Source organism: Strix uralensis, chromosome 1 (assembly GCF_047716275.1).
Source record: "Strix uralensis isolate ZFMK-TIS-50842 chromosome 1, bStrUra1, whole genome shotgun sequence".
Classification (NCBI taxonomy): domain Eukaryota; kingdom Metazoa; phylum Chordata; class Aves; order Strigiformes; family Strigidae; genus Strix; species Strix uralensis.
The window spans coordinates 52,138,086-52,346,334 of NC_133972.1; the positions used below are offsets into that span (position 1 = coordinate 52,138,086).

Consider the following 208,249-nt stretch of genomic DNA (forward strand, 5'->3'; position numbering starts at 1 on the left):
AGAGAGGATTTCTGCAATCCATTTAAAAGTATCATTTATTATGTTATGAGTAGTAGCCTGAAACCCATACCAGAATTCAGTGGACCATTCTACCACATTCTGTACAGGAAATTCTTGCACCTCTTGATACAGTTTATAATTTAATTGCTGATGAGCAATATAGAGAGGGAGAGATAGTCTGTGAAACACAGAGGTGTAGCTTTATGTGTTCCTGCATATGGGTGTATATATGGGATAGGTCAGAGTTTAATCACGAATAAATTGAGAATGTAAGATTGTCTTCCAGCCTATCTATATGAATTTATAAAATTTTTTAAAAGTATCAAATAACTAAAGGTTGCAGCATTTTCTTTCTTTTGCTTTTCTTACATTGTAAGCCAAAACAGGTAACAACATCACTTTATTTTCCTGTAACTTTGGGCCTTTGTATTTCTTGCAAGTGAAAGCCCAGATTTCAACTTTTAAATTGTATCTTAGACAAATTTCAGGAATTCATGTACCTTACTTTCGTTTTTATCCTGACATTTGAGATCCTGAAAGAAAATTGGTAATTTGTCTGTAAAACATGTTGGGTGCTTTTAGTGTGTTTTAGGTATTCAGAAATTTTACAATTATCTCTTCTTTTAAATAGAACTGCATCCGTTGTCATTCCAAGTGCTGAGAAGTGGCATTGTAAGGCAATTCTTTTTGTACTCGTAAACAAGCTTCCATATGACAGTACTTTGAAAGTATTTTTTAAATTGTGCTACATCTGTGTCTGATGTTAAAAGCATTACAAAACAGCCAAAACCCAAGCCCTCCTAACCGCCTCAAAATGCAGAGTAGGTATACACCATATATATTCAAAACTGCCTATCTTTAATTTAAATAGCAAACATAAAACATAAATGCCCCCGTAAGCTTTCTACACAAGCTTTACTGCTTGATAGACTTTCTCTGCCAGACTTCTTTGTTCTTGCTTACAGTTTCTACGTCCGGCAGAGACAGTTTTTCCCTTCAGCACTCTGACCGGAGCTAGTTGGACATCACCATGTCTGCAGGGTGACACGGCAAAATTCCTGTGCCGCTTGCTGCACAGTCCCGAGCACTCGGTGCCCTGCACTTTTGTATCTTCTTTAATCAACTTTTGCCACCCTGCCCTAGGACTGGCACAGGCAGGGCTGCAGAGGTACAGTGGCACTGCAGAAAGAACTACAGCAGCCACAACTCACCTGTCTGTGGTGCAAAAACATTGGGTTTAATTTAGTGTTGGAGAAGCAGCACAGATGGGGGTGAACTGCTGCAGCAGTCTGTAAGCAGGGTCTGCAAAATGCCTTTGGAGAGCAGGCTGGTCACATCGCTGCTGCGTGGTGGTGAAGTAGCAGAAATCACGACCTGGCACCTGGATTGAGTGGTGGGGGCGGGTTGTGCAAGGTATGTGATATTGTGAATGGACTTGTACTGAATTTGTGTAAGGGTGGCAGAAGCTGTTAAGGCCCAGCAGCTGAGTATTGGTAAATTAAGCCAGCAGCAGGCTGAGAGCGACTAGGTCAGCAGGGCAATACTGGTTTAAAACTTAAATAAGTGCATAGGGTTCATTAAAAAAGAAACCTTAATTACATTTTATTTTTTCATCTAATGTCTGTTTAGAAGTATTATATTGTGTGTAAGTAAATTATGGTTTCTTTTTAGGAGACAGTAAGGCCTCATACGTGTATAAAATAGAAGTTAAAACACATCACTGAAGTTACGTATATGTGGGAACCACCTTGTGTAGATATTACCAAGCTACATTAAATTTTTCCTTGACAGTTTAGCTGTGCCCAAAAAACTTAATGTATTGCAGTTTGGGGGGCTTAAAGTCAAAGTCAGCAGAATTTTTAGGTCATAATTTTGCATCAAATTGTTTTTTTATACAGACTGGTGAGGTTCAGCATGGTAAGAGGAAATTCATCCATCATTGGAAACCGTGTGAAAATGAGTTTTACTTATTGTTTGTATTTAAATTGATTCTCTTTATTTCTGTGCTTATTGATTAATTTAAAGCATAGGAATAAAAATTACTAGGTTATATTACAATGGCTAAATCTTGACAATAGTTGTGTAGGAAACAGACCATGTAAATGCAAAATCAGAATGGTGTGTTTTCCTAAAGTGGTACCATATGTTAGTTGATTAACAAGTTGTAGGGATATTAGAAGATCTTGGCTGCTGGTAAGAAGGAGCATCTGTTGTCTAAGTCTTTTATCTAATATGTGTAAAGACTTTGCCAAGTCAAGTTTAAGTGGTTTTTTTGGGGTTTTTTTTGTATATCAGCTATAAATTCCTTGGGTATTTTTCTTTCCATAGGCAACACTAATGTGTTCTTGGGATTTAAATCTAACCCCATCCCTGTGAAGAAAATGCAGTAATGTTAAGAAGTAATGCAGCATGTCTCATGTGAGGGTATTTTATATGAGCAGTTCAAAATTCTTCCAGCATCGCAGCTTGTATTTGGTGTAAGGCTTTATGGTTTGTTTTGTGTTTATCTTCAACCAGGCATCAACCCCAGTAACTAAAGAGCAATCATAACAGTTGAATTTTATTTCAGAATTTAGCAGATCCTGTTGATGGCATTGCAATGAGTGCGAAGTGCCAGGTGTGCATGCCTGCATGCATCATCAGTGTAACTACCAAAAAAGTGTCATGAGCTTTTACAGAGTAAAATGTACCATCTTCCACTTAAGACCTATTTTGAGATCTTAAGTAGAGTTTATGTGGTTAATCAGTCTTATTATACTGGATTGCAGCAGATTCTCTTGTGGTCTGGCCAGTTTTGGGGCTGTGGTGAGAGCCAACAGTCTGAGGCTTCACGCTGAAAACAAACGAGGCCTTAGAGAAAGACTGGAGATTTTAAGTTGTTTCATGCCTGCCTTACAGAGAACTTCTACTCCTCTGTGTTCAGGAAGATCACAGTTTTGGAGTTTCCCAAACACAGTAGCTAAGAATAACTAATGTTTCCTATCCAGGCCTGATAAAATTTTTGGACTTTTTTCTCAGACGGGGATCTTACCTTATCAGTCTGCCTTGATGGGACTTGAGGCTTGGGTTTGTGCACAGCACTTTGCTCAGAGTTACCTGGGAGGAGAAGGCTGAAGCAGGAGCTGGCTGGCCATTAGATGCTGTAGACCAGCAAGGACCGACTGTATAAGCTCTCTAGAGCTGCGCTGGCTCCCTGTCTGGTGAGTCCTGCAGTGTCTCTGATTTATGCAGTGCGGCATGTCATCCTGTGGGGTTGGTTTTGTTCCAGTGGACGAAAGCAGTAGTTGAGGTTAGATGAGGCTTCACAAGCCTCAGATTTAAATATCAAGAGACTTTTTGCCCAGTCTGAGGCAACCTGGGCATGTTGACCCTTCAGAGCAGCTGCAAGCCTTTGGTACAGGGAATAAGTACATCAAAGAAGTAATTTTTCTCAACATGTTTTCAGTGGGAGACTCAGGTTTATGGCAAATAACTTTGGTTTGGATCCAGATGTAAACTGGCTGGGAGCGTTGCTGTTTTGTTTGTCTGTTTCTAATTTGATTATGTATGCTCTGCCGTGGGAGAGATGTGTCTCAAACACAGGCAGAGAGACCTCTCTAGGAGCAGCCTGTCTGTACTCAGCATCTCTCTCTCTCCCCCCTTTGGCACTCCCACCCTTACCCGCTAGCTGCAGTGCTAACAGAGCCTCTCCTTGCCTTGCCTCGCTCTGCACTAACTTCACCCTCGAGGACAGTTCGGGAGCTGCGCAGCTCCTGCCGGGGCAGAGCCGGCCGGGCACCCCGGCGGGGCGCCGCCAGCCCTTCGCCTTTGCCTTCCCTTCCCTTTACAAAACGCCACGCAACGCATCTCAGAAATACACGACAGGTCCTGCGTGGCCGCGACCCCCGTGGGCGCTGCGGCGGGCGGGGCTGCCCAGGAGGGGGCAGCAGCGCACCGGCTGCCCGCCCCCGCGCTGCCCCCTGCCCGCTGCCCCCCAGAGCTGCCCGCTGCCCCCTGCCCGCTGCCCCCCCCAGCTGCCCGCCGCTCCCTGCCCGCTGCCCCCTGCCCCCCCCAGCTGCCCGCCGTTCCCTCCCCGCTGCCCCCCCCGCTGCCCGCTGCCTGCCCCCGCGCTGCCCGGGGCACGGCTCCCGCCGCTGCCAGCCGCAGGGCGCGCGTAGGACGTGCTTCTGCATGTTCGTCTTTTGGCGCTCATTTTGTTTCGTTGAGGAGCAAATGAAAATTTTTAAAAGATTTTTTAAAAAAAGTGGTTTTCATGTTGTTAATATCTCTGTTGGCAAAGTCAGATTTCTCTGTCATCTGATTTCCCCTTACTTTCATTAGAAGGCTGTAATTTGAAGCTGCGAAGGAAGTTTTGAAACAGACACTGGGTGGGGATCAACCTATTTTCTCAGTGCTTTGGGACTTTCCATGGTAGGAAACTGTTTGTTTAGTTTTGCAAAAATTGCATGTATTTCATTGGCAGGACATTGAGCATAGCCATCTGATGACCACAAAGTGAACAGCTAGGACAAGGCTTAAGACGAAGTAGCAAGACAGGAAGCAATTTCCCTGTCCTTCTGCTGGGCTGCGAGCTTTAAGGGACAGCAGCTTCAACGCCTGCAGGAGGTGGGTGCTCGCTTTGCCTGGAGGTAGTCATGCTGATGCTGAAAGGCCTTCAGCTGTTGCAAACCCCCAGCCCAGCTCTCTGCCTCTCACCAGTCCCGACTATCCATTCTGTCCAGCTACCCACAGCTTTGAAATCTCAGCCTCTTAACTGTGCCTTCATCGCTACATACCGCCATAGCTTTTCTTCATGTGTTTTCCGGAGGGAGGGGGCTATATGGGGCAAAGTGAGATATGTTGTCAGCGAACTATGTTGAAGATGACGAGCCAAGAGATGAGAGAAGAAACAGCTAAGCAGGCAGTCACAGCGTGCGCGTGTGTGTTTGCGTGAGAGGAAGAAGTGTTACCTTCTCTGCATGGTGCCATATGCTGCACAGAGCTGAGCTCCCGGCGCTGCTCAGCAGAGCCCGGTGTGGATGCTGCGATGTGTCTACATGGATTGGGGTCAAAGTGTAGAAGGAAGCGCTGTTTGCAACTCTTCTGGCACAGCTGCAGCAACCACTCGTGAAGTGTTACGGATAGAAGTTTAAGAGCAGGCTTCGTGCTTTGGTTTTCAAAGCCTGGCCAGGAGTCATGCAACAACTCCATCTGGTATGGGATTGCAAACAGAAATGTAGTGCAAGGGAAAGACAGACAGGCCTCAGCCTTGTAAAACGGCATTTTATGGTGGTGAGAGTCTCCTCATAATATGCTCTGGGTTGGATTGTTTTGTTTCAGGAGAGAAGTGCTTCAGAAACTGATTGTCTAGTCTGCTGGCAGCAAAAGAGTATGACAAAAAGTGTTGGGCAAAAATAGAAATAGGAAAGTCTTCATACAGAGAATCTGGAACGAGTCTAAAATTTAGGATTAAATATATGCTTGGCTCTTGAGGAAAACAGTCTACATGGGAATCACCCACTGTCTAAAACATTGTGGAAATGTTAGAAAGAGTATTAGAAGAGATTTCCATGTATAGACAGTACATGTTTTTCCAAATAAAAAATTTATTTTATTTTCAGAACTATTAAAGGAAGTGTGATACCATCCAAAAAGCCATACGTGCAGATGTTGTTAAGAGACCACCACTACCTCCAGTGGAGAGCTGCCCACTGAACAATCAGTGCTCTGCTCTGCCTGTGTATGAGAGTCACCTCCTATAACATTGGCCCCATACACATTGGGCATTTAGTCTAATGTGTGTGCTGCTTTACAGTCATGGAGAGACATCTCAGGAGACTAATTCACCCCATCCTAAAATAGATGTCTAGAATGAGTGGGATAAGTAACCTTCAGCAGGTTCCTGTTTCACCCCTGTGGTTTACTAGGTGAATAGCTTATCCTAGTTGCTTGTATTTTTGATGGCTGAGACTAGGTGGGTTGTGGCAGGTTGGCTTCCCTTCAGAAGAAGAAAGCTCTGGGATTCTCTGGTGGTATCTAAGGAGAAGTCCCATCAACTAGAAAATAGCACTCTGATTCTCTCTTATTTGCAGTGTCAGTATTGCAGATGGATGTAAACCAGCTCTAGAACAACCAGTGCTTCTGCAGCCTGCAGCCACCTTTGCAGGTCCGTATGCAGGGGCCCAGGTCTCCAACAGAGGACAGATTTGGCTGCTCTGTCCAAACAACAGCATGCAAAGGTTGCTTATGCAAGGTGTTGTGAACTGTGTGTGCTCCACACCCATGAAGGTTTTGTGGGTTTTTTTTAACCGCTTCAGATTTTCTGGGTCAAGAGTTAATGAGATACATCACTGTATATTGTGTCATATGTGCATCACTTTGAAAAACAGTATTTAATCATGCAAATAAAATGTTTACGAAGTCTTATCCAGCAGCTCCCTGTTACTGCAGTAGCTCCTTACTAGTCTGATATGTTTCGCAGTTAACACAGAAGTACATAATCTCAGGTATGAAACTGCCATTGCTTTCCTGCAAGTTTGATAATTCAGTAAGAACTGCTTTCTAAAGTACTTGAAAATCTAATGAGATTCTGGATAGGCCTCTTTCAAGTCAGCCAGTCATAACATTCCTTGAGAAATTGCTAGTAAAAAGTTTCTTAGTGTGCATAGCTGCTTAATAAAAGGTGTATTATTCTTTGCCCTTGAAAAATCTCCTGACTAACAAAAAAGAAAAAAAAAAGCTCTCCTGGAACAGGAAAGCAGGGAGTTGGTTAGACATCTCAATAAGGTAAGGAAATAGTAAAAGCAAATTTCCAAAGAACCACAGGGACAAAATATCAGATGCCTTCATGGAGAGGTTGTGTGTGGTAGGGTGGGCAGATACTCAGATTCCATGCTTCTAAATGAGCGAATGGCCAATGATCCTCCTGCTACCAGATCCCAGTACTACGCTGTGGAATACTGTGCGCTGATCTGCCACAGCTTTGCCTGCCCTCACCCTGGGACCCATGTCCCAGAAAGATGGAGAACGGCGAGGCAGGCTCGGTGCCGCCCTGTGCTTCAGCCTGAGTCATGGCACCAAGAGTCCTCCAGAGTGGCCCCTCTATACTGGGGAGTTAATGAGGTAGAAAAGATTATTTCAGCCCCCCAGAGCTGTACAGATCATTGTTCAAAAGGTTTAATAGCTTTCTGACACTTGGTAGCCAGCGCTTCAGATGCTGATGCCATGTAAGGTTTACTCTGCATTGTCTGCCACCTCTGTGGAATAGCTGAAGCACTGCAGATTCATTCTCTAGCTTCCACTACACTAACTTTCCTGTGTAGACAAATGTTTAAGGCCATTTTTACAACAGATGAGATGATATGACTTAATGTATTGTATGCCATTCATTCTCTCCCATATCCTCGCTCCAGGAGGAGATTTCCGTGTGATTCTCACTACACAGCAGAGTGTTTTGATTAGGTCTGGGGCTGTTATTTTTCTGTTGTAATGTAAGTGCTTCTGTTTCTTTATGTTTAGTATGTATGACAAAGTGTTACTGTCAGCATTAGGGCTTCTTGTCAAGTGTAAGAGCGGTTGTAGCAGGTCAGACCAGAGGTCCAGCCCGACAACCTGTCTTGAATGGTGATGGTTACCTAGGGAAGAATACAGGATCAAGGAGAGTACGTAGTGACACTTCTGGAATATCCTCCCGGCTCCCAGCAATATATGATTAAGAGATCACTTGAAAGAAACCAAGGATTATGTTCTTTTTTTAAAGTGCTCAATGGATTTTTTTTCCGTTAACTTGTTTATTTTTTTAAACTCCTGTAAACTCAGCAACTGCAATGTCCTACAGCAAGAAGTTCCCGAGTTTACCAGCACTTCCATAGTGCTCTGTGAAATTAATATTCACATCTATGTATTTTTGAACCATTAGCTTGTTTCATCTGATGACCCTACAGTCTGTATTGAGAGAGACAGTGAACGGTCTTCTATTCAGCTTCTCTCTGTCACTCATGTTTATAGATCTCAAACAGATGTTTGAGTCATCTGTTTTCAGAATGGAGAGTCCTACATAATTTAGTTGTTCCTTGTACAGAAACTGTTCCATAACTTTGATCATCCATGCTGCCTTTTTCTTAACATTTGTATTTCTGCTATATCTTTTTTGGCCTGGAGTAAATTAAAACTGCATGCAATATTCAAAATGTGGGTAGGCTGTGGATTTGTACAGTAGCATAATGATATTATCTGTCTTGTTCGCTATTCTTTTCCTAGCATTTTCTAACATCTATTTGGCTTTTTAATCGCTAATGAGCACTGAGCTGAAATTTTCATAAAATGATTATAACCTCAAACTCTTTTTGAGTGGTAATAGTCTGTTCAATGTGCATCACTTTACATTTATCTACATGAGATTCATCTGTCACTTTGCTGCTAGTCAGTGAATCTTGTGAAGTCTCTTCTTCATAATCAGCCCTTGTCTTTATTTCACTGAATATCGTAATGTTCTCAGCAAGCTCTGCCACCTCACTTATACCCTCTTTTTCCAGCTCACTAATGTTGAGAGCTGCCTGGACCAGTGCATTCTCTGTGATGCCATTGGTAATCCCCTGGGAAATTTGGCTTTTGTTCCTGTGGGGTCTTTCCTATATTTATTCAGTTTTTTATCAATGGGAGGATCTCCTCTCTTTGTTTCTTTACCAAAGGATGTTGCTACATGACCTGTGAAAATCCAAGGGAACCATATCTGCTGGCTATCACGTGTCTGTTCTCTCACTGGCTTGGGAAATGGAAATGCAGTTTCTGCTTTCCTTGACCCTTATGATCTTGTGTTTCAGGTTACCTCTGCAACATTAAATTATTAATTTCACAGGACCACATTTGGGTTTTGCTACTTGCCTAACTCATTGTCCACATAGAACATGTCAAGAGTCCTATTAGGGGGTGGCATACACTGCTTTCTGAAGTTGGGGGGAAGTGTTTATGGTTCTTATTTTAGCTCCATCAGCAAAAGAAAATTACGAGCAATAGTGCCTCGGTGGCTGAATTTGTGGTTTATTGAAAACTGTGGCAGAGCCCACAAGATGAGGAGAGAAAATAATGTCTGATTTTAAATTTCAGCTGTTGGCTGCAGCTGCAGCTTTCAGAAATCTTTTCAGCCTGGTTCCTGCCCCATTTTCTCCTAGCTTCCTTTTACTGCAAAAGGAAGCTGAATTGCAACACTGAACACTCCATGACTTAGGTTTTTTAGTACACAAACGACTTAGACTTTAAATGGCATGGCTTTGAGCATAGGTATTATCAGATGTACACTGTTTAAAAAAGGGCTGAAGGTACAAAAATTTTTAATTCAAAGTCTGTGTAGCAATGTATTAGATGTTTTTTAAAAAACAAAGTGAATGATTTAAGCTGTCTTCAAGGGGCTGAGTTTTTATGTTTATGTTTTATTGAGATGTCACTCCCTCAATGAACTAATAGCCTCAGAATTCACAGTTACTTATCATGTATCAAATAAAGCTGCTATGTTCTTACAACTGGTGACAACTTATGCAAGATGAAGGGGAATTAGTCTTTAACCAAATAATGAATCCCTGAGGCATGGCAGTCCCATGCTGATGAAGACAGCTGAGGAACTGAAAACATGCTACCTTTCAACAACTGAGGCTTTATTCATATCTTGGAAACACTCCTGAGATTTGTATGGGACTATGAAGAAGAGGTATTTAGTGATGATTTGCAAAGCACTGCCACAGTCTTAATGTCTGTTACTAAAATCAAGTACAGTGTAAGACAGTGTTGAAGAAGGACCTCATGCTGCCCAGGAGACCCAGTGTGGCCTTGTCCTTGAGAGGAATATTTTTCAGACTTTTAAAGTCAGAAGACCACCCAGTCTTTTCCTTGCAGGGTGGGGAAAACAAACAAATTACCTTTGTTGATTGTTGGGAAAAGAAATTGACTGATGATTACTGCCTGTGTCATTTTACTCCCTAATAGTGGTATTCAGCCTGTATTTTTTGGCCACATTTAGGCACTTCTTTAGAAAACTATTCAGATTTTATTTAGGTGTTTCAAGTGATGTCAGACCTGTAAAGCCCACTGTCTTATCTTCTGCACTTAGGTTTACTCCCATAGTCCTGGGTAGAGGATAGTTCTGGATAGAGCTTCTCTACCAGGATCCAGCTATTCTTGATTTGCACTCTTACAGCAAGACTCCTTGCAAAAAAGCAGACTAAAAGCATTGAATGAATACTATTCATGGGTTGCAAACTCATCCTTCATTTACCCAATGCCCTCTTCCAAGGGCATTCCTGCGTTACTCTCTGGTGTGAGAGAGGATTTATAGGAGCTTATAAAACTGAAATGGGGACATGTAAGTAATATTGTCATCTTGTCTCAAAGAGTTTTTGATACTTCTTTCCTTCCAGCACTTTGCCCAGAATTTCTTCCAACTGGTAAAAGGATTTAGATATCATTCCAGCTGCAGTGTTGAAGTACCATATTTTAATCACAGTTGTAGAGCAAAAAAGCAAAACAGTGAATTTATCACTGGACCTTGTTATGTTAATTATGAAAGATTAAGACAATAGGATGAAAACCATAAATAAAAAGGAATAAATTGCAAAGTTATAGTTTTGCAGATGAATCTTGGAAATCAGAGTACTGGAGTATGCATATACAGTAAAAGCTATGTTACCAATTAGTATTTACTAATCTTTTCCTTTGGAGTGAAGAAAACCTGTCATTGTCACTACTTACTGCCTGTTTCCTGTCCTGAGCTATGCCGTATGTAAAGGCATGTGCTGTGTTATGAGAGATATTTGTATATCTCAGTGCAGATTTGTAGTTTGTAAAGGGAGATAACTAATACAATGTCATTTTATGTTGTCAGTGGAGAGCTCACCTGTGAGTCATCATATTGTTTGAAAAGTTTTTGAAAGAAATACAAACCAGTTGGAATTAAATTGTCTTGGGTCATGTATTTATTCATGAGAGAGACAGAGGCTCTCCCTCTGAATAAGCTTAAACCTCGTATGACACCTTTCTATGCTGACGTTGCTTATTCTTGCCTTCACCCCAGGCAATTCTGTGTGCTTCTTGGAGCCTGATGAGATGGATCATTGTTACCTTTTCTCTCTTTTTATCTTCTGTAAAAGTGTTGCACAGAAGAAGCAGACTTCCCCTTGTAGGAGAAATAGGATATGACACCAGAGTCATGTCACTGCGGCTCGCTCAGTGCTTGAACATTTTGCCCTTGACAAACCTGAAGCATGCTCCTGCTTTTTGGAAGGAGGTAGCCATGGCCACAGGCTCCCTGTCCCAGCTGGGGAGATTGCTCCAGCCTCACTCCACTTTCCCTAGAGGCTCTGTGCTGTCATGCAGCATCTAGCTACACCCGTCTTTTCAGAGGTAAACTTAGGTCACGTACCCCTTTATTACGGTTTACCCATTAGTATATGAAGTTCAGAAGAATGGGCTCTGATAATCCTGCTAGCTGTACTGCAAGGAGAAGATGTGAATACTAGAAAGAAAGTGAAGAGAGGCAAAGACTTGTTTTCCAAGATGAAAACCGAGACTGAGGTACAATGCAAGTCTTCAGGAGCTCAGCTGGTGTGAGTGATTGAGGCGGTGGCTGTGGGGTGGCTTTCTCACTGAGCGCAGGTCCTACAGCACCAGTGGGTCTGGCTGACAAAGGGGCTTAAGTCTGATTGCTGGAAACTGAAGTTAAGTCAACTTTAACCCTGAAGAAATAGGAAGCAATTTCGTAGCACTGAGGGTAATTAAACATCAGTCCATTAACTATAACATAGTCTGTGAAGTGAGAATGGGTGTATTTGCAAAGTCACGTTAGCCCAGGTGCAGCGAGAAAGCCTGTACTTACAGGGGTGGTGGTTGCAGGGTGGAAGGTTGTGGCAGTCCTGCTGCTGCTGCTGGACGTGGTGTGCCTGAGCCATCAGCTCCATCAGCCGCCTTCATGGGCCGGAGTGCTGAAATGCCCTCAAATAAAGTGCTTGTAGCACTGGCAACTCTGTATTAAAGACAGGGATTATAATCAACTGTTGCACTTCAGCCTTTCAGCTGGTAATGTGCAGCATTCGGGAGGATTTGCCCCCTTCCATGTACCTCAGGCCAGGTATGTTTTGAGGTGCTTTTCTTTTTCCCTTCAGGTTTTTTTCATGCCTAAGAGACTGCCTGTGTTGGAGACAGTGACTGGATGTGTGTACCACATTTCTGAGGTTAGGGGTTAGGATAGCTTTGGTTTTTTTTATAAGGTGGATGTCCGATCTGGGAAATTAAAGGCAAAGAACTTTCCTCAGGGTTAAGTCAGTTGGGAGCTTGATGTCCTTCACTTTCTTATGCTGATCATCTGGGTAAATCTTATTGCATGTGTGGTGGGGTTTGAAGCAAATGCTAGTGCAGATGCAGCACTGGTCTCCCGAGATCAAGAATGTTTTCTTCATCTCATTTAAATGTTTGGCCTTCCTGTGAGGATCCCACATCAAATTTAATGGCTTATGATAGATGGGAAGTCAGACAAGATAATCAAATGGTCTCTGTTGCCCTAAAGCCATGAAATCCTAAATACTGAAGGGTGAATTAATAAGCATGCATCCTGGCAGAACAGATTGGGGAGGCCTGAGAAAGGAGTGCCACTGCTGTCAGCTCTGATTGCTTTCTTACTAATCAGCTGTCTTAATGATAGCATCAGCATGGTCTGGGAAGGTCAGAGAGGCACTTTTGGAGGAAGGAGATGTACGTACTGTTGGAGATGTCATTGATGTGTTTACAAGTTGGAAGTTCTACACTAGCCCTCTGCTCTTACATCTGCCTTCAGGAGCTGGTGCTCTACAAGGAGTAGAAACAAAAGCTTTACAAACCGCAACCTGTGACTGTCCATGTTGGGTTAGAAAGCAGATCTGCATGGGAACAAAGCTGTGAGAGTTTATTCTGCTTGTCTTTATCTCTTTTCAGAATTTCAGATTGTCATTTGCTGTGTAGTGCTGCCTTTGTGGCAGGAGACAGGGAGAGACTGTAGTAAGAACAATTAAAAATGCCCCACTCATTAAGTCACAGTGGCGCTGACCTCTCCCATGATTTTAGCCTGAGTCTCAGAAAAAAATCTAGTTCTTGCCAGTGACATTGTGGAGAAAAGTTAAATATATGATTGGGAATAGCCCAGAGATAAACAAAATGAATAGTGTTCCCAAAAAGTGACTTTTCAAGAAAGGCCATCATCATGAATTGCATGAATGCTGTGGGTTGGCAATATTGGTACTGTTGTGTTGATTTCTTATCATTATTTACTAATTGTTTTATTTAAACCATCTTTTGGGGTAGAATATTTATCAGAATTGCCTGTTGATAAGTAAGTAGTTATGGTAATCACAACATAACTTGAACTATTATATTAGTTAGGTTAATGGTTGGACTAGATGATCTTCAAGGTCTTTTCCAACCCAGATGATTCTGTGATTCTGTGATTATTCCTGGACCCAGACTGCATCAAAATACGCTTTGTATTTCCTATTAATTCAAGCAGTCACCTGACTATCCTATAAACTCCCTGTGTACTTGGTAAGAGCTGAAATAAAGGATCTCTCATGATTCATTTAAAGTATAATTGTACTTTGCAGAGAGCAACTCTCAATACCTTTGATCACTAAAGCATGCCGCCTCGTACATTTACAACCAGATTCTGCAGACTTCCGTGCAACCAGCAATAGTCAGTGTTTCAGGCATTAAATCTATTCTTTTGGCACTGCTAAAAAGTTGGACCAATTTGAATCCAAAGTCTCATCAGAGTTCTCTGAGTGAATTCATCCAAAAGGGAACTTATCAAAACCAAAATGCTTTACACTAGGGAGAAATAGAATTTGAATGTAGAGCAGATGGACTTAAAAGTGACCTTCTCCCCTCCCTTTCTTCCACCTCCCTCAGAAACGATTCCCTACACTGTTCCTTCCCACCCACATATAGCTTTTTATTTGATTAAACTCTAGTGATTGAAATTTCCACGATGTAAGGCACATTTTCCTTTGACAAGAGTTATTTGTTTGGTACCTTACAAAAACAGATGTTCAGATTTTCTATTTCTGTGTTTGCAGGCTAATCTCATTCCTTACCACAGGTGATCCTGTATGGGAAGCGTGATGTGTGATGGGCTGGCCAGGCTGGCAGGCACGAGGAGGAGCTGTAGCATGGCCAGGGTCTTCAGTTCAAAGCTGTCTGTGCTGGTGGCGATGTACTAATATTGATGTTAGCTTGGTATGGTAGAATGACACAACAGGGAGGTAAAAAGTCTGAAATAAGGTGTTGCATTACATGAGTCATTAACATGCATCCTGTAGTTATGCTCATTTAGATCTGTTCCATCTTACCTTGGGTAGCAAGAAGGGAAGTCATGTTTAAGTGTACCTAGAGTTAGCTTTGCTGGTATTATCACAAATTAGTGAGGGAGATAAAGTTATGGATGAAAGAGAAGAATCACCATTTCTTTTCCCCCCACTTGAATGTTAGCGCTTCTTTGTGATGACCACAGTCCTTTTTCTCAGTTTGATTCAGGGCATGCACAAGTGTTTACTGCTTTCAGACCCTTTCATTTATTTAAAAAATTGAAGGGGGAGGAAGGAAACAAGAAGAAAACTTGGAAAACAGAAAACATGACCTATTTAACATGATGTAGGTGTCCAGGTGTGAGAGTTGTGAGCTTGAGCAAAATGTCTTTTGGAGTGAACAAAGGATGCTCTGTTACTTGGAGATGCGTAAGGCACTTAACAGCACAGTCCTTGTTCGTGGGAGGTGGGCTGAAACACTGCATCCTTCTTTGTACCTGAGAGCTTGGGGACGCCAGGAGGCAGGTGATTATAGCTGCTCCCTAGAGCTCCATTTGAAATGGAATTGGAAAGATGAATGTATCTTCTGCCTGAATATCTCATGTTCAACCTCTTAGTGACTCTTTTTAATAGTTGTTTTAGTGATTAAGGCTGGTGGTGGCTCTTGGCACCACTGTCAGTCTCTGAACTTCTCTGGAGAGCCGAAACCTGTAGGCCTGCCAAGACATGATGAAATTCTGTTGTGGAGATGCGTAGAGAAGCTCATACTCAATTTTCTTTTTTTGCTTCAGCTGGAGTGTTACCATTTCACTCCTTGAGCTAATTTTTTCTCACAAGTATGAGAGTTCTTAACTGAACTGGAATGTACAGAGTATAAATATTGAAACTCTTCACAGATTTTTTAACAACGAAGGTATTTTAATGATAAATAATCCCAGAGGTTGTATTAGATTGTTTGTCATTGTAAATTTTAAAATCAAGTTCAGATGTTTTCCTTTAATTTAACCACTGAATAGTATAACCACTATCCTTGCATTAGAAATAGGACCCAGTTCATTGAAATCCCTTACTAAGCAGATGAGACCAAATGATCGTAAAGCCTCTCTCTACATCTTAAAAATCTGTGATTCCTTGTTGTACAATACCAGTTCAGTAGATAATTAATTTTAAAATAGTGTAAACCTCTTTCCCCCAGATCTATTTGCATGGAATGGTATCAGTAGACCTCAGAGGTTTTTTTTCATTTTGCTTGTACAAGCTAGTGGCTAGTATAATATCATCTTTGAAAATACACTATCTGAGCCTAGTCCTTTTGTTTTAGGAGTGAGCCTATTTTAGGTTTAAGCATTGAGAGACCACACCGAGGACCACAGTGAACTTCCTGAGCACAAATGAGGATAGAGGTGTGCTAAAACGAATTGGAGCACTGAAGCTCTCTGCTGGCCCAGGTGGAAATCAGAGTTTCACCATCCTCAGTGGTATTTTTCCATAGTTACTGAAGTTATTTTCTCCATTTCAAATCTGTCTGGTTGGTAGCAAATGACCGCCTGCATCTCCGTGGTGTGAGGGGAGGTTTCCTGACCCACTGGAGCATCCTCTTGATTCTCCCTTCCTCCGGGGCAGGCCCAAGCGATCTGTGGCTGCATAATGGCTTGGAGAGTTGCTGCAGTGTGACCTGCTTGAGTACTCATCATTTCTCGCAGACTTCCGCTTTACCACTCCAGGTCTAATATTTATTTTGTTTCTGGACTATAGTAGGCTAGACAGTGTCAGGCTAGTTCCTGCAGAGAGCATTCATAATGTTTTTCTCAGTGGCTACATGATTTCACATGGACATTGAGACAGGTCTTTAATTATGGGATGCTTCTTCTGATTTAGCTATTAATAATTAACTTCCCAGGTTTTCAGTTGTGAATAATTGCTAGAGCCAGGGAGTCATTGTTGTATATAAGTTTGACTAATTGAGCAAAGCCAGTATTTGTTAATCGTTCCTTTTATGCACATGCTAAACCCAGAAGTGTTTAAGTCCCTCTGGGACATTAATTTTAAACACAATTAAAACAGCATAACCTGTTAGCAGTTATTCTCTGGGCATTGTTTTGATATTGATGGGTCCAGATCTGAGCACAGTAATTAAAAGGAACCACTGTTATTGTTGATCCTGCAGATAAACAAATGCTGATGGCTTGCTGTGAACTGGTTAATCAAGTTTATTTAACTTGTCATTAGTGATTCATCCCAGTGACTGTGCTGGGGAGCTCCTTGTTTGAGCCTGACAGTGTAATGGTTCTGGCTGTCTCCAGTTTCTCAGCTGCTAAAGGAGTTTAACTAATTCTTTTAAACACACTTAGGTAACATTTTAAAAAATGGCATTGTTACATATATTAATTAAATCCAGTTTGGGACCAAGGACTTCTCCCTTAAAGTGAGGACATAATATGAGACCTTGCTGTCCCAACTGTTCCCTGTCCTAAGCAGCAGCAGAGGCAATTACGTTTCCTCTGAGGCTGGGTGGGCTCTTCTATTTTGTTTGATGTTGACCAAGCATGCCATGTTAGTCTCACCTTTGCCAATGCTCTTTAATCCTGTTAGAGAGACTACTTCTGCAGCTGCAGAAGTTCTCCTAAGGTGACACCCACTTTTCAAGTCACATGTCCACAACCAAACAAGCAATCTCTCTTAGATCATCTCTGCGTTTTGGGGGTCCATGTTGCTCAGGCCCCTTAGCAGCATCAGCAATACCATTTACTGTCAGTCTCAGCAGTGGGAGCATCTTGTCATGGCTGTGAAAGCAATGGTTTCAGACCAGCTTGGCACCATCCCGAGGGGTGCCTGGCTGCTCACTAGGACACGTCAGCGGGGGAGTCAAGAGATCAACTCTCTGTCTTGTGCTCTCGGCTGTGGGACTAATGGTGCTGGCTAAAAGTAGATATTTTAATTTTTATTATTTATTTTCTTAGTCTTTAATTTTCTAGTTGTTTGGTGGTTTTTTTTTTTCCCCACTGTGGATGGAGGTAAAACCTTCTAAGGGGCTAGAGTGCACTGATTTTGATCTTATTAAGGCTCTTGGTACAAACTGTACTGATCTCTGGAGCTAACCCTGGTTTTGCACAAGGCTGCAAAAGCACCTTCCTTTTCGGCATTTGTAGGCAAGTATGTTTTGTGCTTTCCATTGATTTATTTCAGGAGAAGGTCTTTTTAAATGCCCCTAGTTTCCTAACTCTCAGTTTCTGAGCCCTGTGTACAGGTAATGTCTTGGTACATCTTTCATGTTACTACCCCCGGCAACTGCGCTGGCTTGCTTTTCCCATCAGGGGTTTCTGAGTTATTTAATATTTCTTGAAGTTGGTGGTGTTCAGGGATCACTATTCCTGTAAGAGCCCGCTTCTCCTTCCAGCTGGCTGTGAATATAAGTTGCAAGAGGCTCATCACGCTTGTCCAGACTCTGGAAAACCTCAGTGTTAAAGGCACATTCCTCCATGTCACAAAACGCAACATCAGCTAAGTGGGATGGCTGGCCATCACTTCTCCTCCTAAAATAGTCCACAATCAGAACAAGCCGGAGTAACCCAAGGCCAGCAAAAACACTACTCTAAATACAATGTGTATCACACTGTTTTCTTTATATTGCAGGGCAACTATAGGAGTATTCTGTTGGGAGCACTGTAGTGCAGACCTTAAATAGCAGTGCTAATGTTTAGATTGTATTTTCATCTTTTCTATGTTTTCCATGCCAGATTTCTGGGACCTTTGCCAGGTTCCAAGACCATATAGAATTAATTGTTAAAAAGGAAAATAAATATTTCTTAAGTGCTAGAGAATATGTATGTCTGACCTAATGAACAATAGTTTTGTTCATTTATCGATTGTTAATTGTGATTTACTCAAATGGTTTTTCTGTCTGGAAGGGGGAGGATTGGGGTATGGGGAGAGTGATTCTCCTTGAGCTTCTGTATTGAATTTATATATACACAAAGCATTTCTGCATTCAATAATCTAAGTAGACAGGATGACATTTCTGCCAGATAGAGATGTAGAAGGAAGCGTAGGGGAATTTTCCTAGCCTGTCTGGACTGGGTGGTTGAGAGGTCATTGCAAGCAATTTAGCTGATGTTATATTGAAGTCAGAGTTGAAGAAAGCTTGGAAGACCAGATTATGCTAGGTCTGTTTAAAAAGATATCCAAGATGCTGTTTTCTGGTGTTGCAGTATATGGTTGATTTAAATGAGAAATTGCATATTTGAATTAACACCTCAGTTATGCTTTGTTCTTGACCTAATTCAGAAGTTGTCCATGGATAAACTTTCTGGTCTTGATGCTGTAAGTCAGCACTCAGTTTGTTCCACCATCTCTGGCTCCGCGTTATTGATTTTGGTAAACTAATTCAGTCTGATATTCTGCACCAAATCAACACATGTGGCATGTGCTGGAATCTGTGGGATTTGATCTCGTCCTCCTCAGTCACGTTATTTTTTGCCTCGCAGCCCGGTGGATCTATCGATTCTGACGCAGGCTTCTGGCTTCTGATCTGCCAAAAGAGAATTAGTTATACGTTTCTATATGCTTTGCTGCTGAGGCTTCTAAATCCCTCTTACCCAAAGACCCTGCTTACATATTGCTACCATTCATTTTTATTGGCTTCACTAAAGTTGAATTCCAGTATCTTGATTTTTCCCTAATTCATTCTCTGAGCAGCTTGAAAGAATTCCACAGAAAACAGAACCTCAAAGCGCTTATATAACGAATTGCTTTTAAACTAGACGCTAAAAAAGACAGAGGAGCATTTATCAGGAATGCTTGTGGGCTTGGTGGTTACGAGCTTAAAAAAATACTCCGTGGAAAGGCTTTTGTCCCACGACAGAGATTTAAAAGGCTACGCGTTCGGATTCCGGCAGCGGCTGGGGCCTGTAATCGTGTTAGCAGCGTTCCCCTTCCCGCGGCGGCCGCGGGCAGCGGGCGGGCCAGGGGCTCGCCGGGCGGGCCAGGGGCTCGCCGGCCGCCGAGGGGCCCGTCACCTGCGGGGGCCCCGGGCCCGGGGGGGGCGCGGCCGGCCGGCGCTGCCCGCCCCGCTGCCGGCACGGCGGCATGCGGGGCGCTCCGCCGGGGGGGGCTTCCTCTCTCCTCCCCGAGACCGGCGCTGACAGGCCGGGCCGTGCGGCTGCCCGGCGGGAGAGGGGGGCTTGTGCGGTAGGCAGGGACAATGGAGGGGAAGGAGAGCCAGAAACTCGAGCTGTGCCTGGCTTGCTCCACGGGCGGCAGCAGCCAGATGAGGGGTAAGTAGAGAACCGGGCAAAGATGGAGCTGCGCTGAAGCGTGCCCCTCCTTGCTGCCTTTTGTAACTGGAGGCAGAATGCATGGGGGGAGAAGAGCTCGGCTTTCGTGTGCCGATGGCTCTGCCGGTTTCCCGAACGCTCCGACTTCGTGAGTTTAACTTTCTCTTCGCAGAGATTTGTGTCTAGCCTTTGAAGCAGGGAGCGTGCTGCAGTGCTGCCACCGCTTGCGGGACGCTGCCTGGTGCGGAGGGTGCTGCTCCCGCGAGGCGCGGGGGGGGGGGGCAGAAATAATGTCACGTCCCCTTTAAGTGCTCTGCACGCTTCACCTATGGCAGAGAAATAGCTCTTCTTTCATAAAAGTAGTTTTGAGCTCATCTTTTCCTCGGGGTGTCTTTTAAAAGGGGGAGATTCACGGCAGATTGTCACAGGGTTAGTGTACTTTGTGTGAAACCAGTTGGATTTGTTTTGGAGCGTAGCCGAGAAATTATAAGCGTGGTTTTCACGGCGGGTCAGCTGCGGTGCGTTTGTACAGTTACTTTTGCACTATATATTTTGTCTAAAAGCAAATTAAAACTATTTCCTGGTGAATTCTACGTGAGCTGTTCCACGTGGAGCATAACATTCAGGTAGCATGACAAATACCTAGTCTAATCCGTACCTATTATAGTATTTGTGGAGCACCTGTGAACATTCCCAGTTCATGTGTATTGTATTCCACATAAGCACTTCAGAAAAAGTTGTGTTCCTGTGCGTCTGTGAAACAAATAGTGCATGGTTGGGTACCTGTGGTTTTAAAAAAACCCACACAAGTTTATGAGTATGTAATACCGGGAAATAGTGCATAGAGAATTTAGGAGAAAAAATACTCTTCTTTTAGTCTTGGAGCTTCATTAATTGCTTGATGCTCTTTTCAAGCATTTTTAAGTTAAAATACTGGGCAGTGCAAGTCACATGCATCTGTGTATGTTTATGTTTAGTAGGATGCCGATCTTCAGTTAAAGGGGAATAGGTCTGAATAGGGAAAAAAAAAAGCCTTCAGTTACATATTTCTTCTGTAGGGGTTGTATGAAGCTGTCTGAGATATACATGGAGCTAGAAGAAGAGAGGTCTGACTAGACCGATCCTACGATTCCCCAAAATACTGAAAGCTTATAACCAAATATAGTAGTTTTGGCCCATATCCAAAATTTACATTTGAAAGTTCCTTGGAAAGAGAGCTAATTGTAGACAGTGGAGTAAATTAGACAGATTCCAAATAATCTCAAATTTACTGCTAGCATAAAGATAATGGAGGTGGGTTTGACTCATGCTGTTAAAATTGTATTCTTTTTTAAACTTTTAAGTATTGAATGTGGTTGCTTCAGGGCTCAGTTTCATAGCATCAGTATGGGTCAGGTCCATACTTGTTCCTTTCTGAAATTATTCTGAAAATGTTCTTCTCTCTCATGTCACCTGGTTTGCAAAACAGCACTATTAAAATCTTCGCAACATTTAAAGTAATGAAGCAGTGACTTTCCTGACCTTTGTAGACTTCATGGAGGGTGTGACTTAGAAGAATTGCATACCAGGACACGTTGAAGGACTTTCTCTCTCTTTCTCTCTCTTTCTCTCTCTTTCTCTCTCTTTCTCTCTCTTTCTCTCTCTTTCTCTCTCTTTCTCTCTCTTTCTCTCTCTTTCTCTCTCTTTCTCTCTCTTTCTCTCTCTTTCTCTCTCTTTCTCTCTCTTTCTCTCGGTCACAGCAATTAAATCCATTATAATCTTCTTGATAATCCTAAACATACTGCTTTTACACTGCAGACCTGAGCCTTTCCTGTAATTATGTCCACTGTAGCAATGGATGATGTTAAGAAATCTTGAAATTTGTTTTCAGATCAGAGAAGCAACTCAAGCGTAAGGGTTACTCAAGCCTTTGGATAACCAAAGCCCTCTCCTGTCAATCAGCAAGTCTTGCTTTTTGTTGCCCTCTAGACTTGCTACTTTATTGAATAGAAAGACCTTCAGCTTTTAGCTTCTGAATATGAGGGAGGGAGAGAGGGAGACAAGCTTATCTCACACCTCTGTGTTTTCTGTTGGCTTCTCTTTGCTCCTTTTCCAAGGAGGGTACTTGCATAATTTATCCTTTCCCTGCTCTTAGCTGTCTTCTGGGAACCATCACATGATCCTTCACACATTTCGTAGTTATCTGTGGGGATTGATTTTCTAGGCCTATTATCTTCACTTGGAAGATATGGAAAGTTTGCCCACGCTGTTATTGGGCAACTCCAGCATCCAGAAAACCTCTCTCAGTTTCTCCTCCCTGTAGCACTGTGGCCCACACAGCAGCTGTGGAGCTTATGTGCCCTGAGGTACGCAGCGGGGGTTTCACCATGCCAGCTTTTAACCTTGCCATTAAAGCCACTTGTCCCTACCTAGGAAGTGGCCAAGAAAGATTTTTTCAGCAATTACTAGGGGAAAGACTCATATTCAAACATGACAGAGAATTTGGTTTGCAAAGAAAGTCACGTGCTGCTGTGTGCTGTAATGCTGCTGAATTGTGCTGAATGCCCAGGTCAGCTCGCTGGCAAGACTAGCAATTAGTTTGCATAGTTTACATTCCTTTCTTTTCACTGATATTTATACAGTATTTTCCAAATATATGAAAGAAAAATAAGAGAATTTGTTGGTCTTTCTAATATAATATGAGAAAAATATGTTATTTTTGATTCCTTCTCAAGGTTTCACTCAATAACAAATAGTGGTAAAACACTTTACTTGGTATGTCTCTTTATGTTTCAAATAATCGGCTTTTTCTTAAACTATTGAAATGTCTTAAGTGCAGAGGAGGGAAAGGCTTTGCATGAGAGAGATTTAGGACCTGAAATACACATTCATGAGTTCTCAGTTGTGTTTGTCAGTGTAGGTTTACCTGCCTTCTTGAGGAAGTGCCTGCCACCAATTCAGTGATTGAAACTGCTGTTGTGACCATACTTTAAGGGTTTATACCAAATTGCTGCATTCAGTCACCCACGCTCACACAGACTCCCTTGAGCTCCAAGGAAATCCCTTATTTATGTTTACCGCCTTTGTTCCAACAGCCTCAGGGATATAACCTCCAGGCTCTTGGTGCAACAAATTAAAGATGGTAAATTCCAGCCAGCCTCATCCCACCTCTTTTTCCTCCAGTGTAAAATCCATTGAAATGACTGTATAGCTTTCAGAAACCATTTTGACTGAGTGTATCTGGAGTAGCCACACTTAATTCCTGCAAACAAAATTCTCCTTTTTTTGCCACTCAAACAAGCTGAGTGTACCTGGCAGTTGCTGCTCTGAATTTTCAGTAATCAGTGAGACTGGATGTTTTTTTAATTTAGTTGTGCTTGGAAAAGTTGTGCGTGAGAGCGTGTGTGTGTACGTACATGTGAAACTGCTGCTCTGAAGGTTTATCCAGGATTGTGCTTCTACTAAGGTCTTAGAAGGTGGTGCAGGAGATCAGAGATGACATTCTGAATCTGAGTGAGGGTAAAACTTCCCCATGGACCAAACCTGCTTCCAAAGTCATGCCTGGATCTGTGCTCATCAAAGCATGGTGCCACCTGGAATCTGGGCTCTTGTGTCCGGTTATGCTTTCGGGCTAGGTTTCCGTGAATGCAAACGAGAGGGTGTTGTTGATACTTTGGAGTCCTTGAGCATTGCAGGGAGCTTACAGAAACATGCAGAGTCTTTGAGGTCCTTCCAGGGCCCAGTCCTGTGAAACCCAAGGGAATTGGTTCCCCACGTGAATTGGTGGGACATCACACCGGACAGCAGCTCCACCGATAGAGGATTTACTTTATTACCAGGGCTTGATGTTATGTGGAACTTGGCAGACAATTGACAACGCACACCAGCAAGCTGAAAAATCCTCAGCATAAAATCCTGAGGCAAGTGGTAGGCAGGGTGTCAAACTGACTGACTGAACCATAAAAAGAAGCGAATAGGTGCCTGCTTCCAAACAGCAGTGCCGTATAAATGGCAGCACACGGGGGAGACAGTCGCTGGGAGGATAAAGGGCTCCGAGGCAAAAGGCGTCAGAGAGAAATAGAGATGTATTAAAAACACATAGAGGAAGGAGCTTCCTACTCTTGGGAAGGTGCTGTAAAGGGTTAACATTCACAGGGATGTCTGATGCTGCCCGGTAAGATGGGGAAGGCCACATCAGACTTGGAGAGGCCTTTTCAATGCTTCTGGGTTTTGGTGTGGGTTGGTTTTTTTTTTTTTCCTTTGCTGACAAAGGGGTGAGGGATTTTTCAAAGGTATTAGGTAACAAGACTTCAGACTACACTTTTTCATGCACCAGAGGGTTTGTGTTACACAGTTACCTGAAGATAAGCCAGCACTTACATAGCCTCAGTGTCTGCCTATCTCTTTACAAATGTCGTCATGGTCTTTGGTCTTAAAGTAGATTTTAAAGTTGTGAAATTTATCTGAGTTTTTTTTTTTTCTTTTTATATCATACAAAACTTGCTTTTATTCTGTTTCTTAAGAAATGGTTTATTGAAAAATTGATGTAGTATTTTCCAGACCGCTGTCCTGAGACGTATAAAATCCAATGGAGATCCATGAAATTTAAAACCAGACCACAGTCAGAAATTGGGGAAAAAAGCTTCCAAAACCCTCTTCTTATTTCATAGGTGTTTCAGAGCATGCTGAAAACACACTGAAAAAAGATTAAGGATTTCAAGTCTCCCTGTCAACGGAATTTTATCAGTTGCTATCCTTAAGGATACTAGTTACGGGGCCATTAAGTGTACTGGAGCCTATTGAAGAAACCTGTTTCTTCTTATGGAAAGCATCCTGTAGATTTTAAAGGTCAGGGAATAAGGGCCCTGTCAGATCGTCTTTTCAAGTGACAGAGTGGTAAAGATGATATAAAAGGAACATCTACTTTAATGATGCTCACTTTTCTGTGAGGCAATACTGTGGTTGTGTGTTAGAAGTATGTAAGTACTGTGCATAGCTTATATAAGTGATTATTTCCAGGCCACTTCTTGCAACGGGTATAGGCCTAATGATGCAGAACATGCCATTGAACACTACCAGACTTTTAAAAGAACCTAGCTTTTATATTGATTATTTTCTTTTTCTGGTCAATGTGAATGTTGGGATTAAGTTCTTATAATTGTTTGTTTGTTTTTTTTCAGACCAGGCAAAAACCAGTTTGCATGTAACATCACTAGACGATGCAGAATGTCTCCGATCTAAAGAGCTCCTTTCGACCCCAAACAGTCACACTTCTAATTCAAAGTCCACCCGCAACATCCCTCGAAGACATACAGTAGGTGGCCCTCGCAGTTCCAAAGAAATACTGGGAATGCAAACCTCAGAAATGGACAGGAAGAGAGAGGCTTTTCTTGAGCATCTGAAACAGAAATATCCCCACCATGCTACAGCAATAATGGGTCACCAGGAGAGACTGAGAGATCAGGTATGAAAGTCGAATTCGTGTCTTGCTTTTTGTTAAACAGTCCTTATAAATCGTGTGAAATTGAGTGTTACCGCATTACAAAAGGTGAGAATGTAACAAAGCATTAAACAGATTTTTCTGATGTAGCATAAGATTCAGTTGCTCCCTTGAAATTCAAAGAAACAATGATAAAAATGAAACTATTCAATACTACCTTGGAATTGTTTGTTGAAACTGATATTTTTTAAGAACTTTTCATTTTATTTAGAGTATACGTGGAGAAAGGGATGAAGGTGAGACTCTTGATCTTAGTATATGGGTCTCCATCTACTTTTCGCAGCTGAGGGGAAAATATGGAACAGCTGTTAACTTCTGTTACACTTTCAGTATTGGCACCACTGCTTGGGAGAAAAGAAAATATCTGTAGACTGTGTCTGTATGCTTTAGCTGGCTCTGTTACCCTTTAATTTGCTTTCTTTTCTATTTTTGAGTCTTTTAATACAAACAGAACAGACTTATCCACAGGTATCTGCCTCCTCCAAGCTGTTTTGACATCTACATTTGTCTGTCAGCAGCGTATGTTAAGGTGATTTGCTTCTCACCTCTCTGCAATTGCTTTTCAGCAGCGAAAAGTAGATGTAGGGTGGTGTGACATGCTGATGTATTTCTCAGAGCAGGTGGAGGCTGCTGTCACGCTGACCTTCTGAATTCAGGGAATGCCGTGCAAGGGTCTCTTCACAGCCTAACTCTGGGCTCTGGTTTTGGGTGCAATGTTAGAGTTTAATCTGTTCAGCTTTACAGACAATCTATCTTCTATTCCATAATTCATTTTTTTTCAGTCAACCAGCAGAATTTAGAGTTTAGGCTCAAAAATCTTGTGCCCATTATTCTCAGTTTAATAAATTATTAACAGCAAATCTTTTATAATTTTTTTTCCTTGGTGTTTTATAGGTATTTCAGCACTAACAGCAAATTAGTTGTAAATAAGTAATAAAAAAAAGTTGGAAAAATACTGTGTTCTGGGAGTTCTTACTGAATTCCCAGCCTCTTTTGAAGACTTCCAAAGCTTTGGAGATCAGACCATTGTTACAGGTTTGATGTTGGAAAAGATTGTCATTTGGTGACTCCCCCCTACAACTTCTCTTTGACAGGGTCTCTAGAGGTGCCAGGTGCTATCACTACCTCAGAACGCAACTGCTAGAGTTCATATGTATCCAACTAAAATTGCTGCAAGACTTCAGCTCCAATGAGGATGATCTATCCTTATTTTTAAACAGCTTTCCTCCTTTCCTTTGAAAGTCTTGATTCTGCCCACTTATCTCTTCCATGAACTTTAGTGACTGTGTGGAATGTGCTGGGTGGTGGATAAAGATAGCATACAGATTAAATAAAGGGGGTTGGAGGGGGGTGAAATCCAGAGATTAGATCTTTTGGAGTCATGTAAATATTTAGTTCCAGTGTTGCAGACACTGCAAACCCAGTTTGAACAGCCTACAGCATTACACCCTACACATTTTGTAATTTGAGCCTTTTCTGAAGGCAATAAATTACAGAAGGAATGCAGTAACTGTTCCTGCTATTTGTTTAAAATGTGTCATCCTTGCTAATTTATTGAGGGTAAAATTCATGCGAATGTCTCCTGCGTCTATTTTTTGATGATTAGACATATGTATTGTATGTAATGAGTTTTTTAATAAGTTTAAAACAAAATAACTTTAAAATTACTATTAGAGCATCAAACTACCTTTCTTGGGAACGGAAAGACTGAAGACTCCATCCATTCGTCATAACTTTAAAAAAAAAAAGGATAAACTGAACAGAAGCCACATTAAAAACATGCAGAAATAACTTATACCAGTTGATTGTAAGAAATTTGCTTAGTTGAAATGTAATGTATCAACAGTCTGGTTCATCAGATGCAGTAAGACTATTACAGTCATGGCATTACAGTTCAGAGAGGGTTTTTTTCTTCCTAATTGTGTCTATGCATGCACACACACGTATCTAAGTGTCTGTGTGTGTGTATATATATGTATCTGTGTATAGATACACATAGGTATGTATATATATACATAGCTCTGTGTGTGTCTATATATATGTATGTATAGTGCACACTTACTTATCTGTCTCATGAATAAGACCATAATATAATTTTGCTTCAGAGGGTGTATATGTGTGTTTAGCATACATACTTTTTCTCCTCCCTTATATATGTATGAGTGTAGCAGTGGTATAGAAGACAAACTACATACACATGTAGTAGGTATGTGTATATAACATGTATCACATACAAAATCTGTAAGACATATGGGAAGATGTGAATTAAAATGTCATGATTTATTTTCCAGGTTCCTTTCCTCCCTTCTTACTTCTCCAGTTGCTCCAATATCTGGAAGGTGGCAACATTATCCATGGTGGGAATTTCCCCACTGTGGGAGATCTATCAAGGGTAGTAGCAAATGCAACACCATTTTCTAATCTCTGTGTCAAATGGTGCAGCTGGAACATAAAATATCCCAATACTTACAGTCAGGACATAGTCCCTTGGATATCATATAATTGGCCTTCCAGGTTGCTCTAAACCCTGTCAGGTCCATAACCAACAAAAATGGGCCAGAAAATCAAGATTCGTAATTGTCTCTTTATTCTGTGGACTTTATTCTCTTGTCTGTTTTAACCATCAGTATCTGAGTATGGCAAACTGATCCCTGGTTTGCAGAAAATAAACATCAGTAAAAAATATTTGATGTCAGATCATACTGTATCACCTCCACCAACAAGGTCAGCTCTGAATGTCGTCCATATCTTCCACTACCTATTAATGGTTTCCTCCAAGCTTCATTTATTCAGATAAATCCCTCCCTGGATGTGCCTCCCGAGGACTGGTTTCTACTCTTGATAACCTGCCACAAATCAGAAATACAGTCATGGCCAGGTAAAATGCCAGCGGTAATTACTGATGGTTAACTAATGTGGTGACCTGAAACCTCCCAGCTGTGCACACATATCATCCCTCCTCCACCCCGCAGATTTGTTGCCCTGTTTGTGATATTCTGGAAAGGAAAGCTCACAGAGACAGGGCTGTCTTTATTTGCACAAGGGCTTTGGGATACTGCTGCAAGACAAATAACCTGCAGCTAAGCTGGTCTGTGTGGTAAACTGGGGCGTGAGTTTGCAGCAGCCGGGGTGAGTGCAGGCATGCCATGCCTTGTGCACCCCAAAATGCCTTCAAGAGAATGCAGCACCCCACGGCTGTAACTCTGCGACCCACAGCCCGGCAGCTCATCCTCGGCTCATCCTCATGCTGCAAGTTTTCCCCCTTGCAAGACAACCTCACAGCTGGGTACCAGAGTTCCCTCCACCTGGAAGCCTGGAAAGCCAAGGAACAAAATATTTTTTTTATAGGTAATACAAGTTTCTGCAGGAGCTTTGGATACCTTGCCTCTGCCAAGGCTGTCTCGTCCGCATTAATGAAAGCAAGGCGCTAACGTAATCCCCAGGAAAGTTAGAAAAAAGAGAAAGGAAGGAGGAAAACGTGTTCTTCTGAATTTTGAGATGGTGCAAATCATCTGCTGCTGGGCTCATGGCAGGACGTGGTCACCTCCTTAGGTGGGGCTGACTCTGGTCAGCAGAGAAGGAAAGAGCAGGAACAAGTGTAAAAGCTGGGCTAGCGTCTACAAGGATGAAAAAGAGTTAGCAATTAAGAGGTTAAAATACTAACCTGGCCATGGGAGGGGGTAATCCCTGCCGTGAACCTGTTTTACAAGTCACCTCGCTAAAAAAAACTTTGTGAAGGGCAGAGAGCAAAAATGAGCGTGTGGAAGTTTTTCAGAGCCGGAGCCTATGAGCGCGTCGTAAGAAAATGAGCTGGAAGATGTTTACCACAGCTTTCTTTTGTTTTTTGACTAGGAAATACACTGGGAGGTGTGGAAGGGTCGGGAACAGCTCTAGTGTTTCAGCCGGTGCTCCGTGAAAAACAAATTTATTGGCAAATGAAATTAGATTTCCATCAATTTAAAAGAAAAAGCCTTCTGGTGCCTGTGTAAGGCTGAGTGCCTAGAAAATGGTGGTTGAGGGTTTTTTGTAATGTTCAGTTAGGTCTGAACATGACAGGTAACTCTGGCATCTGGGCAGGTGTGGTTAAGGTTGCCATGGAGATCCATGATGTCATGCTTGATAGAGCATGTCAAGACAGCTAATCTAACATGTAGATGTTCAAAAAGTCCCATAGGCCAGAACTAAGCTTTATGCAAATAAGAAAGTTACACTGCAAAAGGGCAAAAGAAAATACGGCTGAGATATGGCGTGCGTTTTACCTGGCAGCTTGAGAGGATTATTAAAGGCTTCATCATAAATTAAAACTTTTGGAACTAAAGGAAGAGGATTTCAGACCGTCTCTGGCCTCACCTGTGGAACCTCACATTTTGGTAAATAAGCCTCTTTCTCTCTCTGCCGTCGCTGTAAAAAAATGCTTTTGAAATAGTGGAGTTTGTTTCACCACATTGTTCCTCCTGGCAGCAGGGCTGAGTCAATAAAGCAAGTTTTCTGGCATGGCATGTTCCCTCTTCTCTTTCGAAAAGGAGTTCTTTATTGAATGAGCTGAGAATTCAGAATTATTTGAAAGGCATTGTAATATATTATGTTGATTATATGAATCATGCTGCAAAAATGTCCTAGGTAGTGTTTTGGAGGAGAAACTAAGAATGGAGACACTGTATTTATTTGTAGATTATTGCCAGATGTCTCTCCTTTAACTGTTAAAATAGAACTCGAAAATTACAACAGCATTTATGCCAGGATTTGATATCTGCAAAAATACCGAAGCTTTTTTTTTTTAATGGATCATAATATCAGCTGGTTAAACTGACTTTGAGTATGTGCTTTGATATGATGGGGTCACGCTGGGGCATTTCTTAATTGATTTTTTTCTTGGGTAAAAGTACATTAGTCAAGGATAAACTTATTTGGAGGTAAAAGTCCAGCAGCAGAAAGGCTATTGGGACTTCTGGGTTTTAGGTATAAACAAAAGGGGATATTTTCAGTCCCTCTGGAGAGAGAGTAAAATCCGTGGGTTCTTAGTCGCAACCACTTTTGTGCTTACATCAGTCACGACAGATCAAGTAAACATCAGTAGTTAAGGGATAACCCCCCCGCTGGCACTGCTGTGATACCCTAACGGGAAACAGGTCTAGGGCTACAAAGTTTTTAGTTGGTTAAAATCGCTCAGTGTGAAAAGTGTTAGATCTAGGTGGGAAAGGGTGGCGGCTTGTGGTAGTTAATGTCCGAGCTTAAAAATGTGAAAAGAGAAAAATCTTAGGTTCTGCCTAAAGACACCTGAGAAATGTAAACTTGAGAGAACTTCAGTTCATTGTAAATCCTCAGTAGGATTTAGGGAATGAGGAGGCTGCAGAGTATGGTAAGCACGTTATCTAATTCCAGGTGAAAAAACAGGGTACAAAGGTTTTCTGATGTTCTACATTGCTTGATCAGGCAAGGTTAAATAAACTTTTTTTGGCACATGTATTCATTATTAAAGTGAATGGATTGAAAGGAGTACAAAGTGAAGAAATAACTAACTTCTTTTTGTCACAACTCTTTTGCTTTTACTCCTAGTTATATTTTGAAACAAGTCAATATTAGGAATATTTTAGAATTAATTTCATTTTAACCTTTCTCCCAAAGTCTGAGTGTTAATTATTTAGCACTAGAATATGTACAAGTCATAGTCTGTCAAATGAACTAGCATATTTTGCATTCATTACACGTTGTTGGTTGATGCCATGGGATCGAGTAGGGAGAAATTGATTTAGGGTTAATATTGCGTGAATACTTTTCTGGTCTGTACCAGTTAAAAAACAGAGTTAAAAAATTACATTTGATTTTAAAATGTACACAGTGTCTGTGAAGAATGTGATTTTTAATCTGGATATATGTTGCTGCATATTTTTCTGGTTGAGAAAACCCATTTCATTGAATTACTACTTGGTTCACATTCTGCTGTATATAATGTGTCATCAAGAAATGCCTATTTTTATCTGAGAGGTCGGTGTCATACAGCTAGAACTTGCTGTGGTGTCAGCATAGGCTGTAGGTATTTGCTCAGGGAAAAAAAATAGTTTCAGAAGTACTACCTCCCTGTCCAAATGAGATGGCAATTTCCCCTCCTCCCTGCATAGTCTTTGTAAGTCAAACAGAGCACGTTGCACATTCGGGAAGGGGGGACCCTCCGCAGCATCCACACGTGTCCCCTGTCGCACGTACCCATCTGGTACAACAGTTTATTGCTTTCCAGTGGCGCTGTATGTTAAGGGCAACTACTCTTATTTTACATTGATAAAAGTACCTAAGAAAAAATATGAAAATGAACATACGAAACATGATTACAAGCTTAAGTCTCCGCTGGATTACAGCCCTTAGCTTTTGTTTATGGAAGGGCATGAGATGACATGTCCATTTGTTTTGAGTTGAAACATGCTCTTTATCCCCCAGATAATGCCGTGATTGCAAGATATTTATAAATAGCTCGATAGATAAATGAACAAAGAGCTAGTTCATTAGCAAAGTAAAGTGGATTTACTTTGTTTTCACTATAAGTGAAAATGTTGATAAAGAAAAATATTCCTAGTAGAATGTCTCAGTGGAAAGTCTTCCAATTTTACTCTTTAGTTTAAAAAAGTAAGGCAACATATTAAGGTACATATTAAACTACTATCCCTAAGGTATCTCTGTGAGTAAGTGGAGTTTAGCTAGAGTGGTAATACTTGCTTTGATAAACATAAGTTTCTTCATTTATATCTATCAGTTAAAAGTAATAAAAAAAAGCTGTTCTTTTGAAAAAGCAAACAAAACAAAGCTGCAAAAAGGCTAATAAAGCAATTCCTTTTATTTTTCCATTCCTCCCCCCATGCAAACCACAGAGCAGCGCAGTTACTTTGCCCCAACAGGATTAGTAACTTTTTTTCCTGTGGCAACGCCTCTGAATTTTAAATAGTATGTATTGTTTGTAACTCAGAAGTCCCAGGTAGTTGTTGCGTGCTTGCCTTTGTTCATGTGAATTTTGTACGTGTATTTTTCTAATCTAATTTTATGACAAATTATTTTTAGAATCCTTTGTATTCAACAGACTGAATAAATGCTAAGTAATCTTGTTTCAGTACTTATGGTTAGATCCAATAAAGAATCTAGGACTTCGGTATCCCTTAAAGCATAGTTCGGGCAGCTGCATTCAAGAGAGTTGCCCGTGGAAACCTGTCCCAGTTATTGTAGACACCTGAGATTCCTTAGGTTTCAGAAACTTAAGCTTTTCTGGCCAAAAATATCCTGAGGCATTTACAAAGGTTTTTTTGAACGTACTCGGTTTAGTCCTGATGCTTTCTGGGTTGCCACTGTAGATAACTACCAAAAACTGCACTGAAGCAGTCAGCAGGACTTCGTTCAGTGGCTGGATTCAGTGCAGGACTAAGTCCTTCAGCAGTGGTGGAGAGGTGAGCCCATGTCCTGCATGGTGGCCTGGCAGTAACCACCCCTGTGGCAGAGGCACCTCCTGCCTCCTCTGAACCTGTGCCTGATGCCCTCCTTCCTCTGGGGACACTTGGAGGCATCTGGGATAGGCAAACCCTACATTTTCCATTTTGAAGGCAGGCCACTGGACAATGACATGTTACAGGGTTTGGTCTCTGTAGCCTTGTGGTTGGCCCCTCATGAATGAACAGGACTGCAGAATTGAGCTCCTCTTTTCATGATCTCCCTGGCCATGAGGACCTTGTTCTCCTTTCTTGGCAGCAAAGTTTCAGGAGTCAGTGACGGAGACAGCCCTGGCCCTGTGTTGCATGTTGCTTTAACCTGGTTATCAAGGTCCTCTGCCCAGAGATGGAGACGTGGCTGTAGAACTTCCTTCAGGCTTAGGCAACCAGAAAGCCAAATCTTCCCCTCCTTCTTTACATATCTTGCAGAAGTAGATTGGTGTATGAAGGGTGCTTTGCCACTGCTTCCTCTTCCAACTCTAATTTTAAACCAAAGCACCTCAGGTTGCTGTGCTTCATGCCCAGCTCAAGGGTGAACAGCATGGGAGGCATCCTCAGAGCACCATTCTAGATGGGGCCTGTCAGTGGCCCCAAAGTTCGTTTCAAACCTCTTATTCACTTATGAGAGCATGAGAAGTTTGTGACAGAAGTGAAAATGAAGCCCTGGTCTACAGACATCTTTGGCCATGCTGTTTTTGAGCAGACGTTCTCTCTTGTCCGTAGTTCTGGAGGTGTGTTACAGAAGGTGTGAGGATCACTTGTTTGGCAGATGAGGAGCATCACAGACTGGCAGAGGTCTTGGGTGAGGGCCAGAGATCATGCTGGTGGTAGAGCTGAGGTTACAGCGTATCTTCCCTGGTCATTGGTCAGGGGTTCCTTCTGTAGCCTGTGATTAGCCTCAATATTTATGAATATTTTCTGTGTCTCAAGATCATTTCCCTGCAAACGGTTGTTAATGTGCTTGGGTTGTTCTCTTTTCAGCTGAATAGTCTGGTTAGCTTCCCACTGGGAACATTTTTGTGCTCTTTGCACATTGTCACTTGGGAGGGGAGCACGTATTTATGTCAGTCATTAGCAAAGTAAAGGCACCTCTGGACCACTGCTGCTGTATTACAGCGTTTTTCAGTTGAGTTTCTAACAAAGGCAGGTTGCAGCAAAGTCACCTGATTAACTGGCTTGGTTTAACCATAATCCCTGGGATTTAAATCTCTTTTCTGGGCTTCAGTAAGAGAACAAGAATAAATAAGACAAGCAAATAGCTAATGAACATATATTCCAATTTCTTTTCTCTTCTTATGGGTTGAGTACACCAGGAGAAACAGTGCTGTTGTCAAAACTGAAGCCAACACCTGTGACTCTGACAGCAGCCGCTGAAATGTGTGTTCTGAACATTCACCCAATCATAGTAATTGTGCCAATTCAGTAAATTCAGAATCTGGTGATACTAAGTTTTGCATCTGGACGCATCAAGCCAACACAGGCACTTTTGGTTGGTTGAGATTGTTTCGAAGGGTCCTTTTTTGGTTTTGCTGTTTTTTTGTCGTTAATTAGTACTTTTTGTACTACTGCATTTTGTGTGGTCTCCTGTGTTCCGGATTGTAGTGATTCTGTTCATTCACTAGAAGATTGCTGCCTTAGTAAACACTGAGCATTGTCATTTGTTTAAATTTAGGAAAGGTTTTCACTGGCTGATTAATACACTGCCATACGTACGCTTCACTTAAAAAAAACCCCCAACAAAACACTTAAAAATCAAAATTGGTTGTTAATGAAGGAAATAGAGAAGCTATTCTCTTAGGTTATGTCTGAAATATGTTTTCACCGTGGCTTCTGCCATGGGTTCTTAAGGAGGTTCTAACAACCGCTCAGGAGGTCAGTGTTGGATAGTTGGCCATATGCATCATGTATGTTCTGATCTTTAGTAGTTACAGATTATTTTGTCCCACACCTTGAGATTTATTTTATCTTCCAAAATTATGTTCTTGCTAGTTGTAAGACTGGATCTTCTTGATACCTGCAGGAATGTCCAGTTCTGTTTTGGATTGCTGAATTCTTGACTATGTTAATGTCCCATGACTGTAAATTCCAGAGCTCAACTAAGGTTTAAGAATATTTCAGCCTCTAAGGGGTTTAGATTTCTTACATACACATTTAATAGACTGCCTCCACGTTCTTGCGTTGATTTAATTCAAAATAGAAAAACTAATTGTAATTCAGTTTCAATCGAAGCTTAAGTATTTTTTCAGTCTGGAGGAAGACATCTGTCTTCCAAGGAAGGAGGAAGGCAGCAAGAGGAAGAAGTAAACAGTGAAAAACCAAAGAGTTAAAACATTTTTTGTGTTTGAAAGAAGTTGAGTCTGATTTTAAATTTTACATGACAAATTCACTTCCAGATACACGTTTGCCAGATGAATAAGCAGAGGCTTTTCCAATTTGCACCTTTTTTGTGGCTATGTGGGTGTCTAAAGTCTGGAAACAGACCTGCTGTCAATGTCTATGTATGAGCTTTGGGCTTTCTTCCACTGTGCTTTGAAAGCGTAATTTTAGCTGCATTTATTCATTTGTAGCCCTGTTTTTAGTAACACAAAATACCATATATCAGACTGTTGTAATTAGTAATAAATTACTCACAGAAGGAACAAATATTTGACTTTGATTAGAATAAGAAGAAATGTCCCTTATTTCCCATTGGCTGAATAAATAAATAATTGTACAACATTGGTTGGTTGATTTAAATAACAGTAAATATTGTTTGGAAGGAAGAATTATTATTTAGCATAATATTAAAAAAATTAAAATATACATGTAACATGAACACTTCCATTAAAAACCTGTGCCTGAAAAGCTAGAACATTTATAAAATTTCCTGTAGATCTTAAAAAACTCTTTTATTTCCTATTCATTTTACAGAGGAATGATAATTTCAGTAAATTCTTGTTCTAGGTTATATTTTTCCTTAGAAGTCTTTAAAAAAACCACTCCAAAACCTTACAGATGTTGTGTGCTAATTTCATTCTTTCATTATGCATATCATGCATTCTTTATTTTTAAAAAAGCAATTTCATATTAAAATTGTTTAATAGCTTTGCATTAAAAAGACAACATTATGTCAGCATCTATTACCTAGGGATATGGGAGAACCTCGGTATTCCTCTGTTCTTAAACTGGAATCACCATGGTATCACAGGTACCATGATTTGTCAGTAACTGCTGGCTATATTTTGGGTTTTTTTACTGAGGATCACTATTGTTTCAACTGGTTTTCAGCTGCTAATCCAAGCTGCCATCTTTTTGGCTAATACTAAATCCAGTGCTGGGGGTACAGGCAGGATGGTGCCTTCTGCCAACCCCTGGCACACTCCTGTGTGGGTGAGCGGGGCTGAGAAAGGTTTCTGCGCTACACAGCCTGGGGACTCTCTCTGTGTTACCACAGGCAGTTAGTATGGTGTCTGTCGCCGAAGAATTTAAATGAAAACATATGATAGAAACAGCATCAAAAGCTTTGTGGAAATCAGTGAAGAACTTCTCCCTTCTGAACATCGCAGAAGGGTGGGGTGGGATGAAGCAAGGAGGCGCAGATCACAAAATGTTTTTCTTGGCCCTCATGGCACTGGTATTGATGTCAATAAAAATGTTCCAGCTGACCGGAGTACAGTTGGCTCAAACCCTTAGCAGGTTGTCTGACCGATGCGCTCTTCCTCTGATATCAGATGCAAGCATTTAATTTCTGGCTCATGTGTACTTCCCTTCTATTTTATTTTTACCAAGTGTTTTCTGCACCGGATGCTGTGGCAGGCGCCTTCCTGCATGGGCAGGTCCTGTGGGCACCTGCTGCTGCTGGTGCTCCCCCCGGCACGCCGGGCTCTCACAGCTCCCTCACACCCGGCAGCTGACGGGCACTGCTGCGAGGGCAGGATGCCCAGCTACAGCTTTCTAATCCAGTCCTGAACAACTGGGTTAATCCCGGACTGAGCCTGGGACCCTACTGCAAGTAGGAGTCAGGTTTCTTCCCAAGACCAATGAATGGCATTCAGTAATGCAGGACCGTTACAGAGGTCGGGTATGATACTTGGTTGTTGCTGTAGCTTAATTCCACAAGAGATTTCACCATAGCATTAACTATTTGTATTACTCTGATCACACTTTTTACATACGTCTTTTTACTGTGCATGTTTTACCCTCTTTTTTCACTGCTAAATCATGACCTCCTTGGTGTTGGGTATTAATCCTGTCACAAAAGGGTAGTTCTAGCCCATGTGCAAATGTGTATTTGTTCAATCCCCACCCGTATGCAAGCATGCAACCATGAGAAACCAGTATTTTTTTATATATGAGTCATTCATACTCCCGGATGTGTAATGAAATTTCACATCAGATGAGGCTCTGCTGCATATGCACACCTATAGAAAATCTGCACCAGGAGGAAGAGGGACTTGTGCTGCTCCTGGTTCTGTCGCTCCATGCTGGCAGCAGTCTGCTACCAACAGGATGGATTTTGAGGAGGAGGTAACCGCTCGTGCTCCTGTGGCACAACCAAGAAGAAAAAGGAGCCTCTCAGCTCTTTGCTGCTCCTCTGGTGCCTCTTCTGCAAGCCAGGTACAGCTCTAATGAAGAGCCAGGGCTTTCCTCTGTGGGTCTTGTGACAGAGCTAGTGGAAGCATTTGGGTAGATAATTTTTTTCAAAAGACTGTTCCCTGTAAGAAGCAATGTCATTAAGTGTTCATTATTATTATCCTATTGTCTATACGTGTTTCTAGGTTGACTTTGAAAGGCACAAAAAACTTCAGGTTACTGTAAGAGTTACTATAGGTTTTTGAGAGGGAGATTGGCAGCCTACAGAAGAAAGGCTTCCCTTGAACCATGTTAAAATACAGTTTGATTTCATCTCATGGTTTCAAAATTTGTCATATGCTGTTCAAGACCCAAGATGCTTTCTTCTCTAATTACAGTGTTTATACATAAGATTTAATCTATTTACTGTAAGTCTTCCAGGACTCTGGAGTAACTGCTACTTTGTGGGCCTCTTCTGAATTGAAGGGTTAGAAAACAATAGACTTCTACTCCAAAGATACTTGGACAGTGAAGATGAGTGAGCTGCTTTTTTCCCCATGTCTTCTCTTGTTTCTGCTGTAATATTTTGGGTTTGAGATATCTTTTTTCTTCATGCTGTGACAGCAGGTATTGCTTTGTTTTAAAGAAACTGTGAACTCACAAGTTCAGTCTTGTTTCTGCATGACTTAAATCTGTCTCAGAGATGTTATTTTGCCAAGAATAGTTCCACTTACAATACATTAGACAGGTTTCTTTGTGACTGTGTTATATAGGCAAAGCCAGCTTGGAATCTGTAGAAACTTTTAATAGTTTATAAAAGGAAAACTGAGGAAATAAAAAAGTACTCAAACAGGTAGTTGTGAGATGCTTCTCATGTTGGGTTTGGGGTTTTTTAATGTACTTTTGTGGATTTCTCACAATACCTATTAGCAACATGTTACTAGAGAGAAAAGTTGTTGGGCTTTTTGTGATATATCACAGCTATGTGATTTTAGTTGTAGAAAGTGGGCAAATAATTCTGAATTGATACCAAAAAGATTTTCTGTTTAAGGTGATCACTCTCTGTGAAGACTGTTTTTCCTAAGGAGACATACAACCTTTTAGATTAGATTTACTTGCTGTGTAGCATTTTGAACACGCCAGACTAAAACTAATGCAGGGTAAAACCTACAGATGTATTACGTCGCCTGGCAAAACAAGGGCAGCTTAGATAACCATTCAGTAGCTTATTGTGGTAAGATAAACATGGAATTCTAGGTATTTTCTACAATAAAAGAACTTATGTGTTCTTTTGATCCGTGCTTTCTGCTGCTGCTTGTCAGACTTCCCTGGATACTGACAAAACGTCTATGCTTTTGTCATTGTCTTTCTCTCTTTTTTTTTTTTTTTTTTTTAATTTTAGGATCACCCTATTAGATTTTGAGGGCAGAAAACTTTTCTAGCTTCTAACTTTCTCTGAAAAAAGCAGTCAGACAAAAGTTATCAAGCCTTTCGAGTGAGGTTTGTCTAGCCACTGCTGCTTTGTTTTTGGCTTATCTTTGCTGTGGTTTGAAAACTTTCTTGAATGTCTGGGTTCTGTGATCTTTCAGAGGTCTTTTAAAATGCAGTTGCCATTTCAAAATGTTCACTCTGCCTTCAAATAGTTTCAGTGGAGATGAGGATTATGATCTGGTTTTACTTACCTCAATATATGGCACAGACCTATGTTTGGAAACGTAAGCTTACATACAGTTTGACTGCTCATTTAACTAAAACAGCCAGCCTGGTTTCATATTGGTATCTCTGCCAACTGACAGAATCACCTGCATTTGTTCACCCAGATTCAGCAAAGTAGCTGTGTCTAGCAGCTTTCTGTTGCAATAGGGAGATTTAAGTTATTTTATCTGAAATCTAAGAGGGAGGGAAAGTTGAGTAAGAGTTATGTGGAGAAGAAAAACTGTGATTAGCCGTGGAAAACATTTCACCTTTAGTCAGTTCTAGGTGTGTTGGGTGTTGCACTTAAGAGCAGAAACATTAAAATCCTTTTGAAAACTAAGGACTAGCACAGACTGTAGGGTTTATAGTATATTGTGATATCGTGCTCAACAAAAGCACAGTTTGTCTTTTACACAGCTAGACTGCCTTGGTTCACAAATAAATGGAGAATTTCCAATGTTCTTGTTAATAACAGACAGGTAAACAGTCATAACCATAGCTCTGCTATTCGATCATTTGAAAGTTCAGGCACCAAGAAGTATTGTGAAGAACAAATCTGCCCAGCCCCACAGCCCATGTGATATCTTTTATCTCTCCTGTCACTTTGTTATCATCTAAGAGAGGGATCAACCAGTTGTTTCTCATCTAAGCTCCTGCTTTGGACACACATTAGGCACGATGCTCAAATATCCCCCGTGGAAGTGAAGTTGGTTGTCAGCAGTGTAACAAAGGCACCGTTTTCCATACTGCCTTTCCTAAAAGCTCCATGTAATCATGTGAAAAGGCAAATGGTGTGTAATAACCAAGCTGTTCCTATTGGAAGGTCTCAATAAGTAGGAATATACAAGCATCAAACTGACTTGACCATCCCAAGTGGGTGTTTGTGTTAACTGCTGTTCATTGTAGATGATTGCAAAAGTATCTGATTAAATTGTTAATACAAATGCTGTTTTTCAGCAGTGTTTTTTGACTGATAATATGATTGCGATTTGCTTCTGTGAGTCCGAAGTACGCTGATTGAAAGAAGAGTGATGCTGAGATCTGGAGACATTGTGGGAATTGTACTTCTTTTCCTCAGCCTAATCCAAAAAGACACAATCTAAACAAGTTAATAATTATCATATTGGGAAATTTCTTAAACAAATACTGTACTACGAGCTGTGTTTGATGAACAGCTACTATACCTTCACTTAAAAGAGAGGAAGATATTCCTTCTTATCAGTAGAGCTGTTTCTTTCCTGCCAGATTGTGCTGGTCAGAAAGGATAAGGGATAAGATCATAGGCCCCTTTTTGTAACTAGCAATCTGAGAGTCAACAGGACAAAACCTGTATTTGTTTCTCTGACACATGGCTGTGCTACTTCACATGAAAGCAGTGCAGTCTTAATCTAAGCAGTTTTATAGGATTTGAATTAATCCAACCATTAAGAACAAGCTCATTGTTTAAAGATTTGCAGATACTGTTTCACAGGCCAAGAAACTTCTCAGATTTTTGTTCAGCCACAGTATTAGATAAACAAAATGAAACCATGATGCATTTGTTTTGCCGTGTCTTTCTTTTGCAGGGTATTTTTCTTCCCTCCTGTATTACAGGCAGCCGCAAGTAATTTGTACAGTACAGTGACCTTTACAGAAAGGCTAGTAGTAGCAAGTGCTTAGGGATCACTGTCTTGATAGCTGGAGAGACATTATTGTAGCATCCAGGAAATTGTCTAAAGGATGAAATGTCAGAAAGGTACAGATTCCTCCCAACCTCAACCCCCTGTAGAGGAGCCAGAGGTGTGTTAGCCTTCAGCATGGCTAGACGATTGAAACAGGTCATCTGGTTTTAGTCCTGGGAAGTAGCTGGTCAGTGATACCTGCATAGTTTCTACTCTTCCTCCTGAAAAACTGAAATTAAGAATGTGATTTACCTGCAGACACAGGCAGGGGAAGGCCATTGTCTGGATGTTTCCCAAAGCAGGTTTTAATGAGAATGATAGGGGTGCCTTGAGACTTGCTGCCCCCTGGGACTAGCAGAGGGAGAAGTAGGTGACGTTTAACATTTGAAGAAGTCTGTGGAGTGCTCCAAAAGTTGGTAATAAAGTACTCTTGTCCTGGTTTGCCAACCTGAGTTTAACGCAACATTGTTGAGTTTGGTTGTTCAACCTTATTTTATATTTTTTGTAAATTTGTGGTGAAATATGAGTTCATTTGGGAGGAAGTAAATATAGCGAGAAGTTAAAATTTTCCATATAGAAAAATGTTGTATGTGGTCACTTCATGACGCAGTTGTTTGGAATATGTTAAAAGGCAGCTTTTATAGAAATGCAGCTTGTTACTGGGATCTGGGCTTTGGTAAAGAAGTTCACTCTGCTTAGGCTGCCAAACAATTGCATTACAATCTTTTGCCGTAGGAGTTTGATGTATCTTCCTGTCAGGTACACAGTATCTTGCTGCAAAATCAGAGTGTATCCCAACCTCAGAGAGCATATTTTAATACGAGATTATATTTTGTTTCCTGAATACTTCATGATTAAAATATACAAAAAAGGTTGGCAAGCAATTCTTTAACAATGTGAAGAGAGACAAGTGTTAGGATGGTGATTTTACAAAGAAAATTACAAATAAAACGGGTGAGGAAATATTTTAGTCAGATGTGTAAACATATGCTTTGGGCTAAAAGATAAAGCCAGAGGTAACGAGCTGTCAGACCAAAGTAACCATCTTAGGAAACATGCAGAAAAGCGTATGCCCCACACACAATTCCTGTGCGGCCGAATCTGCTGGTGGTGGTGTACAAGCATGCAGCTGCCTGAAGAGTCACTTTCTGGTGGTAAAGAGTAGAGCCAATTAATGATTGTGAACATGGTGTAAATACATGATGTATCTTAGATAAAGGTTTGGTAAACTGTAATACTACATGGATCAAACTTTTCACACGTGAGAGCTTAAAAGAAGATACCGAGATGGTATTGAGAAAACTAGCAGTAGCATTACAAACCTACAGGAGCAAATGATTTTGTAAACTTCTTCCTTATCTTATGAAAAATTTAATGGAGAATGAATTAACTGCATTTGAGCAAGCATGAGATCATGAGTTACAACAAAGTCTTAAGTTGGAAAGGACCTCTGGACACCATCTGAACTGCTATAGAAAGCAAGGAACTTAGATTAGGTTACCCACAGCCCCTTCAAGCTGTCTTGAGTATTCCCAGTGAAGGAGACTCCATCACTTCTCTGTTCAATGTATTGCAGGTTTTTATTGTTGTCATGGTGAAACGCTTTTTCTTTTTCTTATAGCCAGACAGAATTTCCAAGAGCAGGTTAAGCTGTACCCTGGAAAACTGTAAATCTGGAAGGGAGTTAAGAATCTTTTGAACTGCAAGTTCACAAGAGTTGCTAGTGTGATTCTATCGTATAAGGAGTTATTTTCCAGGAAGACAGTGATTAAGACTCAAGAGTTGTCTTATCTCTGATGCGCACTGTGACAAGAATGCGCGCTATAGTTTCAGGGTCAGTATTGTTGAAGGGATGTTGAACCATGGGATTGTTGCAGAAGTAAGTCACCCCAAATGATCTGAGATTTGGTGAAACTATTTCTCTCTGAGAACCATGAATTTTTTAATCTGTTCACCCTATCAAAATAGAGAGCCTCCTTGATTAAGAAATGTTAAGTCTCTCGAAGCAGGAGAAAATATACTGCTTTTATATTGGCTCTTTAGAACAGCAATGAAAATCATAACACAAACTGAAGGTTATAACTGGAGAGTTAGTCAGATTCAAATCAGGAGTAATGCACAACATTTTTCACAGTAGAAATGATTCATTATTCTGACAAATTATCGAGGGAAGCAAGAGGTTCTTCATCTCTCTAAATCTTCCAACTATGACAGGTTGCTTTTCTAGTTGATATGCTTTAGTCAAACAAAAGTTACTGATGAATAGGGCTAACTGGCAGAGATTTATTTGTTCCTCCTTGGCCTTGGTTATGCAACTGAGGCTCTTGGCTATTAATGCAATTTTAATGTTTCAAGGACTGTTCATAAGGAACTGAATTTGACCCAGGTGCTTTTGGTTATAACACCGTAACAAGAATGAGCTATTTCAGAAATAAAAAATTGCTTTAGTTTTTAGAAATGTAGGTTACTTAAAAATTTAAGATACAAATAGGAGTTGTAAGTGAAATATTACAAGAAAAGAATTAGGGTGAATAGAACTAGGATAGAGTTAAGGTAAATAGAATTTACCATTTATAATTAGGATAATAATATATATTTTCTTCTTAACCTAGTCAGGGTGCCCATATATAGTTATCATAAACAAGCACAAGAAAGGTCTGAGTGATCACTGCCTCAAAAACTTCCTAGACTTAAGATGCCCTTAATTCAGAGGAATTTTCTACTTTTGCCAAAACTTTGAATTTCTCCTCAGCTATTCCTTGGGAAAATTCTTGCTTACATCAGTAAGAGTTTTAGCAATATTAGAGATTTTGGGATTAGTCCATCCTGAAATTGTTACTTCATAAGGTACTACCAAAGTCCCCCATTGCCTCATGTACTGCTGCTTGCAAGTAATGGATCTGGTTACAGTGAATTTTTCTGAGCATGGACAAAACTACAATACACCTTAAAGCAATCAAGAAATAACCCATGCCGAATTATTTTGGGACATTGTGGGATAAGGAAGAGACAAAAAGCCACTTTCACTGGAGCGGTGTTCAACAATGCTTAGAAGTGTACCTGAAAATGGGACATTGCACCACGTTGACAGTTATTTGCTGGCACAGCAGAATGAGAAATGGGAGTCTGTCTGGAGGTAGGTGACAGAAATCAGAATGAGTTTTCCAAGGGAGAATGACAACAAAGTGACATAGTCTGAGAATGAGGAACTTCTGTTAGGACTTGGGACAGAAACAAGAATGGGGCAAATGTTACATTTGCTAAAGTAATATGGGAAATCTCTAAGCAGAAAATAATTTTTAATATGCTCTTATAATCATAGCAGTGTGTAAAAAAAGGAAGGCAAGCAATGCATTGCATATGTAGTGTTATAGGTTCGAGGCATAGCATGAATTTTGCTGAAAGGCAGACAGAATTTTAGAAGGGGTTAAGTGAACTCCTGCTGTGCTGCAGAGCTGATTGCAGCAGAAGAGGGTTTTGAACCCAGTGACTGAGGAGAGTGCTGCACAAAGCTGCTCGTGCTGAGGACCCTAATCCTAGTAGCTGGGAAAGATGCCCTGAATTATGTACAGGAGGTCTGTATCTGTCTGTGCCTGGGGAAATTAGGCTTTGATTTGGTTGTGTGTAGCCCAGCTGGAGGTAGACATAGGGATCTTCATGCCACTGGCTGGATAGTTGGGGTTTGGACTAATGGTTCCAGAGATCATCTGAACCATATCTACTTTAAAATACAATTACATGTGAATATATAATTTTCTTGTGAAACTTTATTGAAAGCATCAGCAAAAATTAAAAGTTTTTATGGTTTGTAGTTTCCAATCATGTGAGGGATAAATTGGTGGTATTGTCAGTTGTAAAGTTGTTATCTAGCTCTGCTTTCTTTCTGTAATGCCTGTCTTTCCTTCTTTCTTCTTAGACCTTAATTCTGTTTTGAGCAAAACCAAATTTGCAATAAGGGCTGACAATAGCCTAAGTTTTTAAAAAAAAAAAAAGAAAAAGTTGTTTCTATCCAGTTTATACTTTGCCTAGTTTAGACAGTCTGCATTCGTAAATACCCCATTATTGCATTAAACAGTAGCAAGCTTGACAGTAGTAAGCATAGGAACTAAATTTTCCCCATGCCCTGGTGATAGGCTTTTCAAGTTTGTGTGGGTAGCCCCCCAGAGATTTGCAGTCTCACTGTTGGCTGTCTTGACTCTGCAAAATAAGCAGAGAAGTTCATCTCCATTTGCTGGTGTTTAAATGCAGGGGACATGAATTTTCAAAAAAGAAATGCTGTTATCAAGAATTTAGAAAGACACTTTCCTGTTTTTTTCATGAAATTTCAGCCTGAATGAATCAATTCAATTAAGAATAAAAATCAATCTCAATTTTGTCCCAGCCTCAGCATGTACCTTTTTTCACTTTAATTGGCTTTCCATTTTTAAAAAATTATTTATTAAAAGGTCACTGTTTTAATTGCACTTCCTGTTTTTGGAAGCAGAATTTGTGAAATACTGTGAGGGAATTTTCTTCTCAGCCAAAAGCAGGAATACTGGAATGTTTTGAAAGTGCATTTTTCGTGAGGAGTACCTAATTAATACATAGACACTGCAAATTTGGATTGGTTTCAGATGAAAAATCAGCCACATTTAAAAGATGAGTCAGGAACTAAGGATGTGAACATGGGGGTTCATTCACTGACATTGTAAATAGTTTGTTAAACTAAGGCTGTCACCAAAATGTCATTCCTTAGACCCTCCTAAAAAGAAGCACTTTTGAATGGAGATTTTCTGAGGAATAAAAGTTATTTCCTGTTTTCTAGCTAATTGTGATCTAAAACATTTCTTCTTACCCACAGTGTGTCAAATTCCCTGTAACATTCATTTCAACCAGTAGTTCATCCCTTTTAAAAGGAATTAATGTTTTGTTATATAAAACAGAAGATTAATGCGCATTTTAGTTTTTATTAGAAGTGTTTTAATTCTCCATCTAACATGAAATAATTTAAAGAAAAACAAAGCATCCAGAGAAGGTAGTAATGAGTCAAGTGTATAGTTGCTCTTTGTTAGAGTTCTTGGTGGGGCTGCATATTATTTGGCACAGGTTTTTTGAGCTTTGCTAACAACTACAACACACCTGTAGGATGTGGGTGATGGAGTCAACTACTCAAAAAACCCCACCCCAACGCCAAAATGCACCCTGCTGTGTATTCTGCAGTCCTGGGTTTCTCTCTCTCTGTACTCTTCTTGAGTTTGGGACTTGTTCTCTACAAAGTCCTTAGGCTGCGTGCAGAGTTTTGCGGCTGATGAGAAACGTGCTTCTGATGTTTTATGCTGCTTGACCTGCATCGTCATCATTTCTGCCTGCGGTTCTCAGGCTGTGGATCGCTAGTGCCGTGTAAGTACTGTGAATAACACTGAGCTTATGGAAGACATTTAAAATTACATGTTAACCAGCATGACACAGAAGAGCGAGGTTGTAAAGCTCCTTGAAAAGCATGCTGGAGTGCAAAACTGTTTTTTTCCTCCATCCACTTGACTCTGTTGCTGTTACAGACCCAGCACAATCTCAGTAGTCATCCTCTCCACAAATACCCACCCTGTGCTTTGTCCCACCACTTGATGAAGCCTCAATTTTATAATCTCTGGACCCTTCTGACCATTTCTCCATAGTTTGAAGGGATCAACATTGAGTGTGATGCACCTGTTCTTTCCAGGACCTGTGCTTGGCTTGCATGGCTCTTTCCTGCCACGGAGCACTGAAGTGAGGCCAACATTTGAATGCACACTATCAAATTTTTCTCTGAAACGCAAGCACATTGTATATTTGAATTAACACAATCTCATTTCTGCATAGAAATGGTACTTTTAAGCTGTTTCCTTCACAAAATTTCAAAGAATTACAGCCTCCCCTCAGTGTAGCAGGGCTGGAGAGCCTGGGGAGGGTGGGGTGGCTGTGAGAGCACAGATGAGCCTGGCAAAGTGGCGAGGGCAGCTTGTGGACCCATGCCATCAGCTGAGTGTGGCTGGGCAGCAGTGACCTTTGGTGTCCCTCAGCTGTCCTGTGCCAGTGGCCAGGGTCAGTGGTATCACCGTGTGACCTTTCCCAGGGGAAAGCTTTCTCCCAAAGCATATTTGTGGAAGTCTCTTGTATTCAGGCTAGGAGAGGAGGGGAATTTTGCCCTCTATTTATGCTAAGGGAACATATTTATGGTTGCTGCCAGTGAAGCGTTTTGCATAGCATAATGCTATTTGGATAATAAGATGCTAAGATGAGGACATCAGAGTTCAAACACTCTTATTAAAGTTCATGTAATTCTTTTAAATACTGAAAACATTACTTGAAGGAATGTCTGTGTGCTGTTGTGTTGTGAGAATGAAACAATAGCACATTTTACTTGAGACCTTGAAAATATTTTCCTCTTTCTAATAAGATTGAAATAACTTTCCAGCCACTTGCCTGGAAAGTTGGCAAGAGGCTGAAGAACAGTTACAGAGTTTTACTATTTAAGTTTAACTTACTTGATTGTGTTTGTACCTGGATGGAGAGACATTATTTACTCAATTGTGCAGAATGAAATCTCAATTGTGGGAAACAAATCTTAGAATGTGTTTACTTTTAATTGTTTTCTTTGCTGAAAGTTAAGGAAACTCATAGTCCTGAATTAAAATGAGCATCAAAATGTCACTCAGTAGCTTAAAAAAACCAAAAGACAAGACACATCCCGCTACACTTAAAACTGGTGGAGAATTTTGCAGAGATATGTATAATAATATGTAGTGTTTGTTTATAATGAAGACAGCCATCATTATAGAAAAACAAACCCAAATATTAAAATGCATATTCTGCCTTGGTTTTCAGTCCATGCATATCCAAAAGTTAGGGCTTTAAGTCATATGAGTCACAGATAATTTGACATGTAACACAAGGATTTTAATAACATTTTATGTTCCTTAGAAGTGGTGACCAGCTTTATATTCAGCTTTAAATGTGTAGGAACAGTAGCATCTATTACAGATACTATTTTAAACTTTGTCAAGTTTAGTACTTGTTCAGCTGTTGGGCCATGACATGGAGGCTTTCTCTGCAAAATAAAAGGAAAAATAGAACAAAATGTTATCCGGAAGAACGGAGCCAAAGGTGGATATACAGGGCTATGACCACAACAGGGACATGTTTAGAAAGGAAGAAGGGTGTCCACCTGCCAGCTTCAAACACTTCTTGTCCCCAGGAAAGACACTTTTTTCTTCACTCTTCATCCAAGATCAATAGATAACTATGGAAAGTGACTACAGCAGTGTTTGTGCAGTGAGGGTTAAGGGCATCTAAGGAGCCTTCCCAACACACCCATGTGAGTGAAGCATCACAGGTGGGATTTTGACTCATTCCTCTGACGGTGCAGATAAGCCATAAGCTCTGACTAGACAGCATGAATTTCTCCAGTAAAAGGAAATTGCCAGGTGGTTTAAAGCCAGTATGTCCAACTTTACCCAATTTCCTTGTGGCGGTACTGCAGGATGAGGCAGAGGGGTCGTGGCCAGTGCTGTCACTGGTGGTCTGTGGCTATGAGCAGCTTCCTGGGACAGCAGGAGATTAGAAGGCCCATCCGCTACTCACAGTTGTACCAGGGAGGCAAGAGTTTATTACAGGAGCACAGAGGTAGTTACCTGCCCACTCAGCTCCCTAAATTCAGCCGGATCTGTGGTTCGTGTAAGTTTGGTCATGATAATATTAATAATATCTGAAAAGCTCAGATACTGGTTCACTGAGGCAGAGTAGTTAAATTTGACAGGCACCCAAATAAAATGGGATGAGAACAGTAGAAAAACCTTGGAACTAACAGATCTGAAAATATCCTTCAGGATTTCTACTGAAAGCAGAAAAAAAGGACAGGGTGATTTTGCTTTTTTATTAAAAAAACAGCAAGCAAAACAGATGGGAGACATCTCAGATTTGTGTCTTCCTAATGTGAAGCACCAAAGGGTATTTTTTCTGCTTTTCATTTTGAACATGGGGGTGGAGATAGATTAATGGGTTTTGTTTTAGCCTCCAGTTCTTACATGTCTTGCACTTGAAAACAGTGTTTTTCTCCTCCTTTATGCCAGATGTTATACTCTGGAGAATAATTTCTTAGTATTTTCTAAGTTCAGTGAACTGCCTTGTAATTTAATGGTGTTGGTTAGGAAATGTACCAGTTCATAACCAGTGATGTACCTAAGGCTGTTTATAGACTGCAGTACAGGATCCATCACAACTGAAAGGGCTTAGGAAGATGGAACTTGATCCTTTTGGACAGCTGTGTACTTGCACTGAGGAGGGACAATCAGAAAAGGAAGGATGACACTGATTTTCTTACATGATGAGAAGTTTGGGAGTTTGCAGTTTTTTAAACCTTTCTTCAGGATTTACAGGATCTGTATGATCCCCAGGTAGCAGGGCAGCACACAGTAAGTTCAGATGGTTGATGACTTGATTAAGCTGGGTATGTTAAGGTAATTTAGATAATATTTGTGAGCAAATTTTCTTTCTTTTACAGGGAAGGCTTAGTAAAGTATTAATAATTTCCTGTTGGATTTCTTTTGTCTTCTCTTTGTGGACAGGGTGTAGCACTAGACATTTCTCTGAAATTCTCAGTTCCATTTCCAAGTATTATTTCCAGCAAACAAATTGTGAGAGATCATTTACTATCACGCACTCCATTACACTTTTTGCTTTGTTTTGCAACATGTTTCTCTGCTTGCTTCTTTCTCTTTCTTTTATGCACCCATTAAGCCCTGAACAAGCTGCTTGAATGAGTTTGCCCATTAAGATTTTCTGCCTTTAAATCCCTCTTGCCGACTGGCACATTCCTCTGTGAGATCTGTGCGTACCATGGCATCTTAGTGGACTAACACGGTGCAGCTGCATGGCTAGTTAGCACAAGCAATCTCGCTAATTAATAGAGGCTCCCCTTAGGGAGTGGAATCTACAATTCAGTACTCACCCTGAAGGAGTTATCTAGAATGGATTAGATGACATGTGTCTTAAAAATGCCCACTATTTTTAAGGGAACCCAGAGTGACAAGCTCAGCTGTGGGAATCCACAATGTGGGTGTCGCGGGTTAGTGTTAGGAAAGATCAGTGTTTAAATAGTTTTGTCTTCTAAAAAATTTTAATTAGTGGAGTTTAGTGCATTGCTGGCCTTTACTTGTTTTTCTTAAAGTTTGAGCACTGTGGGGAAGGGGCCATCTAACTTCTTGTTTGCCTGGTGGTACATAGTGGATACTGTCATGATGTTAGTTAATTAGGGTAATAATAATTTTCATCACTTTGAGTGAAGGCTGACAAAACCACAGGTTGTACAGGGCAACCAACACAAGGGCTGCGAAACTCAGTTCAAAATTCAGATTTCTTACTGCAGTATCCTGTCCTGTTTCATGAAAAATACTGAGATACCTAAGGATCTTTTAGATAAATCACAGTTTTTAAACAGCTGCATCAATCAGGTTACAAATAGCACAAAGCGCTGTGGAAGGGTACATTTCCTTTATATAGTGACACCATGGCGGCAGTACAAAAACCAGTAGAAGGAAGAAACAAAATATAGTTGGGTAGTTCAAATACAAGGATATATAAAATGTCACACAAGGCATAGAATCAAATAGTAGCTGGGAAGGATGCCAGAAGGACTTATGGTTTCAGTTCAGAAGTGCTTTTAGTTACATGTCTTTTGTTTTTTTTTGAATTAAAGTACCATTTTTTTCTCCTATGGCCTTTCCTTCAAGGGCTTCTCATGTAGTTGTTTATTAGTAAACAGCTGCTTGCAATGAAAGACGATTACTTTATAGCCATTGTGGTTTCTGCTAGATGTGTTTGTTGATTGGGGACTAGTTGCACTTCTGTTTGTTCTAATATAATCCAGATAAGAATATGTAAGTATTCTTAAACTGGGCAGATAACTCACAGAAAAGCTACATAAAGACCAGATAACAACCATGATTATACATAGAACTTTCGACCTTTAGAAATCCTTAAAGCAAAAGAACCCACTGAAGTGTACTAACTATACACGTTCATTTGAAAGCTTTTATATATATAATAACTATCTATATATTTCTGCCTATATATGTGTGTGTATATATATAAAATAAAGATTATTGCAAACATGTTTATTGAGCTAGGTGCTTGAGAACGTCGAGTAAGATACTTGTTTGATATGTAGGTACAACAGTGTCAAAATTGCTGGTGGTGTCAGTTGGTGTCAGTTGGTGTCTTGTTAGTTCAGACTGTTTAAAAGATGGGATTTATTGGAGATTGAAATCTGTAGGATTCAAATAATTAAAAATTCTGTATGTAAAAATATAATTCATTCTATAAGATGCAAATTCATTAATTGCAGTTACATAGTAACCACTCTCTTGTCAAAAAATTGAGGCTAGGTAATTGTTGAGAAACTGATATAAGCTGATCTTTAAATTGGTGTGGTTTTGTCTGATGTAGAGTCGAAAGTGGATTGAAGTGTGGGTGCTTAACATTTTGTATAGACTTGAAGCTTGCTAAACAGATGAATGCCAAGCTACATTACTTATGTTGATCATCTGAGTGTATTTTCACAGCTTTGAATAATCAGGAGTATATTGTCTCTAGGATGTGAAAAATACAATTTAACACAAATAGGTCACTATAGCTTCACTTATTTGTTTTGTTGAGGTACAAGGGATGGGGGATATAGTAAACTAAAAGACTGAGCTTCTATGAACATCATGATTAGACTATTATATCCTTGTCTGTAGGTGATTTTTTTTTTTAATGTTTTGGTATTTTGAAGTGAAAAATTTGTATTTTTTTTTCTTATGCTTCCATAAGATGAGCTACGTGATGACTCTTTAGGGATATGTCTCAAAATCATTGACGATTGGTAATTGCTAAAGGGCAACTGTAAAGAACTGCAAAATGATCTTCAGAGTTGATGCTAAAATGGCAGGTGACGTTCAATTTAAATAGCTAAATTGTACCACATATGGAGGACTACTCTTAATTTCACATATAAAATGGTAAGCACTGAGCTGAGCATTACCACTCAGGAATAAGATCTGGAGGTTACTATGGAACCATGAAAATGTCAAGGCAGTGTTCAATAACAATCAAAAAAGCAGATCTGATGTTTGTAGTTATTAGAAAAAGAACAGAGAACAAGACAGAGGGTATCACCTGCCACTATAAATTAATGGGGCACCTGTGATGTGTGCAGTTCAGGTGTCTCCAACACCAAAAAGGTGTAATAGAACTGGGGACAAGGTTTGGAGAAGGACACCAATGATCAAAGTTAGGGAGTGGCTCCAGGGACAAGTCAGCACAGTAAGAGATGAGATGACTGAGTGAGATACGATGGAGGGGAGGAAGAATAGGCAGGTTACAGACCTGCAGATTTCTAGGGACTGGGAGAGAGTTTTGGGGTAGCATCACTATTTGCATTCATGTTCTTAACCTCTTCCTTGGGTATCTACTTCAAGCTGGTGTTGGAAACAGGCTACTGGAGTAGGTGGACCTTTGGTCTGGTCCTTCTTATTCCTGAAATAATCTCTAGGCCACAGTAACCCCTGGGTGGCTAGGATGAACTCCAGCATAACACCAGGAGAAGCACTGGGTTTGGGGAGAGAAGTGAAGACTTTGGCATTTGAGACACCTGCCATAAGCACTGAGTTCAGAATCTCTCCAGCTCTCCAAATCTCACCAGGTTGTCTTTCTCCAACTGGTCCCCAATATTCTGCTTCAAATAGTTTTTCTTCTTCCCAGAAGATTGTTTTCTTGTCAGTGATTTCTCCTCCGGCATGCTATTGTTTGAACTGTTTCTTGAGGATGCTTTGACCATCTGCTTTCATGACTTGGGTAAGCAGTTTTTCATTTTTTTCAGTAGCTGGTCTGCGATATAAGTGAAAGCTTGTTTGCATGCAGCCAGCTTGCTCTGTTCCACGTATGAAAGTCAGAGGAGCGGGAGGCAGGAGTGTATTGTTGAAAACCTTCTAGCCCCATCCATCCTTGTGTTGCACTAATTTAAACTCTCACCTACTTCGTGACGTGCAGCTTATATCATCTTACGTACGACCTTTGACTTTGTCCTGCTAAATTTGGCTTGTGAAACTTAAATGTCAGAAGGCTAGAGCAGGTCAGAGCAGCAGAAGAGAGTAAGTTAAAGTTGGCAGTACTATTAAATTTGTGCTTTACTATACATAGCTGCTGTTGCCTTTAAAGAAACACTATGGACTAAGAATTTGCACTTCGTCTTGAAAAAATTTTGCAAGTGATAAATGAAATAATCAGACAGAAGGGTTAGAGAAAAATTCCCCTTTTATTTTGGATTATTTATCCTCTTGCTGACATTTGTCATACATTTGATCAATACTTCATCTCTTGTTTGGTTTGTTGAGGTTTTTTTCAGAAGAAAACATAACTCTAAATCCACAGCAGTAATAGGTAACCCAGTAGTTGTAAACTACTTTTCTTTTGTTGACATCTTTTGAAAGAGGAGGTGTTTTGGTACTGATTTAAGAAGGGGACTATATTTGCAATTTAGAGTAAGTTAACATTAACGTACATTTATAACGATAATAGGATTTGGTGGTCTGACTTCTGTTTCTTCCCTAAGAATGCATACTATGCAATAGAAAAGTTATTTTGTAATATATTTATCTAAATACCCTGATTGTTCAGTAAGATTGTTATCCACACACAAGCTATGTATACATGTGGATACTTGTTTATGGGGGTAAAGACTTTCTTCCTAGGATACGCTCTTAGTGCCTCTCTACTTTGTCACTATATGTTGTTTTGGTTGCAGAAGGTCATAGAAACCCAAATGAACTGAGCAAAGAATTTGGTTGTGACCTATGATCTCTTCCTTTCTATGGATTTACTCGTGAACTAAATCTTCCTTTGATAGTGGTTGATAAGAGTAGCATGTGGACTTTAAACCCTTAGAGATTATTCTAGCTAAAGAGCAGAAAGAACAAATTCATGTTTTATGGTCTGCTTATTCACAAATAACTTTGCCTGAGATATCTGACTTGTAAACCTGGAGAACAAGGAAGGGGGGTGTGTCTGAGCTGCTTTTGAGGTTTTGTGGCCAAGTGCCATTCTGGTTCCCTTTCCTGGGGGTTTTGTGGCCAGCAGGCAGTAAGTAGGGGGTTTGTCTATTAGTGATCAAGAACATTGTGTCAAACCTTATAAGAGATGAAAATGTGTAAAATTGACATTAGTCTATAGCTTATTTTAATTAGATCATAATTCTGGCTCTTTCTTTTTGTATGTAATTACATCCAGAAGTGGACAGTTTTCAGCTGTGTTTAAATTGTTGCTTGCTACTTGAACATAATAAGCTACACACAAAGTTAATTCTTGGTGTGAGCCTCACATGGTTACTTCTAATTCCAACTTGAAAACACAGTCTGTTGTTGAGCACACTTGCTGTACCCTTCTTGCCTCCATGAGGCTCTTGAACTGCTGCTTTCTAACTCCAGAGGTTCTTTTTCCTGAGATTGCCTCAGAAGAAATCTCAACAAAAGAAGGCTTTGGTGAGATTTATAGAGGAGGTGCAGTAAGATGTGAGGGAGAAAGAAAATAATTCATTAGTTTTCAAAAATAAAAAGAATCCATTCCTATTCCAGGTCTTGGAAATCTTGTCCGAGCTCTTGTGAATGTTGTGATTTAAGTGCATTGTTCATGCAAGCATACATCATCTTATTTCCAGCACTGTTTAATCACCAGCACTAAAGCTCCAATCTCACCCCTGAGACAAACAGCATCCTTCTGCTTGCTTTTATTAGATTAACAGAAAAAAGGAAGACTTACTACGTCTCCAGTGAGGCAGAGGTATTTCCCATTTCTAGAAGAACACAATGAAGGAGGCACATTCCTCTACTTGTCTTTTTGCAAGACCTTTTGGGGCCTTGTGGACGTGCAGCTTCCTCCTTCAGCGGTGGCCGCAACCTTTAACTGTGTGGCCTGGCTGGCTGGCCATCACTTACTTGAGCACATCTCTCCCACTACATGAATCATAAAGCTTATCATAGAAGCAAGAGCTAAGCTAGATAAAGTTTAACAAATTCAGTGGCATGGAGCGAGGAGTGTTTTGGACAGAAACGTAGGCTCAGAGGACAGGAATAGAAAGATACCCAGGTTTAAAACTGCTTTCTTCCTCCTGTTCTGAGAACAAAGGTGCCCTGTGAGCTGCTGTTTGTGGCTCAGTCATCCTGAATAGTTCATCTGGGAGAAAGAGAGGAGCAGAGGACAGGGACCTGTCGCTTGGTTGCTGGCTCCTCGGTAAGAGAGTAAAGCTCAAATTAGTCCCTCAGCCACATAACATTACTGGAGGAACAGATCTCTGGGGAGCAAGTCTTGGGGAAAAAAAGCACAAGAAAGAATTGTGGTAATCAGTACATTAAATTGTATAGAGAGGGGGTTATAACATTTTCTTACGTGTTTTTTTTTAACAGACTTTATTCATGGAAAAGGCTTTGTAATAACGAAAATAGGCAGAGGGTGCAGCTTAGACTGGGATACCTCACTGCACAAAGGGAAATTCCTCCTCTGTGCAGTAGGAAATACCATAAATGCATTCCCTGTGAGGTGTAACCATTGTACACACTGAATACAAACCTGAACTTTTCATTAAAAACAAGAGCCTTCAAATAGAATCTGTGGTTAAAACAAGTTAAATTTAATCATTTTCTAGCAGCAGAAGAAAACAGCCTGGCTGCACTGTGTGGGTCATTGGCTAGTTCCTCAGGCGGCTCCCAAAGGCATTTTGTCTTTGTCCTTGTGCCTGTGATCATTTGCAAGGTGAAATCACACCACGTCCAGTGGCTTTGCTAGCTTTGCAGTTTGCAAGGTGTAAATATGAAGTCAGATGATTTGATTGAAAAAGAGAGGCTTGGACATACTTCTGTGTATTGCTGTGATCCAGGATGAAGCGAGTAAACCTCTTCATTATCCGCTAGTGTTGGAAACAGAAAGGTAGTAACTGCAGGGTAGAAATAAAGGGCGAGTCAGAAACCGAGTTATGCATCTGTATTGCCTTCCATGCAGTTCTGAACTGTGGTTATGAAACTGCCCTGCATTTACTCATGTCACATCTGATTTGCAAACCTGCATTCCAGAGTGGCAGGTCAGTGCCTCCCCACCCCAGCGTGAACACCCCCATTCCCTCTCCTCTGCAGCCGCTGCCAGCAGCCTTTTCAAGTGTGCCTTCATCTGAGGAAGGATGCAGACACTGAAGTGATGATATGGGCAGCAGAAGCACAAATGGGGATGATTTAATACAGCAGGCAGGCAAGTGGCTGTATTTGACACTGCTGCATTTGCTGGTCCTGTCCTCCTGTTTGTCTGCATATCTCATCCTGGCATGGATATTTCTTAGTCTGGAAAAGTATTGGGCTTTTAAAGAGGAAATTTGGTGTCTCTTCTCTTCCTAAATGTTTGTAATGAAGGATGGTATTGCTGAGTGAGAATCAAGCATCTTGATTTCCAGTTTCGCAGAGATGCTCCAATGCTGATGCAGACCTGAGGGATGGTGCTCTCACTTGCCATCTGGAAGGATTTGGAAGCTGATCTCTCTCTTTCTCACAGATAGTGTTCCAGATGTGCTGTCCTGCCCCTGATGCTTAGATTTTATCTTCTTTTGCAGCCATGTTTGAGATAGCTGATCTACATAGCAGCTGAGTGCACTATGTCCCTGAGATAGGGACATGAGGTTTGGGAGGATGCTAGGCAGAGAACACAAGGTTGCTTACTCCTCTTTTGGGGTTCTTGTTCACTGAAAGGTCACAGGATTGATTTAAAAGTGCTTTAGTCTGTCATGGACCATGTGGAAATGAGGAGGAATACCAGAACACTGACAGCATTAGGTGGAGAGAAGTAGAAGGTTCTTATTCACAGTGTTCTTCAGAAATTAAAGTTCAACTTAAATTTTAAGACCTTAGCTTAAGTCTAACAAGGAAATCTGTGTTAACAGAGTGAAAACAGGCCATCACTTACCAGTGATCTTGGAAGCAGGTAGCATAAGGAAGGCATTCTGCCTTCAAACTAGGCAAGTCTTCAAACATATTAGCTTCTGATGGCCACTGAGAAGCTTGCCCACTGTGTCTTAGACTGCTCTGCACTAGCTATAAATACATCTTACTTATTTCCCCCAGGCCATTTCGTTCAGATCTCCCCAGAGCGTCCTCTCTAACCAATTTAAGAAGCTAACTCACCTTGAGAGAATCCCAGGAGTAAGACAGGTGGCCTGTGATCCACTCTTAAAAAATGCAGAGACAAAGACCAGGCAGTTTGTGGACTTGCTCAAGGACTCCAAGGGAGTAGCAATGAAAGCAGAGCTGGGACTGCTCCAGAACCCAGGGGAGCACCATGACGTGAGCAGAGTTGGATCCATGGGACCACCACTTCCTGGGGCATGGAGAGTCCTCTCCATCTCCTGGTGCTGTGTCCGTCTCACTGGAGGGTCACGCAGTCTGGGAGTAAGACCCAGAATAAACCTAGCGTTTCTGACCAGGGCCAGTGCCATGGCAAGGAAGAGACCAGCTGGTCAACCTTGTCATGGCCCTTTCAGATCTCACACAAAGGCTTGTAATTACATTTGGGTTGGATTTAAATAATACATGAAAAGCCAAGTCTATGATCGTGCATTTAAATACAGCAAGTACTCTGCTTTTCTGGTTTAGTGAGGATTGTGTGAATCAAAAATACCTTACTCATCTGCAAAAAGGCTTAGTCCCAGCAAATCATGGCTTTAATTACAGGAAATAATCATAAACTACTTTATATGCAATTAAAGACACTTTCTTTTGGAGATATTTTTGTAATTTGTATTTTTTCTAAAACCATTTATCCAAAATACTATACTCTTTCATGCCTGCAGTGCAACTTTGACTTGCATATAAATTGATTTTTTGAAATGAAACTTTCTTTATGTACAGTTGAAACTTGAGACTATTTTACTTTTATCTGCGTAATTGATTAATAGGTCAGATTACAGCTGCTGGTTAGTAGTAGCAGCAAACAGTTTTATGCTACAGTTTGATAATTGTATTAATTTAGAATGTAAATTGACACAATTACAATGGTGTTTTTTTAAATGTCAACATCTTTTATGTTAATGTTTAATCAGCCTTTAATCAAATGCTGAAATTGTTTGAAACAGAAAATACCTTTCATACTAAAATTTAACATAATGCTGGTCCAGAGCACATTAGTTTCATGGGAAGACCAGTGTTGGACTTGGACCATACTCCTGATTTCATTGATCTATTGAAACAGAGTAACAACATTCAAATTCAGACTGAACAGTGGTGTGGCCCAGAGCTTTCCCAGGCAGCTCCAAACAAGTAATAGAGTATTTTGTGGCAGTGGTAGACTTGAAGGCTAGGTAGAATGTGTCCTGAAGGAAGGATATGTGCCCCTGTGGTAGCTACAAGCCATGATGTGGGAAGAAGAGAAAGGAAAAAATTTTGTTTTTTTTGTCTTCGAAGTTCAGGGAAGATCCTTCACCTGTAATGAATAGCTATGAGTCAGGAACAGAAACTAAGCAAACATCCAGGAAAATGTCAGCACAATCCTTTCTGCTTAGCAGCCAGGACAAGGAGCCATGCTGCTTTCAGTCTGGGTTCAGGCTGGGGCCCTGTCAATGTCTGCACTCCTGCCCACCTCTGGCAGGGGGTTTATGTCCCTCATGAGTGATAGGTCACATTTCCTAACTTAGCTGTTGGCTTTAACAAGAGACATCACTCCAAAGAGAGAGGGCATGGAGGCCATCTTAGGAACTCATGGGTTGAGAGGGAACAAGCAGCACATCTTGAAAACATGCTATCCCTTCCCAGAGAACTTTGATATTGGAGGTGTTTGATTGTTTTCTGTAAATATATTAGATGGATGAAAAAGAGGGGCACAAAGGGCCTAGTTAAAGGAGAGTGCTGGTGTGAGGCCAGCTGGTATGTGTCGGCTTGGGTGAATTTAGGCAAGAGGCTCTCGCTACCGGATTAGCTGGAATGCCATTCTGGAGCAGTGTGAGCAAAGAGGTTGTTTCCAAAAATCAATCACCTCCAATGCCTGATTGCCTGCAAGGAATGGACGTGATAATCCAGCAGAAGTTGTTAGGCCTGTGTGCTCTCATGGCTGATACAGCTGAGCTGTCCTGGTGTCATGCTCCTTAGTAAAGATGTGACTGATTTATTGAGAGGATATGGCAGGATGATGGAAAAACCATCACAGTTTTCTAGGGGCCGCCTGGGGAAAACTTCTGCCTCAAAACCCAGTCTGCCTGTGAAGCGAATTTCACAGGGCCACATTGCCCTATCAGCTGGTGTCACCACCAAAGTGCTGGCATCAGCATGGGGCTCGGCTGCCTGAGCAGGGTAGGAGTTCACACACCTCCATGAGTACCGCTCACACTTTCTATCAGTCCTTATCTGAAATGTGATCTGGGGAATTTACAGAATCTTTTAATTCAGCTGTCAAAACTATGCAAACTTAATTATAGGCTGGATTTGACATAAAAGCTTAGACACAGTGTTTTCACTCAGCATTTGTGTTTGCTGTTGGAAATGCTTCAGCCCATAAATCTATGCAGATAATGCCGATAGGGAAAATCACTAACAAAATATAGTTTTACAGGTGGTTTTAGGTGAATTTTCCATCAACTTTATGTGCCTGTACCATATCATTATATTCTTTTCTCAGCCATTAACTTCTGCTGTGAAGCATGAGATACTGGATTCGTTTCGGCTTTCACATCTGTCGCGCTTGTGCACGTACCTGGTTAACGCACCTGGGTCCACAGGGTGCCCTGTGGCCCCTGGATGGGGTGCAGAGATGGAGGTCCCTGCAGTGAGGAGTGCAGGTCCTCATGGAGACCAGGGTAGAGTCGGGCATGGGAGAACGGGGCAAGCTGGAGATGGCAGCTTGAAGAGCCAAGAGACGGGATGTGGCTCCTGGTGGCTCTGTACTTGATATGAGGAATACCATGAATGCCAGTGGTGATGGCATCTAGTTAAGGAAATGAGAGCTCTCCGGATTTTACTTTCTTAAAGGCAAATGGCTGTGAAAATGTATCTGTTGAAGGAGAAAGGCACAGGCTTCAGTGAAGCATGTAAGTGCCAGTTGGGAAATGAGGGTATCCACAGCCACTGGATTCCTCTTTTGTGACCTTTGGCAAACCATTTATCCAGTAAGTATAAATCAGCTCTTTCCATTAATTTTTACTGGCTAACTTAGAATAAAATGGCACATTATGGCTGTGCTGATCTGACAACCCACTATCCTCCTTTTCCTCTTTTCCCACACACTGGTTAAAGACTGCTTAAAGACTTAAACGGGAGAAAATTAATCTTGGTGTTGGGGAATGAGAGGGAAGACAAATTGTTTCATCTTATGCACAGGGAGGAAGATGGGGATATGTGGTTGGGATGGGAGCAGGAGTACTGAGGAGGTGGTCCCCCCCTTTCCAGCTACACTGAGCTGTTAGATCAGCTGAGCCATGAATATGTGTCTTCAGCCTTAGATTAGTGCAGGATGTAATCCTTCATCTTTGCTGTTCCCAAGGAGTCACTGCTGAAGCTCTTTTCCTAATAGCAAAAATATTTATTCACATACAAGTATAACCATTTGTTTCACTTGTCCCTCCAGAGACACATGAGTAGATCCCATTTAAGTAAATGAGAGTGCTGCACACCTAATTAGAGACAGAGTAAAGTCTGCAATCCTGTGCCAAAATGGTACATCATGAACTAAAATCCATGGAAACTTAATACAGGGTCACAATTTATTTGCTATATTTAAATCAGACTTTAAAAATTAAATGAAAGCCAATACATCCAATAAAACCCTGTAATCCAGGCTGTAATAATAAATCACATACTGGGATCCTTGTGCAGATGAGGGTGAGATTATAAGTGCATTGATACTAATGTCATAGCACTTCTTGATTTCAGTAGATCCAGGATGTCTTTGGTAATGTGCTTAGAGTCTTAATTTACTAGCAAAGTAGTTTGGGATTTCCTGTTTCCCCCACAGCCACTGATGATGTGATCAGCTCCTGGGACAATACTAAAATACACTCAGCTGGATTTCTCTGTCAGTATCAGCTGCCTCCTTTTTTCATTTGCCTCCCAAAGCCACTTCTTAGTTTCTTGCTGACCTGTTTGCAGTACACCACCACATCAGATGCACTGGCTTATTTGGTTTTTAGGCTTGTTTCCTAAGTGGAGAAAGTTTATATGATTAATTATGTGTCTTCTTGTCCACAAAACTGTCTTGGAAAATTTTACTAATGTTCAGAAGGAGAATAGCTATCCTAAAGGTCACTGGATAGAGGAGGTAACCCCAGGTGAGTGCCCTACACTGCCCCAAGCCCACCTTGGGATGGAAGCAGAGGCAGCACTGCAGGCAGCTGACTGCACACAGCACATACGTTACTCCAGATTAACTGCGTCAGGGGTCTTTCCTTCCTCCGTAGTGGTGGAGGGAGCGTGGGTGGGTTTCTCACTGTCATGGCAGGTGGGTAAGGAGGGGCTAGGGAACAAAGGACACAAATGGAAGGCAAAGCAAGCTTTAGAGTTGTGTGCCTTGCAGAATTCTCCCCCCTGCCAAAGTTTTGTTTCATGTGACTTCACCCTTCCATTGAATGGTGGCAACATGGTGATTGTTGCTGAAGTGACTGATTACATTTATTTAAGAGGTGTCTGGTGCTGACAAATCGATAATAAGAATTGATTTACAGCTTTTTCTGTGCTTTGCAAAAGGTATGCGAGTTTCATTTGCACTAGCTGATGGAAGTGAGTGAAGAAAAAATAGTTCATAGGTTAAGTAATAATTATTAGTATACAGCAATAAAACTTAGGCTTATTCCTTGAAGAAAATGTATTTCTATTATCACATATTACATTTTCATACATAAATGGTAATTCATTTAATGTTCTTGGAGATATAAACCAATATGGAAACCTGCATAAATACTCCAAATATATAATTTTAACAGCTTTTGTGCTCAATGATTGCCATTGAATTGATGTGGAGTATCTAGTATTGTGTTGGTTTAGCTGTAACTTAAAGCTGGGGCTTATAGGAAAAAGGTGTATGTTCTGTCTGTACCTTCTTTTATTCCCCGTGTCTCCATATTCTCATTGCCTTCAAAAGTATTTGTGGATGTGCAAGAGGCACAAGACTGGCTACTAGTTTGCTGAGTACTCCCTCTTACTGTTTTAGAGGGTTTAGCAACTCCTTTATAGAGACTTTTCATTCATTCTACATTCTTTCCTGGTCTTACCTAAAGATCTCATTTTGCAGGCTCCTGTACATGTGTTTATCTTTAAAAGCACCAATACTGTAGTACTACGGATGTTAGGCAGGTTTCTTGAAGTTAAGTATATGTGTGTTTCTGCAAAGTTTAAGGAGAGACAGGGAGAAATTGAGCTGACATCTGAATAACAAATACCTTCATTTTCAGTAGAGATGAGAAGTGAAATGTTCCTTAGAAGGCTGCAGACAGGTTTCATGGACAGCAAATGCACTGGGGACTGATCCATGAGAACCTTTTGTCTGCTAAATCAGAGCATAAATATGTTTATTCTTATATATCACAGTAATGAGGGCAGTGCATTGCCAAGGAGATACCTGGCTGACCAGCAGATTGAAGGAGGGAGGAGAAAATTCACAGTTCTTCTTTGATCTTGTAAACCAAGTTTATCATTCTAGTGTGCCTGAAATTAGGGTAGGAAAAAAGGATGTACTTGGGAGTAATCAGAAATTAGATTATAGTGGTATGTTACTGATGAAAAGGAGAACTGATTTATAATGTTTACTCCCTTATTATTTATTTTATTTTCTATAAGGGAGTCTTTCTTTTCTGTTTGGTGGGTGGGATTCATCTGTTGCCCAGTTTGTTTACACTGCCCCACCTCTCCGATCTGTGTGTGTCAGGAGGAAGGTCCTACATACAGTTGTTCCTGAGCAAAGTCTTCGCTGCCTGCAAGCAGCAGTGGAGAAGGTCATTTAGTGCTTATATGGTGCCTCCTCTAGAGACAAGCTCCTGCCTCTAAGGTCTTCCTTCCTGTTGGTTATTTAATACCTATTTTATTTTGGGTACAAAAAAAAAAACGCAAAGAGAAATGGGCACTGTTCTCCACACCAACTGTTTCTGCCCTGCAGATATGAGGAGAATAGTTTCTTTTCCACAGGAAGAGTAGCCAGGAGCCTTTTAGCCAATTACTGCAGCAGAGGAGTGTAGACCACAGCAAAAGAGGGATTACTTCTGCCTTCAGTAGTGAACATTAGCCACTGCTGTGCTATACAAATGGACCTTTTATATTTTATCTACTTTGATAATTTAAGGAAATGAGAAGTCTTGAAATGACAAAGCCCTGGTAGTAATGAGGTGAGTTATCACCACATGGTTATTATCAAGAGCATTTTCTTTTTATACTAATGTGTGTTAGAGAAGAGGCATGTTCCTTGTTTGCCTTGGAAGGAAAACCATTCAAGTTTACTCTTGTCAGATTTCTGGGAAGAATAAAACATTGTTATTGTTTGTGAAAGAAGGATGACCTAGTCAAACCTGGCCCACCAGCTGCCTTCCTGGAAGCTGCACACAGTTGTGGCTCTTGTGTCTGAGGTTTGTCTAATTCCACCTTCAACTCCTCGTCAGGTTCAGCTGCTGGTGCTAGCAGTCAATTCTGCATTCATTATCTCCAGTAAAATTACCTTATTTGCAATTAATCAAGCAGTATTAAAAAAAAAAAAAAAAGTTGGACTTGGGTGTTTTGTGACCAATACAGACATTACCTGTAAGGCAGGAATTAATTTGGCAATGAACCACATCAGTTCTTCTGTAGAAGCTGGTAAACCAGGAAGTGAAACACACTGTTTAGCACCCACTATGTCCCTGAGGTAAGGCTGTCTTAAAGTATATCCCTGTTCATGGCCTGATATCCTTCATGCTGTATTTGGAGTAGACTGACCATAGATGGAAGCTGATGTAGATACAATTAATTGCAAATAGACCATATACTTAAATTTTATATAACAGCTGCAGAGGGAATTTGTAAATCACTGTTCATTGTGACTTCTGCATTAATCTTGTTTTCATGCAAAACTCTGTAATCACATTTTGTGCATCAGTCAGTGAGTTTTCACTGAAAACAGCCAGATGCGTTAAGGACCTTTGCGATAGTGCTGTGCTCGAGTCACTAGCACAGGCATGGAGCCATCTGTTTGAAGACTCTTGCAACCTCTTTATTGAGTTTCAAGTGTGGAACTACGCTTCTGTCCAGTGAAACTGTGGAGCAAACCAACAAGAGTCTTTGCGGTATCACACTGCAGTGTATGCTTACAGTGTAGTGTTATACTACTACTTTGTAGCATCAGCATACTGCAAAAATAATCACAGTGTATAAATTAACATATGAGCTCCAGAATTGCATATGGTGAGTTTTAGTTTAAACTTAATTAATGACATGGTTAAGGTGGCATAACCTATTTAAATATCTATGTAACTTTGTCCCTGTCTGCTTTTAATGTAGATGCTCTCAGATGCTTGTGGATGCACGTATAAAGCTTTTGTGTACTATAGGACTTGTATTGAGCATCTCAGTATGCCCAGCAGCCTTTACAACAAGCAAGAAGAACCTAATTAAAAATAGGAAACTTCTTAATCTCTGATAAGGGATTGTTTGAGAATTTTTTCAGAGAAAAAAGACAAATTCATAAGAAGTTTATGCCACTTTTAAGCCAGGCAAAGTAACACATTTGGATTCTAAAGCTAATTGGAAAGCAGATTTTAGTAACTGAGTGTCAAGAACAAAGGCTCTTAATAATTGACGAAAAAGGAGTGCAAATAACTTTGTAAAGCTTTACAAAAGTTTTATGAAAGTAGACCAGATACTGTGTAGCTGGATATGCTACCATAAAGGATATGAAAGAACTACAGAAGTAGAAGCTCTGGGATTCTTCCAGATGTGTGAAGTAATGCCTTGCATTGTTATGTGGGCAAGGCTGTTTTTCTTGGCCATAATTTAGGAAGGATTTTGTATGTTATCATCAACGAATTAGAACTTGAATAACAAATCTTGGATATAATCATCATAATCTGTTCCTGTTGGGAAGGGACAGAAGAAAAAAAGCTTATTGTAAAATAGTTTAAATTTATTTGATGAAAAAATATGTATTGCTTATTTGCTTAGAATAGCTCATCATTTAGGTGGATTTTTTCTGTTGAGTGATTCATAATCATATAGTCTGCTTTGAGTTCCTAACTCAATCATACTGCAGCAGTGAGCTCTTCGTACTGTACTACTTGGTATCTTGTGTCTGCTTTGAGTTCTTTACTGAAATGGAGTAATTGAACATGTCAGACTGTTCCATGAAACAAAATGAATACAGTAAAATTGATTGCAGTGTGTTCTCCATATTGTGTACCTGCCTTAAGAAATTACTCTTTATATGTCTTTGGAACACAGTGTAACTGCAGCTCATATGCATTCATATATATGCTTATGTCCATTTCTATATTATTTTTTACATGTGTCAATATGTATCAGAACTTACCTTCCTCTTGCCCTGTGATTGTGAGTATTCTTTGAATATGTGAGGTGGTCAAGTATTAACACCTTGTCTAACCTTCAGGCACTCATGCTAGGTGGTGTTTGTTAGTTCTTATTTTAGGAATCTGAAAGGTAGAGCATCTTTCAAACAATTAAGTAGATAAGCTGGAGATTTTGAAGAAAAACAGCTTTTGCCTTATCTGGGTAAAAACTGAGAAGGTGGTAAATTTCTAATATGGGGATGAAAGAAATGCAAATTTGTGAGCAAGAGCATGTATTCTCATTTGCAATATACTGGAATATCAAACATAGGATTTACTTCTGTTTCTTTGCTTGCCTTTTTCTTCTTTCCAAAAAAAGAAAAAAATCCCCAACAAACCATTTGCATGAACTAGAATCTTTTAATTTATCACCCAGATATCCCCCTGCCCAAACAAACTCAGATTTCTCAGTTTCCCAGCAGTTTCCAATTTCTAATTGATGACTCTATTTGCATCCATTTTTTCCCAGTTGCACCCAAACATAAAATCGGCATTGTGATTTGATAACATTAAGTTGCTGACTTAATATAGCACAGTCATTAGAAAGACATCCAGTGAATTTGTAGGTCTCTAGGTGAGTTTCTTAGTGCATGAAGGTTTTGTGGGGCAGTGCTGTGGAGTCGTTCCATAATTTCATTCAGACGGTTTTGGTCTACAGCATTTCAGATTCAGAAGCATTTACATTGTCCTGCTGTGAATCATAGTGCTTCATTATGACATTTGAATTGGCAGTTATGGGAGAGATAAAGTCCCTGGGCTACATCAATATTTTCAAACAGCTCCCATGTACTACTTCACATTTTTATTAGGATCTCCTCAAAGTTGGTTACACACCCTCTTTGAAACCTTTCTTTAAAACTCAGATCTATCATGTTGCCAGTACAGCACTCACGAATGACTGGGCAGCTGGTATGCTAATTGCTACCTTACTGAACTGACCATAATGGTATGTGCTTTTTGTTCTTCCAACCTTCTTTTATATTCACATTTTCTCTTTGACCCTACATTTTGGTTATTGTGGCCTTTGAGTGGATTTCACTGTTGTCTTCAAGCTTTGCAGTGTCTGTGTATAGCACCTTGCACTGAGAGACCTAATCCCCAAGTGGGGACTGTTACTAACAGTACGTTTTATTTTGTCTTCATGTCTTCATTCAAAAGAGGCTTTGTTGCCATTTCTTAATTCCTATTTGACATAGTTGTTTTACAGTGATTTTCTAGCAGTTTTAAGCAGTTTATTTGGGGGAAACACAATTCGATGTTTTACAAATAATCCACTATGCAGCAAAGGAAGCAAATCCCTGTATACGTGGATTAGGAGGTTGATTGGTGGCATGTCTCTATACATAGTACACACTAATCTACTGGAGAGGTAAGATGTGTGAATTGCTGCACACCTTAATAGCTTTGCAAAACATGGAATTGAAGAGCTGGGTGAGTTTGCTTGTTTGCTTTCCCATGTTGGAGTGGTAACTGTATACCATTACTATGTCTTCTTGTGTTTAGAAAAATAGGGACGAGAACATTTTTGCTACTCTGTATGTCTTGCAGAGCAGGAGTAAGACATCATTTAAAGCAGCTATTGTGCTGGAGGTTTCTGGAATGTTTGGCATTGCATGTTCAACTTTGGCATTTTGTCATCAAAAACTGGAGCAGAGCACAGGCTGTCAAATATGCAGTCGGGCCTCTTGAGCTCCTGTAAAAATAAGCTGGCAAACAAACCCCTTTAATAAAATGCTGATGCTGGAAAAGATACACAGTCATCGCTCCGTTATGCTACTTTTCTCAGCATGTCTCATTTATTTCCGAAAGTAAAGAGAGAGATGATTACCAGATAAGCTAGAGTCGTGATGAGGTGAAATCCTGGCCTCACTGAGACAGGGGACAGCTCAACCACTGGGTCAAACTTTGAGCCATGAAATGTCCCAGTGACCTGGCCAGGTCACTGGTTTCAATGGCCATTAACTTTTCTTTTAGCCAAGGCAGTTGTCTCTTTCTTCATGCTCTTATGATGTCTGTTGTTTAACAGTGTATATGGGGCTTATGATTTTTAGTTTTGAGTTTTTAATTACTCTTTAGCCAGTCAAAGTGCCCCCCTGGAGCCTCCCAGGACTTGAGTGCACCAGGAAGGCAGGAGGAGACTTCTAGCATTAGGAGCATTTGGGCATTGCACTGCTCTTGATAACCTGGGCGGTAATGGTGGTGACATTGCTGCAGGAAGAGCCTGGGGATTTTCTGCTTACTGGTATTGCAATTTTTCCTAGTAATTTTTCTCAGGATGGTTCAGTTATAATTTTTGACTCGATGTATTTCTTGATTCCAAATCTGTATAGCTACTATCCATGCTAGCAACATTTTCTCAGTTATCCTGTGCTCTTACCTTCAAAAGGAACTATGTGTTTTTATTATGTGTTGTGTGAGATGCTTGTCTAGGATTTGAAGGAGGAAACAGGAGTAATGATAGTCTGGAAGAGTAAAGTAACAGAATATTTAGTTATTTAATTAATAAATTACAGTTTTAGTTAAAAAAATTGGATTCTTCTCTTAGACTCTTTGGAGTCTGTGTGTCACAGTTTGCTAATAGTGACAGTAGAACTTTCTTGAATGCAGATAAAAGGTGAAGGTAGAGAAACTTGTTTTAAAACATACATTTTGGCAGTGCTGAAAATGATAACTCCAGTGATGTTACAGAAATCTCAGTACCTCTCCCATCACTGGTATGTGGGAGCCTGAAATAAAAATGCTGACTTCAAAATCAAAATAATTGGGTAGAGGGAGAGTCCATGGAGAGACCACGTGTGGCAGACCAGGTGCACTAACAAAGCTGTCTTCCAAATACTCTTCTGTGTGATAGTGATCAATGAGGTTCAGAAGAAACTAAGTTTTTATGAAACTACTTATTTTGGAAGGTACTTATCCTGTTTTCTGTTCCCAAATGAAACACTCTTGTACTGCCCTCCCAGTTCTCTGGCCAGCTCTGTGTGGCACCCATTAATGCCTTGGGAGGGGCCCACGTGCACCTGGCAGACTAAGCATGTTGAATGAAGGCAGGACCTAAATAATAGTCGTCTTTCCTCATTCAGAGAGTAAGTACTTGTTAAACTGCACAGCTTTAAATAAGGAGGAAACAGTACTTCTGATCATCTGTAGTGACAATCAATCTTATGTTTGTCTCTGTGTGGTTCAATTATTGGGGAAATAATTAACTATAAGCAGCTTATAGGTTTCTGAAGCAACTTTCTTTGGTCACATTTTTCTGCCTCTTCAGTTTTGAAAAATCTAAAAAAAGCACTGTATCAGGAAAATACTACTGTTAGGTCTCTAACCAGTAATGTGTTCTATGTATTTTAATAGAGTGAAGATGAGCAGTGTCAGTTGTTTGTGGCTTCTTTCTTGCTAAATTCAGTAGCTGTTGTCTCCCAGGGCATTGAACGGCATGGTCTGCATGTGGTCTCTGCTGCTCATATAAGCAGCTCCAGGGATTTTTTTTTTAAACTTGTGTCTTTTTTAAGGTCCTTGAGCCTGGCTGTCTTAAGCTCACCGGAGTACAGCACATCTTATGTGCTGCGCTCTCCTCATCACATCTCAGAATTGTTTTGGGTGTGCATAGACACCTCCTCTCTCACCTCTCATGGCTTCTCCTGTGCAAGCTGGTTTTTGCAGCCAGCTTTCCCCCTCCTGACTTCTGGAAGAGCCTCTAGCATTGGAGCAGGGACCAGGAATCAGTCTACAAAGTTGTACTAAATGAAGTTTCCAATGGGCACCCAAAGATTGTGACACTGTCTTCATGGTCATGGCCAGATGTCACCCTTAATCCTCTGTGGACAAGATTCCTGGTATCCCAGCTGTGTTTTCAGAGTTGGGGGCGCCATGGACCCCACTCCTTTGGGTCCCAAAGCTCCATGAGAAGGAAGACGACTCTTGTGAAGCTTCTATTTGCTGTACACGAACTGCCATTGGAACATTTTTAGGGGACTGTAAAAAGTAATTCCTCAAGTTAGACAGTTTCAAAACTCAAATAGGATGATTTTGACTTGTTAGCAATGGGTGAGATGAAACACAGAAATTTCTAACATTTTCACTCCCTTTATCCTCTCTGTAGGAGCCCAGCAGGCAGGGTGTACAGTGATTTGGAAATTTCTGTGTTCAGTTCCTAGAACAGCTGAGTCAGCTCCAGGGTTTCTTATGGCTGTGTTTTTAGCTGTTACATAGATGGTGATAGGACTGTGGACTGCCGGTGATGATAAAAACAAATACGTATTTGTAGCAATTAGACATTGATGTATCTGGAGCTAAGCAGTACTGTTGTTGGCAGGATTACAAGAGCTGGGTTGCTTGGAGATTTAATGTTCTCATTGCGGCTGTTGTAGAGCAAGACTGAAAGCTCATAAAACTGAAGGCAAGGCATATCAACGGACCAGTTAAACACAGTGTGTATCATGGATACAAATGCTTGTGAGCTATACTGCTTACACAGTAATCATTATTTTTGACCTTTCAGCATGAACTCTGTTGATTCCCCATCACTTTTTCATGCAGGATAGTCTGCTAGAGAAAACACTGTCAGACATGACTTCATACAGTCCCTGACTTTGGTCAGACTTCTGCAGTCCTGCTGATTTAAACCAGCTCAGTTTTACTGTAGTGATGTAGGGGACAGAACAAGCCAAATTTTCCTTTCTGTGGTTTTCACTCTGTAGGTCATCTAAAAAGATGAAAATGTGGTTTTCCCAAGCATTGTTTTTTCCCTTCAGTTTCATTAGTAAAGTGGAATTTGGGTGGGTGATTATTGTGTCCACTTGAGTGGCATTTGCTTTAATTACATATTTGCAGGTGGCACTGTCTTTTTTGCCAGGAGATAGTAGAAGGTCTAAGGATTTTTTCTGTTAATGATGCAGCCACTGGAATGGCAGCAAGACAAGTCAATTTGCAACCACAAGGCTGTTAAAACAGACTTTGGACATCTACATTCCAACCAAATTTCTCTGTCTCATCGGTTCCTGACTGACTTCTGATAAAACCAAGCTTAGCTCTTCTTTTGTTCTGTTTACATAGAGTCTTGTTTGCCTGATGAGGATGCAAAGGAAATACCTTTAGCTTCCCTTTGACATTTCCATTAGGACTAGACTCAGTGTAATCTTGCATCACAAAAACTGATTGAAACCTGTGCAGGGCCTTATTTTGTGGTAGAAAGTTGCTGAGCCCAACTATTGAGGAGGGTTCTTAGGTGCTGTGAATTGAAGAGGAAATGCACAGATTTGGGGCTTTTGTTGAATACTTTTTTCATGTGTCACTAGTTCTCGCTGAAACCAAACTCATCCAGAAAGGTGGTGCCCTGATACCAGTTGAGAAGGTTGATATGGTCCTGCATGTCAAATCATAATCATGACAGAACCGACATACTGGCCAACAGGCAGGTGACCTAGCATCCTTCTGTATGATGTATTTTCTCTCTTCTTCAGTGGAATATGCAACTTCTACATTACTAAAAGATGTTAGTCAAGTACCTTTAAATGTCATTAAACAACGTTCTTGAAAAACACAAATCATTTGTTGGACTTTCATTCATTTCTTACTAAACACCTTAGTTAAACTGTTGCAAGCCACTATATCCTGTATCTTTTCCATTAGGATTTTCTTTTTTTAATACCATGGCAACTAGACCTAGTAATAAGTAACAAAGAAAAGTATGATGAGCAAATTTCAGTTCTTAAAGCGACCTTTAATAATATGAATCAAAACTAATCTTGTCCCTCTGATTTTTGTCCTGTTGAAGTTCCAACTCTTTCCATCAACTAAAATCAGGGTTTCACCTCCAGAAAGGTAATCTAATATTTTAAAATGTACATCTGTACATTTTAGCACCAAACTGATTGCTTTAATAGCTTTTTTTTTTCCATCTCACGTGCTTTTTTCTTCCGAATTAAAGTGTACTCTTTTATCAGAAATTTCTCATAGGTACCCATATAACAAGATTAAGTTACTTTTTAATATTCTTTTGGATAAAGCCTGCAGGGAGGACTTCTCTGGCATCTTCCATGATTCATAATTTTATAGCTCTTTTCTGAATGGGCTGAATTTTTTCAACATTATTTTTGAAATACACACACCAGAACTAACCCTTGCATTATTTTGTGGTTCTGTCAGAGCCATACAGAGGAGTAATGCTGCTTTTCTACTGTTACTTTGAATTACCTTCGTATCTTGTATTCATGGGTTGCAGCATAGCGTTGGGAGTTCATGGTCTGTTGCTGCTTTGGTTTTTTTAAACCATTACCTTAAAGATTGTCATATGCCAGTGGCAGAACTGGCAAAGGTCTCACAAATTTCCTGAACTTAATTTTGCAAGGTGGGGAAAAATTCAACTTATTTAGCTTTTTAATTAGCTCTTTACATTGCTAAAGTTGTTTATGTTATTAAACAAAATTCTTTAACTGATGGCAAGGCATATCAATAATCATATAATGTAATTCATGATTTCCTTAAGGTTTTTGACGGTTGTCACAGCCAATAAAGAATTGCAGTTCTACAATATCCCTATAGAGTGGGGAGGTACTGTTTCATTTTGAAGTGGGGAAACTGAGGCATGTATTTGTCAACCGTCAGAGTGTTGGTATACCTGTACTGAACCCAGTTTTATGGAGTCCATGACCTATTAGTTCATCCTTCTTGGGCTGCTTAGGAGAATAAATGTTTTATACTTAACATCACTCCATTGTGGTATTATTCTGAAAGTGCTTCCTTATATGTGGGGGTCGTACATGTTTTTTAGGACAGTCCTGTGCAGGTTAGTGGTCTCTTACCAGCGTATGAAATGCACCATGGCAGCATGAATTGCATCGTGCACCAGATCTGTGTTCCTTGGCACATGGAGCAGGATAATACTGCTGGTGTCCAGACCTACTGTTTTCATAGTCCCATGTTTCCTAATGTTTAAGTGTTACATATTGTTTAAGTTGTTACATATTCTCCTATTATCTCATTATTTATAGAGCAACTGTTAGTTAGGGTTGTGAAACTATCATTTTTTGTTCTCTTTGAAAAATAAGATGAAGCAGCAGAAGATGAAGACTTCCAAGTGTGCACTTACTAGTTTGTTCCCAGAGACTGTTTTGTTTCCTGTGGTTCGCTCCTGGCACTTCTTTGACTTAGCATCCCCTGATCAGTAGAGCCTGCTGTGCTCCAGCGCCTGAGCTCCTACAACACCTCTGAGTCCTCACTGGGAATGAATTTGAGAATTGTCAGACCCTGGTAGATAGATGTTCTCCAACCTTCAGAAGTCCTGTCAAGTCTACTAAAGCATCTTTTATGGTGGAGAACAGACACCAAGTGCTTCACAGGACTTGCTCAATCTTGCAGCTTCTTTTTCTCTCTGCTATAAAGATGTGGGGTTCAGGTCAAGTTTCAGCATGGGACCTGCATCATGGAAACTTTTGTACTAGAAGAAAAAGCTTACCTAGTAGTTACACTAAAAGAATAACTATTTTAGGAACTTTGGGTACTTTTCTTGGGCCAGATGCTGTGCATCTCCTGGGGAGCAGGTTGTCCTCTTTGCAGTATGTGTGTTTTGGTCCCTGCAGAGGGTTTTTGCTCAAGTGTACTTGATGCTTTTACCTTTTCTGATCACCCAGTATTGCTGTAGCAAAGGACTCTTTGGGATGTTCCTTGTTCTGCTCAGGAGACCAGTTGTTCTCTGACCACAGCTGATTCCTTGGAGCTCACTGCAGACTGAAAGCCCTCATCTCACCTGGAAGGGGATTGCCCCTTTTTCCCCTTCCCAGTTCCCTGTGGACAGCCAGATTTACCTCACAGCCTGGACTGGTTCTCCGTGCCTGCCCCGTCTAGAAGAAAAGGCAGGAGATGACAGGAGCTGTTTAGGCAACTGGAGCTGGGAAGATGCTGGTGCTGACTCTGGAGAAGCTGAAGGGATCCTAGTCTAAGAAGTCTTCCTCTGAGCTGCAGTTTCAGCCCCTCTGCTTTCCCCACTGCTACTTTGCCAGCACAAGCCAGAATGAGTGGGTGCCCTGCTGCCTATCCCTGCCACGTGACATGGCCTGCTGCTGCCAAAGGGCAGAGCTGAGGGTTTTCTGCAGCTCAGGGAAGTGTGGGAGAATCTTCCTCTTCATTGTCTATGTCAACCCACTGCTCCAGGGCCAGCCTTGTGATCTCATGCAGCCCCCAGACTGCATTTTCCCAAAGTCCCATTTCCTAAGAGAAGGGAAGAGGCTTTTTTTTTTTTTTTTTTTTTTCTCCTTCAAAACATCACCAATCTCTAGAGGTCCAGAAACCAGGGTCCCATCCAGAATCTTAAATTACTGTCCTGACCAAGTCCTTGCCCAGTGGTCAGTCCCTGGGCTTGGCAGGTCTGGCGTTAGATGAACCCCCTAGGTCAAGTGCTAGTCTGGGATTCTGCCTTGTGCCATGCGGAGAGCTGGTGATCCACTGCTACAAGAGACTGTTAAAGAAGATAATAATATACATTTTGGCTAGGAAGTGTTTGTTGACCCTGCCCTCCTACCATAAACCAGTGATTATAAGGTTCCTAATTTTTTTTACTTTTTAACTGTAATTAACAGAGTTGTTCTAAGGCATCTTCTCTTCAGACAGTGCCTGAGCATTTGCAGAGGGGAATGCTGCTTGCTGTGTGGCCCTTTCATGCTTGTATCGGGTGTTTATTTTAAATGTCTGAAGTCCAGAGCTATGCTGGTATGTTAACCCACCACCTTTGTGTAGTCTGGAAATGTTAAAACTATAAATTATTATAAACAAAGTGCCTTTGGAGGAGCTTATATTTTGTGGTTATTTAAGTAGTCCTATAGATTTCTGCCTTAGTGTAGTGCTTGTAGAATGTATATGTGATCAGAGAGATACTTCACAGTTCACTGAAGAACAAAGGTATATTTAACAGAAGATGTATTTCTACTGAATATATGCTTTTTTAATTAGGATTTTAACTTAAATAATTTCAGCTTACTTCATCTGCTCTCCATATGTAGCTATTTCAGCTAAAGCACATTGCTAAAGGTTTAACTGAGTCAGTGCCATAGTACAAATACATAATTTATGTATATGTATATTTCTCATTCTGATAGCTTGCAAAATATAGCTAAGTGACCATTAGAATAATTTAACAAGAAAAGTATTTTAAAGTGTTTTATGAGACATTATTTCTCCTACATAAAATACAGCACTCTGGAACTAATTTTCATTGCATGTTTATGGTTAATGGTCAAAAATTTTCAGTCCGTTCAGAACCATTTCCATACCACTGACCCATCTGTTTTAAGGAGACCTTGTCTTGAATAATACATGATATTTGGTCATTGAGGAGGAACTCCCACAGTCCAATGTATATGCAGTGTCATCCTCGAAATATTTAGTCCTTGGGTTTGAAAGGTTCAGTGTTGCAGTCTTTGGGCATCTTTAGCCCTTTTTGCCAGAATAGATAAAGTGCGTGCCAAGTAAACTTCTATAGTTTCCAACAACAGCCATGAGGAACAAAGTGAATTAAGGCTGGAGCCTAAAATTTCTAGGCAGAAGTAATAAAGCTCCTCTTTGTTGAGGTTTTAGATGCTGCTTTGTTCTCATATGCCCTGGTGAAAAAAATGTGTGTCTTTTAAAAATATATTTTACAGACACTTAATCTTGGTTGCGTCTAATGCCTTTCAATATTTTGAAAAGAAATTCCAAGTGGATGAGTTATTTATGTGTTTAGCTTTTATTTTCCATTATGTCTTTTAATAGATTCCAGATCTCATCCATATTGTAATGGCTTCTGTGTTACGGAGCAACACAGTTTACTGGGTTAAATATCCATTTTTCTTGCCTCTCTGACATGAAAGTGTGATAGACCTATACAATAAATTGTTAACACATTTGTGAGCTTGAAAGTCCATACCGTCACCCTCACTGTCTGCATGCAGGCTCCACCATACATAAGGAGACCCCAGTGCACTTCAGCACACCTGGAAGCATCATGTTATTTCTAGCATTCAGGTTAACGTGCTTGGAAGACATTATGATTAAAGACTGCAAATGGAGAATTGTTCAGGCTTGAATTCTTTGAAAACTCGTTTTCCTCAACCAACATGTTGGAGCACATGTAGAGCATAATTTTATAGATTTGTCTGAGACCTGGGATATGGAGATGGAATATGTGAGGTGATGGAAAAAAGGAGAGCCCAAACTGCTGTGTTTGTCTCCCCCCGCCCCTCCCCCTGCTTACCCAGGCATTTCTCCCCCCCCCCCCCGCCTAGGTTTATTTGAGTGTCTGGGGAAAGCAGGTGTTGCGGGACAGAACAGCACAGGGAGCTGGTCTGAGCTTTTAGCATCTTGGAATTGCCACCACAAATCCCTGATTTTTTTTTTTTTTTTTTTTTTTTTTTGCTGTTCTCTGAGAGTACAAGCTCCAGGAATTTAAATACAGAGTTCTGCACTCAAGAATTATTCCATAGAAAATGTGAGGGAGCCTGTAATTAAACACTTGTGCACAGATAGCAGTATTGGAAGAATAAATTTGGTGCCTGTCTCTCCAAAAATGGTTGAAAACAGTAAATCATGTATAGAACAGATAATCACAGATACACCAAACTGTAGCTGCATCTGCTGATTATTTTCTCCTCAACCTCTTGTGTACAATTAAGACTTCAGATTTAACAGCTGGGAATGATTTTCAAATGTTGATCTGAAGCAGAAAGTTCTATTCAGAAACTTTCAGCAGTTCTTTTATCTTCCCCGTTCATTATTTTTCCTGGAATAGGTTAAAAAAGATAGTACTTGACCTGCTCTGCATTGAGATAGAGAAGAGATCATTATAAACTCAGATATAGATTTATGCTTAATGATCCATCTTCTTATGTGGCTGAGTTCAATGGCAGACAAACTGAGTATCTGTCAACAGGCTAAACTTTCTTTGGTCAGGAAACTTTGTTAGTATTCTAGTTCAGCAGGGAGACATTTTTCAAAGGTTTCTTGTTGATAGTTGTGGCAAAGAAACAAGGTATAAAGCTCAAAATGAGTGTCTGTCAAATTAGAGACAATACACAACTGAAAACTCTTAAAAAAGGGAGGGTAGATATTGCTGCAATTACACATACCAATATGCTGAATGAATAGATCTGTGTGGACCATGTCTACATACAAAATTCCTACAGAAAGGAATTGTGTCTGTTACCATGCTCCGCATGCATATGAATTCAAAGCATTTGGCATTTAAGGTGTCAAAAGCAGCTGTTCAGTTTTAGGACTGAGGGCTTATATGTTTGTGTTTTGTCAGTGGTTTTGTATTCTGCCAGTAAAACATCTGTCTTTAATGGGCCAACAATCAGGTACTGGATCTATTACCTGAGTATGTATGCGTGCATACTTACACACTTTCTTTATGGCAACAGATACTCAGAGATCTTTCCTTAGTCTAGTAAAGTGAAGCGTGCATCTTGGTTGATACGTTAGAGGATTATTGTGATGAATCTGGTTAACTAATTAGTCCCTCTAGAAATGGGGGAAAAAAAAAAAAAGAATTGCATTTTTGGGAGAGTTATGTCCTAACAGGGGACACTTAGGGCATGGGTACTGCAGGAGTAAATACTAATAAATTTATTCTCATTAGACACCTACCATAGTGGTGTACATTTTGCCTCCAAAGATTTTCTCCTCTGTTATCTGTTCTTTCAGTTTGGGCATTTCCAGTTTCTTTGCAGTGAAACAACAGATTTTTACTTTTTAACAAACTTTCAAGTCTTGTTTGCAGATCAGGTCCAGAAAACATGTCTGAAGCGTGATGACCCTACACAGTTTGAGATTGGGATTGGGATTAGAAAAGGTATCATGTTTTGCATTTTTGAAAGATAACCTGTTTTATCAGCCAAAGAGCTGTTATTCTTTAGAGCCAATATTTTATTATTTATCTTCCCCCCCCCCCCCCCCTTTTTTTTTTGTTTGGTTTGTTGGGGTTTTTGAATTTTTATTTTATTACAGCAGTATGGCCAGACCTAAACCGTTTTCTTTTTTGTTTCTTTTATTTTTAAGGAACAGAATTGTGCCCCCTTCTCTAAATTGGTCTTGTACTCATGGTATCTGGTCTGAGGAATTTACTTATACAGACTGCTGTTCAGGTTAGGGAGTTTTCTTCCTACAGCCTTTGTGGTTTGGGGTTTTTTTAATGATGGAGACATAACAATTTTTTACATAATTTTACTGGCTGAACACAAAGGAAAAAAAAGGACTGTTTCAATATTACTTGAAACACCCAGTATTCCAGAAAATTTGCACAGAATGGAGGAGATGTGATCAACTCCACTTAGTTTTTCAGGCTGGTCACACTAATTTTCAGTGCGCCTAGTAATTATGGGAAGTTTTGCTCATGATAGCCTGTGATATTTACGGGGCTTTCAGCTGGAAGAAAACAGTAAAATCAGCTAGTGGGGAAAGTTTGCAGATGGTGCAAGATGGGGCATAGTCAACAATGAGAAGGTTCTTAGTACAGAACGATCTGCATTGACTGATTAACTCAAAGTGATAATTCAGTTTTCAGTGCATCCAGATGTTAAGATGTATATCCAGGAGCAAAGAATATGGGCCATGCAAGGTGCTGAGGACTCAGGCCTATGAAACACTGACTTCAGAAGAAATTGAGAGCTGTCATTAGATATTCAACCAGTCGTGACCTCCCGATATGACTTGGAGCAGGAGAACCTGCATGGCCTTGGGGTTTGTAGGAGCACGGGACTCTTGAGTAATGCTAGGAAGACCACGGTACTTACCTGGCTGGAATTGAAGGAATTACTCCTGAAAGATTTTTTTTTTCTAGTTCTGCTTTCCCCAATTCAAAAAGAGTCTTGCAAAAAGGTGAAGAACCAGAAATGCCTTCTAGTGAATAGCCTGAGGAGACTATTCATCAGAGTAAGCAGGAGTTCCTAACTTTAGTCAAGATCCAAACAGCTGGAAGTCAAGACAAGATGCATGCTGTTCGAAGTCTGTGTTTTTACATGAGGAAAACTATCCACTGGAATAGCTAGCTAAAAGGGTGTGAGGAGTTCTCTACATGTCTTTCTTGTTTTTCTTTTGCTTTCTTTTTTAAATCAAGGTGATTTTTTTTTTTTTTTTTTTTTTTTTTGGCAAGATGTGCTTTATTCTAACAAATTAATTTGGATTAGCCCCATTGCCTGGGTTCAGACTAGTGGGTTCCTGTTAACTTACTCTTGGTTTGTGTTCTTTAATTTTCAGGAGGAATGTGAGCATTTCTAATTCTCACCTATTTAAATAATTAGAAAATTTATAGTAACAGTTTGTGGGATACTAGCTTTTCTGGGTTTTTCTCATACTTGGAGATGAAAACTTTCCAATAATAGGGTAGCAGACTGCAGAAGTAGTCTTACGTACAAAGAACTGTTGAACCCTTTGAGTTAAAATAAAAGCAGTGTTACTCTCCACCTTAATCAATAAAAGGGGCTGTTTGGGCCATAGGGTTTTTATATTTCTTTTTTGTTTATGGATTTACAAAGAGAATTTTCAAAAGTTGTCTTCAGGTCTTCCTTCAGAGCGCAGTTGCAGTGTAATTATCAGATATATATTGGAGACCAGGGAGTGCAGAAAATAAGATAGCAGTGATGATGGTTTTCAAATAATGTATTTTTATACAGCAGGAAGAAAGTGATTACTGTAAGGTTAGCCCAGATTATTATTCATGAGTTTTCTGAGCTTTTAAACAAATTGTTGTGTAAATGTTCGTAACCTCATCATTTTTTCTCTCAGAAGGTGTTCAGATCCCCACATTTGCAACAGATCAAGTGTACTTCCAAAAATAGGCACGTTGTTTGTGCTTGCAATTCCAGATGATCTTGTTATGGCAACTGAGTCTCTGTGAGGAGTTAACTGTGGGCTGTGCGGATCCTTCTCCACACAGTTCTTCTTATGTCTGGGAGCTGCTACTGTACTGCAGAACAACCCTCTCCTTTTTGGGTGCAGTGCTTTGGTTTCAAAGCCAAATGCAATTAAGTCATCTTGATTAGATCATTAGAGCCTTCAGTGAAATCTGCTCAGTAACATGCCTGAACTTTTGCTGTGGTTCCAAATGAATAATTTTTTGGTATTTGACTTTGCTTTGAAATGTGGAGTGCTCTTTGCCCAAAGGGGTATCTGGTTTTGTATAAACACGTAAGGTTTCAGACCATTTGAGGGACACAGTGCAGAATAATTCAGCTGTGCTAAAGATCTGAAGTATTTCACCAAATTGGGGGCCTCCTCACAAACACGTCTGGTAGAGCTTGCCAGGCAGAATTGGCAGAGATTGCTCCTTCCTGTAGAACTGCTATATGTGACCCCATGTTTGTTTAGCACTGGGCATAAGTTTTTAAGAGCATCTTCCTCCACAGGCACCTTGCTCCTATGGTGTGCCATATGCCATCAGAGTGGTAACTGAGTGTTGTAAAGCATTGAACATTGGATATTGAATATTCTCAGTGCACAAGCTGCCATGGAGACATCATTTGCCAGCAAAGGTGAATCCTTAGAGAAAATAGCAATTTACTTTGAAAATTAGGGTCGCTTTCACAGGCTGGGTGCCACTGAGCTACTTTCTGTGGCAAGTCTCTCCCCTTATCACAGTGGTCTATAGGAATGGAGAGCCACCAGATGCATGTGACTTTTTCACTTAGCATGTCTTCACAGTATCGTAGGGGTAAGACATGGCCCTAAGGATCACCGGTTGAAGAAAATACAGGGAGGAGTATGAAGGTAATAATGAATGATGAAAATATAGATATAAAACTGAAGACAAAATATACAAAAGAAATCCCCTAAACATCTGACACCATCAGCTGTGCCTCCACCTACTTGAAAGTAGTTGGATTGTTTCTTGTGAGCACTCTATCTTTGTTTTTGTTTATTTGTTTTCAGTGCTAGAAATTCAGAGAGATTTACTGTGGGATTAATCACTGCTCAACATGAGTTAGACTAGCAGAATTTAACTGCTTGACAATATTTGAGAACCAAAGTATGTCTCTGAGTTCATGTATATTGTTGTTACTACTTAGTCTCCAGTTTAGTAAATAGTAAGCAGTTATTTTTCTTCTCTAAGATCTGAATATTAGCAGATTGGGCTTGTTTTGTTTGGTCCTGGATGAGGTGAGCAGTTACAGCTGAAGGGTAAATAGGACAATGCGATCTATATGCTTTATTTAGCAAGTAAATTAAGGTATGTTAGTGTCATTGTCAGAAACAAAACAGCCACTGAAAATTCAAAGTAAAGGCTGGTAATAGTCCACATTATTTCTTTTAACCCCCACGGCATCAAACTAATAACTGATAGTAAACACCATTTTGGTGACTCTTGTTTTAGAAGCAGACTGTTAAAGCTACTTATTTTCAGAGTTCCATGCTTTTGTTTGCAGTTTACAGAAGTACAACATTAGTGCTTTAGATTTTACATCAGCTCTGTGCCACTGAATTGAACTATATGAATATCTGACTTCTTCCTTCCAGCAAAATGTGTACTTCACAGCAAGCATTTTTGTGTGCTTTTCTAAACCACTCCAGTTAACATAAGAAAATCAAGAAAAGGAATGATAGCCTGCAACATAGTTGGCAAACATTTTATACTTGAATACTGAAATGTGTTTCTTTTGCCAGTAAGTTTACTAAAATTCCATTTTTTTGAAACTTAAGTGCCTTAAGAAAGCTGTAGTACTTGCTAGGGAGGTTGTATTTATTAACCAGAAAATAGTAATTGGAAAAGAGATGAAGCATGGTCTGTTGCTTTAGAAATTATTCTTTGAATTGGCCAATTTTCAACTGTAAGGAGGTCTAGAAGGATTTTGACCCATTTCTGCTTCCTAGCTTTTTTTTCCCAGTAGCACACTGATAAAAGGTTTCTTGTGAGGCTTCTATTTTTCCAGTAGACAGAGGAAATCTAAATTGCCTCTGGGCATTTTCTTAGCTCAAATTAGTTAAGCCTGGTCCGGAAAGAATACACACAAAATAGAGGATACAATCTGGAAATGTGTTTTGCTGTTAATACAGGATGTTGTGAAATAGCAGATTAAGGCATTAGGAATGCAGCACTTCGAGGTAGTAGGTTGTGACTGTACTTGCAGCAATTTGCATAGCATTTTCTGCAGGTCTTTATCAGTTTACTTTTATTGCTATTTCATTTCCCATGATAAAGAAATGGAAGACCCCCTTCTGACAAAGAAAATAGTCTTTGCAAATTATGCTGCCTGAAGGAAGAGTTGCTCTCCCTGGTCCCACTATTGCATACCTACCATAAAGATTTTTAAATCTACACAGTTACTGGTTTTCCATTCTTGGTGCTGCCATCAGTTTTGACTATGGAAGAGATGGACTTTATCTTACCCCAAAAGAGCAGATACTTCGAAGAATTTCTGAAGTGCTATAGTACATTGTGATTGCACTTTTAAAATACTACTTTATTATTCCTTTTGGCCCAAAAGACAAATATTAAAACCACTCAGGAAATACCAGATAATTCATAAGGCGTATGTGAAGGCTAGGTATGGTCTGTCAGATATTCTTAGCTATGGCCCATGAATGGTTTGTGGCAGTCTACAGAGAGAGAGAGACCTGGCTCTTCACATGTGACTGACTTTTCTTCTTCTTGCACGTGAATTAAATGAAGCTAAATCTATTCCATATATTGCCATATAGTATTTTCCCATATAAGCAATTGCAACATTTTATGCAAGCAATGCATATAAGTGCAATTAAGGAGATGCCATCACAGGGGCCATGACTGGAAGAGCTGCTGTGCTGTGGGCCAGAGGCCCTTGTGTCTCTTGATGATTGCCCTGCACCAGCATGAATCAAGTAGCTTGAGAACAAGCAGAAATTGCTGCTTGGAGATTTGCCTACAGATTTAGACATATGCAGCTCTATAGGCAACACCTGACAGGTGAAGGGTGTATGGCTGGAGCTGTGTTCCCCCACTGCTCGGAGCCTCCTTCAGACTGCCCAGTGTGGGGCAATTTAGGAGAGCTCTGTAGCCACCTTAACTTATCTGAGCCATAACGTGGCTTTTATGGCCTTGGCTTCAAGGAGCTGAGGATGTTCAAAGTGCCTGATAGCCACTTGCCTTTGTCATCACTGCAGCTGAAATCAGGCATGTCCCATCTATTAATGTGTGGTCCGGAGTTTGAGAGCTTGTCTGAAAAGCGATTCATTCACCTTGTGAAGGTTAACATTTGGTAGGGTTTTTTTGTTTGCTTGCTTGGAGTATACATTTGACAAAGTAACAGGAGTCTGCAATCTGTTTTACCTGCTACTTGGACCACGTTGTGGACACACCTTTCTCAGTCCTCGCTCAATAAATACTGTAGCTGGTGTTGCAGACTTTAATAAGCTGGTATCTGTTGTAGATCCTCAGAAGAAAGTTTTCAAAGGGTAAGTACTGTTTTGTTGTTCCCTCCCCTCCTCCCCCCATTTAAAATGCTATCTAATAAGGATTCATTCTAGACCATACATTACCATTATTTGTCTAGTATTTACTAAGGCATAAAGAGAGAGTTGCCCACTTTCAGAATAGTTTTTGTTCCAAGTTTCCATTAAGTATTTTGTGTAAACAGGATGTGCAGGCTCTATTAACTAGATTGAAAGGGTTCATGATGGGAGAGTGTCTTTCCAAATTAGCTTTGTCTACAAAATGCTTTTAAAGACATCTGTGGTTTTTTGTACTCTTAGGCCACACAAACATTTTTTTTTTCCTCTTCATCTGCTTTTCAGGCAAGAAAAAAATAAGAATATCTAGATAATTTGGAAACATACATTTCTGAATGTTCTTCACTTTTTTTTTCCTGCTCCATATTTTTCAACTGTCTTCCTTTTGGTAGATCTGCCTCTTGGCAGAACAATTTCAGTTTTCCTTCTACACAGAGGTTATCTCTGTAATCCTCAACATAAGCAATATTGCTGAGGAGCTCTATCTGCCCTTATGAGTCAAACATTTCCTAAAGAGAGGTCTATCTTTTTAATGAAAAGATAATTTTTGTAGAGTTTTAAACTGTTCATTTATAAATTGTATCATCTGATCCTACAAACGAGTGGCCACATGCATTTAAACTTCACACCTTTGAGTTCTGAAATTCAGCAAATGCTGTCCTAACAATTATTACCATTTAGAACCTAAAAGTCCTCCATGAGAATTTTCCTGAAAGCTTTAAATTTTCCAGACAGGGAGATTTAAATGAAATTTAGAAAAAAGTAATAGATATTAGGAAGGAATCTAAACCATTATTTATAAAATCAACAAACAGTCCCTCAGTTCACATCCCAAAGGGGTCTGTGGAATCATAAATTTGTTGAATTACACCAGTGAATCAGAGGAGACAACTAGGTATTGCTGCCACTGGGTCCTTTTGCTATGCCCTACTTTCTTCTGTTAGAGCGCTGGCAGAAAGGTATATAACATGAGATTATTTATTAATAGCTTCTGAAATAATCAAATGATTATTTCTTTTTAGAATTCAGTGTTCCTGCAGAAAAATGAAACAAATTTATTTCAGTGGTGTTGTACAACTTGCACCCTTGCCTTATTGGATACTATCAAAGTTACTAGCCATTTACTCAGTTTCTGAAATAAGCAGAACTGAAAGCTCAGTCAATGAATGTCAGAGCTGATATGATCATCCACTAGACTTTTTTTTTTTTTCCCACTTGCTTTCTTACACTACCTAACCTTAAGTGAACTCCCTTTAACATCTGCTTTCACAGAATTCTCCTTAATCCACCTTCATTGTCAGATTCAGTTTTCCATTTGATTTTCAGAAATAGAGAAATAATGATGCTTCTGGGAATTTCAATAACTAGAGAAAAATGACTGATGATGGGAACTCATTTAAGATGGTTAAAGGGATATTAGGGTAACACAGTCAATGCAAATAGAAGTCTGAAATATTTTCATGTCTTCATAAGAACTTAGTATTCCCTTTTGAGTTACTCAGATCAGAGTATCTCTTCAGTCTTAAATTACTTTTGCCCAGAACCTTCAGGATTTGGAAAAAAAAAAAAAAAAAGTTCCTCCGTCTCTGTCCTGCAGCAATCTGCTAAAAGATCATATAGTATGGAATATTTGTCATACACCTATTATCTGCAACATAAACCGTCTTTGCATCTCCTTTCTGTATTGATGGGAATAAGAGCTATGTTTTCTAGCTAGTCAACTTGGAGATTTTTCCTGAGACCAACAAGGCCTGTGTCATCAGCTTTTGTTGTGAACAGCATGTTGAGTAGTATAGCACTGCTGCGTATACTTCAGGGTCATCATCTCTCAATCAGAACTGATGCAAGTTGCAAGCAAGAAGATAATCTTTTGAGGACACTGAAGGGAAAAAAATGCACCTCTACAATGCACACTTAGATGCTGTAACCTAGCATGCACAGAATTTTACTTACTAGCAATTACATCAGAGAACAGGAGGTCTTGATGTTTGGAAATAGAGAATATGCATTTCACTGCTGTTTGGAGAATAAAGATGTATTTCTATCCAATGAAAATAGGCAAGTAAATGATGAGGAATAGAGACCAAACAAAAGAATGTAAGTATTGCTCCATGGCAAAAATAGGAATTATTTTCAAGTTTCCAAGATAACATCAAGACAGAGCGGGCAAAACCTACACAGAATGTCTGAAGAGCCTATTAACACATTTATTTTCACAAGGTTAGGCACCTTCACCCATGTTCAGACACATATAAAAGGACCACTGCCAGTATGTTTTCCTTTAAAAGTCATTTCCTACAGAATCACCTGTTGGAAAGTGAATTATTCTCAGAAAATTCCTGAAAGAACAATACATTAGACCCATTCTTTCTTCACTTTGAATCTGTCAAATCTGTTTTAAAGGCTTAGAGTCACTAAAAGAGGGTAATGCTGTAAGGATGAAATCCTGGCCCTCTTTTAACGCCTGTAGCAAAACACATTCCATGAGCTTCTGTGGAGACAGGACTCCTTTTGTGTGCATACCTGTAAATCATGAGACACGTGCTCACAATAGTTTCAGTAATCAGGCAAATGGGTAATGATCAAATACAAACCTGCATTATGTTCTGGCTACAGTATTTATTGGCTAGTGGAGACTGTGCCATGTAGCTAGAAGAGACTGAGATAAGGCTTTTACAAATATTTGTGTGGATCTCTTTTGTTTGAACAGATAACATTGTCTTTTGCTGAATTTAGGGGGCACTGAGGAATATGAGGTCATTAAATGTTCATGCAAGAGCAGAAGAAACTATGTACTGCTAATCTGGTTTTGTCTAGTAAAGGTTACTTCATTTTGAAGTTTTAACCTTTGATTTGGTAAATTTTCAGCAGTTCTAAGAATACTAATGCATATGTGCTAAAAGAAAAGTAAATCGATAAAGAAAAAATTCAGATTTACATACTCTTTTCACTACATCTCCCTTTGATATCCAGAAAATACATCTGTTGGCTTGTTTTCTCTTAATTTTTGATACTTTGTCATCTCTGAGTGGTGCTAGCACTGTAACTATATAAAGAAAACTTTTTGATAAACAAAAATGTTAAAAAGTAAAGATCCCAACTTAGGAAATGTTTAAACATTTGAAGAGAGGACATGTACAATACAAGAAAGCAAGATTTTAGAAAGACATCTCTCTTTGTAGCTCATAAGAATATGGAATTGCACATTCCTTTCTGCATGAATGTGTTATGTCCCCTCCTCCAGTTTCTCCTCTGAAAAACCCTAAACTGTATTGCAAATTATTATCCACTGGCACAGGGCCTGGACCCCTTACAAGTTGGAAACCATTTTATATGCTGTAGATTCTTTTCAGTTTTAAAGCTCTGTGTTGGCTTGTGAACAATGATGACATCATCTCTTGAAATCCAACTCTAGCTCTATTCCCTTCTCTGTAAGGCTTATAAAGTCAGTAGCATCCGTCTATTGTTTCCAAATGGGATATATTTGAACTGACATTTCTGATTAATGAGCTGACATTATGGTTTGTTTATTAGTGGTTTTACATTATATCCCTTAAATGCGAGTAGATAATTCTAAGAAGTAGGTTTTGCAATATGTAATAAAACTTACTTCATTAAGGACATTTGAAAAATATATATTATTTTAATATCTATATAAATCTGAAATTTAAATTAATATTTAAATTTACTTATCAATGAAAAGTTACAGTCTTGTTTTGTAGTAGTGATGTCAAGATAATTTTCCATAACCTAATGTTGTCTGGTGTTAATTAGCCCCTAGTATCATAGCAGTGATATCTGATTGTATCAAAACCAGGACTCATGCAGGACTTTGCAGAATCTCACTGTTTTTGTGTAACATTATATGTATTTAATATTTATCTATGTCACTAATATGAGGTAACTGATATTATGAGGTAATAAGACTGACTTAGCTGGATTCCACTCTAATTACTCTGTAACTATTCAAGTGTAATCTGGTATATGCTGCAGAAAGGCATTTCTGAACTCATATCTCTTGTAATTGTGTAGATGACAGATACGTGTTTAAGAAATGGTGGAAGGTAATAAATTCAGTTAATAGTAAGACAGGTAGGCTTTTTATGTTTGATGTTGTAGTCCAAAGTTTTAGGTATTCTAAGAGAAAATCTAGGAGACCGGTTAACAGAAAGTCACTACTGTGCTGAGACTGTGATCCTTACAAGAAGAGGTTAAGAGCAAACTTAATGTGGTGTATAAATGTGATACTTTTCTGTAGCAGTTTTCCTTGCAGTGCACTGGAAGCCGTTCATGAGTTAATTATTGCAGAAGCCTTGTAAGGTAGATAGGTACTGTGAATTCTGTTGTATATGGGGGACCAAGGACAGGAAAAGTGATTTTGTAAGGACTGAAATGGGAACCAAAGCTTGATAACTCTTGGACCATAGAAAGCTATAATTGGAGATCTTTGCAGGCCTACTTAAATATTTGCATTTTTTTTTCTTTTTATTGAAAGCTATTGGATTTTTGCAGGAGAGAGGATTAGAGCACCTTTGGAAGACTACTGCTGTATACAGTTTAAAGTTAACATAACCAAATTTTTTCACCCATTTCTCTGTGGTCAAGGGAATTCTGATTAATGAAAGTTTTCTAAGAACGCTTTAATATATCAAGAAATAATTAGTAAGAACACTCACCGAACAATAGGGTTGCCACTACAGTTCTGCATTGATATGTCTTACCCAGATTACCCTCGATGGATGTTCTTTAAATTGTTTCTGCTCCACAACATATTTTCTTAAAAGGAATTAAGCCCATAGAAGCACATAAATTAAGTAGTTTATGGCTTTCCATAAGAGCTGAGCACAAAAGCAGGCTGCTGGGTGCAGTCCCCTAGCATCCTGATGTAGGGAGGTACTATACTGCACGAGCTCTTTCCTAAAGTTGTCTAGGGCGGTAGTTAAAATGGTGGTTCTTGGCAGAGACCTGCAATTTCCATCATTTGGAGTTGTGGGATTTAAGTTGTTAGAAAACCTGTCCATTAATGTTGTTTTCTCTTATGGAGGAACACAGCAGAAAGGTGGAACAAAATGTGGGTACAGCCACGTTTTTGTTTAGGCTGTCTTCTGAGTAATTACCATATAATTTCTTTTTTCCTTTTGCAGGAGGGAGCAAATCCTGTAACCTTATCATTGTGAATTGGAAATAATCCAAATTTTGATCATGTTGAGTAGCTTTTATAAGGTTTAATTGGATGAGCTAATCACAGCCTAGAAAATAAGTACATTTAATCAATAGTGAAGGCTAAAATGAAGTCTAAAAGAAAGAACTTATAAAAGAAGCATTACTATTAAATCTGAGCAATGGAAGATGACAAGGCCATGCATTTTCTTGCATTTCAGAGAATGTTGTTCTCAGTAGACCATCAGTTGTCATTGCATCCACCGGACAGTGCTTTTCAGTGATGGTTATTGTATGAATAACCAGGTCAGCCAGTTGTTTAAATAAAGTTGAGAGGAAAATACCACAGAAAAATGAGAGAGAGGAACAGCTATATTCTTTAAACGTCATATTTTCTCTATTATTCTTACTTACTTTTCAAAATACTGGAGACAGCTCATGAAAATCTTTTCCTTCTTAGGTCATCATCATTGCTTTATTCCTTTATAAAGATTCATAATAGCTTTTTGTTGTTTATCTTCAGTGATATATTGTGATTCCAAGATGAGTTGATAACCACAGGAGATAGGGAATGAATAACAGGAGAGACAGACTATTGGAAACAAAGATACTGTCGTTGTCTAATTGTCCCCATTACTAACTGTGGGACAGATACAGAAAAATGGTAGACAATATTCTTAACTTAGTAAAGTTTAGCGTCTGAATACATATTTAAACTGCCAGATATCTCAAATATTATATGTCAGTGGCTGAAAACCTCTAATTGAACCACTAATTCAAAATTGCTCTGTTCCCTGCAAATCTTACCAGAATTAGTAGGAGGCACAATGAGGTACCTCCCTGTAAACTCATACACCTCATTAGGCAACCAGTTTTGAGATCTTCAGCCAATGTTTTTTCAGTTTTCCACATCTGTACAATGTAGGCTTTTCGCATACAGAATTTTGCATCATGGAAGAGCAATGCAGGTTCAGATCCACAGATTCAAATCATGTTCTATTACATTAGAGAAAGTAGATCCAACCATCATTTTCTCTCTAGCCTGTACCAACCAGTCTGGCTTTGCATGTTTCGTTGCACAGTGATACTTAAATACGGTAGTAGGGGACAGACAAATCATGAATACAGGAATATTTTCTTTTATTTATTTTCTTGGTTACTTTTATGTGAAATATGGAAAACAAAGAGTCTGATGAGCACTCACCACTACAGGTGTTAGGGCCCAAGAACAATCAAATGATCAGATCATGTCTAACTTTGTTAATAAAAATAGTCTAATGGACTTCTTGTATGATTATTCTTAATTATTTGCTTAATCATATACTTTTAAGCAAAATCCATGATGGAGCCAAGACTGAAATATACAGCACGCTGTAGGATCTTCCTTAAAAACCCCTAAACTTGTAAGTCATCTAAGGTGAACAAGAAGTTATGTTTTTCCTTTACAGTACATGTTAGCTGGAGTATAGACACAATATTGTATTTCTGTTGAGAGGTGCAAAAATACGGAGTTTCAACATAGTATCTCCACATGGGTGGGGAGACAGCAAAAGGGGGAAGGCTATGTAACCCTGGAGAACTTCTGAAACTTTTGAATACCAGACTGTTTTTTACTTTAAAGGTATAGCTATTTTGTATCTCTAGAAAAGTATGATTTGAAATATGATCTGGATTACTGTGAGATGTTTTAAAATTTGTCTAGTTTTAGTTGTTTGATTAATGTTTATTAAATATTATATGAAATTATATAAAATAGTTTAGCTTTAATCCTCACTAAAAGTAAATTAAACACAAGTTTTTAGGGATTTTTTGACAAAAACTGAGAAAACGACAAAAACAACAATGAAGAGACCCTTCTTAAATTTTTTTTTTGTTTAGAAATTTAAAAAAAAAAGTTTTCCAAGTTAACACGTGTCATTTTCAGCTGTAATGTTCAGTGAGTTGGAGCCAAAAAACATACACAGTTTGAAGGATGCTGTAGATGTAGAGTGTCCTGGAAAACGTAAAGTCCTAATGTTTTGTGCAGACCTTTTCCTTTGTTCTCATCTCTCTGACTGCATTCCCAGTTTACATTTCACTGGTCTTTTTGTTTCTGTGCTTCCTTTTGAACTATTTGTCATTGACCATCTCCTTTTTTTCCCCTGCAGTTACTTAAATGTTGTCGTGCAGATTGCTTGCAGTTGATCCTGTATATTGACTGTATTTTCCTGTGATAAAAGACTTCACCCTTTCCCTTCTTTGGCAGATACTTATGCACTTAAGATTTCTGTTGGAAGAATCTCTTTGGCCTGAACCCAACTGAGTTACCATCCTGACTTTTTCCCATCCCAGCATTGTTGAGAAACATCACTTTCTCGCATTCTTCCCGCAAAACCATTGTGCACAGGAAATAGGCAGTTGATCCTCATTTCCTTCCTTCAGTTTGAAGCTGTTTAAGAGGACTTATGAGTCAGCATCTCATTTAGTCGTATATCATCATCCACGTACTCATCTCTAGCCCTTTGTGTTTTCATTATCGTATCCCTCCAGCGTCGGCTGATTGCATGTCTCTGCAGGATCTCACCCAGAGCCTGTAAACCCAAGGAACGCTAATTGGCATTGTAATGTCCTGGCTAACCCAGCTTTGCTTCATACCATACCATGCATTTCTCTGATTTTAGCTACTTCTTGTCCCAACAGCTGTGTCACCTTCATGGGTGACCCATGATAAATGTAACGTGTTTAATGTATTCTGCCTTTGTAAGGTCTTCCCTTTTGAAATCCATCAGAAGCATAAATCAAGGACATATTACACAGAATGAAAAAAAGGGGAAAGCTTAATGTGCTCCTTGATTTCTCCACTTTCGCAGCACTGCTAGTACCTCAGTACCTTTGGTTTGTATCGTCGCTGCCAGCAAGAACAGCAGTGCTGCATTCCCACAGTGGGAGCACATTGCGCTCCTAACACCTTTCTGTGACGTTATTTCAGACTTACTCAGGGGGGCAGATGTCTCCTACTAAATCACCACAAATGTCTCAAGCATCTGCGTTTTCCTTTGGAGACTTAGAATTTCAGCGTTTAACAGGCCTGATCCTGCTTAAAATGGTGAATATTTTCCTTTGATCTGCTTAGCAAGCAGATCCCACAATGCAGACTTACAGCTCATTCACCCTTGTTTTGAAGGCCATGGGATAATGACTAATACAGTCAGTCAGCCCCAAGATATTAATCCTTGTCCTCCCTAAGTTACCGCATGCTAATCCTTGGGGTACTACCTTACAAGTGGTATTCACCAGACTTTTCTTACCACTTTGTTTGATGACATTCAGCACATTCCTGGCAACTTTGCCTTCCTCCTATGATTCTTAGCTTTCTACACCTTTTTCCAGGGCCACAACTCACTCTGTTTAGGTTTAAAGTTCAAAAGCAACATGTTTGACAGCTGTTTCCTTTGTCTCTGGTACCTTTCTCATTACAATAAAGACTGGCTCCTGAAATTAGCTTTTCTCCATGTAACACCCCATCCTGCTCATACTTCCCATAAGCAAGGTTCTGCAACCATTCTGTTAGCTGCGTGCTGTGTCCCAGCCCCAGTTTCCACTCTTCTCCTTGGCCTCTAACATTTTCCTCTTTTTTCTGGATGAAATTACATATGCTCTTTTGTTGATTTTCTCCATATTACCTTTATATATCTACCTGCCTGTATTAATCTTGTTTCTTTGCATGCCAATCCAACATGGACAAGAGTTGGTACCTCTTCTGTTCTGGCTATTTGGTTTCACAAGTCATGAAGACTTAACACTAGTCTCTGCTCTGAGGGTATTTGGTAACAGACAGTGGAAATCCCTGTCATTTTTCCAGCTCATTGCGACAGGCCCACCTTTTATAGGTTGTCCTCATGCTGTTCAAGCTGGTCAAGTGATATTCATTCAAGCCAGCTGAGGATCTGCACTCTCATATGGGAATGAAAGGCTTGTACAGCTCCATTTAGGAGGAGGCATGGGATCCTATCTGCTGGCCAGCAGAGGTTGCTCAGAGCACGTTAGTTGAGTGTTCTGCATTCTACAGCTCTTTATTTCTTAGTAAATCAAGTCCAGGGTTTTTTAATCTTCTGTGAGATCTGCTTCAATATCCTGTTTCTCTCCTCATGCTGGGTATTTGCTCTGATGCCTCGCCTTGCTGGAATAATGACGGAGCTGGCGAGGGAAGCAGGAGGTGAGGGATTGTCCCAGGAACCTGTCCCTGGAGTGGGCAAGATTGCAGCCCTTGCTGCATTTGGAAATTGCAAAGCTCTCCTTGAATTCACTTCCTATCATTGTGGACTATATATATCCACATGCATGCCCACAGATGGAAAAAAAAAAAATATTCCCCTGCAATCTAGGAGGAAAGGAAGAAATAGATCATTATTGTTTTCTCTCTTTAAATACCCTTGAGGTCATCAGAGTGCTGTTGAAGGCATCAGTGTGGTGTTGAGTTTGGAAAGGAATATAGAAAGTTAACAAATAGTTTGGAAAGTTCCAAAGGAAGCCATGCTTCAGGTTTGGATTCAGACCCAAATGTGTTCAAATTTCATTCATAATAAGTTCTTTACGTGTGCTGCAGTAATGGTCTTGATTATATTTCTCCCATATTGACATGTCTAGATCTTCTTTAGGTGATCTGAAGTTTGCTAGATAACACTGTGGAGTCCTCGTTTGCCTCCTTGTGCTACCTTATGCAGGATATTGGTGAAGCCACTGCTGCACTGCTGTTGTGGTTCTGTATTTGTATGTGATTAATTTTTTCCTGCAAGACTGTTTATTCAGAGAACGCTAAATCCTGTATCACATCCATATGATTTCAGATCAACTCCCCTAAGAGGAGGGAGAGACTTCTGGATCTAGGTGGACTAGTTTTATATAACTTTAACTGCAAATCCTCATCTATCTCCTTGCTTTAAAATTAAAATAAATACCATGTTATGGTAAGAGGACAGGGAGCAGTAAGGACAAAGACAACATTTTCGGTGGATTAAGGCTGGGAAGTGTTGCTGGTTTCGTCAAGCATCCTCATTTCCTTACTTGCCCTTAGGTCAGAATTGATGTTTCACTTCCTTTTAGAGTAGGAAAGTCCAGAGAAGAGCAACACAGTTGTAATTCCCCATGAAGTGACAGGGTTTGAGGAAACTAAGTAGCTCAAGTTGATCGTATGCAATGGCTTTGGGGAGGGCAACTGCTCCACTCTTTTAATGCTACTGTTGTGCAGAGTAATGTGCCTTCCAAAGCATGGTCTTGGTGTAATGATGCCTGAATGTTAAGCAAACATGCAGCATGAATTTTCCCTTTGGAAGTCTCATGTATTTGGCATTGAGATGGGATTTAGTCCTTAGAGAATCCATAACTTTTTTCTTTTTAATCAGGAGAATAGCTTAATTAAAGGGCAAATAGAACATCTCAGTTTTGCATGTGTGGGGTGGTGACATTATAAACCCATGAAAAACCCTAATACAGTTTCATTATTACTGAGACATTAGCAACAGACTGTTTTGTCTTTGTGGTTTGGAATTGGAATTTATCCAGTTGTTGCCGGAAGGCTACATTTAATTTATACTGTGTTTGCATAAATAGCTTATTTGTAAAAATTGCATTTTACTTGAACAATTCTAAATGATGCATTTATCATAGGAAGAATAATGATCTATTGGTCTCTTTAAATAAAATAGTACTGTCCTTCCAAAGTATCCAATCAACAAAAACATGAAAAATCACAGCATACTTATATGTTCCTTATCTTGTCCCCAGGATCAGCTCTCTTATGCTCATATCCTCTGGGTTTGTAAAATTCAAAAGATTCTTTGAATTACTCTCTTAATTATGATGTTGGCATTATAATTACTTGCTAAATAAGATTCTTTAACAATGATGTCCTTGTTATCAAAGCAGTTGCATTTCTTCGCCTGGTATGAATAGCTGCATGCTCCAAATGGGGCAGCAGCAGTTGTCGTGGGAGCCTGAATCTGGTTGAAGGAGGAACCGATTGCTCAGAGAAGGTTGTTTAGAGCACTATACAAAATTTCTTTTACCCCCACCTCCACCCTGCAGGCAAACGGAGATTAAGGAAAATACAGGACCTCCACCTGTAAGGACTCAAACAGCAGTAGGCAATTTCCCCTCCAATTTGCATCTCATCCGTTGGAGGGAAAAAATGTTTGGATTTTTTTTGGCCCTTAAACCCCTTTTAGCACACTTTCACATTCTGTGTGCTTTAAGATCAGATGTAGAATAGTAGAGAGAGATGTGATTGGAGAGTACTTTTTAATCATACCATAGTTTATCTTTTATTCTTTTTAAAGTTGTGGTTAATCAAGAGTAATACAGTATTTCTAAGTTCTGCTTGAAGGATTCCATGTCTCTGTAGTAAGTGTGAAACCAACACAGAAGTGTAATGACTGCTGTTAAATCCAGCCAAGAGTTGTATCATTTCTTAGGAAGAATGCATATTTTATCATTTCTTGTCAGATATGGTTGCTAGATATGTATTTCAGTGTGTGTGGCTCAACTCTCTGACATTAACTCTTACATTAGAAGAACGTTCTCCATTTCATTGACACACCACCACAAGTAGTGCATCTGAACCGAGTCCAGCAAGGGTTCTGAGAATATTGCATATTAAGTATTGATAGAGCATATGGTTCCCTGGCACATGTGCCTTTTCTTCATTATTTTTCAGTGCCTCTCCTCCTTTCCCTTTACTCAGGATACTTTCAGTATGTACAGGTTATTCTCTTTTAATTTCTATTGTTCTCCTTTTTCTTTTCCTGGTAACAATTATCTCTCTCCCTCCCCTTCTTTTCTCTTTGATCCACAGGTTTTGCAGTGCATGTTGGTCTCCCTTCATTCAGAACTTGACATTCAAAGGTACTTGATGAAACTTGAATCCTCTCAGAGAGTTAGTACTGTACTTTCTTTCTTCTGCACTCTGCTGTGGATTGAGTTTATTACCTTTTAATTGTGTGTGTCTTGCTTCACAACTAGCGTTCTCGAATAAATATGGATCTGCATGCTTTTTCCCTCTGTATTTCACAGCAGTGAAGTGTCATTCTTACAGATTAATTGGATATGGGAGTGTGATGCATGTGCATCCTTTGACAATTTTTTAATTCTGACTTTTATTTTAATGGCATGATAGACATGAGGTCCACACTCTTGTCTTAGATGCTTTGAAATCCACCAAAATTCAGTGGGAGGTCTTAGATAAATAGGTGATCCCTACCAGCTGCCTCACTCCTAACTTCATTTATGTATCTATGCATACTTGGAACTGGCTTAAAGGGTAAAAGTCTTGCTGGAAAGCTCTGTGGGCACAGGGCTAAATATTTTTCTATTTGATGTGCAAAAAAGCTTAGTTTTGCAACTTGTAAAATGATCTTATGTGTACACTGTGCACCTGTGAAGTCACCTGTATCTCACCTTTCATCCTATTGAGCACCTCTTCCATTTCTATATGGCTTGTAATGCCATGTAGAATAGATGTCCCCGCAGTTCGGGTTTTCTTGTGGTTTTTTTTTCCCCACCCAGGCAGTGCATGTGCACATGCCTCTTAGCGTGGGTAAAAGGTGTCTCTGCATGGTTTCTACTGCAGTCAAAAGTGCGATCACAGAAGCACCAAGATAACAAGTGCTGAAGGCACTGAATGAGGCCTTGGAGCATGCAGAGTGCACAGCAGCTTATTTGCACCTGATTTGTCGCTTCCCGACTCGTTTTGTTTCCATTTACAGGATTTAAGTAGACCAATAAACATGCGACCACAGGGAAGGGTGGGAGAGGCAGAGGTGTGGAGAGCAGTAAGGCTTCTCCTTTGCCAAGGCCTCGAGGGAGGGAAAAAGAAGTGAAAGGGCACAGTGACAAGTTGGAAGAGAGGAGCTTCTCCTGCATCTCTCTTGCAGCAGCTCCCTAACTCTCCCCAGGTGTCAGAGCAACAAGCTCTGAGAAGCACTTAATCACACATTTACTTCCATGAGTAGAGGCTAAAAATAAGTCACCGGTGTGGGTGTGCTGCTGCCAGAGGCAGCTCTCCCTCCTGCTTGTTTTTCCAGGGCATTCGTTCTTGCTGGGGTCTGGGAGCACTCACCAGTTGCCGGGGCCAGCCCACACAGAGGGCACCTCACACCCTGCCCCAAAGACCTCGTTCCCACTCACCAGCCTTTGTGTTGATGGCTCTTTTTTTTAAATAACATGTTAATTAAGAACTCCTTAGCTTGTAGAAACACAGAAAAACAGGTTTCTCCAGGACCGCTGCATCAGAATATTCCTTTGCTTTGGGAAACAGACACCACAAAAACAGACCCTCCTCCTGTTTTCCTTAGGGACATGTGTGGGAGAACAGGGATGGGTAGATAATAATTTTCTTGAATCAGAACACACTATCCCCTAGGTACATTTAGGCATCTGGTATATATATATTTTTTTTCTTTTCCCCCTCGTTTTTGCATGTGGTTTTAAGCATGTAAAGATCTTTCCCCTTTAATCAGCATAATGACAGTTTTTGTTTAAATCATCCCTTTTAATCTTCAGAGTTCTCATGATGGTTTTGGGGATTGTGTAGGTAGGAGTTACCTCACCCGCTGCTGATGAAATGCAGCCATCTCCTGAATGGAACAAGGGGTCATGCTGGCTCGTGAATACTTCACAGTAGGGTTTTTAGGAGGGAAAAGAGAAATAGCTTCCAACTGAAACTGCCATAAGATTTTAATTAAGACAAATGTTGATGTCCAGGCTGGAATTTATGGATAACTTATTTAAACAAAGTAATAATAAACTGAAGCTATGATGCAAGAGTATGACAGAGACTGTGAAAGAACAAATTTTGCTGTGAGCAAAATTGATGGAGCCAAGGAAGCCTTTGCAGGCAAAAATAGTGAGGTGATCAGTCACTTTTTAAATTTGGCTATCATGTAAATAAATACTTCATGTCACAAAGCATTAGAATAAAGCACAGAGTTATATGATTTTATTTAAAAATGAAAGATTTCTTTCATTTGGTGTGATTTTTGCTTATTACCAATGGGTGACTGTTAGTTTTGTCTATCATTTTACTTCAATTTCTACCCTAAAATCTCAGGCTGGCATTTGTAGAAAGGGAAAACCTTGGATTTGGACAGAAATGTACTGAGAAATATTTTTATACTTTAATGTAGATGGCTTGGGTTTTTCTGATATTTCATGTATTCCAAAGAGATGCCACAGCATGTTGCATATTTCAGTCTGGACTTGTCTGGACCAATTAAACTGCTTATAGACGGGCTGCTGAGTTCCTTAGGGCAACATTTTCAAATGCAAGTTCCTCCAATTAAACATCTGAATAAGAGGTCTGGCAGTGTAAGTGCTGAGCACCTACAGCTTTTATTGCTTCTAATGAATATCTTTACTGTAAACACACAGCTTTCCTGAAAAACAAGCTTCAATTTATCTAGGAGCTTACAGTTAGAAACTAAAGTTTGAAAATGTTGCTTCACATCAGTCATTTATAATAGAGTTTCGTCAAAAACTTTTTCTGCTAACTCGGGATCACCCTGCTGAAGATCAAGCCATGGTCCTGCAAAGGGTGAGCAGGAGTTGCCAGCCTGTGGATGTCCTGCTTGGTGATTCACAGCACTCAGGATTAGAAGAAATCGGTTTTGGCGGCTTGCCACAGCAGGGAGCATGCAGCTGGCCACCAACAGGAGCTAGCAAGGCTCCTGGGAAAATGTGCAGATTTTTAGGATGATTTGAATATCATTCCAACCTAAAAATACGGCAGATAAATTCTGACACGTCATTAGACATGTTTTTTTCCACTAGGTGAAAGAAACTGGGGTCAGCATCAGTGAATACAAAGAGTGGTGATAAAGATCCTGTCATAAGCAGAGAGTTTTGCCTTCAGATAAATTCGTAGAATTGAGTAAAATAACCACTTGGCGTGGTGTACTGACCCTGCCAAAGCGATGGGCTCTGGTAATGTGTGGCTGTGACTGAGCATTACCAGGTTTTAATGCAGCACCTTCCTGTGACAGCTGGTGCCTTTGGCTGAGTTATCCTCCCCTCCTTCTCGCTCATGCTGGGAGGGAAGGGGAATGTTTTCTTCTACCTTACTTGGGAAAAATCTTCTGGGCCTGTTTCCGCCTTTCCTCAGAGCATGAAAAGATCTGCAGCAGGGCTGTACCTCAGGTTCATGTACACTGAATTCATTGCTTTGCTTAATTACCGCGCTGTAGGCGGCCTGGGGAGGCCTCTCTGATTTGTGCTCTGCTTGTGTTACTCCTGTGGTGAGTATGGTGAGCTCAGGCTTTCCTCAGGACCACCGGCAGCAGGAGGCAGCCAGTAGCATCACAGTCAAGGGGGAGCTCGGGCAGCATCCAATGCAGAACATGCCTCCAAGTCAGGGAGGCTGCAGGCAAGTGGGGTACCGTGGTTCAGTGCTGGGGATGGAGGGATAGTGGGCAGCTGTGGCTCAGGCACTGTGTCTCTCCTTATCAAGGAGGAAAGACTTCTGGCCATTCATACCGTAATATTGCCCCCAAACTGAAAGTGCTTGTGAGCAAGGACTGGCTTTGTAACTTGTCATTGATTCAACAGAGAACAGTGAAACGTTTGTGTTTGAAATACAGAAATAAAAGCCAGAGACATCCGCTAGCCCATGAGCAGGCATCAGGGAGTAGTATAAATAACTCCTACAGAGGCTGCATGGTGTTGAGTTGAAGAGAGTTGCCCTCCTGCTCTCTTCAGCTCTTGAAAGCACGGCTGCTGGCATGTGCCTGCTCCTGCCATGGTACCATTTCCAATTGATGGTGTCTGAAAGGAAGATGCCACAGATTTTTGCATCTCATAATGGTGAAATAATACATAGAGAAAAGTGAGCTTGTCCTGAAAGATGGTTTTATGTTGCATTCAGCTGCTGAATCATCTCCCCACCCCCCAGCTCCCCCAGTGAGAGAGAGTATCCAAATGCATCCATTGCACAGATGTAATATGAACTTTAGTTTATATAGACATGTATAAGCATTTAACTTCTCTGAGAAAGTGCTATGGAAAACATTGTTACAATAAATGCTTAAAAATAAGAACATATGGGTAGTATTCACTTTCTCTCCAACAGCAATATGTCACTAATAGCACGTCCAGACAAATAAAACCCTGTAGTTGTGATAATATGGGACCCCAAAGACTCAGTACCTTTGAAAAAAGCAGATCCTTTCTTCAGACAACCATATTTTGGATCTGACACAAATGTGAGAGGAAATATTGTTGTTGCAGTAATAAGAGCTCATGTACTGTGACAGTATTTTAGAATTAATAAACTCATCATACATTAAAATCAGCCTGTTTATATGCATATTTGCAGTCTGTCACATATCCTGTAGCCATCTTCAGCACAAGTCACAGGACAAATAGTTTACTTGAAGGTCAAAAAAAGCAGGTTTTCATTTTTCTTTTAATTTTTCTTCTTTATTTGAAATGTCAAGAGGACTCTCAGCATAGGCAAAAAAACCCAACCATTTAAGTGTGTTCTTTAGAGCACATGATTGGAAAAGAGTTATTTTGCTAGCACTGTATTATTTTTTGATGTCTTTGTTTACCATTTGTACACTGCCAGGAGTGCTAGTAACTTCAGAGATGTGTATGATAAGATTCTTCTCCTGAATAGATAAGTTTGTGTCAAGATAAAGGATAAGGAAGTTTGTGGAAACAGGAAATAAAAAATGTGAATTGATCAAGGGATGAAATTATATCCTTCTTCAGGTCATGGGATTTTTTTCTTAGTTCTTTTTTGTCTATGAAAATGTGCGAAACAAATTTGCAGGAGAGATTTTTAAAAAAGGAGAAGAAGGAAAAAAAGGTTTCAGTTATATAGATTAGTATGGAAAATAACTGGAATTGAGCATAGAAGGATGTTATGGAGAGCAGAGAGGATTCCGTGAGAGGCAAACATGAGCAGAAGACCAGAGGCAGAAGCATGCACAGAACTTGAAGAACATCTCTGGTGCCCTGTGACTGCTCATTACATTGGCATCTCTGCAGTATTTCACTTTTCTTTGTTCAGATACTTTCTGATTTCACCCCTATTTATTTGAAATTTAACTGCATTCAAAGAACCTTGCACTTTTTTGCATTTTTTTTTTTTTCCAAGTCAGTGAAAGAACTAAAGCAGATCTATTAAAAGTGCATACTTTGGACAAGCTGTAACAGACAGACATCAGTCGTCAGGCATGATTAACCACAGTTTTAACTCTTGATCAAATCCCAAGAGTAGTTGGAAGATACTGGATTTTCTGTAATGGCTACCACCATGTATTATACTTAAATATATACCCTGAAAAGGTTACAAGGATCTATATACTTGTAAATAAAATAGTATATCCTAAATAATATAGTAATCTCAAAGCACTATGTAATTATATGTAAGTTTTCACCAGAATTGTCCATCCTTATTTTGTCCTTTCCTTTCTGCTAAGCTTCTTACCCATAACTAGCATAGGCAAGATCTTTTACCCGAGAAGTCCTCAAGGAGGTTCAGCTCTACTCAGCTGGCTGAAAAATCAAGCCTATTGCACAAATAAACATGCAGCATGGGGGTGTCTCCTAACATACAGCTGGTGGTGGGGGAAGACCATGGCTGACTGAAGAAATTGTAATCTAATGTTGGCACAGGAGACAAGAGAGAGACGCACTGCCTAGTTCTGCACCTTCTTCCATTTTCTGGCATTTATCCCACAGCCGTGGCTTGGAAAGTGCTGGTGTTTACTTGGTTTTGGGTACCTCTGTGGAGTATCTGTTTACAGATGCTTTAATTTTGGATAGTGCTATTCCTTAGTGGGCATATGTTGAGTTTTCTTCTCTGTTAAGTATTATGGTTTTTGCCCTTTACTAGCAAAATTAAAAAGGCAGCCACGCAGGCACAAGTGATGTCTGGTTTATGGTTGGACTAGATGATCTTCAAGGTCTTTTCCAACCTAGATGATTCTGTGATTCTGTGGTTCATTGCTTTCACTGGATTTATGCAATGTGCAGCTACAGTGCTATCCTGACTTGTGTAGTGGCAGTCTAACTGCGACTCTAGTTGGGTTCTGATGTGTCCTGAAACATGGGCTATATGGTGAATATTTATTTTGTAAATGCTTATACTGCGTGCTGATTCCTGGAAAGTACTTAAAGGAACACTTCCTGAAATATTATTTTAAGCTTTTGAATATTTTTTATGTTGGTGAACATTCTATGGAAAAAATACACATGGTATGACTTATTAAGTATTTCTTTGCCACCTGTTGTATTTATCTTCATTGATGTTGGAATCAGCATGCTGAATAATTATTACAAGGGTTGGATAATGCTGAAGGTTCCTACCCTGCTTTCTTCAACTGTCTTCACAAGTCCTTGTAGGCTATGGCTCCATAAATGTTGCTTGTCCTCTCCCCACTTTGTGGGCTGGTTTTCCTAGGAAGTGCTGTGTAGGAATCTGCTTGATTATTAAGTAGCATCAAGCCTAGTGCTCATTGCCAATAATAAAAATGCTTTCCTATCAAATATGCATGCATATCTCTCAGTTACTTGAATAGCCACTGTTGTTGCTGTGTTTCAGGATATTTTTATAATCTGTTTAAAATTCAGAATTACTCCTGGAGTGCAATGTTGGGTGTGACAAATAGCTTGAAGTCTTTCATAAACACTATGTGTATATATATGGTAGATCTCATTAATAGCTTGCCTTGGCTTTATATTACTCCACTTACTAGAGTGGAGCTACTATGGATTTGCACTGGTGTATGTTAAGAGGAGGACAGAGCTTTATGTCTGAGCAGAATCCGTGATGTGCCTCTGCCTTGCTTTTGGAAGGTTCTGGTAGGCTTCTTGGGGCTGAAGTATTTGGGGTGAGGAATGGGGATTGCCAAAAGGGGTCTTTTTAAGTGTGGTAGGTTGACCTTGGCTGGATGCCAGGTGCCCACTTAACTACTCTATCACTCCCCTCCTCAGCAGGACAGCTGGGGGGAGGAAATAAGATGGAAAAAACCTTGTAGGTCAAGATAAAGGCAGCTTAATAAAGCAAAAGCTGTGTGCAGAAACAAAAGAAAACAAAAGATTTATTCTGTACTTCCTATCTAGCAGGTCATGTCCAGTCACTTCCTGTGAAGTAGGGCTTCAGTATGTGTAGCGGTTGCTCTGGAAGACAAACATCGTAATAATAAATGCTGCCTCTTCCTCCCCCCTCCCATCTCTTAGCTTTTATTGCTGAGCAGATGTTATATGGTATGGAATATCCCTTTGGTCAGTTTGGGTCAGCTGTCCTGGCTACGTTCCCTCCCAAGATCTTGCCCGAAGCCTACCACATGAGGGGGCAATGTTGCAGAGACAGCCTTGATGCTGTGGGAACTCTGCTCAGCAGTAGCCAAAACACTGGTGTGTTATCAACACCCTTCTAGCTACCAATAAAAAGCACAGCACTAATGAGGGCTGCTGTGGGGAAAATGAACTCCATCTCAGCCACCACCAATACGTTTAGTCACCGTAATGATGGCATTATTATCCAGGGGGATCTGAGATGCTGTATGTCAGGTCCTAAAGAATTGCTCCAGGGACAACCAAAGAAACACAACATTGCTGAAGTTGGCTACATCTGTGCATTGACAGGACACGCTGGGCAACTGCACAGCTAAAGCTGTGTCTGTCACTTCTGGTAATGAAGTGTCCCCCTTACTGCTTAAATATGCAGCTGTTCATGTGTGTCGATAAACTATATACATACAACTGCATGTCTCAAATGACATCTAGGGATTCAAGTGAAAGAGAAACAAAATAAGAAAAAGCAAATTAAAATAAGCTTGATTCATATTATCAGGCTATTTTTTTCTTAAAGAAACAAAAGCAATCCCCTTCCCAACAAACACGGGAGTTAAAGACCTTTTGCAGGTTGATTTTCTTGCTTTTTTTGCATCTTGCTTTATATTTAGTTATGGTTTTCTAGAAAGTGAGAATTATGTGCCTTCTAGCTCCCTATTAATGGCTACATACAGCTAAGTTATTAATCAGTACAAGGAACTACAAAGCTGTAATGACTTGGCTTGGTAGTACTTCTGTAATATGCCTGTGTAAATAAAATACTTCAGCAGTGATGCTTCCCAAGCCATTTTGGAAAGTTGAATGAAGAAGTACTGACTAATCAAAGTCTTTCTCTGCAGATCATTTGTCACCTCTGTAAGTTTTCAGGCACAAGTTCCTGTATTTACAACCTGCAGACTAGTGCTGACCATCTCAGAGGAACTTCAAAGCATACTTTAGTTTGCTGAGAACAAATGTTGTTAGCTTTAAGTCCTGCAAAAATTCAATGCTCAAACAATTTCACTGTGGGACATTGGATAATACCTAATAGTTTAATATCAGCATTTCAAAAGTGAAAAGTTCTGGAGGATTTAGCTTTCTTGTGAGGTATTTCTAATTTATTAGAGTTTGTGAGCAACTGTACAACTTGGCAACAACAGGCCTCTATAGCCAGCTAATGAAAATCTAATAAAAGTTAACGTTTTTCATACATTCAAGGTCACATAGGGAATATTATGTGATGCATGCTATTGCTGAAGCAAGCTCACCTCGTTTCACTTGAAAAACCACGGAAGGAACCAGATGTCAGCAAGATAAGACATCTTGGCTGTCCAGAAAGAAGCAAAATCTTTTCTGGATCTTGACAGCTTCAAACCTAGACTTGAAGTTGATTTTAATACAGGGGGTTTTTAGTGTACTAGCATCTGACCTTAAATGATAGGGAAGAGGAAAGTGTATATGTTTTATGACATCTTGTGCCTGGTGATGATTATAGGCCTTTATAAAGTTCATATTTACATACTGGTTTTGGGACAAAGTAAGCTTGCTTTGCTTTGAATTTCTGCTTTGTACAGCGTCTGTTCCAGTTTGTTGTGATACAGAGTTTGTCTGAGAGACTGGAAAATCATTCTTCCAAAGTAATAGTAACATGTGGTTGAGGGAGTTTGACTAAACAGTATTGAGTATACTTCTTAAAGCAACCCCTCTTTGTAAAAAGCACTTACAGTGTCACTTAAAGTTAGCAAAAAAAATGTTCACAACGTTGTATCTCCTATTGAGTGTGTTTTTATTAGGCAGATATCACAAAGAAGAGTTAGTAGAAGTGCATAAACAAAACCATTTCTCTCCCCTCCTGAGTTGGCTTTTTCTAGATACTGTGTTTAGCAATTTACCAGTATGATGGTCAGTTAGTGAAGACACTTCTGATTTAATGCTGATGCAACAAAAAGTAAAATAACTTGTTTGCGATTTCAGCTAGAAATGTGGGATGTCTATTTTGGCTTTGCTGCATGACCTGTACTTTTCATAGATGGCACAGCAGAATATACTGAGATTGACAGTTTACAACTACATCACAGTATTTCTTTTCAGAGGATTTTTCTTAGTAGACTTGTCAGTGTGTGTGTGGACATGCCTATGCTATAGTGGTGTTTGAGCAGCAAGGAATGGCATTACCATACATCTCCTCAGCACATGTCATATCCTCAGGGCCTTGTTAGCAACAAAATTTGCAATGTGGATGTACAACCATAAAAACTGTGGCAGATTACCCAAGGACATTGCTTTCCTAAATAACCTACACAGAAGTGATCTTCAGCATACCAGTATTTGAAGAAGTTTGGGCTTCTTCCTTCTTCTCTTTGTTTCCCCCCCCCCCCCCCCTCCCCCCCCCACCATATTCCAGTTTCAGTAGACCAATAATGAAATACTCTGTTTTGCAGACAAGAAGCCCAAAGCCGTGCCAGAGCCCACAGCCCAATTTGGGTGACCAGACAGAACACCTCTCTGAAGCATCTGCCGATTCCTTAGAGGCCATGTCCGAGGGCGATTCTCCAACCCCCTTTTCGAGGGGCAGCCGCACACGGGCAAGTCTTCCCGTGGTGCGGTCAGCAAACCAAACAAAGGAAAGATCACTAGGTAAGACCCTGCTTCAGTCCTTCTCCTTTCTGCTCTTAGCCTGTGTTTTCCATTTGTGCATTTAAAATAGTTTTTAAATTGTTTGGGGTTAAAAAAGTAAAGGCTTTGGTAGCACATTATTTTTAATGTCTGGTTGTTCTTTGGGAATGAGCTCAGTATGAGGTGCTGGGTAACTTGGGGGAATGGTGAAGTTATTTTCATAAGAGCTTAAAGTGTCCTGGGAACATGGTAAACAAGGAGAAAGATGCAGACCCTGACATGAAATGCTGACTAATGGTTAAACCCCATACTGCAGATACTTTTTGCCAGGCCTGTATGTGGCCGTGAACTTAATACAAGATTGCACCCTCATTTTCAGGCAGGAGACACAGAGCTTTTCACTTTATCATCTCTTCAAAGCCAGACCTAGTTGGAAAAAACCTAGAGATATTATTGCCTGACAGATCCAGCTCTCACTAAAAAGGTTTGGTATTTGCATGGCAGTAGCTTTCCAGGCAGAGTTTGAACGGATACACTCACAGAGATGCCCTTTACTTCGAGGCAGTGCCCTTCCATCTGCATGGTGACACGGGTGATATGCCAGCGCAGGTGGACAGCTCTGCTTCCCGTGTTCTTCCCATATCTCAGGGCTGAATTAAGCCCAGCTGTGAACCAGAATTCCTTTTATGATGGTCGATTTTGTCTTGGAGACTCTGCTCTCAGCTGATGGATGGTAAAAGTAAAAGCTGCTTTTTTGAGGAAAGACACCAGAGGGCAGTTAAACTGCTGTGAGAAGACAAGGTAACTCGTGTGTGGATTGCTGAGGAAGGCAGGTTTTTGCTCAAAGGTAATAAACTGAAATGCTTCTTTCCTGTAGATGTAGAGTGTCTCCCAGCATAGAGAGTGACATAAACCGAACACTGGGCTGTATATCATACCACATTTGTAAGCTTGTCATGGTGGTTTACTCATTCCTCAACAATCTAAGACAGTTTCTGCAAAAGTCTTATGATATCTGACAAACACAACAAATGAGAGGGAAACAGGGCTGGAAGTGGTCCTGTGCTGCCCCCAGAGCTGGCAAGTGCAGAGCAGTGGGGCTGGGGACAAGGGGCGATCCCTGCCCATGTCAGCTCATGAGCAGCACTGCTGCCCTCCCAAAACCCTTTGGGTTACCCATATGTCAGGCTCTTTGGGGAGAAATTTTGAAGGCTCCAACCTGGACAAGACTGTTTGGTTTAGAGGTGTTTCTACGAGCAAGCCCGTAGCACATATATGTTTACTATACATGCAGAGGATTCATCTCTGCCTATATGTCACTGCTGACTAGGGCATCCGCAGAATGGCTTGCTTCACCCTGAGATTTTCTGGGAAGCCTTTGCAGGTCCCCATGCAACTCACAGCCCAGCCTCACTGCAGTTTCAGCTGGCATTCTGCAGTTACCCCAGGCCGTGTAGGGTATCTCAGCTCTGAACTTCTGTTTCAGATGTGATCTGAGAATTAATAAATAGTTTTTGGGAAGCTTTTTGTTGGCATCAAAGGGCGTGGCCTGCTATGCACCAGTGCTTTGTGCAATGTTTTCTCTCCTGAAAGCTGAGCTAGAAACAGCTTTCTCATTGTCAGTGGGTACATCTGAAAAAAATAAAGCCCTGTTTCTGGAAAAGACTTAAGTGCTTATCACTACAAATAAACCTGCCAACAGGAACATAGGAAAGGCCGTACTGCATTAGACCAACAGTCTGCCTGGCCCCATGTTTTGTCTCCAAAAGAGGGACCATAGGCAGCTAGTCTCGGCAAGATTAAGAATGGAGTAAGTATATGTATGTATGATCCTTCCCTCGAGTACTCTCCCAGCCTCAAGCTATCTTCAGTTTAGCGATTTCCTGGTTATGGTTTCTGCCTGTATAATAACCCTCAAGAGATGTCTCCTCCAGGTATTTGTTCAGTCTCCCTTTGAACCCATATAAATTTTTTGCATCTGCAACAGCGTAGCTGTGACTTTGGCAGCAAGTTTCTGTTGGTTTACTGCCCAACAGTCACTTTTCTCTTGCTTTCTTTTGTATTTGCTTATCTGCTCTAAGTTATGCCCCTTTGTCCTGTGTTGGAAGTGACAGCAAACATTAGATTGTTATCTGTTCCCCTGGGCCGTATCTGATTTTGTAGGCCTGTCATTTCCCTCAGGTCGTCTTTTCTGCAGTCTGAGAAGTGCTGCTGTAATCACTTGTTCCTCATCCAGAAACCATCCTGGACATTTGATTATCACTGTTGCCCTTCTTTGCACTCTTTCCAGTTTGCCAGTATCTTTGCTGAGATGAGAGAACCAGAAGCTCACTGTTAAGTAGTCCACTCTTAAAGCTGTTTTTTTAGCATCTGCTGAATATACAGTTGTCCAGATCCTAATGGAGGATTGTCACATGAAGATGTACCATTTTATTTAATGGCCAGGATTTCAGATCCTGCAAGGCACCCTATCTCAGCCTGTCTTTCGTATACCAGAGACAAGACCCTGGCTTATCCCAGCACAAACAGGCAAAATGCAGGGACGGGGGAAGGAAGCAATATAATATGAAGCATTTGAGTTGAGAGTTTTTAGATTTGAAACTGGAGTAAAATAAGCTTTTTCTCCCCTGTATTGCAGGAGGGGTCACAGCTATGTGTGTGGTTTAAGGGATCATTATACTAGCCAAATAGGAGGTAATATATTGCCACCACCCCACAACCTGTCATTTTCGAGTTGTTTTAGGAACTATTAATAGCAAATAGTTTGTTTTAAAAGATAGTCTAAAAATTATTCTAAAATAGTTCAGTTTTAGATTATTATTCTTCAATGCATTTCTTTTACAATAATGTAATAATGTTTTACGATTTCAGTCTTTTCTGCCAGTGTGTTCTAACGCTACCGTGAGCAGTGTTCTGAAATTTTATTTTTGAGACGCTTTGCAGACTGTGGCCCTATTAGGATTGTTTTCACTTGCAGCAGAACAAGGGGAGTGTTTATTTTTAAAAAACAGGAAACTGTTTATAACTTCAATTTTAAAAGTGTCATGAAAATATTTCTGTTCAGGTGATTTTAAACAAGCTATGTACAATCACCTCCCTTTCCATCTCTATTAATTTTTTAATTTAATTTAAATACAAACTATGTTTTGATCCTCACCCAACATAATTTCAGTGAGGAAAATGGCCAACTTTTGTGAATTTTTATTAATTTTACATTTAATATCTCAATTTCATTGTTTTAAAAAGCTGATGTTTTCTTTTTGCAATTCTAATTCTTCTGTAGGTTCCTATTTTACTAACTACATATGAGTCTGTTTTTCAACTGTGGTCTGAATGAACATGGAGCCTGAGAAGGAATAGTGGTAATGCATTTTGGCTACCCCAACATCATGGTTTTGTCAGTCAGGACTAATCTAATAGGGCATGGTATTCATGTGGAGTCGACCCAGCAAACAGTGTTCCAGTTGTGGGCCCATTTAAAATTTCAGCAACTGCGTTTGGAATGAAGGTCTTTCTTGGCTAAGAGGTCCATCAGAAATCAGCACTTGTCTCATCAATCTGCAGCCTTGAGACAAAGCAAGATATTAAAATAAATTAATTCACTGTGCAAGAGAAAATTAAATGTATTTTAAAAGATCTATTTGAAAGCTGGGAGTTTTTCCAGTGTGATAACTGTGGGAAAAAATTATCTAGCAAAACTGTCGGAGTGAGAATCAGCTGAAATCTGGAAAGTGCTCAAAAGCTTTCAACAAACTTCACTTGCAATTTGCCTGGAGGAAGCAGAACCTGACAAGCACCCAGCGAGGTTATGCCAGCAGCCAGCCTGTGCCCGCGCTGCAGCTCGCTGCTGTCGCTGCTCCAGTACCTCCGCAGTGAAATGAAGACTGACAAATACTTTCACTTGTAGTCTCTCATGTGGCACATCTGTAGAAACAATGGGCCTGATGCTTTGTAAGGGCAGGCACCAGCATCCTCTGTGGTGATGGAGGAGTTGGGGTAGTTGATGCCCTGTTGCAGCCCCAAAGGGCAGGGTGTGGTTACAACCTCCGGTTGCGGTTACAGCAGTAGATGCTCCTGCAGGATCGGGCTGTACATGCAGGGTTGGATTAAGGAAGAATATGGTACAAGGAGGAATTTCCATAAATGCACGAGGATTTGGGCTTGAGAAGTCACTGAGGAGGATGGAGCTTTATGGCTCGAGGGTTACAAGCACCTTCTTTGGGTGTCCCAGCCAGGGTGCCTGGCCACTCCAGTCCAGATGAATAAGGAGCAGAGGATGACCGGGCTCCTTGCTGGTAAACCTGTGCCTAAAATTAGGTGGTATGGAAAGGCCTCTGCAGAAATGTCTGATCCTGCCAATATTTGCATTTTATTTGCCTTTGGAGGGATTACTTGCAGGAGTAAAATTACACAAACGCTTAAGGATTGACATGGGGAGGGTCTTAAACAATCATGGAGTATTCTGAATATTACTTGTTAGTACCCCAACCCCAGGTTTTAGCAGGCACACATTTTGGTGTCTGATTAATTAGTTTGCTGCCACCTTCTATGAAAATGCTGTTACTGATTATAATAGTAACACCTGGATCTTTTGTAGCATTTCTTGCATGTGTTTCTCAAAGCCTGTTAAAAAGAAAGTCAGAGCCGTAGTTACAATTTTACACATGGGAAAGCTTCTGTGGAGAGACGGATAGTGACTTGGTAGCTGTCATCCAGAGGTAGAAATATCTCTCTATACATGTGTATGCAATGTACTGTAAGACTTCCACAGAACAATATAAATGCTAAAGGTAGACTTATCTATTATATTCATGGTAATTAATTGTTATTTACTATTTATGAGCTAGAAATGAAAATAGGCATGTTAAATCAGGCAGAAGATGTGTGAACAGCCATAGACTTTATAAGAGAAGCCTGTGATTTGTTAGCAGTGGCACTGCCCTCTCTGATTCCTTAGGGCGTGATTCAAGCCTAATGAAGTCAGCAGGATCTTCAGTTTAATTCATGGGAGAGGGACTCCCTGGGAACTGCATTTCAAGTTAAGGCTGAATATAGCTTTAATGTATTCAGTCATCTTAAAGAAATTTTCCCTATCTTGTCTTTTTACAGTGTGTGCAAAGCAGCCAACATGCAGAAAGGTCATGTAAATATTTGCTGTCATGGTCAGATACATTAATGTGGGCTGGCAAGTCTATAGAAAAAACAGCCTGAAACAACTAGTTCCAATTATTGAATTGAAACACAGACCCTAGGAAACTATAATATTATAAGGTAACAGCAGTTTTCCTGTCCAGCTTTTCTAGACTTCTTTCATATTTCTTCAAATTATAGCTAAAATTTTTGAACTTGGAAAGAAAAAAACCCACAGTTCTTACCTGAAATATTTGCATCTAAAGAAGGTAAACAATCATACTGATATATCATAGTGCCGAGAGGTTTTTTCTGTTTCGTTTATTGTCCCTACATGATTTGTGAAAGACAGCTATATGGAAGAGTGAAATACAGGCCTTCCCAGGCTAGCAGTCATGCACTCGATTATTATTTACTTAACAGATTCTTCCTCCTATAAGAGAATGTCTTGTGTGTACCTGAAAAAAAAAAATGCTTCTAAGAAGCAAGATCTTATTTAGTACATACTGTCTCAACAGAAGCACATTCTGTCTGCCACTAAAAAGCTGATAAGCAGTATATTTTAGATGCTGTGTCACACTGGAGGTGAATTTGACTCCATTGCAACTCAGCATGGATCCAATGGGTTCATTGCAGTGATACTGGAGTAGATGATGTGCAGTGTGCTAAATAAAACCATTAACTATGCAAGTCTGTATCTGTCACTGCTATATCTGTTAAATGTTTTTTTTAATACAATATTATTTATCTGCACTGCAGTAATACTAAAAGACCTTGACTAAAAATGGGACCATACCGTGTTCGGTTACATACTGAGAAACTACTCCTATTGCAGGACCTTGCAAGACGAATAAACCAGAATGAAAAGTGGTGAAGATAAAGGGAGAGGTAGAGTAATTAGAGTCCAAACTGACAAACTGAATAAAGCTATGTCAAGGAGGCAGTGGCTTTCCTCTTTATGCCAAATCATACCCACACAGAAGGTGCAATGTCTTCATCCTGCTCTTACCACTGCTTCTTATTCTGATTTAGCAACAGCAGTTTGGGCTTTCAGCATTTGATGTCTGCTGGAAGAGGGATCTGGCAGCTGGAATAGCTTGCACAGGCCAAACTACCCTTCAGAGGAAAGGTAAGAGGCCAGATGGAGCTGTCCCGTGGGTTGTATCTGGCACAGAAGCTATCACTTGAACAAATTCGATCTAATTTTCACGTTAGGTAAAATTTGTAAGTCTACCTCTAATACAGTAAGCCACACAAACACCAGACCCTTCCATTTGCACATGAGCATGCAAAGAAAAAAGTGTATTGCAATTCCACACGTTGCAAGAAGTGCAAGATTTTGGCCAAGCAGAGAAGCGTAGTACTAGCCTGTCTGTTAGCACAGTGTATTTATGATTTGCTGCCAGTGCTGAGAGCAAGTCCCTAAACGAGGACAGTTCTTGGATTTAATCGTTGCGCCCAATACTGTTTATATATTTAGGTAGTGATTCTAATGCATAGTTACTATGCTGGGCCTGAGTTCAGGTTTCGGTTCTCAGAGGGAAATACTGTCATCTCTGTGGTATATAAGGCTGTCTCTTGGTTTTGTTCTTATTTTCTCTCTATCTTGCATTTTTGGCTACAGAGTAGCCTGATTTAAACAGGATAAGAGGATAATCACTGCATCAGAGGCTTGCAGATAGCCTGCTGATTAGGGTACTCTCTTGGGACAATAAGGCCAATGGTCTGAAACACTCTCAAGATGGGAGCCCTTCTGGATAAATTTTTTAACTACTCAACTGTTTCATAAATGTCAGGCACTTGGTACCATTGCTTCTACCCAGTTACCTTCTGTGATGAATAGACCATCTGTGGGTCTGAGGACAGAGCAGTGGATGCTGTTTGTCTTGGCTTTAACAAGGCCTTTCACATATCTCTCATAGCCTCCTTGTAGCTACCTGGGGCAGATATGGGTGGCGTTCGAGGTGAGTAGGGCTTAATGCTTTAAAGTCTGACTGGGAGCTGGTTTTCAGTGGTCTGCGTCAGGGGTGGACTTCTGGGGCCAGTAGTTTTTAACATCAGCAACTGGGCTGTTGGGATGGAATGAACCGTCAGCAGGACCAAGCCTCACACTAAGTTTGGGAGAGCTTTTAGTATGCTGGAGGGTCAGTCGGCCACTCACTGGGACCCCCAGTGAGCCAGAGAAATGGACTAGCAGGAACTTCACAAAGCTCTCCAGAGGCAAATGCAGTCTTTCAGCAGGGACAGAAGAGCCCTGTGCAACAATGTAGGCAGGGACAGACTGGCTTGGGAGCAGCTTTGCAGAAAGGACTTAGGATCTGACAGCAAGGTAACTATGTGTTAGCAGTGTGTCCTTGCAGCAGTAAAAACTGCATAGCTGGCCGCAGGAAAAATTTAGCCAGCAGGTCAAGGGAAGTGATTATTCCCTTCTTCTCAGCATTTGTGAGGCTGCACATGGAGTATTATGTCCAGTTTTGGCTCCCCAGTACAAAAGAGATAATGACAAACTGCAGTGAGCTCAGCAAATGCCTTTTGGCTTTCTTCTCCTTAACCATGCTAACTAAGGTCTTGGGTCCAAGATCCTGTTTAATGTAGGCCTTAATGACTTAACAAAAAGTCAAGGCTGCTTGTTAAAGCCCAGGTAGGTGAATTTCTGGTGTGATGCTGTAACCAGTGGTGCTCTTATAAGCTGAATGGCTTAACCCCTAAACTTGCTACTGACAGTAGTGAACTTTTTAGGAATGAAATAACTTCAGAAATACTGAAGAGAATTCCTGCAGTAAATACAGAAAATTTGGTAGATGGAGCAAAACTACAGTCATGTGTGGCCTACATGACTTTAATGCTCCACGGCTATGGAATATTAAAATGGTCACATTCTGCCCTTGAATGCATCACTTCTGCATGGTTTAATACTAAAAAACAGGGTTTATAAAAATAGTTACCACTCAAGTAATGTGTGTTTAATACAGCTGATTTATATAGGAAGGAAATACTATTGGGTAGGATGTCTTTCTTTCTTTTTGTGTTTATTCAAGAGGAAGAATATGTATTCTAAGAAATTTAATTGATGTTTTCCTGTCTCTTTTGCTATTGCTCCTTTAAAAGCTAGTAACAAAAATGCCCCTATGTAAAATACTTGGTTACAGTATCCATAAATGCTTAATATGTCTACCTAGCCCTTGGCAAACACATATCCTCTGAAATTGTACTAGTCAGCTTGGTACCTTTGGCTGGGAGCCAGCTCACCATGGTTTACTGGCTTCTCCAGAGGTCAGGGGCTCAGCTCCTGGCGGGCAAAAGCAGCACAGCTGCAAGAGCCTGCGTGGGCATGTCCTGTGCCTGCTCGTGTGTAGTTCTCTGATTTTACTATGCTAAATTGGTGAATGTGAATTCAAGTAAATGCAGCATGGCAGAGCCTGTGGGCCCTCTGAAAAATAGCTCTGGTACACATGACATTTCTAGTTCATCTTACTGTGTTGTTCAGTTGTCATTTTTTTTTTTAATATTTTTTCATTAAGTATCATAGGATTTTTGTGTTCTTCCAAGCTTATTTGCATTGTTTTTTCAGTTAGGGATATGAAAAAGTCATCTTGCTGGTCAGTTGGGCTATTCTGGCAAGAGCAAGGGTATAGATGCAATTATTGTCCAAAAGTCGTCCTGCCAGAACATTGTTTTCCACCTGGGAAACTGGGTTAAACTGAAATGTTCCCTCAGACTCTCTAGTTACTTCTATCTAGATGATAGAAGTAACTGTCTACACTTGATGGACTTGCTGACATAGGTGTATGTTGTCTTTTGGCAATAGGCTATTTCACAGGTTTTATCTGCAATCAGATAGGACAAATGCCAGTTTTTCTTTAGGTAAAAAAAATTGTTGGTTTTCTTTTTGGTTTTTGCTTTTTCTTCTTAGCTAACTAAAAGTATCCATTTGTAGAAAAGTGATAGTATTTGAGTGACAGTTAGAAATCTTTATTTCTCATAACACTTTAGTAGAAATTTTATGTGACTACTGAATTTTCCATGTGTTTTTTCATTAGGTAACAAATCTATTGCAGAATTACAGCAAGTCACTGTAAATAGCAGAAAAGGATGAAATAGCAGTAAGAAGTGGTACTGGACTAAATTAAACAGTTCCTGCTTTTATTGAAATTGTTATCAAACAACTTAATACCTTGAGCAAAGCTCTTCAGGCTATTCTGGAAGAAAATTATATGAAATAAATAATTGTTTTAATTTCATTAAAAGATCTACTTTTTGATTCTCTTAGTACTTGAAGACAGCTAAGGCTATTTATAGACATTTTTTGAGTGTGGAGGACAGATTATCAGCAGGGAGTAGCTAATGGAAGCTAGTATGAGAGCTTCAGGCTAGAAATACCATAAGGACCGTGGCAATGACCTCAGACTAGTTGAAAATATGTGTGGTGAAATAGGAGAGTCAAGTCTTGAGGGTGTGGAAAGTAAGAACTGCATATTGAGGAATTTCTTCCACACTGCAAGAGGTGTTACTGTAATAAACTTGTGTCTGCATAACTTTTACAAAATTTGGTGGTAAGGACATGAACTATGTTATCTCTGTTTATCTGATAGCTGGAGGCAGGGAAATAGGGGAGAGGGTGGAGAACAACATGGGCCTATGCCACCCTCACAGTCTTATATACTGCAATTTTGTCAAATAAAAATCACAGAAAAATTGGAAGGATCTTGGCATTTTTGAAAAAAAAAAAAAAAAAAAAATTGTAAACTGGATTTTGAGGAAATGCATGGCAATTTTTATTGTGATCCCCTCTGGATTGTCCTGAAGTGTCGCAACAAATCATCAAGATTTTATCCTTAGTTTTTAAAATGGATACAAGTCTCAACTAATGATTCGACATAAATATGAGAAAGAAATAAGGGTGCATTTTCTCACTTTTGCTTGTTGACATTGCTGCTGACTTCAGCATGAGGGAAAATGCAGAGCCAATGACTCAGTGGACATATGGTGGAAGATCAAGCTAAACCAGCATGAAAAGACGAAGATTGTCCATCATCTCAAAAAAATGTGGTTAACTGATGGTTAGGTAAAGAGTGAAACTAATCTAATGACAACTTTGCCAACCTCTAACTCCTTTGTGTTATTTAATTCACTTTACAAAACATAGATCAGCTTGACTTCTGGCTGTTCTCACTGCTTTTCCTCACCATGTAGTCCATATTTCTTCACCTTAAGATACAGCTGTCTTTGCTAGTTCATGTAATTTTCCATTCCTTATATATCCTGTACTAACTTCCTAATATGCTTTTTTGATGTTATTATTCACCCAACAAGGTGTGAAGGCCTCCTGTACGTATTGTTTCCCTGTTTGAGTTGCAGCTTTTGATTTAAAGAAATTCCAGCGCTCCCAATGCATCCAGGTTTTGACTGCTGTAGTCCAACCAGTTTTACTAATTACTTGAAATTTTCAAATTGGACATGAAATTTCCAGAGGATATGTAGTGTGGCTGGTCAGAAGAGAGTGGCAGTGCATTGTTCACACCAGTGATTTCTGGCTCTGTGGGAAGGTTTCACTGTTCCAGCGTCCAAGCATCCCACATCGGCCAAATACAGATATTATCATCAGTTAATACTTCTCTTCAGATGGGAGCTCATGGATTAAGGTGTTGCCAAATCTCAGTAAGGTTTTTCAGTGCAGAAATTTGCAAGATGTGTTACCTACACAGGGAGTGTCCCGTAGCTTCACAGGAAAGAAACTCATGAACTCCAGTTTAAGATTTGATTGTATTTTATTTCATAACACTAAGGAGTTATTTAACTCCTCTGCCTCAGTTTTCTCTTCTTCATTATGAGAAGAGAATTATGAGAGGATTATGTGAGTACCAGTATTTTTCCATTTAAAATTTATTGTGTGAGAGAATTAACTGATATTTGTAAAGGTCACAGATGATGACTCAATCATGTTTGTTAACTAATTCTTGATTTATCAGCCATTTAACTTTTCTTTGCTGTTGTGTGCTTCATGTTTTTCTCTCTTAAATAACCAGTTTATAAGGCTAATTCCTGTTCTGTAAATAAAAGTGAGTTGTGATTAAAGCTCTTCTAAGCATCTAAGCTGCCCAGCACTGAGATCATTGTTAGCAATACAACCATGATAATGTGGCACTTAGTCAAGGTTAGGTCAGCACCATGTATTAGATGGAGGTGCTGAGAGATGCGAGCTGGGTGGTGTCATGCTGCCTGCATAACATTAGCTTTTGCCATAAAGAGTAAACCTTTATCAGTTGTAACTAAGGAGTTACGATCTTACCGGTATGGGTACAGTGCTGAGCCCTTTTGATTATGCAGCTCCTTGCTCTAAAGCCAGACTAGGCCCTGTCAGTTCAGGTATGGTTCACCGTTATGCCATGTGGGCATGTCCTCAGCTGCCAAGTGGGTTTTACAACCCAGCGACAGTATCTGAGCTGAGCACCTTGCCATGCATCTGATGTGTCTGCGTGAGCTGCAGCTGCAGCATGGGCAGTCTTCAAATCTGTGCTAGCTGGACAAAGGTGCAGGGTGGCTGCTCCGGACACTCTCTAAACCCAGCGCTGGTGGGTTCAGCTTGTGCAGGAGGCACTGCCTGCAGGTTAACAGTGCATCTTTCATTGCACTGTGTTGTGTTTCATGTAGACCATCCCTGAGAGAAATGATGAAATATTTTCTAAGTCCTTGTGTCACTGACCCTCGGTAAAGGGGGAGCAGAAAGTCTTTTGGTTTTGAAAGAGCTCTGTATGCAGGGAAGGAAAGGGTAATCATGTGGTGTGTTCACATGATCATCATCAGATTTGGGTTTTATGCTTGTAAACCTTTCTTTGAACATGTCCTTTCACCTCTTGGGTGTTTAATTTCCCCTACTATAAAACATACCTTTCTGTTGACAGAAATGTTGTGAAGCAATTTGTAAAGAGGTTTAAGTTTCTAAGGACTGACTTACACATAAATGTTTTCTGCTATGGCCTGTGTTTAATGCTGTGGCCTCTTGCTCATAGGGTGAAGAATGATCAGAAATTCCAGAGGTATTTCTGAAACTAAGTTATACCAGCATGGTGAAGGGCAAAGCTTAACATCACAGCTTGCCTTGTAGCTGTAGGGAAGCTCAAGGCTGGCAGTATCCAGGAGTACATAGAAGTGATAGCCACAGTGTTGTCTGACTTGCACTTTCAAAACAGTTGCATGGTGTAGTTTCCTCATTGACACTGGTCTTCATACCCGTCTACCTAGAGTAGCAGGGCATTTCGCAGTCGTGTTTGGTTTGTGTTTTATAAAACTTGGCCCAATATTCAAGTTTCGGGTAAATCCATTGTAACAGAACCATAAGTGCAAGAGGGACTTCAGGGTACATGGAGACATTAACATCCGTTATGTTTAACTTTCTTTCCAGAGGCTTTGCTGGCATATGTGTTATGCCCTAACAAAAACCATACCTGAGTTATATTCTATTTCTTCTTGCTTTAATTCTCCATGGGAGTAATTTTTTTAGCTGAAGGTAAAACAAACCTCAGAGCTCCAGCAGCTCCATGAAGTTGGGCCTGTGGGTATTACCGGTGTTCAGAGTTTCAGCTGGGCAATGTGTAGGAGAAAAATAATGTCAATGAGTTAAAATAATGGATTTTCAGTCTCTTCTGTCATGCTGAAACGGGATTTTTAGAAGTGAACAGTTAGTTTTGTCAAATAGGAAATGCCCTAAAGCATTGCTATATCATGATACGGATCAGACAACTCAAAAGGAAAGGCAGTAGTTTGTTTTAAGGGCATGTGATCTAAGGGAGAGTAAGGAAAAAAGAATGTATTATGCCTTTGAAAATGTCTTTTCCCCTTAGAGTGAGTTTGTGGCCAAAACATTTCTCTGAGTTGTATGTTAAAGCTGTCTATTTTAAGGCATGATCTTTTTGGATAACATGCATATTTGCTTTGAAAATTCAGGACCCAAAGACAACTGTAATTTTGTTTTGGATCAATATTTTGGGGGAGTGTTGGAGGACACACAGATTCAAGACTGTTCTGAAATGATTTAGACTTGTGTATAAGGAAGATTTTTTAACTCTACCATTTCTTTTGTGTTAATGGTTTCACCAGCTCAATATTCAGCATTTTCTGCATTCTGCACTAACTTTTAAACTGGGCAGAAAACAGTGTCACACACAACTGCAAAGCTGATATGCAAAGCATGTATTTTTAGCCAAAAAATAATTTTTTGCCATTTAATCCAAGAAAGTTTCAAATGCCAAAATACAGAAGGTTCCTTATGTTCTTCTGAAGAACTGAAAGCTATCATCAAAAATGAATATGTTTTTGCACGTCTTGGAACAGTGAAATAAATGCAATCATTAAAAATATGTGTACTTAAATTTTTTTACAAATATAGTTAGTTTCTGAATTCTAAAGAATGTTTAGCTGCATGGAATACTTGAATGAACACTAAAAAGCAATTTTACTTAGAAGAACATAAATGATGTCTCAAAATGAAAAGAAGAATAGTTTAATAACTCATTAAATTTTGGCATTAAAAGTAAAATTCTTAGGAAAGTTTTCTTCAGTCTTTGAAAGAAAACCAGTTACATTTTTCCAGCCAAAGGAAAATGGAAGTTTGTAGTAGGATTCATAAAGGGTCTGATTGCAATCTTAATGAAAGAAAAAGTGTCAGCTCTTGATAATATTAGGAAAATTATGTTAACAGCTCCATTTTATACAAGCAGCCTAATATCAAATAATGGTTAGGTAATATTGAGTGGTCTGTTTAGTATTCAGAAAAATTAACATCTTCCTTCCCTAAGTGCAAGCACAATTATCTACCCACTGATGGTAGGAACATCTAACTATGTGTGTGTTTATTCCTCTGTAGCAGTTATGGACAACATAGGGACAAAAATACTAAAGATTAAGGGGGAAGAGGGATCATCTTAGAATAAAATACCTTCTTTTCATTAAATGCCTTTGCATTCTAGGACCTTGGCTTTCCCCATTGCTTTTGCTCAGTGTTTGTATCTCAGCACCATAAACTGCCCATCCCATTGCTGATGACTTGCAAGTGAGAATCACTGAGTTACCAACTAAGTTTTGTGATTTGCTGAGATTCGATGATGTCTGATGGTAGCTGCATTGAGGACCTTGTGTTCCCAACCCTCCTGTTTATATTGGCCGTGGGAGAACAACAGATGGTGCACCTACACTGCAGTTATTGTGGTGAATTCAGTTTGTGTAAAATACTCCGGCTAGTCTTAGCCTACCTGTGTTGGTTATTGGTAGATGCAAAGGCATGGCAGCACAGAATCTGCTCAGGCCCCAAAGTCTGCCTGAAAATGTAATAAAGACTTTAGCGCTTAGTTCAGCCTGAAGGCTGCCCTTCTACTGTTGTGTCACTAGCAACATCCAAACTGGGTGGTGTAAAACTACCTTGACTGTGTATCTACACGAGCTGCAGTGAATTCAGTGTAGACGTTTCTGTAATCACTAATTCTTGAGCAGATCCAATATTGTTTTCCTTTTACAAATACCTTCCAATGGCTGGATAGCTTTTGAGCCATTTACAAAGCATTTAGGTTGTGGCAGTGCCTCTCAGGCAGCTGGTAAAAATACAAACTGCAGTGGTATTTCTACTGTCTTTTCTACATTTTTTTCTCCTCCATCTCATTCTGGGCTGCTAAATGTCTGCAGAGTGGATGCACCAATATATCTTGGGGGCCACTGTGCTGCAAAGCAGCTTGGCAGAAAAGGATCTGGGGATCCTGGTGGACACCAAGCTGAACGTGAGCCAGCAATGTGCCTTGCGACAAAGAAGGCCAATGGTATCCTGGGCTACGTTAGACAAAGTATTGCCATCAGGTCAGGGGAGGTGATCCTGGAGTGCTGTGTCCAGTTCTGGGCTCCCTGGTACAAGAGAGACATGGACATACTGGAGAGAGTCCAACAAAGGGCCACAAGGCCCTTAACTCGGTTAGAGCATCTCTGCTATGAAGAAAGGCTGAGAGAGTTGGGACTGTTCAGCCTAGAGAAGAGAAGGCTCAAGGGGAGGGATCTCATCAGTGTATAAAAGTACCTGAAGAGAGGGTACAAAGAAGACAGAGCCAGGCTCTTTTCAGTGATGCCCAGTGACAGGACCAGAGACAATGGGCACCAACTGAAACATGAGGTTCCCTCTGAACATCACAAAACACTTTTTCACTGTGAGAACAGTGAAAGACTTCTCAGCAAAGTGCAGTACCGGGGCAAGCATATTTATCAAAGCACAACCATATCACTTTTCTATGCTCTATCCCAATAGGTTGTTGAAAAGGAAAATGTTGTATGTGCTTTATGAGTAAGGAGTGTGAGTTGATTTTTCTCTTCTCATTATGGGCTTGTCTGTGTTCCACATGGACTTTGAAGCCCAAATCATTATTGTGCACTTGAGAATATGTAACTTGCTATTATATTTTGCTTGTAGGTGTTTTATATCTTCAGTATGGAGATGAAACAAAGCAGTTGAGGATGCCAAATGAAATCACAAGCACAGACACAATTCGTGCCCTTTTTGTAAGTGCCTTCCCCCAGCAGCTGACGATGAAAATGCTGGAATCACCCAGTGTGGCCATTTACATCAAGGATGAGAGCAGAAACATATACTACGAATTGTGTGATGTGAGGTAAGTAAACGTGGAATTACAGCTGTTGGGTTTGGGGGGGTAGTTTTGTAGTGCACTTACAGAATAAAAAGGAGTAGAGTTGATAAATATCTGACAGATACGCTTTATGACACATAAGGCATGTTCAGTGGTATCTGAGTAATATGGGAGGTCTGGTCTGACACTGCCTTCAGCTGTAGGTGCAATATCTGTTGCACAAGCCATGGATAAATGACTTACCTTGTTCAAATATTCATATAATACAGGCAGGTTCACATATTTAATATTTTATTGAATTTTAACTGAGACATAAATATTTAAAATACAGAACAAGAAATAAACATTTACAGAAAAACTTTTTTCTTTGCTGGTAGCACAAAGCCTGATCCTTGTGAGCCTGAAGTTACAAATGTGAATGTCATCGATGTCCTCACAACAGTGCCAATTATGCAACATCTAACACTGCCAAAGATCTGTGGCACTGGTGACCATTGCTGCAGCAGCCCCACCACCTTCCTGTTTCATGTCAGGATGCAGCAAATAATGCAGTCACTTCCCTTTATGAATTCAGAGCTTGGTCAATAAATGATCTGACTAACATCTGGGTGCATCTTTCTATCCTTTATTCTGTGGGAGAATTAACCATCTTCCTTCAGTCCTGATGTCTGTGCTCTTTGAGCAGAAGGACCAGGCTCTCAGGGTCCCTGGAAGGTCCTAAATCATGCAGCAACAAAGTTCTCAGGCATACCTCAGACGTGTTGCACTCTGTAAAACTGTGCAAGGAAATATGGTGGGCCTTTGTGCCATCCTTTTCATAAGAAGTTATGTGATGAAAAGAATGGACAGAGGAGTATAAGAAGATGAAGGAGAAAGCAGAAAAGGTGTTTCCTTTCTGCCAGTCTACCACTAGTGCAGGAAAATGATGTGAAATCAAGAGAAGTGTACTGTCTTCTGCTGCCTTGTTTCTTCTGGAGATCCTGTGGCTCAGGTGCTTCTCCATATCACATTGTAGTTAAAAGAGCAAGTTGGAGCTTTTCTAACCTTGCCACTTCCAATCCCCCCCATTCCTCTTCTTAGTCTTTGAAGAGCACCACACTCCATTTTCTCACCTCTGTCTTGCTCTCCTCAGGCTGCCTATCCAGTGTCTTGTCATTAGCCAACCTTTTGGATTTCAGTTTCTGTTTTTTTATCTTCCTTGCTTTGCAGACTGCCACACCCCTGTTTGGCCACTGTAATGCCTATGTTAAGACCCATCTGATTTTTTGCATCATCATCATTTATCATGTATTCAAATTTCTTATACATCAAACAGTCTATTCACAAGATTGGATCAACTGATTAAATCAAGATAGGGATTACTGTGTCTCTGTTGCCAAGTCCATTATTGCCAACCACCATCTGGCCCATCAGCTCCTTCTCTCTCACTTTATCCCTCCATCTTCCCTTGAGTTTCAGACTAACAGTTTATGACTTCATCTCCTCCCTGCCTCTGAGAATGTGATTGTTGATTAACTTAATACCACTCCACCTTTTTTTCCCTTGCTCCCATTGTAGGCGTCACTCTGCCAACCTCAGGCCTGGCTCAGTCCCAACATCTGCTTCCTCTGTTCCTATGCCTGTATTGTAGAGCATTTCTACAGGAAATCCCATGACCCAGCTGACTTTCTCCATAACAAAATTCCCTCCTTCAGTTCTGCCACCCTTCTCACTAAAGGAAACCTCAGCAATTCCAGCTTATGGAGTCCAAAGCATGCATTACCAACTGCATTTTCACCACCTTTGAATAATTTCCACAACAATTTCTTCATTTCTGTTCCTTACTCTTTACAAGATCTGGCCAGTGCCTCCCCTCAGAGAACAGATGAAATGAAGTCTTTTTCTCTCCTTTGCTTGCTATGTCTTCCTTCAATTCTCTTCTTTCTTCCTTGTCTTAAACACAGGTGTTTCAGTCAACTCTTTAAGCTCTCCATCTTTCTCAGAGGCTGTCTCATGTTCCTCTGTGCCTTGCATCCCTTGCTTTGTCTTTTTATAAACTTACTACTGTGTTAAAGTGCCTACTCTTACATTGCAAACATGTTCCTGTGCCTCCCAACAAAACTGCGAACACCACATACATTTCCACTTCCCACCCCATCACCTTTCTCTCTTGCACTGAGTAGTCACTACAACTGTTGGCTGAAGTTTTCTAATTCTGTCCTAGACCCATTTCCAACCTGTCTGGGGTTTTATTCTTCTAATTCCAAATTGTTGTTTGTTCCCTACTGTTCCATTGCAATTGTCAAAGTCACCAAATGGCCAGCTTTTGTGAACACCCTTTTCCTCTCAGATCTCTCATGTACTTTTAATGTTTTCTTCTTGAAACTTTGATCTCCTTTTGTTTCAATGGCTGTTCTTTCCTGATTTCTTTTGTCTCCTCTTCTTTCAGGATCATTTGAGAGGTCCTTTCTCAAATACTGATTTTCTGTTGTGTTTTTTCAGGGCTTTGTCCTCCTTCCTTTTCCTTGTCTGTACCCGTCTCCATCATCTTATCCCTGTTGGTTAGTTGAATTATCAACTACCTGGGTGACTCTCCCATTTATTTTTCTGTCTCTGCTTTAGGATGGGATTAATCTGACCAAATTGAGATTTTTTTACATCCACGTTTTGAGCTGGTTGTGATTAATCCTATAAAATTGTCTGATAAATGATACATGCCAGAGAACCTAGCTGTTGATGTCTTCCTTGTGAATGTCTGTAGTTGGATGACATGAATCCCTCCCTCTTCTGTTCAGACTGAAATCTTGGTCTTCTTTGTTAATGTAGTCTCATGGAACATTAGTCTCCGCCTATCTTACGTTCTCCTTCATTAGGGCATCACATGCCCTCCCCTTTCTTTTTGATGTGGGTTTGGGTTTGTTGTTTTTTTTTTTTTCCAGTCACTAGGGACAAAGCTCTATCTTTCTACTTAAGCCCATAACCTCGTCCTTTTCTTAAAGTGGTTCGGGGCTCTGCATCCACTGTAGATTTCGGATTTTTTTCTGCGTAACATCTCTGTGATGTAGCCTTTCCTTTCCCACCATATAGTGAAAAAACAGCTAATTCATCAGCTTCTTAATAGCAACTGCTGTAATGGTCTTTTCTCGGCAGTTGACACAGGTAATCTTCTTTGCTCTTACACATTCAAATGAAGCAACAAAGATCATCCTCCTAGTTTGACAAGCAGACTGTTTCACATGCATTTTTTTTCAATGTCCTCTGGCTGTATCATTTCCATCTCATTAAATATAAACTACTTGTCTTCATTATGAGGGCTCCTCCAAGCCCACTTCAATGCTACTTTTCATTTCTTGTTCAGTACCAAGTGCCATCTGCTTCCACTTGGTGAATAATGGCAACTTTCATTCTACATGTCTTTAATTTTCAGACAAGTGCCTTCACACTCTCTCTTGGGCAGCCCTCTAATACACTTGGAAGGTATCCTCTGCAGACATCCACAAAGCCACTGCTTTGGTCTCCCTCCTGCTCTCTCTGTTGCATTGCCTACTCAGAGCATGCCTGTGGTCCCAAGATCTGTTTATTGCTCCTCTGGCTGGAGAGACTATGGTCTTCTAATTTCTTTTTGCTCCCTTATATTTCTGCAGCCATCCTGTTGTCTTTTGTGTCTTCTATTCACCTGGTAAGCTGGTAAAGAGGTTGTATTCCTGAGGTGTTTATACAGCACACACAGATCAGTGAGGCCTTTGAACATGCCAAGGGCATCTGGGAGCTACAGTAATGCAAATAATAGTAATAATAAAAGTACAGTAATATATACCTGTTATCAGTAATATTTATCTTAGAATAGCAACATGAGGTGAAATAGAATTCACTTCAGAGATCAAATGCCTAGTATTTTGGTGCTCTGCCTTGCAGCAATGTTTTACTTTAAAGTGTCATGTTTCTACAAGAAATATTTATGGAGAATGCTTTTAAAACAAACTCCAGTTAGTTGAGGTACCATCTCATAGCCATCAGACAGAAAAGACAGCAGATAAAATTTATTTAAATGAATAACATACTGTTTCTTGAACTGAAGATGAGAGAGCTTGCTTTGTATCAAAAGAATGTCTGAGGCAGAAAATGGTAACTGAGACTCCCAGTGCAAGTCTCAAAGCGAAAGGGTCACGTTTGCAAGATGGAAAACAGTTTATGTTACCATAAATAATTGAAGTACTTGAACTTGCCGCAAGGTAGCTATTTTCCTATGCAGTCTACAAGTAAACACTCATAAATACTAAACTTCTCATCAGCCCTACAGTTCTTAAACAGAAGGCACTGATCTGTCTCTTAAGCTGTGGGGTTTCTTTAATAACTACTTGACATCTACTACAGCAGCACAAGTTCTGACTAGCTACCCATTCAAAGCAATCACTGATTGTAATATGACATTGTAAGAAAGAAATTGGACCTGCCCAAGAATCCTTTCCTTCATTTTTAAATGATAATCCCAGTGATTAAGATCAGTTCACTAGACTTGTAGCTGCACCTGGAGGAAAGGAATTCAGTCACGTGTGTAAGTAAATTCTCTAGAGATCACTACTGGGAAATGAAAGAAATCGCAGCTTTGAAAGGATGTAAGTGAATGTAGATTGGAGGCTTTGCTACTGATTAAATGTGAACCAGAAATCAGCAGAACTCAGTGCAAGTGTCTAAGCCACAAACTTATTGGAAGGTAGGTTTTGAAACAAAATAGAAAACTATTGTCATCTAACTCTTTCCTAAATGTGGTAGCTGAAATATGAACTAATCAATGACAGTGTTGGGTCCTAATTAAACAAAAATATTCTCTCAGGGCTTTTTATCTAAACCATTTCTGTGGTAGCTTTCATCAAAACTTTTGCTTGTTTATTTACTTCTGTAATTCCTATTTTTCCCCTTAAAAGACGGTATTTATTATAGATAAAGTTTAGAGGAAGGATTTATCAGCTACTGAATTTTTAGCTTTTGTGCATTTTTTTTCAGGTTTGTGAACAAGCTGATAATTAGAATTGCCTCAAGAATAATTACAGTTAGAAAGACTGCTTTTCTTTTGATATTCTTGCTTCTTAGAATAGCAAAAAATCATGTGGGCTGAGTACACAATAAAACATGTAAATATTAACTAAATCCTTTTGAGTGCTGTGTAAATGTTGAAGGTCTATTGTCTTCAAAGTGTTTTCACTCTATGGCAGGATCTTGAAAGAAACTTAACACTATCTAATTTTTATGGGTGTGGAGTTGTAGCGAAAGAATGATACTTCCCATGGGAAAGAGAATCAAAGTAGGCTTTTGTTTGTTTGTGTGTGTCTGAGTTATGGCATTTAGCTTTTTCTTATAGGTCAGCTGCAGACCTAATATGTTTGTCTGTTACCTGAAACTTTCAGGCAACAAAGTAAATAAAACTACTTTCATCTGTTATCATTGCCGATTCTTTTCATTCCAGGAATATTCAAGACCGATCTTTCCTTAAAGTTTACAACAAAGATCCTGCACATGCATTTAATCACACTTCCAGAGCTGTAAATGGAGATGTAAGGGTAAGTACTAGTGCTGCATTTATACTCCTCTTTCCTCCAGCTTTTATGTTAACTGTTTAAATTCTTAACAGTTATGTGTACACAGCAATTCATAAAATCAAGGGTATATGTATGACATGTATCCAAAAGAGGGAATTGATAATGCTTACTGTCATGTTTCTTAACTGCTTTGCTTTTTCCAATTACTTGCCCTCAGCATTAACTGGTTTTTTGTTCTTGTTTACTAGCATTAAAGCATGTGAATCAAAACATAGCCTTTAATTACTTATTTCAGGACACAGACAGTACTCAGAGTTTATACAACTTCTTATTTTGTATTTCCAAACCCTTTACAGCGAAGTATGGCATGGTGTTAGTTAACTCCAGCAAGGCTTCAGCATGGACTGGTTTGCAGTGGCTGAGCAGGTGTACCTAGCTTGAAGTCTATTGAAACACTTTCTAAATGACCATTTCAGATAGGAAATTCTGATAAATACCTGTTGTGGTGTAAATGGTTTTGTCTTTTCCTAAAATTTTCTGCCTGTACTGAACAAGGACTAGTATATTTGCATTTTCAAGTGAACATTTTGTATTGGGAAGCTATACAGAAGGCGTTTGAAACCTATTCAATTTCTCTCTGTCACCGTCTCTATCTTTTGCTGGATGGTTATCCTTGATATACTTGATGCCAAGAGGGCAGGAGATGCAGCTGTGTGGCACCTCTTCCACTGTGTTACCTACAGCTAATGTTGCAGCAGGTGGTGGTGGTGGAGAGGCTACACAACCTCATCTCCTCCCCACCCATCCTAGGTCTGTCCCCAGGAAACAGTACAACCAAATGAGCTCTATGGGGCCAGAAGGGAATAGCACTACTGTCCTACCTTCTTTGTGGCTTTTATGTGTGCTCTAAAGCTGATTCAACTGCGTGGAAAATTTCCTGCAAAGTGATTTGCTTAATTGTACATTTGCCTCTTGGTTTCATTATCAATTCTGAGCATGTCTCACTGCTTTATTATTAATATTTCATGTAAGCACTTCTGCTGTTTCAACAGTTTAGGGCCTCATTATTTTAGAAAGATTGCAATAGTTTATTTACAGGCACTATTCTCAACCACCTCTCATTTATGTTCTTCAATTATAAAATGGTCCTTTTGATAGGATTCTTTTGATAGGTCAGAAATCTAATTACTTGATTATTCACACTGCTGCACACACAACATGATAGAGCAAATAGATGTGCTTCAAAGGGCTGATGTGATAGGTTTTAGTGTCTTCTTTAAGGTCCTGAAATTCTCCAATTCTAGTTATATTTCTGTAGCAGTAACTGAATGTATCTGATACATCTAATTCATATTTGAAGGCATGACATACTAGCATTGTGCATTATGACATTAATGTCATGAATGTCTCTACTGTGGCTTTCTTTGTGTGCTGTAGACCTGTTTTCAGATATAGTTAACTCCTGTGTTAGCTACGTATATTCAAAAGTAAAGATTATTTCTTTGGCCCTCTTCCAGGCATCTACTGCCTAACAGAGTTGTTTTGAACACAGGTGCTGCTTCTGTGCAAAAACTGTAATTTGTATTGCTTATTTTAAAATACTGTGTTGTATGACAGATGTGCACACTTGACATCTGGTTATGGCTGCGTTATCTCTCTTTGGCCATAACTGAAAAATAATGGTGACACAATGATGACCTTTATAGAAGTGGTGGTTGAATGGTAGAATATTGTATTTTGTTCTGCTGAAATGCCAAAGATGCCATTTTGAAATTCTGTGCATCCAACAAAACAGCTATTTTTCATTTGACTTTTCCTTTGCATTGGCAAATTTCTTGTCTTTCTGGTCTGAGAGGTGAAGTCAGAGCCTGAATGTTCATAGGGGCTTTGTGGAGAAACATGCAAAAAGTCTTCCCTTTGATCTATGTGAACTTCTGCACTTCAAAGTTATGGGCATGGAAACAAGCAATTTCTTGAGCTCTGGAAATAATGAAACCTGTTTGTCTAAGGATGTATGTCTTCTGGTTGTGTTCTTCCTTGTGCAGTACCACTCAGATCCTGACTGAGGCTTTTACCAAAGTAGAGGATTGCAATAATGGTAGAGGATTGTAATAATGCTCTCTTCAATGCTCATCCTCCGGAGTCTAAAAAGTTGGAGCACACACTGCAACTTTTCCTCTATTCAGCAGAAGTACTGCAGGATCGTCTCGCAAATCTCCGATTTGTCAAAATTTGTAGGAACATAGTTGTCTAATGGTTTCTACCCTTTGGTTAAATCTGGTTTGGAATTTGCTTGGAGATTCACAGGTTATTAGGTCAGGGGAGGCAACCATGAATAAACAGATGGATTATCTATCCCTCTTTCCTTAGCAAACCAGATTAAAGGAAGTGGAAATGCAGGGGAACTAAGTGAGAAACATGTACATTTTATGTACTGGTATTGCATGTTACCCAAAAGATTGTGGAAAAGCCTTTGCTTCTAATTCTTCCTTTTGTGTTCTGGACAAAAAGGATCTGGGGTTTCTAATTGACAAGCAGCTGAACATGACCTGGCAGTGTGCCCAGGTGGCCAAGAAAGCCAATGGCATCCTGGCTTGTATTAGAAATAGTGTGACCAGCAGAAGTAGGGAGGTGATAGTCCCCCCCGTACTCTGCACTGGTGAGGCCACACCTTGAGTATTGTGTCCAGTTTTGGGCAGCTCAATACGAGAGAGATATCGAGGTGCTGGAGAGTGCAGAGGAGGGCAACGAAGCTGGTGGGGAGGACCTGGAGAATAAATCCTGGGAGGGGTGATTGAAGGAGCTGGGACTGTTTAGCTTGAGGAAGAGAAGGCTAAGGGGAGACCTCATGACTCTCTACAACTACCTGAAAGGACATTGTAGAGAGGGTGGTGCTGGTCTCTTCTCACAGGTAATTAGCGATAGAACAAGAGGGAATGGCTTTAAACTGCAACAGAGGAGGTTCAGACTGGACATTAGGAAAAAATTTTTCACAGAAAGAGTGGTCAGACAGTGGAATAGGCTGCCCAGGGAGGTGGTGGAGTCACCATCCCTGGATGTGTTTAAGGGTCGTTTAGATGAGATGCTGGGGGATATGGTGTAAAGTAGGACTGATTGTTGGACTTGATGATCCCAAGGGTCTTTTCCAACCTGAATGATTCTATGATTCTGTGTTTGTGCATCTTTACATTGGGTAAATTGATGTTCTTCGATTTCATGTGATATATGAGTGCTAAATTCACTATGGTGGAAAGTAGGGAGTGACTCTTGTAAACACTGTGCTCTGCATCGTGGTTAACTTTCAAAAAACCTACAGAAAAGCAGCTTATTATCAGACTGGTTGAAAGAACAGTATTTACAATATCATGAATTAGCCTTTGTAAGCACATTTTTCCATGGTAATATTGTGAGTGTGGTTGTATCTCCTGCCATATGTGAGTTAAGGCTTTGGGGTTTTTTTAGGTTTGGGAAAGTTTTCCCTTTACAGATCTTTCTACTGTTTGCCTTCTTGTCCCTTTGGAACCTTTATCCCTGGGTTTGATGATATTCAGGCTTCTATTCATGTGATTTATAATCATTTCCATGTAACAGACCCAAAATAATCTCAGAAAATAATGTTAGTTGCCAGCTTGGACACCTGTTTTAACTACCAAACAGATGTGAGACCTGTATAAGAATTGGCAGTAACACTTGAAGTATTAAGTATTATCCATATGGACAAGAAGACTCAGAATGTGCAAGAGGAATGTGGGGTCTGTGAGTTTCAGATCTATCAAACCGCTCAGCTTTCATGTCCATTAATTTTAATTTTCCTGGTCATCTTTCTATTTCATGCATTTTTCTGAATGAGTTCTGTTTGAGAAGACAGATTTTGCTTAGGGTCTAAGCAAGCTCTAACGGATAGTTTCTCTTGAAATCCTTCAGAGTGCCTTACTTGCTTACTGATACTGTGCCGTGGCCGTTTTACATCTTGAGCATGATTTGTTTGACAGGTCTGCCATGTTGAATGCTGTTTGAGCAAGAGGTAGCCACATAGTGCCATCTCACTGAATATTTGTGTTTGTGCTCTTTCTTTTTTTATTATTACTTCCCAAAATGTACATTGAAAATCTGTAGCAGCTATTTTCTTTGTAAAAATGTATCTTCATATTGCTGCGTTTTATTAATTTATTTCTTTGCCTGAGCTTGTAACATTTATCAGCACTTTCTAGCTCTCTGTGCAACAATACTTTCTTTTGAGAAAATACTGTCTTGTGTCCAAATGCTTAGATGATCTTTTTATTCTCTCTGGCATTGGCTTGAATTCCAGTGCAAACACATGTACACAGCCATGCTGGTCTGTGCCATTAGAATTGACGTTTGTGATTTGCATAGATTTGAAGGGGAAAAAGCTTTCTCAGATTTACTAGGTGTAGGGTCTAGGTTGCCTCTTTTCTTACATTCAGCGGTGGTGTACAGAAGAACATCAGTAGATGACACTAAAGAACCAACAACAGATTTTTATATGTTGCTGAATGAATTGATTTTCTTTGGAAGTGTCACAGCTCCTTTTAGCCTGGGATGTTGCTGTGAGCCCTTGGTGACTCCAAGTGGAAGTGATTCCCCCTCTGAATGTGCATAGCATATTTTCTGTCCTCATTCCCTACACCCTCCTTTTATGGAGTGGCTAAAGGGGGAAGAATCTTAAATTATAATCTCCCCCTTCTGTCATTGCAACTTGTCTGCATTTCTGGTGGCACAGTTGGATACTAATAATGTTGGTTTATACAGTGATTTGTTTTGGGCTTAATCTGTCTGCCAATTTCGAGAATTGGGAGGGAATTTTTACTTCATAACAAACTGGTGGCTATTTTGCTTGGCAATCTTTCTCTTCCCAACCACCTGCCCTAAAGTCTGTGGATTACACTTTGTTTTAAAATGTCCCAGACCTACCATGGTTTTGCTTAATTCCCTGACTTGCATGAGACCGTAACAGGTCAGCGCTTTATCCCAAGACCTCCACTGGGTGGGTTAGGCCAGAATATCCAAAGAATGCTTGCTATGGCTGATGTTGTTTCAAAGTACACGTTGAGGTGTTTTTGATTTTTTTAGGATCTGTTTCTCCAAGAAAGAACAATTAGGGCAAGTTGAGTCAGAGCTGAGTTGGGGAAGTGGGGGATACCTGGAAACTCCACATTTTCTGAAAGTTAGAATGGCAAAAGGGTGATGTTCCTGGCAGCGATGGGGTTTTGGGCTGCCGAGGTGAGAGAGGATGAGTCAAAATGAGTTGTACAGTAAAATGAGACGGACATTTGATAAGTTGGGTAAACTGTTGTGCTGAATACCTTTTATTAATGAAATTGCATAACAGCAACTTTTCATTTTTTCCCTGAAAGTGCCTGGCTAGCAGGTTGCTAACATTTTAACTCTCTGGAGTTAGATGTAATTTGTGAACTTAAAAAAACTGTACAAGTGCTAAAATCCCTCAAACAACTACCCAAGAATTTAAAACATCCAAGGAGCCTGAAATACAGTGCTGGTTTGCAGGAAAGATAGAGACATAATAAAAGCAGGATCATCCTTCTGTGTTCTTAAGGTACCTGTAAACATACATCCAGCTTCTTTGAGGTATTTAACCTCTTTTCATTGTATTGTTTGTGATCTAAATATCAGTAAACATAAATGCTGCAAATCCTGCCAAAATTACATTTGTTCATTGCATACTATGGCTAAAAAAAGTGACAGCTCCTTGAACTACATAGAGGTATTTAGAACAAAAGTATTATTGGAAAAGAATTCAAGCAATAAATTGGGTGAACGTGTTTTAGTGCTAGGATGCCTATAGGACAGAATTTATATAAGTTGCCATGTGTTTGCCTTACTGATCTTGTTACTATAAAACTTTGTTTTCTTTTGGGAAGAAAAAGAAAAAAGAAAAAGCAAACACTAATACCTCTATTATCTGATAGAGACCTTCCAAATGATACAAATCTCATCTTTCCTGCTGTTTTGCTGTCTGCTTTTTCTAATGTTCTTTTTGTCATTGAGAGGTTATGACAACATGAGCCATATTGTATTTATAAACATCACGTGTTTCCTTGATATGACTTGCTGTGTCTGCCAAACAGAACACATGGAAGAAACATTTCTCATTAGCTCAGCATTGGTTTTGGTTATACTGATTTCCGGGACAGGAAAAATGCCTTCCTTACTCAGATTTAACTTTCATACAGTAGAAAGAAAGCCTCTGAGTGTCCATGAAATCTCCTGAACAGAGACGCTGCAGCTCTTTTAGCCCACATACATTGTCTGAGGAAAAGAGAAAAAGCAGTTTATTTTAAAGTGAAGATGTAATGGCATATATTGCTGAAACTAATTCTGAATTAAAATACCTGCCAAAGTCATCTAGAAACAAAACTCACCAAGAGATGTAAGGTAAGATGATGCTTATAAATAATGAAAACTATGTAATTACTTTTCTTCTTTTTTTTTTTTTTCAAACTAAAAGATATTTTCAGATTAACTGGGAATTTAAATCAGAACAGTGAAAACTGTTGCTTCTTAAGCTATATGAGAAAATAAATTTCTAATTGCTCTGTAAATCACCAGACTCTACTCTCAGATTTTATGTATAGTTTCAAATCTACATATTAAACATTAACAGTTATTTTCCAACTTGCCATTACAGATCTTGCTGAGATTTGAACAAAATATGTAAAAGAAATCTCTGATATTCTGGATTTTTTTTTACTGATACAGATTTTACTACTTTTGCTTTGAATGAGTTGTCAGTAGTTGCCAATTACTTAGACAACTACAGAGCTGGAGACACTGAGAGGTAGCTGCGTCAAATCAGACTGTGATGAAAGACTGTAAATGTACCTGTTCTTTTTCATTCATATGTCCTTTGATATACAATACCAACTGCTGCATAAAGGCTAAGTTAGTGGGAAAGTGGATAGAATTTTGAGCAAAAAATAATTTTTTAATTTTAGCTACACATAAAACAATATATAAATCTCAAATGTTATCTGGCAGAAAGTTGGTCTGTTTAAAGATACAGATCCTGAGTTACAGTTGGATGGATACAGCATTGTGGCTTTTTTAATATGATGGCTGCGTGCTTTGGTGTGTTATATTTATTTCACAAACATCATACGTAAGGAATATAACCATGTAGATCCTATTACTATACCAACATTTTAAAAGATATCTTTTTTTAAAAAAAAATTTTCAAATAATGAGGGTGGATTTTAAGTTTATATCAAGCTGGCCATTGAAAGAAAGTGTCATGTTCTTGATATTAAACCGTTTGGGGAACATGAGCTTGCTGCACCCATGTGGTAATCTTCTAGTTAGTCTAAGAGGAGTGTCATATGGTAGATAGCACAAACCAGTTACCTGGAAACTCCCAGAGAGTTTAATCTGTGGAAACAGATCAACTTTCAACCACAATACAGTTGTTTTAATGGCATTTTTAGGGGAGAGTTCTTTATTTCCCACTAACAGGCCTGTATTCAAGCTAGCCTGCCTTTCATGTTGAGGTTTGCTTAGAGCTTGCCCTGGAGCTGATGAAGTGACTTAATGACAACATATGATCTGTCTTGCGTGAAGGTCTCTTCAGCCATTCATTAAAATTAGAAGTCTTATCTCTCACATAAGTCTGAGGTTCTCAGGAAGAGCTTTCACTGCCTTCGGTGGGAGCCTGCCCTGAATAAAAACATAAGGATTGGAATTTGAGTCCATTTTTATTGTCTACAGGTTTTTGGTTTTATTCTTACTCCTCCACTTTTTACATGATGTTTCCCTGTTCCAATTCTTTAGAAGTTTTACTTCTTTTTTTTTTTTTCCACTGCCCTTGCTTTTAGTAGAACAACTTGCACTAATTTGCTGTTTACTTGAAATTCCTAAGTAGCTGGCAGTCAGATGTTGCCAGAGCTCCCTAAACACATTGACAGATGATAAAAATGCTTATGGCTGTGACCTCCCTTATTAGGAGGGGAGGTCCTCCTTTACCTCCTTTGTAAACCAGGTAGCTTATCCAAATTGCTGGAGTCCTGTAAGCCAAAGCTCTAGGACTTCCCGTTATCTTTCTGAATGAGCTGTTACTCAAACCGTGGGTAAAAATCACTTTGTGGAGGTGGATGTTTTGGTACCGTGATTCCTAGAACCCAAGTCAAGTTAGAAGCAAGGTTTTTTCTTCTTCAAACCTGCCATTTGCTTGTCATTCAGGACCTTAGCTTTCCCAAGAAGTTTTTCACAAATCCAAAATGTGATGACCTAAATGATCATGACCCAAATTCTCTGCTTTCCACGGAGTCTTCACTTCAGTGTATTATTAGTTACCTGCCTGTACATAAGCCTAAAGAATACTAAAGTTAATTAATTCTGTTCCTATCTTCCTTTTAACAAAGAGGAGTTAACCAGTACTAGGTGTCTAGGAGAACAGAGCTACACATCTGAGGACCTTGATTCTTCTCCATGTTGCATTGTACTTTTTCTAATAAGGGCTCTGGAAAACTAATCAGACTTCTGAAAATATGAGCAGTAAAAATATCTTTTCTTGGATACATGTTAAGATCTGGGGTTAAAAAAAGCCTCAGCTGGCAAAAGCAAGACAGTTGCAAATATCAGCAGGCAACAGGACTCCGTGAGAAATGATGTGATGCAGAAATTATTTTTTGTGTGACTATATGCCTTTCTTACATCATTGCAAATTAGAACTCTGTGTGACTAAGTGGAAAGACCGAAAGGGTGTGTTGGGTAAAAGGACAGTCCCTCAATCACTTAATATTTACTATAGATAGCTTGACCTTAGGATAAACTAGTTTGTTTACTTCAGCCATGCTGACCAATTTGTATATTTTTTGGGGTAGAAGGAAGTAAAATGAAAAGAAAATGTAGGGCTCAAACAGTATAGGAAGAAGTTTGTGATCAAAGAAGACTCTTAATTGAGGCTCTGATAGCATCTCTAACATGGCAAAAGATGTACTTAAACTTCAAATACTACTGGGCCTTATAACTATGAGATGCAGTGCAGCTTGGACACCTACATTGCAAAATACAGTTGTGTATAAGGCTTCTGTTACCATTTCTCCTGCTGATAGTGCTGACTCCAAAACTCAGCACAACAACTTATTTCTTCAGATTTGCTATGTCCTCACATTGTAAGAAACATCTGACTACAGGTGTAAACATGGTGCCTAGGTCTTTTAACTATCAGCTGGTTTATAACATTTTTATATTTATGTCTTAACCTATTCCATATATCTGTTATAGAAATTGTATTTTGACTCAGTTGTTTGGTAATGCCAGATGAGACCAAGGGTTATGCTTTCCTTTATGTTCATTTAACCATATCAGTTTGTTCAGTTTTATTTGGCTTCAGTGCAGTGAGAAGCGACACAAATATGGAACAAAAATAAGAGCTGAGTTGTTAGTACAGCGAGTCAGAAAGCCATGCATTTATTTTGATTTATGAGTGCAGTTACTAACAGTATTTCTTTTTTTAAAGAGTAGAAATCTGATATACAGCATATTTAAACCAAATAAATATGCTGATCTGTACCAGAACTGTACGTGTTTGAAACTATTCCTTTTTTGGAAAAAAAAAGGGATGACCCCATCAGTTCAGTGGTGCCCTGAGGAAGTGCTGAAATTGAGACTCGTCTAAAGAGTTTGGCTCCCTGTATTGGTGGTGGCTGTCTGTGTTACGTACATGATGTGCTTGATCTCTTCAAGGAGAATGGGGAGGGGGGAGGCGATGCTTGCTTGGATCTTCATGAATTACATCACTCCCGTTTGTTCTCAGAAAATTCTACCTAGAAAGCAGCTGAGGAAAAGCAAAAGAAATAAACAGTTGGTTCAAAAGCAAAAGAAGCAGTTGGTTTGAATGCAGCTCTAGTTATGAGGGGTGTCATAATGTTAACTTTAAAAAAGAAATCAGTAACAGCTTTTATATGTTCAGCCCAAACAGCCTAATAGCTTATGGGATGGGTGGGCCATGCTATACTGATGAGATAAATGTGGATATTGGCAAACCAATGATGTAATTATGTAAATCCGACCTTTTTAGGATTGAAATGTGTTATGTTTCAGAGTGTTTATATTTTTGTCATTTGTGATAACACCCTGAAAAATCTTGGCTGAAATGCCAAGAGGTTTCTTAGTGTACTCACCACACTATTCTGTTTGGAGAGTACACTAAGGAAGTATAGGAAAATCAAGCATGAGAGATTTATTAACTTCTCTCTGCTTAATTGGATAATTTAAACAATTTTTTTTCAACTCTTACATTCCATTTGTTTGTAGGAAATGAAATACAGTCATAAATATGCAGAAATGAGTGCCTGTTCACTGATCTGGATGTTTGTCTTGCCAATCAGGAATAAAGTAATGCAGACTGGTAGTAGGGATATAGCTCAAACAATGAAATGTTACAGGGGGAATAAACCTCCACACAGAGGCACTGTAATTTCAGTCGGGTCAATGCAAAATGTGCTGCATCTCATGAATCATTTTGCTCAGATTGTCTAAAGCGTGGCTAGACTGGAAGCCTCATGGGACTGCTCTGGGTCAGACTCTACATCACCTTGTGCTCCCTTCCCTTCCAAGCAGAGTTCACCCAGTGTGTCGCCAAAGTGGTCTCATTGACAGCTAATCTGTGACAATGTCAACTAAGGAGTGTCAGCAGGTTCAGTACAGGTGTAACCAGGCTAACCCAAATATAGAGCCTGCTCCTCTAGTTAGATTTAAGCTGATGCATGTTGTAAGCTCATCATTTTATGACAAGAAGCGTTAATATTACTTTCCCCGTATCTTCCTGTTGGATTCTTGTTTTACACGTGAAAAAAGGTGGTCTTAGTCTGGGAATTGGAAGCGCCGTTGGATATTATGATGGCCAAAGAGCTCTTGATGTGCAGGTGTGCTGGAGGTCATAAGTCTGTGTGCTCAGGGGGTTGATAACACAATGGAATTGATACAAGAAAAAGTTTTCTGAGGAGTAGGGGCTGCATGCACATATGCATGCACACACATGTGATGTCTCACCACTTGTCAGAGCTTGGTGGTGATTTCATCAAACGAGAATTTCTGTTGTCGCCCAACTAATGACCAGACACGTACAAAGAGCAACAGCCACCTCAGCATTATCTCTCAGCACTTAGTCCCACTGCACATCGAGTCTCGGAGATTCTGCACTAACACCTGACTTGTAGAGAGCTGTTATTTTCGGCAGTGTCTGAAGGAGATGAAGCTGTTTTGAACCTTAACTACATCTTCAGTGGGAATGGCTGAACTAAGTGCTAGGTTTCAAAAGCCCTTTGTAGCTTTAAAGTCCATCTCAAATATCTTTGCTTTGAATGGGAGAGTGGATTGCAAAGGCAGGTGATTGTCTAGGTTCTTTGCCCATGTCCTCAAGCATTCATGGGTCACTCCAGCTGGCATTTACCTCAAGTGCTCTGCTCACTTCTTTCTTAAAGATTACCCTCATGTTCTGACCACGCCTGCCAAAAACCTCACAAAACTTCAGAATATTAACCCAAACTAAATGTAGTCCTCTAGGCTTTAAAAAGTTTAGGCATAAGTGCTAATGGTAGGACAGAGGAAGAAGAGAATGAAGAATGGAGGTGCTTCTATATTGGTCTGTTGATAAATAAATAATGTTTATTACCAGCTTCAGGCTGGAGACCCTTAATTCTTAGCTCAGTCAAACAGGAACCACGGGCCAGGTTGGATCCACCAAGGTGGATCACAGCAAAGTCCATTGCATGGACTAGCAAGCAGCAGCTGGAATGAAGCTGCCATTATCCCTTCTAGTTATAGTATCTCAGCCTGACTTACAAAGAAGAAAAAAAAATAGAATGAAAAATAGAGCAGAGAGTGAGCTAAATAAAAAGACATATGGGCAGGCTCACTGTAGAGAATTAGGAAAAGAGTCCAATACTTGTAAGTTTAGGGTAGAAATTGCTGCCCATTGCAGTCAGTGGTGAGAGGCTGGGAATGCCAAAGGGCAGCTTGTCCCACCCAGATGTAGAGGGAATGAGCTGACTCTGGAGCGTGCCTGTCATTTAATGCAACATTAGATGAGACAAATCCTCAATACAGAGCAACTAATAGTGCCGTCTTAACTTTGGAGAGGTACTTAATGCATAATAGCTGTGATACATACTATGATACTTTCCTATAGCTAGGAAAATGTCTTTGTTTAAATCAGTACTGAAATGAGGGGGAAGCATGAGGTTTAAATTACAGGGTAGAGAGACAGACTGCAGACCTGACGTAATAGTTCAGTTTTGCAGAACCTTCTTCATGCGACTCCAGTGAGAGTTGGCTATATTTGCTCTAGTAAACTTAAAATAAATTTTGAGAGGCTTATAGAGTTTCCAGCACAGAATTTCCCACTTGTATTTGCTCACCTTTAATTTTTTAAATCCGTAAAAATCTAAAATTCCTGATTATGTTGATCTACCATCACCGAATGATAGGCCAAAAATGTACTGCTGGTATGCAAAACATATATGTATGTATGTATATGTAATGTTAATATACATGTTACAATGAAGCACTGTTCTCTTGGAGTGCAGATGCTCACTTGTGTGCTGGTTCAAAGACTTCGTATACAGGTTGCTCCACACTGCAAGCTCCAGCTGTTCTACCAAATGTGCTTCTTTGCCAGCACTGAAGCTGTAGAGCTGCCTGTCCCCTTTATAGTGGTTTGTTCTAGCTAGTAGTTATGTGCTCTGTGGTGTAGGAGGGCTTTTTGTTTGTTTGTTTGCATTTTTTTTGAAGAACTAGGGAGTTTGGAATAAGTATAAGAGAACTTTTTGGTACTTGTGTCTACCCCAAGGCATATCTATTTCACTGCATGCCTTCAGAATCAGTAAACAGAGGAAATAACAAACAGTATGTATGTTTAGGAGAAGATAGTGTAGTCTGTACATAATCTCAAATCCAGTATGTGTCAGGCAGCCAGAACTGTTCTGTTCCCTCCTTGTTTGTTTAGCTTGGCCTCCCAAATTCAAAGAGCTTCTGTAGGATTTTCAGTCTTCAGGGAAACACCACACGCTTCCTTGTAGGTATAAATATGGGCAGTGGGCTGGAAAGCTGATATGGGAAAGCTGAGGACGATTTGAAAGAGCTACTCGAGGTCATGGAGAGCAGTGTGGAGTGCTGGGTGCTGGGGTGTGTGTCACCTCGGTGCCTTTGTGAAGGACAGCAACTTGCGGGTCTGTGTTCTTCTCCCCCATTTTTGCCATGGGGAAGCAGCTGAGACTGAGGTCAGGATTGGATATGATCACTTTTCTTCCTCTGATGAATGGAGGCAAAGCCTGGGGTTGATCTCTCTCCTTCTGTTGCAGAAGATGGATAACCACACTGAGAGTTTCTGTCATGATGCTTGCCTAAGCAGAGGGAAGATGCTGATGGTGGTTCTCCAGCTGCCTTCAAGACCCTTGTGTATCAGAGGCTGCAAATTTAGGAGATCCTGCAGACAACTCCATACATAGGTCTTTGTCCTCCTACACTGTTGGCTTCTTGGTTCAGAATTAGAAGCTGGGTGGGCTATAAGACTGGTGAGGTGGCATGAGACCTTCCTTGGCAAAAAAAAAACCCAAACAACAAAAAACCCAAACCCAACCCAGAAAAAAACAGGAGGAAATAATGTTTCTTTTGTTATAGTGTTGTAAAAGCCATCATCAGCAAACTGCCTTGCCATTTGGATTCTGCTGGACTGAACTAACTTGTTGCACTTAAGCAAAGCCCCATTGACTACATTGCAGTCTTTGCTCCAGAGTGCTGAGAACGAAACCAAGTCCTGAATTAGTGACAACCAATCCAACCTCTAAGTGCTTCCCTGTTTTCTGTCAAGGAAATGGTTGTTTACAGCAGTACAAGGCATTAACTGCTTAATTATTTCCATCCATGAAAGTATTATTAAGGAAATAGGAACCAAAAGAGCTGTTATCAGGAACAGAAAGAACTTTGATCAGCAGTCAAGCAATAAGTCACGTCTATGGCACATGTGTATACCCCACAGTAGACTTCAGAATATTCTCTGTCTTTATAATTGTGTCTCTAACATTTTTTCCACTTAAAAATGAGGGAAGCAAACAGAAAATAAATTAGTGTGATGAGCAAATTGATGGAAAGGTCCAATGGACCAACATTGTTAATAACGTAGAAGAAAACAGGGTGACTGGCGATTTAGCTCGGTGATAACTTGGGCCTATCATTAACATAGACATTGATTTTAAAGTAATAAGTTAACCTAAACTTCCAGGCTTGATCTCAGTGAAGCATAGGGTGTTGCACCTCTTAGGGGCATGCCCTTTATTTATACAGGGGGTTAAACTGAAAAGGAGCTCTTGTTCTGTACAGTAAGTTATAAACAAATATATGGCAAGTAATTAAACACGGGATGATACATGGCAAGTTAGACAAGGCTTGAGGGCTCTGATAAAGTAATTGAAATGGAAAGTGATGCTTGAATGGTTTGTATGCATTGTTAGAACCTTCAAATTAAATTACAGCCTTGGTAATGATAGATCTGTGCAATATTTATGGTGTTGTGCCTGAAGTATTTTAAAATTAAAAGAAGATTCATTCCTCTCATGAAAAACTTTTTGTATGCATCAGACGTACTTGAAGACTCTTGCATGTAGTGCCAGATGTATGGAGAACTAGTTATAGTATGTCTGATGTTCTGGGATATACTTTATCGTGCTAGAGTCCAATTACTGAAAATGTGCATCCTACCAGCTTGCAGTTCATTGCAGAGAAACTGCAGTGAAATATAGTGGTCTTTTTTATCCTGCATATTAGCATAATAATGTGATTTTTTACTGCAGGTTTGTTAGCCTGTAAGGAAGAACGTGGATGGAAGAATATACTCTGCAACTGTTGGAAAGCATGTGTGGCATAAAAGCGTACTAGGATAATTTGCTTATATTTTTTACTCTTGATGTTTTTGAGTCGGGTTGGTCAGCAGACCTAAGCAGCTTTTTAACTAGGTCAAGTATATACATCCATTCATTAAAAGGGGATGCTTGACTGGTTAGTTAAACCTGCCAAATATAAACCAGATGCTTCAATGGTAAATACTGCTTTACTCCTACACTGCAAGAAACAAGCCTTGACTGATTAAATTTGAAATAAAAATAAATAGGTTTAACATTGTTTCTGTGCCATAATAATACTTTATTATAGTTCTAGTACATATATTCAATAAAAATAATATTTTAAAATATTTTACGGTGAAACTGAAAAACATTTAAGACAAAATGAGTATTTTTTACATTTCTGAAAAGACTATATTACACTACATATAAATTTTGTGAAGTTCTGGTCAAGACCAATAAGGACGTACAAATTTACAAATGTGCATTACAAATCAGAATACACAGCAGCTGTCTGCAAAGCTGGAGGACTTCTCTGCTGTTGGGCTGGGTGTAGTAAGGGGTAGAACACCTGGGTTTTTAGTTTTGGCTACCAGATCTGCTCTGATCTTTGTTCTGTTACTTAAATGCTTTTTGTCAGATTTCCCTATTGTAGCAGAAATGAATGATGCCTCCCGCACAAATGGCTGAGACTGAGAGCAGTACTGTGAAACAGAAATGTTACTCCAGTAAGATCCCATTATAACTGGTTCTTTACAGCTGTATTAACTCATGGTCATGTGTTTAAATTGTGTTATTTTGATTGTTTTGAATGCCACTCATATGATACAGGCAATTTTTTACTTGCATAAAACCAAAACCAAGCAACCCCCCCCCCAAACCAACAGCAAAAAAACCCAGCCCCCCCAAAACCAGAAGATAACTGCAGGACTGGGAAGTGCTCGTGTCATGAGATTTTTCCCCTATGGTATTTAAGTGCCATCTCTTTTAGACTGTAAATACTGTATTTTTAAGAAGACATTTTCTATATTCTATAGTCTTTTAGGGAGAGGAGGTAGAAGAGAGGGAAGCATTCTTTCTGTTCTATTTTATTTTTTTTTTTACATTGTGCCTTTTATAAAAAAAAAAATCCTAATCATAATGGCTAATGTAGTATGTTGCTGAGATAACCATGAGATTGATTTATGGGGGCCCCAAAGTTCAGGTTAGCCAAGCAGCTCAGGTGCCTGGTTAATGAGTAGACAGCCTCCTCCATGGGAGGGGCTTGCGCTTCCTTCTACCAAATGTCACTACCAATCTGAGTATGTGAAAAGCTTCTAAGCTTCTATAACTGCTGTATTTTTTTCTAGAATTGTATGCACTGGGTTTGCTAAATAATTGGAGGTCTTCACCTGTTGGGTAATTAATATGTATGTGTTTCATATTGTTGCCTTTGAAATGCACTCTCTTACCTAAACGAAGTTTACTCACTGTTTTATTTATGTCTTTCCCCTTTGTGAGTCTCTCTCTTGTGCTTCATTCCATAATGTTAGTCTCTTTCTATACATCTTATAGGCACACATTAAAAAATGGTTGAGCGATTGAATCACATAGCATTGCACAGTTTGTGACTGGGTGACATGCCAAGGAGGTTATTTAGTGACTAATTTCGAAGGGGAGGAGAAATTGCAGGCTTGTCATGTGGAAAAGTACTTCAGTCTATTGAAGCAGCATTACTTAGATGACCGGGTAAAGCAAGATGGCCTGCCCCTGTTGTGAGCAGAGGGAACAAGGAATATTTTTACTGTTTCAAAACCTTTTCCCAGAAGGCATGGATATACAAAATATTATACCGTAGGCTGAGGCTGAAAACAAAAAGTGCTTTATTAGAAGAAGTGGAACCAAATGTTCATCTCACTGCTGTAGCCATACTAAGTGATTTCCTTAAGTAACAGTAAGTGGTTTTAATTATTTCAGAGCAAAAATCTTATCAAAGATTGTTTTATTTGTCTGTAGGTAACAATGTTGTCTAAGAATGTAATAAGAGCGCTACTGTTTTTAATTGTAGAAACAAATACTCTTGAGTAGTATCAGGATAGCTGAAGAAATATGCCTGAAAGAGCAGACTTGGTAGGATTTGATCTGAAACTCTCCTCTCTGCTTGTTTGCATGATCCATCTTCAGCATGCACATTGACTGAAAGGCAAGGTGAAGCAATCAAACATTATTTTTGATACCACCATTAAATTTGTTTTGTGGTTAGCTTAGAATTTTATGGATCTGTTTTACATTCAGCAAAATGTGAACTAGGTATTCTTTGTTTTCCTCATGGGAGCTTTAGGATATGGTATGAATTAAGTTTATATGTAGTCAGGGATATAAAAGGACATACTGAGACATGTAAAATACCTGGAGGTAAAACATTTGGATTGCTGTAGGGTCTGAGTTCATGCACAAGTGTGCATTAAAGATGTAAGTATAAAATAAGGGACAATAATGTTAAGAATGTGTTTTGATGCTTTAGGCATGGAAAGGGAAGTGATGCTGTGGCTGAGTTTCAAGCCAGTGTGTGGGCAGTTACGATATGGTATCCTAAAATTCTGCTCTTGAGGATGAAATAGTGCTTATGCCATAACCTTTGTGTACACCTGCGCAACTGTCAGAAAGGTATGGAGACTGGATGTCACTGTGTTACTGAGTAGTATAGTGATGACACCTGATTAAGGTTCACTCAGGATGCCTCCTTTTTGAAGGGTCATGTTTATGTGCTCTAAATTCCACCTCCTAGGATAGTGAACATCATCTTCTGCTTCTCTTATTTTGTTCATGTCAGCTTCTAGCCAGCTGAGCCTGGGAGGGAAAAAAAAAAAGTCTATGAACATAGAAACTGGAGGACTGGATGGATTCACCGTCACTTGCCATCACAGGCTCATCCTAAGAAACATATTGACTGATTGCAGCATTGTTGATCAAGGGAAAGAAAAACCATAGAATTAAGAGCATAAATGGAAGAAGAAGAATCTAGTGATTGTCTTGCTGTATCCATATATATCAAGTTAAATATTCTGTTCTGTTGTAATCAGTCACTAGAACTAGAAAATTACAGTTGCATAGATGTTCTGAATTTTTAGCTCAGCTCTTCTTTCACCATAATACAGAGATTTGACAGCTGGGCATATATAAAAACTGTGCAAAGGGAGCTAAAGAACTGAAACCTAGATGCATGCTAAGAATGGGAAGTTAATGATAATAAATGCTGAGATTTCTCAGGGGGTTCTGCAACTCCTTGTCTGGAAAATTATCCAGGAAATAACAATGGAAATATGTGGGACATGTTAAGAACAGCTAGCTGGGCCTTGGAGTTCCCCATTCATGGGAAGTTTGAACATTTGAAATCAGTTTTATTTTACCAGCATGTGGTTCCCATAATGAAAAACAATTGTGAACCCTGGCAGCTCCTAGAGCCTTGTACTGTGGGGCCAGACTCAGCTGAGGCCAGGTCTCCAGCTCAGCCTAGGTCAGCTGTTTCATGGTCTGAACTCTCTTTCGGTCATCAGGGGGCCCAATCTTAGCCAAAATTGCTAAATAAACTTCTAGTCTGGAAGCACTGCTGAGGAGCGATGGACATTGAAACCCCTGGCATGTCTTACTACTTGGTCTAGAAGATCACCACAAAACTACCCAGTACCCACACTGCTGAAGAGTCTATGGAAGAGCTAGGGTCCCTATCCCAGGGCAGACTCTGACCGAGTTGCCCCAGGTCTATGAATCTGGAAAGCCAAAGCTCTAGAGCACTCCAGGGGTGTCTGATAAGAAATAATGTCAGTGTTTGACTGAAATCTGCTGGGTGTTTTTTTCCAACTTTTGTCTTTACTGATGTTTTTACCAAATGTTTCAGCTCTTTTGGATTAGCATTGTCTGATGAAAATATCTTTCATTGGAAAGTTCCTAACCAGGAAAAGCTAAAAATTATGCTAATATGTTTGCAGTTTTCAAGTATGGCATTGGGCAGCTGGAGGAACCCACAGCTGCAGCCAGCCTGTTTTTTCCCTGTAATGACCCAATAGAATGGGGACGTTTATAGGAATTAAAAGGCGTACTATGAGAAGGCCAGAACAGACGAGTGTGACAACCTCTCAGTTATGTCTGATAGCATGAGGATTTGGCTTCAGACAGATAGTCATAGTACAGATACCTTAAAAATTTCATTTTCAGACTGTTTACCGATTCTGTAATTTTCAAGTGCACTATTTCTTATTGTAAATTATATTATTTTAGAAATGTTAAAACTTTGTATGACAAGTTTTTTGCAAAAGTGGATTTATACTTTTGGCTATCCTAACCCAACCTGAATGAAAGATCAGTCATGATAGAAGTGGTATCATATAGTGCGACTACTGATTAAACTGAGGTTTTTGGACAACTAGTAGTACATTAGTACATTAAAGCTGTCAGTTTATTTTTATGAGGAAAGAACAAACTAATGGATTGTATTGTTGTTGGATCTGGGGTTCTTTAATTAAGTCTTTCCTGATTAGAAAAGTGAAGGATTGCCTCACTTTTCAGAGGATTTTCTTCTGGTCAGCAATTCCCATAAAAGATCTCTTTACAGACAGATGAATTTATCAGTATCGTATCAGTGCTTTGCGTTTCTGTAGCTTTTTCATCAAAGACAATCCAAGCTCTCGATAAAATTCTTTGAAGGTGTCCTCTGTCTACTGTTGGGTGAGCCAGCTTGAGAAGCACAGGTGCAGTTTACTCAGGGAAACACAGGGTGTCAATGGGAGAGTAAGAAAAGCGATAGCTTCACATGCCTGAGAGGTGATTAATGGAGTCTGCTGGGAACTCCAGGGTGTCTCCAAGAGGGTGCATGGGTAAGCTCCATCTAGGGAATGTGTTCCATGTAGGTATTTTGGCAGGCTGAAATCCTTGGGGCAATGCCAGTTGCTGTGTTCTCTATTGATGTAGATGAGACCTGGGAGAGCAATGGGAAGGGCTGCCAGGTCAAACTCTGGCCTACTTTTCCCTTTGCCTGTTTTGCTATGAGATGTTAGCAGATAGTGACATGAGTCAGGCTGTACCGCTGGTATCCAGCTGCGTGGTGAGTTGAAGGGTTGGTGTGGTGCTGATGAATCAGCGGTAGGCTTAGTGCTTAGTGCTAGCTGCCATTGGCTTGGTGTGCCGTGCTGGCACGACACCACATGCCCTGTCTGGTGTGTGCCATGGGTGTGAATGATGTGTTGAGGCAGATGGAGAGACAGAAGTAAGGATAGTCTCTTCATTGTGAGATGCCCATGTTGGAACCGACCACAGGAGTGACCTATGAGACAGGACAGCCCTAACAAATTTAGAATAAAGATCAGCATAGTGTTTTATTGGTCCTGTTGGACAACAAGACTGACTGGATTGTACTACAGAAATCACCAACTGTTGAACCACTGCTCTTTGCTATCCCTAAGGCTTATGATACCACAACTGCCCTTCTTTCAGCTTTGTATTCTGTTTTATACAGAGATGATGGATCTGCCTGCCCTTTATGTGAGCTATCAGGACCAAGACGTGACCAAAAGGTCATCCATTTGGGTGGATGGATAGCTCATTTGCTACCTTTCTGCAAATAGTCATATTCAAAATGTAGCAAGTTACTGAGTTTGCCAAGTAGTTTTGAAATGGAGAACACAACTGTGTTTATATGTTCATGCCTCAGTATATAGAGCCACTCTTCAGTGTCTTTATTGCTCTGTTTTAAGAAATTCCAAATCTGTATCTTACAGACTTACGTGCTCTTTGACTGACCAAAAACCTCCACATAGGTTGTAATCTTTTTTACTACTTTTTTTACAGAGGTTGGTGTAATATTTTTTACTACAGAAAGTGAAAGATTCTTAGTGATTCCCCTCAAATGTTTTATACAGAAATTGTTACTAGCTGTTTGCCATATTTTAACCTAAGGATTGACAAAACAAGTTTCTATTTCAAGGATGTAAATTCTACAGTAAGAACAAGGAAGAGCTATGTGCTGAAGAAAACCACACCCTCAGGCAAACGTGTTAGATGGCTGCAGTCAAAAAGCACATGATGCTGTGCTTGCCCTAAAAAGTCTTCTTTCTTTTGCCCTCAAAGCAATTGGCTGTAATAGCACCTAGTATTTAGAGGCTCAGATAAGCCCAGTATCCTCTTTCTCTGTCCCTGAGTCATGCAGTTAAGTCCAAGAACATGTAGCTCAAGACAGCCTGCGCATTCAAGTACGTGTTTTCATTGAGCAACATGGGGATTTTGTGGTGGAGCACAGAAGAAAAACAGCATAGAAAGTGGGGTATGCATGAGAGTATCACACAAAAAATGTATAGATGAGAAGCAAGAAGAGACCATCATTCACATTTTTTTAAGTTGCCATTAGCAAAGAATCTGGAGATTTTGGAGAAAAGTGGAAAGAGATAAAATATCACCAGTAGCAGAAGACACTGTAATCTAGCTGGTAAGGCTGCCTGGCTCCTGCTCACCGGCTCCTGTCCCTGCCCAGCCCGCACGCCCTGGTGCACCTGCCCTGGGCACCCTGGACTCTGTGGCTCTGACTGCTCTGCCCTTCTGCACGATCCACCCAGGGGCTGAGTCATGGCTTAAAATAGAAAGTGAACTTTTCAGGAAGGGGTTGTCTGTCCAGGCATTTTGTGCCCTGCCCAGCCCAATGGGGTCTTGATTCAGGCTGTGTACTCCAAGTGCTATTTTAAAGCAAAAGTAAATAGCATTATATACGTCAATACTCAAACACAGGGTTTTGAGCAGTAGCTCAGCCCTGTATTTGAACTCCTCACTTCCATCTAAAGTATGGCAGTACATTAAGGTGGAAAATAGGAATTTTTCTATGACAGATTTCTTTGACTTATGAGAAATGAATAAGAATATGAAGTCCAGAAGTTAGGGGAAATTAAACCTGTTGCTTTCAAAGCTTCCCATGGAAATTTTCTCTTCTCTACAAGGTAACACTGGAATTTTCCTCTCGCTGCAACCCAGCGTATCCCAGTGTCTGTGGTTTCTGTGCCAGATACTATTGCATCTGTTGTAGCTTTAGCTGAAGCAACTAAACAGGGCATGGTATAGATTGTACAATAGAAACCAAGGAGGATTTTCTTTCTCTGGGCTCTTCTCTCAGTGAAAAGCATCTGTGGCTGCCTATCCCTGGAGGCATGATCCCAAAGCTGCTCAAGTCAGTAGGAGTCTTTTTGTTCTGCTGGCCCAGGTCCAGAGTCTGAATGCACAATACAGTTCAGTATGTTGCAGTGTTTCTTCAAGCCGATAGAAAACTATGTTGAATGCCCACTGATAATTTTATTAATCCTGTTTACTTATATTTTATTTTAAATTCCAGACTACAGTAATTCTCTGTGCAAATGAACAAATTATCCCATGTTCCCCTTTGGCTTGATGACTTTTGTCTGGCTCATTAATGACCCATCCCAGTGCGCTCCTTTGTTCTGTTACATTTATTTGTTATTGCTGCTGCCACAATCAGGTTATCTCCTTTCTTCTTTCTGATACCTGATACTCTAGACTTTTGATCTCTGGCCCTGGGGAATGTCATTCATAATTCCCAAGTGTGGAGCCTGCTGTGATAAGAACAGCTATTGTTTCTATACCGCCATCACAATTCCCTTACCAGTGGAAAAACCTGTGGTGGGGCAGGAATAGAATATAATTTCTTGCTTCATCAGCCGTGGATCACTGTAACTGCAATGAATTCAGTCACATTGTCAAAGCAAGGAGTGAGAGGGGAGAAAATGGTGAAGATTTCAGATGAGCAACTTCCACAGCACATTAGTGTCTGCTCTGTAACATCAGTTGGGCTTGGTGATGGTCAGTTTTCTACAATCCCTTGGAAGTGATAGAGAGGGAAGCTGAAGTTTCCAATACAAATTTTAGAAGCTGTATTTATTTTTTCTTATGTAGCTGGTGGAACCCAGCTGACGTTTTCATCTCTCTGTTACCCACCTTACCATAATGGCACCAGAGCAGCACACGATGCTTGCTAGAGGGATAATTTTTCCTGTGTCTGTCACTGGCAGTGTTCAGCCATCTAGAGAGGTCATTGCTGGGCATAGTGAGGTGCTACAGTCTCAGAAGCACATGTATCTGTTGCAGATTTTTGCCAAGACCTCTGTTAAGAAAGTCCTAATAAGTTGGTATGGAAGTTTTCCCTTTCCTTTCCTTGCTTGCTCATTCCTTACTGCTGTCAGTTACTGCTGCTGCTTACAAAACTATGATAAAATGATGGTGACTTTCTGAGTGCGTGCTCCACAAACTGAAGCACTGTTATCTTTGCAATGAAGGAAACCTGTGGCACATGCTTTATAGAGTCAAGCTGTTTTCACGCAACTTGACTGTGTTAGAGTCAATAAATGTTTGTGTGTGTTGTTCTATGCTTTGTGTATCCTTTTTGTTACAAAGACCACATTGAGTTATTAGCAGAAGGCTAAATCCTGCACTGAAGCAAATGGCCAGTTAGTTCTAATATTTGTTTTTCTTGTCTAAGGACTTCAGGTCTGTTTGTGATGCCAGAGCATCAGCATTTTCTTCCTGGTTTGGAATCAGTGAACTCTAGCCTGTGTGACTGTTCAAGTCTGTCACTGGCTACGTATACTTAGAACAGCTGGCACTGAAACCCCTGATTTCAGCTTTGCTAGCTGAGAATATCAGATTAGGGTAAGATGGTATTTGTGTAAGTAAAAGCATCTTAAAAACTCTCATATTCCTTTAACATGCAGCCTGTTTTATTGCTGTTTATAGTTGTTATTTCCTTTAGGCACTGAGGTCTCAAAGTTTTTTATTTATGCAGATAACAAATTATTTGGTCTTGAGGGTTTGGTTTTTTCCCCTTTTTTTCTGTAGTTGTCAAGGTTGTCACAACACACATCTTGTTTTGCTCATTCAGTAATTTTACATCTTATATGTTTTTTCTTATCTTTCCAGATGCAGAGGGAAGTTGCTTATACGGGCCGAGATGGCCCAAGTGCTTCCCGCCCCGGATCTGCCATGCACCCTCCGCATGTGATGCCCAGCTCTCCACCCTCCACCCCGGTGCCCCACTCCATGCCTCCCTCTCCGTCCAGAATTCCCTATGGTGGGGGCCGGCCCATGGGTGTGCCAGGCAATGCCACCATCCCCAGGGACCGGCTCTCCAGTGTGCCAGCCTCGCGCTCGATATCGCCCAGCCCAAGCGCCATTTTGGAGAGACGGGACGTGAAGCCAGATGAGGACATGAGTAACAAAAACCTTGCCCTGATCCGAAATGAAGGTCTGTACGGTGACCCCTACTTGTTTCACGAGGGGAGGATGAGTGTGGCTGCGCCCCACTCCGGACACCCCCTCGATGTCCCGGATCACATTGTAGCCTACCATCGCAGTGCCATGAGGTCATCAAGCACTTACTGCAACCCCTCTATGCAGCCTGAAATGCTGGAGCAGTCCTTGTACAGACAAAAGTCGCGAAAGTACCCGGAGAGCCATTTGCCCACTCTCGGCTCTAAAACGCCTCCCGCCTCACCCCACAGAGTGGCTGACATGAGAATGATCGATATTCACCCTCACCATAGTGCTCACATTCCCCACCACACCATCCAGCCTGACAGGTCTTCCCCCAGCCGCCAGTCCTTCAAAAAGGAGCCGGGACCGCCTGTGTTTGTGGACGCGAAAGCACGGACCGCCCTCGGCCTCCCGGGCATGGCTGAGGTGGTGCCCTCTCCAGTCGACAAGCAGGCTTTTGGCTATGGGTCACCTGCGATGCCCAAGGACAAGGAGACAAGGTAAGGAAGAACCAGGGCTTAATTTATGCAAATGAGAAATGTTCCTGATCTGCACATCTTGTGTCGTTTAACACCCAGGAGACAATGTAATGTGTAGGAGGCCACTGCACTGGGCTGCAGTGTTTATTAGCCGTCTGTCAAGGTAGTTAGTAATTTAGAGGAGATGTGACACCACCCATTATTAATCTGAAAGTAATGTCAACCCATGATGAATCCATAGTTATTTTCATTTGTGTAAATTTCAGTCATTGGAAAAAATATAATAAAATAAAATGATTAACTAGGATTTTTTTTTCCAGACAACCAGATCATGTTACAAGAACAAACGATGTTCTGTTCCTGCTAATAAGAGAATATATTTCACCCCTGTTAAGAATGACACTCTGATATTACAATTTTGGTTCTTTATGGAGTGGAGTTTTTCTCATCTAGTGTTAGGAAATGGGAAGAATTTATCATTACTGTCTTATCTCCTGTAAAACATGAATTTGCATAAAAATAGGACAGTTGTTTATAATAATGTTCCCCGAGGGGAAACTGCTGAGAAGAGCAAGTCTGTCTCTGGGAAGAAATTGAAACACGAATGCTGTTCCCAATGATTTTTCCAGCATCACAAATAGTTGGTGACCTGACTGTTGTTAACTTTTGTGTGCTGACAATGATGACAATGATCTCTCCTGTCTTTTTAAGGACCAGGTTTATACAAAGGTCTGTGAAGGCTTCTCCTGCCATAGACCCTGCCCTAGGAGAGAAAAATCATTACACTGCCAGTCGGTTGCTGTGTATTTGTATGAGTTGCACTAATCTCTAGCATATTGTTTGTGCTGTTAACTTTTATAGAGCTCTTTAGGGAAGTGAAGATGAATAGCTGGAAAATGCTGAGCTCACAGAGGCTAAAGGTAACTGCTGACTGCCTTAACCACTGGGGACATACAGAGCTTCGTATAGCCCCCAAACTTCCCTTCCACTTGAGCACTTGCTCAACAATTAGCTGCCTCTGACCATGCTTGGCCAGAAAAAAGAATGTGTTGTGAGGTCCATTGGTGGGGAGAAAATGGAGGACAGAAGAAAATCAGCCATCAGCAAAAATTCCAGGCTTATAGCTTAGTAGTTATGTTGACACAAGGGTATGAGTTAGGGCATATTACAATACAAAGCCAGTGAAACCTGATTTGTATCTATTTATTTCCAAGAAAAAGATGCAGGTACCTGTAATATTATTTCAAGCTTCCATCATTACAGCTGGGAGATAATTTGAACTGTATTTGCCAATTCTAATCCAAGAGATCAAAAATTTTACAAGGTTCGTGTTAGGGGGGTGAAAATAAGGGAAGACACCAACAACTTTCCAGTCTGTGTGACTTTCTCCCCTCTGGGCATCTCATCTGTTCACTCAGCTACACAGATATGCACAAGGCTGTGTATTTGTGAATATATAAAGAGCAACTGTACAGATAGTTTTGCAGCTTCTTAGGGGGATCTTTGCACCAGGAGTTTTAGTCCTGGGCCCAGAATATATTTACAGTGATGAAAACAGCATTTGCATACTTACACTTCCAAATAAATACATAACCTTAAAATTCATCATAGTGTGTATTAGCTACATAGCACTGAAAAAATCATTCTGAAAGCTGCCCTTATGGGTTGTGGGGTTTTTTAACCTTGAGAAAGTGTGACTCTAAAAAATAATAGTAAATACCAAAAGCAATTCATGTAAATTTGTACGTTTCCTATCCACTGCAATAATAAGGATTGGGTTTGAGTTCTACAGACACAAAATGCTCTAAACCTTATTTTAGCTTTGTAATAATTTAATAAAGTTTGACAGCAAACACTGTTGAGACTGTACTAAACTAAACAAGGAACACTAAGGATATCTAGGCTGAGGTGCTCTTTTCCTGCTTCAGCAGGGGCTAAACTGTTAGAAGGTTGTTACAAACACCTGAAAGGTGACATATATAATGGCAGAAAGGTATCCCATACGTTGTTGTGTAGGACTTTACACCTGAAATCAGCACAGCTGGGCTTGCTTCTGTGAGTAAGATTGTTGTGGGATTGGAGAGATGGGGCTGAATTCATCCTCTTCCAGGTATGGTAAAATGAGGTGTATGCTGCTCTGTCGTACACATTATCCACTTGCTGATGACTGTGCAAAGAGCCTAAAAAACAGGCCACAGAAATTGAATAGTTCAGTCTGCGTGCAGACGGTGTCAGGTGTGGGGTAGCGGCAAAAGGGCAGATTGAGTATCTGTTAGCCTTGGGGATACTGAGGAGGGAGGTCTTTTGCATTTTTGCACTGTGACAAGAGAGACTCCCCATCCTGACTCATCCAGGAGTGGCTTGAGGACCCTGCAAGCATCAAACCCATCATGTCAGCGCTGTGGTTCAGTCTCTAGTGGAGTGTGCTGAGAACAAAGAAACCGTCTCTTGTGCCACCTTTGTGGAAATTACCTTGAAGTAGCGCTGTCACAACCTTAGGACAATGCATAGTTTAAGTCAGAGAAAAGATTTAAATGAATAGTGACAATTCTAGAAGTTCAACTGAGTGTCTCTTCCCTTGTTAATTCTCCTTCAGTTTTTCCAGTCCGGGGCTGAAGTGGGATATATATGTACTTTATCAGTTGGGTACTTACAGCAGATCAGACCTCTCATTTACCTATCCTGGTTTTGTAAAGAAAATGGGTCCATTACCTTTGGCATGTTAACTGCAGCAGATTTGGGTCTACAAAAGATGAAAACTGGTATTTCTGATTGCTTCTTTTGGAGTTTCCCATTTTAGTTTTGCATTGCGGAAGCCAGTCTCATCAAGCCTGTTATTTAAGCCAGAGCTGAGGGGGATTTAATTGCTTCATGTAATTCTTTCTTGTATCTGTTTTACCTTGGGTATTTTCAAGGTAGCTACTTCTGTGGTATAAAGCATTGAATAAATTCTCACAGTAATTAATTTACCAGAAGAGCTCTATATAAAGCTCTTTTACAACAGTGAGAAGAAACAAGTTCATGGAGATTTAAAAAAATGTTAGTATTCATATGCACAAAGGTATTAGAAGTTGTAACAGGTTGCAGCAGTTCATCTTCAAGAGGTCATCATCCCTTAAACCTAAGGTTTACAGGGAGAATGAGTAAATTTTTGTGAGTGAGCATGAGTTGTTTAAACAGTGATTTGCTATCATATTTTTGGATGGCCCGTTTATGTAGCTTATGGTGGACAGTTCTGGAAGTTACTACAGGCAAAGCAGATGTTTAAATGTTGCTATATTGGAAAGGAAGCTGTTTACCCAAAAGTGCATTAAATTAAATGCTATTTAACTTACAATCTTTGCATTTAAAACACACGTTATGTTGCAAGATTCTAGGATATTTGATAGTGCTGAATATGTATATAATAAATGCTCCTACTCGCTAAAATACAACCCTTAGAATAGCAAGATAGCTCCATAGAATGTTTTTCCTCCAAAAGCATTTCAGGAGTGTACTGTGGATCTCTTCTGCCTGAACACAACTTTTGTCCTCTTCTTTTTATGCCACATTAGTGAGAAAATTTGATGGTAGAACTGAGCAAAAAATATGATCACATTCACAGCTTATGGCTTGCAGTTCAAGACTAAAGTGTAATGGCCACGTGTAGGTTATTGGATATTGTTCCCATCACAAAACCATGTTATCATTTGATACGTTAAAAGTATGAATGGACTCTCATAAAAAGAAAATGGTCATACTCTGTAAAGCCATGGACAGTGGGAGACTCCATCAGCAATGTACTGAGAATTGTGTAAGAAAGGTCGACTTTGCAGATATACCCTTTCAGACACTTTCCACAGGGCCAAAATTGCATCTTCCTTTGTGAAAGATGTTGAATAACGAGGCGGAAAAAGATGAATGCACATGACCAATACAGCATGGAGGAAAGGTAAACTGTACTTTGGCTTCCTTCTGTTGGAGGTACTGTTTGTAGGAAGATGAGGTGCAGGCTCTTGGATAAGAGTTGTCAAATAGTATCACAGCTGGCAGTGCTTCAGAGCTTCGCTTTTCCCTTTAGCTTCAAGCTATAGAAAGTTTGAGTTCAACCTTATTCTTAGAAGACTGAAATATTCACCTGTGTGTATCTTTCCCTTGGGAGGTGAGAAGAGTGCATCTGCTGGTCTTTGCTTCACACCCTTACAGGATATCCACTCTGCTGTTTTGGGGGGACTTTGGGGTAAAGTCTGACTGTGCTGCTTTCGCTTGGTTCTAGGGAAGCCTTTGGGAAAGACAACCTACTCCTGTTCCCTTTCTGTCCCCAGTGAGATAAAAAAATTTCAAATGAAATGTTTCTCTCATAGTGTAATATAGAAAGAAATGTATTTTTCCCTGTCTCTCACCCTCTTTTTGATCAGTATACAGACTTTACCTGGGGTTTAACTCTAAAATACGAAGTCACTGAAAATCTTTCTCCAGGATAGTGTGGCAATTAGTTCATGATGTCAGACTTGGTATTTGAGTATGTGTGTTATGGATGATGTGCTGCACAGCCTAGGGTCAGACAGGAACGTGAATGAACAGTTACACAGCCCAGTTCTAGTTTGTGTCTGTACCAAGTATCTTCTCAGTGATGTGAATATTAAAGATGTCCTCAGGAAAGGGAAGGAACATAAAAGTCATGCTTAAATAGCATCACAGTGAGAAGTGGGTACCAATTGAGCAATATGCTGTGCCCTGCTTGGGATTACTTCCAGTTCATTGCAGTAGAGGGAATGACATGAAACCTCAGTGAAACTGTCAGGAAGAAATCTGGTGATGGAATCTGATGTCTCAGTGTGGAGTTCCTGTGGAAGCAAGGGCTTGTTTTGCTTCTGCTGAATTTGGGGAGCAAGATGCTAAGGCAGGGCTCCAGTGCCTGGACATATCCGGGGCTGGGGCTGTGGATCAGGCTGCCAGGGAGAACAGGGCTGGCGAGCAGCCCGTGCCTGCTTTGCTAGCCAAGGTCTGTGACAAGCCAAAGCCAAGTCTGACAGAGGCCTGCTAGAGCTGGGAGTTGCTTCTGACCTTGGCCCCTCCTTTCCTCTCCCACCATGCTACCACCTCTGACCCTCCCAACATTCACAGGAAAACAATGTGAAACAATGCCTTTCTGTGCCAAGCTGATAAGATAGCCATTTCTTTCCCAACTGCTGTAGAAGGGACCCTCCCTTCTCTTCCTGGGTGGTGGAGAGATGCAGATTTATCTGGGAAATTAATCTGGGAAGAGAGACAGGGTTTGGCTTTCTCATGCTACCACCGTTGGCGAGGAGGCACCCCCACCTTTTGTTCTGCCTGACCCTCTCTCCTAGTGCTCCCCATCCCGACCTGTCCTGTCCACGGGGGCCTTGGTATGCTCCATGTCACCAGAGTGCTGGCCTGTCCCATGCCCTGGGAACCCTGGCCTGCCCCATGTCACCAGAGTGCTGGCCTGCCCCATGCTGTGGGCACCTTGGCCTGCCCCATCCATGGGACCCTGGCCTACCCAGTGCAGGAAGGGATGGTAGGGCAAGCTGTTCCCCCCACCTTCCCTCTCCACAGCAGGGAGCACAGTGGGAGGTAGAGAATATAATGTTGAGAACCAGAATTGTACAACTGTCATGATAGTGCTGGCATCCCTGATAGAGCCGGCATGGCGCAGGCTGAAGAAAGCATTCATTTTCTCCCTCGGGAGCCGAGGTTGTTCCAGCCTTTCACAGGGAAGCTGGTGGGGGAAGGGGCTGCTGGGGAGCCTGTCCCTGCTCCTCTGGGGCCATGTAGCGGGCGGCAGGACTGGGCCACCAGCCCTCCAGCCAAATCAGCCCAGGGCTTGGCCCTGCTGCTGGGCCAGCCGTGTCCCTCCCTGCCCACACTGGAGCACACTGCCTCCCACCACCTTCAGTCAGACCACCAGGTCTCCAAAAACCAGGTCATTTTATTTAATGCCTAAAAGGCACCTCCTTTCAGACACCTGTTTTTGAAATGTTTGGTGCTGATGGCCATAACAAGTCTGGGTATTACAGTGAAACGATTACAGGAAAAATCCTGCCTTGTCTTTAACAGAGTAACTCCAGAGCACATGTAGATTCTTAACATTCTTAATGCTTTTACCATATGAAAAATAATGTGCTCTGTGCAATTGATTCCAGTATTTAATTCATTTTTCATCATCTCCTATCTCTGGAACATCCCTCTCCCTCTTAACAACATATTTTCCTAGATTTCATGGCAAAGGACAAGATCAGCTTTGTGTTGCCATAACCTCTTTTGAAGCAGAAAATTGTTTCCAGATTACTGAATGTGGGATGGAAAAAACATCATATTTATGAATTGGTAAAACAGATAGACTTTCAATTGAGTTTAGTTCCAGGAAGGTTTTGTGATGACTATCTGGGAAAAAAAATGTTTTCATTATTAAGTGTCAAAAATGCTGCATTAAAGTTTGTTAGAATATATTTATCCCAGGCTTTTAGTACTTGTTTTTGTTCCAAAGGTTACTGTAGCCTGAACCAGTTTCTTATTTTAAAACTTATAATAGTGGAAATTCTATAACGTATTTCTTGGTTTGAAATGAATTAGGTCAGATTCACTAGTCTTCTCATCACCGTTCAAAATACCTTTCAACATGAAGACAGAAAAGTAAGACGCGCACGCTGCATTAAATCGCAGTAAGAACACGTCTGCCGGCTGGGGGCTGACTGAGCACTCTCTTCTTCCCTCCTTCTGTTTGTTAGCATCTCATTACTTGTTTTGCTGCCCTGTTTTCTCAATGTCTCGGTGTCTCAGAGGCTCTTCTGGCTATGGTATCTGTGTGCTATCCCAGCAAACCTCTGTTTCATTCCCTGAATGTGGATGAAATAATTATCCTGGATAATCTGGCTGGCTACAGGCTGGGCTGATTACTTGCTTTGTATCGTGTCAGCTTGCTTTTGCCTGATATTGGTACTTATATTTGAGTTTATATGGCCCTTATTGATTGGCATTATTGCTTTGACCATCAAACGGCAACTGGAGGTGGGGGTGGCCGGAGCTCGGCTGCTCCCATGTGCCCAGGATGCTGCAGTGGTGGTGGACAGCCCCTGCAGCAGGCTGAGTCTGGGGCTGTGTGTGTCTGTCCCATATACTTTCATCAGACATCGCTGCTGGTCTTAGTCACTTGCTTTTTGAGAAACTTTGTTCCCAGTCATCTTCCAGAATCGCAGCCCACTGTTAGCATTTGCTTTTGTGTGTCTCCCCGGTCACTTAGCTGCTGGCATATAGGGATACATTTTCAGAAGATCCTGTCTGAGATCCCATATTGATGTGTGTCTGTGTAGTGGTGTGTCATTGACATACTGGCATGTGAAAGTAGGCACCTTTGTGAGCAAAATGCTATTCTGGAGCCCACCAAGGAAGTTACCTGGTACTTGACTAATATATGCATTTCTGTAAACAGATAAACACACAAATGTTAGCCTTCCTATCAAAAAAGTCATTGTTGTTTAGTGGCCTTTTGTACCTATGGAAAACACTGAGCATACCTATTACAGTTCTTCTTCATCTATTTTCTCCTGGTTTTTATGAATTTCTCAGGATATGTGCATGAAAGCAAATCTGTTCTATGATAATGTTGCTGGACAGTCTGCATTTGGTGTCCTGTGCCTGTCTGTCACATTGCTGTCCTTTCCAAAGCAGACAGTTGCGATGTCAGGTGCAAAGGATTTGGACTGTGAAGTAGGCAGTTTGAGCAGATTAAATGCTTCGCAGAAAAAAATCCTGGGTTTGGGAAAGTAAAAATAGTAACAAGAAGTGTAAAGTCTTTAATCCTGAAACCTTATATACAGGCAAAACTATTGGCCCAGTGTAGGTAAAAGAGAAAATATATGTAATGCTAAAAAATATTAGTTTCACTAGTTCCAAGAGGCATTAACTGATTGTTTTAGAGGCCTGTCTTGTGAGATCATTAGAAGTTTATTATCTGGGTGGTTGGTTGTTTTGTTCTTTTTTAACCAAGCAGATGTCTTTTTTATTATCTGTTACCATGCAAAAGTTGTCCAAACCAAGATGCGGTAAGCTGCTGCAACAAGGTATATGCAAACTGGTACCCATGGGCCTTTGCACAAACTCTGTAGTGTCTTTCCAATCCTGTAGTAATCATTCACCTAGAAAAACAAGTCTGAAAGCAAATATATCTGGCTTTAACAAACGGTTCTCTTGTCTTACAGAGAGAGGATACAAGCCATGGAGAAACAGATTGCCAGTTTAACTGGTCTTGTTCAGTCTGCGCTTTTTAAAGGGCCAAATACAAGTAATAGCAAAGATGCTTCTAGGTAACAAAAGAATTCATTAAATCTGTTTCTCTGTAATGATTTTAGTAATCAATCAACAAAAATAATATTTGAATGTAATAGTAAAAAACCCCTGAATGCTCAATCATTTTTACATATCTTTATCATCCCCATGAGAATGCTAGGCAGAGAGGAAGAATATGCCAAATGATAGATGGAGATTAACTGCATTACTCTTCTTTGTGTTAAAAAGAATTAATGTAGCTACATCTCTGTGCTTTCTACTGCTTATACTCCATTCCTTGCTTAACTTGTATTAAAAGCTGATTTAAAAAAAAAACAACTGACAACCTACTGGTGATTTAAATTAAAAATATATATGCTAGACAAGGCCATTTAATTTGCTGATTATAAACATTACTACAGTTTTATTGTTAGTAAGTTAAAATTATTATTTTTCTTTTTATTACTTAGTGAGAAGATGATGTTGAAAATTGTGTCTAGCAAGAGCAGCACTGACACTGCAGGTAAGCTAATTCACTTTTAATTTACAAATTATTCAGGTATATGAATAGCTCTAATATTACTACCATGCCAGCTTATGGAAATGTCAAATTTACTTCAGTTCCCATAGCTGTACTGTCGGAACTGAAGTTTAAGTTCAGGATATGGGAGTTGATCACGTCTTTGTTAAGAGAGGAATTTCTGACAGGTTGAGGTGGTCTTTGGAATGAATTCACACCTGTGCTGAATGGTTTAAATGAGATACAGAGTCTCTGCATATGGTGAATTTTCCAGTGAGTCATCCCCTTTATAGCATATATCTGTCATTAACCCCAGATGTATCCAGATTGCTGTAGAACGCTAAATATTAAATTTCTTTTCTGGTCACCCTAACTTTTCTCTAAGGTTCTTCTGTCAGTAGGTTGCCATGGATGTAATGACACTAAGGAATTTAGCAGTCAGCAAGATAGCACTTTCCCTAATTAAGCAATATTGATCAGTTACTAATTATTAATGTGCGCTAAACTGTTCTGAGCAAGCATCAATTATGAAGCCAATATGAGCTGGTCTTATTTTAGCTTCGCACTTGGAGAGCTGTTAAGTGTTTGAAAGATGGAGTTAAGGCTGTTGTGAAAGAAGAACTCCATGTGATTGGAGGTCTTTGTGTATGGGCTGCTGCTGGAGATGTCTGCAGGGTGTGCATGCGTTTATAGGCCTCCTCTTCACCCTTTGTCATGCACTGAATGCAAATAAAGGCAGTTCCCTACTTCCTGGTAATGCTGTTCCCACAGGGAGGTCTGTGCTCCGGCAGGTAGTAAACCACACACATTTATTAGCAAATCTATTATGCTCTTAACTAGCCTTTCTGTTGGAGCTGTTTGTTCATGTTCAGGATTCCTGTTTATCTGGAACTGCAGTATGTCCCTCTAACCGACAGAAATCAAATCAGACCTGGAAGCTATCAAGCAGAGAAAGAGCTAAAGTCCTGGTACTGGAGCTTTGCTCCCAAGTCACTCTCTGGTCCTGTTCCAGCTCTTCCCTTCCTGCTGGCCCCTGGATGGGGAGTGCAATACTTAAGGCTGTGGAGAAATAAGTTGTAATTTATCAGTTTCAGACAACTTACTGAAAAGTCCATCATTTTTCAAAACAGCTGCAAAATGCTCTTAGATTTTTCCCGATTTCAGTGTCATTATACACTGAGAATTTATGGTATTTCTCACTTGCACAGGCCTCGTCTCATAGAAAGCACCTGTGAAACCATCAAAACCTGCACACACATTGCCTTGTGTTCCTCTCTGTATTGTATTGCTGTTTGGCCTTTCTGCTTTGCCTGTGTTTGTACTAATTCAGATAAGTACTGTGTGGGAGGCACTGAGTTGGAGATCCTGACCTCCACGGGCCATGCTTTGAGTGGGACTTTGGACCAGATGACATCAACCTAAATTATTCAGTGATTTGTGTGTGCTTGTGTGAATGTGCTCACAAAGAAATGAGAATGGAATAATAATTCGTTGGGAAAACGGCCCTACACAAAACGAAGGTGGGGATTCCTCAGTGTCAGAGTCATGCCCAGCCCGCCAGAAGAGCATGGTTCTTCTGACCAGCCACTGTTTCCTGCCACTGTTGTTCCCAAAGTCTCCTCACTCACTACCTTATCGTATGACTGAACGCATGTCCCTGAAATGGCAAAATTACATCTAACAGCTGCATGTCCAAACATGGGAGGGTGGAGGGAGGAGCATGTAATTTACTGTCAAAAGAACGGATCAGCATATGTCACACTGACTTTGTCACACGGCCATGCCCATATCCAGCATGTGAGTAAGGATACCAGCATTCAGGTTGTGCAACAGATGCCTTTCTGATCACCTGGGAGAGGGGGATAGGGCAGTGGGGCCAGCCATGCAGCCAGCCGGCTGCAGGGATCCCTATCAGTACTATAAAGTGGAGTTGTAACTCCACCATCTGCATCCCTAAATCCTGTCCTTCCAGCATGACTCAGCCACAGAATTAAATTGTAGCAGGCAAGGGAAACAAGGTGTGATGCTGACCCCAATATGCCACAGTATTGTAACCCACATCAGCTATTATTGAAGACTGCTGTATAATAGAATAGTTTTGTGTAATAGAATATTTTGCTTTTGCACCTGCTTTTGAAATTGCGTGTGACAGGGTCTAATAAGTCAGTGCACTCCCTGCTTACTTGAAAATCAGGCAGTCTGCCAGAATATGCTACAGAATGTTTCTCCTTTTTGTAAATATGTTTGGGTTTAAACATGCCAGCAGCATCTAGAAACACTTCTGCTGACCGCTGTTTTGTTCTTCAATTCACCCCAATCCTTATTAAGTATAGGCATTTAGACAGTAGACTCTTTCAGTATACAATTCCACTTGACAACTGTGCACTGAGATATCAGTTTTAGCAATTTCAAAGTCTATTTCAAAGAAAAAGTGGTATAAAATGTTGATTGAGCAGTCCTTTCTAGAGCACTGGTAAGCAGAAACGTGAATTGCTTCCCATCCTGAACAATAAAACATCTGTGCAGGATAAAATTGGCTCATCAGTGTTGAACCAACATTGTATTTTATAGTATGTGTTCCAATGATAGGAGACTTTCATGCAAAAAATAGGGAACTAGTGCACTTGGGAAGGGAAAGAAACCAAAATTTCTAAATCCGAGATAACTCTATATAGCTAGATTGTGAATACTCTGTTTGGTATTTCATATAAAGCAAATTGCTGTATTTAATATGTTTTTGCTTTTCCAGTCTGTAGTGGATTCTTTAGCCACAAATATTAAAGAGCCTAAATAAAAATGCTGGGGAAAATGAGCCTGTAACAATCATGCTTGTCTGCATTTGTTATGTTTTATTGCTTTAGGCTCAATGCTTTCACGGGGGGGCGGATTCAAAGAGTAGTAACCTTCCACAGACTGGCCATATCTCTTCCACTAATGTTAGGAGAAATGCCATGACTGAATCTTTATAACCTTCTTCAGTTCACCAAGTGAATGGCATCAAAGGACTGTTCACTAAGAAACAGCATGTGACTCTAAAAACAAACCATAGTAGGAAGAGTCTCCTTGAGATTACTAACAAATATGCTGAGAAATGCTCACCTACTCTCTTTTCAGTCATATTTTTGTTCATCAAGTGGTGAGATTGATAGATTAAATCCTGGATTCATTGATTAAATGGAGATCAGTTGTATCATGAATTACAAAAAAAAAAAGCAATAGTTCTTTGCTGGTTGCTGCCTTGTTGGAAGAGGAAGAAGGACATTTCAGTATTTCCTGAAAAGGACCTAGGAGTACATATTTCTGCACTAACACCACCAGTACAAACCAAGAGAGGGAGATGGCAGCAAGGAGAAGTACTGCACACGTAGGGCTTGGATTTGATTCCTCAGTCTTTCTGAACTGTCTTGTCATTTGTGCATATCTGTGTGCCTTTTTCACACGCATGACTCTTGCTGTGGTTGTCTGTGGATTAAAATCATTGCCCATATCTGCTTGCTTATCTCAGATTCAAAGATAGATCACACCAGTCTTTGAACTCTCAGCGTTTGCAGGTAAAACATGATCCTGAATTCGTTCTGGATCAGTGAGGTGAAGTTGCACACCAATATGTATGTATGTATTTATTCTTAAGGGTGCTTTAGTGCCTGGGCTACAACAGCTTGTTAATGATGGAATTGCAACCTTAATATTGCATTCATCTATTTGTTTAGTGAATTCTAACTGGATGGAAAGGGAACTGTCACGTGTCTCCCCAAATGATGGTTGAAAATGTTGTGGCTGTTTAATAAGTAGATGAGTAATTTGTGAAGAAACATTGCTGTGTGTCTTGTTATGGCCTTTTTTTCTTGCCTGCTTCAAAATAAAATCTTAGCATTTTAGAAAGAAAAATAAAATCTGGAAAACAGAAAGAGAGCAGGGTCTTTGCAACCATAGCAAAGGTCAAGTGTTGGGGAGTGGAACTTGTGTTCCTTACCTTCCTGAGCCTGGGCAAATAGCAAAGCTTTCACCTTTCTGCACATCAATTCTCTTTGTACTTTAAAAATGGCAGCTTAGTTCATTAGCCTTTGTAAAAAAAGTTAACATTTGGGTTTTGTCCAGAGTATTAGAGAATTATGGAGGGTTTTTACATTCAGGCCCCCTTACCTAGCTCCAGCAAGGGTTTATTTAAAAACCTGAGAGCCAGTGCTGTTTCTTTCCCTTCAATCCATCTGGCCACACATCTAATCACAAAGCTACAGCCTGGGACTATTTCCAAAAGTGAGCTATACTGCCTAGATGAAGCAGTCCCTCATTCAGCTGCCCTTTTATTCCCTTTTGATGAAAATATGTATCTCTGAGAAATCAGCTGCTGATCCTTACTGCTCTCCCATGCTCACTTGGTGTCTGTGGTTGTGTTTCACACCCTTGGGGGTCCAATGTCGTGCTTCACAGGCTCTGACTGCACTCTGCATCAGGGACACAATGGCAGCTCGGAGTGTCTAAGGTGAGAAGAGGTAGCTGAGGCAGCAGAGGAGGAGGAGAGCTGCTTTGTAGGGAGTTGGAGACATTTATTGTTTACAGAAGCAGATCACAGTCCATCTACGCTAAAAGGAAAGCAGGCACCCCTTCCTGAGAAAGTATGTGAATTGACTGGGGTCCAGCATGGGGGAGAGACTGGCGGGGACTGATTCATGCCTTGGCTGCATCATCACAGGGTCGGGGGCTGAGGTTTTGGAGCTTTGGCTTGAGGCAAAGAATAGCAGAAAGGTAGATGTGCTTTCAAAAATAGTCCAGATTTGTGGCTAGGGATCAGTACTCTTGGAGGCTTATCCACATTTTTCAGACTCTCTGGTGGTTTCTGTCTGTAGGGTTTATGAACTAAATACCCTTGTCTTAAAAAAAAAATGGAAAAAATAGTGCATGTGGGACGGAAGTAGATGCTTGACTGTAGGAAAAACTGCAGTGTACATGTAGACAGATAAGTATTAGCATATATTAGACTGAAGCATGACGTGGGTACAATGGCAGTGAACAAGGACTGTTTATTTCTTGAGTGTTGCTTTCTGTTAAGCAGCTCTTTGAAAGTCAAGAGAGCATTGAATCATACTGGAGTATAGCAAAAATGTGCAGCAGCTTGCTCAGCAGTGAAATGAAGAGTGCTGTTGTTGAAGCATTGAGCAGATCTAGCTGGAGCACATTTAGGTAAGGTATAGCATTACAACAGCCAGCACCGGGCTAGAAGAGCTTTTTGTTTAAGCATGTCTCCGGAAGCCTATGGCATGGTACACCAGAGGGGCCTGTGCTTTTACTGACAGGAATCGCAAATGTAGGTAAAGCAAGAAATGTGATTCTTCAGAAACGTTTTGGCCTGTTCCTAAATAAAAATATTCTGGCATTAAGTTCCATCCTTTAAAAATGTTCTCCCTGGATGAGTTTTGCAAAAGCTACGTTTGAGGTATCCACACCTGTAATGTGTTGTTATGCTGAGCTGTACCCACTCAGGCACATTTGGAGACTTTACTGGTTGAAAAGACGACTAGGGATGAGAGGGCAGGTATAAAACTTAACCACTCTTGGGTTCATACTCATTCCAGCCAGAAAAATGTGTCATGCTCTTTGGTGCACTGAAAATTTGCCTTCAACAGGCAAAGAAGAGCTCACAATGCTAGTTTCTGTTTGATTTCATTGAACTTGATAGAATGTGTGCTTATGGGATAAAATTATGACCAAAATCCCTGTGCACATCCATTGATGAGTTATTTTCTGTTTCCTTGGATTTTTATTCATAGGGAAGGAAGAAAATGAAGTGGGTAATGACATAATTATAGAATAGCATCATAGAATCATTTAGGTTGGAAAAGGCCTTTAAGATAATCAAGTCCAACTGTAAACCTAGCATTGCCAAGTCCACCACTAAACCATGTCCCTAAGTGCCACATCTACACATCTTTTAAATACCTCCAGGGATGGTGACTCAACCACTTCCTTGGGCAGCCTGTTCCAATGCTGGATAACCCTTTCAGTGAAGAAATTTTTCCTAATATCCAGTCTAAACCTCCCCTGGCACAACTTGAGCCTGTTTCCCCTCGTTCTATCACTTGTTACTTGGGAGAAGAAACCGACACCCACCTCACTACAACCTCCTTTCAGGTAGTTGTAGACAGTGATAAGGTTTCCCCTGAGCCTCCTTTTCTCCAGGCTAAACAACTCCAGTTCTCTCAGCATCTATTTGTAAGACTTGTTCTCCAGACCCTTCACCAGCTTTGTTGCCTTTCTCTGGATCTGCTCCAGCACCTCAATATTTTTGTTGTAGTGAGGGGCCAATAATGCTATAGTTCAGGGAGCGGCAGCCGTCTGAGCCCAAGGGACAAGGTGGATCTGGCACTGTGATTAAAAGAGTCTGCAGGGCTAAAGAGTGCTGGACTTAGAAAATTAAGTGTGTCCAACTGACAGTCTGTCATTTTGCCTGTTAGTGGTGGGGAGGGGAAGGGACACGTAAGAAAACACATTGAAAAATATGTGTGTTAGTGCCAATTGCTAGAAGAAGCTGTAACATGACTATTAGCTGATGAGCTGGAATTTGCTTGTACCCTGTAAATAAAGCATCTTCCAAGGTACTTGAGACTGAAAAGAACAAGCGTGACATTGATGCTGTGTAGAGGAACAGCATTATTAACAAAGTAAGTCATGTGAGAACACTGATGGTTATTCTCAGAGTGTGTCTCAGCTCACTTCCTTGCATTATGCTATATTCCTTTGTAAACACAGTCCTGAATAAATGACAGGCTAAAGGGGAGTGGGTGGATGCAACATGGCTGGAGATAAGTTTTCTGCCACACCATTGTTTCATTTTTCTTCTCCTGGTTTTATATCATAGCTGTTGCATACACCTGATAGAAATAATGCTGTTGTACTTTAAGCAGCAAAGCAAGATTCTCTATAGAAACCTTTTCCCCACACTTGGCAGTTTGACTGAATATCCCTCCAGTGATAATTAATCAACAAATATGCAGTTCAGGAGTCCTGTGGATTTGCATCAGCTTGGTCTCAGATGGCTTCTGGGAGGACAATCCCAAAGCTACTTTCAGCACCAATTTGATTTGCTGCTGTTTTGTGTAATCTACAGTTACAGCTTATTATCCCATCTCCACTACATGTGGTAGGAAGCAGTCTTGTGGTAATGCAGTGCTCTGATATGGCTGAGATTCCAGCACAGATACACTCTGATATTGTACAGTCTTCCCTCAAAATACACTGGATAAGGAGGTGCCAGTCCCCTGTTAATACTGAGCATTGGCAGCTGTAATTTTCTTTTCTTGTCCATCCGTGTGAAATATATGTGGATTCATCTGGCAGAGGAAGAATCATTTTTGCACCTTCTCTGCCGTGAGCTCAACCTATGCTGCTGCTTATTGCAGGCACTGCTAACATATCTGGGGGGAAGAACATGTTGGCAACTGTGGAGTCAGCTGTCACCCATCACCCTGCTGGAGCCCCATCAATGCAAGTCAGCCTGCATGGTATGAAACGCAATGTGTCGGATCTGCGGCTGCAGCTGCATCAGATGAAGCAGCAACAGGTATGCTTATCTGGGGAACGACGGGAAAGTGGGTTGTCAGCAAATGCCCTTTTCCTTTTTTCCTTTCTCTCTTTCTCTCTTTTTCCTGTTGTACATGAGTGATTCTCAGTAGTAGAGTTCTAGCGAAGATGCAGCTATTAGAGACACAAAAGTGTATTCTGCTCTAGCATACACCACTTGCATAGTCCTAGAGGTATGAGAATGAGCTCAATTTAACTATTGCTGTCCAGATATAGAGAAAAAACTTCATTTCTAGCTTTGTTTGATGACTCTAGACATTAAAGCAGTATTTATATTACAATAATATCAAGGCTGTGATTGCAGTTTGGACCCTGCTATGCTATGTGCTGTATAAACATGTTGGAAGAGCCATGTTCCTGCTCCATACTGTTTAGAGTTGAGACAGTTTTTAAGTTCCTGAATAAACAACTTTGATGTCAGGAAACCCAAATGTAGCTAAGGACCAGTAGATATGCATTAAGCCAGAGTTTGAGTCCTGTATTTACAGAATCCAGAAGAATATCCAACTTGAGCAACAAGGCAAAAAGATTTTTCAGAAGTTGCTGCAAAGGTTTATTGTGCCCAACTTCCATTCACATTTTACCAGTACCTTCCTAACACACATCAACACCTCAAAATTTGCAAGAAACAATAAGAACAATGAAAAATTAACCAAGATGTCTGTTGACACGTACTGTCATGCTGCAAATGTAAATATATGCTGTTCATCTCAGACACTGTGAAAATAAGCATATGCAGCTGTACAGGTCTTCAGCCCTTCACTTAATTGGAAACTGAAGAGCACTGTGTATTGTCTCAGAAGATGTAAAAGGAGGTAAAGCAATTTGTTGTAAGACAAAGTGGACAGCAGGGGAAACTTCAATACTCTGCCAGTCCTCCTTGCCTGGAAAGTTACATCACATGTTTGGTATTGCAGTGCTGCAGCAACTGCTATTAAGACAAGGGTGGTTTTGAATGTGGGAATGCTGCTATGTCAGTCTCCTTTGATTTGCTGATTAAATTTAGAACAGAATAATGATAATACAGATCAGAATTCAGACCATGTTTTGCCTTCATTTCCTTAACTAAAGGAAATTGAATTATGAACCAATCATAGGGCAAGGGAGCAGAGGGGTGAGGTGAACATCAGGATAAAGAAAATGTGGCCAAGACTGAAGATACTGTGACAAGGTCCTGTGAAGCTTGCTGGTAATGAAGAGATGGCAGAAGGTATCTGGAGCAGAGAGTCGTGTCAGCCAGGGGACCTTTGCCTGTGATACAGCACCCATCTATTTACATTTTCAGTTTAGGATGAGTATGTTCCTATAGCAAATGTATCTTTCAAAAGCTGTTCCCAGCAGTGATATCTGTATGCCGGCCATCATGGTCCCCATCTAATTTCAAGACTCTGGCTTGGGATTTCTGCCCCAGCGCATTATATTTAAGTGCGTATTCTTCCACATTTGTGCTGCAAACCACTGCAGCCCCTCTGTCCTTCTGTAACCCCATGTGCCACATGCAGCTCTTGGCAGACGCCTGCAGTCTGGCCACCAGCTGTGCTTAGCATGTGGCCTCATAAAGTGGGATGGAAGTTGCAGTGCTGCGCTGGAGGCAGTGAGTGCATTGTTCTCACAGGGCCTGCTCACCAAGGAGGTGGCATTTCCCCAGCTGCACCTTGTCTCCAAGACTCTGCCCGGAGCAGTAACCTTATTTTTCATCAGACATAGTGTTATGGCACACAAGAGTGAAGAAACTCATACCATCTGCACAAATCAATGCTGCCAAGGAAGTCTTGAGAAGGAAAAAAGGACATGTCCCAAGTGTGCTTATTAACTCTGGCTGGCTTCCCTTATTTCAGAAATGATAGCAAATTTGGTGCATTGTGCCAGTAGAAAGTAGGCAAATTTGTGATAGTCGGATGGAAGAACCTGTAGCTCAAGAGAAACTTTGTTATATTACATATAAATTACATTCACGAGAGTGGGTTTTTTGTCATGGCTTTCCTGAATGGGTGGAATTATATTGAGAAAGAGCTCACAGTTTGTAGGGCAGCAAGTGAAACAGGTTGTGTTTTAAACTGAAGCGTGTTGAAATATCACACTTCTAATGAAAAAACTTACACTGTGTTTTGTGGAAAATAATTCTAAGTAAAAGAGAAAATTATTATTCTGTTTTTCCAGATTGTTTGCATTATATGACAGTACTTCATATTTTTCGCTTTCACTGTTTCTCCTGTGTTGGCAGTCAGTTTGTTCCTGTTTGTGTGAATTTTTCCTATAGTGACAGACTAAAAGAAACACTACCAAAGAACTGTAAAAGATGATTGCACAGGCACAAAAGTTGGCAGGATAACTAAGAAATAGGAACAGGACATAACACTATATTTATTACTGTCTATGGTTCAATTTTCAATTGATAATATCACTGCAAGTTCTTACTCATTTGCTTAATAGAATCAGAGAAACACATGATGGAAAAGACCCATTCATTCATGTAGCTTTTGTCTGTGCTGGCAAAATCCTCTTTTTAAAACATAGCAATTGATCCAGATGTATTGATTCACACACCAGTTAAATATATATGTTATCAGATGCAACCGAAAAGTTAAGACTGTTCCAGTCTATGGTTGGATTTTAACCAGAGATTCTTGACATAAAGACATTTGCATCATGGCTGTTGCTAGAGGTTAGATACACTTCTTGTTACTCCACTAGCTTCTTCCTTAAGCGCTCTGGTTTTCAGAGATAAGAAAGACTAGTTTTATGGTGCCGTGGAGTTTTCCTCATTGCCAGAGATAGGCTATAGCCCAGCCTGTGTCCTGGATAAATTTGTTGTTGGTAAGACTGCAGCCCATGATGAGTTCAGTGGTGTTCATTCTGCACTCCCAGACAGTGAGAACTTAGTGGTGGGTTTGAACCAAGCCTTAGAATACGTGTTCATGGTATATATCGTTAGCTTATATGTACATTGGAATTTTTTGTCTATTCCTTCCTTTCGTTAATTGAACACATTTTAAGGGAAAGCAGTTAGATATGATTAAGGTTCAGCATTAGGAATGTCTATGTGTGCAGACTTTTCCTTCACTCAGTGTATTATTTGCAGGGAAATGAGTGCTGCATAAAGGATAGAAAATGTAATAATAATACTGTCATAAATGGTATATGATAGTCTCACACGTGTAACTTTGAATTAGAAATGCAAGTATGTTTTGAGCTGCATTATAGAATTGGTGAGACTACGTTTAATCTATGTATGGTAACAAACTTCAGGAATTAGATAGATTCTACAGAGATCCTGAGTTGCAGGCAATCAGTCCCTCTTTGTGCACCGTAGTGTGTGGGGAGGTGGGTGGCCCAGAAGCCTCTCCCAGCAGGGCCTGGGAGGCTCCCACTGGACAGGTCATGCTTGTCTCCTAATGAGAAGCAGGGCTGTGAACTAATACCTGGTTTTCCAGTTATCTGTCTCATAGATAATAATTGGTTCAAAGTGTACTAAACTGATTATCAGGTTATTCTTGAAGTAGGCGCCAGAAGCGGTGCTGGGGTACTTGTGAGAGAGCAGTGATAGATAATGTCTGGAGCAGCAGCTGAAGAAGAGGGACAAGGGTAATGAATGTAGGAGAGGATGCTAGAATTCTAAAAAAGCGTGTTAAATTTCTTTGATTGCTGTTTGCAGTTATAAGTCAAGTTAACTCTAATTAGCAAGAAATTGCCATTTGGTGGTGACAGGAAAGCCTGCATTGCTTTTCCTTACCTTTGGGCACTTGACTGTGGAACTTGAACACTGTTTTAACAAAGTTTCTTTCAAGTGTGAATGTCTAAGATTGTTTATTTGGCTTGTTTCGAGAAAACGTAACGTACAAAAAGTTCTACTCTGTGGAACCCAAATAATGCTGACAGATCCATAGAACTTCTGCTTGAGGTGTTGAAATAATTGGCAGAGGTGGTTTGAGGGACAAATGGGATGTGCAGTTAGCTAGGGAGTCTCAGATCTGATATCTGCTGGTAGAAGAAAGGTAAGAATCGAGTTCTGTTCCAGAACGTGGAGGTAAATGTGCTGTAGCAGCCAGAGACTGCCTTCTCCTCCTCAGCCACAGCTCTTCCCCTCTGCTCCTGCTCACCCTGCCTCATGTTGGCTGGTGACTCTGCCCTGCTTAAACCCACAATTACTCCTCTCCCCTCTCCCCCTACATCCATCTGTACCTCTCCCTCTCATCTTCTGTCCCTGTTCCCCAAGCATGAACAAACCCAGGTTTTCCAGAACTAGCCAGTGAATTTCATAGAAATGGCAAAAACATCTCTTTGATACCAAGATGAGTAATTTCTCAGACTTTTAAGAGCTCACTTCAAACATTGAGGTTTGGGAGTCCTCAACATACAAGCTTTGTGAAATATTGCTGAGTTCTATTTTTATTCCCTAATCTTGTTATCAGAAATGGATAAAATTTTATGACTGAAACTTTCTAATACTGTTCAAGCACTGCATAAATGGAAGTGGCAAGCACCTTAGCTGTAGGTGTAACTACAGTAAATATAGATCCCTTCTATACCCCCATAAAATATACCCTTGCACAACTTCACACACTCACACATACTCAATTTTGGTATTGCTGGGAGTCACTGTTACCAGCTGAGGAATATAGAGGACTTAATTTCTGGACACCTAAGTCTGACTCTGTTACTGACCTTTTCACTGACCTTGGATCAGTTGCTTCACATATCCCAAGTCACTTCCCCGTGTCAAATTTCCCCACTTTTTAAACAACTATGAATAAACTGTGTGACTGAAGTGTTACCTGCTCATTCAGTCATTTATTCATTCATTTATGTTTTCCTTTTTGAAAATACGGCATAACAAAAGAGATGTGAGTCTCAGAGAGCTGTGCTGGCCTTGCTGTAAGAGGTTTTAATTTATCAAATCCAAACATTAATCCCATAGTGGGGAAAAATACACATATGCATTGTCTTCAAAAGAATCCAGTCTGGTATAAAGCAGCTGACAATGTTTATGAATCTGTGCTGTTTCAGATGTTTTCCAGCTTCATTTTTTCCCCTAACTGCTAACACTTATCTTCAGCTGAGTTTTGAGCTAACACCTCCTGCTTGTCACAGCTCAGACCCCTCTGTGCACTTTCAGTGAAGTGTTACCCTCCCTCTCATCACAGTTGTGTCGCTGGAGAAGGTAGAGTCAGGTGCAGAGAGCTGAGTTTGTTCCTCTAATTCCCTTCCTGATTGGAAAGAATGACGTGGGCAAAGGCTTTTTCTTTCTCTGATTCCCATGAATTTTCTTAAATCAATTTAAAAAGAAGTCTTGTTGCATTATACTGTCTTGTTGGTAACCCGTTTTTGTAATTCTTCCTACTAGGCATTGGTTTTACTTTGTATGTTAAATGCGGTTTGACTGTTAAGTATGGATGTTTAGAAGACAGCTGACAGCTCAATTGCTAGTTTTAAAACTAGAACTTCATCTTACAATTGACATAGGTGGTTTTTGAAATCTTACAGTATGAGATGACTGCTGGGCTAAGAGAGTTGTGTTCATGTTGCTATATCCTAAAGTGGTGACTAGATGGAGCCCTGCTTATCGCTTTGAATGTTGTGATTTGCGTAAGAGACTTGAACAGGTTTGGTTTGTGTGTGTGTGGGGCATAGCTGCTCCAGGGCTACCCACAGAAGAATGTAGTCTAGTTTGCTTTCTTAGCTGTGTTTTGCTCTGCAAACAATATCAGTAAGAAAATTAATACTTTAGGTACTTAACATAAGGCTAAGACAAGAAAGAAGGTGTGATTTTTACGGTTCTCAGAAAAATTACCATACTACAAAGGGGGTTTTTTTGGTCGATAAGGGAGGTTTTATGTATTGCAGACAAGCTGTATGTCTGTACCAAATTACACCGGATGGCACAATCCTTCCTCTGCTGCTTGAGAGACTGAAAAATTCCATTCTGAGAACAGCAGTACATTCCAGCCTTGACATTAATGTGTGGGATTATCCACTAGGCACGTATGGGCAGTGCAGTGCATAAGCTTACGAGATACACACGAAGTGGAAGTCAAGCTTCCGTCATTCTTGTGAGGTGTGATTAATTCTTAATTCATGCTGGACTGAACAGAAAAAAGGGGCCACAATCCTTGCAGAAGTTATGCACTGAAGGTGGTGTACTGATCCCAACATCTTTTGTTCATCAGCTTGCAACTGGAAGTTATAGATATACATTAGAAGTTAATCAGATTTAGGCTTTTCTCACCCCCAACACTTCCTCATGGAATAATGTTTATAGGTAAAGTTAAGGAGGGAAATAAGAAGGTAAAAACTCTTTTGATGTAGGGCTGTGTTTATCCCAACCTATTTCTGAGCTCTGCAATGTATTCTGTTGCCAGGGATGTCAGTCAAGCAGGAAAAATTGAAGTTGATTTCTTTTGTGCAACAGCTGCAGAACCAGGAGATGCTGAGGGCAATGGTGAAGAAAGCAGAGCTGGAAATCAATGGCAAAATGATTGAGACAGTGAAGAGGCTTGAAGATCCTGTGCAGCGACAGCGCAACCTGGTGGAACAAGAAAGGCAGAAATACCTCAGCGAGGAAGAAAAGATTGTAAAGAAGTTATGGTGGGTTGAGAAACCTCTTAGAATTTGTTGCTTTTGCCTGGCTTTTTCTTCCATAAAGTAGTAGCTTTCACCACTGTCTTCAGTGAAACTGCACCCATGTATGCTCTTTTAGCTGCGTTTCCTTGCACTCATATTGGCTGTAAAACTGTGTCTGTGTTGTACAAATCACTGATCCTGACTGGGAGTCCTCCTTAGCACAGCCCCCACTGGGTAAGTCACATCAGTATAAAGAGTTTCAACCTCTTCAGAAGTCCTCTGTAAAGGGACAGATGACTGTAAGAACCATGACCACCACCATCTTCTGAAAGCCTTCCCCTACCCTAGCTCTCCCCTTCAGCTTTATGTATTATGCTTTAGGGAAGGAGGGAGGAATTTCCTCAAGAACAAATGGATGCAAAGGAAGGTAGTGAGTTTGGCTTTAAGTATGAAAATCAGATTTCAGTAGTAAGTGCTTTGGCTATTGCACGGGAGAAGCAGGGGAGGCTCCTACTTCTTAATAGAGAATTGAAGTTTAATTGCAGCCAGCAATGCTAGTCTTTGCCTAAAATTTATATACAGGATTTTCATACACTTAACTGCAGATAAAAATACTTTTTTATTGTTGCTGTTGTTGTGTGAAGGCTCTTTGTAAGACTTTTTTCTTTTTTTCTCCCCCCAAAACTTCAGTCTACCAAGACTGGTGTGGGATCCAGTTGTTTGTTTTAGTCCATGTTCAGAGTCAGCAGGAGGCAAGATGAAGCTGAAATCAACACACAATTTAACTAATCTAAGATGCACATTTGCAAGATGCTATACAACTATTTCTCATTACTGCATTCAGTTCACACCTGAGGAGTTGCTCCATAATAGAGAGAAACTTTCAAGTCAGCTTGTCATTGGAAATGATGATTGAAGAGCCTTAGGAGTACAGTTATTGAGAGCTAAGGAGAGTAAATCTTTCCTGTTGATCAATGTGTTGTCAGATGAGTAAGATTTGTAATAAAAATGGTGCATCTGTAGAGACAAAGTAGAGTGCTACTAAGGGAGTGTATGTTTTCTGTGAAGAAAAGTTGAATGTGCAGTAACAGCTCATGCTAGTGTATGTAATCCTCTCAGCTGGTTTGTAGGCTTAAATAACATTGTGTTGTAGTCTTAAGTAATTACCCTCCTGTTCATCACTTTATTCCTGTGTACCTCATTGCTTAGTTCCTAGACTGTTCTCTGTGGAAAGAACAATTTGTGTGATGGCTGTTTATTGCATTGCCTCATAAAATGGATACTGAGTGAGGTCAAGTGCAAATGGCATTAGTTGTTACAGCTGTTTATTTAGGATACAACTTTGCAGTACAGTTCTGTTTTATCAGTGTGTGCAATTTTTCCTGTTCACAGAGTTTCTTCTGTGCTACTTCATTTGTTAATGTTACAGGAAAATGTCTTACTTGGATCATTCATAGGCTGTAAATGTTAGTTCAACCCTTTTAGAGACATGCTAGAAACAAACATTAAATCACGAACAGTTATTTTTCATCAGTTGTGTTCAGTGAGATTTCTTTGTCATTTATTTGCACGTTTGCAGGATCAGAGCCCAAAAGGAAAAGCACATCTGACAAAAACGCTTTAAGTTCAACAGCTGATGGCTATTAATAATGAAGAGCATACATGACAAAATTATACATCAAATGTCACTGGCAGTATTCAGAAAAAGGTTGACATTCTATATAGAATTAAACTTTTAATTAAGCTGATCCCAGTGCAGATGTATAAACAAATACAAAGCAACAGGGCAAAAAAATTAACATTGCTTAGTATTTCAACTGTTGCCCTCTTGACCTTTCCTAAATCATAGGACTAAATCGGTAGACTGGCTTCATGCAAGACCAGGGAGCTTAAGGATTTCTGCAATACTTATGGAAGTGTATCTACTACTCCAAAGTGGTAAATCTCAGCTTAAAAAGCTCTCCTGCAATTCTGAAGATTATCAATGGGAAATAAAGAAATAAAAATAGTGGCATTCTTGTTGTAAACAGCAGAGATGTTGGTGTACATTTCAGAGCAAGTTTTCTGTTGAGCAGCTATTCATGATGGTGCCTACAGAAGTGTGCCTGCCCATGTGTGTCACAGCTGTAGCAGGGTTACAGTTCAGAGATATCTAATGAAATCTAAGGAACACTGTTAAACGTAGTGTTAATGCACACTTGTAACAGTGAAATACACTCTCAGAATTAACTGGGTAGTCTTTTTTTTTATCTAGTCTTTTGATTCAACAGATGTTATATATGACATTATTGGGGTTGTAGATACTAGCCTTAAAATTTACCAGACCAAGGACAAATTATGATGATATGACACATTGACTAATGAAGTGTTTGTGTTGTGAGGGGCATGTTACAGGTATGACGATTATATGTTGTAGATTATTGTAAGCACTTTAATAGAGGGGGTTTTATAAGCACAGTATTTAAATTATAAATGCATCCAATCTGTCTAATTGGATATGATCCATAGTAAGTTACAGTTTATATTTTTGTTAGGAAAAGTGTCAGACTATACTGTAAGAATAACCATGCTCAGTAACAAAAAAGCTCCACTTAGCAGTCTTGTAGAGCCACTAGTAGCAGATACTTGGGAAAGGATATAAGAACATGGCAAAATCCTTAGAGCACCTCTACTTGCATTTCATGACTTGTAGCTCAGGGATTTTCCAACTCAGAGATGGTATCTACATATGCAAAAGCTCTGTATGGATTGTTTACTTTTCATTAATTTATGCATTTTTAAAGATTTATGTGAACTTTGTTATGTACAGCATCTAGGCACAATGAATTCTACAGAGTAATGCTTTTTCAGGTAGTGTTGTGGTTTAACACCAGACAGCAACTAAGCACCATGCAGCCACTCACTCCCTCACTCCTCCCCACTCACAGTGGGAGTGAATGAAAAAAAACCTTAAAACTCACAGGTTGAGATAAGAACAGTTTAATAACTAAAATAAAATATTATAATAACAATAATAATAATAGTAGTAACGAAAAGGAGTATAACAAAAAGAGAAAGAAATAAACCCCCCCCAAAAAATACAAGCAATGCACAATGCAGTTGTTCACCACTTGCTGACTGATGCCCAAGCAGCGGTCCTCCCCTCCTGGCCAACTCCCCCCAGTTTATATACTGGGCAGGACGTTCTATGGTATGGAGTATTCCTTTGGCTAGCTCGGGTCAGCTGTCCTGGCCACGCTCCTGCCCAGCTTTGTTGCACACCTGCTCACTGGCAGAGCATGGGAAATAGAGAAATCCTTAACTCAGGATAGATCTACTTGGCAACAACTAAAATATTAGTGTGTTATCAACGTTATTCTCACACTAAATCTAAAACACAGCACTGTACCAGCTACTACGAAGAAAACTAACTCCATCCCAGCTGAAAGCAGGACAGGTAGAAAGAACCTCTCTTCATTTTTAAATCTTTCGTCTGTCACTCAATCCCCAAACTGTTAAATCATGCACAGCAGAATACTCACCTTCACCATGCTAGTCACGATGTTATAGATGCTCCCCCACTCCCTTTCCACTCCCTTTTCCCCTGCTCATGTCTTTTCCAACCTGAAGAGTTCTAATCTGCTTAATTACTCCTCTTGTAGAAGCCTTTCTGTAAACTTCATCTTCCTCTTGCCTTTCTCTATGCCCTTTCTAACTCTAGTGTACATCTGTGAGATGGGGATGGGGAGAGAGGAGAGGTCTACAACAGCTATACTGGATGTGGCCACACCATGACTTCCTGCAGTGGTGTGTGGTGATGGCCTCCCTGTCCTCATGTTCCACATGAGCTTTCCATTATGAATCCAACATCTCACAATGGGTGATTATCAGTTCAAAGTTCACTGCTGTGTATAGAAACTTAGGGGTTTGGGAGGCTGTTGGTTTTAGGTGGGGTTGGTTTTGGTTTTATTTCTCCTTATGAGCATTACTTTACATTTATTAGGAGTGAATTTAATCTTTGTTTTTTTCCTGGTCAGTTAGTATCAGATGATCCATCTGCAGTCCTCTGCAGTCACCTTTCACTGTCATTCCCCTGAATAATTTAATGTCCTTTTTTTTAACTATACTATTCATGCTTTTTTCTAAATAATTTATAATATGATGAAAAACACCAGCCCTAACACTGATCCCTGTGGAACCCACCAGCAAGCTACATTCAGTAAGCTGTTCATCAATCCCTTCCCTTTACTTCCAGGACTTTATCCATGGGAGGAGAGGATTTCCTCTCTTGTCCCATAGCAGGTTTGCTTTCCTGAAAGCTTTGCTCAAGTACCTTGCTGAAAACCTTTTGGACTATAGCTTGTCCCCATGCTTTTGTTGTTTCCTTGTGGATTTGTGAGACTTACCTCCTCTTTACATAAATCACATTAATTCCTCCCTAACACAGCATATTTATCCATTGGTCCACTAATTCTTTATTGTTTATTCTTTATTTTGGTATCTATCAATTACACCAGTCTGGTTGTCAGTCTCACTAGACTACAGTTCCTCGGATAGCCCCATCTCCTTTTAAAAAATTCATTTATATCATCTATGACACTTTCCACTGCTTTAGTGCCAAAGCAATTATAATCAAGAAGTTAGATGCTTAGCATTAATGGTTCAACTGTTTCACCCTCAAGTTGCTATTGAACACCATCTGGCCTGGGTGATTTGTTACTATTAATTTTGTCTGTTTTGTAACCTGTTCTACTGATAGTGCAATCTGAGACTGATCCTCTGATGCTTTTTTGCCTAAAGAAAGATCTCAGCATAAGAGTTTGCCTCAACTCCTCTGTGTAAAGCATAGATGCAGAAAAATCATTTATCTTACATTAGCCTTCTGAAACTACATTAATGTGAGTGTCTCGTTAATTGGGTTTGCTCAGTCTAATCTATAAAGCCAAGTTGTTTTCCCAGTTACAAAAAAGAAATGCTGGAGACCGCTGGATTTGTTTCAGACTTTGGCTCCTGAGGGCTGAAGTTTCTTTTCCCTTGTAGTTAGCAACATGAGGCAGTGTAATATGGTATCCCCTGGGTAATATCAGGATCAGTTGTCTTGTTTGATAGTATCACTGTATGGAATCAAAGGGATTTATGGTGACCCTTTGTCATGGTTTAAACCCGGCCAGCAGCCAAACACCATGTAGCCTCTCACTCACCCTCCCCCATCCCTGGGGAGTGAGGGAGAGAGTTGGAGGGATAAGTGTAAGGAGACTTGTAGGTTGAGATAAAAACAATTTAATATTTGAAATAAAATAATAATTATAATAATAATAATAGAAAATACAAACGGGTAGTGCACAATGTGATTGCTTACCACTCACTGACCAATGCCCAGCCCGTTCCTGGCTAGTGATCCCAGAGAAGAGAGAATCCTGAAACCACCATCCCAAAAACCTGAGTGGAGTTTCCTGATCTATATACTTATCTATATACTTATCTATATACTGAGCATGACGTTAGATGATATGGAATATTCCATTGGACAATTTGGGTCTGTTCTTTTGCTGAGCTCCTCCCCAGCTTCTTGTGTACCTACACACTGGCAGGACATGAGAAGTTGAGAAGTCCTTGATTTTATAGTAACAACTGAAAATATCAGTGCATTATCAACATTCTTCTCATATCAAATCCCATACTGAATCCAAAACACAGCACTGTTCTAGCTACTAAGAAGGAAGGGGAAAAAAAGCAATTAGCCAGAGCCAGGACACCCTTTCATTTCTGCTCAAAGAACAAAGGGGAAAGAAAGCCATTGTCAGCTACCTGGAAGTCTTTCTGTTATCTCTACATTTCCAACAATCATAAACCTACCAAAACACTGTAACATTATTCTGTGTTTGTTCCTTCTTTCCACCCATGCACAAATTTAAGCTTCTGCCCTTATCTTTTTTGTTCCCTGGTGGACGTGAATATCTGAGAAGCTGCTTTTCCAGTGCTGATCTACAGAAGGGAGGAGGGATACCCTGTGGTTTCCAAAGTAGCACTGCCTAGCCTGAGTGCCGGTATCAGGATGTTAAGAGTAGGGAAGGCGCGTGGCTGTAGAGCACCGTTCTGAAGGGCAGAACCCTTTGCATTGTAGTGAGTGACAGAAAGGCGAATTCTTTTTCCAGCTCCTTCCTAGCCTGTAGCTGTGCCCTTTATTGTAAAGGCAGAGAGACACAGAGGCAGCATATGTCTGTATTATTGCAGCCTCTTCCACTGGAAAAGTACCCTGAGAAACGTTCCCTTGCTGCCATCGTGTGGTGTAATGGATTGTTTCCTGAAAGTATGCTTGTGCTGGTGGAAATGGTGACTCCCGCAGCTTTCTCAAGCCAGAGTCTTTGGGAGAAGTGGTCTTAAAATGGGAACAGGATCATTTACCTCCACTTGTTTGTGATCTGTTCAGAAGCAACTTATGATTCTTAATTCAGAATTGGTTTATAGTTTCTAAAGCTCTTAGTCTTTGGATTGAAATGAACTCTTTGCTGTGTGCATTTGATGTTTGGATCCTGATACTATTTCTGTTTCTCTGTATATCGGAAGTACTATTGTATTGCAATTTATTGTTCTGTGTGACTGTGCTTCCACTTTAAATGGACCTAAGTGTGGAGTGGTGCTGCAATGGATTTTCTCCTTTTTATCCACATACTTACGTGAAGTATAGAAGCAGTGGAAAAAGTATTGGGAAGGGTGATGAGAAAGCACCAGATGGAGCCAGAGGAAGCACGGGACAGCACTGGTTGGAGAAGACATCTGAAGTGATTCATTCTTGAATCCAGATGCTGAGCAAGAGCTGCACACAATGCACACTTGCTCTTTCAGTCTGGCTGCTGGTGGAAATAGGACCCTATATCCTGTCTAGCAGGACCTGGCAGATAAACAAGGTTGCATTGAGGGGCCATTAGTGCCAGGTTTCAGGTTGTTACTTCACTGTTGGGCATTCCTTTGCGTGTCATCAGCAATGAAAATGTAAGGTGCAAACCGGTACTGGATGTAGTGGTACAATGTGTCTGTACCCTTCTAGGATTTGTATCCCCAGAGGGCTGGCTGTTTCATGTGTTTCACCACCCCACCTGCCCTTTGTAGTGCAGCTGCCCTGACATCAGTATGCTCTGCACATCTGCAACCTGTCAGAGAATTCAATGACTTGGGCTAGTTACAAGCCTGAGAGTGAGTGTCCAGCATCCTCATCTCCCCTCATGGTACCCTGATGTTTTTTCAGCCTGTGGTGTCAGATTTAAAGATGGCACTGTTGAGGTTTCTGGTTTGGTTTAGTCCATTCTTTTACATATACTTGGTTGTAATGTGAAAGTCCTGCTTACATTTTATGTTCACTTTTTTTGTTTTGCTAGTGAGCTGGAGGCCTTTGTTGAAGACCTGAAGAGGGACTCCTCTGCTTCCAGCAAGACAGTTACACTGAAGGATGTTGAAGATGGAGCCTTTCTTTTGCGTCAAGTGGGAGAAGCTGTTGCCACCCTGAAAGGTATGTACTTTTCCTTTTAACTTTTGGTTCTTTTCTTTTAACCACAGTGGCTGAGAATGGTTTTACTTTTGATCTGGAGGCATTAACTTTCACTTCCAAAAAGATTTAAAATTGGGATTAAGGAGCTTGTTGCATGGCCCCTGGAGAGAGGTAGACACTCAACTATTTAACATTCATCCCATCCTCCGTTTCTCCCCAGGGCTTTTATCATTTCTTCTTGAGCTTCATAGTTGTTGTCCTTGCAGGAGAGTTCCCGACACTGCAGAATAAAATGCGTGCGATCCTCCGGATTGAGGTAGAAGCCGTGAGGTTCCTAAAGGAAGAACCACACAAGCTGGACAGCTTGCTGAAACGTGTGCGCAGCATGACCGATATCCTTACCATGCTCAGGAGGTGATTTTTTTTTTTCTTTTCTTCAAAACTAAAGAATTTCCTCAAGCAGGACTGGAACAGCTTTCAGGTTTGGGTTCTCCCCCTCTCCCTGGACAATTCTGATAAATGCACTTTACTTGCAGTATTTTATAGACTCTTCCTAGAGCCTTCTCAAGGGAAATCAAATTAGTCTTTCCTGGGCTCTCTGCAGTGGTTCTGTTGTAACCAATAGCCCTAGTTATTGAGATCTTGTGATTGAAACTAGCTCTCTCTGAACTCAACACTTCCAGATTTGGGAAGTGCCTGGATGAGAAAGCTTACAGAGCCACATCAGTCCCATATCTGAGCTAATTAACTGTAGGCATTTACAGCAATCTAAGCTAATAGAAATATTCTCTGACACTGAAACTTGCATCCCCAAAAATATAACAGTAAGAAATAAATCAGGAAAAGATTCTAAGTGGGTACAGATATCCTAAACCTTCTGAAAGAAAGTATTTTTCAATATGCTTGTGAATTCATGCAAATTCTTTATTCTGTTTTTTGCAAGGAAGATGTGTTAGAGAAGGTTAAAATACTAGATAAAATTTGTGTCCACTAAGTGCCAGTGTTTAGCTATGTTTGTCAGAATATATGAGCGGCAAATGACTGCTGATTTATATGAGGCAATAGACATTGGATTTAATTCCTACTCAAAATCAGTGAATCAGGCCAAACTGTCAGTGATGGTGGTCTCAATTTTACTTCAATTACAAGAAAATGTAACTCACAAGCCTATTGTTGCTACCATTTATGTAGGAATGTAGGATTGTCATGGTTTCCATATATCTTGGAGCATATGTAAAATGGATTTGCCAGTACTGGCAGATGGATAAAATGGTTTATGTAACAGGTCTTCTAAGACCTGTCACTTATTCTTCTGTGTAGATAAACATCTATATCCTTTCATACTAGTTTCCTTTTCTTAAAAATGACTACGGTTATTTCCCGTCTCACCCTGTTTGGGAAAAAAACCCCAATAAGCTATGCATACCAATGTTTTACCAAAAGTAATTTTTTGCAGTGAAATTAGTATTAAGCTCATAAAGTCTGTTTCAGTAATGGAAAAACTGATGGCGTTTGATGACTAGCTACACTCTGAAGCTCAGCCATTTCACAGCTAGCTGCCAGAAATAGTTGACTGTTTACACCCTCAGCTCATCCTACCCCAAATTCTTGACAGACAAGACCTTCATGAAGTATTATTTGAAGACTTTGTTTGGGCAATTTGCCAAACTGCTACCTCACATTCTATGTAACTACCACTTTCTGTGCTAATAGTCCAGGAACATCTTGTTTAGCTAGATACAGTATATAAAATTTAAGTCAAGGGATTTCCATTCCCCCTCTAAAATCAACCCACTGTTAACTCATGGTTTGGTCAAAAAGTGCCAGTACATCCATGAGGGTTTGTAAATATTTTAAAAGGCAAAAAGATCCTAATTAAAGTGGCCCATTTAAAACTCTGAGTCCCTGACTGTGAGAGAAACCTGTGAGATCACACAGCTGAGAGCATCAGGAAGAAAAAACACCGTTTTGACGTTTTTGATATAGGTGCTTTTCCCTTGCAAAAGTATATTGTTAAGTATTTATTGCTTATGACTTGCCTGTATGCTAACCATGTGTCATGCTGTTGTGTTCAATTTGGCTGGGCAGACATGTTACAGAAGGGCTGCTGAGGGGCGTGGATCCATCCCAAGCTGTGCAATACTCTGCTATGGAAAAGGCCACTGCAGCTGACACTCTGAAAAACCAGGAGGAGCTCAAGCATGCCCAGGGACATGCACAGCAAAACCTCACCGCAATCACATCAGAGTCCCAGATGTCATCAGTCAAGTCAGAAGTCATCCCCTTCTCAACAATGACGGTCCATCATGTGCAGAGCTCGCCTGTTGTCATCCATCAGTCTCAGCACTCATCAGCCCTGGTCAACCATGCCCAGGGTTCACCCACTGCAGCCAGCCACAGCGAAGGTGGGCCAATGAGTGGCCACCTCTCAGCCACCCCACCAGCCCCCCTGCAAGAGCCCGCAACAGGATCCCAGCCCACACAAGCCACACCAGCACCACAGGTCTCTGTCAATGGCACCACCATGCAGAGTCTTTTCATTGAGGAAATTCACAGTGCAAGTACCAGAAACCGAGCTGTATCAATTGAGGTACAGTGTATTCTACTCAACCAGTTGTCCTCTCTTTAGGTCTGAGATCTCAGTCTCACTCTTGAGACTGCAGGTGGGATTTTTCAAATGTATTCTGGGGATTTATATGCTTAACCCCTAACTACACCATGCACTTCTGAAGATACCCTCTGATTTTAAATGCAACAGGATAATAACATGTAATCAAAAGGAGTAATTGTATTTTTTAAGTAACCTTTATTAAAAAAAAACAATCCTTTTTTAAATACCTTCGTTTTGAACAATAACATATGATTCTCTGGCCACACTTGCATCAGTGGATTTCATTCACTCTTTAAATCTCCATATTCCTCATTATGGAGAGGTAAAAGTGAAAGAGTATGAAGTTCAGTGTTTTCACACAGAGATATTGAGAAGAACCACAAGTGAACTCTCATGTCTTATTACAGACACCAGCGTGATATAGTAAGACATATCTAGCACAATGGAAGTAGAACAAGTGTACAGTTAGTGTTAATATATTTCTTCTAGTTGCTGACTAGAACTGAAAGGATCTTTACATATTGACCTATAATGTTTACACATGGATTTTTTTAAACTAAGTGATCACAACAGAAATCAGAGAAATAAATAGGTGCTTTACTGTTTTTGTCTAGAAAGCTGAGAAGAAATGGGAAGAGAAAAGGCAAAACCTCGATCACTATAATGGAAAGGAATTTGAAAAGCTTTTGGAAGAGGCCCAGGCCAATATAATGAAGTCAATTCCTAACCTGGAGATGCCTCCACAGCCAGCAGCCCTGCCTAAAGGGGATGCAGTGGAAAAGCTAGAAGTCTCAGGTAAACTTTGATAGAGCAAATGGTGCTAAAAACCTGCATATCGGGAAAGAGGTTATTTTTCCTACTTTCTAGAATGGTTTCAGTTTACAGATTTCTGTGTTCTTGATCATACCTGTGAGTATGTCCCTGAGGAATAATGCAGGTCCTGTGAACAGGATGCAGTGATTTTGCAGATGCCAGTGTGGATAACCAGCTGAACACAAATTTCCCCGTATTGCAACTGAGATAGTGAGTTTGTCCTCTGGAGATAAAGACTCCTCATGAGCAAGAGAGTAAGAGTACACCTTACTTTTGACAGACATGAGATTATCTGTATACTGTACTGTATCTATATCTAGTATACTGTGTTCGGTTTTGCACTTAAAAATTTAGCATTACACAGAGATCTGGAAGAATGACAAAGAGTTTGAGCACAAATGATCTTACAATCAGAAACCTAAAAAGGTCTTTTCATAGACATTATCAAAAGAAGATCAAGACATGCCTGAGGTTTCTGAGGGTAAGGAATCCTTTTAACTTTGCAGAACATGTTCCAACCAGTTCCAACAATTGGAAGCTAAAGCTAGAAAAAGCCACGTTAAAAATTAGCTGTCAAATTTTAACATTCAAAGTAACTAATCACTGAAGTTTAATTATTAGCATATGGGATTCTCTGCCACTTAAAATCTTTAAGCAGTACTATATTTCTTTCTGAAAGGCTGCTCAGGAGCAAGCTCTGTGCATGATGCAAGACCTGCTTAAAGAAATCCTTGAACCTATGTTAAGTGGAAAGTCAGACTATTTGATCTTAATGATCCTTGCTGACTTCATAATCTTAAACTATAAATACAACCAGTGTTTTGGATGAGTCCCTCCGAGGTCTGAAAATGACCCGTGGTGCTGCATAACAGAGTTGTCTTGGGGAAGTGGATAGATTTGAAGGAATGAATTGAGAGTGACTTTCACAGTAAGCATTCTGGCTGTACACCACCATGATGTGGATATGCTGAGCTTCAAGTTGAATGTGAGTCAGACTGTGACCCTGTAGCAAAAAAAGGCAAACCTCATAATGAGATGAACAGGAATATCTACAAGACACATGATTCTGCTCAACAGTGTTGAGCTCTTACATAGGAATTCCCAAACTCAATGTTTTGGACTTGAAGGAAGACTGAACAAATAGGAAGGAGTCGAGAGGACAGTCATGATAATGACTAGAGCTCTAAAAAACCATGATCTCTGGGAAACAAAAAAGAACAAATTGGTTTTGTTTAGCGTGAGGAAGCAAAGGCTGAGGAACGACAAAGTAATTTCTGAATACATAAAAATCTGCTTAAAAAAGACCAACTTGCTTTGTGTGGGTAGAACAGCAGTAGAAGTTGGCAGTTGCAACCAGGAATATCCAGGGTTAGGTATTAGGGAAAAAATGCATAATGATAAGTGACGCACTTAAGAAGACTGTATGAGGCAATGAGGAGAATGGAAGATCCCCATCATTGATTGGAGAGAAAGGCTTAGACTAGCATTGATCAAGAATTATATAGGTAGAGCTACTTCATGGTAGCAGGATGATGGGGTGTCCTTCCAGTCCTCTTTCTTTCACAATTTAACATACAAATCCATGTCTGAATTTCTTCAAAGTTCAAGGAGCAAAGAAGATGCCTCAGCAAAACCTTGGATTCACCTTATTAGCCAAATATGAGTCAGCTGTAAAATTCTTACCCAGCTACTTAAGCAATACTCCACGTGGCTCTAACAGAGGCAATGGGAGGTACTGTCTGTAGGCAGCACAGAACCTGGCCACCTTCTGCAGTCTGCTAGTACCCCCCGGCACCACAAGTTGATATTAGAGGGAATATCCCAACTTCCTCCTTTTCATATCCGTTATGGACCAGTAGTTCCTCTATACCTGCTTATACCATTTGCAGCCCCACTGCTGTGGCAGCAAGCTCCCCATCTTGTGAAGGAGCTTTCCTTCATCTATTTTAAACTGATCTCATACCAGCTTCTCTGAGTTCCCCGTAGTTCTAATATTCTGCAATTTGGCAAACAACAACTCTGCATTCCCTTTATAAAATCATGAAGGCCGTGGGTAAACCTTGATCATTACCTGGAGGTCTCAGCCTGCCCCACAGGCTCCAAACTGCAAACTTGCAGCCTTTCTGGTCCCTCCATCTAGGCCAGCTGCTCCTTCCCCAGGCTCATTTCAATTGCCCTTCTCTTAACTCCACTGTGTTCTTCTGCAGCTGTGGAGACCAGAGCTGTGTGCTGCACTCAAGGTGTTGGCATGCCAAGGTTGTAAATAGCTGCAAAACAATGCCCTGGGGCTTGTGTAGACAAATTCATATAGAACTTGGAAGGAGTGTTTTCAGAGGCAGTATTTTGTTCTGGGCATACCTTTAACATTGGCAAGTTGAGGCTCCTTGGATGTTTCACAACATACATGTTGAAAATAAATTCTGTTGAACCTTGTAAAATAATTTTAGAATTCTGGCACTGCTCAGTGAAGTTACTGGCTATCAACACAATTATCTTGTATAATGTGTGGCATAAATGGAAAACGTCAGTGAAAATAAATACCATATGGGTGCAGCGAGCTGTGACATCTTAAAAAGTGCAGAGCACAATAACAGAGAAGTTTTGTAACTCCCATAGTTAACTAATCCACTTCTAGGATACAGTTTTGCACAGTGTGTAGCCAGCAGATTTAAGGAGGAGTTTGATGAGATTGAGACATTTGCCTTCTGTTGTGCATAATGAATCCTGTAATAGTAACATAAATAAGGGAATGGCAAAACTGTTCCTTAATGTCTGATTAAATATCTCACATGCCACCCAACTCTTCTATGATTCAAGATGAAAATTTCAGTATCAGTCTGTTATAGACTAGAAAACTGAGCAACATAAGGAAAGAGAGACCACCTACCTACTAGCATAGTGCATAAGACTTTTGGGCCATAAATTAGCGGAGTCCTCTGTTGGCTTCGCTGCAGAACCCAGATAGATCACGTCACCAGAATATGTTGTCTCAGCCATTCTTCACACAGAACCCAATTAAGAAACTCCTTTTTCTTTCTGCAAAGCACAAAACAAAGTAAAATGACAGACTTTACACAACTTTGCAAATGACTGTAAATACTTCTTTAATGTCTTGACTCTAACTCATCTTTATTATCAAGACTGTTCAGTGAAAAATATCGGGAACATCTAGCATGTGCATTAGAAATTGGGCTCCTTCACCTTTCTTTGTGCCTTCATATGTGAGGATGCCCTGATTTCTGCAAGTACTGAGTGATCAGTAGCTTCTATTTAAGACAGTTTGCTTATCTGACTACAAATGCTGCCTTAAGGCTGGCATTATTACTTTGAGATCTTTTAAGACATTATTGATTTTTTTGGTGCAAGTGGAAATTTTTATGGTGGGAGAAATTAATTTCAGTCGGTGTGTGCCTGTTGAAGAATGCTTCAGTTCAGTGAAACAGCTGGCGATGAACAACTCCCATTTGGTTCATAGAAGTGCTAAGCCCTTTGGCACCAAAGAAGGTTCCATAAAGTAACGGTTTTATTCATGAGTAGTCTCAGACTCAGTGAGTTTTACTTGCCCATTTACTCCTCCCTCTTTAAATATGCTAGAAGAACTCAGCCCTAGGAAGAAATATTAGAATAAGGTTCTTAGCATTTTTACCTCCAAAGTTTTTTTTCTTTCCCATTTAGATATAATATTATTTAGTAAAGAAAATAGAAATACAGCTTTGAAGTTTTATGTCTTGTCCAGTGTCATTGCATTGACTGAGAGCACACCCCATCACGTCTCCTTAATGACGCCAGCTAACAGATGTGAGGGGGATTAGCCTTCGATAGCCTGTGCGCCTGCCACACTTACTGACAATTTCTCTTGCCCATATTTCCCCTTTTTATTTCCCGTTTTGAAGATGGAGATGGATGAATGTCTCACAGATGTGAAAGAGATGGTAGGAATCATTCTCTCTTTGTGCCTTCCATGTCACTCATCCAGCCTTGCTCTTACTAAGTGTGAGAAAAACTTTGGTGTTCTTGCAGGCAGAGCTGCTACCAGTTTGAGGGTAATGGGTTGAGCCCATTAAAAGGAGTAGGGATTTGCATAGGCCCTACAATGTAGTCTGCTAAACACCATCTTAGAGAATTACTCTGATTTTACAGCAGCAGATCTTACCTTGGGCTGGTAGAAGTACATCTGATGTCACTAAAAACTGAGTGGTGTGTATTGACCAAAGAAGTGATCTAATGTAAAGTGCATCTGGAAATTCACTCTTCTTGCAATCCTGCAAATGAGTGCCAGATAACCAGGGAGGGAGATAATACAGCAGAGCATTTCTTCAAGCTTAAGAAGGTTCAAAGATCATTTGAGCTAAGAAGGGAACAAAAATGAAGCCAGGTCAGACAAGGGCTCTGTCCAGCCCCAGGGGCCAACCAGTGTGTTGGAGGAGCCTGACATAGCCCAGGAACAGGCAGTTATGCAATAACTTGCCCAGAGGGAACACTTAGCCCTAAACAGCTGGGTAATCCCAAAAGGAGGAGGTTTTATCTTTCTGGGTTATATTTATTCCAGCTGTTTATATAACACTGAGTAGCTGCAGAAAGGTCTTTCTCTTGCTCTTGAAAACAAACATTGTAAACAGCAGTGTGAAAATGGTGGCTGTTGCCATGTATGATGCTTGGCCTGTGACCAGAAACACACAGGGACAGGTCATGAGCAGGGTAATGCTACTTCTGGAAAAAGTGCTGTCCAGTGACAGTGGGGAAGAGGAAGTGGCAGCTGGGTGGGGAAGCATCATGGGAAGTGGGAATGCCAGTTTGAGAAACTGGTCTTCTCTTGGAAGACTCTCCTTGGAAAGCAAGGGCTGGCTCTGCTCAGCTGTTGTATTTGGTAGCTGAATCTTCATGAGTTAGCAAAATCTATATAGGGTTCTTATATGATAATTCAAAGGCAAAACTGTGCATTCCTGGAATAGTTAGTAGTAAGTAAACTGAAAATAAATGCTGTCTTGGAAAAGGAGCAAGTGCAGATGCTCCCCTGCCCTGCTAAGTGGTGGGAGAACACATTGAACTGCAGAGGCGACATCTGTAGAGCAGTGTTTACACTTTCCCTCTCAGCTTTTGTCCGAATTTAGCTAGTTTTGTCCAACTATAAGATGGAGAAAATTCTTCAGGTCCTCTCCTAGCAGCTTGCCAGCAGCACCTCCCAGGCAGAGCCAGAAATGTGTACTGGTTGCTCCAGAGTTGCTGAGAACAATGAGAAGTCTCCAGGTTTGATGTCTTGCTGGTATCCACATCAGTGGCCATGCTTTCAAAGGAGACTGTGGGGCACTATCTGTAACCAGGTACCCAACTGAACCTGCCCTTTACATGCTTCTTTACGAGTGATTGATTTACAAATTTGTGCTCTGCTATCACACTATCAAGGGCTGAAACCCAGCCACAGTGGCATGGAGCACAGGATTTTTGCTGAAAATTTCTGGGTGAAGTGATCTAGTTTCTCTGTGCAAGTGCAGCACTGTTTACTTTCACTTGAGGCAGTTCCACCTGAATCCCAAATGTGTTTCTGTTCGTATATATTCAGCAGCAGGACCTTTTAAGACATTTTTTTCTTTTTCAACTGAGTCAGGGATGCAAATATTTTTTTCCCCTCCTTCACCTACGCTCACTTTGTGCTGCTCTGTTTATTTGCAGAAGAAGTTCCCGATGGAGAACAGGATAATGACAAGCTGACCAAGTCTCCACCTCCTCCACCTCCGCGGCGCAGTTACCTGCCAGGGTCAGGACTAACCACAACGAGATCAGGAGATGTCATCTATGCAGCCAGAAAAGAGGCTGCTGCTGTCAAGGTTTGATGATTCATACTCTAGACAATCAGACTGTTGATGAGTGGCTGGCACAGAGAAACATTCCCAGGCTTGGGCTATGTCTCTAAACCACAAAATAAGTTGAGACAGAGCTACGGCCTGGAGAGCTACTGAAACTGCTTACCAGGAAATGCTACTGTTAGGCCAAATGAACAAGTAAGGTTTGATCAGTTCTGTTTACAGGAGTCTTGCTGCTCTTATCTCCTAGCAATGTAGAAGGCAAGTCACAGGCTGTTTTCGTTTAGAGTGGTAAGAAGATTAAAAATAAAAAAAGTATGCCTTACACAGATGGGGTAGATCAGCTCAGAATTGAGAGCGTTTTTACAGAAATGTTGCAAATTAGTTTCTTCGGGCTTCCCTTCCCCATCTGTTCTGTACTCTGAAGGAAGTGGAGGGAAGTCCAAGTTAGGAAGCTTTTTAATCTGTGAACGTGCTATCACATTGGCAATATTGATTGCATGTGAACTGCTGAAGTGGCAGTCTCCTTAAAAAGGAAGAGAGACCTTGCAACAGGGGAATTGCAGTAGTGTTGAATCTTCTGTGTTTGCTTTGCATCGGGAAGGCTCAACTGTCTGTATGTGCTTTCTCATCCCCTTGTAGGAATGCAGTGAAGATGCTGGGCAAATAGCACAATCCAAAGCCCCTAAAGAGGATCTGGCATTGTCTCGGAGCACAGGGCATGCTGTAGCATCAGCTGCAAAAGATGAAGAGGAAGAGGAAGGAGATAAAATAATGGCAGAATTACAGGTATGCCTTTAGGGTTGCACATGAAGACACCCGTGCCTGATATCACTTCTAGGGCCTAAGCACAATTTCTAGCTCAAAACATGAAGGAAAGTAGGTCTTCCAGTCTCACCCAGTCCTACTTTATTGCACTAGGCAGTACATGTCTTGTAAGCACTACCTAAATATTGTTCAAGAGGTCTGGAGCTGAGAGAGTGTTCAAGAATGCAGTGGTTGTCAACTGGAGAGTCTTACACATGTAGATGGGGCAAGTAAAATACTGGTGTGCATTTGGTGTGGTTGTCCTTGGCCTAGCATTTCTCACTTAGTACCAGACTGGCAAGGTGTTGGGAGCCTGTCATTCACGTTAACTTTGGTGCGAGCAGAGAACATGGGGTCTGCTCCTGGCAAACTGCACTCACTTGTTCTGTGCTATGGTCCAGTGTTTCCCAATGTGTTTGAACACCAAAACACTTGTTGCTCCCTGTTGTGTAACTGGTACATTACTCTGCCAGTGGCACAGTAGTAGTGCTCTCTTGCTGGTCCTTCGCTTGATAGCACATAGGCTGGTTTAGTTCAGTGATGGTGATGCTGCAGTAAAAGCCAACTATTCCAGCTACCATCAGTGAGCTCCAGCTTCCCAGGGACACCCCCCATCTCCTTCCATGCCCACATGAGGAAGGGAAATGTGGATCAGCTTAACTGGCTATAACTTATGATGTTGGGGTGTCTCAGAGAATGGTCATGACATGAGAAGATCCCTGCTGTCCACCTGCCAAAAGCTGGGTTTAGTGCTGCCCAGGGAGCGTTTGCAGCACAGGAGACATGTATATTAAGCAGTACTGTTACGTGTGATGGGTGCACCCTGCCCCTTTGCTCAGCCCTCCCCCACCAGTGCTTCAGACAGCTGGTTTGAAGGGAGCGAGAGCAGTGGTTTACCCTTATCCCCTGTTTGTGTGCTAATGGCTAGTGTGACAGGAGAGCTGGGGACAGTGAAACTGTCACACCATCTCCTGTCTCTAGGAAAGCAACCCGGCTGCCTTGCAACTGGGGACAATGAAGTGGAGGTTAAGGTCTGGAAAGCGGGGCTGAGGGGAGCTGAGAAGGAGAAATAGACATAGTAGCTCAGCAGGGAATGAGTGTTTAAATGCTAGATTTGGGGACAAGTAATGCTCATTTTAAACCAATACCAAAGTACCAAGTATATTTTAGAAGGTTGACAGAGTACCATGTTTTAAAAAGGGCAAACTGCTTGATCCAGGAGCTACAGCCTCCTTAGTCTGGTATCAGTCACAGGCAGAATAATGGAGAATCAGGTATGTGATTCAATCAGTGAAGAACTAAAGGACAGATGTAAACAGTTACACTAGTAAACACAGTGTAATGGAACACAGATCTGTCAGAGCATACAACACTCTTTGATCAGGTAACAGGTTTGACTGCTTAAGTGGAATTGTATACCTATAAACATTTTTGTAAGTCACTTGATCAAACATCATACAACATTCTGATGAAAATCTGGCACCACAGAATATACAAAAAAGCCTCTATCATAGGACAATCGAGTGCTGTCTGGCTCTGAAAGTGCTGCCCTTGATGCAGGTGTTTATATTCAGGTCCCGTGGGGATCAGCTACAGGCCCAGCGTCACTCTGTGTTTTCATCACCAGACTGGAAATACATTTAAAATCCTTACTGTTTAAATCACCTGAATTTAAACTAGTGAAGTGTGAGACCAGGGAGATGATAGCAGTTACTTAATGGTTATAATACATTCACTGAAAAATAAAAGCCGCATGAAGAACAACAAAATATAGGCCAGACCACAACTGCACATCTTGGAAAGAAACAGCAGTTACAGTAACAAAGTTGACAGGAGCTTAGTATCTGCCTTGGGTCTAGATGTGAGAACAGGGAGTGTTTTTATCTCGGTGTACAGGATCAGTGAGATCAGCACAGGGCTGCTGCATCCATGATTACGTATCGATGCGTCCCCCATTTGAAAAGACTGTTAAGAATATGAAGGTTCAGAAGAGACTTGAATACAATGTGGAGGTACTTTCATGGGAAGTACATTTTTAATCTAGCAGAAAAAAAGCATAATAATAATCAGCTGCTGTAGCACAGACTGTATTTGGACACTGTTGTAGATATTTTGGAGCAAAGATGAGAAATAAAGAAATTACCAAGGGAAATAGTAGTGGATTCTTCATCACTTAAAGCCTGAAGGACTTTGAGGATGCCTTTGTAGATGATATGCCTAACGCAAAAACACATCACTGGTCTCACAGATGGGTAAGCTGGGGAAAGTCCACATCCTGTATTATGAGGAGCGAGACTACTTTTTCTAACAGTTCCATGTTGTCTTAGGTACTCTGGTCTATAAACACATACAAATAGGATGTAATGGAAAACCAGAAGAAACTCACACCCTGATTTTTTGCACTGGATTTTTTTCATTGTTGTTTCTTTTCTGATTTTGCATAAACATGCAATATGTATGAGGAGTACAATATTTAAAGAACAGGCCTGGTTCTAATCTGTAATCAGGGCTATTAATTTCTTGAGAGTTGCCAGGAATTAAATAATTTCCCTATTACGTGGTATAAGAATATAATGTCCTTGCATGTCACGGTGTGTTTGACTCCTGTAAGCCCTCCTCCCTCATTCCTCTGGCTGGCAGAGATGTCCTGCCTGTACATCTCGCTGAAGGCAGACCATGCCAGTAGAGGCCTGCAGAAATCCCGGTGATGCACACTTGCAGCCAGCACTGCCCAGTGGTGGAAGGGATAGTTCTGCTCTTCTGGATCTGGGAGACAGTTGGATAGAGAAAGCCAAAGGAAATGCAAAGAGGATAGCAGGATAAAGGGCTGAAAAGTCCGGGCCATGCCCTGGGGTACACATGGTGGGAGGCCAGTGGTTCGCAAGCCCATATGTTGAGACTGTCACCATATGGAGCATTAGTGAAGACTGTGGCAAAGGCACATGTCTCTAAGTCTAAAGTTTTAATAAGAGTTTGTGTGTGGAGAAGTGGATTTATGTAGCTCTTGCATGATTATCAGCCACTAGGAAGTAGGTACTGTCGCAACCCCAAGGTTTGTCATGGGCTTCTTATTTGAATTTGAACAGCACCTCTGTGTGCCATCGTGTCCCCATCTGTAAAAGCAGAAATCAAGCTCATTTCCCTGCAGGGAATGTTGAGGTCAGCATGATGAGTTAGAGTGCAATCTTGGCAGACTGGAGGGGAATGCCCTATTTCTCTTAGTCTGATAGTCTAAAATCTCTTTTATCTCATGAGCTTGTAGATAATATTGTTGAGCTGTGAATGCTAAAAAAAAATACTCTCTTTGTAGTTGGTCATCTCCAGACATTTCTGTGTAAAAGCTCTTGGTCTCCTGATAACCTGCAGTATTTATTTCCTAGGCCTTCCAGAAGTGCTCTTTTATGGATGTAAACTCAAACAGTCATGCTGAACAGTCCAGAAATGATACACATGTTAAAGACATAAGGCCTGGGACTTTAATGCATCACAAGGAAAAGAAGGTAACAAGTGGCATTTGTAAACATGCCACCCGGTCTTGGCATAACCTTCTTTCCTTCAAAACTAATCTTAAATCTTGTGTCCTGTTATCTCTAACTCCCATCCACCACTGCCTGGTGATTTCCTTTCTTTTATCTCCGTATGGCTCAGAAACACTCATATGGAACATTATGTGTCTCATCAGCAATTATACAATGGTTGCATGAAGTTTTATGATTCTGTGAAATCAAAATTAAAAGAGGATCCATCAGTTTCTGCCAAAGGGATGCTCATACGCCTTAGAACATCCTTCCAGTTCTATTTTGGCAATGGATGGTGAAGCATCTCTCCTAAGCCTTTTTCTTGCCTTAAGGAGAATTAGTGGTTTCTCTCAGTCTCAAGAGCCACTTTAGAGAATTTCTGCTTTACTTTGTTTCATTTGTTGATCCCCAAAATAGTTATTAGATATTCAGAAATCTCATTCAGTTTATTGGAAGACAGAGTCAAGGTGGGTGGGCGGGCCAGATTTGCCCTTACTTAATGCCCAAGATTCACTCGTCTGTCATGGGGCTTAGAAGAGGCGCCACATATCTGGGGCTGTAGCCAAGTTGGGGTGAATTTCACCGCTGTGTCTGGACTGGAGTTGCCAGTTGAGTTGATTGGTCTTAGTGGGCAGCCAGTGTTCAGTATGAAGAAAAGGACAAATATTTCTGCCCTTGCAGACCTCTTTTAAGTTTAAGAGTAGTGAATTGAATCATTGCTGGAGTAGGGGGTCATGCAGGCATGAAAACATGTCAGCCAAATGCCAGTTTGCAATGAAGGAAGGGGTATGGTGAGGAAAAAACCACAGCTTTTCAGCGCAGCATTTCAACTTCGTCATGTATTTTGTGTGTGTATGCAAATTGGAAATAGCAGTAATAACCTCTGTGATGTAGCATCATTAATAGCTCCCCTTGCATTTCAACTTCATTTAATGGAAACTGAAGCAGGGAAAGAGAAGATTACTTTGCCAGGTCTGCAAGGCAGAGAAGAACCCAGGTGCCCTAACCACAGTGACCTGCATCTGCATAGTGGATACTGCTGCTGTGAAGGACAAAATGACACCTAGATGGTGGTGTCTGATATAGTATTAGCATCAAAATCCATACTCCTGCAGAAGGTACTGCTGCCAGGTCAGGGATTGCACACAAGGACTTGGCTTGGAGCTGCCCAGACAGCAGTTCTGGTCTAAAGCTGCGAACACCTGGCTGGGTGAGGGTACAAGTTCACAGCTATGAGTAAAAGGGAAAAATTGCTTTGTTGTGGAGTGTATGACAGTGTTACAGAGGAAAAAAAAAGTGTGAATGTATCTGTATTCATCCTCATTACTACTGCTGTCAGAATGAGAAGATCGTATTGTTACATGAAAACCTGGGTCACCACTTAAGACATTGTACATCCTGTAGCACAAATGTTTCTTTGAAAGGTGCTGCCAAGTAATTGCCATAAACTGCTATTTATTGGAATAACACAGAGTCCAGGAAATTAAGGTTAATTAGATCTGGTTTTGTCATCTGACATGACAGAGTGTTTATTGGCTTCAAATATGGAGCTTTATGGTCATGACAAACTCTCAGATGAAATGAAATTTATTGTGGTTTTATTTGTTAGTAGAAAGGCAGCAGTTCCTAAAATGAGATATATTGTACAATGACACCACGAGATGTTGCACTGATACTTGGAACAAGAAGTGGAACTTGCTAAAAAAGATATAGAGAAATGGGAACTCAGTCACTGAGACAGCATATCCACGGGCAGCAAGTGCCATTACATGGCCTGGCCTAATTCTGGGAGCTCTGACATGGAGTGGGAGTGGGAGGCACTTACCACAGCAAGTCTGGGCCTGAGGTGATCACAAGCCCTGGTGTTTTGTTCTGATACCAGCTCTCAGCACGAAGTGCAGGCAGTGTCAGCCTGCCCACTGATGCCTCGCTGGTTGTGGCTGGTTTGCATGATAGCTCCTCCTTATTTAGAAATACAGGGCTGTCAAGGTATCCATGGAGTAGCTGCACAGCCTGGTTACTGCTAATAAGCCTCGGTAGAGATGAACTGCGACTCTGGTCTGTCGCCAACTTTCTCGCTCCTGTGTTTTGATTGTGTGTAAAGTTTTTCTGTGTAAAATCCTCAGACAGCCTATAAGAAAATATCACACAAGATGTAGAAACTATACCTTGTGAACCTCTGTATGCATGGGGAGTGCATGCACTAGCCGACCTGTGGATTTCTGTACCATCGCTCATTCAGCTGGGAGAGAGACTCTCCTGACTGATCTTCTGCATGTCTCTATGCTCACATAAGTATAATCTGTCCTTCTGGTGTGTTAGGAGTCAGCTTCTAGCCTCAAGCAATGTCAGCAGTAATGCTTTTGGCTCACTGCCTTCAGGCACTCGAGGCCAGATTCACTTCCTTCTTGGCGAGCTGACTTTTGACTGTAGATTTCTCTTTTGGTCGTTCATAGGTACAGTGTCTCTTCAGGTCATTCTCCCACCCTGATGATTGGTGTTTATCCTAAGCTGTCGCTAGCACTTAACAAACCAAGCCCTAAAGAAAAGCCTGGTATTATGAAACAGTATCTCCAGGCGACCTCATTTGAAAATAAAGAAAAAAGTCCCCTTAAATTTGCTTTGCTGGGAATATATTACTTTTGAGCTAGTGGATGATCTCACTGTGTGATGTTTGGAGCTGCTTCTATAAATGAATGTAGCTTAATGTTTCATTCTGCACTTTGACGGGCACTACAGGGTGCCACTGGTAATTTTGACGGAGTGCTTCTAAGCTGCAGCAAGGGTTTAGAAATGCTCGGACTGTGATGATATTAACTGTGATGGAGCAGCGCTGCTCAGGTGTGAGCAACATTAGAAGCAGCAAAATGTTGTAATCTAAAAATCAGCTTTTACTGGTACAAAACCTCCTTTCAAGACTGGCCCAACTCTCGCCTTTGGCTCTCCAACGAGCTAGCAAGCCATAGCGCCCTGCTGTCAGCCCTTCCACCTCAGGCTGCCTTTGATGTGTCCCAGCAGAACTTAATCAGATACTGTGAATCTTTTCAACTTCGATCTTTTACAAACTAGGGATTTTTTTTTTTAGCTGGAAAGTGAACAGGTCAAGGTAGCACTGTGTTGGAAATAAGGTAATTAGTGTGCTTTTGCGTATTCTGGAGGCCTTGTTAAAACGAGCCCTAGGTAACAATCCATGCTGGCCACATGCATAGCACAGAGCAGTAACATCATGCACTGTACTGCCAGAATTTGGAATTTTGCCCCGAAGACAGACAGGAATCAGCTGACAACTTCAGACATGCCTCTGCAGCAGTAAACAGAGTGGTGAGTTCATAAGGTCTGCGCTTCCCCTGAGAATATGATGATTAATTTGGGGGAAAAACAAAAGTCCTGTAAAGGTAACAGCCCTGAATAACTAAGTAATCCGACTTTCCCCCTTAGGTGTATGGGGCTACAACAGGATCTCCCACAGATAGTGACCATCCTAAAGAGAAGAGGGAAGGGAAAACTGAAGAAGAATTGGGTTCTGATTCATCCAGCACAGCTGACAGTAAAATTGGCTTTTCAATGAATGACAGTCCTACATTTAGCAAGGGTTTAAATATGGAACCTTATGGTCATGATAAACTCATAGAGGGTAGAGACTATTCTAAGAAAAACCTTCAGAATATGAGCACAAACCTGTCTGGTGTCACTTTGCCAGAGGATGACAAACGAAGAGGGGCTCAAGATATTTTAGGATCCCATTTTCCACCTGTTGAAATGGGAAAACAAAAGCCAAACTACAGGCTCTCACGAGGTGCTCACCAGGGCCTGCCGCAGGGTGAAGCCTTGCAGAGCACGGGCAAGCATATCCCCATCAGCAGCGTTGCCCCTCTCATGAGGCACACACAGGAGGCTACGGGGCCTCAACCTTCCGCGCAGGAGCAAGAAACTTCTGCAGTCAACTACAGTCAGGTTGTGCTAAGACCCAAAGTGACCAGAAGTAACAGTGTGAACAGCATTGAAGAGACAGACTCTCCAGCTAGCTCTCCGAGTGAAGACAACTCACCCACAGAAAACATCGCCTTCATGATTACTAAAACAGCTGTCCAAGTCCTCTCGAGTGGGGAAGTTCATGATATAGTCAACCGGAAAGGTGGAGATGTGCAAACAGTGAACATCGATGCGAGGAAGGACGTGGCGTCGGAGAAGGGTATCCCAGAAAACACAGACAGCGAAGAGCCAGTGGTGTGTCTGGACAAAAAACCTGTCATCATCATTTTTGATGAACCGATGGATATTAGGTCAGCATATAAGCGGCTTTCTACAATTTTTGAGGAATGTGATGAGGAGTTGGAGAGAATGATGACAGATGAAAAGATAGAAGAGGAAGAGGAGGAGGAAGAAAATGAAACACATGAAACCTCTGAGAGCCAGAAGGAAGAGCCACCAGTAGTTAATGACAGAAAAGCAATCACAGAGGAGTTTTCAGCAGCTCACGGTCTCGATGAACAGTACATATTTAACCTTCAGTCTTCTTCTGACTCTGCAGAAACCAGACCTCCTGCAGAGGATGAAAGCATAAGGACAAATTTTAACAAATACCGTCAGATCTATGGGCTAAACACAGAAGCAAACTCAGACTCTGCTGATCAGTTTGGAAGCAGGCAGGATTCTAAGAAAAAATTTAAGTTCAAATTCCCTAAAAAGCAGCTGGCTGCTCTGACGCAGGCAATACGGACAGGAACCAAGACTGGGAAGAAGACCTTGCAGGTTGTGGTTTATGAAGAAGAGGAGGAAGATGGGACCCTGAAGCAGCACAAGGAAGCAAAGAGATTTGAAATCACCGGGTCTCAGCCCGAAGATGGTGACAAAAGTCCTTCTGGGAAGCAGGAGGGACCCCCCGGAGCTGCAGTGTCCCTGTCTAGGACTGATGAAATTCGACAGAGTACATACCGAACGCTAGACAGCCTTGAGCAGACTATAAAGCAGCTGGAAAACACCATCAGTGAAATGAGTCCAAAATCTATCCCTGAAAACACATACAGCTCTGAGGGAAGCACTGTCCCCTTCTCTGCCCAGATAGTACCAGAGACCCCACCCCGAGAGCTTGTAGTGCTGGATGAGAGCCTTGCTGGCGTAGAGCCCCCTCCGTCAATCCCAGCCACTTCACGTAAGGTACCTTAGTCCGAGAAATCAAACCTCCAGCTGCTTTCTAAAATCTGCAATAATCATCATTAAACAAGAGGGTCTTGTGATTTGGTTGCTTCCTTTCAGGTGGCTTGTTTGGGCTCCCCACAAGGTGTCTAACAGCTAATAGACCGTTGGGTTTTTTTTTTTAATCTTTGCTGCTGATTGGTGATGGGCAAATGCAGGGGAGCTGGGTCGAATAATCTGCTGTGTGAAATGACAAGCGTCACTGACATGAAATCCAGGCTGATCAGTAGCTGAGCAGTTTTCTCCATTTGATTCTGGAAATTAACACCTGTGGTGTGAAGCTCCTGAACTTTCCCTGCATGTAGTACTGTGGCTTTTTTTTTGGCGCATGGTGTGCAGTCTCCTCTTCAAGCACACGGGTACTGATCACGCCCTCCCCTTGTCTCCCCTCCCTGCCCCTCCGCTCGTTTCCACAGGGCTCCAGCGCTGCCTCCCAGACAAGCCGGATGCCGGTCCCCATGGCTTCAAAAACTAGACAAGGAAGCATGGAGAAAGCAGGCAAACAGCACAAGCTGCAGGATCCGCGCCAATACAGACAGGTAGTTTTACCCTAAACCCGGTGTTTGGATGGACATTTCATGTTGTTTGTGTAAAAACTCCAGTAACTGACTGAGATTATACCAAATAACGGATGCCTGACTTACGAGTGAGGTCTAACTGGACGACCTGGATCCTGGGGGCATGACAGTATCTACTGATCTTTTCACCATGCTTGTGCATGCATGTCTGCAATAAAACACCTGCTGCTTTTTTTTTTTTTCCTTTGCCTTTTTTTTTTTTTTATTTTTTAACTGTGGTATTCAGCTGTAATTTTAAGATGTCAACTACCTGTTTACTTTCCCTTTGGTAAATGCGGCGGTTCCTTATGAGAGCTGGGAATGCTTCTGTTCAGAGAGTCTTTACAGGAAGCCTTGGACACTAACCTGTTGGTGTAATAGATGGCAGTAGGTGCACATTAACTCTCCGCCGGACATGTCTATTCACACGTTAATAACCCAGAAGCATGGCCAATGTAGTGACTGGTCTATAACCCATAGGTCGCGCCTTCTCACAAAAGCTTTGTTGGCTCTCTCTATGCACTCTTCGTTGGGCACTTTGGGTTTTCTACCAGGTCCAGTCCATGGCTGCAAGACTTAGCTCAGGCCTCGAACTGTTAATTCTTATTCTCTGTAGGGCTATTTTCCCAGGTCCTGTTGGTTTATCATGTTACTGGCTTTCTGACAAACTGTCTCCTGCCGTCTTTATTTGCAGGCTAATGGAAGTGCTAAGAAAGCTGGTGGGGACTATAAGGCTACTTCCCCTACCCTACCTGCTTCTAAGATCCCAGCCTTTTCTCCCACTTCTGGGAAAAGCAGCTCAGCACCTGCTTCTAGCGGTGACAGCTCTAACCCTCTTAATCCACCTACTAAAACCTCCATTCCTTCCTCTAACCTTCTCGGTCCTCAGACAGGTCGCATATCTTACTCTACCTCCCTCATCCCCTCTGTCTCTAACGGCTCCTCCAAGTTTCAGAGCCCCACTTACCCAGGGAAAGGTCACCATCTCTCGTTCTCACTACAGACTCAAAACGGCCGACCACCCCCTCCTTCCTCCTCTACCTCCCCCCCCTCCTCTACCTCTCCCACTTCACTGAACCAAGGTATGAAGAGCATCAGGACAATCCACACACCTAGCTTCACCAGCTACAAGGCACAGAACGGAAATGCCGGCAAGTCCACCCCATCCACGGCCAAGGAGCCATCCTAAAGGCTAAGCACAGCACGGGTGCAAGTTCACCAAGGCTTTGTGTTCATTTTCAAAGAATCCGCAGCCAATATTTTAACCAGGGAATGTAACCATTTTGCTGTATTGCTGGAGGCTTAATACTAATCACGTGCTAAATACTGAATTACTACACTAGATTAGAGTGAAGCTTTTTTGTAAAACTCTGTTGCTGTTGTGATGATGAAAGAGCCTTTTCTTCCTATAGGCAGCACCTCTTACAAAAAAGTGTGAAGGTGTGTGAGTGAACTTGACTGCGTGTGCACAGCGGTGTACTGAGCATGGGAAAATGTATGGTTAAAAATTTAGTAAGTAAGTTGTTTTGTATAAAGCTATTTTTCATTATGGGGACTAGAAGTGAACAGAGATATACTAAAGTGTGATTATACACAACTGTAAAACTGAAACTAAAATATTTTTCTTTTATTTTGGTGTTATTTAGCTTTGTTACAGATTTCTATTTTTGTCAACAAATGTCATGGTTCCTTTCGAGATCTTTTTGCCAAAACATTTTGATACTATTGTAATGTACATTTGAAAGTAGTATGCTGGACAGTAAACCTCTACACAAGAAACAGAACAAGACTGGTCTTAGTGTGTATGAGGCAACTCAACCTATTGCACTGCCATTCAGATTATATTTAAGAATTTGCCAGCCAAGAAAAAAAAAATAAATTCTTTTACACATATAGGTAGTTGCTGATTACTTTTTTTCTTAGCTAAATCCACCCTTTTTCCTTCAGTTTTATTTTACTGAGACCTGGTAGCCCATTAATGTATTGCATTGTGGATTTTAAAATGTACACTTCTGTACTGTTCTGTATACTGGCAAACTTTTGTACATATCTATAAATATATATAAATAAATAAATACTGTATGTGGCTGGGCACATAGAGTAGTTTTACCACACCAAAGTTAATTTTTATGCATGCTTAAAAATATATATGGGGAAGGGTTGAAAAAGATGGATATCAGTCAAATAGGAAAAAAAAAGCAAGAAGCTGGCATAGCTCATGGTTTTGTAAATAAATTTATTTGTATAACATCATAATGTAATATACAAAACTATGATAAGCAAAGATCTTTACAAAAATAAAGGGCTGCATGCTTATATATTCGTATTTTGTCACTAATAACTTTTATAATGGTCTCAATTAGCTGTTAAGCTGTTTGCCTGAGAGCATTAAACCATCAGGAGAAAAATTGACTTTATTTTCCCCAGATTAAAACCATACATAAGTATTAATTTTAAAATGGGGTTTTTCAAATTTACCTGGACAAAAGCTAATTGCTCAAACTCTAGGTTAGAAAACTAGCAAGAAAAAAAAAAAAGCACCTCAACTTTTGACTGATTAAATCAAAGTATCACCTCTTCCACCTTTAAGCATTCCTTGTTTTATTCCTCCTTGTGAAACAGGAAGTTTCATAAAAGTGTCATTTCAAGGTGGAGGCCTCGGATGGTGTAGTGGGAGTAATTAATTAAAGAATGTTAGCCTTAACTCATAGCTCATGAACATGTCATACAGTCTAGCTCCAGCAGGGTCGTGCTGAGAGCCATCCCCTCTGCTGGCAGGGGAGCTGAGGCCCCAGGTGTGTGCAGGGCACAGGAGCTTCAGCATTGGGCTACAAGCCAAGCCCAGGACAAGCTGGGTGGCTCCAAAGCCAAAGCAAAGCGTAAGGCGCAGTTCAGAGCACTCGCTCTGAACCACCGGAGAGAAGCCAGTTCCTTTCCAGCCGGTTCAGAAAAGCAGTGGCTCCAAAGGCTGATCTGGGAGCAGCTGATACAGGTGGGAAGAACCTCTCAAAAATTTCTGTCACACTGCACACCCCAGACTATGCACTTTCTAAGGGTGTTTTCTGCTTTCTCAAGTGTTGAGTATGTTACTCCCTTGCTCTGCAGGGAAGAAGCCTGGTCCCGTGCCTTATCTTGTTACCAGGCAGGGCTATTGCGAGTGCCCACACAACACACAGCAAATACAGAGAGCGCCCAGAGGCTGGGTACCAGGCTTCTCCTTTATGGTACACAGCCAAAACACCAGTTCAAGCTAAATGATGGACATAGATTTTGTTCTTAACCTATTAGTCTGACATCCCCCAGGGACCTGACACTTACTCAAAACTAGTAATTTGCTAATACCGAATCCTCTGTAACTCCATGAGAGCTGTCCCCCCATGAGCTGTCCCACAGCCAGGCAGAGGCCCTGACAGCAAACCTTGGCCCTGCACCCCTGGGCAGCAGCTCTGGCGCTGCTCCAGCTGTTGCTTCTCACAGTCCCCTCAGGCATGGGGGTACAGCAGCACATTTCCCTGTATCTGTTTGCATTTAGACACCAACAGCAGTTGTGTAAATAACAAAGGGTCCCTGCACAGTCACTGGGCATGCAGTGGGCAGTAAGGCAGTGCTGTCCTCGACAGGCAATTACTGCTTGTGGTGGTGAATGTGGAAATCACCATCAGGGAGTGAACACAACACCCACTTGTGGCTTCAGCTATACTGCAACGTGCACATCTTCCAGCAACCACTGTGTTCGGTGCACCTCCATGTCTCACCCTCAGTGTTGGGGTGCAGCACCCACCAGGAAACCAGCCATGGGCTCAGACAGCACATAACCCACCGGGACCAGCAGGAGTCCGGCGGTGCTGATTCCCTCCCCATCTTGCTTGTACAGCAATGAAGTTGTTGGGCTCCCACAAGCGCAGGCAGGGAATGGCAGTGCACAGGCTGCAGCTCAGCACCAGGCATGCTTTTGAATGCTGGGCAGAGTATTTAGAAAAATCATCAAGTCTGTAAATAAATCCCTTGAGCACTGAAGGAAACAGCACAGGCTAGTGATTAAAAAAGCCAAGCTTCTCACTGCAAACCCGTTATGAAGAGGCAGGTTTGGTGGAGGTGTCTGCAGCCTGAGCTAGGGACATGAGCCACTGGTCAGCTACCCCTGCAATAGCAGGCTCAACACTAACAGAGCAGCCCTCAGCCCCCAGTGGGCAGGAGGCCCGCTGCATTCCCTACAGCTAGCCTGCGTTCAAAAAGGGATGGTGTGAGAAAGCAGCCCATCCTCTTCGCTGTCGCCAGGGCACTCTGACACAGGCAATTCCAGATCAAGCTCTCACCAACTCTTGGTCAGTTTAAATCTGACAAAGGCTCTTCAGCAAAAAAAACCCCAGAGTACTACATCTCCAGAGTACCAGACTTGCTAGCAGTTGCAGCACAAACCTCTTCTGTGAGCAGCCATCGAGTTTCTTTAGATTGCAGTGATCCATTGGGTTCAGATGTGATGAGACCTCACTGCTAAAAAAAAAAAAAAAAAAAAAAAAATCAGCAGTGAAGCAGCTCACTGCTCTCGTTTGAGGTGGAAGGAGTTGGAAGGCAAGCAGGACCTTCCTGCTACCTGCTGTAGTCGGAGCCAGCCCAGGACTTCATAGCAAAGTGCATCCCTGTGTGCCAGCTGACTCTACCTGTGGGACCTGCAGCAGAAACAAAGCAGCACAGCACCCAGCCCCTGCGTTGGGCAGGCCACAGTGGTAGGAAGGCAGAGCAGAAGAATACGCACAGAGCAGGGAAGAGGCGGGATGAGCAGAGCCAAAATCCATCTGATCCCCACTAAGAGGCAGCTCTCCCTGCACGCTTAAAAACTCACAGGTTCGTAACAGATGGCTAAGGCAGATTTTTACAGTCTTATGACTGTGAGCCACAGGGACATGTACCACTTCTATGATGGCAGGTCTGTTTTAAGTCATTTCCCCTCCCAGCCACACATCAGCCTACACCCTTCTTTCCACAGGCTGGCACAATTAATTGCTTGATTACTATCTAAATGGGGACCTGGCTCTCAAAACAAGAACACAGCTTTTTGTAGCAGGTGAGGTCACATTTCAAACTCTTTCATCCTGCCTGGACAAAGTGGAGAGAGATCCTCCTCAGATACTGCAGACAGGAAGAGACCCTTACATGCAGCCCAGCAAAGGATTTTCCTTCAGCTCTGCAGCAGTGTGAAAGAAGAAACCATCTAGACTACGGCCATGTCTTAATTCCACATTACCAGTGCTGTGAGCAATACTAACAGGGACCATAACAAGCCCTTTAGATTCTTTAAAAGCAGTAATACAGCACCTTCCAGCTACCCTATCCTAGAAAAGGGATTTCAAACTAAACCACTGATCCCCACTGAAACAGGAACTGCTATCTGGAACCATTTTAAAAATCCAAATGCTATTGCTCCTACACAGTTCATCCTTTCATTATTTCTCCATCAGATCTCAGTTTAGACATGTTCCTAAAAACTTGCAGCTTATGGCTCCAAGTGGTCCTCAGACCAAAAGTACCTTCCAAGTCAGTTTAAATCCTTCTGATGATAAGTATAAAAACAAAAAATGGGCACAAATAGAAACATTAAGAAATTCTGCTTAAACATAAAAGCAGCCCCTTTTAACTGTAAGCATGACTAAACACTGGCACAGGTTGCCCAGGGAGGTTGTGGAACCTCCATCCTTGGAGATACTCAACACCCAGCCAACCCCAGCCCTGAGCAACCTGCTCTGGCTGCACCCGCCTGAGCCAGGGCAGGACTAGGCAATCCCCAGGGGTCCCTGCCCACCTCAGCTGCTCTGTGACCCCATGGAGCTACCCATCTCCCTGAATCCACCTTCCAGAGGGAATACTGGCACTAACAGTATTCACCTCAGGGCAGGCTATTGCACACACACATCTCCCTTCTTGTATCAATCAGACTGTCATTCTGCTCTGGGCAGGGTGGGAGGGTGTGGGAAGAAAGAAGCACCACTCTTCAGGTAGCTGCTGTTAAGATCAGGGCATAGCAACAGCTCCTAAAAATGTGTCTTCTCAACTGCCACACTGGCCGGAATTGAATGTGGCCCCAAATCTTGCCAGTCTTCAAAGAGCAGAAAAAGCATCAGTGTTTTCCCAGTCTCACATACATTGCCACATGCTACTTTCTTCAGGTGGAGCTCAGTAATCTCTCCCTGATGCACCTGACAGATTGCTCCCTGCATCTCTCCTCAATTGCTTCCCCAGAGTTTCCCTCCCTCCCACTCTGCCTTGCAGGTTATGTCCTCCAAGACCTGATTTACACACTAAGAGCAAGGCACTGGTGGTGCGAACCGCTGTAATCCTTTTCTTACACCTGCCGAGATATCCCTGACTTTTGTCCAAACTCCTTCTACAACTGCTCTGCAGTTGTAGCCAGTGCAACAGCAGATTAAGATGGAGGCTGCTAAGGCCTTAAATTTGTACCTGGAGCACTGTCAGCCAATACAATTCATGTTTAGTTTTTATTTAAGTTCCTAATTTTTCAAAAGATCTTGTGCTCTCTTCCAGTCAATACGATAAAAGTTCTATGTTCTTAAATATAAGAGTTAGCAGCCATACATCTAGACTCAGGAATGATTAGTTATCTATAAACACAACAAAATGAAAATTAACTTGATCCATCAAAATGGCTGTCAAATCAGAGCAAGAGACTGACCCCCAGGACTCCTTACATATCTCTAAGTATATTGCTTCACTGGGAAGACCCCTGTGACTTACTGTAGATGCTCAACACACACTCTTACAAGCTTCTGAGGCTAGTGATGGGACAAAATACACCTCCAGTAAGAGGCGATAGGTATTTGCTGATGAATGGCATTACAGAGGCATCACAACACCGTATTTTGAAATCCCTTATTCAAATACACTTTACTATTAGGACTGAAACAAAAATCATCAATTACTCTGTGTTTCAAAAACATACCCGCTCTTCCTCACACTGCACGCAGAAACACTGCTAATGCACCAGCTTCCTGTTTGCTCGGGGGGGGGGGGGGAAAGACATTTTAGTTTGCAAGACCCCAAGAACATGATTCATTTTTATGTGAACAGGTACTAGATGCACATAATTACGTGGTGAGAACTTTCACAGATCTCAACTGTCATATCCGATGCTCTTCTTTGCAGCCAATTTTTATAACGATTTCTCACAAGGATCAAAACCACATTAGATCAATGCACAGGACTGTTACAGCGATTCTGGAATGAAACAAAGTCTGCTTAAAACCATGTCTGCTTACACATCCTAGTTACCGTAATTCCTTCTCAGTAACAGGACACATCAAATCATAGAATGGTTTGGGTCGGAAGGGACCTCAAAGATCATCTAGTTCCAAGCCCCCTGCCATGGGCAGGGACACCTTCCACTAGACCAGGTTGCTCAAAGCCCCATCCAACCTGGCCTTGAACACTTCCAGGGAGGGGGCAGCCACAACTTCTCTGGGCAACCTGTTCCAGTGTCTCACCACCCTCACAGTGAAGAATTTCTTCCTTGTATCTAATCTAAATCTACCCCCTTTTCAGTTTAAAACCATTACCCCTTGTCCTATCCCTACACTCCCTGACAAAGGGTCCCTCCCCATCTTTCCTGTAGGTCCCCTTGAAGTACTGGAAGGCCGCTATAAGGTGTCCCTGGAGCCTTCTCTTCTCCAGGCTGAACAACCCCAACTGTCTCAGCCTGTCCTCACAGGGGAGGTGCTCCAGCCCCCTCATCATCTTTGTGGCCTCCTCTGGGCCTGCTCGAGCAGGTCCATGTCCTTTTTATGCTGGGGGCCCAGAGCTGGACACAGGACTCCAGGTGAGGTCTCACCAGAACGGAGTAGAAGGGAAGAATCACCTCCCTTGACCTACTGACCACATGCATAAATTTTTATATGCTCATGATGTTCATTGCTTATTTATCATCAATACAGGTTTAATCCTTTGCCAAGCAAGTGACAGTGTAAGACATGGGAATACCCAAAGTGATGAACAGCTGCTTTGTTTTCAAACAGGTATGCAAGAAAATAGAAGGAAAAAAATGTAACTGGTAGAGAGTTCACACACAGAAGGGTTTTTAGGGTAAAAATTCATCTTTGTAGTTTAAACT

The 208,249-nt window shown here is 40.7% G+C and overlaps 1 protein-coding gene across 11 annotated transcripts; it reads left to right on the top strand.

Annotated features, from left to right (window-relative positions):
- The first annotated feature begins 19,320 nt into the window (after nt 1–19,320).
- Nucleotides 19,321–202,446, top strand: KIAA1217 (KIAA1217 ortholog). Of its 11 annotated transcripts, none has more exons than XR_012628678.1 (20): nt 19,321–19,567; nt 24,727–25,010; nt 104,365–104,560; nt 120,114–120,312; nt 125,732–125,825; nt 149,624–150,456; nt 158,637–158,741; nt 159,174–159,226; nt 166,621–166,781; nt 173,211–173,386; nt 180,718–180,848; nt 181,094–181,241; nt 182,916–183,417; nt 184,053–184,233; nt 189,922–190,076; nt 190,695–190,841; nt 194,240–194,359; nt 197,816–199,529; nt 199,990–200,112; nt 201,134–201,266. XR_012628678.1 is itself a non-coding variant. In XM_074866172.1 (20 exons), the coding sequence occupies exons 1-20, from the start codon at nt 19,495–19,497 to the stop codon at nt 201,317–201,319; spliced, it is 5,895 nt and encodes a 1,964-aa protein (XP_074722273.1). In that variant the 5' UTR covers nt 19,321–19,494; the 3' UTR covers nt 201,320–202,446. The 11 variants fall into 11 exon arrangements, 9 of the variants coding, with proteins under 9 accessions (XP_074722273.1, XP_074722298.1, XP_074722284.1 ...); XR_012628677.1 differs by lacking the exon at nt 201,134–201,266 and adding an exon at nt 200,825–200,960; XM_074866172.1 differs by having other exon boundaries at nt 197,816–199,534; nt 200,825–202,446.
- The last annotated feature ends 5,803 nt before the right edge of the window (nt 202,447–208,249 follow it).

What these genes read in the sequence shown, in the direction of transcription:
- KIAA1217 (XM_074866172.1), top strand. Translation starts at nt 19,495, where the DNA reads ATGGAGGGGAAGGAGAGCCAGAAACTCGAGCTGTGCCTGGCTTGCTCC. An exon ending in ATCCTTACCATGCTCAGGAG is followed by an intron (nt 181,242 to 182,915) that starts GTGATTTTTTTT and finishes TTGGCTGGGCAG; the next exon opens with ACATGTTACAGAAGGGCTGC. An exon ending in AAGAGGCTGCTGCTGTCAAG is followed by an intron (nt 190,077 to 190,694) that starts GTTTGATGATTC and finishes ATCCCCTTGTAG; the next exon opens with GAATGCAGTGAAGATGCTGG.